This window comes from Haliotis asinina, chromosome 3, assembly GCF_037392515.1.
Source record: "Haliotis asinina isolate JCU_RB_2024 chromosome 3, JCU_Hal_asi_v2, whole genome shotgun sequence".
Taxonomy (NCBI): Eukaryota; Metazoa; Mollusca; class Gastropoda; order Lepetellida; family Haliotidae; genus Haliotis; species Haliotis asinina.
In genome coordinates this window covers 67361665-67608125 of record NC_090282.1, presented here as the reverse complement: position 1 = coordinate 67608125, position 246461 = coordinate 67361665, and the positions used below count along the sequence as shown (strand labels likewise).

General features: G+C 38.6%; 4 protein-coding genes across 9 annotated transcripts; 2 read left to right on the top strand and 2 right to left on the bottom strand.

Annotated features, from left to right (window-relative positions):
- Positions 1-11569: 11569 nt before the first annotated feature.
- On the top strand, positions 11570-13767 carry LOC137277001 (putative nuclease HARBI1). The gene is made up of 4 exons (XM_067808660.1): positions 11570-11984; positions 12221-12333; positions 12636-12747; positions 13388-13767. The coding sequence occupies exons 1-4, from the start codon at positions 11570-11572 to the stop codon at positions 13765-13767; spliced, it is 1020 nt and encodes a 339-aa protein (XP_067664761.1).
- A 295-nt stretch (positions 13768-14062) lies between these two features.
- Positions 14063-16577, bottom strand: LOC137277243 (myb/SANT-like DNA-binding domain-containing protein 4). The gene is made up of 5 exons (XM_067808905.1): positions 16393-16577; positions 15444-15511; positions 14920-15066; positions 14632-14739; positions 14063-14334 (listed from the first exon to the last, which is right to left on the bottom strand). Exons 1-5 carry the CDS (start codon positions 16575-16577, stop codon positions 14063-14065), a joined length of 780 nt encoding a protein of 259 aa, XP_067665006.1.
- Positions 16578-17530: 953 nt separating this feature from the next.
- LOC137277000 (F-box only protein 10-like) lies at positions 17531-37297 on the bottom strand. Of its 2 annotated transcripts, none has more exons than XM_067808659.1 (16): positions 37178-37297; positions 34904-35755; positions 30576-31485; positions 30030-30299; positions 29014-29147; positions 28561-28642; positions 28175-28242; positions 27218-27354; positions 26808-26878; positions 26535-26687; positions 25708-25814; positions 20650-20794; positions 19614-19795; positions 18767-18904; positions 18184-18362; positions 17531-17820 (listed from the first exon to the last, which is right to left on the bottom strand). In XM_067808659.1, the coding sequence occupies exons 2-16, from the start codon at positions 35534-35536 to the stop codon at positions 17643-17645; spliced, it is 3387 nt and encodes a 1128-aa protein (XP_067664760.1). In that variant the 5' UTR covers positions 35537-35755; positions 37178-37297; the 3' UTR covers positions 17531-17642. The 2 variants fall into 2 exon arrangements, with proteins under 2 accessions (XP_067664760.1, XP_067664759.1); XM_067808658.1 differs by having other exon boundaries at positions 37173-37278.
- Positions 37298-43683: 6386 nt separating this feature from the next.
- LOC137278336 (nuclear receptor coactivator 2-like) lies at positions 43684-212705 on the top strand. 5 transcript variants are annotated; one of them, XM_067810610.1, is made up of 26 exons: positions 43684-43930; positions 93540-93584; positions 99071-99174; positions 165965-166137; positions 166554-166651; positions 168941-169030; positions 174989-175076; positions 176464-176544; positions 176954-177079; positions 182532-182661; positions 183558-183661; positions 184856-185003; positions 185984-186693; positions 189549-190195; positions 192338-192523; positions 193922-195503; positions 196668-196909; positions 197502-197591; positions 197893-198090; positions 199262-199505; positions 204604-204719; positions 205452-205666; positions 206021-206262; positions 206853-207002; positions 208059-208201; positions 209301-212705. In XM_067810610.1, exons 3-26 carry the CDS (start codon positions 99113-99115, stop codon positions 209367-209369), a joined length of 5934 nt encoding a protein of 1977 aa, XP_067666711.1. In that variant the 5' UTR covers positions 43684-43930; positions 93540-93584; positions 99071-99112; the 3' UTR covers positions 209370-212705. The 5 variants fall into 5 exon arrangements, with proteins under 5 accessions (XP_067666711.1, XP_067666710.1, XP_067666712.1 ...); XM_067810609.1 differs by having other exon boundaries at positions 189549-190207; XM_067810611.1 differs by lacking the exon at positions 197502-197591 and having other exon boundaries at positions 189549-190207.
- Positions 212706-246461: the final 33756 nt, after the last annotated feature.

Sequence of the window (246461 nt, the reverse complement as noted above, 5' to 3'; positions counted from 1 at the left end):
TATTGCTGTATTTTGTTAATTGTTGTGTTTTTATGTTTTGTTGTTTATTTGTACACCATAGACTGTAGTTACAAAGTATCTAATGGAAGTAGTAACGACCCTGTAAGCTGTGATGAGAACAACGGTGCAATCACTGATTTGATATTATACCAAAGACTTGTCAATATGCTTGTAGATACTTGTGTACTTAACAGTACAAGTCCTGAATATATAGCATACCTGTTGTAAGAGGTAGTGTATAGTTGCAAACATATAGACACAAGTAATTCAAAATCCCAGATGTAACATCAACACACGTTTAAACGTAATGTTTTTGCTTTGATTTAGAAGAAGTCCTTCCATTTGTGCTTAACATTATAGCACCTTGTTTCGAAAATTGATGCAACATGCAATATGAGGGAAATACTATTTTGAGAGGATCTGTTTTTTGGTGCTTGTAGTCCATTTAGAGAGCTTGTATAGCCAGTGTTTGTATAGCGAGCATGTATGTTCAGTGCAGGTGACAGTGCTACAGGACTTCATATACTGACATAACAATTTGATGTTTTGTTTATGTATTTTATTTGATGGAATGTTTTACTTTTATTTTATGTTACTTTTAACCATGATATTCATAAGTATGGCTGAAATTTTGATATAAAGGCATGCATATTGATGGAAAATAGTCCTTGAAGATTCACTTGTATTTCCCCCTTCAAATTCAAGTATTTGTTATTTTGTGAATGATGTACCCATATATTTGGTATTATTATACTGCTTTGTGTTTTAATAATCTTCCATCTACAGCTGAACCTTGTTATCTCAAATGATTAAACCTAAATGTCCCAATACACTGAAGCACTTCCTTGATCCCAAGATTGGTTGTATATGTCTCTGCAGTGAGACTTGGTTTGGGGCAGTGAGTTGGTTGAGTCTTTGCATTGTACATGGTTCAGTGTGTCAGTTCTTGATGTCATCAGCCATGATATTGCTATGGCAGCCAAATGCTTACTTCTTTAACATATGAATACCATAGGCTTGCTGTGTGGGGCTGTTGTATCTGTGCTTTTTCCCACCATGAGTCTTGGAACAAGGTGTGTAGATGAACTAAGGTACAAGTACTCCTGTCATACATGACAGGTGACATTTTATTATGTAGTAGTCTCTGTTTTATATGTAGTCTCATCATATGTATCCTAGCATCTCAGAACATCATCCTGAATGATATTCTAAAGAGACTGTAAAAAGAGAGTGTTCAAAGTAAGCAGGGGTGGTTGACTAGCTTGTCACGCTAAAGACCCAGGTTCGATTCCCCACATGGGTATAGTGTGCGAAGTCCATTTCTGGTGTTCCCAACCGTGATTTGGCGGGAATATTGCTGAAAGCAGCAAAAAACCAAACCCACTCAAAGTATGGAACAAGGGGAATTGCCCATAAAAAAAGTAACTTGTGATCACTCTTCCATGTTTAAAAGCCTGTAGTTTCTGCTATGTTTGTGGCATCTTGTCAATCTGGGTTAAACGTGATCCCCTGCAACCTGCTGGTGGGGCAACCAGTTGGAATCTGTGATCTGGACTACGGAGTCACATGAGGCCAGATCAATTTTATTTTTTGTTTTATGGATCCACCAGTCATATTTCTTCAAGAATAAGAAAATAATGTTATAATGTGTTAAATATGTTTTTTCACACTCAAAAAATATGAGTTTTAATGTTTTTATAGGCCAAAACTGTAGACTTGCACAAAAATTTGGTTTGTTTTTTTGCAGCATATATGCTTTATATATTGCATAAGTAAGGTACTTTATTATTTAAGAGGAGTTTTACTTTGATTCATGATTTTTTTTTCCTCCTGCCTCTAGGTTTTCTGAGGACAAACATCTGTAAACAAGAAATAAAATTGGACTGGCCTGATGATGTATTATTGTTTACTTGAATACAGGCAGAGAGTTTGTCTTGTGAGATGCATCCAAACAAGATGTAGTAGCAGTCATGACACTGTCTTATGTGAAACTGTAACTGCTCTTGGATTTTTTCAGGCCATGTTTCTTCTGCCAGTCGTTTATTTCTGGATGGCTGACTCACATCATTAAAAGTAACCCAGTAAATGGCTTGATAAATGTTTTTACTTCACATGTGCTGGATGTTTAATACTATACCCAGTCATCATCATAATATTTTAATGAGAAGGAACATTTCTCCATCCTACCATGAAAATGATATCGGTTGATCTGTCTAATGCCTAGATTGTTTAGGTTATCTTGTGCACAGATACTTGAGATAACAAGGTATGACTGGTTTGTTAGTAAATGGTACCAGGCTAACATTTTGGCACAAGTGGATTGTTTCAGTTTACTAACTTCCATTGTTGTCTGTATTGTGTTGATTTCTGTAACTGAACATTCTCTGTGTTCAAGGGTGGAGCAAGAGAGTTGTGTGTTCCATCTTTGTGCAATATTGCAGACACTTTGTGTAGTGGTGGTGTTCTGCTGGAGAGTATGTTATGTGTGAAAGCTGATGTGTGTTAACATCGCCAGTCTATAGAGTCAGTGTCCTTCACCATCAGACAGGTTGTTAACGTATTGGTCTTGCATTGTGGTCGCTATGTTGTTCACAGTTAACATAGTTTTGTCACCATCTTGCATTGCTTTGTGGTCACAATGTTGATAGTTAACGTAGCTCTGTCACCTTATTTCATGGTGTTGTGGTCACTATGGTGCAGTTAACATAGCTCTGTCACCTTTTTTCACCATGATGACAGTTACCATAGCTTTGTCACCTTATTTCATAGCGTGGTCACTATGGTGACGGTTTATACAGCTCTGTCACCTTGTTTCATCATATTGGGGTCAATATGGTTACAGTTAACATACCTGTGACCATATTTCATAACATTGGGGTCAGCATACCGACAGTTGAAATAACTGTCACCTCGTTTCATAGCATTTTGGTCTTTTGAAGAATTGTAGTCTCATCACATTTTTGACAGTTTTGATATTGATGTCAACATCTTTCATAGCATTGAACATCACAGATACTTTGCAATACCGTAATATTGTTATGCTTTGAAAAGAATTTATTTTTTAATTTAATGTTACTTAACATTGTTCAACATGGTAGTTTTGGGATACCTCTCTTCATATACCTGTTCAAGGAATCTTAATTGATTGTCATCAAACGTCGAATCTCAATTGATTGTCATCGTCTTGACCAATGGAATCACATCCACAGAACCTCTTTATTCAAAGTATTTTTCTAGATCATATTAGAAGTTTCTTGTCTATCTACACGTTTCTTATGTTCCATGTATTTAGCCAGCCGTCATCTCACACTAGAGTTTTCCATGATGGCTAGACTTGACGCACAATTGGACATCGTTTTGTACATACATGTCGATTAGGCTTGATTGTCAGTAATGGCTGACTAATGAAGAGCAGGAATGATTGCTTTAACTGTTGCAATGTGTTTGGTCAGTGGGAGCTGTTTGCTAGCACTCTGTGTGTGTGTATGCAGAGTCTAATTATACTGTAGATAGGTAGTATCATTTACTGTGGAAACTGAAGGTGGAATATGTGGGACATGTTGATCTGATAGTAAGAAATGTCTGGACCCTTCATCGTCATCGGTTTCATGGATGCAACATGCATTCCTACTTTGTAATAATAAGGGGATTGAGTGTTCGGGCTTACTGACCTCAATCATGCATGTAATCATAGTCCAGTTGCATAGTTTGATGCTCACGTTGTCAGTCACGGGATGTCTGATGCAGACTTCATTACTTACAGACTGATGTCGCATATCTGGAATATTGCAGAGTGCACTTTAAGCAGCTGAACAAAGTCTGTCATACAGTCCAAGTTAGATTGAGTTCTGATAAATGGGTAAATGCAGCCTCTCTCATCTCCATGTCTAAGATGATTTATCAAAATGGATGGCCTATCAGTTAGCTGAGAAAGTGAATATTTTCTGCTGCCTGCAATTGGCAGTATTCCAGCCATATCACATCAGTCAGAAGGTACCAAGTCAATCTATATAAGAATCTCCACTCATCTGACAGTTTCCACTCCAAATGATCAATTTATCAAACAGATTGTTTTACCAGCTGAGCCTGGTATTACTAAGATATGCAGGAGAATCGTGTATTATCCAGAATATATAAGAAACAAGTGAACACACAGGGCTTGATTAGCTTCTAAATGTTAAAGCCACTGACAGCCCAAAATAATTTTGGGTTTCTAAGCCAAGCAATATTTATTAATCCAGAGAGAGAGTCATTGAGTCATAGGAGAGTAACAGTGGAATCTCTTGTATAGATCAGATTGATACCTTACACAGATTACCTGGCTACAGTTTAATGGCATCCAGCCCTGTGTGTGGTTACTTGTCCGACTATAGTCAGAGCAGTGCATGTGAAGGTGCTCTCCTATTTTGCAATCATGTGCTATTGGTGTTTATTTCACTGTTTTGTCTTGTGATATTGTTGCCAAGTGTTACATGTTGTTATGACAGAACTTACCAGGTGATATACAGTTATACTCAGCTTCATCATCAGGTCATGATAAGATAATAAGGTGGAGTTCTGAGATTTAATTGCTCATGGATTTTACCTACTGTATTGATTTGAGTTTTGTATGGCATGAGATTGCTGTGTTATTCTTCATTCTATAAAACTGGTGTGATTTTTTTATTGCACAACCACCTTCTAGTCATTGTGTTTCGCAAAGTTTTCCTATCAAGCAAATTTTAGCATATCTAGGACCATATATTTCTCTTAGGGAGGGGGTGTGGGTAGGGGGAATATCGAAAATTTAAGAAAGAAGTTGACATCTGCTGTCTAGTTTTTTACGTTGGATTATTGACAGTTCTAACACAAATAATACAGAAAAACAAGAAGTTGCCGTATTTAGCGCCACTGTCAGTTGGAAGCTTTGGTTGGTTTGTTTTTGTTTTGGAGACAAGGGGAGGTAATTGCAGAATGGCCATGTATCGAAGACAAGGGTCATAACTCAATGTTCATAATGCAAGGAATTCTCTTGTACACTTGTCAAAGCATTATAAGTTTGAGAGATATCCTTTTTTAAGACACTGAGAAATTTTCCTAATCTCAGTTTTGTATGATAGGCCTTTGGGGGGAAAATAACGTAAAAGTGTAAGTTTGAAATGTTTCAATTCTTTCCTCCAACACCCTGTGTCCATTCTATCACAAAAATAACTCACCCAACATGTACAGAGCTATATCACCAGATTAAGACAGGTCTGTTCAAATACGTCATACATTATGAAATGTACTTAAGTAAGTATTAAACATTATCTCTCATTATTCATTGGTTGCAAGATACAGATTGGAACAGTCCCTCCAAGTTTACGGCGGTGAATGGTTCCTTAGTATTTGACAGAATAATATGTCATGGTGGATAATTCAGTGACTGCTCAATTTTAGGAAAGGTATATGAGTTAATGCTTATTTTTCACTTGTATTGACAAGTGAAATATACACATAGTAGCAGAGTAGCAATATAACCATCAGGATGTATGGAAACACAAAAAATGGAATATCAAGACATAAGAATTTGAGCATTTTTATCCCATCTGTTTCAGATCTGACAGACCTTTAAATGTAATGTTTGCACTTCTTGGCAATCTTGACTTGTCTGTTCCACAGTACACCTGAGATCAGATAAATGTGTTGTCTGCTGTAGGCATATTACAACAGCTGGTCAGAGTTCTTGATTGTTGTATGTTGCATACCAGTAACCATTATTTGCTTCTTCATCAGACATGTTTAACTTGTTTAGACTGTAAAGGTCGCAAAGACTTTCATTAATTTCTTGCATAGAGTGGAAGCTGTCAAAAATCAGCATCTGACCATCCGGCAAATTGTAAACAAAAAAATCGTAAAATTCAGTTCTGTCCGTGGCTTATTCATTCATCATCAGCTTTACAATCCAGCACATCGTCTAAACCAGATTATTTCTTCAGTCCCAATGAGTGCTGGTTTAGACAGCTTCTATTGTATTTCTTGACCACAAAGCCTATACTGCCTCTGAAAGATTATTTTAGGTGTCCTAAAGGTTATGTATTTGTAGAACAGACCTATGTATTGTGCAGACATTGTACTTAAGATGTTTGCCATGCATCATTTGTTTGTTGATTGGTCTTGTTTTAATATGGACTTCTTCATACAGTCAGTTCATCACACTGAAAAAGGGTCAGGCAAACTTTGCAATGAATCTGAAATAGTATATGTTGTCTGAGATTTACAAACACAAATTTGGGAAAAGGAAACTACTTGAGGCTGGTACTTCTCCATCCTTTAGATGTCTTTGACTAAATTACATCATTCTCCTGTTTGGTTCTTTGTGTATGTAATATTTTTTACAAATTTATGCAATAAAGATACCAAATGTTTCAATTTATGTACATTGTGAATAGTGTTTCATCGAAAAGAATCAGGAAAAGGTACTCACAAAACAAACTGGATTGATACAACTGCTTCAAGTACCTCAAGAGGGACATGGTGACACATGTAGTCTAAGGTGCTTTATTTCATCTGTGTTTAGCTGGGACCCTTTGGCATATCAGAATCCATGTGGGTTTGAATCCAGGTTCACTTTAATGATGCTACAGGATCTGCCAGCACCATACCCATAACATTGGGTTGCTGGCATATTGTTATTCATACAATGCAGTACAGATGCAAAGATGCCAAACCATATGATTTTATCGGATTCATTTTCAAGTAAAAACCAACATAATATATGTGGCTATGATAGCAGTTGAAAACATACAAAGCAAATTAAATTATCAAATGGCATACGAACCAAACACAGTACATTTCAACTATAGTTTATTTAGTATCAAGCTAAATGTGGAGTCTTAGTTCTGATTTTGGTGTTAGTAACAAGCTCATGTCACAGGTACAATGTGTGAGGCTTGTCTCTGGAGTTCCCAGCCATGATATTGCTGGAATATTGCTAAAAAGCGACTTAAAACTAAACTCAGTCATCCATCTTAGAATATCTGCATACTTGGGAATTCCTGGTTCGAAGCTGAGACACAAATACATTATGGGTAGGTTGCAGATAAACAAGCAGATGTGGAAATAATCACAGGTACAGGGCTGGGAAACATGATATGATCACATCTGGGTGCTTAAATGACTGAACATCGCCTCCGCCAAATGAAAACAGAAACATGATTTGCAAGCATGATTTATATGACAAACATTCCATCGCAGACATTGTTAAAACAGATGTATAAGAATCATTGAGGTTGTAACAAAACTATGCATAAAAATCATCCAGAAATCTAAATATTAAGATCCATATACACAAATTCTCAATATCACATATCTTTCCATGTATGGACATACATAATTTTGGAGGGAATGTCACTTGTTCACATTGCCTGTTGAAAGGCACCAAGGATAGAACAGAAATGGAAAGTTTCCAAAATATTCTGTTTCACACAGGACGTTTAGAAAACAGTTCTTCAAAATCAATTAAAAAATGCATTTCATTTTTTAATTAATTTTCATAATTGTGTTTGCATACATCAGGAATGTGTATATGAGATCATTTCTGTACTTTTGTCATAATTGAAGGGTTAACAATGATAGGCAATACCAAAGAAAACATGACACGACACACAGATGTCACTTCTGCATATAACGATTTGAAAAATAGCTTTAGGGTGATTCACATTTTGAATTCTGGAGATCTTGACAGACAAAAAACAAAAGCAAAACCTGTTCAACTCTATACTCTGTCCAAGAAGCAGAACATCCTAAGATCTGAAGTTAAACGGAATGAGAAGTTGGAATGTTTGATCTATATATTCAGAGTGACCTTCACTTTTTGGCAATTAAAAGCCAGAATGATCAGCAAACATTGCATTTTTCAAGTATTTTTAACAATAAATCGTACAAATACTAGGAATGTGTGGTTAATAGACAACTGCAAAGACCTTACATCAAACATTATTGACTTGTCAAGAACAAACTTCTGCAGTCATTTTGAATTTTACAAAATGAAGAAGTTACTTTGGCTCTGAGAGGACATACAAAATGATAACAATGTTTATACTGCTGTACATTTCATACTGGACGGATATTGGAAAAAGATGCCATAAAGCTCACTTTCACAATGTCAAGTGACATTCAATATGCTTTCAAGACCTTGTGGTGTTGAGACAACAATGGACGTATGTCTGTTCCCAAAACATCATGGATAAACAATACCTTAGACCCAGTATTACAAATGGCCACTGTTTAAAAACACAATGAAGTAAAACTAAAATGTAGTAAGTCTCAATGTGATATTAAGACTGAATTCATGTTCCACATCATTGAGGTTAATCTCAGATACTGACAGTAAACTAAAACCATGTAAATCTTACACATGGAATGTATGCTTTCCCTTGCAAAATAGACCCTGTGAAGATCCAAGTTAGAATTGATCACCAGTAAGCCATACTTGTCGTGAATGGTGACAAACGGGATTGGGTAGTCGGGCCCGTTGACTTGGTTGGCATGTCATCATATCCCAGTTGCGTAGATCGATGCTCATGATGCTGATCACTGGATTGTTAGGTCCAGACTCTATTATTCACAGGCTGCTGCCATATAGCTGGAATATTGCTGTGCAGTGTTAAACAACACTCCAACCAACCTTGTAAAACAATTACTGCCTATTTTATGAATTCTACCATTACATAAAGTAAAATTAAATTCTATAAAATAATGATCACGATGATATGTCTATATGGTATTATCTTTGGTTGCTGTATAACATAAAAGTAAACAAGGTGAAAGCCAACCGCACCAATTTTCAAAGTTATTAGGTTACAATCAGGAGATATCTATTATGTATTATCTATCATATCATGCATCACTTATGTAACTACCCATCACTTATGTAACTACCCATCACTTATGTAACTACCCATCACTTATGCTTTATGTAAACCATCCACAATTCATGTACACAGAAGCCAGAAATTATTATTAATAATAAGTCTTTATGTACTACTGTACCTGCCTCACTCTTTAGGAAATACTGGAAGAACTCTCATAATTCAATTATCAACATAATGTCATTCAAACATGAGAGAGTGAACATTGTTTGTCACCTCAAATTTATAGCTTATAACAGACATAAATAATTAAGGTTTAGGTTTTTAATACAAGATCAAAACAGTTAAGTCTCAGTAACAATATTGACCTTTATCACCTTTGCCACATTGCTTTGCAAAATAAATTTGCTGTCATCATATGCCTTATTGAAAAATGAAGAAGTGACCTACATGGTTCTTTGAAGAGATATCCAGTGAGTTTGACCACGCTGTCCCATTATGTTGTGTATTAGGATAAGCATGAGATATAATATATAACATACCATACCAGTCTTAATGAAAAATATTTACTTACAACCCACTTGCTAAACCAGTTCTATATACATGTACTTATCATAGAAAAAGGGAATAAAATTTTTTCATCATTAATTTTAATCTTTCTGACTGGTCACATATGTATGTGCATGATTCAGGTTTAGATGACACATTACTTCAAGCAACCTTTCATTTCCTGTATCTTGCAAAATTCAACATCCAACAATATTTGCGTTATCATGACTATTAAATATGTGAACATTTTGAAGCTAGATAGCCTCAGGAATCACTGGAAATTTAGACACAGACATACTCTGATATCATTCTGAACTGAAGTGCAACAGGATCTGTCTACAGAGCAAGAATAATTAATCCAATGACATAGCTCTTCAGGGATTGATATTTTACTGTTGCTTAATGTCTCATTCTGCACACCTAATAACGTAGTGTTTTTATCTTGGATTGAAAGTTGATTCTACTTTATATATTATTAATGTAAATCAAACATTACAACTAGCATACTGTTCAGGATAATAATATTTCAATAACCACTATCTGATTTATATAAAGCATTCATGGATGTGCTCAAGGAGTCTTGGGTATTGATTCTAATAGTTCTTAAATGTTATATTTACATTTTTCTTACCACAATTTACATGGTTTTAAACATTTCATACTGTACTTGTAAAGCAGTAATATTTAGTTAAGTAAAAATATCTGAAACCATTGATCAGTATATGCAAATTATCCTGCATGGAGCTACTTCAAGCTTGGGGCCTGCTTCACAAAACAATCGTTGCACGACAATCTCTTTTTGAAATGGCCCCTGGTCCTTAATCTAAAATGGTGAAAGTGAGAAATAGGTCAATACACCCTAAAATGATTTCTATTCAGGTAACACATTTACAATTAAGAGTTACTCAACATAAATTACAAATCAATGTTAATGTTCACTAAGATATGTAACTGTCTGAATGACTTTACTAAACTTCATTTGTCTCATATTAACATCCTCAGCTTGTGTGCATAGACATATATAGGAAACACCAAATGGAACATTTCAGCAGATGACAATATCAGGGTTATGTTATTTATCAGGGCATTATCATTTGCAGAAGCCTGAGGTATTTCATTAACTGCCTGATGAAGGAGGGCACGTGAAAAGACCGGGGGTTCCTGCAAATGATAACGCCCTGAAAAATAGCGTGACCATTATTATAGCTAAAATGAATAGAATTTTTAACAAAATAAGAATAAAAACAATGGCATCAGTTCAGAAGCATTTACTGCTAACAACAAACGATGGAGGTCACTGACACACTGTTTACAAATATGGACACGTCATGGAAGAACACAGATGATGTCACTACTGAGAGAAACAACATTCAACCTTCACCTTTGCCCATACTACCGGCTGCCATTGTTTTCAGTGCTCAACAACACTAGAGTTCCAGTTAATGTTTCATTGCTGTATGTTGTAATTTATGGTACAATTGTTATAGTCGCCACCGGCAAGAAAGTGTGCAATAGCCCAGGTACATGTGATGAATGTGAGTTAGAAATACCAACAGTATTGAACCCAGGTTCAAACAAGCTGTAGGTGATTGAACATCAACAGCCGAGCTACTTATGACGTCTTGATCTTGCGGGCATTATTAAGCTACAGTGGCCCGCTTATTTCTGATAACATGGAGGCATTTTAATGATAATTCTATCCATTTTAGCTATAAAATGAGTTATTCCACCTCAAGTATCACAGAACAGTGTCACATATTGTACAGTGGTCAACGTTGCCTCCACAAACACATTACCCTGAATATGTATACTCATCAACAAAAGAAACTGTTTAAATGATTTTCTTTTATAAATTTTCATGAAAGTGTTTCTTGGTTGAAAAAAACATTGGTAATATATGTATGCAGTCATGCTGTTTTCATCAATATTCCAGCAATATCACAAGGGAAGCCAGAAATGGGCTTCACACACTTTATCTGTTTTAGAAATTGAACCCTGGCCCCGATTTCTCGAAACAAACTTAAGTCTGTTTTCAGACTTAAGTCTGAGTTTTTACTCAAATTTGAGAAAACTCAGCAAAATGCATTTCTCAAACAAAACTGAGTTTTTTTTTCGACTCAACTTGAGTTAAAAACTCAAATTATTTGAGTCTGCTAGGTAGGTAACTTAAGTCATTATTTGAGATCAAAATGGCGTACAGGAGAAGGAGACAACGCCGTCGGAGAAACAAAGCTAGGGTGGAGAGAGGGTTGATGGACCGCAGCAACCCTCTGGAAACCATGTCGGAGGAATCAGTGTTTGCGCGTTATCGTTTCAGGCCTGACACTATTCTCTTCATAGTGTCGTTGATAGTTGGCCAGCTGAGGAGAGAGACAGCTAGGAGCTGTCCCCTGCCTCCTCTGACGCAAGTGCTCGTCTCCCTCCGGTTTCTGGCGACCGGTGGGTTTTGTTCCCTGATTGCCGATACTTACCGTAGCATTTCCGCATCGTCTGTTTATCGGTCAATCAGGGACTTTTGCGGAGCTTTTGTTCCCCTGGCACATCGATTCATTAAGATGCCCGCGGACACAGACACATGCAAGTCCATGTTTTACAAGATTGCAGGTAAGAATCTTTATTATTCTCAGCGAGTAGATATCATAACAAAACCACGGTACGGAATCGTTACCTAATGTGATGTAAAGGGAGATCAATCTAAATGCGGTGTCGAAATGTAAAAGTTGAACTGCGAAGCGGAATAACCAAAATCAACCCTGAATGTCCCAATATTACAAAGATATTGCCTATGGTATCGTTTTCGATTCAGTGTTAAATTTTTATAATTCTCTATACATTTTTAGGATTTCCAAACGTATTGGGATGTGTCGATGGGACATTCATAAGGATCACAGCCCCCAGTAAAGATGAAGGTGACTATGTGAACAGGAAGGGGTTCCATTCACTCAATGTTCAGGTGAGTTAATGTATTGAAATTCTGACAATTAAGGATATTTTCCATACTTCAGATTGTTCATATTCATGGAACTTCATGTCAAAAAATAAAAAGCAATGAATTAGTTTCAAAGAAAGTTATGATTATTGCATTGTAATTGTTTGCATCATAGTAAATGAAAAATAACTTTGTTAATTAAAATTGAATTTGTTTATTAAAATTAATCTATGAAGATATAGTAAAACGTGACCACATAATATTGAGTTCACAATCAACACAAATGTTAAATTTCCTCTGCAAATAATCTTTTTTCCTTGAGGCAGATGATCTGTGATGCACAGTTCAGAGTTACAAACTGTGTGGCCAAGTGGCCTGGGAGCGTACATGACAGTCGAATTTTCCGGGACAGTAAAATCAGTCTTGCATTCGAAAATGGTATGTAAGACCAATAACTAACGTATCATAAGACCTCCAGTATTAAGAGCAATGAGAATAAATTAATAAATCCAATTTTTTGTCAGTGTGAAATTACTAGTGTAACAATGATATCTTGTTGAGATTTAGTAATGACAAATAGTTTTGAAGGGTTTATAGATTTATCGCCTGGGATTTCATGATCCCTCACAGTGGATCTTGTGAATAAACCCTTGAAAATAATATATACAAAATGACTGTTGTGAAACAACAACTATCCAATTGTACGTAAACGTAAAATTACGTTTAACATTTCGTGAACACAATACATACTTAATATATGCATACATGTAAGCATATGTTACAAACTGCAGTCATACAAACCAAACTTGATAAGGTACAAGTACATAATAATCCACCTACTCACACAACACTTAGAGTAGGTACACAAAATTACTAATAGTAATACCGATGAGTCATATTTGATTATATATGATACATAGATGATGTGATAAACCAGCTATAGTAAAGCATCATATCCAAACCTCTGATCCAGTTCATTGTACAATAATCCTCCTGCCTTTAAATTCATCCAACTGATATCATATACCAGTAACAAGCAAAGAATACTTGAGATTTGTAATTTGGCATAATATTTCAGGTACCTACAAGGGTTTACTTCTAGGGGACTCTGGCTACCCGTGCAAGTCATACCTGATGACACCGTATCTATCTCCAGCAAACAGGGCTCAAGAGAGATTCAACAGAAGTCAAACGAAAACCAGAGTTCTTATTGAACAAACATTCGGAATTCTTAAGCGAAGATTTTCTTGTCTGCATAGTGGTTTGCGCATGTCACCCAAGCGTGCTTGTGATGTGATTGTAACTAGTGTAATATTACATAATATTGGCATTGCAAGACAAGATGTATTCAATGTTCATTACGATGATTGTAATGATGATAAATTCACTGTCCAAGTTGCTGATGAATTGACTGGAACAAATGTTAGAAATTATCTTTGCCAGGCATACTTCACCTGAAAAGTTTACAAATTATTTTCAAGTTATGACTTCTTATGCAGTGGAAGCTCTCAAAGCAGGCACTCGTTGGGACTGAAGAAATATTCTGAATTAGGCAATGTGCCATATTGTAGAGCTGACGATAAATGTAAAAATGGGTGGGGTTGAGCTTCTATGCCAGTATCAAGAACTTACTAGATCCGACAGATGCCGGTTGTGACAGCTTCCACCGTATAATGTAAAGAACAAACAAACTGTCAGTGTCTTAATCATCTTATGTACAAATAAGATATTTTGATGGTATGTACATCATAAGTCAATACTCATTTTCACATTTCAGCTTCATAATTTCCAATTGTAATCTTTGTTTTTTTAGCTCTTCCACCTCAGCCTTAATTTTGAAATAATTTGCTTCTTGTTTCAACTTTTCACATTCAGCAATGTACTTGTCCCTTTCCGCTCGTAGAACGGACACTTCTTCATCTTGAAGCTTTCGTTTGCTTGGTTTACTCTCTTTTGTAGTTGATGTGGAGGGTACGTGGAGGATACCCTGATTGTCAATGATCACATTGACAGGCAAGTCGCAATCTGGAACAAATATCACCAGTTTGGGACTAAAATTTATTCTGATGATTATCAGGTTCATTGTTTAAAATACTGTAGATGTGACTGTGCCTATTTATCTGATAGACATTTTGACATTTCATCCTCAAACATTAATCTTGCAGAGCATCTTGATCTGTTCAGACTTTGAACTTACAGAGAGATACAAACAAATGTTAAGATTTTGAAGATTGAACTAGTAGCTTTGGAAAATACCTTTCTTTTCATAACTTTTAGTAGAGGGCATATTGTGCACGGATGTTTTACATTGGTTATACTCACTGGGGATGGAAGTACTGGTGAGGCCACATTCCTCATTGATGGGTAGGTGGGCTTCACCATTAGGTAAACATCCCTCCACTGCCATGGAGCTGATCACACTACTGAAATCTGAAACAAATAATACTCAATAAGTGGGTAATCTGCCTTAACTTAAGGCAAGTTATTTATAGACCTCATAATATTTTTATCGCAACTACTCAGTTTTGACTTCAAAACATATTTATCAGTCTTCAGTTGTAGTAATTAAAGGTACAAGGACAAACTGTCATCAAATGCAATAGGTTGTACCTTCTGAGTCAAACCCATCTACCAGGCCTTGTAGTGTAGGCCTGTCTGACAACTCCTCCAGCACCATAGCCTCAGGTCGAGAGGGTGATGAGGGCTTCGGTCCACCACCTGTCTTGGGGCGGCGTATCGCATCTGCTTTGTCTTTCGCTGTGAATAATACAATATATTGATGTATTTCTTATATGGTGTAATAATCTCACAAAACACTGTCATATTTGCATTTATGACTATGTAACATTTACAGTTTTAATATACTACCAGCTATGAATTGCCAAAGACATAAAACCAAATCATAACAGGATTTTCAAACTTCAATTACCTACCCTGAATTGTTACTCACCTACTTCATTACTTGTATATGACATGTATTAATATTTGTAATTGCATTGTCCTTGGGACTTCAGTCCAGAGACTGATATACATTTGAAAGGAATTGATGGTATGTCTTCCATTAACAGTTACTTCTAAATCAATCACTTTCATGTTTGAAAATTATGATTGTGTACTGAATATTTTTTTCATACCTCTCTGCTTTATATTAGCATATTGCTTCTTCACCTCCTCCACAGTTCTTTTTACCAAATTGGATTTCCTGCAACAATAACATTATGTTATGAATAATTTTCAGTTATTTTTAAATTATTGGCACAGATTTAATATTTGCAAGTTACCATCTGTTCTATTATCTCTGGTCACATTATGAACATATACTGCAATATATTTTCTAGTTTGAATAGTGACACAGTCCAAAAGACATTTTGTTAGATATTTTCAGTTGACTTTTAATGGTACAGATGAATAAAAATAGGATTTGAAATAGTATTGAAATTTGATGATTTACATTTCTTGTTTTAAAATATTATTGTGTAAATCATATTCAGTATTCACATAAATTGACATGGTTTCAGGATGGTCAAATGTAAATAGATAAATATTGATCAGAGAATTGTAATGACTGCATATATTTGCCCCCACAATTCTATTCACTCACAATATATTATCAAGATACTCCATGATTACATATTGGAAACTTTTGACTAGATGTACTGACACGTTCTCAGGACTGTAATTCAAGTTCATATGCCATCATATTTAATAAAGAGATAAACCACATCGATCATTTCAATGTCAAGCACAGTGAAAAACGTGTTATTCTTGTGACTTCATCGTGCATGTTTTATGCACAAAAAAATATTATTAGTCAGGTTGCCATTTATAAGTATGTTTATATCCGTGAAAAATGACAATATTGAAAACGTACGTGTTGTGGGTGATCGAAAATCGGACTCGGTAGTGAGTAAGCGATCGGCATCTGACCAGATGAAATTTCTAAATCTGTTTTTTCGAGATGATTAATGTAGAAGACTAGAAGACTTATTTCAACCTTTACGTGACAGAATGTACCTTCAAGTTGTATTTATAGGCAGTAGTAACTCAAGGACAAGATTCTGAAATATTTCATATTCAACTTACATGTTGAGAGCTTCCGCGATCTCCATCCACGCTTGCTCCTTTATCTTTGTCCCTTTGACGGAGCCACACCCCTTGAATTTGGATGATAGACGATCCAGTCGTTTATTTACTTCCTCTACTAAATAGGTTTTTTCCTCCTCTGACCAATTTGGTCGCCGCTTACCCTCAACCTTAGACGCATTCATGGCTTCAGGACAATCCAGTTGGTAGCAGACGATGTTGCGAGTCGGTAGCAGACGATGTTGTTGTCATTAGAAACGGAAGTTACGGGCACTTCAAACCGCTTACAACATGGACAAAAATTATTCGGCGAGATCTCAAATTAAAACTCAGTTGAGTTTGAGTTGAGATTGCTTCGAGAAACGGAAATTTTGAGAAAACTCAGTTGAGTAAAAAACTCAAACTCAGTTTGAGATTTGAGTAAAAACTTAAGTTTGTTTCGAGAAATCGGGGCCTGGTCTTTGAATTGACGAGAAAAATATTTAAACCACTTGGCACCGACTAATCCCATTAAAGCATAAAAAAGTTGGTCGAGAAATAATCAAGCATCTTTCGTAGACTGGCACATCATTGTGGGATTATTGCTCAAAAGAAAAACACAATCAGTTTATCAGAGCTTCCAAAATCTTGGCCCTGAGTAGGACGGATTGGAACATTTTGTGTGTATATTTACATTCATCAGATACACTGCAAGACTCACGGAATACATTTGTGTTGATCTGCAACGCCATTTCACAGACAGTAATGGAATTTCTGGTTGGTTACATCATAGTGATGCAAGTGCCAAATTTGCTTTCAAGAGCATGGTGGCTTAGTGCCTATTCAGGTACCGACAAGGCTTAGTGCCTATTCAGGTACCAACAATTAAAACGACATGACCATGCTGACATTATGGTGCTTCATCTTTTCGAGTCCTCTGAGTGAACCAGATGGCCATGCTTCTTGAAATTAACATTTTTCAGTTCTGTCTCCAGTCTCTTCACACTGCCTCATGACATAGACTTAGTAATTTACACTTATGGAAACAAATAAGGGAACACATGAGAGTACAAGTGTTCCTTTATTTATTTCCAAAGTTTCACCCACAGTGCAATACATACCTTGCGAACAAACCTGGAAAAGAACAAAGAAATACTTGTACTTTCCGATTACTTGTTTCCATGTCAGTTTCTTTTGTTGCAGAGTATACAATAAAATCAGTAAATACTTGTCACTATGAAATATATTTCAAATGTACAATATCATCTTGGCTACAATATCGTGCAGAGTTTGCTCCCTTGTTCACATCCTTCACCAGAGGGCACTGTGACTTTAGTTATGGAGCTGACATTGTGAGCAGGGATGACGGATGGAGGGGGAGGAGGGTCAATGGCAGGCCGGGGAGCTGGTGATTTCAGGAACTCTGTTTTGTTGAATGTTGATTTGCTGCTGAAATTCAAGAAATGAAATCATAAATTTTCAAGTATGAGGAGAGATCGAAGAATGCTGAACAGTTTCAGTGACTGGTCCGACAAGTGCCATCTACATATGTATTATTATTGTATGACACAGTTCCTCATTAAGTTCCTCAAAGACTTAATCTCACGTTTTTATATATTTATATAACTGGAAAGATTCGTTCATGAGATTATCTGTATATCATCCAAACTCACTTCATTTGAGACATTAACAAAGTAAAATAAGACAATTTCTCCTTCGAAAGACCTCTAAAGTAAATAGCAACACAATGTTTTGCAGCCCATTGTGACAGCATCACAGAAGTAGTCTATCACAGAAAAGATGTATACAGACCTCTCTGGCCCCGGCCTTTGTATGTTGTTTGCTAGGACCAGTCTCTCACTGAAGGCATCATGTCGGATCCAGATCTCCTTGTGACCCTCATACACTGTGTTGTTCTCCACCATGCCCTGGGTCACACCCACCACTTTCATACAGGGACCATTGGGGCACTGCAGACGGTTCTCTACAACCTGCAGACACAGGTAGGGGAAGGCAGGGGTAGGAACTGAGGCACTCAGCAATTTACCAGCTCTAAGTATGGTTTGATGTAAATACTGCATGGACACAACTAGTCATAGGAGACTATCACATAGGTGATCTAAGGCAGTCAATGACTTACCAGCTCTATGTCTGGTGTATTGTAAATACTACATGGACACAACTACTTGCAGAAGACTCTGATCTGAGGCAGTCAGCAGTTTACCAGCTCTATGTATGGTGTGATGTTAACACTGTATGGACACAACTAGTTGTTGGAGAAGACTATTACTTTAGCTGTAATGCATGTGATGACCTATAGTTATAATGACAGAGAATTAGTGGTCCAAGTGACTTGGTTAACCAATAACAAACAATCAGACAATCAATCACTCACTGTGACCAATGCGTTGCCATCCAAGCTGATGGCGCCATTGAGGTTTCCCACTACATCATTCTGAGAGATATGACTACAACAACGACACACAATCCCGTGGTCACGGTTGTCATATACGCCATTGCCATGGATATGGATCTGAGAACAAACAACAACAATAATCTCCAGTGAGACATACCTTCAAGTTTCATACATGATTATGATTCTGGAAATGTTTCGTGCCCACAATATTGGCTAAAATGCATTTTGTTGACTTCATACTTCATGAGGAAAAGCACATTGAAACCTATGCCAATCATGAATTTTTAAGCATATATTCTAAAAAACAGAACTGCTTGGTTTAAAGACTTGCTCATGTGCAAACATTAGTAACTTTTCCTGAAATTTTCTTACTTAAAGATTCGCATCATTTAGGATTATTATGGAAAAATAATAAACAGGCAAGTGTCAAAGAGAACAAACACTATTCTCCCTCAGCATGTTCATAATAACACATTTCATGACAACCTTACATACTGGCTTCTCAATAAATATAACAAGAAGCATTCTTGGTTTAATGTCAGACTCTGAATTATTACACTTCTATAGCAATATGTATGCATGTGTGTGTCTGGTCCCAGCCACCTCTACTGGCTGGGACGAATGCGGGTTTTTAAGTGCTGGGAGATACTACACCACAGTTTGACACCAAATTCAGACACAGCATAGTGACACCTAGCCGACCGGATAACAAGAAGAAGCAACATTTAACCTCTTTTGATTTGCTGTGGCTTGGAACAAAACAATAACTTTCTGCTCTCAAGGCAGACAACATGTGAAATGCGGACAGACATGTTACAGGTTGTACCGATTGGTTCTCGCTGCTGGGAGAAGCGCTGACGATGCCTGCCCCACAATTGTTGCTGATGCTGTTGCTCTTCAGGACCACGGCAGAGTCTTGGTTAACTGTGATGCCGTCGGAGAGGTTGGCGTACACAGCGTTGAAGTGGATATGGACTGCATCCCCCATCTGTATGACTATTCCCTTACCTAGACAGTCACCAGGAGTGTTAGAACAGGTAGATACCAGTAGAATACAAACTTCTAACAAATCAGGTTATATAAGTGTTTAAATGGTAAAGATTAAATGGTAAAGATTAAATGGTAAAGATTTCTAAGAATGATTGACATGTTTTCTAAGAATGATTGAATGATTCATCATGATGAAGACTCAGGTTTAATGAAGTACATGGGTGCAATGTGCGAAGCCCATTTCTAGTGTCCCCAACTATGATATTCCTGGAATATAGCTAAAAGCAACATAAAACTCACTCACTCTGCTTGTTAATTATTATGTTGTTTATTGCCACACTCGACACTATTCCAGATATATGAGGGCAGTACATTAATACAAACAAACAAAATCTGAACAAGACAATCCAGATATTGATATAATGAACAATGACCATATTATCTGAGTATGTTCACACCCTCAGCCACCCACTATACAAGCTAGCTTCTTATAAACCACACATGTTGCTGGTGACCAGTTCAAACCCAGAGCCCCCAAGAATCTTGTACTATCAAAAGAACACTAACTGACAGCTTGAACTATGAGGACTGAGAAATTAAATGCCCTAAATGATGAATGACTACTTTCCATATCTCTCACTACTCTTTGAGGGCAAGACACAAATTCCTTCATGATACTAACGCATCATTACTCATGCTTAAAACTTTTGACTAGCTATGCATAAACAATATAATGATGGACTTGGGGCTTTAAGATCTCATCTCAAGAGCATGGGTCTCTAACAATAACCCATTGGTTCTTAACATTTTGTCCTTTCCATCAAATAGGCAGTCAGTTAAAAAATAGTTCACCCCATTGAGGAATAACCCACCTGAGTTATGATAGATATTGTTGTACTGTACTGTGGCCACATCACATCGTGGACGTGACGGACCCTCTTCGCCATCCCCGTACCCAAGACTCCTGGAGGATGGTATGTTCATTCCATCAGGGACATTTGGCACATGCTGCACATCCTGTAAGATGAAGCAAGAAAATTGGAAAGTTTAATGATAAATTGTATATTTATATACTTATCCTATCTCACGTTATGCATCTCTCTTCTTCTCTTCTACCCACTGTGGAAACGTGCTGTCAGTTAAGTTGAATCAAATCGTCCTAGCCTCTAACCACCCGACCTCTGCCCCTGCAATAGACACCTGTCAATCATTCTGTACCCACAGCCGATCACGTGACATCCTCTACTTGTCATTCTCTTCTTGGAGCTCCAAGTAATCTGTGATGTGGAGAAGGAAGGGTGGGCATTCATCATGTGAGATAGGATAAGTATAATAATATACAATTTATAGTTAAAATTTCCAAATTTTTAAACTTATCCTATCTCAAATTATGCATTATCCCACGGTTGGCTGGAGGGCCGCAGATTACCCTCTGACACACTGCACAGGCGAGGATGCATTCCACAAAGGGGCCAAGAGTTAGACCAACTCCCGATATGCTACTCTGTACTTGTGATGGGTTGCTTCGGAAACCCCTTGGCTTACACAGCACAAAAACTCTAGGGAGTGGGTGCTCCCGTGTAAATGTGGTTTCAGCCGCAAGTTTTGCTCAGCAAAAGGACACAGTTTGGCAAGGAATAAACGACGCCTCCCCACGATATATCAGGAGACGCCAGTGATCTGGCACATCCCTGCTTTGAAACTACCCCCCACAGACACACGCTGGGCGGCAGGTGAAAGGAGGAGTGGCCCGGATGCTCAACTAGTTTAATGTTCGGTACCTGAGTGTCGAATACCGCCCCGATGAACTGCAGACGACTTGTAGGGAACAGTTCCGACTTCTTTAGATTAACCAACCAGCCTAATTGGTGAAGAAGCTGCATCGCAAACTCCATGTGAAGTAGCAGAATGCCAGTGTCATTCCAAGCCTGGATGCAATCGTCTATGTAAGCCTCAAACACAATCAGCCTCGTGATCCGGGGGTGTGAATAGCCACGAAGAAATTCCAAATGGGAGCACAAGCCATTGGTAGTGAGTGCCCTTAAACACGAATTGCAGAAACTTCTGATGTGTCTGGCAAATCGGAATGTGCAAGTAGGCGTCGTGCAAATCCAGACTGACCATAAAATCTCCCGGTTTGATAAAAGTCTTGAGCAATGCTACAGACACCATTCGAAAGTGAGGAGGGGTCTGTAGGTACTTCTTGTTGAACACCTTCATGTTGAATATTAGTCTCAGCTTGACTGAGTCTTTCTTCGGAACCAGAAAAATAGGGGAATAAAACCCTGGATCCACCAGCGTTGCCCCCAAGGACTCATCCGCTTCTCCAGTCAGGTGTCTATGGTGACTCGCAACACTTGTAACTGTTGAGTCAGGTAAGACCTTTGCACCGGTGACCTGGTCAAGGGAGGCTTCCCCACAATCGGCAACAGATACCTGTTTGACAGAATGGACATCACATATGGATCGACTAAAAACATCCAATTTGCCACAAAAAAACCCAATCTTCCTCCCATGGAGAAGGCTGGATGGGTACAACTGGAGGCAGAACAATCCAGTCTGGCTCTGATGTCCTTAAGTCACTGTTTGGCTGTCTTTCTGGGGTCAGCCTGGCCAGATCCTCCATTGGGTCTAGGTGCATCACCTGATCGCCTCTGTCGATTTGTATGACCCCTGTTACCTCTGCCTTGAAAGGTTAAATAACACTTGCAAGCAAATCTCGATTGGAGGGCTCATACCGGGCTGATCGATGCTGTTTTGTAGACTCCTCCATCTGCAATCTCTGGTACTTCAAAAGCTTCACAGACCTCTTGCTAGCCACTTCCCTAATAGCGCAGTTGACAAGCATCTTGCCCGACCATGGTTGACAGAATAGGTCCGTACGAAATCTGTACTCCCACGACGACAACTGCAACGGACCCCTCCTGCGCATGGCTATCAAGTACGAAAGGACCTGTGCATATACTCCAAAATGCTGTTGAATTGTTCCTGTATCAAACCCTGACATAAGCTTGTTGGTGAGTAGAAGCATGTTGCAGTGCCATGGCTACTCCCTCAGTAGTTGTGAATACCATGTTCAAGGGTGCCAAAATGTTCCTAATCATCCAATCAGCTGGCAAGTGACTCAGCAGGAATGCTGCACCCAAAGAAGTAACCAACTGAGAAATGCATGGCCTAGGAGGGAACGTAATCAAACCAAAATCGCCAGACTTCATGAAAATAGTACACAATGTATAATCCGAAGACGTACTACACTGTAATTGTAGTTTGTCAACGATCCACACAAGCAGTGAGGACATATCAACCACATCAAAACTTCCATCAGAACTCAAAGAACCACCTGATGACGGAGATGGTGTAGCCGATTGCTGAAGTCTAGCCAACTCATGAGACGCTGTAGTCTGTGATGTGGTTACAGGCAACGAGACGGGAGTCACCGGATCCTGATGCTGAAGCGCCGCAGCAACTCGCAATACAAAATCAGCAAAGTCCATGGGCTGTGACGTAACTGTTTCCAATCCCTTGAAACTGGTAAGCTAGACGCAGCAGTCAAATGTGGTACACCATGCGTTGCTCCCGTAACACCTGAATACTCCGTCGAACAGATAGCTAAAGGCGCCCTCACCGCTGAAGTAAGCACATGTGGAACTGACATAGAAACAAGAGGTGCACTCCTGCACCCCACGCTCCCGAAACCGCTTCCACTCAACCCAGCAAGCTGAGTCACTACCCTGTGAATCGGCACGGAACCGAAACCACTCAAGGAACCGAGGAATCGAAGTGGTGTGTAGACTTCACATGTGTCATGTCTGGGTCCACATGTGCTTGCCACAAACCACATAGTCATTCTGAAAACCCTATATCAAATTATCTCCCTTCCCATTCAGGTTGACATAAAAGGATCACCATATCAAAAATAAAATGCAGCATTCAAGAATATGAAATGAAAATAAACTTTTAATTCTTACTACTAATTAATATGACAGTATAATGGTGCATTTGAAACAGTGGAATTATGGAAATATTAACTAAATTCTTTACATAGTAAATCAGTGGAGCCATTTAAAGTGAAATAAATGAAATCAATATTTGGCCTTTACATGGTGATTCCACTCAGTACACCCGTAAACAAAGTACTAGTACTTGCCATCGGTGAATCGAAACATGCAGATGCACTGGAACGAATAATTTGGGGAATCACTGGAGTATGATCAACACAAGGAGGCACTGAACCATGCTGGCAAATAAACAATGCCCCAGAACAGGTTATTGACTCACCCACCGGAGGTAAGGTGAACGCTGTCGCATTGCGAATCGCTGCATCGATTCCAAGAGATGTTGAGCGAACGCCACATCATGTTGTTGAAACGCTTCCCCGTGAATCGAATCACTACCACCCAGAGGATGGGATAACGCTCTTAAATGATTCCCTTTGTCCGACTCACTCAAACGCTCTGGGATGTCATGATCTCGTGTAGACGATTGAAGCACATTCGAAGCGGTAAAAGAATGGCGATCATCTGCTGAATCGACGAGTGATCCGGAATCGTAAAGACCGACGTCAGGCGGGAAACGACTGGTGGTTGAGAAAATACTACCATACGTGGTGGTGAAGAAACTATGCTAGCGTCCCTTAAACTCCCCGAAGTCAACAGACGAAATAACTGCCTGAAATCCTCTCACACAAGTCAATACAGTAAACACAAGAATTGTGTGGATCTGCCGACGACCAAAAGATGCAGTTACATTCACCACAATGCTTTTGCATTTAGCAGTATTCTTCTCTTTAGAAACACCCATCGTCAATCACTAAATCAAACTATCAATTCTCTCAGAAAAAATAACATGTCAAGCCTGTGGTGCGACAAGAAAGAGAATGACAAGTAGAGGACGTCACATGATCGGCTGCACGTACAGGATGATTGACAGGCGTCTATTGCATGGGCAGAGGTTGGGTGGTCAGAGGCCCAGAAGATTTGATTCAACTTAGCAGACAGCATGTTTCCACGGTGGGTCGAAGAGAGGAAGACAGATGCATAACGTGAGATAGGATAAGTTTAAAAATTATACCTTACAACTACTCATGATCTGTCAAAATGTGCATATTTTCGTTCTATTTTAGTTTTATTTCATAACAAAATATATATAATTTTCATACTTACTTGATTCAAATCCCTTCATATTTTCCAGTGTTCAAAAATATGGCACATGTTATACATGTCTAATGCTAAAAGAGGGAACCCACTAGGACAAGGAGGATATGTTAAATATTACATGTCCTAAATGATTAGCTGATTTCTGATACTCTGCTTACTATGACAATGTAGTGTCTTGGATTTCTATTTCTTTAGTTTGACAGTAGACTTGGTGTATGTTCAAAGCTCGAGCACTATGACCCCAGAAAATTTATCAGAGAGCACCCAGTTTATATTCTCAGGTCCTTGGGAATCCTACAAGCCAAACAGCCCTAACAGACTAGGTCGACACTAATCTCACATCTCGTCCTAGCAGGTATCCATTTCACTACTGGACAAACTGATGCATATTTCGGGGACCACATTTGTCAACTGTGCTTTAGTGTAGGGCAGGTAGGAACCCCAAGAAACTTTCATGCTGTCAGATGAGGCCTCTCATTGAACAACTCTCCATGACCGACCTTGCTCTATTTTACCTAGTTTTTACTTATGTCCAGTGTGCTTTAAATGGCTAAAACTTTGTTTGGTATTTGTGAAAACATGATGGAGAAAGGTGATCAGCACAATTATTCCCTCAATTATTTTGTGTCACAAATCTGTTAAAATATATCAATAATATACCACAGACACACTTAGGAGAATATAATCATTTGGTAATGCACTGAAATACATGGAACCAGCACTTTTAAAAAAGAAACACACTCTTCAAGTGTATGTAAATGAATGGCCACTTACAGTCTTGTTGACAAACATAATCCCTGAATCACCATTGTTGTTTACTTGGTTGCCATGGAGAAATGGTTGGGAGGCACTCATTATCCAAATTCCACATCCAGCATTACCTTGACAACAAAAATAATGTAAATGTACACAACAAATGAAAGGATATGGCATACAACACCAATTGCAAAGCATCAGCAGCTAGACAAAACAACACATTTGATCAAACAAAATATACAAAGAGTACATATCTTAGAGATATGATATTGCAGATTAAACAACTAAACATCTACAACCTCAGATGACAGATAGTGATAATCCATATGAACAAAAATTCTGAATTAGTCAATATTCTGTTAGCTGTGGTAATGCATTAATAAAACCAACAGTTTTACCCATGATCTAAGTGGGTTGTTGGAGTCTAGTGGATAAAGCACTGGCTTTGTATGCTTTAGGCTCAGATTTGATTCAATAGATAGGTACAGTTATATGTATAGGCCATTTTCCATTTTTTGCATTATGTCACACTGAATAATTGTCTTGATGCCATATTAGTTTGTGTTCTCATCATCAAAAGTACACTTGAAGTTGGTGCACTTCATATAAATGATAAGAGAAGATGTCTAACCTGAACATAAACTGGAAACTTCCTGTAATTTGTTTTATAGGTAACATGTATCTTACAATATGGGTGTAGACACGTTAAAAGAACAGCACACTAGTTAGCCCTGATTGAGGATTGTTGAAGTCTTCAATTTAGCTTCTCAGAAGAAAAAAAACGTACACCCTATTATAGTGTAAAAATTTCTGAGTCGACTGGCTTTTGCACTCTGTGAACTTACCAGATATCACATTGTTTTCCAGAGATCCACGACCTCGCTCTCCGATGACAATTCCATCACCGATACCATGCGAGATTGTGTTTCCACTGATGACAGGATCACCACCATGTCGGATGTCAACACCACCCCACTGGTTACCACGAATGACATTATCTGTACAACAAATAACAGGATATGAAGAAAACCCTACAATTACTTCACATTTCATGCTTTTTATACATATCTCTTTTCATTTCTATAGGTTAATATATTTCACATTTAGCACATTCTTACCGAATATGAAGCCACATCCATTTTCATTCACTGCCACACCTGCTGCTTTGCCATCATAGATGTGGTTTTGACTGGAAAACAAATACCAATCTTAGATGTGGGAGCATATTGTAAGCTCACTTGAGGTAAAAGTCACATTACAATATATGACTGAAGCTCCCATAAAACATCTCACAGGGATCCTTGCACCAAAAATGTGATCAGACATTAGAGTTATCTCCCTTGGTCATGAATACACAGGACAGACTACATTCCAGATGTTCATGACGTGACATTTTCACGAAGACAGGCTGTACATATATAATAGCCAAACAAGGGAGATTCAAGGTCGTCTACATCTCATCAGGGAAGAAAAAATCATTTACCAGAGAGAAAAGGCATCACACATCAGAGAAGAAAGAATCACTCACCATACCGTGGGGTTCCCCCCATACAGGATGTAAACCCCAGCTTCTCGGTTCTCATAGATGTCATTCTTCTTCACCTGGCCCCGCCCACTTCCCAGCACAACAACCCCTGACCTCTTCCCATGATGGATGCGGTTGTTCTGGAGAGATGACAGAAAAGGTTCAATCATCTACAATGTACGCATAGACTGATGATATAATTTTCAAGGATTTCTATTATGGAATCAGTTTGAAGGTTCTTTTCTGAATTTTCAAACAACAGTTGTGACCATATCCAATTGCACCACATTCTGTGAGTGAGTGAGTTAATATTTATCGTCACATCATCAATATTTCAGCCATATCATGATGAGAACAATTAACCATCAGGAAAGATGGATAATATTAGAAGTCATAAAACTGTTTACGACAAAGAGTAAACCTACTAGTGTATCACAGATACAGACATACAAGTAGCATGTAGCTAAGAACTTATACCATAATGCAAGACAATACAATATAAAATTGCATAGAAATCACCAGCAAATGAAGACAGATCACCATACTAAGCACCACAGGGGCTTACAGTGTCTTTGCTACCTGTGTCATTGAATTTACACTCTCCCTTCAGCTGCTGGTGATTGTAAGAAACATTTAGTCAAATTAAAAAAGAACCTATGATCTCGTAAAGCTTACATTCAAAGTTGAAAGATTTGGGCTTGTGTACACTACATTCTACATATCAGCACAATAGCCTTAAGACCATGTGTTAGCACAGAGAGATATGTTTCCCATACAATGATGCAGTTTAAAGATACTGACATAATCATGAAGGGGTATGCTTATCTACAGTGAGGTATCTAGTCAACAGAAAGAATCTGAGGGACCTGACAAAAACTTGAAACAGGCTTTACCATGCAACTGCAGACATTAATCCATGTTCCATAACGACTTTATCATCAACAAACACAAACTACATACTTGTACAATAGGGTCAGCATTCTTCCGAATGTCTATTCCGGCCTCCATGTTGGAATGGATGTCATTGCCTGAAACAAGGGAATTCAGTATCAGAGGTGATCAGTCAACAATTTCAGAATACTCATTTTGCAATTACTACAAAAGCCACATCAGGAATACAACATAAGAAAATCTTAAAGCAAACGTGAAGTTTCAAGCTTGCAATGTTGCAATGCTGGCCATTCATACAGAGAATAGAGATTGACAAATTCTTGCTATAGACCGACTTATTATGGATCAGTGAAGTAAATCTGAGTAAGAAGTGAAAAAACTATCACAGTTGTTGACTCATGCTATCAACCATCAGTTTGCCTGAAGTCACTACTCATTCCTTCCCTCCCTCTTACCAGCTATCAGCCCAGAAGCAGCAAGTCTCATGAAGATCCCAGATGTCCGACAGTGGTGGATCTTGTTCTTGAGAACTACCACCTGGTAACAAAGTTTCAGTGACCATGGCTCATTAGTTCAAATTATCAAACTTTCTGCAGTGACACCAGTATCTTTTAACTGCATATATGTGAGGGACATAACACATAAGACCATGACTCTGCCATACTTAAATATTTGTTATAACCTGACAATTGGCATGATATACAAGGACAGAACAGCTCAACATGGAGTTAGTACATAGTCAGGGTTGAGTATCCATGATTCATCCAACCTCACCTCACCTCACCTCACCTCACTTCACCTCACCTCACCTAATACACTGAAAAGTCTCTGCTAGTCTATAGAGAATTAAGCTCTAAAGAGACAGACCTATATGGCCATTCACAAGTGCATGAAAGCTGTCAACATACCCTTGAGTTTTGTATACATCGGATGCCATAGCCAACGTTGCAGATGTCACACTCCGACACGATGGCATGTGCCTGAAGGCTGACCATGACGCCACCCTTCGAGTGGATCATACGACACTGATGTATGAGACAACCTGGAACAAAATACACCCCTTAACATGGACGCTATCAAACAAAGGATGGAGACTGGGGATATATTCAGACACTGGATAAAGTTGAAGCTGATTTAAGTATATGACAAAACTATTTAGACAGCTGAAATCATGCTTATCAATTATTGACAAAATATAAATTTACTAAAGTATTTTACTCATATACTCATATCACTGAAGTATGCCAAGTTACACTAATAAACTATGACAACAAGAAAGACTGCATGAGACTGTCCTAAATGACATCAGAGGGTATCGCTTGTGACATCAGGACATGGCACTTACCCTGAACCTGGCCAACAACAGATCACATGAGTCTGTTCAGAATGACATCAACGGGAAAATGGATTGTGACGTCTGTCTACTGACAGACATATAACTTACCCTGAACCTGATCGACAGCCAATCACATGAGGCTGTCCTGAATGACATTAGGGGCAGAACTGCTTACGTCTGTCTACAGAAGGACATAGCACTTACCTTTAACCAGATCAATGACAGATCACATAACGCTGTCCTGAATAACATTAGTAGGGGAATAGCTTGTGTCTGTCTACTGAAGGACATAACACTTACCTTCAACCAGATCAATGACAGATTACATGAGACTGTCCAGAATGATGTTAACGGGGGAATAACTTGTGTCTGTCTGGTGGAGGACACAGCACTTACCTTCATCCAGATCAACGACAGATCACATGAGGCTGTCCAGAATGACTTTAGTAGGGGAACAGCTTGTGTCTGGCTACAGAAGGACACAGCACTTACCTCCAACCAGATCAACGGCAGATTACATGGGGTCGTCCAGACTGACATGTGTTGGGGAATAGCTTATGTCTATCTAGTGAAGGACATAGCACTTACCTTGAACCTGATTGACAACCGATCGCATGAGGCTGTCCTGAATGACATCTGTGGGAATCGGTTGTGACGTCTGGCTACTAATGGACACAATATCAGCATTGACACCTTGAGCAGATATTGATGCCTGGATGTGTTTCTGCCGGAGATGAGGCAGCATGATGACAGACTCCTCCCCTGATGACAAGTCATCATCTGACTCTGTGTGTACGATTCGTTCAATATCCTCGTCATCATCACTGCTGCTGCTGACACTGCCAGGCCGACCAACATCTAGCAGAGATATGAAAGTGAAGTCAAACGAGTGAATGAGTGAGTGAGTGAGTGAGTGAGTGAGTGAGTGAGTGAGATTGCAGTGCAATAATCCCAAATTACATCAGATGACAATGGAATTTGGGTGAATCAAAAATTCCATTTAAGTTGTTTGTATCTACACAACTAAGCTGAATCAAATGAGCAAAATCATGATTATTACATAATACCCCAATTTTTCCAGTATGTTTCCCGCAGTTTACTATGAAAGTTTAAATCAGAAACCGATCATCTCACCTGGTGAACTTGATCTTGCAGAGTCAAGGTCATCAAGGAAAGACAAGCTGTCCTCACTGTCAAATGACAATCTGGAGTGAAGACTCTGCCCACTATCTGGGCGTGGCTGATTTTCAAAGTTGCCCTCATTCAAATCTAATTGTGGTACTTGTATAGCTGCTGCCTCTGGATTATCTGCCCCTCCTTGGTCCTCATTTTCATCCACCCTAGCCTCATTTTCATTTACTGCATCCTCTACATTAATACATACAGCCTCATTCTGATTTTGGACAGGAACGTCTTGTGTCACAGTTTCTGAAGTTGCCTGTAAGTTGGCACTGGAATCATCAGAGTTTGAAATGGGCTCATGTTGATGACACATAGGACCTTGAGTATTGGATGAATTTTGATTTTCAGCAGTCTCTGGAAAATCTGCAGGTGGTATGTCAACTACCCTGTTGGTAACGAGCTGTGGATTTGGAATGTTTGGGGATGGTTCTAGAGAATCACAACATGAAGTACCTGATAGGTCATTATGATCATGTGACACTGAATCTGAACTGTGATTGGCCAAATGAGCTGAAGATGCAGTCATGGAATGCATGGTTGATGCATGAGACTCAGTAGTTTTCATAGTTATGAGTGATTGTCTCCTCTGACGACGATTCTGTGAAAATATTGAATTCATTCGCGATCGCAGGTAAGAATACGTCCAGTTTTTCTCATCCTTCGAATATCCTTCAACAATGATATCTGCCGTGTCGCTCTGGGAAAATTCACAGTTTTCTATAACACTGACATTCATGTGCTGCAGAATGACGGTAGCGTGACGGAATGTGCAGAATCTGATATGACAAGTCCCAGGGTTCTGTGCATACACCATACCATCTTCTAAAATGCAGTTGTCCAACTGAAGGTACCCAGCTCGAATCTACAACAAAACAGTCAACATGGTGCCAAATAGTGGTGTTCTGTTGAACGAAAATTATTGAAAATTGATTGAAAGAAGGATTAAAAGTTATTATCAATTGTAAATACATATTTTTGATCAATTGAAAATTTTGTTGTTTTAGTATAACACACTAGAATGAAGTAAACTAACCACAAAATCTGATGAATGCTAATGAACAAACATGTGCTCTAAAGCTTTAACCTATGTGCCTTGCAAAATTTTAACCCTTTTTATTATTTAATTTCAATTCCAGTGTCTTTCCTGCATGCATGCATTTAATAATAATAATAATAATATGTGTATTTATAATGCGCTGAATTCCACACATAAAGCATGCTCAAAGCGCTACATTATATTTTTTCCCTCCATCACCGGATGTCAATCTCAACAGCACATCGTATTTCAATCTCAGCTCCCTGGGGAGTATACAACTCTTGCTGCCACTAGGCGCACCGAGTTTATTGTGGCTCTCTCATCCTAACGAGGTACCCAATTGACAGCTGGGTGGACTGGGACACATAGTCACAGCACTTTGTCCAAGTTTACTGCACGTTGCTGTACCTGCAACTAGGTGTATGCACGTGTTTATGTGGCCACCATCTGGTCATATACCAACGGATTCGTGGGTTCTTTTCAGTGCACAGGGTTGTGTACTGTACACTAGGGGTTGTGACAACACTGAAAGAGTCTGCACACAAAGTTGACTCCAAGGTTTTTACACCCGGTCACAGGTGGGCTCGATCCCGAAACCTCAACCTCGCTGGATCACTAGCCTGGCGCCTTAGCCAGCTCGCCCACCATGCCCCCCCATTTCATTGCCTGACAGCATTTGGGGCGAAAAACAATAATTTGAAAAATCCTGGGGCAAGCCCCTTAAAATTGGTGATTACATCAAAAATGTATATATTTTGATTAAATATAATCAATAATCGTTCACAAGTCCTCCGATAATCAATAGCAGATGTGGTTTCTGATTCTCAACACGACTGCTAAAGGCTGACACAGATTTTCCACCATCTGTTCAAATGCTGATGATATAGTACAGATGACTGTAGATTAGTATGTAATTGTTTTACTGTTCAATCAACTTTACTTGAGTTTACAATGAAATGACAATAACTATCAAACAGCTTTGCTACCAACATCTGTTATGGTAACTGGAGACTTACAGATGACAAGTTCACCAGCAGACTATCATAATATTAATAATGGTCTTAGCAGTGTTCGGGATGTTGTTTCAGAGTTATTTGATGCGTATTCACCTGTTCACAGTTATTAAGGGGCCAGTAATGTGTGTAATCTACTCCCATTCCTTTTTGAGTGGTATGCTTTTGTCTGGCTCTCCTCTAGAGTTATCTATGCACATGAGAGTTTTCTCAATTTCTCTTAGCAAACTATGGTCTGTAACACAGGTTCTGGATAAACAAAAACTTAAATATACTGAATCCAATTTTTCAGTCTAGCCTGCCTCAGTTCTAAGAAGTTATGGGTTCAATTGCATGATATTTTTCATTTGAGAGAAACATGATTGGTTGATGCCCTGCTAATTATCCAATGAGAATTGTTGCTAGTAGACATCACCAAAGTGCTGTTCTGTCTTTAAACATCATATTTTATTTGTTTGAAAAAGGTTACATCATTCACATTCCTGATTTCCTTGTCAAATCTTGGAAAACAAGTTTTTCATTGCGATATGTTTGAGAGAATTTTTGTTTAAAGGTAACATGCAATGTAAAACACTGCTAAAACTTTGCAGGTTTTGATACCTTTTGGTATGCACTTACCTTAACAACGCATCAAAAATGCCAATTCAAATAAAATTGAAAAAATATGCAATAAAAAAAGACCACGAAATCAGAGTTTAAAAAATTCACTAATTTTCCCCCAGCACTAAGGGAAAAAAAGGTTTCAAAAGCTATGCTGCTCTGCGCTCGTAATGAATGCGCAGTGAATAGGTTCGCAGATGGACCTTGAAACAGTATGCCTGCCCGGAGTATGAGGTCATGAGCAGTAGTCTAATCTTGGTTGTGTACATAAACAAGTAAATAATCTACTTGTTACAAAAAAAAATTAACACCTATTGGGCTTATAAGCCATAAACAAAGACCCAGCTAAGCGTATCGGCAAATGAACCAGTGGCCGATGGCAAAGCGTCATTGCACACGAGTGCATATGGCTGGGTTTGGTATCACGGCTGTTTCGTTTCAAGGGAAGTAAATCCAAGTACAAAATATTGCACTTTTGATTTGCGATTATATGTTTATAATTTTGTTTATTTGTTTTTTCAAAATCACCAATGCATTTTATATACCATGAACAAGTGATAACTATGTTTTAATTATGTTTGATTTTTTGGTTGCATGTGACCTTTAATAAAGAGTTTATTTGCAAGAATGAAATGATGGAATTGAGGGTCCAGTATCAAAAATCAAATCAAGTCGAGGTCTGCATGAATCGTCACAGCCCTAATGATGTCATGTATTTTTAGATAAAAATGAAAACTGTATTTCTGGGGTTAAATGTCAGTTAAAACAATACCATGATGCAGGAAGAGCAGGAATTAATGAAAACAAACGAGAAAACTATACAAAATCTTTGCTGCTTTTGCCTTACAATTTCAATGTATTCATCTTGCCATTGTAGTATTCATGTCGAGCAGAAATGGACTCAGCATAGAATATTTACATTTGTGTGGTTAACCAAATCTTCTGTGTGTTCAGTTCTGCAGTATATCATATCAGTAATCAACAAAAATGCATTACTTACAAGTAGAGTGAGCAAGTGAGTTTAGTTTTATGGGGTTTTTAACAATATTCTAGCAATATCACAGTTGGGGGTGGACACCAGAAACGGGCTTCCAGGTGGGGAATCAAACCTGGGTCTTGGCAACAGGCAAACCCTTTGACCACTTGGCTACCCCACCACTCTATTGACAACAGAAATTCATATAAGATATGCATACCACAGAAACCACATACATAAAGTTCTATAATTACTCAATGCCCTGACGCCTAAAACAAATGTGTATTTGACACGCAAATTATCTCAAGTATGCAGTGAATTTAAAAGCTTATGTCATTTTTTATGCAGTTCCAGTGAGCCGTAAGTTCTGATAATCTAAGCTCGTAATTTGCGGTGGTTTGAAACTAGTCAGTTATTGTTTGCTAGTTAACTGTTGAGTGCTGATTAAACACCTGACCTGCGTTACCTAGTTTTTTATCATTATAAACAATTAACGCTGATGTCTTGATGAAAATTCCATACTGAAGTTGACTCCCCAAAACATCTCCGTGACTCCCTCTCTTGACCCCAGGGAGTCATGATGACTCCTTAATTTTCATATCTAGGGCACACACTGATTGGACTGATGTTAAGTCAAGAGCAGTCGACTTCTTACCTTAAGAATAAATGTTGTGAACCACGGTGCTCTCAACACAAGATTGCTCAGACGTCCTGTCAAGGCAATTTGTTCGATACACACCACTAATATAACACTGCCAAGTTCTCCCACACCAACCAACTCAAAAGGAATTTTGGATGTCATCTCAAATTGTTCATCATAAATTCCAGGATACACCTCAATCCGATCAAAGTCATTCGCCACAGCGAGAGCACTTTTTAACGAAGAATGTTCCTTCCCACGCCCAACTCTTATAATTTTTCTGTCTCTTTTTCGTTTGAGAACATATAGGCAGCTACTGTGACTGAGATCTCGCGAGCACTGTGACCACTGTCTTGTTGACAAGTACTGATCATGATAAGCCTGTTTCCAAGATGGCGGCTCGGAGTGAATGTTGAGTGGCCAGAATGGATGCTTCCAGTCTTCACACTTTAGGTACAGTTCCTTCCATCTTGATCCATCTAAACTGAGGATAAGATCATTCCAGGTCTTGCTCACACAGCACCCTCTGCACAGATCTGCAGCGTTAAGATATGACAATATCATCTGCCATATTTCCCAAGGGAGACCACTCTTGTCCCCTGGTAGCACCTTGCTCATTGTATCCGTTTTCACTGTAGTTGTAGACATTGTCAGTTCTTGCTAGGCACTTGAAATGAAACAATGACGCCCATTCTGAATAAGCACTTGAGTTGGATATTTCCTTCTACAAAGCATGGTATGGATATGTCCCACCAGTACATATTCTATGCACAAATATTTTTGGTCATTTTCTCTTGAATCAGTTTCCCTAGTTGTCATGGTGATGAATTTATTTTCATTACCCATTTCACCTCAGGACCTGAAATACTGAAGAAGACAATATAATATATAAACATGAATGCAGACTAAAGAAACATCCAAGAAACACAAGAACATCTCCCTGTCCCTGATACCAACCGGCATTCTGTGAAATACCATTTTTATCAAACAAGTTAATGATTTGGTATCAAACAAGCAAAAAAGACTTTGATAGTAATCTTTCACAAGTATAACATAAAACTGGTACTTCAAGGAGGAAAGTTTAGTATTCTGTTTATTACTCTCCAACATAAATTGTTAGAACCCCCCCTCCCCTCCCTACATTATAATGACTCTCAGCTTTCAGCTGTCAAGCAAGGTCTAAGTATTATGATAGCTGTAAACCATTATGATGTCATACATCTGGCGATATTACATGAGAGCAATACTGCCATAAAAATATTAGACTGCAGCATCTCCCGCGGGTGAGAAATTATAAATTATCAGCATAACACTTGCCAATCTTTGGATTTAGCCTCATTCACAATAATATGTCACAGGGGTCACATTGCATCACTGACATTATCTCGATACCACTTGACCATCGATCAAAACAGAAATGTCATCACAATTAACTGGTTTTGAACTACAACACACATGTCAGTTAGTTGTAAATATCACACTATACCTGACAACTGTGCACCCATCTAAACATGATGTAAAACATTTGCTTTGATACTTTCAGTTTACCTTCAGTTTTACCAAATGTCTGAATTCTGTTGCAACTACTGCAACATGTTGTGCATTACCAAACCATGGCAGTCATTTGCACATTTACAAGACTCTTTCACATGCATTATCAAAGTTGATTAATAATAATAAAGGCAAGATATGCTTTGTGCAGTTCAAATCTGTGAACAAGTCTTCAATCAACAGAGAACAATGATACCTCATCAACCTACAAAACTACAGAGCACTATATCTAACATCGCTAATTACGCATGTCTCTGTCTGTTGTATTGCCTCAGGTACAATTGGCTTCCTCCAGTTATTAAATTTACCGTAATGACTAAAGTGCTGTAATAACTGTTAATATCTTTCATGGATACGATTATGCTGTTCTGTTAATTTTCATAAAATCTGTTCTGGTCTGTTCTATAGCACTTCAGTCTTGCTTGAGAATTAGTGCCTTGACGAGTAACGTCGCTCTCATTTTGCAAGATGATCAATGTGACGTGTGAGAATATAACACGTTCAGCAATAGTGCGTTCATGTCTGTAATTACTATTACCTCGAATAAAGAAGACTTTCGCAGCTTATTAAATATAGCTGATCGCGTTGCCATATTTATGGAATCAAAGATAGGAATTACTGCTGATCTTTTAAGCTATGACGACGCCCTCAGAATACCCATCTATCCCAGCTGTGATCTAATCAGATTGATCACAAGCGCCCTGATCTAGTCAACAAATTCGTTACAACATACATTACATTATATGTGGGTTGTGACATTGCAGTACATATCCGTGAACTTTATTTGTCGATAACGCAGTTTGATGCATCCGACCGTCACCTCGTAAACATAAACAAACGAGGCTCGGTTCAGTAACTACTTCCGGGTCACGTGACAGTAAGTGCTTCCTCGCAGTTATATAATATAAATGGACGGACTGCTAAAACATTTGTCACTTGTGCCCCATAGCGTGTAAAGAATAATTATGATAATTCTTCATTTTATGAGTCACCTTCTACTTCCATGAGTGGAATTTTCAGGTTCCAAAAGGTTGCGAATGCACCGCTAAATGCTATATTCTTATCAACAACTGTTATGTTCTTTTGTACTTTGTAGAGGCGTCTGTCGTCTGTCCTGTCAGCAGACTATAATAATAAATATTTTCAGGCACGAGGCTCAACATTGACATTTACTTTTGCATGAAGAAAATATATGTATAAAGACATACTACATATTCTTTTAAGTACCTATATCACTAGACTGTAAAGAGTCAGCTTTAATATCCAAACGCTCACACAGCAAGTGTTTAGTTTTGATTCTTTTTAGGACAATAAATTATAAAAGAAAAAGAAACGAAAAGCATTTCTATTCATGAGAAAATAACGTCTAAAGAGGTGAGTGTGAATTACCCTGTATAAAAATAGGGTACCCACTGTAAAAGCATGGTGCCAATACAGACGAGTATCATATTTCAGGTTTGTGTTGACAGACGAATGTCTTAGGTAAATAATGTCTCAAAGTTTATGTTATTAAATAATCTTCACTGTAAACGTCTTGACTGAACAATGGCTTAATAGTGATATTAGCCCATGTCGTAAGGGGCGGTGAGGCAGTCTGGTGGTTAAAGTGTCCGTGCATCACACTGAAGACCCGGGTTCGAGTCCCCACATGGGCACAATGAATGAAGCCTGTACATGGTGTCCCCAACCGTGATATTGTTGGAATATTGCTAAATCATACTCACTAACTCACTGACACTAGGTGACATAACAAGTGTCTAAGCCCCAAAGTCCTAACGGAATCGGGTGCTCTCATGCAAGAGAGAAACTTTCTAGAAAAGCCCTATATCCTTTCAGAGAGCTGTCACCTGAATCATTGGCAAATAATCTAATAGTCTAATAGTGGATAAAAAGCCCCCAAAAAAACAATTACCAAAACATGACAAGGAAAAGACTGATCCACTCCCGGACGATAAGCCCCACTCCTTAGTTTCTATACCCGCTTCTTCTATTTCACGTCAGAGGGGTGGAGTGAGTGAGCGAGTCTGTAAATAATCGAGTCTGGACCAAACAATCCAGTAATTAACAACATGATGATCGATGTACGCAGGATACGATGACATGTGTCAGCCAAGCTAGTGAGCCTGAACTCTCGATCCAGTTGGTCACCTCTCACGACCACCATGGGTTACTGAAGACCGATTCTAACCTGGATCTTCACGGGCTCTAACGTAACGTTTTCTAGCCAGAGATGGTTTGGGGGACTCACGATTCCAAACCGAAACAAGCTCAATAATATTGTAAAGGATAGTGGCAGAGTTGCCAATATAGAAATTAGAATTTGATTCCCTGTCTTTTATGTGATTATCTGTGAAAACCGTGGCGTTCATTATGGAATGCATGCAAGATTGGAAGTGCTCCCGCCCACATTTTACACTCTGGCGTTTTACCATCTGGCAGACGTTTTCAGTTTCCAAAACTAACCTCAGATAGTGCTTTAAAATCTTGTAGTGCGCCAAGTATAGGGTCTTAAAGTTCTAAGGTAGTATGTTTCCTCACTTTCAACAAGCTATTGTTTATTTATCTGTTGATGTGTATGTTCATATTTAACTCTTATACATGGCCGGTCTGCGAGAATGTAAAGTGAATTCCGGTGAAAGCGTAATAAACACTTTTTTCCTGCCTCGTCTTCAACCTGGGTATCTGTTCGAAACCACAATCATGTTTTGTGTGACACGCCTATTACGGACTCAGTTCTTATCCAGTCTGGTTTGGTTGTTTTGGGTTTTTTTTAACGCCACATAGGCAATATTCCGGTTGTATGGGGGCGGTCTGTAAATAGTCCAGTCTGGACCAGACAATACAGTGATGAACATCATGAGTATTGATCTTCACAAATGGGATAACGTGTTAACCAAGTCAGCGAGCCTGACCATACGATCCCATTAGTCGCCTCCTTCGACATGGATGGATGGACGAAGACCAATTCTATCATGGCTCTTCATGGATTTTATCCAGTGCATTTCTTTACCAATAATAATAAGAATAGTTCATTTCCGTGTCATGTCGTTTCAAATTACATGCTGTCATAAAACATAATAACAACCGGGCCTCATAAGGCCTAAAAGACACCGCATTTAAAACATTAAAAAATCTACTCTCCCATCTCCCAGTCAGACAACAAGCATCATGTCACATTCAAACTTTGTTCAGATAGACACACTTACTCTCTCGACCAAACAAACTCATTTGTCAGACACAACAACTCCCTCAGCCATTAATTCACCCAAGCCTCGATTTCATAAGTTCTATAACTTTACAGTCCCGTGAAGACTTTCTTCTGACTGACCTTTTATGAACAACAGCAGATAAAGTATCACTGTGGGCTGTAACGGTTTTATGAAATTGGCTCAACACTTCAATCCTGACTTTCCAGTATGCACTTCTCCATCCCGTCTCACCTCTGACAGATACGTAAGAACTGTTTTTCCTCACTCCCAAGAAAATCTAATGGCCTTATTTTGTATGTAATTGATTTCCTTGTACATATTCATACCCCAGACAGATGCACTCTAATTATGTATAGGCTGCAACAGCTAGGTATAAGCAGAGTGGCTGAGGCCACCCAGAGCATTGAACTGGCTCATTATCATACCAAGAGCTCTTTTAGCACATTTACACATTTCTTGCACTGTTTTTTCATAATCACAGAATTCACTTATCCACATGCCTAAATATTTAAACAGTATTTTATTATCATATCACCACAAATGAACTGCACTGTTGATCTGGGCATTGACACTGATCTGCAGTGAAGGATCTTCGTGATTAAGTAATTTCTGCTGTTTACCTTCTTCTGGGGATATAAACACAATATCATCTGCATATGACAAAATAGGTATGTTGATGTTATCAATATCTACTCCACACTTTAGATTTTATACACTATCGGCTAAACCATTCACATACATGGCGAATAATATTAATGTTGGCGACATACAGCAGCCTTGCTCTACCCCTGAATATACATCAAACCACTCTGTCCTTTCAGTATTGAGTTTGACACAGCATTTAACATCGTGGTATACTGATTGAACAGCATTCAACATAGCTCCGTGAATTCCATTCACATTCGTCAGCTTATATCACAAGTGATTTCTATTCACCGAATCCAGTCTAAGTAAACTTATCCTCAGTACTTTTCTTTAGACTGCACTACTAAGTCTAACAAAACCTTAGGGGAGGCCGCGTCAGCGTTCGTAACTACTCGTCTCTTTCCGTGACCTACAAGAATCCGGCTTGGTGGAATGACACGAGTTGCTACGAATGGTTAGGTAACATTTGAGATTGACCAATCAGTACACAGCTTACCAAATCGCGAATGTGGACATTCGCACATACCTTTTGACCTTTTTATCTCGAAAAGTTTCGTACCCGAACGATTCCGAATGCTGTTTAGCGTACGCTTGCTTCCGTGTGATGCACACGGCATACGTACAAGCATGACCACGGTGAGTAAACAGTCGCTGAGAGTAGTGTTTTTGGCAATATTCAAGGATGTCATCTTGCGCAAATATTAGCTAACGGTAACCATGTCAACAGATACCCCAGAGCGTATATACTGCAGGTCAAATAACTGTGTTATGTGAGGATTTTTGTTTGTGCAGAGATCTTTGTCAGTGACCTGAATATTTTGAAAGTCCCTCCGATCCCTAAATAGTAGCCGTTGTATGATTGGTTAAATCTATTGAACCGTCTCGCGTTTGATTGGACGGTCAGTGGTGGAATGTAACGAAATACACTGAGACTAAGTTTATTTAGACTGTCACCGAATCAAAGCTTTTTTTCATATCCACAAAGCATATATATGTTGCCAATTTTGACATTTTCCTATTGTAGATAATTCTTGTTAAATTGTGAATATTGTCCTGACATGAGCGTTTTCTTTCTGAATCCATTTTGCGCAGATGATAGGAGATTATGTTCTAGCCAGCTGAATATTCTGCTATTTACAAGTTTTGAGTATATTTTATATGGGATACAGAGAAGTGTGATTCCTCTATAATTCATCGGGATCCGTGGGCCTCCATTTCCACTTTTATGGACTGGGCTTATAATTCCTCTTCTCCATGCTACTAATAAAGTGTAGATGTACTAAACACCCAGGTAACTAACACTGCTCTCGCACCAACGCAGAGAATATGCAAATATAGTAAAACCCTCAAAATCCTAAATACACTCCTCTTTAGACAGCATAACACCAGTACACTGACAGGTACATTGTACTTCACAAGAATTAAATGGATCGTTCCTAAAATAACTGAGCGGGTGATATGTCGATGTCTTTTTGAATCTCACATCTTTCACACTTCCAAGAAATATTTGTAAGTTCCGTAACTGCGGAATGCGAATACACAAATGTATTATTGAAGATGTATAGAGAAATGAACACCCTTTAGCAACCCATGCTTGTATGAGGCGACTAACGGGATCATGAGGTGACAGCCTCCGCTATTTAGAGATTGCCTATATAGCTGAAACATATTTGACTGTGGCGTTATGAATGAATGAATGAATGAATGAATGAATGAATGAATGAATTTTACAGACATGACTAACCATAAGAACTTTGTCTTTCACACATAACGTGAGGCATTCCATCCTTTACCAGTGCTCTTATTTTTCAGTGTCATTAAAAGACAATGTGGAGGTTGTTTATTGTTAAGCATCATGATTTATCGGTTGTGACGCCAAGAACAATCTAAGATGCCACTTTCCATTTCAGTGAGTGAGTGAGCGAGTGAGTTTAGTTTTACGCCACACTCCGCAATATTCCAGCTATGTGGCGGCGGTCTGTAAATAATCGAGTCTGGACCAGAGAAGCAGTGATCAACAGCATGAACATCGGTCTGCGTAATTGGGAACCGATGACATGTGTCAACCAAGTCAGCGAGCCTGACCACCCGATCCCGTTAGTCGCCTCTTACGACAAGCATAACCGCCTTCCATTTCAGTATCACAATGCGTTCATATGCCGTCAGGTCGGTTTTGGTTTCTTCGCAAACAATAGAACAGTTCGAACGTACCTTCCAATCAGAATGAAGCTAAATAGAATATGCTGGTCAATTATATACCGAAAATATTTCACTTCCATCCGTATCCCAATAAATGACGTGACGCTATGAATACGTTTTTTCCAGTTCGTGTCTTTATGGGTACAGGTGCACTAATGTATATGTAATGTATACTGTATATATGCCCTTCAGACACCTTTACTGGCCCGAATAATTCATGATAATTTATAGACAATAAAAATAAAACAAAATAATAATGAAATAAAACAGCGCATATGAGAATGGTTAGAGTTGTGAATAGTTTCACGCTATTAACTCTGAGCCTCTGACGTCGATGCGACACACTCTAAGAATACCCATACATTTTCAAATGATCTTCATTTTATATTTTCGTAAGGACTTCATCACTTGAAGAATCGGAATCCTCCATATCATAATTGTCTGCATCTGAGATACTGCAATCACTATCATAGCAGCTGTCAAAGTAAAAATCTTGAGCTCTTTGGGCCTCACCATCCCCTGCCTCATATGCAAGTAAAATAAGGCCTTTTGCTAACAAGAAATGACAGAAATCTGTATGTAGCAAAATGCACTAATTTGGGATCTACTTCAATTCCAATTTTTAGTAACAAGTAGCGCATTTGTTTCAATTCTGCAAACATTATGGATACTTTAGTGTAAATTTGAATGGCGTTTTTCTGTTGAAAACAACTTTAATCTTTCTGCTCATCGTCTCTAACTTAACAGATCCTTGGGATTGGAGAACCCTCCTTAGCCGTATGCGTTTTGCTTTCAACCAGTGGTGAGTCCCTGGGGTCATATACTGGCACTTCAGAACTGTCCAATGGCGTTAATACGTACCATTTAGATACTTAGTTGTAACAACGTGTATTTGACCCTTCGTTCATGTTTTGGGGGACCTTGTTGTTGCTAAAATTAGCAGGATACACGGAACTTCATCAGCTCCCAGATTACCATTAGCCAAGCGGGCCAGCTTCAGTAACTTGTGACAGGCCCAAGCAAAGGTCAACTAGCATTTTGCTAGGGGTCAGGCAGTTATTTCGAACACTGATCACTACATATGTCCACATTGGCAGTAGTACTGCAAAATTACTCAAGCAGACGATTCGTCATTTTATTTATTATATGTTGTACAGAATATAGTCCAAAGAAGTTGGCCACTTTCCCAGTGTGACGTCACTTTTGTAGCGCCCTGATTGCGTGTTATGAAATATATGTTGATGTTTTGACAAGCCATGTAATTCCGTTAGCTTGTTGGCAAAAAAATTACATTGCATAAGAATGTCTGCTTGAATTTCAGCCGAATGATCATTGGTCATCTCCGGAATAATTGTTTCCAGTCGCCCAGTGGGTGCAGACGAAATTTTTATCCCGATTTAATTTGCTGATCAGCAATAACATGGCGGCGCAGGCTAAGGTAAGTTCGTGCAATGCATGACACTTCTGAGTTTGAACAATAGTAATATAAACAAACTATCAGCACACTTTTTTGTGTCACAAATCGGTAATGCAAATACTGTTACGTGCATTAAGTAAAGGGATTATGTAATCTGCTGTCAACGCCGTGAGGCCCAGACTTTTTTTATCGTTAGTGGAGACAGACAGGGTCGATTTTTGTCATCTGATCGAGGCGTAAAGTCGAACATCCAAAATAAACAAACCTAAAATGTGCATTTGCAGTGTCAGCATGCAGTCTTAAAATACGCCATGAGCCAAAGGCACTGTCACTCCTGCAAATGTAAATTGCCCACAGGGTGCGTGAAGTATTTTTGTAGAGTTACATTTTAGTCTTTAAATGCCTAAATAGCAAATTAAAAATACCACCTACCTAACATATGAGGTTGGTAGTTGTGCTTACATTGTGACAGTGCAAACAGTTGAATGTTAAACAGTGTTAAATGAAATATATCAGTTTGTCTGTGACATTCTCTTAGATGCTCAGCCATTGGTTAAGATTGATCATGGTAACTGTGGACTTCAAAAAAAATATATCAGCTGTCCTACTGTCATGAGGCACGGGAACATCACTGGAGCCACTAAAGGATATGTTCGCCACCCATGCAGAAAAGAAGAAAGGTTAACCCTTACCCTAAATCCCTAACCTAACTCTGAGTATTAGAGGAGAGTATTATTGGTAAACATTGTAAAATAGTCACAAAATATGGTAAAAAAAATCCATAATCACACCATACCACTTTTCATACCACATGTCCACAGATCAGTGGACTAGTGGATCCGAATATTACATTTTTTTAGAAGACACTACTTTTTTCTCTTGAATAACATTTTTACAAGCTGGTGCTATTTGTAACCACAAATGCTTTAATTAACGTGTCCAGTACAACACGTAAGTGTTGTTACCAGGTTACGTTTAGCATTTCAGCCAAGTTGTTACTTAATACATTTTCAAGAAACCAAAGTGAGTTCAGAAATGAGTACATAGTGTACTTGTTCATCTGATGCTTATATTGTACAGAGTTTAAAAAATCCCATTGCCTGACGCCCGGGACAAGTCGATTTTCATTTTGGGCAATCAGATAATGGTACCTTAACTGTCCATGGAGTACTAGATAATTTCCACTTATGGTTTCAAACTACGAATGACCGTGGATTTCATTTCATATCTGATCATAATGAAGCTAATAAAGCACTCAATAATAATAAAGTAGAGCTAGTAGAGAGTGAAGTTATCACTGTTTGAGAAATAGTCCAGTAAACATTAACATCATGCATTGTGTCATAAAATCAGGGCAAGTGGAAAATGTGGCAAGTGGCTTTTCAAAATATTTTTTAACCCATTTTGTTATGCAATGTGGCCTGAATTCAAAGAAACATGTTCATGTGAACAGAAAAATATATTATGGGTATCATGATAATCAAAACATTTATTATGATGAAAGTCCACACAGTTTGGTTCATACAAAATGTATCAGTAAATAATTTGATCTGATGAATTATTTACTTTGAAGATTCATGGGCGGATGAGCTTTTTCAGAAAGAGGTGTGCTCAGTTCAAGGAAAGAGAGTGCACAGATCATCATCTATTTTCACAAGAGTTTTAATGGTCATTTAATAAACTTTGAGGACAAGTACGTGTAGGGTGGGAGTTGTATGTGCACGCCCCTGCACCTTACCTCTGGATCCACACATGAGAATTTTGCTATAAACAGTAAATGGTCATGCTTTCATGTTGAATATATGGGTCAGTTTGTGAGAATGTTCTTTTTGATAGGTGATGTTAGATTGTGCAGTTCATGACCATAAACCAAAGCAATCCCATATCACTTCAACTGACCAGTGAGTTTGGAAAACTACAGAAGTGAAACATTCATGGACAAATTTGATTCATATCATAATGATTGCTTAGAGTCTTTTTTATGCATTGTGTGATTGTTTTAGAGAGGCCTTAATAAGACATTTTACTCATAGTTAAAAAATCATAATGTAATGAAATGGAGCTGTGAGACTTTCTTCATTTTCCTGAAGCTCAGGGAGTCTAGACTTGCCACATTTTCTAGACTTGCATGGGCTTTCTTGGATATATTTGCTTCAGTGTCTTTTTGACAGACTAGGTTGTGAAAAACAGACAAACTTTAGTTAAAAGTGGTGACCCTAATTCTTTATCTACTGACATTTCCGATATTCTGGTTCAGAAATAAATTCACGGGCAGGACTACGAATGAATAACCTGAAACTGAAACCAATATGGAAGGCAGGTAACCCTGAACAAAACCACTACATCCAGGAATTTCGTGGAGTCAATGGCGGCGAGATATCAGCTGTTTTGTTTTTCCATGTGTCTGTTTTCAATGGGAAAACAGTGCTGGAAAAGTTGTTTTTGTCTGCCACAGGTAATCAGTCAGTTAAGGATGTTGTCACTCGGTTGAGGATGATTGTTTCATCCTCAACAAACTGCAGCACAGCTGCAGATGGTCAGTTCAGTGTCAACCCCATTTCAGATCTAGTATAGCTGATATTTGCGGAGATATTACATTGGAAACATGACATTGACAAATCCTATACAGTGGACTCTGGCAATAACGGCCTCTGTAAGCATCGGCATTCTGTCTACAATGGCACAAAGTTTCAGTCGTGACAGAAATGCACTTAATTATCATATAGAAACATCTGTCAACATCGGCTTCTTCTACTCTGGATATCGGCATTGTTTTTCAGTCCAAACGAACAAATTGTTATGAAAACAAATCTGTAAAAAACGGCACATGAAAGACGGCGCAACCCTTTGATGCAATTAGGTCCAAATGATGTAACACTAACAACACAATTCGCAGTTACTACCCGAGATTATTCAGAAATGGGAAGTGTCAATCAGTATCTTGTTAACTAGTGAGTGCAGTGATATTGGTAGTTTTGTTGGAGGTATAGATTATTTTTTAGGACAAGATCGTCACTGCAGAAGAGTGTCATAAGTCATGCCCCTGGAGGCTTCTGATGTTCAGACATAGACAACCTCCAGGTGCAAGACTTATGTCGCTCTTCTGCAGTGACAATCTTTTCTTGAAAAAACAATTTATAGTCCCAACAACACCTTATACCTAAACGCATTCAACTTGGGTGATCAAAGGTGGATAATTATGAAAATGAAGTAGTTAGGACCTAAACACAAAACTCACCAAGACGGGTGCTCCTTCCAGTGACGCCATGTTTGGATGTGTGAGTTTCAGGTCGCGACCCACAAATCACGGAACGGAGTCTAGAAATCTCCGAAGATGGCCAAGCTTGTCTCAAGTATTACCTACATTGCTTCCGATGATTCAGATGTTTATGTTATTATCACTAAACTACCAATATTGCTGCAGTTGTTTTGCCAGTAGGCTGTGCTTGTTTACATTTGAGATGCCATTTCTTCAAATTTGCTGTAGCTCCATCATTTACTTAATGAGGCCTGAATATAAGACAAGTTTTATGTGGCTTGATTTTTCTGAGACAGCTCATTTTGTTGTTGACATAACCAGCACCAGTACGAACATGCATCATTCAATCATACATCTGATATCTTGTCTCGGCATTAACTATTATTCTTTTGTTTGTCAAAAGTATGTATCCAGAACAATGGCACAGCATTTTTCATAAGCCATACTCTAGGCTTGTTCGCTTATCCAGGTTTCTACTTTGGTGAAATAAAAATATATTTAAAGCAATTCCCAACATTGATGCAGTTTCCTGCTTTGGTTTTGCTATAGTATTGTTAAAAGTTGCAGAAGTCAATCTGTATTCACTGATGTTGTGGTGTGTAGTCTTGTGCATGTAGCAGATGTCACAAATCGGGCCTTTGCAGACGTAACCGTATTTGTGAGCTTGACATTGGGGAGTTTCTAGGACTTCTCGGCCCAACAGTGATGCACACTTGACACATGAGATCTTACCCTCGTTAAATGAGGTTCAAAATTGTGTCTGCTTGCAGTGAATGGGAATAAGTTGTGACTGTTAACCTTCTAGTGCCTAATAGGAGCTTGGATGAACAAGGGTGATAATGTGCTAGAGAGTAGACAAGTGTGTGGATACAGGTGCTCTGTATCTGTCCACCATCATGGTTTAACACAATATCAATGATTACAGTTTCTTCAAAGTGTTATGTCCTTATCCTCGATATCTCCAGGGTATATGTTCCGATAAATCTCCACTATACCCTGGATGGATATATTGTGACAGATAATTGTATTACCTTCCTTGGCTGGCTTTTTATCCAATCAGGTGTCTGCGCTAGGAACTTGAGTGCATTATTCACAACTCACTTTCACTTTTTAAATCACCACTCAAAATCACAAATCATGCAGAGGAACTCTGAAAGAAGTAGAGGGAGTTCTTGCATGTATTGTTTTTAGAGTTTCAGACCTGTCAATTTTGCTGTATGATTTCTCCCAAATCTGAGTTGCACTGCAAAGAAACCTTCACAGCTGCAATGGCTATCTTTGTTGACATTGTCAAGCTCGGTTGTAACGATGGCTGAGCTGATTGACTACTGTTAGAATGGTAAGCTAGCAAAGGGAGGTAACAAAACTGAGCCATGGATGCTTCCAGGGTATAGTGGAGATTTATCAGAAGGTATACCCTGGAGATATCGAAGATGCATGTCTATGACAACAAGAGAAACTTACTGAAGGTCAACCTATGTAATCTTCTAAGTTGATGTAAAACCTTGAAACTAATGGAAGGCCAATGGACTTTAAGGACATTTCTCCTTTGCATTTCGGTCAGATCATTTAGGTGAAATTTTACTTTTCTTTGAGACAGAACAAATCAGTGTTTTTGCATCAAAATTGCCATGATCCATGATTGTGGATTTCAGTCATGTCTCTTGTTAGCTATGTTCCTTTGTTGACATTTTCAGCTACATATATATATCTTTGTGATCTTTGACTGAATATGCCAATTACTTATATTTATCGTATCAGTTTTGCCTATGTTGCATTTATTGCTTTACGCCAATATGTGTGTACACACTCTAGCTCCCAAGTCGAAACCATCACAAGTTCTGAGACCTGTGACCTATGACCCATGCTTTTTTGATCATTTGTTTGTTTATAGCTGCAGTCAGCAATACTGCAACTATATGGCGGTGATCTGTAAATAATCATGTCTCCACTATGTAGTCCAGTGATTAACATCATGAACATCAACATATGTCAATCAGGTCAGTTGGGCTGACCACCCAAACCAGTTAGTTGCATGTTATGAAAAGTTCAGGTTGCCTAATTTTACAGGTGCAGAAGATTAATATGTTTTTCATAGCTAACTGATCATTTTTCTGTATATACTCACCCCAAAAAGTTTAGGACCACCCCAATTTTCAGTATGAAAGTATTTACTGGTTCATATTATGATCCATGTAATGCTTAATATTGAATATTGGGGTGGTCCTGAAGTTTTTTTTGTTAAAACATATAGCCAAATTCAAATGTGTTTTGAGGGTGTACTGAAATATTGGGGGTATGACAATTCGTGTGCATTGAGCGCCATTGCACATGCATTGAATATCTCCACAAACCAAATCATGCAATACAGCAAGATGAAAAATGTTAATAAATCACTCTGGGAAATGTTGTTTTCGTAAGTAATGCATTATTCTGGGAAATGTTGTGTTTGTAAGTCACAGAAATATATGTCAGTGATAGGTGTTGCTTAATTAATGTCTACATGTATAATTATCCCCAACATGCAAGAGTATAAACATATTAAGGCACCGCAAGAAACCTGGGTTCTACTAAGTAGGCTCAATCAGGCAAAGGTAAATGTGACATGGACAGTATAGGTGCTATGTGCTCCAAGGTGGGAGGTCATAACCATCTACTAATGCTAACAAGAATGGGTGCTTGAAGTACATATTCAATAACGGTATGTCACCATGTATCATATCATTGATTAAGTCAATATGTGCTTGGTAATCGAATTCTGGAATCCAGTGGTCAGTAAACCGATTTCATAATTGATTATTTATAGCAGATTTCTACTTTGAAGTAGTAACCATGGTAATGGTAGTAATTGTTTACCATGGTAACAGATCAGAATGAAGTGTCAAGAATATTTCTGGAAACTGCCAATACTTCTTTGATCTGACCCCAAGGTATTGAGATCTGGGGTCTAAGATTGGTAGACTCAAGGGAAGCTGCATTCTTTGTTGATCCTTTACAATTTGGTAGATGGCACCTCTGTCGTAGAAGGGAGGGAAATAACTTTAAAGTTGCTGGTGTATTCTGGTACAGTGGCACATGTAAAATCACTTGCTCTGATAATCTTTCTACTATACTGACCAATTTCCTTGTTGATATTTTAAATAAGCAACATGATTAACATTGGAAAGTCAACTGAACACCGATACATCGTCGTATACAAATTTGGTTGCCTGATAGAAAAAAACACTGGATGGGGATGTCAGGCAGTGGGTTATTTCCACCACTGTATAGATACTTTTACTGAATCTAACACTAGCTCTTCCCTGAATATATTGTCATGAACTGATTTAAAGTGAATCACATCTTCAGCAATTAAGTCAGTCACCACAAGACTAAGAAGAAACATCAGATATGTGTGATGTAAGATGTCTGTTTGATCCTTAGATATTTAAATCTACATAACAGGAAATACCACCAAAGACTAACCAGGGTATTTGTTTTGCCAGAATCAAAGCTGGCTTCATGTAGAGTGATATAACTGATAGATGAAAATGGCTTCAATGCTAATACTGCTGATAAATGAACCTCCCAAATGACTCATTTCTATTTGAAAAGATCATTGGCTTGTAATAGCAATGGAAACCCTGGGTCCAGCTTGACGCGACCATTTCATATTCGTAATGTGCAGTAACAGATGTAATGAATTTCCCATTGATGGTGCAGTGTTTTCATGATATAGACATCATATGATGTCAAATTGGATAGTCTGGAAATGGATTCTACCCTTGGGTCATTAAAAAAACACCTGCTCTTTATGTTCACTGGAAAATGAATGAAGCTCTTAGTGCTTAATGTTACATCCAAATTTCCACAAAAACAAATGTCCTATCTTATCAAATTATTACATTTATTTAAACCCAAGGGAAACCTGTTTATAATAGGATGGAGTGGCCTAGTGGCCTATTTGTGGACAGCAGAGACAATGAAATTTGCTAAAATCTCAATCTCATCCTCTTCTCAATCTTCACCACTTGTCAGTTGGTTAAATATCATTTTCAACTGAGGCCTTGGAGTAGCCTAATGGTGAAACTATTAATTTTTAACTTACCTTACCATAGGTCTTATGCATATTACCTCAAGCTTCGCTAGAAGAGATCAGACAGTCGTTGATTCGCCATTCCCTAGATGGCTACCTCATGTAATCTACGAATGTAGTCACGGAAGTGACGTGATCTCCCCACTCGCGCAAGCGCGAACAATCCAAAATTCACTTTTACTTCTAGCGTTCGTCTGTTCGGACGTTTTTGGTTCGCTTAGTTTACCTACTTTGTGGTTCAATAAAGTTGTTTCCTCACGGGTAGGTATGGTTTGTATCCCTTAGGTGTGCGTGTTAAGGTAAGTTATCTTTTAACTGCACTTACTTTGCTACCTCGTGTTGTTTTTTCTCTCACTTCGGGGTGGGTTCGCCTGCGTCGTGTGTGAGTGCGGCATGGCGTCCGTGGGGGTATTATATCTTGCTGGTTTTCTCCCTCCATGTGGTTTTCCATGTCGATTAGTATTTTTGCCAGGTTTCACTGCATTTATATGTTTTTTCGTGCCACGTTGCGATGTACGCAGGCAACCCATTTGGTTGTTTGCCCTTCGCTGTCACGAGCTTACGGGCGTGCCTACTTTATAGTGGGGGTGCGTTGGTGCTGCATTTCTGGTATAGGGGTGTTTTTTCTACCGCCTAGCGTTGGTTTCAACGCATTGTTTTGTTTTGTATGTTGCACTTAACTGTGTATGTCTCGCCAGTTTAGCACCGTCTGCTAGGGGCAGGAATCGGCGAATTTCCCCACCCTTGGTGCCCGGATTGTGCGTCTCTGGCCTGCTCTTTTGACGGACGCTGCCAGTGCTGCGAGGCGTTGTTGGTTGCTGGTTTCAAGGCTTCTTTTGCGGCTAAGAGGAAGCATTTTTCACAGCGGAAGAGAAGGTTGTCGTCTCCAGCGTCGTCGTTGGGATCTCTGCCGGACGACCCTGACTTACAACCGCCTTCAGCGCCTGTGCCGACGCCTGGGATGGGGCGTTCGTCCATGACGCCTGTACGTTTGTCCCCGGAACCACCTCGCTCGGATTCCATCGTGGATCTGTTTTCGTCCGGAGGCTTGTCTCATCCGGAGGTCCAGAGGTTCCTGCGCTCCCTCCTCACGCCCGGTGCTGCTGCGATGCCAGCGTCTGTCTCGACACCAGCGCCTATGCCGACACCAGCGCCTGTGCTTACGCCAGCACCTATGTCTGCGCCAGCGCCTAAGCCTACGCCGGCGCTTACGCCAGCGCCTGTGCCTGCGCCAGCGCTTACGCCAGTGCCTATGCCTGCGCCAGTACCTATGCCTACGCCAGCGTCTATGTCTACGTCAGCGCCTGTCCCGACACCAGCGCCGACGCCGGACCCTGTGCCAGCACCAGCACCTGCGTCTTACCGTATACCCAGGGTGTTGCATACGTTGTCCAGGGAAGAGGTTTTGCAACGACAGTTGGATGAAGCGCGCGCTCGGCGCTTGGAGGCAGAGAGCTCTCGGCGCAGATCGCGCTCCAGGTTCCCTGGGAGTCGGTGATCCTGTACCCTCCCCAGTAGTCTTTGTCGGAGTTCTCGGTCCCTGCGACGCCCTTTGAATGTGGACTCTCGCTTTACTACCAGGTGAAGATGTTACTTGCTCTCCCAGTCCATATCACCTCGACGTTCCTCTAGAACTCGGCGTTTGCGGTCACCGGAACCACCTTGGATCCCGTCCAAGGAATCTACTGCTCATGCATCGACTCCGTCTCTTACACTGCGGCGTGATTCGAATTCCATGTCCTGGGAGGTTTTTGCCCGGACTTCGACAAGGAAGTAGGAGGCGACGGAGATGGTGATGGCACTTGACTACCCTTATCAGTCGTCTTCGAGTGGATTGCTGACAGGTTACCGGACTGCCCTTCGCCTTCGGCTGATTCCAGCAACCCTGCAGCAATTCATTTATCACCGGAACTACTCATCCCGCCTCATCCTATGTGGCGGACGCCATGGTTGTATTACATGCGGTCTATGCGAAATTGTCAACTAATCCGAATTTCTAAGCGTGTAAGTCGAGGAAGTCAGATTACAAGATAGACAGCCTGGTTTTCGCGGGCAGCGTGGCTGTCTTGGTTGTATCTCTGTAGCGGTTATTGGGCTCCTCGCGGCTCTCTCATAGAGTGCAGGATTCTAAGCAGGTGACCATTGAGACTGAACTCAAGCGGATGCTTAAGCCGTTGTCTGCGCTGGCGTCAGCTACCTCGGCAGCGGCGATGGACTTGTCTGAAGACAACGCCTCGAGGATCGATCACCGTACCAGATATTCCTACGGTAGGTGGGAGGGACTGGTCGCATCCCCGTAGATCCTTACGTTACAATTTGTCTACATATACTTCAAGCGGAGAAAGTTTTCTTTCACGTGCTTTACTCATTTCGTCACGAAGATTTTTCGAGACAACAACAAAGTGACACGCCTAACTACACCTCTTATTACAAGAGAGTACGGCATTTATCTTCGGGGAAAATTCCAACACATCTATCTGAAAAACAATTTGTCTACGTCAGTTTCAAGCGGCGGAAGGGTTTTCGCGCGCTTTACTCATTTGGACACGTGCTCGCAAACAGCATGGTTACGGTCAAGCCTATAGGCTAGCAGGGTATCACCGTTTACAAGATTTCATGATGATCAGTTACCTGCTACCGATGACGTCACGTCTACATTTTGATTGGTGCCCGAGAGACAACACCCTGCAAAGGATCCCAGGGTCGTTACATCTACAATTTGATTGGTCATCGAGGGACAACGCCCTGCGCAGAATGTGTTGTTATGATTCTAGTGTAAGGAAGTTGTCTGCAGTGACTTACAGTCATTTTACAATGGAAAGATGTCGTTTACACTCTAGACTAGCAGTCTACAGCGGCATTGGATTTCTCTAGTCGGCATAGAAATCCTCTAACAGTAGTCTCAACGCTGCTTATCAGGAGGCGTGCAGCGATGCATGGCAGTTTCTGATCGGACAGACGGCCAGTTATAAGTAGACTTCTTGAAATGTCAACACATTCATAATGTACAGCGTGGTTGTTCTGAAGTCGAAGAATGACGCATTTTTATGGCGTCTCAAGCTTATCTTGAGCTTATCTTGAGAGAGTTGTACTTCATTATCAGGCTGTTAAGTCAGCTTCAACTAACTCCGCGGGATTTGATTCATCACATCGCCGTCTCAGGTTCGGGGGTCGAAGTTCAAGGCGATGTTAAAAGCAAGCTGTACTCTGTCCGTTATCACTATGTCAGTGATAATGTCTACTCGATTTGCTCACCTTAGGATATGATCAGACGTAGACGTCTACTCTTACGTCTTTGACAGCGTTTTCTTGATCATGATTTCAAGACAGGTTTACGACATTGGACGTCTTGACTCCCCACCAGTGGTAGACTCGCTGGTCAATGTTTGGAACTTGCATATTAGAGCCGTCATTCAACAACCATCTTTAGGTTGACACGTCTCTACCAGGATTGAGTGCCTATCTAGTCAAGGAGGTTGCAGCAGGATTCTGGGGGAGTGGAGCTCTATCTCTTCACATCACCCAGTTGAAGATAAAAGCGGTGATGCATGTCTATTGTTGGTTGACAGCACCGAGAGACAAGCTACTGATGATCCATATGGTCAACTCAATAGTAGCCCTCTAGGTAACAAGGGTCAAGGAGGCCTCGACCTCTACTACACTTGTCGTTTCTACCCTTCGACGTGGTCGAGTCTGATCCTCCAAATAAAAGTATCTCACATACCAGGAGCCTGCATCTTCATGGCAGACGCCTTATCTTGCCCCCTACGTCTATCTCCAACAAAGAATATGTTGTGTCGAGAGACGTTTCAAATAATCGGCTTCCAGAGTGGGACCAATTGTTGTACCATCCTCACAATTGGACACTGCACCTGGATCCGTCACGGTTTCATCTTTGCGCCTGGACCATCTGTGATAGTCTTGAGGGCCAAGGGGTACTCATCTCAAGTGGCGAAATTAATCACCCTGGAACACAGGGTTTCCACTCAGTCACTTTATGGACCTGCAGGCGTGGGCGATCGACACGATCCTGCGACTGCTTTTGGTCGCACCTTGGTGGCCAGCCAGGCCATGGTTCCTCGCCAGCGGAGAGTCATACCAGCTCCCAGATTAGTTACGTCTGCTTCGACATCCGCACAGTCGGCAGCTGCATCCGGACCCACTGAGATTTCATCTTCACAGTTGGGTCATCTGCAGAAGGCAATAAGAGTTAAGGGCTACTCCTCGTGCGCGGCAAGCGTCCTAGCTTGTACGCATCGAATGTCCACTAGGTCCTTATATGACGACAAGTGGCGCTCATTTGAGAGTTTTTGCGCTCAAAGATCACAAGACCCTATGACAGCTTCTCCACAGTATTTAGCGAACTTCCTCCTGTTCCTGCATAACTGCAAGCATCTTAGAGGCAGTACCTTGGGGACTTATCTGTCGGCTTTGAACTCTATTCGATTAAAGCAGATAAACAGATTTCCAAGGTACCAGATCCTATTGCGCTACTCAAGGCCTGCAAATTGGAGGACCGGAAAGTTAAGCTTAAAAAGCGTCCTCCAGTTTGGGACCTCAACATCGTCCTACAACATCTTAGAGGACCTCCGTATAAGCCTTTAGAGGAAGCCTCCTTCATGTATTTGGGACGGTCTTCATTCTAGCGTTAGCTACCGCAGATAGAGCTAGTGAAATTCATGCCCTGGACGTCACGCAGGTTCGCTTGGATCAGTCGAGGCATGGACCAGCCCACTTGGGTCTCCTGTGAGATTTTGTGGCCAAGAATCAGCTCCCTGGACAGCCAGACAGGCTGTTCTCCATTCCTCTGTCATCTGCAGTCTTGGGACAACATGACTTGGAGGAGGAGCTGCTGTGTCTCGTTAGAGCCCTCAGATGTTGCATCCGGAAGTTGGCTTCTAAGAGACGTTCCCCTAAAAGACTGTTCATCCCGCTTTCGACTACCTGCAAAGGGGAGGTGAACAGGAACACAGTCACCTTATGGCTTCGATCTACGATCCTGGCGGCTTTTGATGCCAAGCGTCTACCTCATCCAGTGGCGAACAACCCACACGAGATCAGAGCGTTGGCGTCTACCATGGCCCTCCATAGAAATTGCACAGTGCCACAAACTATGGAAGGCTGCTTTTGGAAGTCGTCGTCTACTGCCTTCGTTTCCCACTACCTGAGGGACTTGGCAGTTGAGGACATGGAGGGGGAGCTGCTGTGTCTCGTTAGAGCCCTCAGATGTTGCATCCGGAAGTTGGCTTCTAAGAGACGTTCCCCTAAAAGACTGTTCATCCCGCTTTCGACTACCTGCAAGGGGAGGTGAACAGGAACACAGTCGCCTTATGGCTTCGATCTACGATCCTGGCGGCTTTTGATGCCAAGCGTCTACCTCATCCGGTGGCGGACAACCCACACGAGATCAGAGCGTTGGCATCTACCATGGCCCTCCATAGAAATTGCACAGTGCCACAACTATGGAAGGCTGCTTTTGGAAGTCGTCGTCTACTGCCTTCGCTTCCCACTACCTGAGGGACTTGGCAGTTGAGGACATGGAGGGACTACAGTCTTTCAGTCCGTTGGTGGTTGCCCAGCAACTTACCCGGACGTCCGCCCATTAGGTAATAACACTGTTACTTACCGTTGGTCTTAAGATTAACCTCACCCTCAGGGTGCGTCGGTTTTTCTTTGGAGTTCCCTTGGGTTACTCTTTGTCCTGCTTCCAGGTTTGTCCTGTGACTGTTGGCATTGGTCTCCCAGGTTCTCCTAATGCATGTGCACTGGTTGCTGAGGGATGGTCCTCCGGAGTCCACACCACCATCCATCTGTCGAAGCCATATGCATAAGACCTATGGTAAGGTAAGTTAAAAATTTATTAAAATCTAAATATTTTAGATATTTAAATACTTACCTTACCATAGGGCGGTGACTCCCTCCCAACGCTGGATGCTCCTCCCCACTCTGGACTCTTCGGACCTTCCTGTTGCCAGTAAAAGTGAATTTTGGATTGTTCGCGCTTGCGCGAGTGGGGAGATCACGTCACTTCCGTGACTACATTCGTAGATTACATGAGGTAGCCATCTAGGGAATGGCGAATCAACGACTGTCTGATCTCTTCTAGCGAAGCTTGAGGTAATATGCATAAGACCTATGGTAAGGTAAGTATTTAAATATCTAAAATATTTAGATTTTAATAAGTTTGTAACACCGAAGACTCAGGTTGGATTCCCCACATTGGTATAATGTGTAATGCTCTTTTCTTGTGTCCCCAACCGTGATATTGCTGGAATATTGCTCAAAGCGGTGTAAACCATACTCATGCTTGTTTAATTTAATTATTTTTGTTTTTGACACTTTTTTTTAAGGGTCATTCTCAAAAAAGGTCATATTCATGTTATGCAAAATAAGAAAATTGAAAGCGTCATAATTGATTATCTCTTTTTTCTTTTGAATGGGACCCGTGAAGGTCCCGGGGTAGAATAGGCCTTCAGCAACCATGCTTGCCATAGAAGGCGACTCAGCTTGTCGTAAGAGGCGACTAACGGGATCGGGTGGTCAGGCTCGCTGACTTGGTGGACACATGTCATCGGTTCCCAATTGCGCAGATCGATGCTCATGTTGTTGATCACTGGATTGTCTGGTCCAGACTCGATTATGTACAGACCGCCGCCATATAGCTGGAATATTGCTGAGTGCGGCGGAAAACTCAACTCACTCACTCACTCACTCACTCACTCTTTTGAATGGTCAACACATTAAAATATGCAGTCATGATAATTTGCACACAGGAAAGTAATTAAATATTTTCATTATAAACTTTTTAAAGTATCAACAAAAAAATGTCAGTGGTGTAACAATCATGAAACTAATTATTTTCACACTTTGATTTTAGATAAGGAATTTTCTGCTTTTATCATATTATTTCCTTTTTCAAATATAAATCAAACTGTTTCATTGCTCACAAATTTAATTGTGAATTTGGCAAAAAAGTCTTGGTGTGAGAAGAATGAAATGGTAACATATATTTTTGTTCTGATATGACTTGTATACTTAAGACCGAATATGTGTTATGTATATGTTGATATTAAAGCTGCTTTCAGTTATCGTAAGATATCAGTCTACCTGTCAAATTATTCTTTTGAAATAATTAAATCTTAGCAAATATGCATATTACACCTTTGATATTTTTGTTACCCCACTGACGAGACCTGTTGCACCACTGAACTTTCTGGACCAATAAACCAAATCAGTTACTCAATAATCATTGGAGAATGATTTCCAAAATGTGGCATTGAAAAACAAATAATATCAACAGAAAGAATAGAATGTACAAATTCAAAGAATATTTTGACACTAATGACATGTCGTGTTACACCACTGGTTTTTCTTGACATGTAGTAATGTCATAACACCAAGACATCTTTTGTTACACCACTGATTTTTCTTGAAATAACTTTCAAAGATAATTTCGAATTAATTGTGGTTTTTTTATAATTAACAGATTTGAGCAGCCCAATAGCAAACTCTGAACTCTCAGATGTTAGAAGTTTTCTCAAAAGTAATATTGAAATCAATAAAATGAACATATTGTAGTAATATCTCTTGTTTCACCACTGATTTTACCTTTGAAACACAAAATGTGAAAACCAGGCAATTCTTTCCTTATTCAGACTACTATTTAAACACACCTGGGGAAACAAGCAGCAAAATGCAGTATTTGAGATCATCATTTGTAAGATTTATAATGAAAGAAGTGAAATTGTCGCCCATGTTACAAATTTGTCTTTGGCATAACAAAATTTAACAAACCATAACACACAAAATGTTGCAACAGTTTTGAGTAACGTGTGCTAATGAAATGTCCTTTATATGCAGCAGAAATAACCCAATATATACCAAGTATCTATTTTATGAACCAGAATAAACAAAAATTTGTACATCTACATACGAAAAACCATAATATTTTTCTCCTTTTAGCACTTTTTGTTAACAAAATCGTGCCCATGTGCTCTGTAGACAGGTAATCCAAGATGACATTTGGTACTATTGGCCTCATGGCCACATCTACGAAATCGGTCGGTCGGTCGGTCGGTCGGTCGGTCGATCGGTCTGTTGCAACATAATACTTTCATGGTGTTTTCCTGTAACACAATTTGTTATAAATATTTGGAAAAAAAACATACTGGATAAATGCATTGCAAAGCAGATGATTATTGTGAATAAGTGACTTAAAAGAACATTTTGTTAGGGGTGTAACAAGAACTGTCAATAGTGTAACAATTTTCCCATGTTATACCACTGACAGTTATACCACTGACCTATTCCCACTTCTATGAACTTTATAACAAGTAATGCTCCCCAACCACTGACCAGATGGGATAATTGTTGATATTTCAATAGCTTTGATTTACTATACCAGGGATTGGGATAGAGGTTTTTGACAATGGGCAATTTTCAGAATTTAAAATGGGCAACTGCCCTTATGTCAGTAGTAAACATAAAAATTCTACTGGGCCATTTTTTATTCTAATGTGCAAAATGGCACATGGCCCCTGCCTTTCTCAATCCTGCTTTAAATAAACAATGTTATGGAAAATTACATATGAATAAGTAATCAGAGTAACATGACTGACTTGACTAGAAATTATAATACATAGTAGACTCACCTGTTGCATCAAACTTCAACATCAAAATAAAATTTGTTCCCCACAAAACCAGACGAGAAAGTCATAACCAAAGGGACCAGTTAGTATTTCATATTTTACTCAAGAGAGATAATTATTAATGTCACAAGTTTATATTCATTACACCAATGATGGTGACATTTGGCAGGCCCCCCTAAGTAATTGAAGGAATTACAGCAAATTTGAAGGAATTGCATCTCAAATGTAAACAAACGCAGCCCACTCGCGAAACAATTGCAGCGATATCGGTAGTTTAGCGGTAATAACAGAAATACATCGGCCCTATCGGAAGCAATGTCGGTAATACTGGAAACACGATCGGCCATCTTCGGAGATTTTTCGGTCGCGAGCGGAAACTCACGCAGCAAAACATGGCGTCGTTGGAAAAAGCACCCGTTTCGGTGAGATTTGTTTTTAGTTTCTACTATTACATTTTTATACTTATCCATCTTTGACCACCCGTGTTGAATGCGTTTAGGTATGAGGTGTTGTCGGGGCAATAGCTTATGTTTTTAGGAAAAGATAGTCACTCTAGGAGAGCGTCACAAGTCATGCCCCTGTAGTTTGTTTACATCTGAACATCGAAGTCGTGCCGATGATTACGAACGTGCGCCAGATATAACATCATTTTTTTGTAAAATGTGTTTAAATTTGTCAATTGCACTTCGTAGCAAGAAAAATTATGGCTCATCAACTTCTTCATGGCGCATGTTCATGATGTTCATAATCATCGGCACGACTTCGATGTTCAGATGTAAACAATCTCCAGGGGCATGACTTGTGACACTCTTCTGCAGTGACAGTCTTTTCCTAAAAACATAAGCTATTGCCCCGACAACACCTCATACCTAAACACATTCAACACGGGTGGTCAAAGATGGATAAGTATGAAAATGTAATAGTAGGAACTAAAAACAAATCTCACCGAGACGGGTGCTTCTTCCAACGACGCCATGTTTTGCTGCGTGAGTTTCCGCTCGCGACCGAAAAATCTCCGAAGATGGCCGATCGTGTTTCCAGTATTACCGACATTGCTTCCGATAGGGCCGATGTGTTTCTGTTATTACCGCTAAACTACCGATATCGCTGCAATTGTTTCGCGAGTGGGCTGCGTTTGTTTACATTTGAGATGCAATTCCTTCAAATTTGCTGTAATTCCTTCAATTACTTAGGGGGGCCTGTTTGGGACATTTATTGTTTTCATCATAATTTTGAGATTTAATTTTTTTCCCTGATATTTCATGCAGGAATGTGTTTTTAATATTGGTATATATATATTGAAATTGAAATGCAATGTATTATTTTCATAGCAATGTGCTACTGACCAAACGTTGGGTAAATTTTGAGAATGACCCTTAACATCTTAAAGTTTGTTAAACTTTAGCCTGATGAATTAATTTCAGCATAAGGCGTTGAAAAGAGGATGGGTGATTTCAAACAGTCGGTGTGTCACTATATAAGGAGCAAGTGAAAAAATAGTCGGCTCATTAATGCTAGACAGAAAAACAAACATTATCAAAAAATATCCAGATAATTTCAAACATACAGAGGTTAATTACAAAGATACAAGACAAACGTAAATAAGGTAAATTTTCCAGAATTTAACTGAATCATTCGATTGTCAGCCGAATGCTTTTTATATTAAGACCTCATTAAATTGTCAAATTTGCACAAACTGATTTGAGTATTCTTATTACCGATATCTCATAATTATCTAACCTTAATTTCGTATATTTATACCGCCAAATATCAGCGCAACGCCAAATTAAAACTTAATACTGAAAAACAGATTATCGAAAACGTTCGTCGTAAACAAATCATATATTCAATGCCATCAGATGTTTTATTCAAATGTCACTATTACGTTTATTTCAAAGTGTCATGTCATAGAAATAGCAGAATAAAATACATGATTTATAATCATTCACAAGTCCTAATTTCAAGAGTTATGGTTCATTAATTTTTACACAAACCCACTGGAAACTAGTGTTGGATCATGTTATACGTATGGAAAACAAACATGGTGAGCTTTGTCCAGCAACGACATAAGATATAGCTATTTTGATCAGAAGAAAGTTTACAGAACTTTCCTGTGTAAGACCTGGCGAAAGAGGGAGAATTTCACATTCTACAACAAGTGTATCATTTATCATTTTCAGTTTGGTATGATGAGAGACAGATGAAAATTAAGATCTAACTTGTTTTCTGGTAAGTGCAAAGGTCACCAAATGTGATGTCACAGACGGGATTGCCTGATAAAAAAAAAAAAATTCATTCGTTATTGAATAGTAACAGAAAATTCGGAGGTATTTCATCTGGCAAATCCAAATTTAGCACAATGAACTGTTGAAAGTGATTAATCAGAGCTCATAGTCATTTTGGGTGTATTTTTGAGTATATTATTGGCACATAGTGGAACCAGTTTGACCTTGTATGCTCCTGTGACCCGGAAACAGTAGTCGATCAACACTCCAGATGCAAGTTTTTCTGTATCTTTAATTTGAATTTTTGTTCATATTAGGTCCTTTACTTTATTCTACACTGAATATGAAGATAGCAAACATATAATTATGATGCATGTTGATGCTGGCTAGTGTATATTTCACATGGTATGGTGCAACAACATTTACAGGCATCAGCCGCAACAACAGGTGCACGGATATGGGCGTGGCATTTGTGTTTCAAAATAACATTCATGCTTTCCTTTTTGTGACGGTGTAGTGTAGCAGCAGCTGCACGATACATATGTTTTATAACCAAAATAATATTATCAGTTATAGTTTCACATGAAAGTGGGGATGATTTAATAAATATTGCATTCATATTACATGTATGCAAAAAATTATATGTCTCACTTTAGAACAAGTTGAATTACATTCATTATTTTATGCAATAAATTAACGTTCTTACTGAATAATTATGATAGATTTGTCAGTGCTTTATGTTTCATAGCTGGTTACAACTTTAAACATTTTAATATGTTTATGATATGTTAATTGATATTAATAATATGACAACAATTTTTCTCTTCCAAATACAGTAGTCATGGGTAAAGACACAGGATGTGCCAATGCATTAGGAAAGTGTAAATAGCTAATTTTATTAATGTCTTTCAGTGATGAGGAAAACTGACAATTTGCATAATTCTTTAATACAAGTACATGTATGCCGAAACAAAATATGGATAGATGTTTCATATTACTATGTGTATTTTGTTTCTACATAATATCTTGCTAAAATGTACATCAAATACAAATGGGTGACGAACTATTTTTGTTTTCAACAGTATCTCTTTGTTTGGTGAATTGTTTTGAATGACGCGTAACTAATGTTATTTATGATGTTGCAGTAACAGTATATCAGAAAACGTTATCATTTGATGAAAAAACAAAACATATGCATGTAATAAAATTATATGGTCTCTGGTGAAAGTAAACAGGCGTCATATTCTGTAAATAGAAATTATCCTACATTATTATCTTTTCCTGGGTATAATAGCAATGTCATAATGTGAAATTAATCCATTGAACTTTCAAGGATTGTTTCTGTTTGCTTAAGTATCTGATAATGATATACTCCAAATATATGATGTTCAATAGGCTAAACCATCATAAAACAAGAAAGGTCAAGAACAGTCTTCTTTGAATAACAAAATGCCAAGTCCTGAGCACTTTTTGGTTTAGGGTATGGAAGCAGTTGATATATATCTTTGCCACATACGTATGGCAATGATAAATTCCAAATTGAAATCTTAATGAACTGGACAACAAAAACTACTCACTGTAGAGCTCAGTATTAGGAAAAAGACACCTATTTGTCCCTGATGCCACCTTACTGATTACCTTGATGCCACAGACTAAGACAGGTTGCACTTCCCGCTCAACAATGAATTCTCTGTCTCTTGTAGTTTTGATATTCCATATTCACAACATCATTACAACAAAATTATTCTGGGTCTGGTATGATAATTTCATATTACTTCATGAAATTTCATGACATGAAAAAAATGAGTCTCTTTCAATCGCTGTCAGTGTAGTCATTGTTCAAAGACAGTTTGGATCATCAGTCTGTTTCCCAGATGAAGTCTCTTTTAACATAAAATATGAACATGGACAGTGTGCAAGTACGTATAAGTATTCTCCATAAATATGAGGTTACGTTTTGCAGTTCCGGTTGCACTAGTGCAATATCTAAAAGCTATATGGAGCCACGGACTGAGTCACATGACACGATTTTTTTATATAAACATGCACACATGTCAAACAATTTGATCTAAAAAATGACTTGCAGTACAGTAGGTAGAATTAAACTCTGAAAGCTCTGCTTTTTGAAGTAACAGAATAATTTCAAATTTGCTCCAAATCCGTGGACAAAAGATGTGTTGTTTAGCCGTTTCAATGTCTAAAATAAATACTGATTCACACAGACGATGACAGTTGGTTCCTAAGCAGTCAGTAATTTTTGTGGAATCCATTTGCGTTACATTCTCACACTAGCTCTGGTTTCGTTCGTTTCTGCGAAAGGAAAAAGATTTCATTCATGACATCTTCAATAATCATAATTGTACTTCTTGTGACGATATACACAAAACAGTATAATGTTCTTGTTATGACACACTGACATTTTATAAGTCTCCCTGTGTCAGAACATTCTTTGAAAAAAATCGACAAGGAAAATCATTGACTTCGGATTTGCTAAACATTGATATAAAGATCAACTCGTAGGCGGCAAACTTGAGGAGGAAAAATACTACAACACAAGCAACAAATGACAACTACTTGAACACAAGTAACAGTAAACAACTGAAGATGGGAATTTGAATCAATTTAGCAAATGTATCAATGGTCGTTTTCCAACTCATTTATATTTTACCTCCATGAGTGCCATGCTGTATACGTGCTTTTGGTTTCATCAAGGGTGGGTACGATTACAAATATTGTGATATTGTTTCATGATCTGCATTATATGGATATTGAGTTGTTTTCTTTCAATGTATATGAGATCAGATTCTGCTTATGAACGTGTATTTTCAAACATCCTTTGTGTCTTGTCACTTAGAAAAAACATGAGTATGGCCACGCCCTTTTGAGTCACCTACGGCTGTCAACATTGTGAATGTTGGAAGGTTTATCAAACAAAATCAAAATATACTTGCTATATATGATAAAATTAAGTGCAGAGACACTAGCATTTACCCATTCACACCATGTAATTAATTCCAGATAAAATACTTGGATATATCAAAAGGATGGCACATTTTTTTCGGCATCACGATGCTTGTGAAGTTGTTTGTTTACCGCCTTTGCCATGATCGTTCCTGTTCATCCAGTCAGTGATGTAACATTGAGATTGGTTTTGTTTATAATAATTTAAGCCGAAAGTTGCTATTTTTTAGAAAATGGGAGACTTATGAGCATTCTCTTCGTCAAAGAACAAAAATATTGATCAACCTATCAAAAAATATTTCACTTTGAAGAAAATATTAGACTGGGTACTACTCGACGTGGCGTGCTTAAAGTCAACAATGGCCATTATTTTTAACTGCGTGCCAAGAAATTTGGCGATTACATTTTTAATTCGCTAGCATTTCGTTTTCAGGTATATAAAGGTATTGAATGTTATATATTTATAAAACAGAGAATTCGTACATTCCATGCATAATTCATATGACACGTAAATCCGACTCGTAGAATAATTATTGCAAGTTTCATTTGGAGATGTCATTATCCTGCACTCCTGACGAATGGGTTCGACAACAGCATTGAGAGGATTGAGCATGTGCATTACAACATGGTCAAAATGTGATGTTAAAAACTACACATCACAAGTGAAAAAACTTTGACTCTAGACTTCAGCTGAACAGCAGTACAATTTTCCCTTAATTTGACAACAATCTATCAAAACATTTTCAAGCTATTTGTTTTGAAATTTTGCTACGGAAAAGTGTCAGAATTCAAAATAAATTAAGTGTGTTTAAAAAAATCTGTATCAAACTTTGTGTTGCAGCTTTCCCAGGACCATTATCCAAATCTGGAAACAATCCATTAATGAGTATATATGTTAGCCAAATTTACCTTGGGGATTTTGCTCAAGTTAAAGAATGTAAACTGTGCTAACTCTTGATAAGTCCAGCCCTATTTTATTTATTGTTTTGCAGATTTTTGTCCTCAGAAAACCTAACGGCAGAGGGGGAACTATTTTAAAGAAAGTCACCAGTCATTGCAAAAACCCACATGACATTTTCAAAGGCATTATTTTTCATGTTCAGACTCACAGAGGTGCTCTAAGCACTGATTTTTTAACACAAATATTGTTAGATAATTCTGTTTAAAGTCTCTGAGAACAGATACCATTGTTTTAGTGTCAAATAAACCAAATTTGCACTTCACTGCAGTATAATACAAAGATGGTAGTTCCCTACATTGTGGTGAAATCTAAACAAAAGTTCTCGCTTTGTTGGTTGAGCCAGAATGCCTTTGGATTGACGAATGGACAGTAGACAGAAGTTAGGACAGAATAATTTTTAAGATCCGTCCATGGTTTCCAACACGAAAAGAGTAGTTCCAGATTTAGTTTGTGTTTCACTAAATGAGAAAATGTGATCGATTGTTTGGTCATTTGATCACTGAGACCAATCTTTGATTATTTCATTTAATCGGGACACGACTGATGCTCATAAAGAATAATGAATAATCTATGCCTAGAGATACCTTATACATTTTCTGACACAGATGGGAAGTTGTGATGGCCGGTTGGCTCACCTTTTTCGATTCCCCTCTTGGTAACAATGTGTAGAGGTAATTTCTGGTGTCCCTGCCTAAGTATTGCTGGAATATTTGCAAAGAAGAAACCCAACTTGCTCAGTAGGGCTGTTACAGGTTCACTCATGTATGTGGTTAATCAAGCCAGGTAACTTCATGAATTTAGATTGCTATTCATGATCCCTACATATGTATATTCAGTAATTTTTGGTAATGAGGAGCGTTTCTATTTACAACATGTGTCATATTTGGGATTTCTTTTTCATAGTAAAGTACATATTCTAGTCCCATTCGGGATTCGAACCCGCACCCACAGAGTCAGGCACCTAATTGCCAGCACACAAAGTCAGCCGTAAGAAAGTGAAGTCCCAAATATGACATATGTTGCATTTGACCATAGCTTTCGGCCATGGGAGCCATGCCAATTTACACTTATCAGAGGGGTACACAAAGTACGCAGTCTAGACTACCAGTTGTCCGACTTTCATTTTTGTGGAAGTCGCGGTCGCAGAGCGGGCGAGGCGGCTGACTTTGTGTGCTGGCGATTAGGTGCCTGACTCTGAGGGTGCAGTTTCGAATCCCGGATGGGACTCAACCAAAAAAGTACTAGAATTTGTACTTTACTAAGAAAGTGAAATCCCAAATATGACATGTTGCATTTGACTACTTTCTAAATGGCATCGAGTAATCATGTTTCAATTTAGTTTTGGGTGTTAACGAAGGGAATATATCCAAGCCAAGATATTTAATTCCATAGAGATGTGGTGACAATTTATTGCTGTCGTAAGTTTACTCTGTCAGCATAATCAGAACATGTGGCAGAGGCTGGCATAAGTGTTGGAATTACGTAAAATCTCCTGATTCATGATTGGTCCATTAAAATCAGCCCTTGAAAGCAGTTGGTTAGCATCATTCATCAAATGTTCATTGTTTATGCACACAAAATAAGGAAAAAAACATTAGTTCGCTGTGTGTGTATGTTTTTTTTCAAATTGCACAAACTGCGTTTTAATATTTCACATGTTTAAAGGATGACTGGTATGTTAGGAATGTAAAATTCTTGTAGTCTTCAATGTAAATTCAATCATCACCTGGAATGAACTTGCTTGCTGTAAGTATGAAATATATATTTAATGACACAGTCAAAAGCAACCTTGTGAAGAATAGTGTTGATGCAAAAGTGTTCCAAAATTGTTTGAGTTCAATTATGAGAAAACATGTGCGATTGCTTGGTTGTTTTGTTATTGCGACTAATCTTCAATTATTTCAATTAATCTGACCACTGCTAGCTGTGACCTAATGAAACTGTGTATTTTAGTGTCATTCTCTCATTCTCTCTGTCTGCAGTAGGGAAAGAGTTTCTTGTTTCGTGTTTCTGGAAACATTGGCTCAAATCTCAGAAATTGGTGGAAGATAAGAACAAGAATAGCGGTCCTCGGTCATGATGTTACTGGAATATTGCTTAAAGTGGTGTAAAAGTATACTCACTCAATTTTTAGGTATTGAGGGGTGCAGTGTTGCTAGGAATGATGTAAAACGCTTCTACACACGCATTCAGTAATACGTTGGCCCATTGTTGGAAATTCACTGAACTGAGTTCCACCCCTTTAGTGGTGTAGACATATTTTCTGTCGAGGTCGCTGATGTGTGATACTTAGTGGTTGTTTACATTGCTGACCAGTAACTAGCACGTGGCCCATGTCTTTGAATGATCAAAAGTTGGTGAGTTTTTACCAACTTGGACACATCATAGCTTTTTTACGCCCTTATCGACATTACTTCTCTTCCTTACACTTCATAACGTTACTTCTTTGTTATGACGCAAAAATGGGAGATGCCTCGTGAAGTCAGTGGCAGATGACCTTATTTTTCACAGAGCTCTTGAGTGATAATACACCTAATGGATCAAGCAGTTGATCAATGCAGATGTTAGAGGAGTCGCTTCATTTAAAAACAACAAGAATTCATACGATAAGAACTGTTTGTATTATTTTTTCAGCCGATATCCGTAAGTACCACGAGAATACGAAACGCCAGTATACTGAATGTTGCAGAACATTAATGTGAATCATCTTGTGGGATGTATGGTTGAGAACAGATTCCAAGCAAGCTATGTGTGTTGTGAGGTCAAAGAATTGACTTCGTTGGTCATGATTGCTCATTTGGTTGATGACATATCTCACATACATGTCATAATATCCTCATAACATATACTCTTGTTCAAAATATCAACCACTGAAATGTCTGTTCCAGATTCTATTATCAGGCATACACATATTCTTCTGATTTGGGGGATTTTGGTTTCATTTTGAATGGTTTTAATTTTTTTCTGGAGTTGTGTTTTTCCATTACAAAGTAGCTAACAGTAAAGGAGAGGACTCAAAACACACTTCAATATTGCCACTTTCACTTTTTGCAAAACCTCCCACTTGTTAGCAACCTGAGTGGCCCACAAATCCTCCACTAAATATTTATCTCTTTTTCTGTTTGCTGTTCTCATTTCTAATTATTTACAGAGCGTCATAATTTAGCTGGAATGTTACAGAGTGCAAAATGAAACAACAAACAAATATGTGTTTGAATCCCAGATTTGCATCCTGGTTCAAGTTGACTATCGTCATTATGATTTTCTTTCATCTTAGTTTCAGATTCACGATACGGCCGGAATATTGCTGATGTGCCGCTAAATTTTAATGGTTCTGTTAGATTCACCAACTGCATGATGTTGGAAACATCTGTTATCAAAGATTTTATATTTTCTCCTTGTTTTTTTTACAATGTTACGCATATTAGTGATGGTAAATCAATGCACCAGCTAGGTACTGTGCAGTGTGTCTAGTTCAGTGTACGGTGAACAGTCTTACTGAAGTGGTTTAGATACTTGTTTATCGAAAACATGTCTTAAACATATAAAGTGAACTGCTGAGAGAGAAAATTAAAGTAGTATCTTTGAGAAACTTGAGTAACAGTACTTACATTGAATTCTGTTAGAATCAGTAAAAACATAAAGGGATTGGGAACGGCATGGCCATAGGCCATTTTGCACATTAGAATAAGAAATGGTCCATTCAAATTTTGAAGTTTACTGTTGACACAATGGCAGTGGCCATTCTAAATTCAGAAAATGCCCTATTGTCAAAGTTCTCTAGCAGAATTAATATTATTTTCATACATAGTTTTCACATAAAAGCATGTAACAAATGTTACTGTCTGCTAGCCAGTCATACTTTTAACAAATTTCAATTTTGATGATACCTCAATATCCACACACCGTCTTATTCTAAATTTTTAAAAAGAGTGTTTTTAGTTTGAATTTATCATTTGTTAAAGCAGTAAATTCAGTATATCCAGTTTAGAGAGGATTATGATCACAGTCTCATGTATAGTCCTGGGTTTATTTTGACAGCTAGGGTGGTGTGGTAGCTTAATGATTAAAGAGTATTCTCATCATGCTGAAGATTCAGGTTCGATTCAACATATGGGTATAATGTGTACAGCCCGTTTCTGGTGTCCTGCACCGTGATATTGTGTAATAGTGCTAAAAGTGGCTTGAAACCCAACTCACTCATTACTCACACTCTTTTGACAGTAATATAGCTACTTGTCAAACAAACATGTCAAATGATTTATTTTGTTATCATTTCCCTGAATATATTGAATAAAAGAATTGGTGCTATGTTTATTGGAAAATTATTTGTATTTGTGCCCCTATTAATTGTGATCTGTATTGTACTCAATTCATAGTGCATTCATTGCAGGCAAAGCTCATATTTACTGTACTTTGCCATACTAGAGTTTCTTTTAAAAAAAAAATTACAAATAGAAAAATGCAGAAAAGAAAAAATAACACATCAGCCTGACAAGATAAATTTTGCTTGCATGTTGAACCAGCTTAGATAATAACACAGATTAGATTCCAAGAAAACATCACAACATTTCTGTTGCCATAGTTACTAGACATGCTTATATGGAGTAAGGCCTATTTCACTCTGATTGATTGATTTCTGGTAGAATCAATGCTGATGAAAATTCACCTTGAACTACAATCAGGTGGATTGAGGCAGTTCTTCAAGATTAAGGAACAGGACACCTGGCTGTCCCTTTCCGTGCACTCCTCCCTCGTAACAAATAGTGATCTATCAATATTTTAATGATAAGATTGTTAAACATTTTTTTAATTTTTAGGGCAGAAATCCTGCAAAAATGTCACAGAGTTGGTATAATGTTTTGATTATGGTCAGCGTTTCATTGAGTATTTTATTTTCATTAGTTTTTGAGTTAGACTCCAATTCATCAGTCCTCTTTCGTGCTAACGAACTAGCAGATTGATGCTTATGATGTGGATCACTCTATTTTCTGGTCCAGACTCAATTATTTAAAGATGCCACTATATATCTGGAATATAGCTAAGTTCGTCATAAAACTAAACTCACTCATTGCTGAAAAGAAGAAAAATGTCATGTGACCCCAATTGAGTTAGTGCTTTGTTGCTTGCACTGGTGCAACTCAGTATTACAAAGTGCAACTAAGTTGTAGTCCAATTTACACAAGGAGCACATCAGTTTTTTAGAATTAAACAAACACATGGAAGCACAACTGTGTGGGACCATGACTCTTTAACCCAGAGTCAGCAGCCATTCCACACAACAAACACACATGTTGTACTACCCATTTATTTTTAAAATATCTCACTACAAATAACTTATTTACACTTAGTCTGTCAGACTATCCCTCTGACAGTATAGTTGCAAACTCACTTTGTTCTCACAACAATCCAAACTGGAATTACACGCTAAACAAGAGGAGATCATATAATAAAACAAGCCTAATCAATCAATCCGATAATATGGCAAACCTATGCCGCAACGCTCCCATGGGGAATCCCCCTCAGACAGCTGCGCCATCATGACGTCACAGCTTGAGAACATACCTGTGACATCATAAATAACACCGCCACTGAGATTCTCTCTATAAGAAGGCATGTGCATGCTTAGTATCTCCATCTGATGAGTACAAACGCATACGAAACACGTAACCCAGATACACCAAAGCCGATCAGGCCCTGTGTAGTCTTACACCATGCTTTTACTTCCCCCTCAGTATATCTGACATTATAAACAAACATATGTCAGTTCATTTTTGGTATGGCATTGAAACACTGCTATTGATAGACAGGTTTTGCTTATGACAGCTCTTGTAAACAAAGATCAGCCGTGTCTCTGTCTTGCTGTGATTTCATGGGTATTGTATCACGTTTATGTGCACTGGAAATATGTTGATGTGCACTTAAACCACTGACATTTTAACATGTTGCAAATGGAATTTTGCTGGTGCAACTATGTCTTAATCTTAGGTTGCACCTTCTGCAAGTAGCTTAACATCTCTTAAATGGATCCCTGGACCCTATCCTATTCATAATGTGACACATTATTTTACTTTGTCATCTGAAAGAGAGGCTGCAGTCAGTGAAATTTCTCTGAAGGGATGACCTAGACATGCACATCTCTTAGGTAATAATTAGTAAGTTCAGTGATAATTTCTAGATAATATATGTAAAAAATATACATTGTTTCTCTAACAGACTGCCATCCTTATGTACCCTCCACTTCCACAGACTTGCCTCTTTAGATCGACCTGTGTAGGTCCCAGTTAGAACGGGTAAGTCATACTTGCAAGAGGTGATTAACAGGATTGGGTGGTCAGGCATGCTTACATGATTGACATGTGTTATTCCAATTATGTAGATTGATGCTCATGAGGTTAATCATTAGATTGTCTTGTCCAGACTTGATTACTTACAAACCCTGTGATGTAGCTGTGATTTTGCTGAGTGCGGCTTAAAACTATACGTAATCAATCTTTAAAGGATAGATTTACTGTGCATATATTTGGTTAATATTCAGTACAACCTTGGAGCAATGCAAGAGATGATATTCAGTTTGCTTTTGTTCCTAAAAATGTCCATCAGTGATGTATAGAATAATGTAAACAAAACTGGGAATTATAGTAATTACAAGTTACCTCAATCTTATGGATTAATGCTGAAAGTCCCTCATCAAAGGCTTGTGAATTAAACCATTCCTTTTCTTGGGGCAGATAATCTGTCATTCCTTATAGCTTGTCAGTTATTCTCTGAACACAGATGGGATTTATATCGAGTGTGACAAACAGATGTCTGCAGCGTGGAATTGCTGTAAAAATTTGGTTCAAAGTACAAGTGAATAAATGATTGAAGGAGTGAGAATGGGCTTTTGTTGCTTTTGACATTATTCCAGCCATATCATTCTGGGAACACCATAGTATGTCTCATACTCCTTAAACCATTTTAGTACAGATCTTTTCGAACTGCGATAGCCGTAAATGAAGTAAGTGTACATTCCTTCAGATTCAGCCTCTGATTCTCTCATCTCAATGGGTGCACTCCCCCCCCAACCCTTTTGTCCTGAAACTTTGTTACATGTACATTGAAACTTAAGTGAAAATGAAGTGAAACTATACTCCCTTTCAGCAACAACATGTGGAGATCTGGATTGGAATTGATCTTCTGTAGCCCATGCTTGTCTTAGAGGGTGATGTGATTGGTTTGTCAGACTTGCTGATTTGGATGAAATGCCACATGTCATTCCAGTTGCGGAGATTGATGCTCCTTATGTTGATCACTAGATTGTCTTGTCCAGATTTAAGTATTTACAGACAGTCACCATATTGATGAAATATTGCTGAGTGCACAGCCTCTGTGTTCCCGAGTCCCTGGTCCCCCAACCCCCAATAAACTCACATACTCACAGCTGTCTGGTTTGACAGCTGGCATGCAGCAAGTTAAACAAAATTATTTTTATAACTCAGAAACCGTTTAATATTTTTCTGCAAAACTTGGTAGATATATCAATAGGAACCTAAAGTGGTGCCTTTTGCTAGTTACAGTTTTTTTGTGATTTATTATTTTATCGGTTTCCATGGAAACGTTTTGGACTTACTCTGAAAAGTGACAGGTGTGTTTCGTTTCCGTTTTCGTTTCATGGATTCTGAAGCTATATAATATGTTCCCAAAGTCATGTTTTACCTGGAAGTTAGACCGTATCAATACCAACTGATTTACATTGAGCAGGAGAAACTTGCAGTGAAGATGAAGAAGAGTCCGTCAAAATGGAGGCACCAATTTGATTCCATTCAATTCAATTTATTTCTTCGCTAGTTTGGCCATGTGACCCAAAGTACAATTGACTGTGATGACTTAACACGTGACAGGAAGAACATATGTATATCTTCATGAAAAAGGAAAACACCTGTTTCATGAAAATTGCGACAGAAGTTATGGTTTGGGTATTTTTTTTGTACCAAGGACAGACAGACTTTTACAATTATTTTGTTCCGACATGCGCATACCTTTCATGTACAAATAATACATGGTACTCATCTTTAAAAACTCCTAGATTACAATATACATACATAGTGCATACAGGAATGCTTTCATTAGGACAATGTGTTTTATCAATAAATTAACTTTAAACTAATGCAATGCAATACATAATTTACGGAATGTCACGAATCAGGGTGTTATCACTTAGTGGTGTAAGGTTGTAATAATGATTTGAAAGTCGAGTAATTTCTTGAAGTTGTGGATGTACAAAGAGACTCATGCCAAATTTGGGAATATATATCACGGATTCCTTGAGTGAAAGTGCTGTTAAACATTTGTATTTTTCCTGCACATTGCTCTCTCCAAACATATGAAAGACCAGTTGTAAAAAGTAAGTGACGAACATGTGAAACCCATGTAACATGGTAACCATGTTCAAGTTTTTTATAGGAATAGAGAACACTGGTGAGGAAGGCGGTGTGATTCCATTCTTAACACTTTCAACCAAAACTTTATAACATGCCTTTGAGAAGAAACGTGCGCGTATCTACCACATCCACCCAATGTGGCATTATTTGATACACACTTGCAAACACTTTGAATTGATTTTAAGTGTGTAGTTTGTACCTTTTCTATGCATCCATAATACCTAGCATCCCCTTTATTCATGAAGTACTAATTGCTGTCTAGCTTTTTACACTGTTGACATTTTTCCACATCTTGCAATCCATGCAATAGGTACCATTTTATTCCTACGTTCATCGGAATTCATTTTGTTGTACCAAATCATCTTGTAAAATACACGGCTTATGACGTATTTGTTTATGATAAAATTCGAAGCAATAAACACGTTTTGTGTTTGATGGGTAAAGTTGATTGATTCTCATTTTGATAAAGAGGAAATTAGGCATATGAGACACAATAACACAAGGATAAAAACCATGATGATATTAAAATAGCACACCTGTAGTTAACACACATATTATAACAACCATCAGACAGTGGCATGAACAACCGTCAAACACACACGGTTACGCATCTGAAAATAATACCTTACTGCATAACACTCCTCCATTCCTTCAACAGTCAAACTGCTGAAGCAAATAAAATGCAGAAATAATGGTATCTCTTTCTCTTACTCACGCACGCATGCACGCATGCACGCACACACACAAACACACAAACACAAACATTGACCCCCATCCACACCCTGACCCTTGCCTGTCAGCCTCACCCCATTTACCCACCCATACAAAAACAGATGAATTACATAGATGATGGTATTACAGTTCACACATACAGACATGTTTTCATTGTACTTTAATATAGTCTTAGGTGTGACTGTGGTGAGTGCATTCCGATGTCAACTGGTCCTGAAAGAAAGCACTCCTGACTTGGAATGAACTTGCCTAAATCTGTCCTTACTCTTGGAAAACAGGGGAAATTTTGGCTCTTTTCATTGTTCAATGATTCCATGCATACCCAGGTAACTAAATAAGTCATCGTACCATTTGCAAAAACGTCGGAGACAACACTACTTGTATTCAGCCAAAGCTGAGATAACAGAAACGGTTTACATGATTAAGAAGTAAATATGCATAATTTGTAGATGAAACTTTGGGTATATGTTTCTGTTGACTTTATCGTTCACACAGAAAATTATTGAAATTCTCTCGTATTCTCCTTTAAGGAACAAAAATCTGACAATAAGTCAACATCCTTGTTAAACCTGAAAAAGTCAGTGACTTTGCCCTTTATTAAGTGTTTGGAATAGTTACAGGATGAATGACCTTGTCCATGATCTGGCTACAGACATGAATTCATTATCATTGTGTAATCACTTGCATCAACTTCTGACAAGATTCATGATTAGTACCATATATTACTGTCCACCACATAAAGCGAGTTGCTTGTAAACCTTTAGAATTGATGCTAATTTATATACCCTGGCTTAAGCCTATCAGCAACTTCTACACAATCCATACATTTGCAATAAAATACATGTGTGTCTGCCATTGGTTTTTTTATAGATGCTTGGCAGTAAGATCTCCTGCATGTTGCACCATATTGCGCCATACATAATGTGTTTGCACATAGATTGAGCCACCAAAGTCGTGACCATTAAGAACCATATGAAAGACAGAGAGGCTATTTCCTGTAATTAATCACCAATTATCTTTGTTTTAATTTTTTGAATAGCCTTGAGCATGTGTATCCACAGCCTCCGTTCGTTATTTTCTCCAACACCAGCTAATAGATGAGGTAAATCTAATCTCAGGTAGACCAGTTAGGTGTCATTTGTGAGGTGACATGGGCAACTGATCAGAGATGTCTCAAGTTATGATAATGTAGGTACAGTTTGTATTCTATTTTGTACTCTATAAATATATATAAATTTATATGTACAGTGAGACCCCCCAGATATCTGGACACATTCGTCTTTGCATAAATTGTCCGGATAACTGAATATCTGGATATATGTATTTCTATCATCGAGGCTTCGTTGTTGAAACGATCGTGAGCGTACACTTCTTGGTTAAAATCACTTCCAAAACAGCGTGGTTGTCTTGATTTGCCAGTTACAGTTCACTCAGTATCAGATGGACCTACTTATCACCACCATACCCTCCTGATCGATCATTAATCCAAATTAGGAGAGCTTTTCTCATGCTTTTTCCCTGCTCAAAAAAATAAAATCCTAAGGTTTTTATTGGCAAAAAATGTAAACTTACAAGAAAAAATTTCTTTAATTGTTTTTTGGAACGTATATAGCTTCATAAATTGCCAAAAGTAAAATATACTGTATACTGTAATATCTTATACTTATACCCTTGGATTGGTTATTTTATTTTTATTTTTTCCCTCCTGCCATTAGGTTTTCTGAGGACATAAATCTGTGAAACAAGAAATATAATTGGTCTGACTAGAAAACAAGGTTTTTGAATGTTTAGGGTCTAGGTATCCGAGGTCTCACTGTATGTTTGTTAACATAGGAAATAGCAATGATTATCAAATGAAATGTTATTTTAAATGACATATCAGTGTAAATTATGTTAAATGTATAAATGTGAATAACTGTAATGTCAAATTTGAGATGATTTGATTTTCATGTTCTTACTTGATGGAGACTAATTTGTTTCAAGATGAAAGCTTGCAATCAATTCTGTTGCAATAGAAGAATAAATATCAAACTAGTTCTTGGAACAATATTTGGAAGTGTTACATCTGTTGATGCGGACAGAACATGGGGGAAAATGTGAGATCTACCCATGTCTAAGGCAATTCCACTTTCAAAACTCTTAATTCTAGGAATGCATTTCTTGCCTTAAAGACAGAAATTTTCTGTATTCATGGTGGCTACGTTTTGTCCTGTGCACAAAGCTGAGGTCACAAATCAGTTGAAGTTAAGCAACATGTGTTTCTAGGACTTCAGTCCTGCCTCACAAGCACATGTGATACATGTGGTCTCACCTTAGGAAATTGAGTTTGTTCAATATTGCCTCTGTACACCCCGCAGGAAAGTGGGTATCGGGTGGAAAGAGTCATGTGACTATAACCTAACTGTTAAAGCCTAAGGGGCAGCTTGGGTTATTCCGTTTTAATAATGAACTGTGCTATTGATTGTTGGCACTATGAACATACCTAGTGTGGAAGTTGTCTAAATCAGCCCTCAGTCCCAATCATAACTTGCATATTTATCACCAGCTCCACAATCCGGCACATTGTCTAAACCGGATTATTAGACTAAGCAATATTGATACTGTAGCTGAAGTGAATCCTTGATGTGTGATATGACTTTACCATGGATTGAATGGAAGAAAAACATTGGCCATTTTGTCTGTTTGCAGTGTGTTGCTACATGTTACATTGTGCAACAGGTGTACATGTAACTGTTCAATGTTTCCACACGGGATAGGTCATAATTCAGGCTCTGACAGTTTCATGGCTGCTGAGACACTGACCCACAATGGTTTGAATAGTCAGGGACCCACGAAGGTCCGGGGTAGATTAGGCCATCAGCAACCCATGCTTGCCATCAAAGACGACTATGCTTATCATAAGAGGTGACTAATGGGATCGGGTGGTCAGACTCGCTGACATGGATGACACATGTCATCTGTTCCCAGTTGCCTGGATCGATGCTCCTGTCATTGATCAGTGGATTGTCTGGTCCAGACTCGATTATTTACAGACCGCCGCAATATAGCTGGAATATTGCTGAGAGTGGCAAAAACAATACTCATTCACTCATTGAATTTTTTGGGAAAATGCCTGAAATGAGAGATTGTTTACAGGTTGCAATATTTCTTCCTATGTAGTAGTATTAAAAAGCTTTGTGGTTTAAAGAAATTATTTCACTTCTAAATAATGTGGGGGGGTCATACTGCTTCATGTTACCATAGAATGTGAGTTTATTGGTTTGGTGATTATGATGAGTCTTATTGATATAAAAACATATACTTTCCTTGAGAGTTTAATGGTTTGGTGATACGAAAACATATACTTTGCTTGTGAGTTTATTGGTCCAGTGATTATGACAGACAGACAGACAGACAGACAGACAGACAGACAGACAGATAGATGTCTTCAGGTTTTTTAAGATATTTTTGCCCAGTGATTATGATGGGTTTAATGGTTGGTGATTATGGTGATTCTTACTGATATTAAGACAAAAATACATCATTAGTCTGTCATATTAATGAGTAGCCAGAAGCTGACAATGCAGTTCTGTATACTTTAGAAATTCTAGCTTGTATTACTCTGCTTGATGACACTATACATGCTATCATTGACAAAATTATAAACCCTACCCTACCCTTATAATCTCTCCATAATAATTACAAAATCTACCTTTCAGTTATGGCATTATGATAGTATACAGTGATCTTATGATTCCTTATAAAAATTTAAGTACAAGTGTAATTAGCCCTAGTTATAGTAGTAATGACGCATGAAATATTAATCAAATGATCCTTCTAGGTGTGTATTTTTATATCTGAAACAATGTGGGTAAGACTACAGATATCTGAAACAATGTGGGTAAGACTACAGAATACTGGATACCTTCCACCTTCTCTGTAAGCAAGCAGGTTGACTTTTGGAAAGGGTTTGGGTAAAGTTCAGGGTTAGGTTTAGGGTAATGTTTTGGTTTAGGGTAAGGTTTAGGGTTATTGTTAGGGTGACATGACACTAAACATGCTAAACAATATCGCTTGCATATATCTGGTATTCTGTATGTGTACCACTGTCTGGGTTTCAATATAATGAAATTACTCCCCAAACAACATATTTTCGGCAAGAATCAACATTACTAGAATTTGCATGTTTTTTCATGCCAGTAACTTCCTTTAACCATATGGACATGCACAATTGTTCATTTTCCCCCTTAGTGAATCTTGAATCTATAATGAAAGATTTCATTGGTTGATAAACTGAGGCATCCCTCTAGGGAATATTTTGAATAGTTGCAACTACAGCTTTCATTAGTTAAACAGTAGGTCAGCAAAGAGTTGATAATTCCACCATGCAAATGACTACCATGTCATCCCAAAACTTTTCTCTGATCGATGGATATTTTAGTCGTTCTAATTTCATTGACTTGTATATTAATAGAATCTTTGAGATTTGCAACACGAAAAGTGATCGAAACAGTAAATTAGCATATTTAATTTTTTACATTTTGGAGTTATACCATTTAAAATATCCTGCAATTTATTCCCTTACTGTGATTCGTGGAAACTCATCATTGCCAATCACTACCACTAAATCATCACAGGGACATTTGGGAGGGATCTTATGAGGCTGTATCATAGAAATTAGGGGTTTGTAGACTAATCTTTGCTGTCTGTATGTTTATTATGTTAATAAAACAAAACATAATAGGCTATAACTGACAGGTTGCATAAATGGGTGATCTTTTTGAATTTATCTTCCCGTTACTAATCGGCTAGGTGCTCTGATCCAGACGGTGCAACCTTAAACTGACAGCATGTGCGCCATATGTGTCACTATTACACTTAGGGACAGTATAGATATCACTGTCACTGAGAATGTTCACGCTAGTGCATGGACAGCATATCTTTTCCCTTTTATGATGATATATGAAGTGTTATTTCCTAAAATATTTATTCTATGATTCTATGATACGCATGGGATGAGCATGACTGCTTACATTGCAAGTATGAATCGCGAAATAGCAGGTCGAAGTGAGGCAGTGGAATCAGCTGATCGTTTTCAGGTCTTGTTTGGTCGTTTTGTTGACATTTTGCAGTTGGTAATTTACGTTTGGCAGTAGATGTCTTAGTATCACACATTTAAAACTGCAGTGTATTTTCATTGTATATGTACTCAAATAGACTTAGTATTACGGCTGTATCCATGGAATTCACTAAGTCAGAAACAATGGTGAAGTAATTGTAAAATAACAGTAACGGACGAATTATGGCAGTTATCGCCTACATGTAGCCAACTTGCAAATGCGATAAATTGGGCATAACTAAAATACCTACTGTACTTTTTTATGTCTGTAACTGTTTGTGATGCATGAAATATTAATTCTCTGTATAGATAAATACTAAATAAAAATATTGCAAATTTCTAAAATGACTACATTTTAATTATCCTCAATTAAGTGTATAAATCAAAACATGTTTCTTAAGTTTCAATAAAGGAAATAATATTAAAATATTAATTTATTAAATATACTAAGCAAAACTACCATTAGAGTGGGGTTAAATTCAAATTTATATCATCAAAAGCATATATTTGATAATAAACACATTTTGTGTGTTTATTTCTAACAAACAGACATAACCTTAAGTTTTCTTTTAGAACTGTTGAATGAAAATCAGAAAGTTAGATAGTTAAAGTTAGATAGTACATGGTCTGTCATGAGAAATATTTTGTCAATTTAATGTTACGATAACAAGAAACATATGAGATGTCATGTTACGATTCACATCCTCTTGGGTTGTCAGAATTATTTGCTGTACGATGTGAGAAATCTCTGTAAATATATTAAGAACTTTAAGTGGTGTAAAACTTAAGAAATGAATCAGTAAATTCACATATATAACAGGATGCACAACACTGACTGGTGGACATATTTTACAAGGGATAAATATTTTATTTCAAGCTATGATGACTGGTTTTTCCGATGCAACCGACTAATTGCTTGGATAATAGATGCATGACACTTGTATAAGTATACATGAAAATATACAGTAGTGTCAGAATTTTAAACCAAAATGGATTCAGATTAGTGAGGAACTGCTGCTGAAAACGTAATATTTATGTTTCTAACTAACTGTTACATTCTATACAGAATTTCTTCAATTGTCAGGGATGTGTAATAATCACAAATTCTCGGTAAAGAACTTCCAGGGAATACTCTTTCACCGGAGGTGTATCTCCAATTTTCTTTTACGTTGAGATCAGTGGTAGTATAGGAACTATTTGTAAGAATTTATTGTGGCAGTAATTAAAGAATTACCAATCGGAAAAACATAAGGGTTGATAGTGTATAAAAAAAGGATTTTCATTGTTTCACAGATGGTACGACACCCGAGACATGCTCTGTTTCATATTCTGTCATAGGAAATGCTGTGACAATACAGTAACTATTCATGACGTTTTCCCCGTTATCTTCTATCGTGTCAGTTCATACTGCATTTGGAAATTAAACAAATGACGCCTTTCTAAACTAAAAATCAAAGCAAAACATGTGTCTGTTAATGATTTTTCGTCGTAAATGATCGTGTTTTCAATGAAGGCGACCATGGCAACGTGTTTGCTGGGTTCTGTCTTTACATGTAGCAAGTTGTCGCAGCGCACTTTAAATCGGGAACCAGACTGGAAGCGAGAAGTTGGACTGTCGCTTATATCATTTCAAAAGAAGACTTATTGCCCCTCCCAACAAAAAGATTGCCCATTACAGAAGAAACTAGTATTTTCTATCACTTGTTACTGATGCAACATTTCAAGTGTTGGCAACTCTGTGTGAACCATGTTCAGATCTATTCAAGTAGTTCAGTGACATCATGAGTAAACGTCATCTTCACACATTTATTTTTGAGTCAGAACCAGCCTAAATGTATAAGCTTAAATTGCATGTTTGCATGGAATAAGTACTTGAATTTTGAATAAAATTTAACACAAGAAGATGTATTGTGTGATAAAAGATCTCTAGTTAATATTGTGTCACAGCCAGCTTATGATTCTCCCTTGAGATTTTATGACAGATGTCACCCATAAGACCATTATGATACGGATTGCTTTTATTTCAGGTTGTAGAAAATGAAGTAATTGTTTGCTACTAATGCTAGACATGAGATGTTGTTATTCATCCTTACCTCTCTAGCTTCTACATGCATCTCAAAGAAGTTCAGTATGTTCCGAGTCGTTAAAAAATAACAATATTTTAATATAATATTAAAATTGTCTCAAAACATTTGCAAAATGAACCAGTGATAAATTAACCATCTTACAAAATCCCAAGGTTTAGAATCTGACTGGTTAGTTCCTGGTCCCAAATGCATCTCAAAGAAGTTCATTATGTTCCGAATTGAGACAAAATACAAATATTTTAATATAATATTAAAATTGTCTTAAAAAATGTGCCAAATGAACCAGTCACATATTACCATCATACAAAAGCCCAAGGTTTGGAAACTGGCTGGTTAGTTCCTGGTAAAGTATGCCACCTGCAGCAGATGAATCCCTGCCACTGACCTACCACATACCCTGTTTCCTGATGGCCTTGGAACAGCCCACTGTGAGAGGGAGGTGTTGACTGCAGGCACCATAGAGGTTAGGCAGCCTGTCTCACTTGTGTGTTTATAGGTCATGGAGGAGAAGGCAGACAGCTCAGTGGAGATCTCTACCAATGATCAATACAGACTAGTGGTTCATTATGATCCTGCTGTATCCTAGTGGTCAATAGGTGCCTCATTGTGTGGACGCTGGCCAGTCTTGAAGGCCTTGGCCGAGTTTTGCAGCCTGGTTTCCTGGGCAGTGTCCATTTATGTGGTTCACAACATTATGTTGTCGAGTTTAGCAAATCATTTATGGTAATTAAGAATTGTAAGGCTTGGAATTTTGATGGATCCTCTTCACTTGTGCTTTGCAATACTTTAATATATTTTAAATATTATATTTAGTATTTTCAAATGTTATCATTTGGAAATTCTGATTGGCATGAATAAGCTGAGTATTTAAGAATTAGTTTGGATCTTTGTTTAAGCTTATTTAAATAATAATAGTATGGATTGAAAATTCTTCTTCAATCATTAATTGGCTAAGTAAGTATCATCAATTAGGTTTGTAATGAGTACTTTATTGGTCTAAAAATATATTAGTCATTTTTGGGTGTTTGATTGTTGACTCTGCAAATTTGGTAGCACTGGTGAATCCAGTGAGCAGATATTTGATGTCTATGAGACTGCAGAAGTGATTAAAGGCAGCTTTATAGCGGGGGCCTCTGCATCATGTTGGCCTTGCAGAAAGTCCCAGAACTGTCAACAGTTTTGTTCAAGTGTCTGTATTCTGAACCGAAAAGATTATAGTTTGTTCAAGACCTAACTCAGCTAAATTACTAGCTGTCTGTAAATGATCAAATCAGCAAACGATTGATTGCCATCATGAGCATTCTTCTACCCCACTGGGATATAATGACATGTTTCAACTATTAGTTAGCAAGTTTGACCAGTCAATTCCAGAAGTCAACTGTTATTGCTAATGTGTCATCGTTCTTGTTTCATTCTCAGCATGGGCACAAGGTGTTGGGCCCATCTCTAGTATACCCCAACATGATATTGTGGAATAATGCTAAAAGTGGCTTAAAACTAAATTCACTTGCTACATGTTGAAGTGTTCATATGCTTGTATCATGCTTATGTAATGAGATGAGATGACCCAATGCCTGTGAGACCATTGCTCAAATGACGCATCAAAACAGACAAGTAGGTAAAAGCAACATGAGACAACTTAAATAACAGCCACTGATAGAAAAATCCATTACAACAGGGTAAAATGCAATAAAACTATTTCTGGAAATCATTTACTCTGTCATACAGACCCCTAATGAAAATATATCCAAGCCCATGCAAGTCTAGAAATGTAGGAAGTCTAGATTTCCTGAAAATGAAGAAAGTCTGAGGGCTCCCTCCCATTATGTGTTTTTTTTTACTATGAACATTTTTTCTGTAAAATATGGTCTTTTCAGAGACTAGGTTATTAGTCTAGAAATTATTAACCTATCCACTGTGTCCAAGTGCAAAGGGATCATTCCCTCTGCAAGAGCTAACAGGCACCCAAGTGCAGCTGTTGCTGAGTGTCCCACTACAGGGGTGGAAATAACCCATTGCCCGACATCCCAGTCTAGTGTTTTTTTCTGTCGGGCAAGCTAATTTGTACATCATGCTGTACCTGTGTCCAGTTGACTTTCCATCGTTAATTGTGTTGTTTATTTAAATAAGCAACAAGAGACTCGGCTGGTATAGTGGAAAAAATTATCAGGACAAGTGATTTTACAAGTGCCACTGTACCGGGGCACATAAGCAATTCAAGAATTTTTTCCGTCCCTGCACTAGAACTACATGTTTAATACCTGACCATTGTTTTCTCAGGCAACTTGTCACTTGAACCAAAAGGTAGCCACATTAATGTGGAGGGCTGACTATTGATCGCTGTATGTATGTGATGGGGAAAATGATTAGTTGGCGGAAGAAGCTGTGATCATGTGGATCCCGCGTCCGATTGCTGTGTTGTGTAGTAGACTTTCATATCTCCATGACAGGGTGTTGTTCAGCTCAAGGAGGGAACTTAAGAAAGGTACATGTATTACTATGTAATTGTTAAACACATAATAATCGCTTTCTAGTGTATTTGTGGCGGCCTCATTAGACAGTCTGTCCTTTTTGAAAAAGTGAACAGTGTTTTCATATGACTGTTCTGTTGCGTGTTAAAAATGTTGGTAAGTAAATGTGAAAGCATAATCTTTAATACAACAGCTGGGATAGTGAATTTAATGATGTTTTGATGTGGATTCTTACACCATTTTCCCTACCGCCTGGCAGCGATGTAAAGATGTTGTTGTCCAGTTAACTTATTAATTTTTTTTGTTAATAGATTATGGCTCTGTGTAGACTTGCTTGTTGGTTTTGAATATGTATATTTGTATGAGAGACAGAATGTTAGATATTTTAATTCTGAGCTGTAAGAGATGAAATATATTGTGTGTTATCTCTTCAGGGTTGACCACTCACGGTCCTTTTGGCTCCGGGCAATTGGAATTTTGTGTCCTCAAGCATGGAGAAATATCTGTTGGCTGTCATAGGTGATAAGATTTATTCAGTATACTGACCATATATTTGCAGGCTGCATGTTGTCCATCCCACTTTTCACTGTAGATTATGTCACAATTCTGTGAGAATATACACCCTAAATCTAACGAGGCCTTCACAGGGCAAACCAAAGTTTGATAACACATTTAGTTGAAACTCAAGTTTGAGAGTGTGAACATTCCTACAACTCAGCACCAACACCAATCTCAGAGTTGTCAAACTGTTGTTGAGAAATGGGATTGGTCTCTATTCTCAGCAACTTTTCCATTACACTTTCGGTGTTGTCAAACTCGTACTGTTCAGAAACAACCAACTGAAGTCAACCAAATTCTCACCTGATGACACTGATAGAGACCAGACGCTCAAATGACAGGAAAATTTGACAACATGTGTTTGATGCATGAAAACGCATGTTTGACAACTTTTAAAATTTCAAAAACGTCTTGTTGAACTTCAGTTTGCTGTGTGAAGGCCGCTTAGAGGCTCTTTAATGGCTTTTATATCTTCATTTCAGAAGTGAGTCACAATGACCATCTCTTTTATCACACACGTGGCTCAGAGTGAGTGAGTGAGTGAGTTTAGTTTTACGTCGCACTTAGCAATATTCCAGCTATATGGCGACGGTCTGTAAATAATCGAGTCTGGACCAGACAATCCAGTGATCAACAACATGAGCATCGATCTGCGCAATGGGGAACCGATGGCATGTGTCAACCAAGTCAGCTAGTCTGACCACCCGATCCCATTAGTCGCCTCTTACGACAAGCATAGTCACCTTTTATGGCAAGCATGGGTTGCTGAAGGCCTATTCTACCCCGGGACCTTCACGGGTCCACGTGGCTCAGAATTTCTCTCCCGATCTTGACATCAACCAATCTAAATGTTTTTATGAAACCAAGCTTTACATAAACCTACAGTGAAGATGTTAAAAGTTTCAGCCTTTTTATAACAAACTTGATGATACGCAAATCAGAAGTCATAGATGAAGGTTTTATGTGTAGTCAGTCTCACATTCCCTGAACCACATTTTCCTTATTACCAAGCCCTCCCTGCAATGCTACAGCTCTAAATGAAGCAAGTCTAGCTTTACATAAACCTACAGTGAAGATGTTAAAAGTTTCAGCCTTTTTATTACAAACTTGATGATACGCAAATCAGAAGTCATAGATGAAGGTTTTATGTATAGTCAGTCTCACATTCCCTGAACCACATTTTCCCTATTACCAAGCCCTCCCTGCAATGCTACAGCTCTAAATGAAGCAAGTCTAGATTTCCTCAGGTTCAGGAAAAACCCAACTCAGTGAGGCTGCTTAACAGTGCAATGGGTTTATTTGTTTCTATCAAAATTATACGTATTCAGGGACTGAGAGTCTCTTTAAACTGGAAAAGAAGTTTTTCTGACTCATATAAACATGGTAGAGGAAAGAAAGTCCTTATACTGCTAGATGTTCCCAAGTGATGACAGCACAGAAGGAAGTCCAAAACTGATGACAATGCTTTTTCGAGTTAAGTTATGAATGAACAGCAGGAATGCCAACTTAACGATTTTATCATAGTTGTTACAAATTTTAGCCTGAAACAATGCCAATACGACTGCACTAGGAATTTAACCAAAATTCATTAAAACCTGGATGCATTCACCAAAACTTTGCCAGCCTTTGCTCGCTTCGCTTGCATATGAGAAGACTGGTCATATTCTCTATGTTGCACAACCCCAATTGCGCTACAGTTTGTGTGTCAGGATAGACGTACAATACACCGTCTGCAACAGCGTGGTCAACACACTGGTTAGTTTTGACTTCTCAGGTTGTAATGAAACAGTGATTTACTAAGCAGAACACTCTGTGTCTTGTTGAAAGTGATAAGAGAGTAAGATTCTCTATGGGTAACAACTTCTTTATTACATATGATGCGACATTTCGGTATTGATCCTTATATTGTTGTCAACAGAACAGACTTATATACAGGGATAAAGCAATAACAGCATGTAGGTATGAATCAAATGGGGGATTAGCAACAACAACAGTGGATGGTAGTAATGATCTGACAATAAGAGGAAGCCAGTTGTGACTGTAGCTGAAACAAAGTATACATGGCTGATAGGGTAATTAGTAATGATGGCTAAATGAAATTTGCAGGCCCATTTTGTTTTAGTCAAACCAGTAAGACATAATAGACAACACTATCACACTGTTTCTACAAAATCAGTTGACAAATAGTAAAGCGTAGAGAGACTATTTTATTTGTTAAAACTAGTGTTGACATTCCCATGTGCGAAGCACTGAAATACCTGAAGGGAAAATGTAAGTTATTTTTAAAATTCGAAAAGATTCCAGGTGATAAAAGAAAATTGCCTTGTAATTTACTGAAGGCCACAAGAGCCGGCAAATGTTTGGAACTGCCGGCCCAACGCCATAACAACTGGCGTTGGGTCTCTGGGACAACGATTATTTTGAATGCTGCTTTTAACCGAGGAAAGAGCAGGTGCTTGTTGTCATCTTCCCTTGAAGTCAGAATAAGCTGCTTATCTTACATCCTTCTCATCACAGATCTGTCACAGACCAATCTCCTACATGATCAGGAGACAAGGACATTAAATCACTAACATGGATGTTGTGGACCAGACAGGCAGCTGCTGTCATGTTGTTACTGTGAAGGTTCCTGTGATGAATGTGGGTAATTTACTCAGATGACAACTTATTCAAGGCATTATGATGTTTGACTGCAAGAAAAATATGATTGGACATGAATTGAATTATATAACGTTTTATCATGTGTATGCCAAAATATGCTTTCCGCAGATTGTAAAAACATACATTTATGATGATAACACTGAGTTTTGATTGTTTGGCGTGTAAGTGATCAGAAAGTTTAGTTTCAGCTGAAAAGTATGACTTTGATAAATAACAATATCATTTATTCTTCATGTCTGCAGGTAAATAATTAATTAGTTAATTAATTTAATCATGTTAATGCTGAGTATGAACTATTGATTAAATATTTAAAGTTATATATTGATTGTCCTCTCTGTTGCCTTGCGTTGTCCCCTCAACCATGGTAATCTGAACACATGTAAATGTCTCTCAGTGTTCACTATGGTGTTTCACAGTAACAGGACATTGGGTCCTGTAAGTTTCAGATGTCTGTTTGACCCACTGAAATTCACAGGACCCACAGAATAAAGTTAAACAAACATTTCAGATTTGACATTTCTTGGAATTGGCTTTGAAATTATTAACATTTTATGATAACAGCAAACAAGTGTCACATGCTGCAATTACCAACTTCATGCAAAGACACTGTGAAATATTCAGTTAGACACTGGGGCTGGCGGGTTGGTGATTTCTGTCTGACCACTGGTGAATCTGTAGTCTCTATGGTCTTGAATTATGTATAGAGTATTATTGCTTATAAACTGGTATCAATACAAAATAAACATACACCTACATTGGTACATTGATTTTGTGATGCAGTGACATCATTAGCACAATATTCATGGTAGGCCTTAGTAAATAAATAAAGTCTATTTCAAACCAGCTAGATTTTTTTAAAATTGTGGTTGGCAGATGAGGAAAAAGAAGATTAAGGTTTTCTTTTTTGTTTCACGTGTGTTGACCAGTAAGTGCAGCACTAGTTTAAGCTTGTGTTGAAACCTTTAGTTACCTATTATCCTGAACCAAAGTGTATCATTTCTTTTTCTGAATGTCATAATGTCATTTAACCATTTTGAAGGAAATACAACAGGTGCCTTATTGTTTGTAGGGTCATTTAAGTGCGTTTACTACGTACATGAAAAGTTTGGAACAACATTGCCATCCCTTGCTCCCATGAGTTGTCTCCCTTACTATGAACAGAGACTGTTGCAGAATGACTCATCCTGAATCAAAATAATTCAGCTATTGATGTCATTGTTTCTAAAAGTATTTATGTACATTGGGTTTAGATTCTTGCAATGCAAAGGGTGAAATTTACCCTTTTTTTCTGTATGCGTCAATAGCTCCATTAATGCTTACACATTACAGTTCGTTGGGGATAAACCTGGCTCAGTAAAGATATGAGATAAAATCTCAAAACTGACAAAAGCATGAATGGCAGTGAATTAGACAACGTGAAATTGAATTAACAGTTATGCTTCAACCATTCACCAAATTTAGTTTTCCAAGTACTTTGAAATTTCAGTTTTGGAACTTGGCTTGTAATTGAATCTGTAGATTTACTAGCATCTCCATTGACCTCTATTTGCTGGTTTTCATCAAGGTCAATGATTCCAGTTTTTTTCTTCATTTTCATTTGTAGTCTTTAAAAATTTTAGTATCAAATGAGATTTTTTCATTAGCAGATTCTTTTTGGGAGACATGATGTTGCAGAGCACAACTACTGAACGTGAACTCTATACAGCATTTCACAGTACATGAACAGCACAGTACAGCAGGGTTCAGAGTTTACCATACACCTTCCAGCATGGCTTGTTTTGTACAACACTGTGTGACGATGTTCGAAGTTCCATACTGGAAGCTATGTTTTTGAAGATTAGAAATGGGTAGAAAGCAACTGGAATATCTTTTGACAGAACTATATAATGACAAAGCCTTTCTCAGTAAAGCAGATTTAAACACTAATCATACAGGTGAGCAAGATGCGATTTTAAATCGCCTCAGATAAATTTGAGTGTGATTTTATAGCAATTGTTGTGAGAAGATCGCGATATCGCTGGTCAAGTCACTCCCTGGTTAGTTCCGGTAAATAATAATTAATGTAACAGTAACTCCATACATTTTTTATATGAGCTTTCGGAAAATGTGTCTGTATGAAATTACCGACATTAAGAAATTGTGAGTTAGGTCATTAGTAGCTAATACTTGTTGTTTGGAAACATAAAAACAAATATTGCAAGGTTTGGCAAACGTGCCACAGAATCACATGCAACCTGGATATTTTAATATGTATTCAATCCAAAGCAATCACGTGTGATGTAAACAAATATCGTGAAAGTGTGATGCGTAGACTGCTGGGAATCTAAAACAGAATTTTGTTTGATTTGATGTATTTATTATTTTGTGATGAACTCATCAATATTATATAGCGTGAGTCTGTAAATAATCAAATCTGGAACAGACAGTCCAGTGATTGACATAATGAGCATCATCTACAAATTGGAATATGCTGACATGTGTCAATCCACACAGCACACCTGACAAACCTCTTGTCACCTCTTGTTTATGTCACCTCTTGTTTATGTCACCTCTTGCAACAAGCATGGGTTACGGAAGATTAATTTTAATGCTGATCTTTGTGGGTCAGCTGAAACAAGAAATTAGAATATACAGCTTGATTCACAGACTGCCAAACGGTTTCAGTCTAGTAGCACACAATTGGCTCTTTATGTTAACTAGATTTAGAAACGGCAAAGTTACTACGAATACTGGACCAAGCAGAGCATTAGAAGACTTGGATTTCTTCATGGACTCCCAAACAGACTGATTCAAAAATGCTAAACAAAATTCTCCAAAATGTTGTCAGCCATTCATGAAATGAAAGTCTAATATGTTCTCATTATTAGTATGTTCTATAAGATGTATATAAATGAAAATAATCTCTTTAAATGTGACTGAATGTGATCTTTTTATGGCTGATTTGTTAAGAAAATCCTTCTGATCACTCACTGAAAGAAATTTTGTTTTTGCACCTGAGCTGAAAATGGTGATGGCTATTAGGTTTTCTATGTTTAAGAAGGCGATGTTTACACAACAGAACAGTAATGCTCTTTGTTGCCAGATCATCTTTCATGATGCCTGCCATTGATAGCATACTTTTAACATTTCGAGAGACATTTTGATGAGATGGCTTCATAGAACATAGTCTTTCTCATTTTTCTGAAAATTGTTTATCCCTTGTAGATTTGTGTGGATCTTCCTGATACATGTATTCTAATTTAGAAATCTGTGTTTGTCATTTTTGTCCTGTTTTTTTGTTGAAAGTTAACAATTCAGTGACCTCCAGTCAAAGCATCACCTGCTGGGAACTTTTGTAAACATTTATATGTCACTGTTGGAGTGAAGGCTGTTGTATAGAATTAGAACATCACGGGTGATCTAATTTTAATAACTTGTGGGTTTTGAGCTGAAAAACCCTTTGTGATGCTGTAAATGTGACCTGTCTTCGTCCAGCTATTTCTGTGATGGAGAAGGTTAGGAGTTGGATGAGGAGGCAGAACACAGGCGCTTTGTGGTTGGAATATTTTTTGTAATGTCATCACCTTGATTAGTTGATATACTGGATTGTATACCTCTCGTTTAAGGATGGTCAGGAATGTTTTTAGGCTTTAGTTTAAAGTGTTTAAAGGCAGCTGATTGTTGTGTTGGGCTAACATCTCTGATACAATATTTCAAGCAGCAAGGCACTATTCATGCTGTCAACTTTAGAAGTCCAAAAGGTTAAATGCATGGATAGAATGGATTCTTGATAGGTTTTTAAGTAATGTTATGCCAGCTAGCCCAAGACTAAATTTCAAAATGGACTAGTTGTTGGTTGGATGTTCCTGGAGTATTTCAGCTATATGGCGGCTGTTTTTAAACAGTTGAGTCTGGACCAGACAATCAGGTGGTCAACAGCATGATCATCGATCTGTGCAATTGGGAATTGATGCAGTGTCAGCCAAGTTAGCTGGCATGATCACTCGATCCTGTCATTTACCTTTTACAACAAGCATCCCTTGCTGAAGACCAATTCTATCCCGTATCTTCACAAGTTCAAAGCCATAATTTCTTTTCGTGCAGATCAATGGTCTCTGGACAGTACTGGTGCAGAAGACCAGGTAGTGACATTAACATGCACATTATCAACTGAAATCAATCATGACTGAAGTGTTGATAAACTAACCATAGACCATGTTAAGCAAAGTGAAACCTCTTTACTATCAGTTGTCATAAAACACTGTTGCCTGAATATTAGTGGTGTTCCGATGATCAACAATCAATCAAAAGAGTATTAGAAAAATGCTTGTAAAAAGCACATTTCTGATTAATCAGAATTTTGTCATTTTAGTAAAACACGCTTGAATGAAGTAAACCAACCATTAAATTTGATGAACAAGCATATGCTCAACAGCACAAATCTATGCGCGTAGGAAAATTCTAACAAATTTTATTGTTTAATTACAATTCCAGTGTCTTTCTTGCATGCATATATTTCATTGCATGACAGTATCAGTTATGAAAAAATAGACATTGATGAGAAAAAAACTGGGGAAAACAATTAAGATTGGTGATTATTTCATAAGTGAATGTATTTCAGTTTTATTCGATAGTATTTCAACAATAATCGATAGTGGATTTGATTTTTGATTTTCAACACTCAATGCCCATTCAGGTTACAGTTGGCATTAAAGGCAAAATAGTGGTAAGCATTGAATAGATGAATCACTGAGAGTGATGACTCCAGGTATTGTGAAGGTGTTCAAGAAATCTTACCATCCAGACAATAAATGTTGAGAATATTTTCCATACAAGAGAAGGAACATTACTGCATTTCCTTTGAAACTTCTTAGACTAAAATTCACATCTTTCGTGATCTGTCAATGTAGTCTGCACCATAATCTCTCTAAACATCACTGACATTTATTGTCAACATCATCTAGATGTTTCCTAAAAATGTGCATATTGTATGTATTCATGGATTGCTTTCAAATGTTGAGAAAATATGTTTCTAATTCCTGTTTGGTCAAGATGTAGAGTTCCTTGAGAACTGAAAAACACTTCTGATGTTTGGTTGATGAGTGGTTCCAAGCAGAGAGGTGTACACACATTTGATAATGGTTGTCTTAGGCATGTTGCTGTATTAGCAGCTGCTGCCGGTGCTAATGTTGTCATTATCTGTCGCATGATTGATCGCCTTCTACATGGAATACTCGCAGAAGTACACATATAGGGCCCAAAATACTCTGAGTCACTGTAAGCAGACATATTGGTCCTTCCTGGTAAAAGGACGTACTTATTATGTGATCGTGGCTTCAGCATGGTATCAGATGGTAATGGGTTTCAAGACAAGTTGTAAAGATGCTTGTTTTGAAAAAGTGGACACTGTTGTACTTGAGATTGTCACCATCCACTACTGGAACTATTATTGGATTTTGCTGCTATTTTTACCTTCTTTTGCTTGTTTTCAGAAGTCTGCCTTGATCGCCATGGACCATCTTACTTGATATCGTCAGGTGAGTTACTTATTTCAGCTTCATATTTCTTGAATCCTGTGGGGAGTCTGGGTTAGAAATGCTGGTTGTTGTAAGGGGCTACTTAATGGATCTGATTGCTGAGATTTGATGATTTGGTTGAGGTGTGTTATGAAACCCAGACCGCATGGTGTGTCAATCACTGTATCAGTCAGTAGAATGTGTGGTCCAGACTTGATGTTAAGACCTTGTCATGGAGCACTGCATTCAGTCACTCGCTCACTCCTAATCCAGTAAAACTGTTCTTGTTTTGAAACAAGTGAATATGTTTTAAAAATTAAAATGTTATTAAACTGAACAAGAATCAGTCTTTGAGCCTCTGTATTCACACATCAACAAGTCCAAGACCACCTTTAATAAAACAGTCCTGAGACTTAATGCCTTCATTTCAACATTGACTTGGGGTGGTGGAGTAGCCCATTTGTTAAAGATGTCTCTCATCACGCTGTAGACCTGGGTTTGATTCTGCAGTGTGTGAAACCCATTCAGGTGTTCCCTGCCACGATATTGCTGGAACATTGCTAAAAGTGATGTAAAACCATACATACTCACTCACTCACTCAATATTGATGGAAGCCGTGACCTTTCATGTGAATGCTTAGTGAAATGTAAAATCAGGGTTTTGCAATGTCAACTGAACTTTGGTTTTGCTGCTACCATTGCATCCTGCAGTCTTCTCAATCGTACACGCTCATAACTGAACAGCAATTTATCAGTTCAGTAACCATCACAATATTACTGTGGTCTACATACACCATTATCTAAACAGCTTCCTCAAAAGGCTTCATGTATATTTCATCACAGCAGTGTTTATTGGTCAAATGATTTGGAGCTGACGCCAGGTGTAGTTTTCAAAAACCTTCCATTTGTGCGTTTAAATGTGACCAAGGCTCATGATGGCTCTGGGACATAAATAATTGAGTTTTGATATTGATTGATATGAAATGAAATATCTGAATAACTTGGAAAGGTGATATCATATGACCGCTAACAACTGCAGTCGAAGGTTTGAAAATTGTCAAATCATAAAAAAATATAATATACTGAACAGCAAAAGAAATGCAACACTGACTTTTTGTGTAGTTTTTAAATGGAAGACATAAATATAAACACTAAATTTGCTCTGCAAACAGTGGTAAACACTTGTTATTTCTGAGCATCTTCAGGGTATGCGTGTCCATGTGTGGGAATGATAGTTGTCAATACTGGATGTATGTATATGATGAATTGACATAACTCATGGTATCATAGTAAGTATTGAAGCTTATAAGAAGGTATAACTATCTAATGCTTCCACTCTCAGTGTGCTATTGTGTGTGACTCTTTGTCATTGATCATTTTGTCCCATTAAGAGGAAGGATTGATCAGTTCTGTGACTCACGTAGATGGATGACATGACATGTATATTTTTCCACGAAAACACCAACATGACACACTTGTTCCAACAATTATTTGGGGTTCCCTGTTTTGTTGAAGTACTTCTCATGGTTGTTCAAAATGTCTCTGCTAATATTATGAGATAAAATTAGAAGTTAAAGATCATGTGCAACCAAAAAATCAAACACAATTATCACTTATTCATGACTTGTAATATACATTGTTGATTGTGAAAAAAACAAAGAAACAAAATTATCCAAGTTTGCACCTGTTTCAGTCTGAGTTGAAGGGATCTGTCTAGGGGCTGGCCCTGCTGAAAAGCAACGCAAAACACAACTTTGCAGATTCTGATACCTTTTGGTGTGGACATATGGAAACAAATAATCAAAAATGCCAAATCAACTCATAAAGTTGGAAAATAACGTGATGAAAAAAAAGCCCATGAAATTGCAGTTCAAACGGTTCAGTAATTTTTCCCAAGTGCTGGGGAAAAATCTGCAAAGTTGTGTTTTGCATTGCATGTGATCTTTAATGAGTATGAGAGTATTTTGCTGAGAGCATTAAGTGGCATGGGATAATTGCTTATGAAATTTAAATATTTTGGCAGTTTTCAGCATGGCCAGCCCCTAGACCGATCCCTTCAACTCAGACCGATTATAACATGCAGGCTCATGGACATATTGTACATCTATATATATAGAGGGGAGGAAAGACTCTGTAATGACTTAATACCATGTTACACAGAGAGCAATGGTGCAGCGCCATGCAATCAGGATGAGAGAAGGTCAATGCATCTTAGTATAATAATCCCTGCCACAATATACAGGACTTCCACAACTGTGTTTTCAAATGTTAGTGGTCCCTTTAGTACTATCTGTAGCTCACCAACAACTGTGTGTTCAAATGTGAATGATTTCTTTGGTACTATCTTCAGCCCATCCTCAACTGTGTGTTCAAATGTTAGCGGTCGCCTTGGCACTATCTGCAATCCGTCCATGACTGTGTGTTCAAATGTTAGCTGTCCCTTTGAAACTGGTTGTATTATGCTATAATTGTAGACTTCAAAGTAGAGCACCACAAACAAACAAAAAAAACTCTTTGTGATGTAATGAACAGTCACTTAAACATAACTGATGATAATACAAACAACTGCTGTGTGTCCTTATCATCATCATTTAGTGTAGGCTTGCTTCTGAGTCCTCAGACGGTTGAAGAATTTCTATCATAGGAGTGAGTGAGTGAGTTTTATACTGGAGGCAGTGGGGTAGTCTAGTGGTTAAGGTGTTTACTTGTCATGCCAAAGACCAAGGTTTAAATCCCCACATGGGTAAAATGTGTGAAGCCCATTTCTGGTGTCACCTGGTGTATATTTGCTGGAATATTGCTAAAAGCAGCGCAAAACCATACTCACTCACTCGTGGTATAATTAATCAGTATTGTTGTCAAGTATCGCTTTAGATGGATTTTGGTTTGGAATGCTATTTTCTTTCAGTTTGATCAAATAAACAAATTGTAATGAAGTGAAGTAAATTTAAAGTATTTTGACGAAAACATAAACTTTTCTTAATGCTCTGGCAGTGCCATCAGGGCCCCCTTTGAAGCTTATTCTGTGGAACCATTTCAAAAGGTGCTTCTCAATGTATATGACTGTGCACTTGCCTAAAGTGAACAGTCCCAATACAAATCATTAAAAAATCTCTGAAATTGTACCTTATTTCCACATTTGGGTCCAAAGCATCACAAATGGAAATAATAATATTCCATACTATCTTTTGAGCAGTTTGGTCAGATCATGGTTGTCTTTTTTTGTGGTCTGATGGTGACCTTGCCCTTCATATGAAGCTGTCACGGACACGTTGTGCGAAAGACTTGAGTTGATTTTCGCATCTTGAGCATACTGATTTCCCTCCTCCAGGAAGGAAACAGCTAGGTATGGGATGTAAATTAATGTGAAAGGAAACCATTCCATTTTTATTGCACAGCCGGATACTGGTTATGCAAGTTACTGACTGTTGGACTGAGATTCAAAGCACTGCGTTGCTCGACACTTTAGTATTCTCACAGTTGTTCTGCATACTTAGCGAATTAATGAGTAACTGAATTACCTGTAACTGAAGAAGTCCTCACCAAAATATCTAGGACCTTGCTGCTGTAATAGTAGGTCATGGAATCCTGTGGTGAACAGCCCAGATCTGTTGCCTCTCTGACTGGATCAGAGTACAGTGTCACATGGGATTGGCAAGAGTGTACACTTGTGTGTCATTTCTTGGTACTGATTGCTGCAGACAAGAGGAAGGTTGTTTCAAATCTCCAACAATGTTTTATAGGGTTTGGCAGAAATGAACACAAATTGGAGACCTGCACATCCCATTGACATTCAACAAATTTGTGGATTGTTTGTCCTGAAAGATAAAGGTTCTATACACAGCATTCCCATCTGTGGGTATCTAAGTGGATAATGACAACTAATGACTCTACATCTGAGTGTTTCTGCACCAAGCTCCCAGTGAGTCGATCCAGTACTGGACCCTCAGCATCTCCATGTGGGTGTTCTGTCATTGAGTTGGGGACCATAAGACCGAGTTTGCATGTTTCCTACTACTAGAAAGAGCCGTGATATAAGGAATGTGGACTTTGCAGTCTTGATGGAGACATACACTTGGACTGAGCAGTCTTGATATAATGTGTCATGATGGAGACATACGCTTGGACTTTGCAGTCTTGATTTAATGTGACATGATGGAGACATACGCTTGTGCTGAGCAGTCTTGATATAATGTGTCATGATGGAGGCGTATGCTTGGACTTTGCAGTCTTGATTTAATGTGACATGATGGAGACATAAGCTTGGACTGAACAGTCTTGATATGATGTGTCATGATGGAGGCATATGCTTGGACTTTGCAGTCTTGATTTAATGTGACATGATGGAGGCATAAGCTTGGACTGAGCAGTCTTGATATGATGTATCATGATGGGAGCATACGCTTGGACTTAGCAGTCTTGATTTAGTGTGACATGATGGAGACATACGCTTGTGCTGAGCAGTCTTGATATAATGTGTCATGATGGAGGCGTATGCTTGGACTTTGCAGTCTTGATTTAATGTGACATGATGGAGACATAAGCTTGGACTGAACAGTCTTGATATGAAGTGTCATGATGGAAGCATATGCTTGGACTGAGCAGTCTTGATATGCTGTGTCATGATGGGGGCATACGCTTGGACTTTGCAGTCTTGATTTAATGTGACATGATGGAGACATACGCTTGAGCTGAGCAGTCTTGATATAATGTGTCATGATGGAGGCATAAGCTTGGACTGAACAGTCTTGATATGAAGTGTCATGATGGAAGCATATGCTTGGACTGAGCAGTCTTGATATGCTGTGTCATGATGGGGGCATATGCTTAGACTTTACAGTCTTGATTTAGTATGAAATGATGGAGGTATACACTTGACCCTTATCATCTTAACACCTTCTGGAGGGGTGGTGAGGATATCCTAGTGGTTAATTCATTGGCTTTTCACACCAAAGGCTCAGATTTGATTCTGCACATGGGTACAAAGTATGAAGGCCATTTCTGGTGTCCTCCACCATTATATTGCAGGACTGTTGCTAAAAGCGGTGTAAAACCATGGTCATTCACTCAGTTTACACCTTTTGGATGGTATCATACAGTATTCTTGATTGTCTTTGGTGTTTTCAAAGAGTCCAGATTACACTTAGATCTTAAGTATCAAAATATAGTAACTTCCACACCACTAATGGCATGAGATAGTAATATATTCCTGACAACTTACTGTTGTTAACTCAAAATATGTGCTTCTGCTGAATCTTTATGGTAATGTTAATGCTGAATATTAATGAGTTGTCTATAATGACACTTCATGTTCATTGGCTTTGAATACCTTTGATAAAGCCTTGAGAACAAGACGCATGAGTTAACTGCTAGGTATTGCCTTAAGGTACTTGTCGTTTGTATTTTAAGCAGTAGGGAGGTGGTGTATTAGGATTTATATCACGTCTACCATATGTTGTCAGTGTAGTCTAGCACTGCAGAGTCAATAATGGGATTTCTTGTTTCAGAGTGAGACCCCCTTGGTTTGCCAGTACATACAAGGTCAAGGGATGACTGACCCAAATCAACTTCTATCTTCGGTGAAGAGGAAAGATGAGAAGCAACAGGCACAGTAGGTTTATACATGTCTTTTGTCACTCTAGAGATCTACTCTAAGGGCTTTGTAAGCAACTATTTGTCTTAAGCTACCCGACTCATGACTCAGTGGGCGAGCCTTGTGGTTGTAGAGTTTGTTCTACATGCAAAGGCCTGGTATATGTTCTCAGTATTGGTACAATATAAGAAGCTTATTCCTGTTGCACTACATCTTCCTCCAGAAATCTACTCTGAGGCCTTTGTAAGGAACTGTCTTTAGCTACTGTATAGGTACAATATAAGAAGCTCGTTCCTGTTGTACCCCATATACTTTTGGCTGTAGTATTCCTGTCAGTTTGTATAGAAAGAAGACATTTAAATGTCAAATTATTGTTTTCTGCTGTAATGGAGCTTGTATATTCACATGGAAGAAACAGGCTCAACACCTCTTCACAATCTATAGTTTTGTGAAAGTTACACATGTTTTTCATCTTGAAGACTTTCATTTTTGTTCTGTTGTGTTTTATCTTTCTTCAACTTCTTATTAATTTCCTGACTACTGATGTGTTGAAGTTTGTAAATATGCTAAGAGTGTGCACCTGAACTTGAACTGGCAGTCATTATTTTTTTCTGTTTTTCCAATTTCCAACCATCCCTGAGGTTTCATTCAAAAAAAAGTAGAAGATTTTCTTTTCTTGATTTTTCCCATCCACTATGGAAGATAATGCCCTGATATGATAAAAAAATATCCCTACTCTTGACACGCATAAAAAGCTAAGTGACCTTGGTCTTTCTTCATCTACATTTATTTAACAAATGTGACAAAATGTATCAATGACTATTACCAACTGATTAAAATTTGGAAATTTTCATAAAATAATTTACGTGATCAGTGAAAAACATTGTTTATGTATTTTTTTCAGATTTTTCCCCACTGTTTTTCTTGTAAGGGTTGGAGATGAAAACACATAAAAAATGTGTACAGCCATAGGATTTGACTCCAAAATGATGAAAAATGTGATAGAAAATGACACTGTTTAGATGAAGTCTTATATGGAGTAAAAAGGAGATGTGCTGTGTAAAGTTCTTACATTACGATGTTGAGACAAAATTATTTGCAGTGCTGACCGTTACGTTAGATGTTATGTATGTGCTGTCAATAGCATTATGCTGTGGTTTTTTCTTGAAAAATAACTGGGAAATTGTGTTCATGCAGGGATTTACCTTGAGTCCTGTATTTGAGGGTCCCTGGGACTTAACTTAATTTTCAAGGGTCCTGGACTACAAAATGAGGAGCCCAGACACTTAACAATTATTGTTAATACTATTTTATAATATTGTTGCAATTCAGTTCCTGTTACTGTATTGTGTATCATGATCATCACAGTAATTAAACTGCAAGTGGTATCATAACCTGGCTAGTGGCAGACCCAGTGATAACATATTGTTATTTGATCAACATTTTAAAAAAGAGCATTTGGATTTTTTCTGTGTCCTTGTAGATGAGGTAATCTATTTTGTTGCATCCGTTGTCAAATTATTTGCTGATAGGACACAGGAATTTGCGTCCTGTAAATCTCTGGCCATGTGTTTTCCAGCAGACTCTGTTAAAATACTCTATGAAATAACTCAAGTGACGTTAGACTCCATGACCTGGAGTTAACTCTATTGTGTCTACCAGATGTATTTGAAGCTGAAGTGAAGTCTTTTGAGGTCTGGTTCTGTTTGTTGCTCCAGATATGGTGCATATTTACTAGTGATGTGACGATTCATCGATACAAGTGGATGCATCAATCCACTGGTCCCCGATACAGTGAATTGATATAATGTTTTATATTGTCGTATGTCCCGATACGATTTGTCAAATGGGACATGATACTTTGATGTTTTGTGTTGAATACTGCAGAATCACGATATACCATTTTCAAAATCAGCACAGATTTCATTCTATTATGTGACAGCAAAAAGGTTAAAATGTAAAGATGTGTTTGATCTTTGTTTTCTGTTTATAATAGGATTTTAATTTATTTATGTTGTACATGTTTTTAAAAGCAAGGCCTAATAACATTGTACTTTTTTTTTTTATCTTGGTTGGTGTCAGAATTGAAGGTTTCAGTATCGTGGTACATATTGTATCTCTACCCTTCATCAGGATTTGTATCATAGAGTGCAAATTCCTGTAAACCGTGGTCTGATGAAGCCCTGTTAATCTGCTGAGTTGCTTAACAGATGTGACACCAGTTTCATATGAATGGTAAAGTCTACTTTTGATCTCAGCTTGTGACATCGAGTCTGCTTTGTTGTCGTCTGCTAAGCAACAGGTCACATGACCAACCAGTGAAGAAAGATAACTCTATCTTACTTACAGATGCAGGTGTAAAATATCACCTCATATTTAGCAATGTTGATGACAGTTTATTCGCAATAACTATGAAAACATTGAAAATGACATTTTTGCATTTTTTTTGCTCTGTGCTATACTACTCAAACTGCCTTGCTTGACTAGCTTTTAACGATACAAATTTTGTGAACGATTCACATTTTCAGTGATGTACATATCAAAACTGATGTCAGTTGACATGTACATGTGAGAAACAAGATAAAGCTTATTGTAATCTGTTTATTGGAGCTGTTCATGTAATCTTTGACTGTCAATCACACCCAGTGAAATCTGGCTAAGGGAATTCACTCTCGGTCTAGATATTATGCAATATTGTTTACATGGTTATCAGAGTGCCCATTTGCAAATATCTTCACATCTGATGCGCATGTGTGGCAGTAACCGAAAGTTAGCAGCAGTTTGTCGATGCATGCCAGTTACATGCAAGACTGTAGCGCTGATGGTTAATAATAAACTGTTGGAGAGGGCCATTGATCTAATATATGGTCTCTTGTGACAGCTACAGAGCCAGTCTTTATTGTTGAATTTGTGTGTTATTTTACATGCAAAGTTGGGATGAAAGAGTGTGCAAATCACCAGTTTGTAGTAAATAGTATCAAACCCTGAGTGAGTGTTTTGGCATGTTGGATGTTTTAGATACTAAATCATGCTCACTAAGAAGACCTCATGACAACCTGACAGGTACTGTTCTGAAAGTTATAAGGAAGCCCATGAAGATTTGTGTTAAAAGTGGTCTTCCATAACCCATGTTTGTCGTAAGTAGTGAGTAACGAGAAGTCATGCTCAGTGACTTGGTTTTACATATCCTCATATCACAGTTACTTAAATCGATGTTCATGATGTTGATCACTGGATTGTCTGATTATTTACAAACTGTTGCCATATAACTGGAATATTGCTTAGTGCAGCATAAAATTACGAACAAACAAGTGGCACATTTGGAACGAGGATCTTCTGTTTTGGATCATAAGACCTGTATGTTAAATCGTGTATCTCCATGTATAATACAAGTTTTTCACATCTGAAATGAGGGTCAGACAAGGAGGTTGCCTTATAAGTGGTGCAGACGATCTGGCATCTTTTTCAAGCTGTTTTGCTAAAATGAGCCTCACCTTGCTCTGGAAAAAAATCAATATCCGTCAGGAGATATCTGGAAGTAACCAAATGTGGGATCATCTTAAATTAGCTGTTACATATTTTCTTATTAATGGCTGTCATAGGATCATGTTTACTGTAATGAAGAGTTTAGATGATCAACCAATCCAGTCACATACGATTTTGCCAAAATTACATTGTACTGCTTTTGATATTTGGGAAAAAGCAATTACTTGTGTTCCTTGAAAATAGTGTGTGCAGTGTTGATTTCTAAGTAATACTGAATATACATCAGTTCTGCAACAGCTTTACAATGTAAATGTGGTGTTTCAGTAACAGGACATTGGGTCCTGTAATTTTTGTATGTCTGTCTGACTCAATGAAAATTCAAAGGACCCGTTGAATTAGAGTTGAACACACATTCCTGATTTAACATTTATTGTGACATTGAACATTTAACATTGAAATTATTAACAAATGTAAAATTTGTACGCAGCAAACAAGTATTGTGTTTCACATTCGACAACTTCAGTCAAAGTCATTGTGAGATATACAGTCGGACAGTGAGACTGGACGGTTGTAGACTTTTTTCTGACCATCAACGAATCTGCCGTAATTGTTTTAGGTTCTGACACTATTCATGAACACTGCCTTTAAATGACATTTTAGGGCAATATGACGAGGAACTCACACCAGTTCCTGAAGACTACTTGATCCACATCAGATGTTGAGTTTATTGTATGAGGTTAGTTAGTCACGCCTTGTGCTATAATGGGTCAGATTGTTAGTGACTTCAGGTCCAGTACTGAATTCTTAATGTAAATGAATTTTGAGCCTCATGCTGATTTTCTACAGTATTCAGATAAAATCACACTGCCTCATTCAGTGTTGGAAGAAGGCGGAAGTAATGCAGTTTTCAGACATATTTACTAGTTTGTTAAACCAAAGAATAGTGGTATTAGTGCTGACAAACCCATAAACTAAATCAGGTTGAAGCAGTATATATAATTTTGATAGTAACAAACTAACCCATATAAAATGAAAAGGAGCCCAAAGGGACCAGAGATTTAGATCGTGATCTGGAGAAATGTAGACTTGCTTCATTTAGGACTTTTGCAAGGAGAGCAAGGCTATTGGGAAAGGAACATGGTTAAATGACTGTGAGACAGACTGTATTTCAATCCACAGTCATGGTGTCCTGACATGACTAAGGGAGAAGACTCTGCATGGGGAAATTGAAGTGCTGCAGATGTCTATTCTGTTCTCAGAGTAATGCTTCATGAGAAGCTTACACTTTGTTTGCTGGAGCCTCATCATTCTATTGTGAGAAGAGGAATGGCAGTTTAATTGTGAGATGCCCAATAAATTGTGTTGCCTCTTATTCCATATCTGTACGACCATTGACTGTATTCGGCAATTAATTTATGAGTGAGGTCACATGGATCATTGGATATCGGAACACTGGAAAGATATTGCAATAAATTTTGTTTGAAACCATGTTAAAGTGTACTAGGTCAGGGAATATATATTTATGATTTCACTCCATCTGATATGAAGAGTGCATAACCTGTTGAATTCATAGAATTGCCTTGAATTCAGTTGTGAATGCTGTGTTAGAGCATATGAGATGTGAAATGAAATGTATCACCCTTGTGTGGTGCCATGTGGGTGATCAGATAGCTCGATGAAACGATGTCATTGGTTGAAGATTCAGTTTGTCTGTGTGAAGAAGGGTGAATGCGTCTTGGGCACATTCTTCATAGAAGCATGGGCAAATTCAGAATAGTAATGTTATAATAATACACAAGATTTCTGTAGCGCCTTATTTGCTTATTATAAAACACTCTAACATATTAAATACTATATGGCGATATACAGGTGGTATACAACTGATGCTTATAGATAAAAAATTAAACATTGTAAGACACATAAAAGAGAGTACTATTTTACATAGTGATAAAACCAGTGAATATGCAGCTTTAAAAAGATGAGTTTTATGAGCTTTGAGGAGGTTGAAGGAAGTTGTAGGGGTGCACACCCCCACTTTTGTAAAAAAATTTGTTAAATGACTATTGAAACACTAGTGAAAACGGATGGAAATGAACTGTTGACTCCCTTTTCTCAAAAACCTGTATCAGCCCATGAGAAGTGTTTGCTAATTGATGGAAGGTAAGGTCATGAAAGAACAAAACTTCTTACATCAAATCCACCAAGAATACAAACAAATAAATCTGATCACACATTAAACTTGACTTTCCAATATTTCTTGAGTGTTTTTGTAAAACTTGAACTTTAAAAAAATATTTCGTTTAATACCAGTAACAAGTGACATGAACATGCCCAAGAAAAATTGTAACTTTGATTTAAGAAGAAAACTTTTCCACTGTTACGTATGTCATATATAAGATTAGTAAAGTACAAATTCTAGTTCTTTTTAGGTTGAGTCCCATCCGGGATTCGAACCCACACCCTCAAATAGAAACATAAACATAATACCTCACTACTGAAACATTTTCCAGTTTAAACAAAAGTTACATTGCTTTTATAAAGTATTTCTGTTGTGTTATTTGGCAGTTATCACAATCATGCCTGTGTGCACACCTGTAAAGTTTGCTTTCCATTCTCATGAAATGATTGACAGTACCTGTAGTGGAGGCTTTGTGTGTAGCCAGTTCCTGTAATAGCGGCTTTGTGTGCAGTCAGTTCCTGTAGTAGCGGCTTTGTGTGCCATCAGTTCCTGTTCCAGTTCCAGTAGTGCTGACTTTGTCTACAGCCAGTTCCTGTAGTGGTGGATTTGCATGCAGCCAGTTCCTGTAGTGGTGGATTTGCATGCAGCCAGTTCCTGTAGTGGTGGATTTGCATGTAGCCAGTACCTGTAGTGGTGGCGGTCTGCAGCCAGTTCCTGTAGTGATGGTTTTGCTTACAGCCAGTTTCTGCAGTGGTTACTCTGTATGCAGCCAGTTCTGTGGTAACGGCTTTGTATGCAGCTAGTTCCTGTTGTCAAGATTTCACTCACTCACTTACTTACTGGAATGTGGCATCACCTTCAGAGAATGATTGATTAGAAAAGATTTAGCAGTAGATGGGTACCAAGTAGGATAAGATGGAAATAAAATGTTACCAATAGCAATAGAGATCATTAGCTGTGAGTGTGACATCTCCATCAACCCCTGAAACCACACATGATGTCACAGGAGTTATGACAAAGGGTTTGGTCCTACACTAACTTGTAAGTAAACCAGTAGCAAGCATTATAAGATTTGAAAATGGCTGTTCACCCTCTGGCACCTCAAAAATGAGGTGTATGATCCCCATGGAGCTGGGAATGAAGCTGGAGTACACACTGACCTACTGACCAAGCAAACAATAAAGGAACACTTTGAGCATGCCCCAGCATGGTGCACAAATCAACACTGTATGACATTTCATTTATCCCATGGATGTGATTGTAACTAATGACTCCAGGATCTTTTCCCGATGTGTTTTATGTATTGTGTGTCTATCAGGCTGCACCACACGGTACTACTGTATTGTTTCATGAAGATGTATCAACCTGAAATGACAGGATTTTCAAATTACCAAGGACAGTACTGGTATGTTTTTCTGCTTCCGAATGACATGTTGTACTGTTCATCTGATAATGACAGTCTGAGATGGCCACTCAGTCTATGTTTTCTGATCCTGAGTGGCAGGTTGTGGCCATTTTTCCCAGTAACTGAATCAAACTGTTGTTCATTTGCAGTATTAGTGTGGAACGGGAAGCAAGTGCTATTTCTATAATATTATCGTGTTCGGCTGAAGTTCATTACATATGTGATAATATATTGTTAATGACAGGGCACGGGGTTGTCATGGAAACTGAAATTGTTCTTTCCTTGTGAACAGGAAGCTCATCAACATGTTAATGATTGAGTAACATCAAGATTAATGTTTCCAGATAACAGAAGAAATACTTCCGAAGGTATCAAGATCAGTTATCATTATGTAAGCCATTACATCTAGAATTAGAACTTAGTGTGAGCAGAATTGGGCAAGCCCCCTAATGCAGCAATACAAGGTGATCTGATGGATGTACAAGTTATCAGTGAATATGGGTTAGATTCCAAGTTTGTCAGCACCATTTCTGTGTTTAACGGGGTGGTAGGATAGCCAAGTGGTTAAAGCGTCCACTTGACACGTTTGATTCCTCACATGGATACAATGTGTGAAGAAAGATGTCATTAAGAAAAGTAGCCGATATAGGATTTACAAGTTTGATAAAATGTAAATGATGAAGTTAAGGAGGAAGCAGATGATAAAGAGAAATTAAGGAAAAGGTGACAATTTATTCCTCTTCTTTGGAAATGTTTCATCGGTATGGATATACATTACATTTTCTCTTCAGCATTGGCCTTGGCATGTGGTGTGCTTATAGTATGGAATATCCCCTACTTTTTATGAATGGTATAGTTAACATCTGACTATACCTCATATATCACTTGGGGATTACCTCCCTTGTCAAACTGTGACATCCCTAAAATACTGTAGCAGTATTCAGTCTCACCTAGTCAGTCACTCCTAAACTCTGATATATGATATATTTTTGGTGTCATTTACATGACATACAAGTTTTCCATGGGCTGAGAGGTAAGTCACATGTCTGAAAAGCTTGCATGTATGGGTATCACTCATGCTTCTTAAATGGTCCTTATTTCAGATGTAAATACAGACTGACAACTTCCTTGCTCTTGGGGAACACTGTGGGAATTACAGAATTGTTGTTTCTTCAATTTAAGCCCACTGTTTTGCATACATTGGGACATGTTTTCTATAACCCAACCCATCCAACAAAATGTAGAAATACATGCACAGTCTATCATCTATATTGCATATAGTTGCAGACTGATGCTCATACTGTTGACCACTGAATGGTCTGGTTCAAGCTCCATTATTTACAGTCTGCTGCCATATAGCTGAAGTGATGCATTAAGCAGCAAACTAATCATCTTTGCATATAGTGCCATTGACCATCAACAACATTGTAAAGCAATATATTTTACTTCAGTATTTATTTGATGAATCAGCACAGTTGTCTTTGAATGAGTAGTCATCTGATCAGTGATGACTAACATAGTCTCCACAGGGTATGTCCCCTATCACGCTGATTATGTCCGACACGTTTAGTAAATATATTTCAATATACTTATAACAGCTTCTGGGGTGGTGAGGTAGACAAGTGGTTAAAGCACTTCGCACTAAAGACAGAGGTTCAATTCCCCACATGGGTACAATGTGTGAAGCCTATTTCTGGTGTCCCATGCCGTGATGTTGCTGGAATATTGCTAAAAGCAGCATAAAATCATGCTTACACTCACTCACTCACTCATTGTATAGTGATCTTTGCATGCATGTCACCTGTCACTTGGGACAATACAGTTCATTGTTGTTTGGCTGTCAGTGTAAACCTAAGTCACACATATTAAATGAGGTAATATGCAAAATTTCAAAATAAAAGATTATAAAACATTAAAAAGATATAACAGTTGCCTCCTGTGATGAACTCAATGAAATCAGAATCTGTCTAGAAACCCAAGGTTGTGTGACGTTTTTTCTGATCATAGCACTGAGATTCTTGGTATTTTATCAGGGATATTGCCCACAGTCTAGAAGGCCCAAGGTTGTGTGAAGGTTTTTCTGATCATAGTACTGAGATTCTTGGTATTATATCAGATATATTATCTCAGATATATCATGCGAGAAAATGTATACAGCTCATTCTGATATCCAGCTTATTACTTAGTGGTATTCTGTCACTATTGGTGAAACCTGGAGCCTGTGTGAGTAGACAGTAACAAATATAATTGGCTAGGACTGCTCTGGGTAAATGGTATATCGCAAAAGTTTTTCAAAGGAATTATTTCTACTTATATGTATATATACTGGGATATTGGGTGAAGATAATGTACCCAACAACTTGTTACGAATTCTATCATTTAACCTGAAATCTACTAAGGTCATTAACCTGCACTTTTAACATCTATAAACCTACGTTCTGTTTAAAGGATAATACCTACAAAATGTCTGAACATACAGACTGTGTATTTGACATTTTAGCATGTAAATCATACTTTTACGGGTTCCAATAACTTGACCTGTCATATAAAATGCCATCCTTGAAATGTTATCACTGTTTATTAGTGTAACAATTCCTGATGTTTTCTCTATCATCAGTTTCTTAAAGTCTGTGACACCTGTATGTCCTCACTTTTCATCAGTGCCAAAGTACTTACTGACAGCTCTGTGCAGTGGTACAGTGATTGGTGATGCTATAGTGTAATACTGTGTGCAGTGCATCAAGTTTACCTACTTCAGGAAACTGTTCTGCTTTGGTGAGTGGCTTATCCATCTTCACACAGCTTAAAAACACTATTGAAAGTAATATTGAAACTGATCATGATCTGAAGCAAGTCGGAACCAAACTGAGACGTGGAAAAACCATTCATGTTGGCGGTAGTCGAAAGAAAAGATATATCAGTTCTTGCTAAACTTAAATTATGAAACTTTTCTTGATACATTTGAACTGATCTGTTGATTTAATACACAGTATGCATAAACGTGACACTCTTAACCTTTAGCCTGTTGAATTAATTTCAGCATAAGACGTTGATAAGAGGGTGGATGATTTCAAACAGTTGGCGTGTCACTGAATAAGGAACAACTGAAAAAATATTCGGCTCATTAATGCTAGACAGACAAATAAACATTATTATAAAAAAATATTCAGATAATTTCAAAAATCCAGGTTAATTACAAGACAAACATAAAGTAAATTTTCCAGAATTGACCTGAATTACTCGATTGACAGCCAAATGCGTTTTATATTAAGACCAGAATAAATTGTCAAATTGGCGCAAACCAATTTCAGTATTCTTATTACCAATACCTCATAATTATCTGACCTTAATTTTGTATATTTGTATCGGCAAATATCCACACGATGACAAATTAAGAATTAATTCTGAAAAAAATTTTTTGAAAACATTTGTCGTAAACAAATCATATTTTCAATGTCAACACGTGTTTTATTCAAATGGAAATAGAATAAAATACATGATTTATAATCATTCTCGAGTCCCAATTTCAAGAGTTTTGGTTCATTAATTTTGGCACAAACCCACTGGAAACTAGTGTTGGATCATGTTATACGTACAGAAAACAAACATGACACGCTTCATCCAACCCCAACATAATTCAGAAGAATGTTTACAGAACTTTCCTGTGTAAGACCTGGCGAAAGAGGGAGAATTTCTCATTCTACAAATGTTTCATTTATCATTTTCCGTTTAGTATGACGAGAGACAGACGAACATTAAGATCGCGAAATCTAACTTGTTTTCTAGTAAGTAAAACCGTCACAGGATGTGATCCCTGTCGAAAAGATCATGAATTCTTCATGAAGACTTCATGAAGAGTTCATGAAAACTTCATGAAGAATTCATGAACGTTAACTGAGACTTCTACTTCACGAAGAGTTCATGAAGAATTCGTGAACATTAAATGAGACATCTAATTCATGAAGACTTCCTTAAGAGTTCATGAAGATACTTTCTGAAGAGTTCATGAAGACCCCCTGAACTGTTCATGAAGACTTCCTGAAGAGCCTTTTCAGCCTTTTTCTGCAACACAAGTCACATAATCTGACCATGCCATGCAAGCTGGCAGGCAACATATAAATTCATCACCAATAGATGTAACATAAATTAAATATCACGCAGCAAAGAGGACACAAACAGATAACTAGATTTTGATGGGATTTCCTTTTTATTCAAATCTTCAGCAGAAAATTCTGCTTAATTATTTGAAAACAATACAAGAACCCGTATCCAAACATTGTGCTCTAGAATTAAAGAAGCTGTCATCCATATATACTTGTTCTATCTTTACTACAGCTTGGATGTCAATTAGTCTGTATCCAGGAAAATGAACTTATTAGGAACACCATTAGATAGTAAGATTAGTAGATTGTAATATACAATTTCAGAAAGTGTAATCCCTTCAGACTATATGTTTTTTAAGTAGACAATGAGAGTCACAACCAACAGAGAATTTACAACAGGGCCTATAATCATCTACCTGGAAGTTGTACATGGGGCATCACAATTAATCTCAGAAGAAACAGGATGGAAGAACCTTCAGGAAGAGCAGTGGTAACAGCACTGAAGATGCCCACATTGGTTTAAGAATGGTTAGTGACTGAGTGAGTTGAGTTGACCAGCACTATCACGACAAGGAACCCAAGAGAAGGGCTACATACATTGTACTCATGTGACGAATCAAACCCAAGTCTTCTGTGTGAAGAGTGAACACTTTGGCTCAGGAATATAATCATCGAGCAGAACTTCATCTTTGTGTCTCAACATTTGCATGATTAGGACCGTTTCCTCAGAATCGCCCAGTGGAAATCTGAAAAACACTGCAACCAACAACATTTAATCATAGTCTTTCCATTTCAAAGTGTCTAAAGCAAATACTGAAACTTTGTTGTTTGAAAAAAAATAATTGCTCAAAATGTTAAGTATATATAACTTGTTTCAGATAATTTTTCACCTGATTAATTAAACTATTTTAAATAATTTAATAATTTAATTTTACACTGATGACCTTAATTTTTTTTTTTTTATTACAAAGAGTGCATATCAAGTAACAAAACTGGCTTCTAAATCACTAGTCTACATTCATAATCAAATATATTCTGAAATATCTGCTTTTCCCAACACTTAAAATAATCAGCACATCATAAAATAGAAAAACGTATCTTCATGTAAATGAACCTATTTCCAACTCAAATAGATGACTAAACATTGTGGCACATTCACTTTTAATTAATTATTCCAAAACGGAATACAAAAACGACAGAGAGAAAATGAAACATCCCAGAAAGTGCCTATAGCAATTATCTCCCTTTTCATTTGAATTTCTTTTGTTGTTTATAATCTGAGCCAAACAAACTTAGCACCAAACTAGCACCTTGAACTCTGACACCATCTGCATGTGCTCAGATTTAAGTCACCAGCGTTACATGCCCCTGTGTAAGTCCCATCGTACACAAAGTTCACATTATCATTCCGTACACATTACTGATTTTCCTTCTGAGACTAAGAGACATATAAGATGTATGATTATTGTTATCCGTTCTTAAAGTCGCAATAGATTTCGGAAGAACGAAGGGCGGGGCAGTTTTGGCACGAAAGTTACTCCATCATACCAACAGGGTATAATTTCTCATCTTATGAACAATTAATGGCAAGAATTACAATACTTAGGTATCAATATCGAAATTAGAACTTGTCAATATACATGTCGTATTATTGTCAACGGCAGGGATCCCATAAAAACATGTTCTGAGTTCACGTTCCGTTGTCGATCATAACTTTGAAGAATACTTTATAATGCACATGTCCCTGGTCGTAAATTTTATTTCATTAGTCTAAACTGACGTAGTTTTAGGGTCATATCGTGCTGGACAGGGAGTGACAGTGGAATGTGTTCTAAAATCGAGAGCATTGAATGTTTTCAATGAGAAGATCAACTTGCGGGTTATGAAAGCTGTCAGAAGCATGGCGATATCAAAATATTTTTCCACATTTCTTTTTTTCTAGTACCGAGTCGACTGTTAATGTTTTTGACTGTTTTATGTTTTTGCTTCGTTACGAACTTTGCGGAAGACATTCTTGCAATAGTAAAGTATCTGCATGCATGTCCGATCGTGAGCAATCACGGGAGAAATTCAAAGAAATGAGATGATTTTGACAGGAAAACTTTACTTTATGGAGTAAATATGAATAAGGAAGACAAGTAGAAAGCTTCCACAGTACCAACTGGTTACGCAGCTGTTTCAAGAAGGTAAGTTTTAACTTGAACTGTCCCTATGTTACTAAAACAACCCCTGTTAGGCACAGAATCGTTTAGCGTTCTTTCATGCATTGTTTGTTGTATATATTATGAAACAACAACAAAAGTTACTAGACAAACACTGGTAATGCCACGAGAGATAGGATTTACAGTTAATTTAAACTTAATTAAATATGTTGAAAGTATGTTTATGCCTCATCTGTAATCGTTTACATAACAACTTATCTAACATGAATAAAAGTATAATAGCTTGTAATATTTATTCTGTATTTTCTTTTTAATTGAGTTTACTCTGGAAATTTGTAGTGAATAAGATTAGACTTACTTCATGAAGTTGACGAAGTCTTCATGAAGTGTGTCTTCATGAAGTAGGTTCATGAAGATTTAAGCTAAAGTTGATGAACACTTCATGAACTCTTCATGACATCCTCATGAACTTCATGAAGACTTCATGAACTCATGAACTGAGTTTTGTAGGGGATGTCACAGACAGGGATTGCCTGATAAAATTAATTTGTTATTGAATAGTAACAGAAAATTCAGATATCTTTCGTCTGGCAAACCCAAATTTAGCACAAATAACTGTTGAAAGTGATTAATCAGAGCTCATAGCCATTTTGATGTATTTTTGACTATATTATTGGCACATAGTGTTAACAGTCTGACCTTGTATGCTCCCGTGATCCGGAAACAGTAGCCAATCAACACTCCAGACGCAAATTTTTCAGTATCTTTTATTTGAATTTTTGTGCATATTAGGTCCATTACTTTAATCTACACTGAATATGAAGATAGCAAAGATATTATTGTGATGTATGATGATGCTAGCCTTTTTTTTTTTTTTTCCAAATGGTATGACGCAACAACATTTACAAGCAGGTGTGCAGATATGGGCGTGGCATTTGTGTTTCAAAATAACATTCATGCTTTTCTTTTTGTGACGATGTAGTGGAGCAGCAGCTGCACGATACATATGTTTTATAAACAAAATGATATTTTTAGTCATAGTTTCACATGAAATTGGGGATATTGCGTAGAACAAGTGGAATCATTCATAATTTTATGCAATAAATTAATGTTCTTGTTGAATAATCATGATAGACTTGTCAATGCTTTATGCTTCATAGCTGGTTACAATTTTAAGCATTTTAAAATATTTTTTATATATGAATTGATATTAATAATATGACAAGAATTATTCTCTCCCAAATACAGTAGTCATGGGTAAAGACACAGGATCTGTCAATGCATTAGCAAAGTGTAAATAGCCAATTTTTAATTAATGTCTTTCAGTGATGAGGAAAACTGACAATTTACATAATTCTTTAATACAACTACATGTATGCCATAAAATATATGGATAGATGTTTCATATTATTTTGTTTCTACATATATCTTGCTAAAATGTACATCAAATACAAATGTGTGACGGACTATTTTTGTTTTCAACAGTATCTCTTTGTTTGGTGAATTGTTTTGAATCACACATAACCATTTATTAGGCACCTGATTAAGGAGGAAGCATTAACTCCAAAACGTTGTGTTCTCAAAATAAAGAAGTTGATATCCATAAAAATCTTCATTCTTATGTATTTCACTTCTAAATGCCCTTCAAAGACCTGATAACTAATGTTATTTATGATGTTGCAGTTACAGTATATCACAAAACGTTATCATTTGATGAAAAAACAAAACATATGCATGTAATAAAATTATATGGTCTCTGGTGAAAGTAAACAGGCCTCATATTCTGTAAATAGAAATTATCCTACCTTATTATCTTTTCCTGTGTATAGAAGCAATGTCACAATATGAAATTAATCTATTGAACTTTCAAGGATTGTTTCTGTTTGCTTAAGTATCTGATAATGATATACCCCAAATATATGATTTTCAATAGCCTAAACCACCATAAAACAAGAAATGTTAAAATTCCAAATTGAAATCTTCATGAAATAGCTCCAAACTGGACAACAAAAAACATTCACTGTAGAGCTCAGTATTAGGAAAAAGACACCTATTTGTCCCTGATGCCACCTTACTGATTACCTTGATGCCACAGACTAAGACAGGTTGCACCTCGTGCTCAACAATGAATTCTCTGTCACTTGTAGTTTTGATATTCCATATTCACAACATCATTACAACAAAATTATTCTGGGTCTGGTATGATAATTTCATATTACTTCATGAAATTTCACGACATGAAAAAAATGAGTCTCTCTTTCAATCACTGTCAGTGTAATCATTGTTCAAAGACAGTTTGGATCATCAGTCTGTTTCCCAGTAAAATATGAACATGGACAGTGTGCAAGTACGTATAAGTATTCTCCATAAATATGAGGTACATTTTGCAGTTCCAGTTGCACTAGTGCAGTATCTAAAAGCTGTATGGAGCCATGGACTGAGTCACATGACACGATTTTTTTACATAAATATGCACACATGTCAAACAATTTGATCTAAAAAATGACTTGCTGTACAGTAGGTAGAATTAAACTCCGAAAGCTCTACTTTTTGAAGTAACAGAATAATTTCAATTTTGCTTTCACATTCGTGAACAAAAGATATGTTGTTTAGCTGTTTTAATGTCTAAAATAAATACTGATTCCCACAGACGATGACAGTTGTTTTCTTATCAGTCAGTAATTTTTATGAAATCCATTTATGTTACATTCTCACACTATCTCTGGTTTCGTTCGTTTCTGCGAAAGGAAAAAGATTTCAGCTTGTCATCTTCAATCATCAAAATTGTACTTCTTGTGATAATGTACACAGAACAATGTAATGTTATTGTTGTGACACACACTGACATTTTATAAACCTCCCTGTGTCAGAACATTCTTTGAAAACAATTGACCGCGAAAATCATTCAGATTTGCTGAAATAAAGATCATCGCATTGGCTGCTGACTTGAGGAAAAATACTACAACACAAGCAACAAATGACAACTGCTATTGAACACAACTAATTGAAGATGATTGAAATGTAATTCTGGTGTATGGTATGGATCTTACGGGAATTTGAATCAATTTAGAAAATGTATCAATGGTCGTTTTCCAACTCCTTTATATTTTACCTCCATGAGTGCCATGCTGTGTACGTGCTTACGGTTTCATCATGGGTGGGTACAATTACAAATATTGTGATACTGTTTCATGATCTGCGTTATATTGGTATTGAGTCATGTTCTTTCAATGTAGATTCTGCTTATGAACGCGTATTTTCAAACATCTTTCGTGTCTTGCCACTTAGAAAAGACATGAGTTTGGCCACGGCCTTTTGAGTCACCTACAGCTGTCAACATTGTGAATGTTACAAGGTTTATCAAACAAAATCAAAATAAACTTGCTAAATATGATACTTTCTGTGCAGAGACAATACCATTTACCTATTCACACCATGTAATTAATTCCAGATAAAATAGATGAATATATCAAAAGGATGGCACATTTGTTTCGGCATCACAATGCATGTGAAGTTGTTTGTTTACCGCTTTTGCCATAATTGTTCCTGTTCGTCCAATTGGTGATGTATCATTGAGATTGGTTTTGTTAATAATTATTTAAGCCGAACGTTACTAATTTTTAGAAAATGGGAAACTTATGAGCTTTCTCTCCATCAAAGAACAAAATTATTGATCAACCTATCAAAAAATATTTCGTTATGAAGAAATTATTAGACTGGTTATCACTCGACGTGGTGTGCTTGAAGTCAGCAATGGCAGTTATTTTCGACTGTGTGCCCAGAAATTTGGCGATCACATTTTTAATTCGTTAGCATTTCGTTTCAAGGTATATAAATGTATTGAAGATTATATATTTATAACACTGAGAATTAGTACATTTCATACATAATTCATATGACATGTAAACCTGACTTGTTGAATAACTATTGCAATTTTTATTCGGAGATAATTATCATTATCCTGCACTTCTGTCGAATGGGTTCGACAGTAGCATTGAGAGGATTAAAATGAGAATTTTGTTTTTTAAATAATTCTTAATTAGTTAACATACATGAAAGTCATGAAGTGATACATTGCATGAATTTATGCTGAAACAGAGCCATAATTCCGCCACAAAATAGCGAATAATTACAAAATTACATTTTGACAGTATCTTGTGGAACACAGTTTATGTTTTGTGTAGACATGGGTGACACATGACATTACAAATGTTCCAAGTCTAGCACAAACCAGATCAATCTTGTCCAAAATATCATAGGGCTTCTTACGAAATATACCATATTGTGCTGGATATTAACTTATTCCTATTTTCTTTCCCAATCTTACGCACTAAATAAGGACTTTATGTCTTTTGCCACAACTTATTTTTCTCAAAGTCTGTGACAGTGATATAATTATCTGTCCGTATGTAACCTTTAAGGCCATATTCCTTTGTGCGCAACCATAGCAGGAGGTTTAGTCATGTAATTGCATTACCTTCTTTAAATTGACCTGCCTTCTCAGATTAGGGGCTTTACAATAGCCTAGTGGTTAATGTGTTTGCTTGTCATGCAGAATGCCACGGTTTCAGTCCACACATACATACAGTGGATAAAGCCCATTTCTGGTCTTCATCGTTGTGATGTTGCTGAAATATTGCTGAGGGCTGGTGTGAAACTACACTCAATTTGGGCAGATTAATGAGCTTACTGTTTCAAGAATTGATGTGCAGTCATGAATGTCAGAAGAGTCACTATAATGTTGATAACGTCTACAGTGATAAGTGGATGTATGTTCATATTAAACTGACCACCTCTGGTGTAATGGAATGAGTGTCTGACCAGGGCGATGGAGGTTGGTGGTTTGTTTACTGGATGTTTCATATGAACAGATGATGATGTTTATTGTTACCCGGCCTGTTGCTTGGCATTAAAGGAATGAAATATGGTTTGTCTCGTGTGAGTGAGCACAGTTTATCTGAGTGGAGTTTCCATGTTAGTAAAGTTTATTATATGTGAAGACTAGCGTTACATGATTGGCTTAATATGGACCAGTAAAAGCAGATACACACAGATATGCATGTGCATGCATTAAGTCCCCGTAACAGAGCAGTGACGGACAAACACACCCCTTATACCTACAAAACTGAAGAAACCCAATCCCCAATCCATCTATCTCTCCTGAATAAAATAGGTGGATTATTTACAAACCACCTCCATGTAGCTGGAATATTGCTGAATGTGGTGTAAAACTACCTTCACTCACTTACTCACTCACTGTCAATTGAACTTCTTTCCCTATGGAGCAGCGAGTAGCCTAGTGGTTTACATAATATGTTTGCTCGTCATACCGAGGACTCGTGTTCAATTTCCCAAATGGTTGCTGTGTATGAAGGCCATTTCTGGTGTCCCTGTCTTGACATAGCTGGAATATTGATGAAAATGACATAAAACTACACTCTGTCTTTATCACTGTGTACCATGTTTTGGAATTACATATCTTCAGTCTCAGCCGTTTGCTGATTAGTGAACCATTTCAAAAGAATCAAACGCTCTAAAGAACTTTCGTTTCACAAACGTGCATGTTGGTTAAAACACAGTCATCTGCCTTGACCATCTCTTTTGACTTGCCTACAGCTTTGAAAACTGACCATTGTGATGGAGACTTGAATACTATATAAATAACTTTTTTGTAATCACTCGCCAAAAACATTAATGAAAATGTACTTTGTGTGGAAATTTTGATCTTTTAGAAAACTGTGAAAAATGGAAACATTGATCACAAAAAGTTCTTGATGGGTTTGAAATCATGAAAATGTGAAAAGGTTTGTCATTTTGATGAAAATGTGAGAGATTTGTCATTTTAATGAATATATGTGGTGATGTCTTAATGTCACTCCAGATTAGCTGAGTTTCTTTGCCATAGATTGCATTCAGTAAAAAGCTATAGACAGCATAGTTTTACTGTGAGCTGACGAGCTGTGGGAATCCATCTTGTCTCATCCTTTGTATTGTTGCAGCTGCAGTGAAAATAAGGTGGAAATTAACTTAAACCAGTTGCCATGGCAGCCAAACAAGTGCTTATGAATATGACTAATTTTCATAGATATGACAGTGCCTCTATACATCTTGAACAGTCTCCAGTGAGTAAGAATGGTATGGAGAAATATGTGAAAGAAGGAACAAGGTAGGAATAAGGGACATGTTAGCATCATGAATTTAGGAGAATGTATCCTGTGTTCTGTCTGTAGACATGAAATTGTGTCACAGCCAATTTGTTCAACAAATGCTGTTACATAAGTATCATAGTTTATTCTTCATTAGACGGATATGTCATGGCCTAAAGCACCTGATATAGCTACTGGTCAGTTCATTGACCTTGTTGGCCCGTTACTACCTGCTGGTCAATACGTGTTGATATTGCATGGTGAGCCAGTTGTTGTCCGAGTCTGGCTTCCTTCCTGGTGTGAGTTCAAAGCAGTGTCAGACTTGAAGAGGAAGGATTGGAATGGACAGTAAACTCTCTTTCTTGCCTCTGTTGTAGGTATTTTGATGTGTCATCACAGAATGTTCACCAGCATGTTAAAAAAGATATGTGCATCGATACTCTTCACATTTTGCCTAAGTATATAAGCTCAAAGTGTCACCTTTATCCATAACACATTTTTCTACTACCAGCCAGTTTTCCAATATTTCTTCAATATATATCATATCAAGGTTAGAATCTCAATCTGAAACTAGTCAAACACAGGACCTGTGAGACTGTCACGTTTACCTTCAGTCAGATGACTGTTCTGTAACAGATTTTCCATTTTTCAGCATTATTTGGTATAGATTTTCAATAAGGTGTCATTTGTTCATTTGATTGAATTCTTTGTGTTGTCAGTGGCTTGTGAGAATTATTGTGTGTTTAAAACATGCTTACAGCAACATTTAGCCCAGCTCACTCACTCATATGTAATTACTGTTTGTCAGTGGCATGGATGACGTGGAAACTGCCTCAGGGAACAATCAGTTGAACAGTTTTGTCACAGCAATATGAAACTTGTTTTGATATAACCTTGAATTTATTGGATGGCCATTAGGGGCCATTAAAAGAGATCCGTGATGGGTACATCAAGGCATGGTGGGTGTTCAATTTCAATGAAACAAAAAATCAAAAAGAAAAGTGAAAATATATATGAGATGAAAAACATGTTATTGATTTGATTCTTCAAAGACATTTAGAAGTTAATGTAGTAATACAGGACAAATCATATGGGTAACAACTTCTTGAATTTGTTTCTCAAGACGTTTCAGGGCTTGTTCCAGCCCCATCATTAGACTGTTGTTTGACTGATCACTAACTGACATGACAAAAAATGCTGTATGTCTTTATAAACTGTGTATGCAGTGGCAGCCAGTCTCTGTGCCACCACACATGGAATGAAATATCAAGTCATAGATAACCTTTACATAATACAAAAGAATCTCTAAGTAACATTCAGGAAACTGCCTGATGTTGAAGACAGATGTTTATAAGATATAAAATGAGGACCTAAAAATATCTCCCAAGTAGCAGGTAATGACAATATGCTATTAGGATAAAAGCATCTGATCAAGAAGAGACTTGGTTGTGGACACATCTATGCTGCGATGGTTGACAGATATGGTGAAACTCATGGTTGTGTGGGTAGTGCTTTCTGTGACATTTGAAGCCTGCCATTTTCAACAGCAAGACGTGTAGTCCATAGAAGAAGGAGGAGGCAGTATTGGACAAGTTGTCCATAATTATTTCTAATTCCACTGGACAATCTGGTGGTTATTTGGTCAAACTAGGAGCTACTTCAGATTACAACTGTTAAAATAATTACTGGAGATTTTTCTGGTAGGGCTTTTAGTGGAGTATTCTGTAACACATACCTTGGAAACAAAAAAGAAGTGATTTCTGAAATTTCATTGTGTTTGCATATGTTGGAGATCATGGTTGATGCTATACCTGCTTAAAATTTCTTGAAGGAAATTGTATGATAAATATAGGTATATGCATATGTTTGATTATTCACTGAATATTTTGTACTTGTGGGGAATACAGGCAGATGTGTAACTTTGTCACACATTGATCGCCATTGTATGTAGACTATGGATGTCTAGACATGAGATTTATGGTCCAAGGGAGATAACTGTGTACACCATGTTTGTGCACATCAGAATGAAGTATTGTTAAATTTAATGTGTCATTACTGACAGTTGAAAAGTTGCCTCAATGGCAATGTTTGTCTCTCCACTACAGAATTAAGTTTACTTCAAGTTTTGAAAAAAAAAAGAGAAAAAATTCCTCCCCTCATCCTCTGTTTTATGCACAGATTTTCACTTGATCAACCTTATAGTTTATTTTCTCTGATTACATTTCTCAAGTTTCTGTAAGGTTAGGTTCAGTGTTAGGGTTTCTGTGAAATAATTATATTTTGCTTTTACTGTTTTACTTCTGATTAATTCTTATTTTGCATGCATATATATTTGTCGTGGTAGGACATATCAAAAATATTCTGGTTTGTTGGGGCATCCATCATGAAAGTGATGTAATGCGATTTTTTATATTTAACACAAAGATTGATTACCCTGAACATCCTTGTGGTTGACTCGGGACAACACATGAACTTGCATGGAATGCACATGGTTGAGATGTGTGTATACTAGAGTTATGCCCCCTTGCTGTGCTCACTGACCAAGCAGTGAGGATGCCCAAGCTGGCCACCAGAGGGAGCTAGTTTGTTTGTATAGTATGTTCCTGTCAGGGAGTACGGGTGTTTTGCTTATGGCCTGGGAAGCAAGGACTATGTAGCCCATGTTTTGTAGTGTGGATGACCCTCAGTGAAGTAGATCTGCAAAGGCAGTGAGTCAGTCCATCAGGATGTGATACCCATTCCCTGGTCACCCTCAGCTCACTGAGCTGTAGCTGGAATATTGATTGTCTCCAAGTTTCTCGCCAGTCTCGCCGTCGTCCCTCGTCCCCGTTGTCATTCGTACAGGTAGGTGTTAGCCCTTCTCCAGTATCCCATCCTATCTCTGTGTGAGGTCCTGGCAATGTCAAGTGGTTGTTATACCCTCAGTGCAGAGGTTGCAGTATCACCTTTATACCAAGTCAGGAAGCCTTACTGCATGCTCTGCCTCGTAAGCACATTTCAGATAAACAACACTGTAATTTGCTTCCAACCTGATAAAACATTGAGTCACCAAAGTTAGTACCTGGGTCCCTAGGGACTTGTGCAGGGAGGAAGAAAAAGATACATCCCAAGCTTGCTTAGTGTAGGTGTACCACTAGACATGTAACTAGCTGGTCAGGATCGCTGAGTGACCTGGGTCAGAGTAATGACCTGATTAAATAACATGTTTATTGGTGAGTGGTAGCTTTTCACCTTATGCTCTGCTGTGGTGGTGCTTGGTTGGAGTAAAGAGAGCGTGGGTAGGGGTAGGGTGTGGGGAGAAGAGGAGGAAGAGAAGGTCCATGTGTATGGACATGTTGACCATGCTTGCCTACAGATCAGCTGAAGGTGGTGTGGCATCAACATGGATCTCAGCCTTGACCTACTTGCGTCTGTGTGTCATTGCATATTAGGGACCAGCCATTGCTGGAAATGTACATTCCTCTTTCCTCCTTGGTTTCGTGTGCATATGTCCCATCTAGGTGACACTTAGTCTACATTAAAACTTTTCTTCCCAATGTCTGTCTAATGAGCCATTTTCTCTTGCCTTTGAGCGATAGCCAGACTGATGGCTTATTACCCTTGAATGGCTGCCTGTGAATGCATGGACTCGTCCCTTGCTGAGTGAATGGCAGCCAACTGGAGTGGTGTGTGAGAGACTGGCTGACTGGCCAGTGTGGCTGGGGTAATTGGTTGTAGTGGCTAGTGGATGCAGCCACCCCATCTGTCTAAGGAGCACTGCACACCATCTCAGACCTTCACTGGGCTAGTTCTCTGCTGAGCAGCTGCAGGGGTCATATACAATAATCCCAATTCAGCCATCATGACAGCCTCTCCACCTGACCACCCTAATTGCTTTCTTTCATAATGTTCACTCTGTTTTTTCCATTAGAAAATCTTGGACAGCCTCCTAATTACATTTATCTTAATGTTTATAAATTGCGTGAATCTCATGAATATATGGCATTACTCTTTGATAGGTTTGCCGATTTTGAAATGCGTTATATCTGGATGAGTCATAGAATATGTTAAGAAAGATTTTGCATGACAGAAAGTATAAATTTATATTTTTGCGTGAATCACAAATGCTGTTTGTGGTTTTACATTGTAGACAAAATACAAACTCTGCCATTTGTAGGTTTATATTGTAATAAAATATACATCAATAGTTTGAGAGATGCCATTCATATGATATTGTAGTCACTACAAATTTCAGCCTTAAACTATGTCATTGTGACTGCACTAGAAATTCTACAAAATTTGAAGAAAATTCATTCAATTTCAGATATGTAGATAAAAACATATATTTTCGTTGATTAAGTAATTTTTTGACAAAAAACTAATAACAAAGTATGCAAGAAGAAATGAATTGCTGATGATTTGAAAATCTGCTGTAGGAGGAATGTGAAATTGAAGCTTTACTCTTGGTTAGTATCATTATCTTTTGCACAATCCATCATAAGTATTTTGTTGACCACTAATCTTTATGGTCAAACTATTAATTTAGTTCCATCAAACTACTGTGCGCAACACTTTGGGGTTGGCATCTGTGTGGTTTATTGTGGTTTATGTCAGATCATTTGACAGAATATACAAACAAGAAGAATATTTCATACCGTTGGTGAAGATGTGAGAATATGTATTTTATGCCAGTAACCATAAATTGATACCTTTGGTCAGCTGAAGATGTAGAGGAAGTCAAATTAGTATGTGGAATGATGAAGTAGCCTGGTGGTGGAAGTGTTTGCTCATGATGTCAAAGACTGGCTTTGATTTCCCAATAGGTAAAGGTAGTTCATATTTGGTTCTGCTGTAATATACATGGAATATTGCTAGAAAATATGTGTTAAATTACTGTACAGTGAAAGCAGTCATGGGGGCTTCTATCTTGATAAAGACTGAATATTGCAAATTCAAGAGCATTCCATTTCAGTCTAGTCCTTACTAATGGGATAGGGAGTAGGGATTGGTATTGCAGAAAATTTGGATATTGCGATGTATATGTGATGCGAAAACATATATTGAGATATGTATAGCAATATATTGCAAAAAGTAATTTATTTAAAAAAAAACAACATATAACTGAGTTAATGTCTAATTTATGAAGCAAAAACGCACAAAAAATCCACTGTGCTTGATTAAACTTTAATAAGAACTTTGATCCTGACAAGATAAAAATATAAGTAATATTTGGCACACATGAAACAAGGAAAAGAACAATTTAATATTAACACAGCGGTCCAACCCAAAATACTGCCATTCTGAAGCCTTTGCTCTAGTACTTCGCACCACCATAAATTGTTCATAGTTGGGGTTCGCCACTTTACAGCAAATGCTTGACTTTCGGTGTGAAAAACAGAAATATCTGAAGTGTTGCGAAATTTTCCAAATGCATGTCAAAAATAATGGTTTTCAATCACTGTGTCTCTTTACTTATCGTTTGCATGTCTGAACCGGTAAATACTGGTAAACTGGTAATATTTCGCAGCCCTAATAGTGAGTGTTGTGGTTTTAGAGAATGGGAAAAGTCATTTTGTAATACATGTCCTGCTTCAATCACAATTCCCAGTTGTTTCATAATTAAATAGGAAGTGTTGGATTTTGCTGGCATCAGACTGTACTGGAATTTCTGTACTGGAATTGAGTTCAGCTCAAGGGTTGAACTGATGAGAAAAATATTGTTTTTATGTGGTCGTATAAATTATAAATTAATGTTATTGAAAGGAGTTAAAAACACAAATCAAAAAGACCGCACTGAAACAAAGCCTTAAATCTAACCCAATGAAAATATTACAAAGAAAACATTGCACCTACCCACTTGATGGGTCGGCAAACTAAACAAATTTTGTAAGAACCCTTACGTGAGAATCAGTGCCTTAAATGTAACAATTTGAAAATATGACAAAGTTTTCTGATCTCCCATCAACCCTCTCAAAGGGTTACAAAACTAAAACTGTTTTTTAGAACATAAACTAAAATGAACCCTGAGAATAGGTAAAAAGTCTTGTGAACATTTGACATGATTGACGGATCAAGACTGACCTAGGACACTTGGTCATGTCTTTTTTCCACTCTGTCAGCAGACATGTATTGATAGAGCATGACACCAAAGATATTTGTCATGAAACAGCTCATTTTCTTCATAATATATAACAGGAAGGTGCTTCAAATAGCCAGCCAGTGGCTAAGCGTTGGCGTTTCAGGAATAGCATGTCTAGTAGATGTCATTTCACAATCACCTCTTCCAGCTTATTTGTCCTAACCCTGTTTCAGAAATAAATGTCATTCAGCTGCATCAACACTTTTTCTTCACTTCCATGTCAGTATTTTTGTTTTTTTTATGTGCTTCTATTTTTTTTTTGTTTTTTGAAAATGTCCACCAACTAAGAGACATGCTCATCCTTTTGTAAAGAATGACAAAAATGATGTTTCATGTTTGATCATGATATTTCTTCAAGCATTGATAATTACCAAAAGTAGTTCACATTCATCATGGATTAATGTTAATCTTTGACATTTTGCTCCATCTTGGTAATAATGCCTGGTGTCGTCTGCTGCTTCATTCGAAGAGCTAGCTGTCGGGTGGTCATGGATTGATATCAATTTTTCATCAAACCTGCATTGATTTTCCCATGGTAACTGGTGCATTGGTGATGATCATTCGGAATGGAGAAGGCACGTGGGGAAGACCTTCCCTTCAGGGCCATCGCCATGGATATGATAGCAGTTGGCAGATTAATCATTTACAGTTGCTCAGGTCTTTGTTGGCTATCATGGACTGTTGACCGTGTCAAGGCCCTCTAACTCCACTACACTGCCTGGACTACTTCCATATCAGAATGAGTTTCCTTGCATGGCTTGCAACACAAGATGGAGCCAGTAATTGAGTTTTGAACATTTGATGATGGACACGAGCGTTTCTAAAAGATTTGGTGGTTTGAATTTTGTTTGAAAGTGAGCAAGTGGTTTTTAGAACTGTTGCAATGTAACTGGTGTTCTAAGGTTCTGAACCTCAATTTGCTATTATCGTGGTGCAGTGAATCTAATATGTGTTCCTGAACTCAACCAGCATGACTGTGGAATCTACATTTCTAATTCAGCTCTCATTTGAATGTTAGAACTTTATGCCATTGTGAGGTTAGTTTGTGAAAATCATATCATAAATACTATAGACACCACCGAGTTTTTTCAAATAGGAGCTAGCTTATGAGAATAGGCTGAGCAGACATGCATGTATTTGTGTGTGCCATAATGTCATAATAGAAGCAAGCAAGGTATTTCGGTAATAATAGAATATAAAAACAACAGTTCAAAGTCTTGGTGTGTGGAGCAGTGTTTTATTGTATTTTCAGTGCTTCACGCTACACCAGCCCCTCCCATATGCATTAACAGTCTTAAGTTTTATGCTAATTTTGTCCCATACTGTAAAGGGAAACTGTTACAACTGAAAAATATATCAGTGAAAATAATTATTTGTTGACTGTCGGGGATTAAAAATTCCCATCGCCTGATGCCCGGGACAAATCAGTTATCTTACTTGTCTGTGCACTGCTACATAATTTCCACTTATGGTTTCAAACTGCAAATAAAGTTGGATTTCATTTCATATCTGCTCATGATGTAGGTATTAAATTTCGCAATAATAATAAAGTAGAGCTAGTAGAGAGTGAAGTCATCACTCTTTCATAAATAGACCAGTAAACATTAACATCATGCATTGTGTCATAAAATCAGGGCAAGTAAGTCATTTGCCCCGTGGCAAGAGGCTTTTAAACAAAATTTTGAACCCCTATCTGTGAATAATCATTTAAAATGGACAAAATTGTTTAATGTTTGAAACACTGTCTCATCACAACAGTTTATGTTCCAGTCAGTCAGACCTTCAGTAACTCGAACTGTTGATAACCTCATGACACCAGACATGCTACCCTTACAAAATGTCCTCCATGCAGGAGCAGACGGAAGATGAGCTGCCTATAGACATCACAGCATATCCTCACAATGCTTGACTTCATCTCTTATGAAGAGATGCTTATCATTGTCACATTGATATGCTCCACAGTAAGTTTGACAGTAGCCATTTTGGATGTCCTTAGTCAAGTTATCATTACAAGTAGATCAGAAAATCCTGTGTTTCATATGACACCTCAGATGGCTTAGCCATCTTGCCAGAAAGTCAAACAAGGATATGATCAGAGGTGATCACCACAAGGAAATAAGTTCCTGCGGACATGAAGAAGTCAATTATAAGAATACAGTTTAGTATGCCATGTACTGATTGTCTCTGAGGGCTGCATCAAACACAACCTGAGGAGGTGGAGTTAAATGTAAGGGCAGACAACCCTGGGTATAATGAGCTGGTTAGGTAAATAGGGAAACAGAAATGGCCTAAGGCTTTGTTTTCCGGGGTAAAATGACCTTTGTCAAATGGCAGGTCCTTGGCAACCCCGTTGTTATTGGGATCAACACATCTCACTTCAGACTTGACAGTCATGGAATTCTGTCAGATGTAATTGTGGACATGAATGTGTTAAAACCAGGAAAATATTCCTCTCTTTGACCCACACGCTGTAGTGTAGCTTATCATGCATTAAGTGGTTGCTCAGGTGTATAATGTGTTGAAAGGTGGTGAAAATAGTGTAATGTTTCCCAGTTTGTGAATAATATCAGAACAGATTCTGACCTCTAAATGTTAGAAGATCCAGTGTTCGCCTGCCATATAGCTGGAATATTGCTGAGTGCAGTGTTCAACAACAAACAGCATACCAGTGTTCAGGAAAGTGTTCTGGCATTCAGGGGCGGTCAGATAGCCTAGTGGTTACGGCTTTTGCATGTCATACTGTAGACCTACATTTGATTCCCCACATGGGTGTGATGTTTGAAGCCCATTTCTGGTGTTCCCCTTTGTGATATTGCTGGAATATTGTTAAAAGCTGCGTTACAATTACACCGCTCACAGAAAATGGAGAGAATTCTTCAATAACAAGAGAAGTCTATTTTGGGGAGATATGAAATTGACCAGATCAACCAGTGATTGGAATACTGAACAACAATCCACGACATTGACATCCAGTGTGTTCACTGGTCATGGACACCCACTTTATTAAGTTGTTTTTTACAGCAATGTCAGGCTACTTGTGACATAATCAGTCCCAGAATCACTACATTCTTTTGATACAATGCTTACATATATTCCTATTGTTGGTTTTGTTTGTATTTTTGTCTGTGCTGTATCCTTTCAAAAAATGCTCGCTTGCACTCACTCACTCACTCACTCACTCACTCACTCACTCACTCACTCACTCACTCACTCACTCACTCACTCACTCACTCACTCACTCACTCACTCTGAGCTGAACAGAGTAGGCATCATGAATGACCACTCACTTGTTAACAGATGCATCAAGTGTCAGACAAAACTGCCTGTCACCTTCTAGGTCATTCCTGCAGACACCAGTTCTAAATATATGTACTGTGGTTTCAGATTGCCCATCTTTACTCTTTAGGTGCAGACCCAAACTGTTTTTCATTTCAACTTCTGTTTGTCATAAAATATAGTGATGATATATTCTGATCACTGTAGCTTTATATTGTAAAGTATTTTGTTATGGATAATTTCACGATTGCTGGTGTAAATAGATTACTCTTTTCTAACATACATGACGAAAAGCATTTTATGGATGTGGGTTCAGTTCGAAGGTATGACTATCGGACAGTGACTGCATTGAACTTGTGCCTGTACTAAGTCATTAGGTTGTTTTGGACTAGTTCCTACATTACATGCTATAACCTGTCTTCACTGCTTTGAATCATTACCCAATAAAGTAAAGGTATGACTAGATGGCAGAGACCCCTTACCACCAACAGTGATAGGCTCCTGGAGATGAAAGTATCTATGCCCATGTCCTTCCTTAGGTAACACAGGTGAGATAACGAGGTGGTCATAAATACAGGTACAACACCTGAGGGGCAAGTTGTCAGCATGGCTGGACAAATTGGCCACGCTTTGATGGATGGACAGATTAGGTAGAGAAACAGGTAGACCTCTGTCCTTTGGTGGTGCTCAGTTCTGAAAACACATGGTTTTAACAGTTACCTGTGTATTTGAATAAGTCATTTTCATATCAATGTTAAATGGTTCTTTGATTCTGCAAGTTTCTAAAATCATTTCATTTCTATAGTCCCTTGTGATTATTTCAGTAGTAAATTCATCAGGAGTTTTTCAATTGTAAAACTATCCAAATTTGTTTCAATGTGAAGTCCTCAAGTTTGTTCCGTTCACCAGGATTCTTTCACTTGTAAAGTTCCCAAGTTTGTTTCAATGGTAAATTCACCAGGACTTTTGTCAGTAGTGAAGTTCCAAGGATTGTTCCATTAGTAAAGTCATGGGGACAGTTTCATTAATAAAAGTTATCAGGATTGTTTCAGTGGTAATTCACTGGGATTGTTGCCGAAATAAAGTCACCAGGATTGTTTCCATAGTAATTCACTGGGATTGTTGGGAAAATAAAGACACCAGGATTGTTTCAGAAGTAATGGGACCAAGAAGCATGACTAATGCACCATCAGTATAATTCAGTGTAAGCATATTCTTGACATTTTTATGTGAAATCCAGATCGACAGTTTGTCGGTAAATATAATAATCCTCATGAGTGACATCCTGTTGTAAATTATCACAGTGTACGAACTGTTTGTCGTGGTCCCAGGTAGAATTGTCTTCTGTAAACCCCTATTACAGATCCCTTCAACTATGAATGTGTTTGTCTATATTGACGTTACACACATGGTAAATGGGATGTGTTTGGTTTGGGTGATTGATTTGAAAGTAAATATACAAAACATGTCATAGTGTATGAAATGCTGTAACTGTTGAATTTGCATATTTGTGAAAAATGACATTTCTATTGAAAGTAATAGTGTGAATATTTTAATGTTGTTCGAAATGGCACGTAGACAAAATATAGTTGGATATTTTGCAACATATCAGTAACTAAATACATTGTTCCATGATTCCATGGTTCATCTTCATGAAACTAACTGAAAGTCTTCTTTTACATTCACAGAGTTGATACTTCTGTGAATTTTAATTTTAACAAGGTGATGAGGTACAACAGCTTAAGAATTTTTCACACAGAAGTAACTGGGAAGATATATATTCTTACTGAAAAAAAATTGTTTCCCGTCTCATGAGTTCACAAGTAACAGATTTGTTGATGTTGATCTGTCATGTATAAGTGGATGAGCCTTTGCTATTATCAGCCACTGTCCTCTGGAAATTTTAAGTATTCAGTAATTATTAGATCGAAGGAAAGTCACATAATTATATATAGACTTTCAGTGATTTTCGGGTGGTAAGTTGACAGGCTTATGTGCTCACTTGTCTCGCCAAATGGCAGACGAGTTTAATGTGTGAAGGAACCCCTACTGTGTTATTAAGAATATAATACAAAAAGCAGAGCATAATCCAACTAGTACGTATACATGATGTTTAAATGATAAGTAGAGGACTTCTTTCACTTGAATTATATAAATAAAATTTATCAGTTGAATTGTGCAGGGATGCAGTTATATTTATTTTTCATAAATGTCAACCACAAATTCTCCGGAATGTGTTACAGAGATTGATAGATATAAAGATATTGCTTGTAATTAAGACTGCAGCTGTCTCTCTCATTGCAGATTGTATTCTGAGAAAGGTGTAGGTACAGCTTGAGCTGGTTCACAGCCACCAGAGTTTGTCGTCCGCTACCTTCTTGTTTTTGATCGTGGTCACAATAGGTAGAAGGGTATTCATCTATGTAATGTTATGCTGTGTAATTCTCTGTCGTCTCCAGTTACTGATACAAGCACAGTATTATCACATTCACATCATTCTCATCAGTAGTTTTGGGGAAATAGTATATGCTTCTTTTTGTTTGGGATAATCTGATACATCAGTGTCTGTGTGCTGGGTGTATGGAAGAGAGACTGCGTGACTTCAGATTTGAGGGTGGTAAGTCAGAGATTCATGTGTTTAATGCATTCACTGGAAATGTCTCTTGAAATACTTTATGTATCTAAACGTATGTGCCACAAATACATTCAGCACATTATGACATTCCCATGGTTGGTTTTCCCAATAGTAGTTTTGGGGAAATAGTATGTGCTTTTATTTGTCTTTTACATTCATTTAAAATAAATAATACTGCATTCTTGCATAATTCTTCAACATCACTGTATCATGTGTACATGATGTTTGATGGAAAGATTTTTTCCAAGTCTTGTGCCTTCAGGGAATATTCCTGAATTCTTGTTTTTTCATTCATGTGAAATGTCTCTCTATGTGTTTGTAGATATTTGTTTATGTGTGCTTAAATGCATGCTTGTTTCATTGAGTAAGGAGTGTAATGAAATATATGTTAGCACTTTTTTTCGGATAAAGGCACTTCTTTGAAATCTTTATCATATGCTTATATCATATATATATAAATTGGTCATGATTTTAATATTGTTTGCAGAAACTTTTGAATCCATTAAGAATTATCAAAATATTCACTAAATTTCAGTTTTTAACACTTTGAGAATTTGACTTCACCCAAATTTAAATGTTGGAGGTCTTAGCGTAAGGAGGGTTGTGGAGGCCTGAGAAAGTGAATGTTTTATTTGGTTTGGACTCAGCCAAGTAGCTGGCGTGAAATGTTGCCAAGCTTGGTCCAGCCCGCTGAGCCAGGAATGCCAAACTCTGCTTCACCAATACTAGGGGGGAAATCTCAACCTCCCTCAACACTGAAAAGACTTTTGTTGGACCCTCTCTTCTCTGCAAATATTTATTGTTGTGATCAGAGCCGGTTTAGATGCTCTGCTCATTGAGCGCGCTCAGCGATTCTCGACTTGCGATCGCTAGCTGGAGGTGTGTACATGACAAGCGATTGCTTCCGAAGATATTGCAAGGCTCATTCCTGTGGCTGATGCTGTTAAGGCATTGAAAGGATCCTTCTGTTGTGAGGTCACAGACAATTTTAAAAAATCCATTGCTCATTCAAGGTAGGCTTCAAGTTTAACATTATGTTACTTAACACTAACAGAATTGTGTAACCTTAATTATTCTCCCAGGAATAATTTTGCTTAAGGTGACGATATGGACCGCTTTTCTTAGTTTCATGTTGAAGGGAACTTTATATTATAGTCAGACTAACAAGATTAATTTGATATGCATTGGCTGATGTGCAGCTGACTTTGATAGATTGTTTTATCAACATTTTAACAAGAGACACTTTGTGTTAAGATTTATGTCTAGTTTTACTGGGACTTTTAACTTCTGTACTAAAAAACTATGATAAGTCTCAAAGATATTTTTAGACAACCATTTGATTCCTTTTTCAAAGCTATCAGAACATGGGAGAATTTCTTATAAAAATCTAAAGATAGACCTTTGGTTCCTGTTATGGGAGGAATGTGTGAAGTAATTCCATTTGTCCCCTGTTGGAGGGGATTCATGATGTGCTGTTCTTCCTCATAACTATGCTGAGTTGCTGCTCAGTCTAGCCAAACAACAGTGGATGAGTCAAGCGCCAAGCGAGGCGAAAGCGTGAAATCATGAAAGAGAAATATTGGCGATTTCAGTGGAGATAAGATCCCAATATTGTTGCGATGGTCATTACTGGTCTTAATGGTATTTTCTGCAGTCAGTGTCAATATTTGTGTGTCTTAAAACTGATATTTTGTTCCCAACTCTGACCATTGAGTCTGATTTTGTGAACGAGCACAACAAAAATGGCAATCAAAATGTAAATGAAGCTGTGATGTGTTTTTGTTTAGTCCGCCCAATATGATAGTGAGTATTCTGTGGAGTGTACATTGTCCACGCGAGCCATGTGTGAAATAACTCCCAAGCTCCTGGTAGTAGAAGACACAAGATGAAGCAAGCTCCTTCTCCTGATGACTAACAGCAGTATCTCCCAACACATTGTCGTCAGTCTATTCAGTGCAGTGGAATATGGGTGTGAAAGCTCATTGTCAATGCATTGGGCTCACCAGAGATAGAAACTGTCATTAAGTACACAGGCCATGCAAGCAGACTAAATTGTGGGGCTTCTGGTGGAAGCATATCAGGCAGAAGATCTGTTATCAGGATTGCACAAGCTTTTGCAGTTTATGCCGACTGTCACTGCCGCTGTCGCCGCAATCATTGCGTGCATCTTTTAATTTAGTTGATGCACAAAACAGCACATGACAGCGTCTCTGCTGGAAGGGTTTTCGGGTGTTGTTGAAGTTTGATGGTTCGTAAGCAGAGTTTGTACACAGACTTCTTACAGGTGAATGATGTGTGACATTTGTTTTTGTGAAAGGAAGGTTTTTCAGACTTGTGTGTGAGGTCTGTGAGGATACTGTGTCAAAATTATGGGTGTAGTTGTGAAGATTATGTTGACAAGGTTGTAAATCAGTGATTGTATTGCCTTACACATCTGCCTTTGAAACAGCATGAAAATAAAATGTCGTAGTGTCAAAAACTGTAGGGTGATTGTAGAGTTAAATACTATAACAGATATCTCAGATCTCCATTTCATTTTAAAGGCTGTCCTCTTGAAAACTTTCGTGTTGTATTTTGTTACTGAAAATTCATTGTATTCTGGCCTGTTGGCTGGAATCTATTGATTTGTGGTGAGGGCAAGTGAGCATCCAGTCATGGTTATTGGTGACTAGCAGTATTTTAGGGCTGTAAGTGTTAACCAGTTCTCATTGTTTCAGTTTTGCGGCAAATTAAAACTGAATAAAACTGACAGAAAATGTAGACATAGTAGTTCATTTGTCTTGAACCTAACACTGAAGACAAACTCACTCAGACTTTGAAGACTGGCAAAATGAAGATTACACTAGCCCTTAATACTATATCTTCAAAAAAAGAGACATCACTTATAAGTAATATGAATGATAACACTAACTTGTGTTAAATATAAAAGTTAGATGTGCACTTATGCAACTGTTATTTTTTGTGCATCAGTGTATTTACATTATTCAGTTTTTGTGGTTTTCTAACACAGCGATCACAAGCAATGCATTTTTCTGAGGGGAGGATCAGTTGTAATAAGAAAGAGTGGGATAAAATGAAACTATTACCCTTGATATGTGTGTTGTACTGATTTTACACAACTTGTCATACATTGTCCTCGCTCTTGGTGAAGAATTGTCACAGTCATTTTGCAAAAGTAGTCTGACACTCGTGCTCTTATGATAATCCCTATGTATCTATCAACTCTTCATACATTACAGTCCTGAAACTGCTCATTCTTCATTTTGTCAGGGTAAACTTACTTGATGTAGTGTGAAACCGGGGTATGACAAGTGAGTTATGTATCACAGTTTGCACATACAAAACACGATAGTCAGCCGGTACATCTAAAGAGACACCAGTTTGGAGAACGCTTGGGCGCCTCAACCATGTGCGTCCCTGCATATTACATTGCTAAATTGAATTGCTGACAAAGTATTGTTGCTGGTGTTGCTGAAGGGCATCACACTTCATGGCCCCTTTCTTGCCGACACAATGTTGCTTGGCAGGGTGACTTTACATAATTGCTGTACAGATGAGTGCATCTGAAGTTTTTAAGGCAGCTGCCATTCTTGGTTGTGTGAAAATATCCACGGTTGACTGGAGTTTATGATGTTACTTATTGCATTGGAAGACTCCAATGTAAATATGTATGTCAAAGTGATATTTTAGATAAGGTAATGCCATCAGATGGAATATGTTATATGCTTTTGATCAAATTGCATTCAAACATCAGTTAGAAAAATAATTTTAGATTTTTAGATTTTTACTCCTGGCAGACATAATGCTGATGTAGTATCAGTACTGGTCATGACCGTAGTGGCAGCTGCTGAGAGAAGAACTTAGCTGTGGATAAGTTGGGTTGGAAGGATGACTTGATAGGAAGAGTGTTCAGTTTGTTTGTGGTTTATTTCTGAAAGGTATAAAAGGTATAAATGTTACACTGAATCAGAAATATTGGTGCAATATTGAAACAGTTGTTTAAATTTCTTCTCTGTCTCTCGTCCTTCAGTCCTCATTTAGCTTACCCTCTCACAAACTCTCTTTTTATATCCCCTCTCACCGAATCTTTCAGTTCTCCTGTCATCCCTGCATTCATGCTTATAATCTCTTGACCTGCTATGATCCAGATTAGCGTTGATCTCCAGTAACCAATACTTCTCTTAAGATGCAACTAATGGGATCGAGGGGACAGGCTCCCTGACTTCTTTCACTTGTCATTTTATCCCTGATGTTCAGGCTGTGGATCCCTGAATTGTTTCCGCAGACTGGATTATTTACAGATGGACATCATATAGCTGGAATGTTGCTGTTTGTGGCATAAAACTATACTCAGTCACCTTCACCTCACACCTTCATTCCTTTCTCCTCCATCCTTCACACACTTTATTTTACCCCTCACCCTCTGTCCTTTCCCTCACTCACACTAATTCCTTCAGACCACGCCTGCCTGTGTTGCTGTAAGTGAGGAAACATCCTTCCCCTGGAGTGGAAGCCATGGCCACTAAATGAGGATCTTATTAACGTGATTACATGGCTGGATGTTTTCCAACCCAATTTTCACAGAGATATTTGTCTTTACTTAGCTTTAAGAAAACTAAGGAGGCTTGGTGCTGTTTTCAAAATTCAAAATGCTTTTATCTTTGAGAGTGAGGAAGCAGTTTTCTATTAGTGGTCAGGAAACCATCGTTATTGATGCTGAGATACATGTCAGGTGTTTTTATTTGAAGTAATGATCTAGTTTTATCAACAATCTTCAACATATAAAAGACCTGATTTCAAATGAAGTCAAGGTCTTCTCTCAGTAGAGAGTGTAATGTGCACAGGGTGAGATGAATTAGATGTATTTTTGGAAAGCAAAGATGATTTAATAAACTTTTTTTTTAAATTTTAAATTGTAGATTTTGCTCTGAATGGTAATGCTGAAAAACACAGATTGGAGGGTCACCTTGTAAAAATAACAATACAGGCATGTTGAGAGAGTGAGTTGAAAATTTTCTGTGCATCCATAATCATTTTGTTATGTATACACCATCGAAAAATAATAATTTCAAACTGCCTGACAGTAAAATAGCTAGCAATTTAGAGAAGGCATCATTTCAAGGCAGGGAGACATTAAATGATTCTTTCAGTTTTCAAAACTTTCTTTATGTTAGAGGTGAGTTTTGGGGGGGTTTACTATGCTTTTGACATTAGTACATATATAGGAAAGATGCCTGTTTATGTTGTAGGGATTTATGCTGCTTTTTTAGTGCCAGTTCAGTGAGATACTGTGTTAAAGTTTAACTCGAATAACCCACTCAGATCCATTATATACAGCCTTGACCCGCCGTCATGGTAAAGGGATATTTTGGGGCCTAGGTTTCATAAATATTAATATAGGTTCTGAACAAACAGGCAGATTTTGTTATCTCTTCCCATACTGTCCTTTAACATAAGTATTGCACAGTCCAGTTCAAAATAAACTAATTGTTTTTTGTGTAGGTTCTAAATATATATTGGTACCGGACACCAGAGCGTCCTTTCACAAAACACCAGGCTGATCATAAGTCACTAAGGTAATCTTAGTGGATTGTTTAAGAGTGTGAGTTAAGGTTAAACATCTTAGTTAAGGCTGCTAGGTGAAAGAAGTCCCTGGGGGCCTTAGTACAAAACAACCAATGCGCTAAGACTACATTAAGTCTATGTTAATGTATGGGAGTTACCTTAGAGCTAAGATTGCTTTTTACAACTGCACCCAGATCTGAACACTGGAGTGTGATAGGATATATCTTGGAAGGATGGAGAAAGTTGGTTAAAACTTGCAAAATTTTCTGTAGTAGGTTGTTGTATAAACCATGGTAAGGAATGCATTTACATTTCAAAATGTTTTAGTCTGTACAAATGATTTGGCACAAAGTGTGCCATCTGATGAAAGGAGTAGTCACCATGGAAGCTGTTATGTCCTTCTGGAAACATGTAAATCTCTCTGAATTCCCCACAGCTCATTTAATTCATACAAATACAAGTAAAGATGCTTTGAAGACAGTCTTCACAGACTTGTAAGTAGCATTTTAGTTCTTCTAGTCTGAATGAGGTTTTAATATTTCAGTTTTGGTACAGATTGAATTGGACAGGAAACATGAACATTTGTTCAAGCAGGAGCAGCTTCAAACTCTGGGAGTAGTGAGATGGGATTCACACGACCCCTCTGAATAAGTCTGTTACCAAATGGAATTTCCATGCAGGCTCTTCGTTCAGCCTGTTTTCTGACAAGAGACAGCCAGGGGGCTGAGTACAGGTTGTTAAGTCTGTGTCCACACAGACGCTGGACATGATGAATTTCTCTTGTGTTTGCCATGAGGAGCTCGGACAGAGGATATTTGTTGGACTCCTGATACCTACATCCAAGGATGCGGTCTCGAGACAGCTTTTCCTCACATCCCAGCTCTTCCAGTGGTGGGGGGATCTGTTTGAAGTCCCGTACGTGAAACATCTCTTGGCTGTAAGATCAACTACATTCATGTCTAATGATTTGGAGTTAGAATTACAATTACATGTGTATTGGACCAAGATGGGAGTAATTGTATTATGGGGTAATGTCTTTTTTCAAATAAATCTTTTGGGCAACTCTGAGATACATGAGTATTTATTGTTTGTTCAGATGTTCATGCATTTCAGTTTATGAAGCCTAAGTATCATTAAGAAAAGGTCTGGATCGAGATGTTTGTGAGAACAAAAGAGTAATTAGCATAAGAATTACAATATGGAGTTTGCATAAGGAATCAGTGCAATTAGGGTAAGGTTACACTCAAGGTAACATAATCTTGATTAGCTGAAATAGTATTAACATAGCAACAATCATGTTTTTTACATTAGTGGACAGGGAAGAAAGTAAAAAATGATTTGCACATGTCCCCAGGTAATAGTTTGTAGTTGATATTTTCTAAAAAGTATATATATATCTCTCCTTACCTATACTTGCATGTTTAAAGGATGGATTTTACTATACATCCATGGGCTTTTCATTCGGTAAAGCTAGGCAACAGATAGCATTAAATACATACTAGCAAAAAGAAATTGGACTCTGGGGTCTTTACTATGGAAAATCTGGAATGATGATAGAATTGGGTGGTCCTTTAGTCCTTTTGAGTAGTATAGTTGAAAGCAAATGTTTAAGTTCTTTTGACTCCTATCCCCAGGTCTTTCTAGATCCACAGGAGTTTGTCTTTGTAGAAGAAGCTGATGGAACCATTTCTGAAAGACTGTGATTACACTGAGTGTCATCGTCAGCTGTAGTGGCAGAAGGTGTACAAAATCAATATCTCCACACCGTCTCAGTAGTTGTCGGTACTGTAGTTGCTTGTAATCAGCTTTTTACTAGAGCTGGGAGTATCATCAAATATGTATTCTGCCCTAATTCCTGCAGTTGTAGGAATCAAGCTTCAGTCTGTATTGAAGCAAGGCGACAGTGCACCTGTCCATGGCTGTATCTACCTTCGCATGAATTATTTACAGTTTGTTATTTCTCTCATCGGTATATGTGACGACCGTGACAACTTGCAGGTGTGTAACATTTGAAATGATACTGTCAGTTAAATATGCTTGTGGAAAATTCTGAATGGTCGACTACTAAGACTTGTGCTCTAAATCAATGCTGAGCATATTTTCTTAAAATTGTTGTGCAATTGCTCAGGTTTGATAATAATTTCTATGTCATTATCACAGTAACTTGCTCTAAATACACTGAACATTTATGTAAAAGTAGTGATTTTAAGATATTTTATCAAAATTTGAAAGCCATAGATTTTTGTCATTGTGGTGATATAATACTAGAATTCAAATACTTTGTGCAGGGCTTAAAGACCCTTTGATTTTAACTGACTTGTAACAATTGTTCACGCAATTTCATTACAAAGACTGTCTGACACAACTCCATTTATGATAGTCCCAGTGTTAACAGTGTCATGTTTGGCACAAGCTCTTACAGGTTGGAGTAGACTTGCACGAGTCTCTTAAAGAATGTTAGTTTAGTGAGTCACTCAGTATGGTTTCATGATGTTTTTAAAAATATTCCAGCAATGTTGTGGCATAGGACACGAGAAACGGACCTCACACATTGTACCCAAGTTGAGAATCGAACTCGGATGTTTTATGTGATGAGCAAGCACTTTTGCAACAAAGCTACCTCACTTTACGTAGTTTAAACTTAAAAGATAACTTAAAACATAAAGAGAGGCTGCTCCTTTATTGTACTGTCTGCGTATCTTGACTTGTAAGGCGTAGCGCACTGTACACCCATGGCTGTATCACTCTGCACAGTCTATGAGTAATCTTTGGGTTTCATCTGTGTCTCAGTCCCTGAACCATATTATTTTTCCTACAGTCCAGCTCTCCCCAGCAATGCTGAAGGCATAAATGAAGCAAGTCTAGATTCCCAGGTTCTGAATCTCCAATCTCTGGAGCTCTTATTAAATTTACATGGGGTTTGTTGCTGTCAGATTTATATAAACAACAAAAGAAATACAACTCAGGGTTTTTGTCAAAGACATGAACATGAACATTTACTTTTATGAGATTTCAATTTTTTAAACCTTTGAGTTATTTGCTGTTTAGAATACATTCAGAGACTAAGCCCCAGTCTAGGCTTGGGTTGTGATGTCTGAATTGTGTCTGGATGGTAAGTAATAGCAGTGGTGGCTCCCTGGCCACAGATAAATGAGATACCGAGAGCATGTCATGGAGGGCAGAGTTCATGTTTCTAGATGTATGTGTGAAGAAGGAGTTCATAGTGACCACCGTTAGGCTTGTAATTATGTGATAACGGATGTACCCGCTGGTATGCTAGACGTGATAGTAACGTAGTAGTCACTTACTTAAACAAAGGATGCTGATTAATGTGTTTGTCCACTATCAAGTTGTGTATTGTGAATCATGACTCACAAAAGCACACTTCACTTCACCAAGATAATTTCAAGTGCCCAAGGAAATGGTGATACTTGTGAGCAAAGTTTATTTCCTTTGGTTAAAGACAGATTCAGCTTCATGTTTTTGGTTGGTTTGAATTTAAGAACTGGCAAAGTTAATCCATTACCTTGAGGTTGTTTTGAAAAATTTCAGTTGCAGGTTAATTAGAAGATTTTGAGGGTAAGTCAGTGTGTTTTTTTATGTTCGTTTTTAAGTCAAGAAAATGGAACATATCAGTCATGTATGTTCAGAAATGGTTTCACTGCAACCAAATAACATACAGAATTTGTGGGCTCACTGGGTAAAGATGTGCACTTTGACTAACACTTAGTGCTTTTAAATTCATAGCATTTTGATATAAACAAATAATTCATGTTTTAGTGAGATAAGAGATTCAGAACCTGAGGATATATAGACTTGCTTTATCGAGGGCTTCAGTATTGCAGAAACGGCCAAAGCATTCGTTCATACTGAGTGCATGGGTACAATTTGTGAAGCCCATTTCTGGTATCCTCACTATGATGTTGCTAATTCAGGAGCCTTGTCTACTCCCTCTCCCAGCTTTTCTGTTTTATGTAGTAGAGTTCCAAGATTAATAATAAATAACAATATCACATAAAGCACCTTTATCCACGCACTTGTGCATGCTCAAAGCAAATATTGGTAAAGCATGTAACAATTCCCTCAGTTTGGATCAAGCAGCTTGTCAAGGCAGGTCCTACATACTCAGCCATATGGTTAGTGCTGACACCGTTGAAATTCGATTCACTCACTCATAAGAAAAATGTTGTGAGAAATTGACAGTTGTGTTTTTAACACTCACCAGCTGTTTTCAGATGCCTGGGTTCTTAGTGAACACTTCCACCTGAACTTGACTGATGTGGCTGATCACCAGCTGGACCCTCATGACCACTCATGACCACTCATGGGATACTTTCCGATCAACAAAACTGTCTGACTGAGTTTACTTTTATGCCACACTGAGCAATATTCCAGCTGTATGGTGGCGGTGTGGAAATAATCGAGTCTGGACTAGGCAATCCAGTGATCAACATCATCAACATCGATCTAAGCAATTGGGAACCACTAACATACATGCATCAACCTTGTCAGCGAACCTGATCTCCCGATTCGGTTAGTGGGCTCTTACGACAAGCATGGGTTACTGAAGATCATTTCTAACCCAGATCTTCACGGGTATTGATCAACAAGTTAGGATATAGGACAGTGGATAGCGGATATACTAGACTTTACAAGCAGTACATTCATTCAACACTGTTGTAATGTTGTTAGGGTGGAGAATATTTTAGTATGTTCAACAAATGTGAAGTGTGACACCAGTTGTCATTATCAGGGAATTAATTCCCTTCAGTATTTGACATCACCAGCCAACAGGTGGTTGGTCACTGACTCACTCACTTACTCACTCACTTGCTCATTCACTCACTTGACTAGGATACACAAACACCTGAAGTGCGGAAGCTTGTGAGGGTCTATTAACTTGATTAAGCCTATGGATGAGGAAACTAATTGATATATAATCTGCTGGAAAGTACTATTGAATGTATACATGTTTGCTTTCAAATAAAGTTAAGATAATGCTCCTATACTGTCTGAAGAAATGTATTGTTGCATATTAATAGAAATAAAAGTTTTATGTAACAGCAGATTCTCATCAATAAATCCACTTCACGGTTATTGTCCATGGAATGCATCTCTCCAAATGAGGGCTATGATCTCTTGACGACACTAAATGCTGAGTAAGCTTTTTGATGTGATGGTTGACTGGTAGGGTGTTATGGTTATTTATGCCCCAGTGCTGCTCGGTGAGTCTTATATGTGATGCGGAATTATTCCCCACTGGGTATAGCACCCCAGAGACTAGTTACCAAGTCCTACAGTGTTCACACATCACTGGCACAGCAGAGGGTCAGTTGCCGTGGTATAAACACTACCCATGCTGAAAGGAGATTGTCATGTATATATGATGGATAGGTGATCGGTCGTCACAATGATATTGATTGACGTAGACATTTCACAGAGCAGTAGCCGTTATTTTCAACACTATTGTGATGCACGTTATTTTGTTGCTTTTTCTTTCTGGTATATTCCCAAGTGGTTCATCGTCGCTGTTTACATAAACTGAGTGAAATGCAGTACTAACTGAGTATGTTATTGGGAATTGTGCTATTTATACAAGACTAATTAACTTTATGAAGACTTCAGGCTTCATTTGTTGCAAGCTATTGGCATTTTTTTCATAGATACAGTTTCAATTGTTTTAGAAATTGAAATTATAATACTTTGCAGACACAATTCCTTTATCTATACAGTTAAAAACATATTGCATTGACTGTGTCAGTTGTGAGTACCATTAAAAATGAAACCAAATATGTAAAGTGTGCTAACATTAGTATTATCTTCCAGGATTGTGAACAGATTTTTAGTCATTTTATACAAAGTGATTAGGTCCACTACAGAAACATTGGTAGTCAAAATAATACATTTGAAAGCACAGAAAGGAATAGTAGCACCCTCCCTTGTGCTCTCATACAACAACATATCTTTTCAAATTCCTAATATTTAGAAGAATTAAATGTTATGTATTCTTCTAGTTACCAAAGCCGACATTGTTGAAGTATTGGTGAGGGTGTCATTAAACAACACACCAACCAAATCAGGTTACCATGCTTGCAGGTATACTATTTCTGTGAGAAAAATAATGTAATAATTCTCCCTGCGATGTGAACATCGAACTTTCACATTTTCCCAGCTATATTTAGGATTAAGTAAATGGTTATAAAAGTTAGGACAACATATTGTAGTAGTTTTAATGTCAGTTCTTACCTTGTCGTGCTATTTCAGGACCACTTTCCAAGCTGCTTCATAATCATCAACGATAGCTCTCCTCGGTCCATTTTCCTACTTAATATTTGCCAGATCTTTAGTCCATATCTAAGGAAAATATTAAATCCATTGATAGGCTGGAGATCTGTAGGATTGGGCAATGAATGTTGCGTGTGTCAGCTGATTTTGTCATTAGCTTGTCCATTTCACTGAAACCATTATAGTTTTTGTTTCCAGCTATAAAACAAAACGTGAAATATGTTTGCTGAACTTTTCACAGCACACAGCAACTAACAGCTGAAATATTTGTTGTTTGGCTGTTTCCAGGGAAACTAATTCAAAAGGAAATATATTGATATGTAAGATATGCCTCATTTACAGAGAGGATTTCGAAACATGTCGAGTGTACAGTTAGGTGTCAATGGTTTGACATTTCTAACTTCTGTCATTAGTTAAATCTGTTGTACCATGGCAAGAAAATTGTGCAAGATACGTGATTGTGAAATGATTTCAAGCTTTCATCCATACACACATTGAATTACATAGTACACAGGGTTATCTCTCCATCTATTTGTGATATTTGGGTGTATGGGTGAAGGGTTTTAATAACATTGAATTATTATTTGAAGAAGTTGAGGCAGAGTTTTTTTTACATGTAAACAAATAATGTAATTATATCTTTTAATTCCAAAGTAGATTTAGAATGTTTAAATGTGAGCATGACATTTATCATAATCTGTTCATATTACTGATGACTGATGGTAGTAGTTAAACATACAGGAGGACTTTAGACCTGACAGCCTCAAGACACCAGGGTGCTGTTGTACAAAGCTTCCTAGCACTAAGGTGACTGTAACTCACATACCAAGCCTTCAGGTAGCTAAGGCTATACTGACAATAGCGCCTGTTCTGTCCTGTTAAGATTGTCTTGATGACATTTCGATATGTTGTTTTTAAATAAAATCTTAAATATGTCATTGTGGATCTTTCAGATGGTTAGACTTTTAAGACACCTAATATCAGTTCCAGATACGGTCAGAGTAGTGATGACAGAAGTGCTTTTGTGAAGCTTGAAAAACAGTGATACTTTGTAACATAAAACATGTCATCGTCATCAGGGAAAGAAATCAGAGATCCTCTCCTACCTTGTTTGTCACAATGTCTTCACCATGAAGAAATTGTCACAGCATAGATCATAGAAAAAAACCTCAGATTGTTTAGGCAGCAAAATGTCAAGAAAAGTAATGAAAGTGGTGGAAGTATTTAGTTATATTCCAGCATTGTGGAAGTGCCTTAAGGGTATCTTAGACGATCACTAAGTCTCAGAATATCTATAATATTGGTAAACTAAGGAATTTTAAATTGGAAAGGAACCACAGTGTGATGGGAGAATGAGAATCTTGTAAATCTAGACTTGCTTCATCTAGGTCTTCAGCATTGCAGAATAGGCCTGACAGATGGGAAAATAATGTGGTTCTGTAAGGCAGACGTAGAGAAAACTGACATGCACTTACTTCATGACTCCTCCAAGGCATATCTTGGGTAGAATATAATAGAATTTGATGTTACTTTTAGTGAATCAAGATGCAGATTTTTCTGCCAAGCAATAACTGTTTTCAGTTTTTTAAAAATCGGTTGACTCATCATTGTGTTGCAACTCTGATCCAACTGTATGTAGTAGGGAAATGTTGGATCTCACTGTGGAAATGATGGGTAATTATTGCTTCACGTTAGACAGAAAGTCTAGAAGGTGTATTGCCATGTGGAAAAAAAACCAGTTTAAGCATATCATGACAGCTGAAATATTTAAATCCTAAGTGTTATCAATGATCTCAATGGCAATGAAGTGTCCTCGTGAAAAGATCAAAATCATGTTTTGCCAACATAGACCTTCTTTAATATGTTTTTCATGTGAATCATAAAAGCTTCATGCTGAAGATTGACCCCAATCACAACTTTCAAAATACATGAATCAATATGAACAGCGCAATAAATGGTGGTCCTCTGATCTTAGGAAACCCCAGCTGGTGACACACCATGCTGGGTAACTGTCACGCTAAACCAACATTGTTACCCTTTGGTTACATTGGGCACTGAGTAATGATAGACAGGTCAAAGCTGACCACTGGCCTGCAGACCAGTCTCTCCTTACCATTGTCCAGTCCGGTATAATAAAGCTTTGTGCCACCAGCGATTAGCAGAGAGGCACAACTAAACAAATTTGGTTGCATTTGAGAATTGGCCATTACACTGGTCAGTGAACCTATTGATTCAGCTCGGAATATGGTGTGGCAGTTGGAGAGAGAAGACTGCAGTCTTCATGCTTTGCTTGTTCAATGACAGGCTGGCTGAGCTGCCTCACTATTAAGCTGGATTGTGCCTCTTTATACTGTGATGGACCAGCACAGCTCTTGTTTGCTCAGTGGGTATTGCTTGTGAGGTAGCCACACTTCAAGGTCCATGTAATTGTACTGTTATCTGCATGTATAACAGTACATGGTTCATCTTGTAAGCATGGAGTATATATATGTACACATTGAGCTGGAGGACTCAGATTTTATATATTCTGACTGTATTTTTCTTGTTTTGGGCATAGAATAAATATTTGTTTACTTTGAGCAGGGCGACTAGGGTTTATCTATTCTAACTACGTTTCTTGTCTTGGGCAGGGAATAAAAATTTGTTTACTGTGAGCAGAACAACTAGGGTTAATGTTCTCTAACTGTACATATCTTGTCTTGGGTAGGGGATAATACATGTATGCAGTAAGATTGATAACTGAGCTTTATATACTGTAACTGTACATCTTGGTCATGAGAACATGTTGAGTATGTACAGTGTGATGGATGGCCAGGGATATTTACTGTGATTGTACATCTTGGACATAGAATGTGACATGTAAATTCAGCTGGTTTATGTGCTATAACTGAAAGTGTTTGAGAACCCAGGCTTAGATGTGACAGTTGCACTCCTCAGCCATGGAATAACCATGCATAACTCTTGTGTATACATTAGTATTTAGTAATAACAGGCTGTTTGTATGGGTGCATTGTCAATGTAGGTATCAAGCATGGATCAAATAGACAAACAGAACAGTACAAATAGACAAGATGTCCTACAGTTGCTTGTTGGTATTTTAAAGAAGGTCGACTATGACAGTGTGTTTCTAAGTGGTGACTTTGATAGTTATGTCTTACATGTTTTACATGAGGAGAGGCAGTGGGGTAGCTTTATGGTTAAAGCATTCACCAGTCATGCTAGGGACCCAGGTTCGATTCCTCTCATGGGTACATTGTGAGAAGTCCCATTCTGATGCCCCCCACTGTGATACTGTTGGAAAGTTGTTAAAGTGTTGTAACTCGGTTGGTCTTCTCAGATTACTGTTTCAAGAACCATACTTACTCTTGCATGTGTTACATTTATCAGGTTTACAGAGAAATAGTTGGTTTGGATGTGGTCCTTGCTGTATGTCTGTAAAAATGTGGATGATTGTGTCTCATAGACCCTGAAAAAAATATATCCAATAAAGTCATAATGATTCTATAAAATGGGGCCAGTCTAGATACCAACAGTTTCAGTTCCTGGAAATGAAGAACGTAACTTGGCCCTTTTTTATCTTATTTTATTAAGTTAATTTATGAACTGTATTTTTGTAAAGCATGTTCATTGCAGAGAGAAGATGTGAGACAATGGGTGTGTCTCAAGTCAGGGTGATTCAGAATCATGGTGTATATTTAGCAATGCCTTTCATTCACAAGACGTTTTGTAAGGTATTACAGAGAAGAGTTTACCTTGCTGCTTACACGTCTACAGAGTGCTTAGACCATGGATGTGTAGTAATTCTATCCTGTATAGAGTCAAGTCTGAAAAGAGAACATTTAAACTACTAATCATTACCTTAGAGACTAGTGCAAGTCCAAGAACACCAGTCTGTTATTTGTTTGTTTTTGTCTGAGAAATTATCATTAAAAACTATTCTTATCGTAGAGACTTGTGCAAGTCTAAGGATGCCAATCTTGGGGTTTTTTTGTTTTTGTTTTTTTTTTGTTTTCTTTTTTCTAGGAATCATTGAGTAATCTGTTAATTATTACCTTAAGAGACTTGTGCAAGTCTACTGTCGAACCTGAGTTGTGTGAATTTTGTCCAAAGCAGGCCATAACTGTTCAGGTGTTGGAGAAATATGGTTGATCAAACATGTCGGTGGATAGCCATTTAGTACCCATGTATTGTTTGTGGTGATTAGTGTTGTTGTAAAAGCTGTGGGAATGACCTTCTACATGGATACATGCTGATAAGCTTCTGATGTATAAGGTGTAGGCAATGTATGTAATCTTCAGCTGTCCATGAACCATCTTAGCTCAGATTATATGCAACTTATTTGCCAACCACATAATATGTTTGTCAACCACATCCACAGGTTTTAAAGAGTGGTGAAATTATTATTGGAACAGGACGGCACAATATGATAGCTTTTATGCAAACAGGAAGCATGGGCATTTTGAGAGTGGAAGTAATGGAGTGAAGGGAGAGTAGCATGTGTTTTCTCTGACTGATTTCTACCACATGAAAGATAATTACTCTGTGGTGACCATGCCCTGTGAAGTGTTGCATAGCCACTAGATGACCACATCCTTTCCCTGGTAATGTAATCCTGCAATCCTTGGCTTACCAGGACTGCCATCTTATCCCTGCATTCACACTCTAGTGAGGGTCCACACAAGGTGGCTCTGCTATGCCCCAGTAGGTTCTATTTACAGGTTATTACTTCTTGAAATATGGATGTAATTCATTGACCACTTCCCTGTTCCACCGTGTTTTAATGAAACAGGTTTAAAAGGTGGGTCCGCGTTATAGTGAGGTAGGGCTGTATTGATTCAAGGGTCCAGTTGTTGAGGAATGTAGGCAGGCTCAGTGGGCAGTGGAGCGGAGAGCTGATTGGCCTAAGATTGTTGCTGGACTGACCACACTACTGGACATAGGTTATGTAACTGGTCACATGACCTGTGAGATCCCACAGCTAGCTGGAGTCTGACCAGCAATGGAGGTGAACAGGGACTGCTATATTTATCTGGATTTCTGAAAGCTGGACTTTAATACTGACACAGTGGAGTACTTTGTAATGATGTGGAAGATGAATCTGGCCCAATCTGGCCTGCACTTGCCAGGCTAACATTGGGATACAGTCTAACAGGCATGTGCTGCTGGTAACAGGTTCTACCATCTTGACTCAATCAGGTCAGCAGAACTGAAAGCTTGACACATTTGGTGGCAGATGGACATCTGGGGGACAGCAGTGACCTTGGATCTGGTCTACCCCCAGTGAGATAAGGACGCACCCTGTCCCCACACCCTGACCCCGGGTGGGACAGCCTTGTGGAAGACGGTTGTGACTGGATATTTCTTTACCTTCCTTCCCAGTGCTGTGGGCAAGCCAATCTCCAGGTAGGCATTCCAGTCTCAAGGCCATAGGTAGGATGGGACTGCTAGGCCAAAAGGTCAGCAGGGCACACTGAGAAGAAGGGATCTTAGTGGCTTATGGACATGGCTACTTCTGACATGGTAATAAAAATCTGCTACAGTATCAAACTGTAAAATAAACATAGCTCATCATAAAACTGTCATACTTGATACATGGGACACTTTATGTTGCTGTTCTGAATTATGGGATTTTCATAGCATACCAAATGCAGTCATGGCTCAGGTCTGCATGTTTATTGTGTTTTGTAAATATTTGTATATGAAGCTCTGCCATATTCACTGAGGCAGGTTTAAATCACATATTTGTCATTGTAGAATAACATGGCAATTTTCTGTTGTTTCATTCAGTTAGTCGATAGGATCTCAACCTATAACCTGCAGGTCATGAAATATTCAGTAGAAATCACAACGATGACAAAACAAGTAGTGAGGTGAAAACTGTAACATTTGGTTGTGTAATGTCTGTTGTATGAGACATTGTATGGGTGAAATGCTTGAGTGCAGGAGAATAAAATAAGGTGGATTGGTTTGTGGTGTTTGAAGACTGGGGTGGTGTAGATTGAGGGAGAGTGGTGTAGAGCGTATAAGATGGACCATGTCAGTTGGGCTGTCAGATGGGTTGACAGCTACCTTATGTGACCGCAGATAAGTTTTTGGAGGACCGAGACAGCATTCTGCAGAAACGTTTGGACTTAACTTCAGGTAAAAATGTATCACTTTGTGCAAATGAACAAGAAACATTGATGCCAGTGAAGAGGTAAAATTTTCAATTGAACATGACTAAACTTATGATTTATCTTGTCAGTTCTAATCTGCTTATGCCTGACATTGTGTTATATTTAGTAGTATTCATTACAGACTTATTGGTTGTATTAAGATTACTATGGGTATTTCTCGTAAACTAAGCTGGAAATAGCAATTAGCTGTGCTGTGACTCCACTCTGAAAAGTATAGATGTACTGATGAGGCTCCTATGTGAAGGTTAGACATGTATTGACATGGCTCCACTGTGAAAGGTAGAGATGTATTGATGTATCTCAACTGTGAAGTGTAGAGATGTATTGATGTATCTCAACTGTGAAGTGTAGAGATGTATTGATGTGGCTCCACTGTGAAAGGTAGAGATGTATTGATGTGGTGGCTCAACTATGAAAGGTAGAGATGTATTGATGTGGCTCAACTGTGAAAGGTAGAGATGTATTGATGTGGCTCCACTGTGAAGTGTAGAGATGTATTGATGTATCTCAACTGTGAAGTGTAGAGATGTATTGATGTATCTCAACTGTGAAGTGTAGAGATGTATTGATGTGGCTCCACTGTGAAAGGTAGAGATGTATTGATGTGGCTCCACTGTGAAGTGTAGAGATGTATTGATGTATCTCAACTGTGAAGTGTAGAGATGTATTGATGTGGTGGCTCAACTGTGAAAGGTAGAGATGTATTGATGTGGTTCCACTGTGAAAGGTAGAGATGTATTGATGTGGTGGCTCAACTATGAAAGGTAGAGATGTATTGATGTGGCTCCACTGTGAAAGGTAGAGATGTATTGATGTGGCTCCACTGTGAAAGGTAGAGATGTATTGATGTGGCTCCACTGTGAAAGGTAGAGATGTATTGATGTATCTCAACTGTGAAGTGTAGAGATGTATTGATGTATCTCAACTGTGAAGTGTAGAGATGTATTGATGTGGCTCCACTGTGAAAGGTAGAGATGTATTGATGTGGCTCCACTGTGAAAGGTAGAGATGTATTGATGTATCTCAACTGAAGTGTAGAGATGTATTGATGTGGTGGCTCCACTGTGAAAGGTAGAGATGTATTGATGTGGTTCCACTGTGAAAGGTAGAGATGTATTGATGTGGTGGCTCAACTATGAAAGGTAGAGATGTATTGATGTGGCTCAACTGTGAAAGGTAGAGATGTATTGATGTGGCTCCACTGTGAAAGGTAGAGATGTATTGATGTGGCTCAACTGTGAAAGGTAGAGATGTATTGATGTATCTCAACTGTGAAGTGTAGAGATGTATTGATGTATCTCAACTGTGAAGTGTAGAGATGTATTGATGTGACTCCACTGTGAAAGGTAGAGATGTATTGATGTGGCTCCACTGTGAAAGGTAGAGATGTATTGATGTATCTCAACTGTGAAGTGTAGAGATGTATTGATGTGGTGGCTCAACTGTGAAAGGTAGAGATGTATTGATGTGGTTCCACTGTGAAAGGTAGAGATGTATTGATGTGGTGGCTCAACTATGAAAGGTAGAGATGTATTGATGTGGCTCCACTGTGAAAGGTAGAGATGTATTGATGTGGCTCCACTGTGAAAGGTAGAGATGTATTGATGTGGCTCCACTGTGAAAGGTAGAGATGTATTGATGTATCTCAACTGTGAAGTGTAGAGATGTATTGATGTGGCTCCACTGTGAAAGGTAGAGATGTATTGATGTATCTCAACTGAAGTGTAGAGATGTATTGATGTGGTGGCTCAACTGTGAAGTGTAGAGATGTATTGATGTGGCTCCACTGTGAAAGGTAGAGATGTATTGATGTGGTGGCTCAACTATGAAAGGTAGAGATGTATCGATGTATCTCAACTGTGAAGTGTAGAGATGTATTGATGTATCTCAACTGTGAAGTGTAGAGATGTATTGATGTGGCTCCACTGTGAAAGGTAGAGATGTATTGATGTGGCTCCACTGTGAAAGGTAGAGATGTATTGATGTATCTCAACTGTGAAGTGTAGAGATGTATTGATGTGGTGGCTCAACTGTGAAAGGTAGAGATGTATTGATGTATCTCAACTGTGAAGTATAGAGATGTGTTGATGTATCTCAACTGTGAAGTGTAGAGATGTATTGATGTGGTGGCTCCACTGTGAAAGGTAGAGATGTATTGACATGGCTCCACTGTGAAGGATGGTGATGTATTGAGGTGGTCAGGAACACCAATGTGAGGTGTCGAGGCATTTCACATCCAAGAGTTGATAGAGGTGAGAATAAAGGGAACCTGATGGCCATACGTGTGGTCAACAAATGAAACACATCCTTGTGAGTCAGCGGATGAAGGAAGAACTGTAGATGTTGAGAGGCTAGGTATGTGCTTGTCTATGGAGGATGATAAGGAAGGAAGGCCAGTGATGCTGACCACCTGATGGGGAATATGGCTGGAACTTTGCTTGGACAGAAAGCAGCAGCATGAGCCACAAGATGCATAGATAACCAGCACCTCTGATAAACATGCAGGCTATAAAGGAGAAAGTGGAGTAATGTGAGACTTACTAGTGGTGAGCTGTCACTCACGTGATAGTCTTAGCTTTTGTTGTATGAGGATATTTGTAAGACCATTTCTTATCAAATATGTAGTTGAGATTTATAAACATTACAAGCTAGAATCTGTGTAGGTTGTGAGTTGTGTAGGAGTTGTGGAGTCATCTGGGAACAAGAGGCTAAGGAAAAGTGGCAACTTCCTCTGAACAAATATTTGGTTTCTGAAGCATGCGCATGTCAGCACATGATGGTTGAATGTGTCTACCTGTGTCCTGATGATGGTTGAATGTGTCTCACTGTGTCCAGACAATGGTTGAATGCATCTCAGTTGTGTCCATGTGCTGGTTGAATTTGTCTCAGATGTGTTCAGATTATGGTTGAATGTATCTCACCATGTTAAAGATGGCTGTTATACTTTGGACAGAATGCCAACAAAACACAAAATGAAGAAAAATATAACTTTGTATAGGTGGGACCTTCTGAAAATATTGTTATTTGGACTTGTTCCTTACTTTTCATAGAAAAATCCTTGAAATAATGACAAAACAAAAGGTAGCTGTAGGTGTTTGTGGGTGGTTAAATTTACTTTTTTACACAGAAACAAGGATTCTGTCACCTGGTGCTGCTTTAGTAGTGTGGAACTGAAGCACATAGTTAATCATCCTAAAATGGTTTCTGCAGGATACATCCTTGAATTGACATTGCATCACAGTGCCTTGTTGACAGCTGTGAAGTCATCAGTTAATTATTGTGACATCAACGGTGTCTGGTACGTTTTACACATAATAATCTGCTTATTACTGATTTCAAACAAGAAAAGTTGGATGATGGATAGCGTCATCATACACTCGACTCTTCTGATGTCAGTGAGTGTTTTCTGAGATTGTTTCTCTTGTCAGAACATTTTGACAGAATAGGTCACTTGTGTCAATAAAGGTCTAAAATTTAAAGGCTCATGCATGACATTCAAGAGAGATTGTAAGCCTGTGGAAATGCATCTTAGCCTTGGCCTCAATATCTGGAGCATATTCATCATGCAGTTTCCTGTAGTGTGCATCAATATTCATAGTCATTCTTTTGAAAAACGATACTGATTAAACAAATAGTAACTTTGTACTATGTACAGGTCATGTAGCTCTTTCCTCAAGTGTCATCTCCACTAGATTTCTATCTTGTGTCCATAGGTTGTATAGATCTACCATGAAATTTCCATTTTTAACGTGAAAGCTTTGGGGTAACATTGCTGTGTGTCTTGTGTGCAGCATACAAAGTCGTATGCCTACACATGTAGCCACACATTAGAAAAGATGTCCGATACAGCTACTGGAGCAATTTAGCATGGGGGAAGTGCCAAAGAGAGTATAAAAGCCCTGCCCTGAATACCTTCAACAAATACCACAAACAAAATTAATACCAAAGTAGAAATTTGTTATGGTGGTCTGCTCGGTCTGTCCACAGATTCTTCAGCATACCACAACACAATATGTGTGTCTCACTCTGTAAACCACTAATAATCAGGAAATATTGCATGGGACACTTCCTCTGCCAACATATATGAAGATCGAATTACTAGAGGTTGTAATTGGTAAAGATTGTAGGAAAGGTCTGTTGATGCATATCTTGCTATTCCTAAGAATTAAAACGATGTATGACAGTTATGACCTGTGAGGATGTTTTATGATAAGACAAACTTTGAACAACAATTTTAAAGGATTAAATGATACAAATACCCCACTCTGTATATCTTCATGGCTCACATTTCAGTACATCTCTAAAAGCAATGGATAAGGGACATCATGCCACAGCAAGTCTGGATATGCACTGAGACATCCTTCCCATCAAAAGGGTTTGCTTGTGTGTAGTTGATTGCCATCTTAACATTGAGGCACATTGATTGCACCGATTCTGATTTTCTATAAAACTGAGGAACAACACAAGTGTCATTGTGTAAGGGAGATGATGGAAAGAACAACTGAAATTAACTCTCACCCTTCCCCATACCCACATGCCCCACCCTAACCTTCATCCTCATCCACTCAACAACCACAGTCACAGTCACAGTCACAGTCACAGTCACAACCTCACCCTCACCTTCACACCCACACCCGCCTGGACACCAGACCACTCCAGTCATTTGTAAACCCACCTGCCGCTCAACAAGGATAGCACCTGTAGTGTCTATCATGTGATTAATCCCTGCTCAGGTTGACACAATGCTGGGGCAGTTCATAGCCATTTCCTGTTAGAGCTTGTTGAAATCAAACATGTTTCTGAGTTTTGGGTTTCCCAGTTACCATAAAATGGACAGATTATATCAAATACATTTGTGTTGCAGATAACAAACTATATCATGATTATGTTCGCAGTAACTATTGAATATGCATTTTACATCGGTATTTGGTTTGAAAAGTCATGTCGTGCTGTCCCATGAATTAATGTATGTGAGGTCAATTTAAATTCTATATTTGATGCAATTTTTGACATGTTTAAAAAATTGTAATGCAAGTGGCTAGGTTATAATTAGCAGAACAGAATGCTTTTTTTATTCTACTTTTAGTTTGAAGAATAGCTGATTCTGATTGGCTGAAAAAAGTGTAACAACTTAGCTATGCCTACACAGAAATATATGAAAGGTGCACATAATGGCAGGTCACAAAGCCCAACTATCAGCAAGGTCACAGGATGGGGAGGAGGGTGAAAAATGTATATATTATATTACTTTTCAGACCAACTGCTTGGCAACTGCAACTTCAAAAACATTATTTCAGAAATAGATTTATCCAGCATGTTTTTGCACTATTTCTGCAACCTGTCACCCACCCCAACAATGCTAGTTGTCATGTAAATTTTCTGCAATTAACTTGTCAGTCTGATTTCCAGCAAATGAAGAGCTGAGTTGATTTTAAGGAAATGACTTGGTTGAATCCAGGCTTTGAAATCATGCAACAGGTTGCTATGTTGAAATATAAACATTTTTCAAAGGTTTCGGGCATGTGAGTTTTTAAAAGCATTTGTGTTTTGAAATGAAGGATTTAACTTATCAAGTTCATGAGAACTATGATCTTTATGATTATTAACATTTAACATTTGTTACATATTTGTTCAGTACTGTTATGGTTTCTGCAGTTTCTGGCACCTTCACCAGTCTTTACTCAGTGACCTTGTTGCATAATATCTATAGTTATTATCCTAGTGTTGTAAGAGTGGCCTCCCTTTAAGGGCTAGGCTGTCCTGCCGCTCATGTTACCACCCATATCTTCTTCTGAATTGAGCTTTTTATAGCCATTTTGTTCTGAGTAGACAGTGCATTACAACTGACAAGTGTATATTGGAATGTTAGCAGGATTATCTATTAGCAGGTGATCACACAAATGAGGGTATTTGAACAGAACAGTTCTTGAATCTAGGTTGTTAAGTGACCTGTGCACTCTATGTAGATATAAATAGACACAGGCTGAGTCTTGGCAGAAAAAAAGACAAGTCCAGGCTTTCCATGGCCAATTCCGTTTGTCACTGGTACAGGTTTTCTCTGTATTCGCTTCATAACACAGTGGGAGAAAACTGGTAAATATGGAATTAATATTCTGCACCTGCTGTTGTATATTCTTACACTGCCATTGTGAGGTGAGGGTATGCTCAGTACTATCCTGCTGGGTTATAATGAAGAAGTGTTACTGTCTGTGGACCAGTTAGAGATTTCTCAAAACTTTCGTGAACTTGTATACTTTATTTACTTGAGGCTAAAGGAACACATTATTTCAAACCCCTTATGGGGCATCGGGGTAGCCATGTAGTTATAGAGCTTGATCGCCATGTAGCTTGCCTGAGTTCGATTCCCCACTTGGGTACAGTGTGTGATGCCCATTTTTGAGGTTGCCAATCGTGATTTTACTGGATTATTGCTATAAGCAACATAAAATCACACTCACTCACTCGCTCGCTCACTCCAAACCCTTTATTGTGAAATAAAAACATTTTGTTTCAGTGTCTCATATATGTTGAAATATAGCCTTTCAATACAGGCCTACTTTTAAGTTGTCACACTGATGAAACACTGACTGCATATTAATGAGCAGACAGTATGTGGAAAAGACCCATGTTAATTGTTTGAGAACTTCACACATTTTCACTGGTCACCAACCCACTACCTTGTTTGATAAGAATATTGGGGAAGTGGATTTCAAATAGTTATCATGCAAAATAATCATACTGACACATGTTCTTTCGAAATATTGAGAACAAATTCAAAACTTATACTTAAAAAAAAGTACAAAATTCCTCAAAATTACCCCTCTCCCCAAAACACTGATTTTTGAAAATTTAGAATTCCTTGCAATGCTACAAAAACTTCTGCCATGCAAGAATGAGGTATGTGTTTAAGTGTTATTCAGTATTCTTAATATGGTATGTACAATAATGTGGAATGTTTACACAGGAGAATGGAATGTCATGAGTACTGAAACATTCATGGGTTAGATAACAAAATAGAATGGGAGTTTTTGTTTCTGTTATTTCAACATTAAACATTGTGAACTGAGGTGGGTTGATTTTTATTGTATAGAAAACTTGCAGGGCCAGTAATCCATCCACCCTTATATTTGAGGAATTAAGGTTTTTATGTGCCATCAAAACTTTTAAAGAGGGAGAGAGTTTTATGCACTTTTTATAAAGTTTTCTGAAGTATGGTTGTTAATGTTGAAACGCTTGATTCACATTTACATAATAGCTTCTTGAGAATACCATGCTTTTTTTGTTTCATAAACTCATGTGACTTGTTCTGGAGACGAGAAGGAATAGGTTATTTTGTCCATGTTCAGTCCCACACTCTTTATACGTGATTGAGGGATTGGATTTCGAAAAGTTTAAAGAAAATTATTGTGTGCTTTGGTTCCCATTTGAAGCCAGGACAGTGACACTCGTTCATCACAATGAAAATCCCTTTTCTTTGGAGCACTTCGAAGTAGCATCTTTGTTTAAAACTTGCAGGTACATTCAGGTTGAATGTTTTGATGATACATGAAATTTGAATATTTTTGTCTGAACTCATGAAGGATATTTTGGTTTGAGTTAAAATTTACACCATTAAAGCCTTTGCAGGTACTTTCTGGTTGAATGTTTCAATGAAATATATGAAATTTGAACATGTTCTCGTTTAAACTCATGAAGGGTAATTTTGATTTGAGTTGAAGTAAACATAAACAGCCTAGTGCTGTCATTACCTTAGAAAATGTCAGGTAGCATTTTACGGATTTTAAAAATCAGATTTTGTTGTCTTCATGATAGAGGCAGATACTTTCTATGGTGAATATGATGTACCAGATGTTAAAGAAAAGACACTGAGTAGTGTTTCTCGGTCCCCTGAGCACTTTATTGTCCCCTCTGCCTTGCCATTTCTACTATGTAGAAGTTCTAAATGAAGACCAGATTTCCTTCAGCGCACTGGATCTCCTTTCCAGTTTCTGTAGAGTTACTTGTTTCTCTCACAATTATGTATTTTCGAAGTGTTAATCTAGATGTGGAGCTACAATTGAAGCTCTTGCCCTACTTACTGATAGGAATCACACAGAGGAGAAAGAGAGATATGGCTAAGATGCTGTTTGGTAGGTTTCCAGTCTTGCACACTTACGTTTGATGTTTGAAAGAATTGGATGTTCGAAGCCACCTAAGTTTATCTTAGATGTAAGTGGGTCTTCCTAGTCTGTACTGCAGCTTGTCTGTGTGTCAGTGGCTGTTGGACCGTTCAAGACTAATTGGCTCAGTTCTATCACAGCTGTACACATTCATGCCCAGCTCTCTGAACCATATTCCATTAGGCAGTAGCCAGTGGCTATAGGCTGATCGCAGACCAACTATCTGGTCATATTGCATCTGTACAATATGCAGTTCTAACCCATTAAACCATATTCCTTTTGCAAATGTGCAGTAGTTCGCCTGACCAAGTGACCAGAAGGAAGGCCATTTGAGCTGCCAGAAGCACTCCTGCCCTACATTGTGACAGCCAGAAACACCAGTCAAGCGACTCCAAAGCTGTTTTCATGGATCATTGATTCCGCTCGTTAGTAGAGGTGCTGAGAGCCTGTGTGATGTATGGCTGAAGGCTGAAGGCCCAGCTGGTTAACCCTGCTTTGTGTGCTATATTGTCCAAGACCCAGAGCAGGGATAGAGGAGGGCTTAGTGGTGGTCTGCCCAGTCCTTACACTCTGGCACTGGTTGGTCTTGCTAACAGTGTTCTCACTTTAAGACAATAAGACTTTTTTCTGATTTGATAGGACCATTGATCGGCCTTGAAAACGTAGCAGATCTGCTCCATAAGCAAGTACAACAACTTCTCGTACATCAGTTTACTTCTATTAACATGCATGAATATTGTTGTATAATGTGATCTTTGAAATCCATGAACAAATTTTTCTGGAATAATCTAAACTGAGACAGGCATATATGTTGTTGATTATGTCTTGTTCCTTTTTGACTCTTTTAAGTGTTGTAAAAATACCTCCGTACCTGCTGTTGAGTGTCACCTCGCAAGGCTAGGTGTTTTTTTTGTGTCTTAAGTTTCTGGTCAGTTATGTTTAGTGTAGTTGGAGGCAAGAAATATATTAGCAAGTGTGCTATTTATTTTGCTTGTCTTGCAATATATCGTCATACGTGCTCTTTCATAACTGGACCTGGGAATAAGCATTCAGAGAAAAATAGTTCTATGTTTCAGTGGCTATGTAAGCCTAGATTTGTATTACCTGGATTAACTGGATATCAAGTAGACTGGGAATGTTTTAAACATGGGAGTCTTTTGTGATCACGTATCTCCAGTTCGATGATTGAGTCTCCAGTTATTGTAACGCCACCCATGTAGAATAGTGGAGACACATGTAGCACTGCAGTGCAGTCAGCAGATGCAGAAGCAATAGGTTGGAACTGGATGCCTTGATAGGAGGCAGTTTGCTTCGAGGCCTGCATCATTTCAGGCTTTTCTCCAATGTAAAGTTGACACACTGTGATACAATGGGAAAGCAATGGCCTTAACCATGAGGTGAATGGATATGTCAAAAAATTAAAACTAACTAACTCACTCACTCACTCACTCACTCACTCACTCACTCACTCACTCACTCACTCACTCACTCACTCACTCACATGTCTCAACTACTGAGCTCCATAGGTGATCTTCACCTCAACACTGTCGTTCTGTGCCTTTCTTCCTCAGTCACCCCAGGTACTATTTTTATTTCAATGACCTAGCTGATGAGCTTCCACTCAACTCACCCATTCGCTCACTCACCAGTTAGTGTAGATGTGACTTTTTTCTTCACCACTCACCTCAGTTGCTCTTGCACAGACCTAAACAGCTGGACTTTAGTGGCTGTTGTGGATGCATAGCAGTGACACTGGCAGTATGATAAACAAATCCATTACAGGACTTCTGTTTGTGGGCAGTGTTGACACCTGTTGAATCACTGGCAGGAGCCAGTCTCAGATGGAATCTGAGCTAAGTTAGCTCAGTCTCTTTCTGCTGATGCTGTTCCATGTGACACAGCCATACTGTTACACATTAATTAGGAGCCAGAAGGAGGAGAGGTGATATTACAATCTATAGGTCAGTTGTTCAAACATCTGATAACGGAGAGTTCAATAAGGTTAAAATGATTGTAAAGGGAAGAATGTGAAGGAAAATGTTTTCAGTATTGTCCTCAATCTGTTTTTAATCCTTCATATTTGCATGTTGTGCCACAACTCTTCATATGTATAATCATGGATGGATTTTCTCTCAAAATGCTTGAAACCATTTGAGATTTCAAAACCAACACTACGAATTGTATTTACACCAATTCTACATGTATATGTTCATTACAATACCATTCTTTGTGTCAGTAACCACAGCCATTTGTGAGGATATGGTTATCTGCGTTTAGAGAGATTATGCAGGGGAATGATACCTTCAGCTTCTGGTTTCTGTCTAGTATATATTCATGAGTAGCAATTAATTGGAATATTGTTGCAGCCATTTCTGTAAGGAAACCTGGGATTGTATTGCGGCGAGTCACCAACTGTTGGTTTCCTGGCATTACTGACCATAGCCAGGAAGAACACCTGGTGTATGTGGCTTGAATAAAAGGAGATTTACTGGGAACAATGCCCACAGTGGCGGAAAAAAGGGGTGGACATGTAAGGTGACCTTTGGTGAACACAACACCATGGAGCAGACAGGACTCAATACTAATAACATGGTGGCTGCATTTAGAGAGAACGTATGTTCCTATCAGTGTGGGCAGGGAGTTAGTGGCTAGCCTAGGGCGGGAGGGAGGGGAGGGGAGTAGGGTGAGCAGGCAGTGCAGACCCACTGTCTACCTGAGCTCTGTTATTGTCCATACTCGGCAGCAAAAGAACTGAGACTGCCTTTTACATTTCTCTTGGTCGCCATGGCAACATTAGCAAGGCGATTATTTCTCTGCTTGTGCTACTGTAGCTTTGCTCTTGTGTCAGTTTTTGAGGCTGGTTGATCAGCTTCTCGTCATCAGCACATGTGACTTGCGCTCACACGACCACAGACTATGTAGGAGGCACAGGGAAGATGGAGTTCTGCTCATCTAGGCTGCCATCAGGAGTTGTCACATGGCAAGATAACCCGTGACCTCCCGTACCTCATCAGCAGTTGGCCCCACCTGTTGACGATGCTGATGGACATGGAACCTGTTGAACGTGCATTGAGGTAGATGTGTAGATTCTGTATGGACCTTTTTTAGCTTCTTTGGATTTACATTGGTGGAAAACCGTGGGTGGTAAGGAGGAACATGTTGAAGAGTGGATTCTTACCAAATGGTGATGGTCATATTTCAGGGCTGGTCAGTAAGTCACACTCCATGATTTCGTCACAGGGATGACATGGCTATAGAGTTTCAGACAGGGACATCTGAAAATTTTTTTCAAAGAGGAGTGTCATTTTTGTTTTTGTGGGCTTGTGACATTGTGTGGGCTTATGTGTTTCATATAATGTTTTAAGAATCAAAGATGTTCCTACCAGTTTTGTTACAATTTACTCTGTATGTGCACAAGTTGTGTTACCTTTTTATGGTAATTCTTAATTCATGTGTTATGACCTGGTTGATTGTTGTAGTTTTCTTGTGATTCCCCAATTCCTGCCCTAATAGTATCCGAACAACTGTTTCTTTAATGGATATGACATCAACTTAGATGGATGAAGCGCTGTCTGGAACCTGACTTCTTCTATTTTTTTACACCTCTGAAGCCATCCTTCTTTGACTGCTGATGTTTTCCAATCAGGCGTTTGATCACAGAAATTTGACATTTGAAATCAAATGATTGGTTGCATGTTAACTGATCAGAAATGAAGGATCTGAACTGTTACCCCTAGTGATGTACTTGGTGGCCAGGTGAGATGAGTAACAGAGCAGCTCCTGTGTGGTGGTGTGCCTCTCTCTGGCTGCAGCTCTCGGCAGTTGGAGCAGCCTGTCTTAGCAGACCTGATGTCGTGTGTGGCCATACTCTCACACCTTCTAATTCAGCCAGCTGGAAATGAGCTTTTAAGCCCCGGTCACCAAGTCTGTGACACAGTATGATGTGACAGAGGAATTCTTGTGAGCTGGTTTGTACAGGAATTAGACAAATTAATGTTTGGAGTGCTGTGTTTTTTCTGTGTGACTAGACTGAGTGGTGTGAGGGAGTCTGCATGGAGCTGTTGCTGAGTGTGCAGCAGCTGACATTCAGACAGGAGGGTCATGTGGGTAGACACCCCACTGACAACATGGACTGGACTTTATTTGTTTTGTGGAGTATACAACTTCTGTTAGTGATGTTGGCAATGTGTTACTGGAACACGCCACAATTCTAAAGCTGTTATTGGCATATTGTTTTGTTTGCATGGTATCAATGTCACGTGGCTGGTCATGTCTCATGATTGCAATCAATTGTTAAAATTCACACCTCTGTGACACATATCTGAGTGGTTTGTTTTTGTTTATAATCGTGCGGATTATCTGTTGTCATGGTGAATATTATCAATGATGTTTAATCTTCATGGACTATAATAACAAGCAATCATAATTGTAAACTCATTAAGGAAATATATATTTTTATTAGTCCTCATGTTTAGCATAGTTAGCTAGAGGTGTGTGAGGGGATACAAATGGGTTATTAGGAAAATAATTTTCAGAAAGAGTAAAATTACTGTTGGGTTAATGAGTAGGTTTGTGAAAAAATAACATGATCATTGTTACTGTGAGAATCTGTTATCTATAGCATGAACACTAAGAAGATAGTTATTATTGTTAAGTTTTATAAGTTCTTTAAAACAAATAGATATGTTATCTCTAACTTGCATATAATACTAAATATGAGTTGGAAATGAGGTTCTAAACATTTTGACAGAGACTTGTGTCACTACTGAGATTTCTTCCTGTGTAATGTATAAGACTTGAGGAGCCCTTTATGCTGTTAGATTCAGGATTAGAATATATCTTATCAGTGTGAATGAATTCTCTTTAACACTTGTCATTCCCAAATTGATTATTTTACATTAAAATGAAATAAATATATATGTGTATACATTTCTTTTTGGTAGCTTTTTCATAATTAGTAGTGTGAAAGTTAGCATTATTTTATTATGCTCATTTAGTTCAGTTTTATAATGCTGTTTTTTGTCTGGTTGTTGTTCAATGCCACACTGTAGCAATATTGCAGCCATAAGATGGCTCTCTCATAACACGCTAGTCTAGACCAGGCAATCCAGTGACCACTTACGACACGCATGGGTTGTTGAAAGGTTCTTTGTCTGTTGATAATGAGGAACTGTTTTGGCATTGAGCCAAGATATATCATTATTGCCTTTTCAGCATGTTCAGTGGAGAATTAAGAGGAAATGAGTTTGTGGAAATGGGGTTCTGTGAGAAATATCATGAAACATTTGGCTTTTGGCCAACTTATGTAATCTTCTGTATTCGTGTGACCAATTTAGAATAATGTGATGAAAGTGATAACTTTATGATCATTATTTATTCATGGTAGTCAACAAATTCTGGAAAAAATATGTAACATTTGTGTAGATTAGTTCAAGCAGTGATGTTAGGTGATGGTTTCCAGGGAAAACAGTATAATAATAATAAGTATAATAATAGCAATGCCTTATTATTGATAGTCTCTAAATATTTGCACCAAGTTAAGAATTTTCAGTCTTTGTTACATTAGCTTGTGTATACATGGTATTAAAGATTAACTTTTAGGGTTAATTGTGGACCTTCACTGGCCACATGTTAATGAAATTGTCTACGAGTTAATGGTGAGAAGGAAACCATAAAAATAATGTGATAAGAGTAAAAGGATAGGCACAGTAGAAGCATAAAGATACTGACAGTGAAAAGGTGAGCTCTCTAACAGTAAAAGATTGATCACATTAACAGTGAAAGTGTTTACAGTTGAATCTGTTATCAGTAAGAGGGTGAACATGTTTGCAGTCATATCTGTAAACAGTAAGAGGGTGAAATTGCTTACAGCTGAATCTGTTATCAGTAAGAGGGTGAAAATGTAAAGAGTAAATATTGAACCTGTTAACAATGAAAGATTAACTTTTAGAGGTTAATTGTGGAACAAATGAACAGATCATGTATCATATGGGCTGTGAAACTGCTACACTGTATTTAGAAATACACTGACAGTGGAGAATTGTGGTAGTGAAAGAACAATGTATATGCTGGTGTGACAACACTATCTGAAACCTTCTGTGGGAGGGTGCAGAGGAGGTTGCTGCAGTAAAAGAGGATGCACACATGCATGAGCATGCACACATGTGCACACACTTTATTTCTTTGCAGCATGATGCATGTCAGAGTTTTATGGCATGCTGTGCTATTTTCAAATATGTGTGATGATTTGGGTAGCAGTTGTAGATTGTTTGTTAGCTACTTTCTGAGACACTCGGTAGACGGTCGCAGTTGTGAGCCAACATGTAAATAAGATAAAAGAGCCTGTTGTTTGAAGGCTTGAAAAGATCACCTCAGACATGCAAGGAGTCGACATTCACCATTTGTTCCATATGCTTTGAAGGCTCAAACTGAACAAAATCATCTGTTATATTCATACTTGGATGGACTTGATTTATAATGGGCTAGATCAACTTCTGTGTGGCAGATCATGAATTTCTCAGTTTTTTAGTATGTTCTATTTATACAAATGGGGTGGCCTAGTGGTTAACACATTCCCTCATCACACCAACAGCCTAGGTTCAGTTCCCCATAAAGGTACAATCTGTGAAGCCTATTTGGGCTATCCCCAGCTGTGATGTTGCTGGGATATTGTTAAAGGCAGCTTATAACTATACTCATTCACTCATATGTAACACTTGGGTATTACTGGTAGATTGCTTACTAGTATCTTTCTGAAATAAGCAAAAAATACACTGTTTAGAAAAAAAACAGAAACTACAAGGAAATTCTGGTGTGACTTTAGACTTTACATTTAGAACACCTCAAACGCCGTCATGTGAAGTTAACTGCTGAAGTCAACTCAAGATGAGATATAGTGCAAGAAATTTATAGTTTTCAAATCTGTTCTGTCAGTACCCTAAAGTTATATGACTGGGGAGAACACAGTTCAGCACCATGTTTCATATGTATAGAGATGCAATTTGCATCAGCCAGGCGGTGTTGAGAATAAGGTATGTTGATGAAGAGGACATGTGCTGGTGAGGTAATATGCCAGTGTCTGAAGTAGGCATGTCATGATAGATAAGTTTCATGAATCAATACATATCACATTACTCATGACACAATTCGATATGCATCACAATACAGCATTAGTGCATAAATTTAGTTGCATTTTGAACATTAGTATTTACATTTTATTATTGTCTGTGAAATTGTCAACCTTTTTTTCTGGGATGAAAAAATTCTTATTTCTCATCTTTGTGAATAAAAGATTATCATTCATAACTTTCATAACACCAAGGAGCATGATACAGTTGCAAAATATTAATGATACATGAACATATTTAAAGCAATACTTTCACAACTAAATATTGATACAGATTTGTATGTATTGCAAAATTTTTACATCTTAGGAAATATATCGATGTATCATGACATCCCTTGTCTGAAGAGTCTCTGAAAAAGTTGAGGCATGTGTTAAGGTGTTTAATGGTTGGACGGGTCATGGTGCCTGTCATAATCCTGATGTTATAGTGTTCAATAACTTTGAGCTTTCTTTCTGTTTGGGATGGATGTTGCCAAGAATTTTAATCTAAGTAGTCCATGGCCCATTTTCTAATTGTAGTTTGTATCGCCTTGAGCTCAGAGGGGAACACGTTAGATTCCATTCTTCAGTTCCTGTCACAAGCTGACATGCTTGTGTTCTTCTGGTTTCAACCCTTGGGTTACATTTTGTATGGAAGCCAGTAAACTCTACATAACATGACTCAACCAATCAGATAACAGTGACCTATTGGCTGATTGCAGACCCAATCAGATCTCACGTGATGCCATGTAATAAGAGCTATTCATTGTCATCATTTTCAATACTGCTTGTACAATCAGGTTGTTCTCTCCAGCTGCTGCCATATCGGTACAGCGATTGGACATGCATTATCTCCCCTGATGGCTACTGCTGAAACGTGGCTGCAAGATCTGCAGAAGAGTTTCGACTTGACTGACAGTTGATTTTCTGATATTTTCCAATTTAAATTCAACTTCTGGAGTTGATACATGATATGCATATAGGATTGATTTTTTAGCAGCTGCTGGAGTGTGCGGTTTCCGTAGTAATTTACAACATGCAATCAGGGTAATAGACTAAGTGAATTACCGTATTTGCTGCAACCCAGGGTCTTGGAACATGTTCATATTTTTTAAAATATGAAACTGGCTTTTCTGCATATCATTGGTAGTTGTCATTGTTTTGATTAGTAATCTAGCAAACATGGGATTATTTCTCCTACATATTTCTTGTAAAATGGCATTATTGTTTTGGAATCATATACATTTCCAGCTTAATTGTTTTCCAGTAATTTTATGCTAATCATTTGTAATTAGCGTTATTGTTTTGGAATCATATAGATGTTCAGAATATGATTGGAAAAGCTGGATGTTCACAATGCGGTGTGAAACATGTCAACACCTGTTGCAGGTGGAGCTGACATAGTGGTAGTGGTAGCTGTCTTCAAAACAAGTACAGCTTCCATCTCGTCACAATGTCAGTGTTGAATTCGTACCATAAAGTCAACAGATGTCATAACATTTTTGTCAGTACTTGGTTGGTGTTTGTTGGTAAGACATGATTACATTACTGAACATGGTTATTCATGTAAGATGCTTCAACAATGTTTTTTTAATCTACTGTAGTTGTGTTTGATAGCAAAATCTTTCCTGTGTTACATTCTGGAGCCCTGAGTTATTGTCCAATTTAGTTATGTTGGTCAGGTAGGCTTTGCTTGTAACTGGCCAGTAATAACATCCAAATGTACAGGAAGTGATCTTCATAGTCAAGTTAGGGCTGTAAACACATTGGTTTCATTTTGGTCAACTGTTACTTGATATGATTTATACCCTTCTTGGTTGAGACAAATGTTTGTTTTCTTATGGGATATGATATACTTGTCACCATTGCTTCAGGATCAAACAGCAAAGACAACAACAACAACAAAAAAAAAACAACCCATAGCTTCTTTTACAAACTGTCACTGTTCTTTCAGGATCAAACAGTAACCAAACCTTACCTGTTTGACTAAATGGCACTATTGTTTCAGGATCAAACAGCTTAATGAGCAGCAACGGCGGGAGCAGGAGAACATCTACATTGAGGAGCTTGCGGAGCTGATCTCGGAAAGTTTCACGGACATGAGTGTATTCTCCGTCAAGCCCGACAAGTGTGCAATACTGCAGGAGACCGTCAACCAAATCCAGCAAATTAACAAGCAAGGTAAATAATCATTCTTTACTTACTGGCTGATGATAAGAGACCAGGTGACCAACCAACAGTACAGCCATTATGAAATAAAATTTTGTGATGTATTTTATTGCTGCAAAAATGTCCAGTGTGCCTTCACCTTTTAGTCAGACATTTAATTTCATTTATGGTCTTGTAGGGGCAGAAGTGCTTGTAATGGCATGAAACCAAACTTGGTGTTGCAGTTCATAGAAAACTTAACAGTTGTTCATCAAATGGTGTTGATCGTGTTTGCCAGGAATACTGTGCACTCAGCTTTATGCGTCTCAGGAGATTTTTCATCTTTATTCTTACAGCTCAGTTTGGGAGATAATTAATAGAAAATCTTGTGTTCCTCTAGTCAGTACCTTCCCGCTGGGATATAGAAATAAATGAAAGTTTTGTTTCAGCTGAGAGTGGGTCGGGAGACGCAGTTCAACAAAGTCAGGTATCATCCAGCAAGCCTTCCATCCTTGCCAATGACCTGCTAGGGCCGCTGCTGCTCGAGGTAGGTTCCATACTCGGGTACCAAACTTGGGTACCAACCTGCCTTCTTCCACAAAGGCTTGCCATCACTCATTCACCCACGGTCACATACTGCATCACTTCTCTTCACAATTAGGTAATGTATAAATGCTCTCTCCTCACCTTAAAGCCCATTTCTGTTAATATTGTTAAAAGCAGCACGAAACTCACTCACTCATTCATTTTGCTCATATGGTTTAGTACCTCAGGGACCCTTGGAGATCAAAGGTTGAATAGGTCTTCAGCAACCCATGCTTGCCACAGACGACAACTTTGCTTGTCGTAAGAGGTGACTAACTGGATTGGTTGGTGGTCAGACTCACTGACTTGTCGACTCATGTCATTGGTTCCCAGTTGCGCAGATTGATGCTCATGCTGTTGATTACTGGATTGTCTGGTCAGGACTTAATTATTTACAGACCGCCACCATATAGCTGAGTGTGGCGAGAACTAACCTCACCCACTCAATTAGTACCTGAGGAAAATTGCCGTGGTCTTGCATACATGTTGCATCACATCCTTTGAGTCTTTTGAAAATCTGCCCAGGGACTCTTCACAGTTTAGCATTAGGTTTATGGGATGGACCCCTTAACTTAAATGCTTAATTTTGAACACTGCTCCAGATACATTAACCTTGGAGCAATCTAGTTTTTGCAACTTGAGCAATCTGGTTGCAGCTCGTGCCTGTTTCTAAGGCTGATTGTACACCAACAGACTAAATCTCAGCTCACACAATCAACCATTGATTTGCCTGCTGGGTTCATTGACACCTAGCTGGCTGCCATGACATGCTTGAAATCTTGGTGTTCTGTGAAACCCTTCATTATACTTTTGTTCAACCTCATCCTCAGCATCATCATCATCATCATGCTCGTGATACACATTTCAGTTTGGGTTTCATCTCCGTCTGTTTTCTTGGAAACATTGCTAATGGGTAGTGAGTGGCCAGTAATAGCCATTCATTCAAGGTTTGGACTTTAGAAAATACTTTTATAAATCCTAAATGCCTGTAGAAGGACGATACATTATTACATGCATTCGCCTGTATTGAATGCATACATCAGTAAGGAGTACTCATTCTTGTTAATTATTTTCTCATTAAAAGATAAATAATTTATTTTTCAGTCAGCTTGTAGTTTTAGATGGAAAGTTACAGTAGTTATGGTAAACTGTAAAATCATATGAAGATTAAATTCTTTTCTGTGTGCTTCAACATGAATACAACTGATAGTGATAAAGTAACAACATATCTGTATTTCAGTGTTAAAAGTAGATGATAAAATTGCTATAAAAATACCTTTGTAATGGAAAATACCCATAAGCTTAATGATGATAAGGAGAGGAGCATCAGGCTGAGATTTTGCTAAATATAAGTTGGTGACATTGCTCTCACACATGGCGCCAGCTGCTCCACCTCAAACATTATTCTTCTTTTCATTAAATACTTTTGCTCTCATTTTGCAGATGTGATGTTTATTTCACTTAAAAGAGGATTAATATATTTCAAGAAAAGTGCTTATGATAGCTTATGATTAATATTTGTGGAAATAATTGAATTATAAGGCGTATCCCAGTGTGATTGTCTCTAGCACTGAATTTTGTGGTATACCACTGACTTACTACTTAGACAATATGCTGGTAATAACTTTGGTATTTAAATGAAAAAGTTGTATATGCGTACCAAGTCTGATACTTTCCACGGAAGTATCTTAGAAACAATTTTCAAGTAACAAGAAATTTCTGCTATGAATTCAAAATTTGTTTATATGTATCCATGATACAAACAGTAATACTTTGTCAAGTTTTGCAACAATGGGGTGTTTTCCTGCTTTCCAAACTCTATAAACATAACATCAACAGTGATTCTACGTAATTGTTCTTTATATATAGTTGCCATATGATAATACAAGAGAATTTTATCAAATAGAGTCGGTTTAATTCCTATATGTATTCTTTTTCTGGCAGAAAGTAATGGCTGTTTGAAACTGCATAATGTAAAATTTTCAATTGAAATTGGACTTTACTTGAAAACTCCTACAAAAACAAATGTACAGTGAGTGACCAAATGAACATTGTTTTACACTTTTAGCAATATTCCAGCTATATATCAGAAACAGACTTGACACATTGTACTCATGTGGGGAAATGAACCAATATCTTAGGTGTGCAACCCCTTTAACCACTAAATTACCCCACAAGTTACACAGAATGATTACTTGAAGGGTATGTGATTTAGCTTATTGATTGAAACTTATGGTTGTTGTCATTTCAGGCTCTTGATGGATTCTTATTTGTCGTGAACAGTCAAGGCAAAGTAGAATTTGTGTCTGAAAACATCGCACAGTATTTGAAGTACAACCAGGTGAGATATTGTGTTTCCCTTGGAGAAATAATAGTATGTGTATGCTGGTAATTGTATCTTGAGTAAGATGTCCTCTGTGGAATAGAACCATGTATAAACCAGCTTATTACACTCATCCCTGAGTATGTGTCTTGACAGGCCCCAGTGAAGTATAACAGTATATATGCCAGTATACTCCACTCATCCCTGAGTATGCGTCTTGACAGACCCCAGTGAAGTATAACAGTATATATGCCAGTATACTCTACTCATCCCTGAGTATGTGTCTTGACAGACCCCAGCGAAGTATAACAGTATATATGCCAGTATACTCCACTCATCCCTGAGTATGTGTCTTGACAGGCCCCAGTGAAGTATAACAGTATATATGCCAGTATACTCCACTCATCCCTGAGTATGTATCTAGACAATCCCCTGTGGAGTATAACAGTATATATGCCAGTATTCTCCACTCATCACTGAGTTTGTTGTTGATTTCAAAGATGAGCTGGCTATAGAGCAGTGTAGTTTATATCAGCATTGAATAGAATATGTGCCAGTTCATGAGTTTTTTTCACAACCCACTGCTTAGATGAGTGTTTACCAGCCATGTCTTGTTTTAACTATTAAGGAAGAATAGTCTATTGATCTCTGCATGATCACCTAACACACTGTGCTTAGATGTGTAGAGCACCTGTATGAGGACAGGGTTAAGTAGCTTTTGTTAAGGAAGTCGCTATGTTAGAATTATACATGAATCACTGAACAGGCATGTTTGAATGAAATTTGGGGTTTTACTATAGCATTATCTGTTACCTGTCTTTCTATCAAAGTTTCATGGTTTAATTAAGCAAATTGATGTGATAACATATGAACATCATGCAACATCTGCTTCAAGCTTCATTTCAGAAGACTTTGTTAATATTTCATTTCAACACAACAATGTTTCACTGTATATGAAGGGTTCCTCTTTTGAGGAGTCTTATATCTACTGAAAAAATGCCAGATTATTAAGTTGGGATCGTCAGATTCACAGATTGTACAAACCAACACTATCTGTAGCTTGTAGACGTTCACTTAGTTTATGGAGGGGTCATGGTAAGCATGTGAAGGCCATCAGCCTGTTGGTCGTGAGACTAGTGAATGTTAGGACTGTTTGCTTTGTCACCGAGTGTAATTGTTACTTGAACCCCTAGTCTTACATGAGCTGTAGGCTACATGAAGTAAGAGTCAGCTCTAATGGAAGGTAATGTGAGTCGGTAACCACTACCCAGGTATATGGGACACTAATAGCTGCATGCATTTGGACACCATGAGCAGGTGAAGGGTATACAGCAGACTAAAATTCTGTACCCCATCTAAAGACACTTGATACAGCTATATCAGGTTCAAGTTGCAGGGCTTTCTTAAGGCGAACTTGGAGAGTTACCTATGTTTCTGACTGCCCCAAATCATTGAGCAATCACAACATGAACATGATCTGTTATGACAAGCAAGTGAACTGTTGAACAGTATTACATCATGAATCCCAGGCAGGCTGAGGTGACAGTTCTCAGATGGCTAGATGTTTTAATAAACATCCGTAATCAAAGATGTTTCCAGAAATCACTCAGTGAACATGGCATGGCATAGCATACGTAGGCAGATCCGGGAATTTCCAAAGTGTCATGGGAGGAGGAGTGCGTGTATGCATGCATGCATGTATGTGAAAGAACCCTCCTTCTCTCTGCCAGTGCAAAACATTGACTTCAGTGTGGCCTTACGTTCATTTTCAAATGATCCCCCTGGTCCGCCCATGGCTTGGCATAACATAGGAAAGGAAATAAGCGAATGTCCGCTGAATCAGATAGTCAAAATATATAACAGTTAATGCTAAAAGTTTAAAATTCTGTTACCCTTTGTCTACCTTTAACATTAACACACTTGGTGTGGGTTAGTCGTCAGGTGCTTCTTTCTTTCCCTGTATATAATGCATGTTTGTATAAATGTCAAGTTAACCCAACTTTGTCAAACCAGATCACCAATTCAGCTCCACAAAGGTTAGCACAAGTATGTCAAAATAATTAATCAAACTTTTGATTTGGACATCATGGTAGAGTTGCCCAGTAAATACTGGGACATGTTCATAGATCTGAATCCAAGAAGTGTTTCGAGGCACCATGCATGTGGATGTAGGTCTACACACTGCTGTGCGAGCCCTTTACCATCTTTCAAAGGAAGAAAGACCATGCAGAAAGTGATCCCCCATTATATGGATTGCTTAGTTCAGGGTCTTTTTGTATAGATGTTGTGTTATGTATGTAACACTTTTTCACAGCACTGAACTGAATTGTAAGGATAGCATAAATTGCTGTTTCAAAGCTAGAATGTTTTTCAGTTGACGAATAATGGTTGTGGGTTCATGGTTGTAGTCAGTGGACAGCTTTCTTTAATTCACTAGAAAACCTTGTAACAAGAACCATTCAAACTCCGTATATTTATACAAAGACCTTACACTAGTGTATTTGCTGAACAAGATTACAATTCAAGTAAATTCTGTTAACACTGGAAAAATTGATTGGTCCCAGTTCAAGCAGTGTATTGAATATCTTTATTCTTTATCAGTGTAAATCTTCAATAACAAAACTCTCACACATCGACAGATGCGCTATTCTTTTTTCAAGTTCGCTCAGGCGTGACACGATCTCATTTTCAGTGTTTAGCCCCAGCTCACCTGTGCGATGGTGGATTTGTTGTCAAATGTAAACAATAGGCTTAGCTGGTAGGCTGTCCGATTGTCAAGATTCAAATTAGTGCAGTATTCTTTGGCTTGGGAAGGAGGACTGAGGAAGGATAGAGTTTCCTCACTTCCTGTATAAGATGCCTTATAACACAGCCTGTTGGGCAGCGGTGATGACCGCTCTGAGAGTCAGATGAAGAATCGATGGATCTTTCAAATAGTACATAAACTTGAGAACTGCATGAAAGTGATTGAGATACAGTGTAATAAGACTGTCTATGGATTAAGTCGTGAATATGAAACTAGTCTTTTTAATCAAATAGTTGAGTTGAGTTGGGCTTTACGCCACATCTGCATATATTCCAGCCATGAGATCAAGTTTGCATTCATTACCATTTCAAGTCCAAAGTCCAAAAGAATTTTGCTTTAAACTTTTATTGTTAACCAAATAATGATCTATACCTTGACATTGATAGCTTACAGGAATACGAATTTTAATTTTAAAAAAAAAATTGCATGCTCACTGAAGGCAAATAGTATGTAATGTAAAAGAGTTAAATATGCATGATATGCTAGAAAAAATATTTTGAATCATACATTGAAGGAGAAATGAGAAATGCATTGTACTAAGACTTCATGGTGTTACTGGTGTATTGCAATTCACCTTTCAAATGATATGTATTGCTATGCTTTGTGCTCAGGATATAGACTGGATAATAAAAATATATGAAAGTTTGTGATTATCTCTGAAATTTAAGGGAAACTCTCTGTGATGTACAATAAATTTTATAAAAGTGAATATACAGTCCCTCAAAATTAAATATCAGTTATAACAACTATTTTAATGCTTAAGTATGAAGACAACAGGCGATACAATTAATGTCAAATTATGTTTTGTGATATGTATTGGAATATGGGTACCAGAATCGCAATGTATTTTAGTACAAGTTATTTGCCAATACACAACCTTAATTTGCACAGTACTTCACTTGGCACAAGTCACTGTTTTCTGCTTGCTTTATGAATGCCATTTCATTACCAGAAGCAGACACATTCAAAGAATGTTAAACTGTTGCAGTTTCACAATTCTGCTGCAGCCGCATGTTCATTATGAAGCAAGATGTGAGCATTGTTAGGCTGCAGAGTAAATAGTGTGCAACATATGCATGGTATTTCATTGACTGGCAGTGGTAGTGGTCTCCTGGCTTGCCTCTTGTTGATGTTCATGAGTTATGTCCCTTGGGTTGTGGAATTTGGTTTTGGGGCAGGTTCTTGGTTTGTTTGAACCCTACTAGAAGTACCATACAGCATAGCATTAAACTCACTCACTCACTCACTCACTCCCTCGCTCGCTCGCTCGCTCACTCACTCACTCACTCACTCACTCACTCACTCACTCACTCAGTGGAAGCTGTAAAACCTGGATCACTTCCTCTCAAATCCAGCTGAACCTGATGGTGATATGTATAGGAGAAAACACTTCTCTGAGGTTTTGGTAGACAGGATTTCCCGACCCCAGTTGTTTTACATTGTCTACCAAAACCGAGGAGAAGTGTTTTCTTTGGCATGTTTACTGTCAATGATGGGTAATTACAATGTAGATGATAATTAAACTACATAACAATAACAGAAGTGCACGTAAAATCAATTTAGTGACCGTAACTGTAATTTAAACCAAAAGTCACTGTGTTCTGTAATCTGATTGGTTGAAAAACATGATCAAATGGTATTTGATTCCCAGAAACTGCAAGACTGTTCACTGCGTATTGACACATAGAAACATCGCAGACAATTGTTTTGTTGTGTCATCAACAATGGTCTTTCAAATCAAGAGCCCGGGAACATTTCATTTGAAACCTCTGGCTGACGCTGTCGGTTCCAAATGTATTCCTGGGCTTCAAATACTCCATAACACGCCGAAAGTGGCCAACACATGAGGTTTATCTCCTAAGTAGATAATTTAACACCATCTGCCTATGAATCTGAGATTTGATGTTCCAATCCTGCTTTTGTGAGTTAAATCTTGAACGATGTTTTTCAATTGATTTCAAACACTCGTGTATCATTTGAATGTTGATGTTCATTTAAAGTTAGGAAAAGTAAAACTTGGGAAGCGGTCTTACTAACGAAAAGTAAAACTGGAAAAGAGGTCTTTCGAGTTAAAAGTAAAACCTGTCTCTCCAAAACAAAAGCCTCAAATGCAGTTATTCTGGGAAAACAAGAGATGACCTAATATATAGTGACAAGCACACTTTAGGTTTATATGATGGCACCTCTTTGAGCTGAACACATTCTTAGTTTCGCTTTGTCTAATTTGTCTAACAAGAATGTGTCGGCTGGTAGGTCAGCACAAACACCATGCTAGAATTTCAAAAATAAATAAGAATTGTTCGTGGATTTGCTGATTCTGTGAATGAGTGAATGATTGAGTATGGTTTAACATCACTTAAGCAGTATTCCAGAAATGTTCGCATTTGGGGTTTGGAACCTGGGTCGTCAGAGTGAGGTGCAGATGCTTATCAGATTCTGTGAAATTTGCTGTGTCAAGAGTCACTTCTATGATACATACCTGCCATTACGGTTGTTGGATGCACAGTGTGAAAAACACACTTAGGCCAAATAAGAAAAGTGATGTAGTTCCAGTTACATGTCTCTAAAATTTAGGGAAGGTAGGTAGGATTTTTATCTTATTTCTTACATGTTATTTTTTTTTAAATAGTTTATTCAATCAAGCTTCCATTATGTCGACTTTCACTGTCTGAATCACTGATGTCCATCTGCCAGGGAAAAAACAATGGTATCGGAAAGTTTAATTTATTTGTACCACATAAAAAAAATAGGGTTGTCACCAGAATTCAAGGGTTGGTCGGAATCACAACAAATTTTTTAGGCCTTAGTATGGTTGCTTTATACTGTTGTATCTCCATATACCCAGAATCAGGATTTATTTTCAAATGAAATCAGGGTAGGATGCCTTCAGTTCAAAGTCGACAGCTGATTTCTGACTCGTGTATTGCATTCAGCATGGTTACCATGAGATGAGTTGTCTTGCAATACTTTTAATAGTCCTGTCAAACCGTCCTGAAATATCCTAACTTTATCACAGCCATTTTCTTAGACACCTACGGATGTGATTAACAGTACTATTGTCTGCCTGCTGCAATGTTGTTCCAGTCTTAGCTTCCTGTAAATTGAGTGATGATATAAGATACTGACTGCAGCATGATTTGTGTCATAACAGTCTGGTGGATTTGTTTCAGGATGATCTGGTTGGAAAGAGTGTGTACAACATCATCCATGTTGGAGACCATGCCCAATTCAGCAGCAGTCTCCTGCCCATGTCATTGGGTGAGTACGACAGACACAACACTGACACTACACCTCAGCAGGCAGCGATTTCAGGTTCTTTTAGTACCCACCCCAGGTAAAACCTGGCAGGTTGCAAAATCAAAATTTGGTTGCACCACAAAAATGTCACTGGCTTCAAAATGTAACAAAGAGTCATGGTTCATAGGGTTGCACCATCAACATTTTGGTTGTAACGTGAAATAATCTCACTGGCTGTAAAATGTAAGATAAATAGTTGTTTAGCAATTTTCACAACAAGTACTCAGTATCAGATATATCCAACAGACCTGTGATGATAATGCTGAATGATTCCATTTCAATTTTGAAATTACCTTTATTTATTAATCTCGGTGAACTGATTACTGCTATATAGCTCATTACTGAGTACACAAATGTTTGTGCTTGTAACCCTTTTCCTAATTTTATGTTGTCAACCAAATGGTGACTTGTCAACTGTAAATGGCTCCATGTCACTTTCAGTGTGAAATGATAGCAAAAGACATGTTTCGACTTCATCATCAACATGTTAATACCAGTTCTTACCTGTATATTGCATGCTGTGTTACCTACGTTATTATGTAGTTGTTACCTGGTCTAGTTATTATGCATGTAGTTGTTACCTAGTCTAGTTATTGTGTATGTAGTTTTTACCTGATATGGTTATTACATAGTTGTTACCTGGTCTAGTTATTATGTACGTACTTGTTACCTGATATGGTTATTACATAGTTGTTACCTGGTCTAGTAGTTACCGGGCCTATTTATTATCTGGTTATTGCAGTAAAATTATTAATGACACACGTTGTGTGGTGTCCATATTTTGATTGCAGGTTTTGTCCATCCAGTAAGGACATCTTAATGAACAATTACCGTCTTGAACACTCAATATGGCAGAAAACTTAAAAAGCAATTAAAAAATTAATTAAGCAAACAATGAAGCCATTATTCAAAACAATAAACCTCTAGTAAAAGCATATATGACATAATTACCCGGAGATACCTATGACAGGGGGCAAGCTGGCTGACTTTTTAGGCCATGTTGGATGATGATACCCATGGCATCAATGCGTGACTGCAGTAGTCTGTCTCAGAGGCTCTGACCACATTATGTTCCCTTCCACCAAGCTATTCCCATAATGCCTCAGCTCGAGTTGAAGTATCTGAAATGTCTCTTTCTCTATTTAAATTTTGTTGTTTGCTTTTATCTTAGTAATATATCTTAAAAGTTTAGAGTCCAAAATACTATCCTGACACTGGTTGCACATCTTACTTAACAATACCAGCCAAATTACCATCCATCATTACTCCCCTGGGATTTCATTAGGACCATGGTTATGGTGAGTTCAGTTAAAAGAATTGTGTGAAAGTGCTATGTTTATGTTCACAGGAAATGGCATAGTTTGGCCTGGAGAATCCCCAACCAGCAAAGGACGAAATTTCAACTGTAGGATGCTGATAAAGCCTCCATGTGAGTTCTGCTATGTGGATTTTAATCATACTTTCCTTTTACCATAGAGTATTTGTAATTACCAGACAAGGTTGTTAACCTTTGAAGATCTGGGCCTCTTTTCACAAAGCAGTAAGGTAACCTTATTGCAATGTTAGAGAGTGTGGGTGGGTGGTTGTGATAACCCAGTGGTTAAAGCGTTCGCTCATCACGAGAAAACCCGCGTTTGATTCCTTTCATGGGTACTCTGCATTTAGCCCATTTCTGATGTTCCTACTGTGATATTGCTGGAATATTACCAAAAGCTAAAATATTTTTGGATTGCTATTATGTAGCTGGAATATTGCTGAGGGCAGTAATAAACTTCAAACAAACACATGGTTTTTTTTGTCAATAGTCACTGTAATTTGAAACAATACTTATTTTGCAGGTGAAGAAGAAGAAGATGATGTAGAAGTGTTGCAAACCTATGTGTCGCAGTATGAAAGTATGCAGATTACAGCCATATTACAACCTTACCTTGGGGAAAAGTTCTCAGAATCACGCGGAGAATCAGGTAAAGGGACATAACTCTGCATGGCATTTCCATTTATTGATCTTGTTTATTTTGACACATTGGGGTTTATGACTGTTTTGAATTCTGACATTAAACATAAACTTTCCTCCTATCTGGCTTAAATGCTACAAAGTTTTGAACAGTGTTGATGTGTGAAACTTCATGGTTCAGCTATCTGGAATGTGATGCAGTGTCTGTTGATGAAACAATAAGTTCAGTCCTGACTCATCCTCTATGTTCCCCTTTGGTTTCTTGGCACCATGCCTCTGTTTACGGTCCTCACCAGCATGGGGTACATCAATAGACTAATAAAGCAAATTGTTTATTGATCTGAAGACTACAAATCAAACTGGGAAATAAAACAACAATTATGAGGTTGTTTATTTCTGTATAGAGTATATTGCAGTAAAATGCAGTGCTGTCAAAAACTAACACGCGTCGAAGCACATCATGACTGGACGTTGGGAAAGCCTTGTGGTTACTGTATTGGCATACTGAAGACCTTGATTCAATTCCCCACATGGGTAGAGCGTGTGAAACCCATTTCTGCTGTCCCCATGCTGTGATATTGCTGGAATATTGCTAAATGAGTGTAAATCCATATTCACTTACTCACTATCAGGTAGCAAAATCCTTTATCTTTTTATGTTGTTAAATTATTTTCTGTTTTTCATAAAATATATGATGAAAATCTGAGAATTTTGAAAAAAATGATCATTATCCAATTGCATTTGGGTTATTCGCAAGAAAAGGCTTAAGTCATGTTACGAAAAATAATATGATACAATGCGTCATACAGAATTATCTCTTTTTTTTGTTTTGAATGATCAAGACAGTAAAAACTGCAGTCATGATAACTTGCACACAGGAAAGTAATAAAAAAAATTTAAAACAGGCTTTTTAGCATCAACTGAAAAAGACCTGTCAGTGGTGTAACAAGTATAAAAGTAATGTTTTTCACACTTAGATGTTAGATAAGGAATTTTCCACTCCTTATTTACATATTATGTCTTTTTTTGAATGAAATGGTAACATATTTTTTTTTTCTGATGTAACTTGTATACTTAAAACTGAATGTGTGTTATGTATATGTTGATATTATAGCTGCTTTCAGTTATCATAAGATATCAGTCTAACTGTTAAATTATTCTTTTGAAATAATTAAATCTTAGCAAGTATGCATACTACACCTTAGATGCTTTTGTTACCCCACTGACGAGACCTGTTGCAACACTGAACTTTCTGGACCAATAAACCAAATCAGTTACTCAATAATCATTGTAGAATGATTTTCCAAAATGTGGCATCGAAAAACAAATAATATCAACAGGTAAGAATAAAATGTACAAATTCAAAGAATATTTTGACACGAATGACGTGTTGTGTTACACCACTGTTTTTTCTTGACATGTAGTAATGTCATAACACCAAGACATCTTTTGTTACACCACTGATATTTCTTGAAATAACTTTCAAAGATAATTTCAAATTAATTGTTTGTTTGATAATTAACAGATTTGAGCAGCCCGATAGCAAATTCTGAACTCTCAGATACGAGAAGTTTTCACAAAAGTAATATTAAAATATTGGAATGAACATAATTGTAGTAATATCTTTTGTTTCACCACTGATTTTACCTTTGATACACAAAATGTGAAAAACAGGCAGTTCTGTTCTAATCCTAGGCCCTGTTTCACAAAGTTCTATTGTAACTATCGTAAGTCAGTGACCTGTGAAGGTCCCGGTGTAGAATAGGCCTTCAGCAACCCATGCCTGCCATAAAAGGCGACTATGCTTGTCGTAAGAGGCGACTAACGGGATCGGGTGGTCAGACTTGCTGACTTGGTTGACACATGTCATCGGTTCACAGATCGATGCTCATGTTGTTGATCACTTCATTGTTTGGTCCCGACTCTATTATTTACAGACCGCCGCCATATAGCTGGAATATTGCTGAGTGCGGCGTAAAACTAAACTCACTCACTCACTCATAAGTCAGTGTAACAGTATAGCAGGTAGGATTGCTACAAGAAAAGTTACAAGTTCTTAGACGTAAGAAAGTTTAAAGAAACGGGGCCCAGACCACTATTTAAACACACCTTGGGAAACAAGCAGCAATATATATTTGAGATCATCATTTTGTAAGATTTATGATCAAAGAAGTGAAAATGTCATCCTTGTTACAAATTTGTCAGTGGCATAACAAATTTAATAAACCAGAACATACAAAATGTTGCAACATTTCTTTCATGGTGTTTTCCTTTAACAAAATTTGTTGTAAACATTTCTTTAAAAAATATACTGGATAAATACAATGCCAAGCAGTTCTGTGAACAAGTAACGTAAAAGAACATTTTGTCAGTGGTGTAACAAAAACTGTCAATAGTATGACATTTTCCAATGTTGTACCACTGATCTATTCCCTCTTTTATGAACTTTGTGACAATTAATGCTCCCTAACCACTGACCACATGGCAAAAATGTTGATGTTTCATTAACTTTTATTTACTTAAACGACTCACTGTGACATTATGGACATTCATTGTTTTCATCGTAATTATGATATTAATGTTCTTTTTCAGTATTTCATGCAGGAATGTGTTTATTTCACCCATCATACTTTTGTCCAAAGCATATCTCGGCGCTATTCCTGGTAGCTTAAAGGTCACATGCAACCATAAAATCAAACATAATTAAAAGATATTTATCACTTATTCATGACACATAATATACATTGCTGCTTTTTAAAAAACAAATAAACAAAATTATAAGCCTACAATCGTGATTCAAAAGTGCATTATTTTGTACTTGGGCTTACTTCCCCCGAAACGAAGCCCTCGGGAGACCGCACCCAGTCATAGCGGATGGATATGCACTCAAGTGTAACGACGGCTTCCGATTGACTGTTTGATTTGCTGATATGCTGAGGGTTCATTGTGTGTACAGACAGATGATCTGTTTGATGGGCATTTTAGAAGTATATCCAGTCACAAGAAAGTAAGATTCTTTATGGATAACAACTTCCTTTTGTGTACTTGATGTGTCGTTTCAATATGGATTCATATACTGTTGTCATATACACTAAAAGAAGTCGTTATCCATGAAGAATGTATATAGAGATGTTGGGTTTGGACAGTACATGCTCTCTGAATTTGCGCTTGATCCAATCAAAAATCATGTCAGTAGAGATGGTAAACTACTATGTGGCTGGAATCTGTCATTCGTCCAAGTACAAAGCAGGACTTGAAACTGACAAGAGTTTACACCAGTTTCTGTCAGATCCAGTCATCCGAAAAAAATGAATGTAGTTTGTTTGCAACCCACAGACATAAAAACATGTCATGTGTATCACACGTGCCTAATTACATAATGTGGCAGACACGGGACTCGGGTACGCGAGTCATAAATCAACTTATTTTCTTTATGTCGTATAGTCTGATAGGTGTTAAGTTCAAATTGCACGTGGTCAATGATTGAAGCTGTGTATTGCATGTTGTCTTTAGCAGACAGGCAGACAGACATATAGGTGTGAATAAACCAGACACTGAGCTTTCTCTGTGACTGAGACTGCTTACCACAATCAACAAGTTCTTTTACGTAACGAGTAGATTATTTACTTGTTTGTGTACACAACCAAGATTAGACTACTGCTCACGACCTCAGACTCTGGGCATGCATACTGTTTCAAGCTCCGCGAACCTATTCACTGCGCATACTGTTTCAAGCTCCGCGAACCTATTCACTGCGCATGCGTTATGGACGCAGCGCAGCACAGCTGTTGAAACCAGTTTTCCCCCCAGCGCTGGGGGGAATTTAGTGAAACGTTTGAACTCCGTTTTCGCAGGCTTATTTTTTACATCGCGTTTTTTTTTCAACTTTATAGGTTGAATTGGCATTTTTTATGATTTGTTTCGGTAACTGCATACAGAAAGGTACCAGAATCTGCAAAGTTGTGTTTTACGTTGCATGTGACCTTTAACCAAACCTGGTACACATGCCAAGTATGATCCCTAGATGTGGCTTTTGGGGATTAGACCCAGATATGGGTACACATTGTCGCCATGTCGCCATGTTCACTATGATCACTAGATGTGCCTTTTGGGAGGTAGACCAGTGTGTGAATTTTATTTTTTATGGTTTCCATTACAAGTTTGGCTTTGGCTGAAATTGGTGTTTGTGCTCTTTTCTGGAGCTGAACTTAAAAACCATTCACTATTTCTTCACCAAACTTGGCACATAGATAGAGATAGGTCTGGTTGTATAATGATGCCATTTGGTATGTTTGGATATCTGCAATAAATATTTTTTTTTGTGTTTCCATGACGATATGTTCAACCTCAAATGAATTTGGTGGTAGTGTTCTTTTCTGGACCAGAACTGTAAACCCTTGCAATACTCTCCTTCCACTCTACCACAAGCACACCATAACATTGACATACTGCATACTGCAGTAATAACTAGTAGACATATTCTAGAAGAGTATTGTGGCCTTGTGGGGGATATTGATGACTTTGTCTTCTTGTTAATGTTTGTATTTCATTTTAAATCTTTGATGACTATATATAAATGGAATTCAACTTCTGCTACTGCAAAGTAATGTCTCTGTCCACTGACAGTGTTTTCTTCCCAAATGCTGCTAAAAACACCCATTTGTCAAAAAAATAACAAACAGATACAATGTTTTAAATCATTATGAGGAACAAATATATTTTTCTTTGATAATATACTTTTTTTTTAAAAAAGTTGAAAAAATATTTTCATAGCATCATGCTTATTATATATATTAAATAATAATATTCAGAAGCAAATTTTGAGAATGGACCATTTGTTTGGTTACATACTTGTCAGGGATGGTCATTGACGTGTGAAAAGCATTAGATAAGTGAGAAAATAAAGCAAACAGAGTTTCTTAACATGGTTGCCATGACAGTGGGACCATTCATGTAACTACTGGTTAAAGAAAACTTTAGTGATAGTAGGTTTCGGTTGTGTTTATGTGTTCATTGCTCTTCATGAGATGTTTCAAGTTGTTAACATACATACTGCTTGCTTGGGGTAAGATGTTTAGTTTCACCATCACACACATGTAGGGATTGCTGTGATAGTGATGTTAGTTTCACCATCACACACATGCAGTGATTACGGTGACAGTGATGTTTAATTTCAACATCACACACTTGTAGTCATTACTGCCATTACTTTCAACATCATGTACATGCAGTGATTACGGTGAGAGTGATGTTTAGTCTCTACATCAAACATTGGTCATTCCTGTGATAATGATGTTGAACTGTAACATCATACTTGACAGTGGTCTTTAGTTAAACATCTCCTTCATTCACAACTTCGCAGTTGGTGATTCCTGCCACAGCAGTGTTCAGATTTTCGTCTCCAGCAATATTCAGAGAATCTCAAGACATTGTGTTTTCGTCATGTGTTGTTTTTTTTCCAGAAAACCAAACGTGTTTAGTGTGCATTGCTCGCCGTCTTCCTCTAACAGAGAAAGCCAATATGATGATTGGTATTGAGCAGTTTACAACACGACAAGATCTGAATGACAAAATCGTAGACAATGATACAAGGTATGACCAGGCGAAGGATCACAGGGGAATTTACATTGATGAATTTGTTTGTACTGGAAATCCAGATTGTAGAGTTTACTCTGATTAACTTTTGACTGGTATAGTACCTCAAGAAGATGTACAGTTTGTTACTTGTATTAATTAAGGACAACAAGGTGTTTAACTATGTTCAGATTTTTAGAATTGTATTCGAGACTTTTACTGCCATGCTTTTAAGGTAAAACCTGGGTGATAAAAGTGGCAGGATTGCCTTGTCTTGTTTAGTTTCAGCAATTAGTAACTTTAGCACTATGCATGAAGCCCAAGTCTACAAAAATTCTGATTAGTCTGCTGAAAATATTTCATATAATAGTGCAGGCAGTAGGGTAGCCTAGTGGTTAAAGCATCTGTTTTCACAAGCTGAAGACACTTGATTGATTCCCCACATGGATATAATGTGTCAAGCCCATTTCTGCTGTCAGCTGGCATGATACTTCTGGAATACTGGATAAAGAAGTGTAAAACCATACTCACTCACTCATAATACGGCTACATTCAATTGATAATTATGCTGTCTGGTTCATATCAGATTATTTACAGACCACCGCCATATGGCTGGAATATTGCTGAATGCAGCGTAAAACTTAATTCAGTCACTCACACTAGTTGCCAATTATGACAAACATGGGCTACTGAAGACACGAATCTTCTGGGGTCAGCTGTCTGAAAGTTTGGGCACAGGTTGTTGTAAGCCACCTTCGTAAAGATGGAATATTGCTGAAAGTGGTAAGAGACAGAAAGAATCAACTAACAGTTCATTGGAGGATATTTTATTTCTAATTTTGTAATTGTTCAGTTATGCCATATTGGTATGTCAGCTTGTGGACTTCATCATGAAAGTGACTTCTTGCTTCCAGAGGATTAGTTGCCAACTACGGACCCATTGATTTCAAAGGACAGAGTATTCTGGAATTCTGTCATGCCAATGATGTTAGTCAACTACGCCGCCATTTACAAGAAGGTGAGGGAATAGTAACAGTAATTAACAGTACCTACCCGTATGGGGGCACTTGGGTAGCTTAGTTGTTAAAGCATTTGCTTGTCGTGGATTGATTCCCCATATTGTTACAATGTGTGAAGCCTGTATGTGGTGGCCCAATCTCTGATTTTGCTGTAATATTACTTAAAGTGACATAAACCTCATTCACTCATCTGCCGGTACATGCAAGGGTTGGCTTAAAATATAAATTAATTTCATAACAATGTGTTTGTCAGCAATCAGTGCATAAATATGTCACCACCACTACTTGGCTGGAAATATTTCCACTGATTTTTCACTCTTTTTATCTCCTGTAACGCATTTTGCGGGGGTATTAAATGCACCCCGTCCGTTCATGCTCATTTATCTTTTCAGAAGATGAACTTTAAAACCATTCAATATTTCTTCACCAGACTTGGCACATAGATAGATCTGGTGGTGTATCAGTGCCTTTTGGTAGTTTGGGTATTCTTAGTAAAATATTTTCGCATTTCCATGGCAGCAAGTGTGTGTGAAATTGGAGGTAATATTGGGGGGATATTGATGACTGTGTCTTCTTGTTTCATTTCTGATCAGTGTTACTGATACATATCAAAAGTCAATATTCAGTTAACTATTAACAAGCACTATAGTCTGCACTGATTGTTGGAACTGGTGCTTACCTTTTTCTCTTGTCTAATGTGTTGTCATTATACATAGCGGTTGTGAGGATGGTGTTTTTTCTAGTTAGAACTGTCACACCGAATACTGTATGAATCAGTTATTCCCTTCTCACTATTGACATGGAGCTTCTGCATCCATGATTTGGGTGGACAGATGACCTCAGAACTTAGTCAAGCTGAGCTTGCAACAGCAACATAGAGACTTGAATGTATGGATGTACAGAATGTCTGCCTGTTCACTAAATTGACTACCAATACCCAGGTTGTGAGTGTCTTCCTGTTCATCAGATCGACTACTAGTACCCACGTTGTTGTGACTGTTTTCGTGTTCACTAGATCGACTACTAATACCCACGTTGTTGCGAGTGTCTTCCTGTTCACTAGATCGACTACTAGTACCCACATTGTTGCGAGTATCTTCCTGTTCACTAGATCGACTTCTAGTACCCACGTTGTTGTGACTGTCTTACTGTTCACTTGATTGACTACTAATACCCAGGTTGTTTTGTTACAGTGAAGAAGCTGCGAAACCACACCAGCGGAGTGTATCGCTTCAAGTTGCAGGAGAATCGCTACGTCTTTGTGCAGACCAAGAGCAAGCTGTTCACGATGCCAGTCACCAATGAACCAGACTTTGTCATGTCTACTCACTCCATCATAAGGTAACCAAACAGGTTTCCTTGACTGCAAGGGAAATGGGTGGCCCGAATGTGAAAATGCATGGTGGAAAGCATAATAGAAGCTTGTTATCTGAAGTTTAGATTTATGCTTGTAATTTTGAAATTCAATCCACTCTGAATATATGTATTGTTTGTCATCGCTATACCTGTGCTTGTGGGATTCACTTGAGGTTTCAGTGTGAAATTCCATGCTATGATACTATTTAAAGTACTATTTCGGTACACTAAGCTCAATTGTCACGTACTTCATACCAGTGGCTTAGAAACTGGTTGTTGGGACTTGTTGTAAGGATGAAAGTATTTATTGTTTCAGGGAAGCTACTTTCAATCACAGCCTTGAAATTATGATTGAAAATGGGAAATACTGTCATTTCATTTTTTACATTAAATGTTTGAGAAAATATTTCCTTTTGAAATTCAGTGTGTTTGGCACTTCAGCAATGAAAAGCAATAAACTGGTTGAAGGAAGGCTGGGGTGAGGGTAGTAGTTTGATGTTCTTTTGTGTGGGGAAACTGGGTGTGGAGAAGAGAAGGAATCTGGGGCAGATATTTCTTCTTTTGTTGTTTGAATTTACAAGGCATTAAGTCTGATTTTTCCCAACAGGGTAAGAAAAGCACCCCTTTGGATTTTATGTTGTGTCAAGATAGAGCTGAAATGGATGCATTTGCCATATCTACAAATAATGTTTTAATATTTTACTTCAGATTCTTTCCCGATCCACAAAATGTTCTGAACTTTATGATGTGTCGTAACACCATACTACATCACTGGCTTACAAATGACTAATTTCTACGAATGCTTTGTGGATAGGGTCCCAGCATGCAATGCTATTATCAGGCTTTAGATCCTGGACTAGTAGGTGCAATACATATAGATGTGAAGAATGCCAATGTTTGACTGTATCAATATTTCCTATGTGGAATATTTTTTGATGTTTTTCACAGCAGTTGTCTGTTTACAGAGAGTGTGATTCGGAAGTGGAGCTGAAGGGATCGGCTTCAACCAGTCTGATGAAGTCCATCATTGGTCAGTCCAACATGAACAACCGTGGTGGAGGTGGAACCAGTAGTGGAACTAAAAACCTCGCCAACATCACTGCCACAATTGGCATGAACATGTTGGGAGACATGAACTCAATTATGAACTCCCAACAGCTGAGTTTGGAAGGGCTGGACCTGCTCAACTCCAACACCAACTGGGATCTACTGGGGGCAGATAACCCCATCCAAGGTGAATTTAACCTTAATGCTGCTCTAAGTGGCAGTGCTAACATGAGCTCGGGGGACTCGTCATGGGACAATATGACCCAGCTGAAAGTGGGGCAGCCATCACTGCCCAGCCAGTCTCAATCTGCTGGGGTGACTCCTGTGCAAGGACTGAATGCTATGGCGAAGCGCCAAGCAACCTTTCAGCAGCAGCGAAGTCAGTCAGTGTCATTTGATGAGCGCAAGAATCCCCGTTTCTCGCCAAGTCCAGGAAGCAGGGGAACTCCATACACGCTACAGTCTCAAAGAAGTGTGCCGAGCATGATGGGCTATGCGAGCCAAAGGAGTCCTGTAGCAGCAAGTGGGGGAGCCACCATACCACCAAGTAGGTCCCCAGGGGGTCAGTTCACAGCACCCTACCCCCAGCAGCGGAAGCCCGTTTCCCCAATGATGTCCCCCCAGCCAGGTGAGATTTAGCTCATCAACTGCCTTGTTGAGGGTTTAAGAACAGTTTTGTACAATTTTCTTCACTTCAAGCTTTATGGTGTGGTATACTGCAGTTTGTCTTCATGACCTTTGAATTCAAGGCAAATATTCATCAAGCAATTACTCTACAGTCCAATAGTATCCCAAGTGTGAGTTGAGGGAAATTTCCTGTAAGATAACAATGCCTGTCCTTAACCTAAACTACCCTGAAAATAATCTTGAAATACACTTTCATGTTGGTAGACTCAAGAGCTCCAACATCAGTCAGTTAGATTTCTAAAATGGCCTGAAAATAGAGCAAAGTTAACAGTACTGTTCATTAGTTTTACTTGGTGATGAGGCCCGAACAAGCCTTGAAAGAATGTATCAAAGAATGAGAATATAGATGAAACCCAGAAAATTCTTCATGTTCATAAAAGTGTGTCATCATGCTTCAATTTAATTGACTTTGGACTTTTGATTGATTGTCTACAGGCTGCTTGCGTGTAGCTGGATTAGTTTTCTTGATATACAGCTTAATTTAAAATTCATGAAAGTCAAGTGTACCACTTAAAGGGGCACTGATGCGGAGCGAATAATGTTTCTCGCCAACGGTCGAATTACGAAACCAAACCGCAAATTGGTCAGCGCCCGCTCCTTCGACCGTGACGGACAAAGGAACTGGGCTCCTGTCCATATTAGCAGGATTTCTTCACCTAAACAGTCAGGAGGCCGGATGCCCATCATATGCCATTTGTTTAAAAATATCCATGGTATCCCTTGTCTGATTGTAACCAAATATCCCAGCAGTGTAATTCTTTTCGGATGCATGGATGGTATAGTTACTGGTCCAATTTAATCCTATTTCTGTGTTTTTAACCTCGATATTTAATCATGTTACATGAAAATATGATGTCTACAGGCTCGTAGCAAGCCATTTGTTTCAGTACGGAAGATTGCAACTCTTTATATATATATATAGGTAGTTTTGAGTGTTGGTTCAGCTGTGATAGCAAATATCATACGTAAATTTTGGTAGCTATGGTAGCTACCCTGGTTTATTATTTATGATAATAAAAACACACAGTTGATTTATTTGAATTCGTAAACAAACAACGATGACTTTGCCTTTGGTAGAGAAACTGGAAAATTTTCTTACGTAAAAAAACCCTTATTTCACCTATGTACCCAAGTTCACAGCAAATGCCTGTGTGTATTCCTTATGTAACGAAGTTCCGTTGGTATCCTCAAAACAGTTTCGGCCCATAGGTGTTTTCAGGCTGCATGCGACACAGAGATTACATCTTCCTTGCTGTAACTCGCATTTGATGGTGTAAACCTACACGTGTTATTTGTCATAATTCTCTGGATGGTCAATTAATGAATTTATATAACAGGTATAATTAGTAGTAACACCACTTCGGTTACTCAACAAAGGTTCCCATTTGGCATTTCTCCTGTCTGGAGTAAATACTCAACATTATAAATTAAGGTCTGTAATGGCAAATGTATTGTATGTTATGTAATATGTGCATGTAAGTGATGCAAGAGGGGTTATCAGCTGAGATACAAAAACAAACATCGATCAAAGGATTAACCGATAACACACTGATTGATTAATTACTTTTATCTTCTAGCGGATTTGTCAAAAGGCAGTGTGTGTAGATGACGACACCCTGTCGTAAAGAGCGAGTGCAAAAACAACATCCTCCCTTCAAAGAATAAACCACCCTTGCGTTGATTGATTGATTGCTCATTATTGGTTAACTAAATTACTTAGAATAGTGGACATCATACAATTAGTTTGCCAGGTGTGCTATCTTGGGTGACCAATGAGAGGTTTATCTGGTTTTCACCAACGAAAGACGTGAAACGATGTGTTACTTTTTCGCAAACTAGACAGTTGTAAGACACGCGACACAGAGCAGGAATATTTACCAGCTGCAGATGAATGGAATACGATTTCTTTTATGTGGATATTGATGGATACATTCCTGAACAAGGTAGTAACCTGACATTGTTGCTATAAAATTAGTCTGTTTTACATTCATTATTTGCATTTTGTTTTAATTTATTTGTTGTAGCATTCAGCAGAATCTGTATGACAGAAAACACACACTAGATCGCGTATGTGTGTGAAATAGGATCCACATTGGCAATCTATACAATGTATAAATGTTGCTGTTATGTTAGAAATTTACTATGAGTATAAGCAGATCGTGTGTTCTTTTATTAATTTTCAGAATCATACAAATATGACAATAAACTATTTAGGGTTATGAGAGAAAATATAGAGACGTACATTGGCTTCGTTATTTTTCCGTCCTAATAGTTTTTTTACCATTTCTACCACTGGCAGATGATTAACCTTCAAAGTGTTTCATTTGTTTTCATAATACATTTGTTATGAAGTAAAAATGACTTCACCTAAGTTGATCTGACTACAATTAAACGATCAATTGCGCTTACGGAACGCGCAGCAGAGGTCACAAACCAGTCACGAATTCTGGGATATCATCCGGGTGCTCACGGGAGAAAAACAATAACAAAAGTTTACACCAGTCCACGGAAACTGCTCCGCATCAGTGCCCCTTTAAAAGAACATGATTCTTTCTAAACTTGGCCCATTATTGTGTCTCATGTTTGTGTTCAACTGTTTCTTAGTTTTACCTGATGATGGGGCCAGAACAAGCCCTGAAATGTATTCAAAGAGTAAAAAGAAGACGGAACACAGAAAATTCTGTATGTTTATCAAATAGCATCTTCTAATATACGAATCAAGCATCTGTTTCTTGGTAGTATCCATGAATGAAAGTCAGTCATGCATACAGTGTCTGACTCTATCTTTCTGTACAGGTGTCTCTTCCAACCAGACATTATGGTCCCGGTTTTCCTCCCCTTCCACCAGTGGAGAGTTCCAGGCAGTGTCCAGCTCAGTAGCCAATCAGCAGAGTCCTCTCCAGGCACTCCAGTCTATGGACTCACAATCCTCTGTGTCGGAGCTTCCAGACCCAGCTCTCAGGCTTGGGTCATCCGAGCATATATTCAGTGGAGGTGATATGAACAATGATTCCCGGGTCAACCCTCGGGGAGGAAAACTCTGTCGTTTGTTAACCAGTAAAGCGTCATTTGATCAGTTGACGTCTCTGACTAGTGAAACGTCGGGACGAACTTTCCATGAGCGCTCTGTAATGAAATCTAAGTCAGCAGTGGATATAACCAGGCAGTCTCCTCAACCGGGGCCGGGACAAAGTCCCCCGGAGAAGCCTCAGAGTACGTCAAATGACGACGTGGAACCGTCTGGTTCACATAGAGGAGACAGTGTCGAAAAAAAGGATAATGCAATACTCAAGAAGCTCCTGAGCCAGGAGGAAGACCTCCCTACTATGGACACTGAGATCAGTAGCTCTCCTCACACAGGGGGCGCCACAGGGGAGAAGTTTGGCATTGAAATGGATAAGAATGAGGCTGAGGCGAAGAAACCATCCAACATTCTACTCAAGGTAGGACTCAGGGTAAACAAACTATTCACTATCTTCTTTCTTTTTTTGCTTTTTAGAGACTATCAGGGTTCAGAGGTAAGGCAGATCTCATTCTAGGATCTCTCAATTTATATAATTATATAACCTCGAAACCAGAAGTAGTCTTTTAGATCTAATCTAAATTCATAAAAGGTACACATAGGGCTTTTAGTAATGACTTGAAATGAGAAGGTTTTGAAATATGTTTGTGTATATGTGTGTCATTTGTCAAAATGGATCTGCTGCCGTTTGTCAATGCTTTAATAATGGTGGTCACAAATACGAAGTCAGACTAAGAGAGATGAGCCTTACTTTGGATTTCTGAAGCCTTGCTTATTGATTTACTTACATGTGTACACACTTTCTACCTGCTGCAATAGAGGGAGCAGTTGAAAATTTAGTTTTCCCCTAATAGTATCCCAAGATCCTGCTTGCATTTGATCAGAACATATCAGGCTATCATTCCCGGGACAATGCTTGTTGCTCTGGGAATTTAAACTGGTATAATCATTCATTTTAAGATTTGCAGACCTGCTAGCCCCATCCATGAACTTAAAAGATTTTTCAGCTACTCCCTAATTGTCCTGTTTTTTAAGGCCTTGCCAATGTAAAAGCAATGTTGACATTGTTTCTGGAGAGCTCTAATCTAATACCGTCATGACTCACTAAAACAGATGCTTTCTAGTTTTTCCTACCCAGAGTGAGTGAGTGAGTTTAGTTGTACGCTGCACTCAGCAATATTCCAGTAAATAGTCGAGTCTGGACCAGACAATACAGTGATCAACATCAAGAGCATTGATTTGCTAAAATGGGAACCGATGACGTGTCATCCAAGTCAGTGAGCCTGTCCACCTGATCCCATTATTCACCTCTTGCAGCAAGTATGGGTTGCTGAAGACCTATTCTACCTCAGACCCTGAAGGATGGCAGGTCTTAGGAGTGGCTAAATGGATGAGGTGGTCTGACTCAGTGACTGTTACAATATTTTGGTCATGTGGTCTGATAACATGATTGCTTCTGGGCTGCTTTTCATATTGCTAAAAGACTGTTTAGTGAGGTGTTAAACATCACATAAACACAGTACTATCAAACATAGCTTCTTGATACTCCTTTAGTGGTGTCTTAATTTTTTGTGTTTGTGTTAAGGGACCCAAAGGCAAATCCTCATTTTTGTACAACCCCATACATGTTGGAAAGTCTTTGTATAAACATATTCCCCGGCAATGTGGTTAAGATCTTGATTTTAAAAGTAATATTTGGCTCTGAGATGGTTATAGTGTTATCTTGTTGGCACAATTAAACTGTTATGTCAAACATTGGAAGAACCAACTACATTTGTATCCGATAAAAACAACTTTTATGGATGTATAAGTGTACTTACTTGACAGTGATACAAAAATCTGTATCAAAACATGGCTTCACCTGTGTAAAGAAGTTGTTCATATATTAAGTTTGTCCTTATCTGATTCACCAACTTCTAAACATGCCACTGAAAGAAGTTACATTTGTATCCATTTTGTGATTAGCTAAGCATTAGATCTGATTATCAAGGGATGTTTGATTATCAAAAGATTATTGCTAAAGACCCGGGTTTGATTTCTCACAGGGGTACAATGTTTGAGGCCTGTTCTGGGTTTCTCAAGTCATGATATTTTGCAGGAATATCACAAGAAATGATAAGCACCTGCTGTAAATATTATATGTTAAACACAACCTTACACTGAATTGTACATTGGTCCTTGGAAAGTGTTTTGAGGGTACCAGGTCATTGGATGGGAGAATGAATCAAAAAGGAGCATAAAATTTTGATTCAATCTCCCATCCAATGACCAATGGTCATTTCTTGACCAGCAAGTTATGCTTGTCACAAGATCCAGTTAACATGTGCATTGGGTGGTCAAGCTCTTTTACCCTAAAAGTACTCATTCTTTTACTCCCTTGTTTGCTTAGCTGAGACTCCATCATGAAAAGGTTGCTTTGCTTATACCTAGAAATCATAGCAGCATTCGATGAGCTGTAGCAGCGGGAGCCATAGTTTGTGGAACCTTGACATTTTGGGCTTGCTTGCTTGGTTTGGTCACCTTCTTAACAATGTCTAAACTTTCAACTGATCTGTGTTGACAGCAACTGTTGAGTGATGACAAGAACGGTGATGCTCCCAACAGGAACCTCCAGTCAGTCTTACAGCAAGAGCTCAACTCTCCCACAGATGAAGTAGGGCTCGATGGAGATGGGAAGCGACCGACTTCAGAGTTGCTGCAGAAGTTGCTCCAAGAGGAAGAAGATGAGAGTTGCACATCAGCTCCAGCGGTGAGTGGTGTCAAAGGAAGCTATTTTAGAAGTCTTCAGAGACAGCATGTCATAGAGGAAAAATTTCCTTTGTCTGCTTGTCTTAAGCTGGAGATTGTTGCAATAAAAGCCTAAATACTTGTCTTTCTGGTAACAAGAATGGGGGTGGGTAAGTTTAGTGGTTAAAGTGTTCGGTCAAAATGCTGAAGATTGATTTCACTCATGGGCACAATGTGTGAAGTGTACTTCTGGTGTCCCCTGCTGTCATATTGCTAGCATATTGCTAGCATATTGCTGAAACCAGTGGAAAACCATACTCACTCACTTGAGTTGTGGTGACTAAGTAAATGGAAAGAAATCTCTAATACTCACTGAAGTGTCACTGACATGATGACACTGTGTGGTGTCATTCTACAATGATGACGATGTTGACCTGGTCGTTACAGGTCATGTGACCTTTAGTTGAAAATAACTCTGCCTATGAGTGTCATCTACTCAGACATATGCCTGTGGGGACTGAAAACAAGAGAGTTTGGCAGATGTGTGACTTTCACCACATTTTCTGTCATGTTTCACGAAAAGGAAGAGTTGACATTTGGCCGATTTCAAGCCAAAGAACTTAGTAAGGTTCCTACTTGTCATTGGTTTTGCTCCAAAAATAAAATTCTGCTAATGAAGTTTTAATCCATCTCTCCATCATTATGATTGCTCATCCTGCTGAAGGACTTCCATTGGAGAACCAGAAGTAAGCACGAGAAGGATCATCTAAAGTTTTCCAAAGCAGTTTGGCATAGCAGTAAATTTTCCATTTGTAGTTCCGCTGAATCTTCAGTGCAATTCCTTAAATATGCATGTAATTATGTCCCTGAAGTAAACTGCCAAGTAGCAAAAGCTGTAATCAATGATCAAATCTTTCATCTATACCTTGTGTTTTAAAAGTTCTGTATCAAAGACTGTTGAGTAAACATGCTCCTGGTTAAACAAAACTAAACTCAGAAGTTAAACTTAGATAATTGGTGATTAAATTACTAGAAATAGACTCTGTTTGTAATATTTACTTTAGTACTTCAAGTGAGCAAATTTTCTTGTGATCACCAGTTTGCGCCATGTCACAATATAGTGCCTTGGTCTGGAGTTCAAAATGACTGAGCGTCATATAGAAAAACAATAGAAGACAAAAATGATTTCATGGCCAATATCAGGATCATGTATGTTTTAAAGATGTGCTTTATTCATGATTACGTAATAGATGGGGTATATAAATCAGCTTCGATTTGGTAAGTTTATACAAGGACATCGCCTTATTCATGGGATCATTTTGTCCACTCAGATATGAGGTGAATGAATGTTAAAGTTCTTAACACTCTCACATTATTCTCCAATGACATCAATACAATGAGTATGTATATCTGTTCTCAGGAAAGTACTATACAGGACCAGGAAATAGGAAGTGGGTCAAGGTCGCGGCACCAGTCAGGTCAACAAGAGCCGCAGTCATCAGGCTTCAGCCAGCCAGTCACACCACAGAGTGCAGCCAGTTTCTCTGACGCCTCACAGTTTGACATGCTCAAAGATGTTTTTTCTGATCCGGGAAAGAAGAATGTTGAACAGGGTGGACTCATGCAGAATAAAAATCTGAATAACTTTCTCACAAAGTTGTGGGAGAAAGGTGACAAAAGTTCAGAGAAGGCTGGTGATGTGAGGTTAAGACAAAAGAAACGTAAATCCTCTAGTTCTGATGTGGACAGTACAGAAGTGTTAGAAAGTGATTCTAGTGTTTCACCTGGGCACCAGAGCCGCCTCTCACAGAGGAATGCTCTCTTGGCCCAACTGTTGTCAAAGAAGGCAGCCAAAGAGACTGTAGTGAACACTCAGCTGACTGTGAACCCCACAGCACTGCCTCAGCAGAGGATTCCCAAAAACATCACAGAGAAGTTCATCCAAATCCGCTCCAACAGCCAGGAGCATCGTCAACATCCATCTGACACTGGAGTCGATAAGGAGAGCAGTCTGACTCCCAATCCACGAGACAATCCTCGCACAAACCCAAATGCTCCCTTCCCAGGCAATACAAAGCCTGATGGTGCCATTGGTGGGGTTGACAACTCGGGACAAATGAACACAGGTGTCCCACCTCCCCACAACATGGACTCTGACAATGCCAACAGCTTTGACAATTTCCAACAACTGTGGGCCTTGTCCCAGGCCAATGAGTCTGTGAGTATGGAGATTGAAGCAAACGGTGGAGATAGTTCTGATCCACTGCTTCAACAAATCCTCCAGCAAGCAGCAGATCTTCAGCATGAACTGACTGCTGGCAACCTGAACCAGGCTGTGTCGACTGCAGCATCCCTTCCCCAGCCCCAAACACCAGTATCCTCCAATGCTGCCCACATGTCTACACTATCAACATCAACCCAGGTGACTGCTTCAATTACTCAACAGCAGCAGTCAACGTCTAATGCTGAAGAAGTGAATATGATGCAGGAAGTGGAGCAGCTGATGGATCCTTGGGAAGAAATAGATAATATTCTAGGCATTAACTCACAGTCCAACAATCAGCAGATTGGTCCAACATCGGTCACGGAGCAGATGGCAATTGATGCCATTCAGAGACAACTGATGAGCGAGGAACCAGTGCAGACACCCAATTCTGTTTCTACTGGCAATCATATACGTAACGCCAACCCCAGTATATTTCTCGGGGCTGCTAGCCAGGCTTCAAGTACTAAAGCAGGACAGATGCCCACTCGCCAAACTCTCGCCCAGTTACAAATGGCTCGCAACCTACATCAACAGCAGGCCGGAGGACTGGGTCAGGTCACAGGGTTGGATGCAGCATTCACTCAGCAACTACTACAGCAGCAGCAGCAGCAGCAGCAGCAGCAGCAGCAGCAACAACAACAACAACAACAACAGCAAATGCAGCCACTTCCGCCCCAGGGAGCCATGGCCCAATCCATGCCAGGCCAGATGGGTCCACGTTTCCCTCAGCCTCAAGGTGAGAGTTCTCTCCTATTTTACCCCATCTTAAATCCTTGAAGCTACATGTTAGTATGTGACACTGAAGTTCCATTGTAGAGAGTATTTGCTCCACATGTCTTGGTCAGACTTTTTAACTCACTTGTTCAGTGATATTGTAATCAGTGAAATTATGTTTGGGGTGATCATCTTGGCACTATGATTATTGTGAGGGTATGGGAGGTGCAATCATCTTAGGCCTACGATTATTTTAAGTCTATGTTAATGTATGAGCTGGTCATGTTACTGATTATTTTATGTCCTCATTAATTTATTGGCTGATCATCTTAGGACAATGATTATTTTAAGTCTATGTTAATTTATTGGCTGATCATCTTAGGACAATTATTATTTTAAGTCTATGTTAATTTATTGGCTGATCATCTTAGGACAATTATTATTTTAAGTCTATGTTAATTTATTGGCTGATCATCTTAGGACAATGATTATTGAAGTCTATGTTAATTTATTGGCTGATCATCTTAGGACAATTATTATTTTAAGTCTATGTTAATTTATTGGCTGATCATCTTAGGACAATTATTATTTTAAGTCTATGTTAATTTATTGGCTGATCATCTTAGGACAATGATTATTGAAGTCTATGTTAATTTATTGGCTGATCATCTTAGGACAATTATTATTTTAAGTCTATGTTAATTTATTGGCTGATCATCTTATGACAATTATTATTTTAAGTCTATGTTAATTTATTGGCTGATCATCTTATGACAATGATTATTTTAAGTCTATGTTAATTTATTGGCTGATCATCTTAGGACTATGATTGTTTTAAGTCTGCGTTCATTTATTGGTATGTTAATGTGCAGATGTTGAGATCATTTCAGTGCTAAAGATGTCAAACATTGTTCTTCGTTCTGCTCCAGTCATGACACATTGTCAGTGCAGAGCAGTTTGATATCAATCAAGGAGACTGTAACTGAATATCATGAGCCTTAATGCAACAATTTCTTTGCTTCATAGTAGCTGTGCCCATGTAGGTTTTGTCAAGTGATTGTTTTAATTCAGGAAGGCATGATTTTACACACGAGTATTGAGGAAGATCTTATGTAATGTATGCAAGTGAAACAATCTTTATTAGATCATCAGAATATTTATCTGACATCATTCTCCTACTGTGCAGCTTCACTAAGTCCTCTTGCCAGTGCCTTGCAAGGCCAGTCCCCACAGCGCCCTATGTTCCGAGGTATGAACCAGACATCTACAGCCATACAGGTCCGGCAAACGCTGTTGCAACAGCAGAAGTTGAAGCAGATGGAGAAACAGCGACATCGGCAAGCACAAGAACGACAGAGGCTATTACAGCAACAGCGACTTATCGCGTTACAACATCAGCAACAGCAGAAGTTTGGGCAGTTCCCTCAGGTAGGTACGGCTGTGGTGTGACTGCTTGGCCCGTGTCTTATTTTAAAATCTCAAGATTCCAGACAGTCTCATTGATAACAGATCCAGTACTTTTTGTAAGATCATAGCTGAAAGCTGATGGTTTCTCTATATTCGGTTTTAAGTTCTTAATTTTGAAAGTAGTTTTGGACAAAATGTTGCCATTTGAACAATTCAATCTTTGACGTATTGGTCATTGAATGCTGCCCATCTTTTATTGTGTGCTTGCCCGTTTCCCTTAGATGTGGTCCAGGAATGGCTTTGCTTGTGCTGTTGGTGATAGTTTGTGGATGTGGATGTTTACCCTTAGTTTCAAATTCACCTGGTGTAGTGTACATCATGATTGGAAGGAACATGTGACAAGCCCGGCCACCTCAAGCTTTGTAGATTATCTGGAATTCATTTCGTTCAAATTGAAACAAAATCATGCTTTATGTTCAAACCAAGTAGGTTTTGATTTCTGACAGTTTCACTATGTGTGAGCTTTGCATGGAGTAGTTCTTCCGACTGTCACTCCACAGACGCTTGTAACTCTCAAACACTATGTGACTCTCCGACCGTTTTGTTTCCGTAGGGAAATATGGGAGTTGATGGCCACTTCCCTGAAAACCTTGGTGAGCTAATGAACTCTGGCCACGCCCCAAATGTTACCTTACCTGTGCAGGTATGTGATACAAGCCGCTCGCCTTTAGTAGGTCAGCTACACTGTTAGTCCAGCCTGATACTATGTGCAATATTGCCAGCCCAGGTGAACTTGAAATATCTGTACATATTCATATATATTGTGATCCAAAAATGACTACGACTTGAACATCGAAGATCTGTCACTATTCAAGTTGTTGTAAATGTTTTCTTTCAAGTTGGTGTTTATTTTTAAGTTTGTGTTGAGACTTGTGATGAAGTTCCACATGATGTGTTGTGCGTAGCTGTTGTGGAGTATTCATGCATGGGTTATTGTATTTCAGCGAGGCCAGGCGATGCCAGGACCCATGTCGCCCCGGTTCAACCCGGGCAGCATGCCAGCCGGGAACCAACCAGTAAGTCCCATGATGCCTCCCTCAACGCCTCCTTCCCAACTGTCCCCCCACTTCGGACAACAGCAGCAGTGGAACCTCCACCCTCAGCAGTCCAGTGCTCTGCAGGGTGGAGTGGGACTTGGACAGGTTGGATATCCTTACAGTTGATGCTACTTAAATCTTTTTAGTATGGTTGATGGTGATCCTTATTGTGTGGTTGATAGTGAATATTTCCCTTTAGAATGGCTGATGGTGAATAAATCCTTGCACTATGGTTGATAGTAAATAAATCCTTATAGTATGGTTGTTGGTAAATAAATACTTATAGTATGGTGGATAGTGAATAGATCCTTATGGTATGGTTGATAGTGAATAGATCATTTAATATGGTTGATAGTGCATACATCTTTATAGTATGGTGGATAGTGAATAGATCCTTATTGTATTGTTCATAGTGAATAGAACCTTTTGGTATGGACGATAGTGAATAAATCCTTATTGTACGGTTGGTTTTGATTAAATCGTTATTTTATGGTAGGTATTGAATTGATTTATATATTATACATTGATACAAAGTTATTAAGAGTGTGTCCTGTTGAAGAAAGTCATTGCACTGGAAGATGCTATCAGCTTATTGGCGCAAATGAAAAAGGGCAAATTCAAACGTATATTTTTGTTTCGTTCCATTGGTGGATCCTTAAAACAAGTAGATAGATGCACATGCGGTCTCAGGTCTTATATTTGAAGTATTGAAGTAACTGGGTTAATAAAGAGAAAATAGTACTTATTTAGAATTGGTAATTTCCAACGCTGGCCAATCATGTGAAAACCTCTTGGTGCTATCACAGCTGATGGAGTTTGATGTATTTAGTGTGTATAATCTCATTGAGGTTCTTTATTGTATAATTAATAATTATAACTATATAGGAACCTTTTTGTTTCCTATTCAAATTATTTGTCTTTCAAGAAATATTTTTGAAAGTTCTGTGCCGATATGGCCAGACCAGTGATCATCAGTATTGGTTAGTGTTGGTGTTTTCCTCATCCTATTTAACTGAAAGAATGACAGATGAGAAACATGGCTCATCCATAACTGTCTATTCAGAGTCTTCCTTATTATTCATGGTAAAACCTTCTTGAGGATCTGTGTTGGAATTGAGTTTGGGGGAGTGCAGGCTTATTGTGTAAGAGTCAACTTACTGATTAGATGGTTAGGCTTGGTGACTTAGTTCATGCAGGTCATGAATTTTGTAGATGATTGTCAGTCCCCTGATTTGTTGGTCCAGTGGTGGATTAATCAGTTGTTTTTTGCTTCCAGGGATCCCAGTTCCCCGCTCTCCAGCGTCACAGATCTCTCTCTGGGAACATGCCGAGTCCAGGAGGTCAGAGTTCACCTCGGTTCCAGTTCCCAGAGAATCAGTTCCCAGCCGGCCAACAGGGGGGACAACTCGGATTGTTCCCTGGAGGCGGCCAACAGGGGGCAGCACAACAGCAGCAGGGAGGACCTCAACAAATATTTGCTCAGAATAGACTCATGCAGAGACAGATGAGTTTGCCACCAGGTGAGATATTGATTAGTTCATCAGGTCAGTGTAATTAATGAGCTTATCGTTAGTCACAGGTGTGTGTACACAAGAATCGCTTGTAGGACAGTTGAAGCTCTTCATGTGCCCAAGGGTTCAATAGGGCTAGAGTTAGGGCTAGAGATAGGGCTAGAGGTGTTCTTTAATGAAGTGTTTTCTATCACTCTCTTGAATAGTCACTGACCTTGACCTTGAGGTTCAAACCTTGAGATTGGATTAACACTCCAAGGTGCTGTAGTACAAAACATCCTTAGCGTTAAGACTATCTTAATGTTTGGGAGTTATAGCCAACATAGTGCTAAGATTGCTTTGTACAGCAGCACCCACTACATGCATTGTATACCTCAGTACAATTTTGCATGTGTTGGAGTGTTTATCTTTCTGGAAGCTTGAGGTCATGATTACACAATGCTATTTAGAAAGTGGTCAAATGTAACATATGTTATATTAACACTTATCAGAGGGGAACACAAACCCGCAGTCTAGACTACCTGTTGTCTGAGTTTCATTTTAGTGGAAGTCGTGGTGGTACTTTTCCAAGAGAGTGTAATCCCAAATATAACATATGTTACTTGAGGTCATGGTTAGTAAATACAGTCGAACCCTGTTTACCCGGACGTTTTGGTTTCACTCGAAAATCGTCCGGATAGTGAGATGTCCGGTTAACTGGATCAAGCATCCAAAACGTGAAAATTAAGTGAAAGCGAAAAATATTCACGTACGCATATCAATAAATCAACAGTCAGTAGTAATAACAGTGAATCATCATAACATATAAGTGTACCGATAATACATGGATGGCGGAACGTAGGTTACCATTTGTCAAGTTATCTCGGACGTAATCTTGTAGCGTGTGGAGCTTCAGATGGTAAGTTAGATGAAAAGCATAAATCGATGACACAAAGTTTCTGTTTTGTCAATTGCATATTCTTTTGTTAATTTTGAATGCCCTAAAAACATACGACATCGTACCGAATTTATGCTGTCTACAGAAAGTCAATTTCCGGACGGGATTACACGACTTAGATCATGTGGCAGGCTATTTTTAACTTGCATCGCAACAGATAGCATGGGTCGATTTATAAGTTTTATATACAGTACAATTACCGTGCAGTTTCCCTTAATCCTACTTAACATGTGTTTTCGTTACTGATGAGATGTTCTCACACATGCCAAATCCTAATGAACAACCCAAGTGACACTCGTCACTAGTGTTTTGATAGCTAATTAATCAATTCACACCAAATGCCTTCTGATAGATTACGAAATCCCATAGTCGTGCGGTAAACGGTATTGACGAGGCACATACACATGCATGTTGCACAGATCTCTCCGTCCGGATAACTGGATCATTTTTCAATGGAAATGTATGGGAATGGTTTGAAAATTTGTCGGGTCCTGAAGTGCAGGGTCCGGTTAAGCAAGTACAATTAATGAACGAAAGTTTCGTTTTACATGAAAATCGTCCGGAAGGCGGGGTTTCCGGATATGTGGGGTCCTTGTAAACGGGGTTCGACAGTATACTGACCAGCAAAAGAAGTGAAACTTTTTTTTGTCGAGTTTTGAAAAAGAAGACATAAACAAGTACACTTGCTTTTATGAGGTTGATTTTCTTTTTAAACTTATGTCTCCATAGTTGTTCAGTATACAAATTTTATCACTATGCAGATCAGCTTCACTCGTACTGATGATAGCGATACTGTGGAGCTACATGTTACCACAGTACATATGAATTAGAATGTTTGGTTGGCCTTATGGTCCTGGTGTTCACTAGCCTCCCTGACAGCTCAGGTTCAGTTCTGAGCATGGTTTAAAAGGTGTAATTTGATGCCCTTTGATTTGAATGGTTTGTATATTATGCAGAGACACATGACCCTACTCACTCTTATGACATGCGTAATTATTTCCCCATAATCACATTGACAGAATTGTGTGAAGTAGCCACAAGCCCTCTAGTGAAAATCCAGTTAGGCAAGTAAATCTTAAGTCACCGGCCCAACTGGCTTGATTTTGGGCTAGTGATTTATTTTGCGAGCCTGTAACTTTCATGCATGGCTTGCCCCACTGGCCAGCAAAATTTGGAAACTATTTCACACACTGATTGACAGTGTAATGCAATTACCCATGACCCTCTTGGCCCTGAAAATCTGCCAGTAATTTCGTTGATAAGAACTTTTGAGATTGGTGCTGTTGACGCCGACATCACTTTGTAACTTGTTTGTCTCATCAGGAACAGCTAAAAACTTAATTGCATCATTTCAGTGTCATTAGACAATGTCCATGCATTGTGTATTTCTCCCCTCCCCTAACAGGCCAGGTAGTGGCTGTAGCCAGCTTTGTGTATGTGCTGTTATGGCTGTTATTGATCATCCGGAAGATATTGTCGGGCATATTATCGCAGCTTGTTAGGTAATGACATCACCATGCCTCGTCAGCTTGTGGCTGAACTTTTAACCTTGTTCCCAGTCCTCATCATAGTGGAAGTTTCAGTAGTTCATCTCTCTCTCTCTTCAGCAGCGTCTTCACTCTTTACAATGCCTTGTGTCAGAGGTAATGTTATTTCATAATTTTGAAAGATATTTTATGTTTATTTCAGATTCCAAGGTGATTTAATGTGGTTGCTATATTTGATAATCACTGATCAAAATAAATGTGATGTTTGTTTGTACAGTGAAAGATTGTTTATGTCTATTGTGACATCAGAAGTCGATGTTTCTCACATCATGGTGCTTCTTGGTCATGTGGAGAGGAATATATTCCGTGTTCTAGGCGTGTTCCCATACTGTGTTGAACCCTAAAGTTTAGAATTTAGAACTTAATGCATCACTGTTTGTGGAGCTGAGTTAATGACCAGTCCTTCACACTGTATTCAGAAGAGCTTCTTATTGCGTTAGACTGATGAGTCTGTGTCATCATATCCTGGCTTAGGATGCTGCTTTCAGTGTCAGCCACTATTTTGTTGGACTGTATATGTCTTTGTACTGTATTGTAGCGAAATGAATGCATCAGAGCTCCTTTTGCTGCAAGCATTCATTTGTCAGGTCCATGCAGTACAGGTTGCATAGCTCTGCTGTGACAGACTACTAAGTCATGACTCGGTCAAAATTTAAACCTCCCTGATTGTGTGGGAAAACTTGTTTTCAGTTTGGTATCGTTGCGTTGCTATTGGACGCTGTGGTAAATATTTTCATGATTTCATGTTTATTTGGGGAATGTTGAATCCATTTCTTACCTCTTAGAGTTGTCAAAAATTGGTTTGATTGTTTTCATTTAATTATGTAATTAGTATTTTAACATACCTTTTTTTGTCTTTTTTTCAAATCATCTCTTTGTTTTTTCATAGTATTCAAATAGAAATGTGATGTAGTTTTGAGGAACTATGGGATGCAGAGATATTCAATGATACTGATACAGTGATACAGGCTTGAAGAAATGGTCTCTTGTCTTCCATACGTATCTCAATGAAAATGAGCTTAGACATGTACAGTATGTGACATGCATTGTTCTTATTACAGCGAGGCACAAGTGATAGATGTGGTCGCACCTTAGGTGTGTGAGTTTATTGAAACATGCCTCTGTTCACCCAATAGAAAATGGGTACCCGGTGGGATAAGTCATGTGACTGTTAAACTTATTGTGCCTCACAGGCGGCTTCGCGCATCCAGAGAGATAATAATCAGTGTTTGTTAGGACTTTGAGCATATGTCCTGTACGTGGATAAGGCTCATTAAATATTCACAATTATTAGTATATTACATGTTTGGAGTGAGTGTTTTAGGCTACATTTTGCAATATTCCTGTAAGATAATGATAATGGACCTCCGAAAATGTCTTCACCAAAGGGGAATCAACGCTTGGCCTGTGGGGTGGTGATGGAACGCTGTAACCACTGGGCTAGTCCATTGCCTCTGATCATTTCATCATTATAGCCTGTCAGTCAATTCAACAACAATAATGGATGCTGTCTTTTCTGTTAGATGGAATTGTGTCTTTTGAATGGTTACCATACAGTTTTCTGTTATTATTTTGTTAATATACAGCGAAAGAACTGCAACTGGCTTTTTAGTCAAGTTTTTAGATAGAAGACATGAACTCATGCTTTTATGAAATATTTTTTTTTAAACTTGGGTTAATGGATGCAGTCTTTTTTTCAAATGGAATAGCATCTTTTGAATGGTTATGATACAGTGTTCTATTGATTATTTTGTTGATGTGTTCAAAAGATATCACAGTTAAAGTTACAGTTGCATACAAGATACTTATGACAGTCTCGTTGAAAACATATCGTTTCATCAGTTAGTTATAGTGCTGGGCAGCACTTCCTTATCAGTCATATATCATCATTTAAAAGAGAGTGATGGGACTTGATTGCATGTATGCCATGGTAATCAGGCAATAATATTCACCTCACCATCATGGGATTTTCAACCATAATCCAGGGTCAGCTGAGTTCAAGAACAGATAGAATCTGCCTTCCCCAACTAGGCAACAAATAATGCTATGCCATTCCTCAGAGTGATCTTGGTTCTAAGAAAATCAGGATTCCGATTGTCCTAAATCCCATATTTGACATAATACTCATGTGTTTTCCATTATTTTGGTACTTCTTTGATACCTTCATCTACCATTCTATCCAAGGAATCAAAGTTCCTGCAAAATCTATTGCTGTACACAAAATACTTTCCTTGGTGACAGATTTAGTTTATTGGAGACATTTGTGACAGTATGTTTTCATTTTGTGATGGGTCTAGTTTTGATACTGCACAAAGAAGATAACAGATTCTAGATTTACTTGAGTTATTCAAGAAGAAACGTTAACATTTAACATGTCTGTTTCCATGACAACAGGCAGACACTGGTAATTCCAGCTATGTCTTGTGTTTATTGATCTTCTTGTTTCAAGATTGTGTCAGGCAATGTTCACACTGTAGTGTGAGATTACGGAAATATTCACTCATAGTTTCTTTGTTTCAATATTCTGGCACAGTATGATTCTTAAAATACATGTTTTGTGTCTTGTGTTAAATAATTTTTTGATGTCTTGACGACATTGCTACATGTGGTATGTTTCTTGCAGGGCGTGGATCTCCCCGCACACCTCACAGCCCATACGGCAGCAGCCCTGATCCCATGTTGATGTCCCCCCACTCAATCTCCCCCAACTCTCGCCAGTCTCAGCAGCCGGGAACACAGGTATGTCGCAGATTGCGTTCTTTCATGAAAGTGTGGGTTAGAGTTTGTTGACATGCAGCAATCCAAGCAGGACATGAATGACAACCAATGGGATTAGAGAGTTTTCCAGATGTCCCAGAATGTATAAAACCTGAAGCCAAATCATCTGGCACATTGTATTAAACAATCTTACATAGCATCCCTCTGTTAAAGACCGTGAAGGTCCAGGCTTGTCATAACAGGCAACTAACGGGACTGGGTGGTCAAGATTACCTGCTTGGTTGACACATGTCATTAGTTCCAAGTTGTGCAGATTGATGTTCATATTGTTAATCACTGGATTTTCAGGTCCAGATTCAATTATTTTCAGACTGCCACCATATAGCTATAATATTGCCGAGTATGGCCCTCTTAACTCCCTCCTTCACTCTCTGTTGAACCTCTGACATATGTGCTGTAATTTGGCTGTCATCATAAACACAAATCTTGAGGATTTTCAGTAGAAGTCTTCTTCGCTGTCAGTAGTTGATAATAAGTCATGCAGACACTAGTGTTCTGATGCCTGAGGCTTTTGTGTACATGTAAGATAGGCAACTTCACTTCTTGTCTGTATGTATTTCGACATGGTTCCTAAATTTGGTTCACTAAGACGTGTAAGAATAATTCTTTGAGCTTAAAAGGATATTATTTATTAATCATCCTGCTGTAACGTGTTTTCCCTGCGTCTCCACCACCTACTACTTGTATCTTCAGGTGAGCCCAGGAACTGGCTTCAACCAGTCCCAGCTGTCGGCTGCTTTCGCGTCCCAGCCTCTGTCCGCCCCACCCAGTTTTTCAGGCCCGTCACCTATGTCCACTGCCACATCCAGTTTCAACCAATCGCTGCCTTCTTCTTCTCAGGGCATTCCTTCCCAGCAGTCTTTTCAACAGCCTTTTGACATGCAGTTCTTGGAAACAGGGCCAGACGGGTAAGATCACTGGGGACCAGCAGAATATGTGAAAAAGACTTTAGAATTTTGAATTTGCGGTGCATTTGTTTCTGTTTGTTAGCAAAACCATTAACCAAATCACCATACTGGTGCTAGTGACTTTCAATGACGTGTTATGCATCACCTGAAGTGTTGCATTTGAATTCCTAATGAATTAGTATAGATATCTGATATTTTTCCCATTTGTTAGGTAGATTGTCTGTTCCAGGTTTGATTGTTTAAAAAATGCCATATAGCTGGAATATTGGTCAGTGCTGTACAAACTGAACTCATTCACTCACAAAATGTCTTTAAGCTGTATTTTATGTGTTTATGTATTTTGGTTACTTCCAGAAAAAAGCCTGTCATCTCGGGGGACCTAAACCAAACAGTGTCCAACTCAACATCACAGTACGTCAAACAGGAGCTGCGTATTATCTGTAGTGCGCGGTCAGAGAAACAACTTCAGTCACAACAGCAACAGCAACAGCAGCAGCAACAACAACAGCAGCAGCAGCAACAACTTCAGCAGCAACAGCATGAGGCAATGTCATTTGACACCGGAGGAGAACTGCCATTAGAAATTTTAGAGACAAGTAAGGGGGAATATAATGATTAAACAGATACCTTTTGATAAGTATTAGTATGGTACTGTCTTCATTCAGTTTCATGCTCATTTTATTATTGGTTTCATTGATTGTATAAATTTGGTTGGTATTTTCTTTAAGAATCAAACTCCTCGAAAAGACTAGGCAGTTGGTAGCCTAATGGTGAAAGCGTATGCTTGTCACCCTGAAGACCCAGGTTTGATTCCCCTACGTGTACAATGTGTGAAACTCATTTCTGGTGTCCCCAGTCATGATATTGCTGGAATTTGGGTAAAAGTGCCGTTAAACCATACTCACTCCTAGCAACTACAAATGGCATGTTTCTCTATTGGTTTTGGTCTGCTTTGTGTTTCATCAAAGTTGTAAGACCAGCATCACTTCTGACAGATAGACCTTTAAAGATCCATGTCATCTTGTGAAAATCAGTGCTCATGATGTTGATCGTGGGATTATCTGGACCAGACTCAATTGTTTACAGTCTGTGTTGCCATATAGCTTGAATATTACTGAGTGGCTTAAAATTTTGCTTACTTCTGACACAAGGTGTTAATCCTGACTCCCTCACTCTATTGTTACAGTTAATGACATGACGAAGGAGCATGCAGCTGTTGGCCTCAATCCTCTTGATGACTTAGCAGAGAATGAGGACATCCTCAGCTCGTCCAGACAGGAGGCCAAGAAGAGATATGAGCAGTTCCGTGCCTTGTCAACAGGACAGACCCAGTATAGTAAGCAAACATAGATCCATGATCAGCATTAGAATTAGTCCTCACCAGTCCATGCTATTTGTAAGAAGCAACTAATGGGATTTAGAGGCTCTTTGGCCTGACTCTGTCTAGTCTTTTACATAAGGGACTGTTCCTCATTTTTGGCTAGGAGGGGTTGATGATGATTTATGTGGAGTTGTATGTACAATATGAGTGGACCACCCCCACCCGATATGTGCTGTCAAGGGGGGGGATAACATGGACATGTGCTGTCCAATATGGCGGCGGGGACAACTCACATAATTCACATAATTCACATATGTGCTTTCCAAGTAGGGGATAACATTGATGTGTGCTGTCCTAGGCAGCATAGCGCACATGTGTGCTGTCCAAGTGGGGAAAACGTGGATATGTGCTGTCTAAGGCAGGATAACTGGCATATGTGCTGTCCAGGGGGATAACACAGATATGTGCTGTCTAAGGCAGGATAACTCTGATATATGCTGTCCAGGGGGATAACACAGATATGTGCTGTCTAAGGCAGGATAACTGGCATATATGCTATCCAGGGGGATAACACAGATAAGTGCTGTCTAAGGCAGGATAACTGGCATATATGCTATCCAGGGGGGTAACACAGATATGTGCTGTCTAAGGCAGGATATCTGGCATATATGCTATCCAGGGGGATAACACAGATATGTGCTGTCTAAGGCAGGATATCTGGCATATGTGCAGTCCAAGGAATAGGGTGGCACCGTGGATATGTGCTATCTAAGTAGTGATAACTGATATATATGCTTGCACAAGGAATGATAACTCTGATATATGATGTTCAGTGAGTTAAAACACTCATGGATTGACATGTGCTTTGCAAGGGTTTATGACAGTCGTATGCTAGTGAAGGGGTTATTAGGGAGGCATGTGCTGCTGGTATTACTGTGATTTAGATATATACTGTTCTAGTGGTTTTGACAGTAGTATTCAGTGTGCTGTTTTAAGTTCTGATCAGTTTGACATTCAGTACAGATCCCTCAGGGTGACATGCATTTTAGTAATGCCATGTTTATATTGCAGTCCCAGATGATCCAGAAGCCAAGGCAACTAGCTTGTTCCGTAATCAGTTGTTGAGTGCTCCCCAGTCAGATCAGACACAGAAGTGCAGCGGCCAGAAGAACGAACTTGTGACACAGGTCAACATTGTGCAGAGAGAGCCACGGGTATGTTTCTTGTAGTATTCATAAGCTTGTGACACAGGTCAACGTTGTGCAGAGAGAGCCATGGGTATGTTCTTTGTAGTATTCATACGCTTGTGACACAGGTCAACATCTTGTAGAGAAACCCGCGGGTATGTTCCTTGTAGTATTCATAAGCTTGTGACACAGGTCAACATTGGTTTGGTGTGTTCCTTGTAGTATTCTTAAGCTTGTGACACAGGTCAACATTGTGCAGTGAGAGCCACGGGTGTGTTCCATGTAGTATTCATAAGATAATGACACAGGCCAACATTGCGCAGAGAAAGCCATGGTTGTGCAGAAAGAGACAGAGGTACGTTCCTTGTAGTTTTCATAAGCTTCTGACATTGTACAGAAAGAGACACAGGTACTTTCCTCGTAGTATTCATACACTTGTGACAATCATACAGAGAGAGCCATGGGTATGTTGCTTATAGTATTCATAACCTTGTAACACAAGTGAACATCGTGTAGAGAGGCATGAGTGGGATAGATGTGCAACTGGTTCTGTAGGCATTCCCCAAAGCAGACAAAAGCAGGCAGATCTATGGTTACTAAAGATAGGGTGCATTTATCTGATGGGTCATTGTGTTTCATTGGGTCAGATAAAGTCCTGCCTTCACCAGGACTTGTTGAAACAGTTTGCCTGTGATATGATAGGGACAGCATCTCACACCAGTAACCACATGTTGCATGCTTGTCAGTGCAGAACTCTGAATATAGGAAGACAACTTTTGTGATGCAAGATGACAAAATAAACTGGTATGATGAGAAAATGATTAGAATTCAAACCATTCTTGATGCTATTTGGCAATATTTGTTGTGGACAGTAACCCATGCTAGTTGTGGGAGGTGTCTTAAAGGAGTCAGGTGGAGAGGCTAGCTGACTTGGTTGACAGTCATTGTATCTAAATTGCATAGATCAGTGCTCCTGCTGTTAATGATTGGATTGTTTGGCTTGAATTCGATTCCTTCAAGACTGTCACTATGTGGCATTATTATTGCTGAGTGCAGTGTAAAACCAAACTGACTTACCCGTAAGATTTGTGGACATTTGACTGACATCTTGTTCTTGGTTTTGCAGACCCCCATTGATGATATACGTCCGGCGGACCAGAAGAATAGTTTATTGCAGCAGCTGCTGTCTGAATGATGAAGTGTGATGGTAGCAGCGAGACTACACTGGATGGGACACAGGGCTTTCACTCTTTACTGTCAACCCAGAGATGCCACAACATTCAGAAGAGGGCAAGAAGATGATATTATTTTTGTATGTGAGATATGTGTTCTGTTGTGTTGTGGAGAGGCAAGGAACCATTGCTCAGTAGTGTCAGCAGCCGGCCATTTGTATATAGTTCCACATAGTATTGTGTCGGAAAGCAGACATCATGATCTCACGGCCGCCTCTGCCACCCAGACGGACAGACGAGCGGACACAAAGATAGATGGCAGTATTGTGCATTACCATGGAAACTCAGGTGGTTGATGAATACATGACATCATGTATATCACATTCTTACAAGAACTATGAAGGGCAGGATATATTTAGCTCCTCTGGAAAATGGAGGGAAATTTTATTGAAGCTCCTTGACTATGGAGGGCAAGATCTATTGAAGCACCTCTTGACTACAGTGGGCAAGATCTATTAAAGATGCTCATGACTATGGAAGGCAAGAGCTATTGAAGCTCCTATTGACTGCAGAGGGCAAGATCTGTTGAAGCTCCGCTAGACTGCAGATGTTTATATCTACTGTATCTGCTCTTGACTTCAGAGTTGGGAGTTACTGAAGCTTCTCTGGAAACTAAAAGATGACGGTTATGAGCCAGAGGAAAACTCATGATACAATTATTCGTTGCATGTATGTTTTGCAAGTATGGCACAGTGCAGCATTGTGAGATAGTGCAACTTTATGGGCAGCCGAATTTGGCGGTATTGTTGTGATTCTAAAGGAGGCAGTGTGATAAACAATGCTTACAGATTTCCCCACTAGCAGACTTGGAGCTTGTTTCAGTTCATTCAGTGCACAAATCTACAAGACTGACAACAGCGCATGTAGCAGCAGACGGTCAAGTATTTAGTTGTTGCTTGTTGAGCTTCATCCGACTCATTGTGTATTCACAAGTGTATCTTCATGATTTCCATATCCTTATGTTCATCATCATGTGAGTTCATCATTGTGTGCAGCACCTAGCATACGACTGTGTTGTGCTGTTCACAACATTGACATGGTGTTGAGGTCTTGTGGCTGTGTGTGTCGCCCATGCCAGCCGTTTAACTGATATTGACAGTGCATATCACAGATTCGTGACGGCATGGAATGCCATTCGTCAGCAGTGTCACAGAATTATGACTCGCTGCAACTCAACCCATCACTTGACCTTAGATTTTAGGGTATGCCTTCCACCCCCAAGTTACCGAAATGGTATCAACTGCCTTATAATGTGGACTATGTTGATGATTGGGGTGGAGGACTATTACATTTTGTTTTTAGGGTGGGAGGGTGATTAAGAAGACATTTGCCCAGAGAATGTATTGTATGTTTATACAGATAAAACATGTTGACTGCCTCTCGCAGAATCAGCCTTCTCCTATGTTAAGCCAGGCCATCAAGCTCCATCTACATCCTCAGTATAACGCCTCATCCACTTCTTCGTCACTAAACAGCAGATCTCATACAGAGGTCTGAAAGGAAGACTGTATTAGTTTCAGAATGATTAGTTTCCGGAGGGATTGTTACATACAAAATGTCATCAGTATTCAGAGCCGAAGTTTTAATCTATATACTATTTTTGGAATTGGTTTTTAACACAAAAATGGACAGAATGCTATGGGAGTCCCTAAACTGGTTGATGCCTGAAGCTGACAGACCTCTCATACAATGTGGCTTTTCAACGAGTAACAGTATCCATGGCAATGTTATTGAGAGATTCAATGTCAGCATGTCTTTGAGCAGAAGTGAGGCGTTGTATTGATGGTAAAAGTCAAGGCTTGGTGCAACCTTATTCAGTGGTTTTGCCTTGAGTTCCGTGTTAAAGTGAACATTGTTTTCGTACGTACAGAAACTCTTTCACTGGATGTGAATGTATATTTCTGTTGATAGTTTCTTGTAGGTGCCTCAGATTTCAACACTGTGTGTGTGTGTGTCACAGTCATGGCATTTTAATCCAGAACTTGTTAGATCTGATATTTATTATTGTTAGATCCTGTAGCATGAATGTCAGAGCTTTCTAATATGTTTCTTCATTATTGGATTTCCATGAAATTTTGTACGTAAGTCTGTATTCAAATTGCCAGTTTCTCAAACTGAAGTAAGAAAATATACATTGTATTATATATTTTGAGAGAATTGATATATGTAAATAAGCTGGAGATTGCTATGCGGTACAGACAGCATTTTCAGGATTTCATTTTTGAATTTTTTCAGAATTGTATAGACTTAATATTCAGGCTTTTCTGTCAAGATTTTGTAACAAATGGCACTATATTTTCTTTAAGAAACTTTTAGTATATTTATTGTCAGTATTAACAATCAGCTGTATGGATTTTACTTACTAAATTGTGCTTTGATTTACAATGACAACTTCAGCACTTGAAAATAGCAGTTACTCAAAGTTTAGATTGTGTTGCGGAGATCTCCTTTAGTTGCTAATGGATTAAATATCATGAATAAAATTTCAGAACATCATTTTCGAAAGATGTGTAATTAAGAGAGAATAATTATTCCCTCTGATGTGGTTCATGTTTCTGAAGAGTTGGACCTGTGGATGATGCAGTTTATATCCAAGCTGATTAAAATAGATGAAGTACACCAGAACTTAGTGTCGTCACCTGAGGCATCAAGAATATTAGAAACAACATTTCATGAAATGTAGAGAAATTATTTGTTGTAGATTTGTTAAACATATCTGTTGATTAATTGTATCAAATTTCTTTTATAGATGGTCTAGTGGTCATTCCTCTTTGTGGATTGTCGCACTGGTCATGAGAAACGTAGTTGTTCGATTTGTACAGTTATAGTGTTTTATTTCTAAGAGGTTCAACCTCTTGAGGAAATTGCCAACTCTCTTATGGTTGCCATGGAAATGTCAAATGGCATTCCCATGACCACTACTAAAAGTAGGACGATTTTTGTTAGTTTAAAAAAAGTGCTATATAACTTCCGTTTTCTTCATCCCCAGTGAAAATTTGTTTCCTGTATCTATTCTGTACTAGATGTCATGTCTTGTTTTCGTTACCATGGTTACGGCCTCCGTCGTTACAGTTGCTAACGCTGCCACAACCAGTCCCCTATTGTTCTGTTGACTTCTTCTATTAGTTGCGGGATCGTATCGGCAGCACTTTGACGCATGTCTGACGTGTGACGTCCTCCTCAGATGGCGTATTTTTGCAGGGGGGAAGGCCGGTTAAAGTGCATATTGTTAAATGGATGGCAGTTAGAACTCGGAGACTGGTAAGAAGGCAATAAAATACATGTATGATTATACAAAACCTGTCTGTTGTTTTCTTAACCTCAGTGTCTTAACATGAAAATCCAGGACAGAAGACATGGACATCTTCAGTCATTTTCCAGACATTCACAAATTTATTCCTTAGTTCATACACACAGTTATTCTTTAGCACATACACTGTTATTGTTTAGCAGCACAGTTATGCTTTAAACATCAAATCACAAGTTAATTAGACTCCATGGTTTTCTGTTTACCTTTTCAAGGTGTCTTCCAACAGAAGATTAAAACCCAGTATCCAGACCAGCTTTGTCAGAAAGAGTCCCCAACTCCATGAAAGGAGTACACTGTAACTGATATCCTGTGTTCAGTTTCAGTGTGTAGAGCCCAATGAATATATCTGCTAGTGCACATTAGTGTATACCAAAAACCAAGGATTGTTTGTGTGAATTAGCTGTGGGTTTCAACACCTGCTCCTCATCAGGCTTTGCATGGGAGAGGGTTCTAGGTACAGAAAATAAAGCAGTGCTTGTTAAGGAAACATTCATAATTTATGACAGGTGTTGCTGATGATCCTTTAGCAATTGCATCTACAATGAAAATCTCTCTCTCTCTCCCTCTCTCTCTCACACACACAAACACACACACAAATTGTATTTGTTTTATTGAAGCACATAATTGGCGTGTGTGAGGGGAGGCAACTCTGTTTACTCTACGGCCACAAATTCATTCGTAACTACTCGTCTCTTTCCGTGACATACAAGAAGCGCAATCCAGCTTGCCGGAATGACACGAGTAGTTACGAATGCCACAAATTAAGTAGCCTACTATTGGAGTGCTGGGGCTGTGGAGTAGCCTACCGGTTAGCATTTGCTCCGCTCGAAGGGATGGCCTTAACCCCCTGGATGCCACAGGGACATATATGTCCTTCCTCTACATACCTCACTTGGAAGTCCAATAAAATTCTAAATATACCACGCATATATAAATACTACACAGTTTTGAATTCTGCGGAAAATTCCCAGTTTATTGATACCATCCACTATCATCTCAGACCAAGCTAAAGTGCTGAAAATCGCCTTTCAAAATAGGCTTCATCGTAAATGTCGCCATTTTTCAAACTGTACAAAATCGAGATTCACAGCGTTATTTTCAATATGTTTTGAAATGTGAAAATCGGATAATTACTGGGAGTAATGAATTTCAAAAATAGCATATTAATGATCACTGATATCAAGTTTTCATGTAACCAGGAATGATAATTCTGAAACGTCACCGATGTACCCAGAATCGGTTGGGATGTTTTCGAAAATACACTTACACGAACGCCGAAGTGCGCTTTCCGCCATATTGGATAGTGTTTACAAAATCACGTTTCGAGAAGGCCGGTATTGAGAAGCCCATTACATCATGTATACTTCATAGTTAGCTGCTACAAATGCATCATTGAATTCCCCATATATCTTAGAATCAAATTACAAATGGTCTTTGTCACCAATACCAACTGTCTAGACAAAACGAAACGAAATATATTTAGCATGAAAACGAACGCTGTGCTCGAAAGACAGCGCTTGACTGAAACGTAAACAAAGAAAAATTCCAATTTTACACTGCGTAGCATTTTCGGAAATTTCCCAACATCCAGCCCTCTAATCATTGCTTACAATGGCTCAATACGCTTAGTATATTCAGGGGAAGAGTATCGTGGCAAAAAATAGCAAATTGAAAATAGATACAATGAAATAATTTGGTAATTCATAAGAAACTGTCAAACTTTCAGTGCAGCGTGACGCCATGACTGACGCAAAATCACGCAGAACGACAACGGTACTTATCGGCATTTCTGGCTTGTTCCGTCATTTACAATGTAAACGATAAGAACATATCACAATACACAAATAGTCAGAATAATTCTGATTACTTACATCTCACATTTATATACAAAAGATCCCTGAATCAAGCAAAAAGTCGTCGCAAAATCCCGTGTACCCTTCTCAGCGAAGCCGCCATTTTGAGAGAAATCGGTCATCGGTAGTGATGTCATACGTCAACATTGTTGCACATATTAGGCAATTTCTTTGAGGTGAAGGTCGGTTGAACAAGAGTAAACACAATGCCCATACCATTCCGATTGCACTTATAGTATTGTGATGTATATTTTGCGCATCGTTCAGATATTTTTTAATGAAACTGATTTCAGTATCTACATATATCCATGTTCAACACCATATCATGTGTGGATATAAGGTATCCGTTTTTATTCTTTGAAAGCTTTTGATTGTTTGAATAATATCTACATGGGAAATTGACTCAGTAAGTGTACTATACCACATTTTAAGCCCCTACACAAGTGTTGGAAGATCACACGTAGCCATTACTGCAACATGTGCTTTAGTTCACGTGATGTGCAATATTCAATACGTTGGGACAAATATTGCAGTTACATATGAACAGGTTAATAAACAGCGATTTAATTCCAACTTAGAAGTAAAACGGATAATATTAATGAAAATGATTTGTACATTTTATCAAATGTAGGGGCACACATACTACTGTTTAAAGGAATTGTCTTGTTCATTGTATTGGTTTGTGTCGTTTTTATAGACAAAACTATTATGAATATTAATTGACCAGGTGCGACTTTGTCAAAACGTTTCATGATTCATTATCATTGTTTTTCGATAATAAAGTCAATTCAAATGCGATTAAAATATATCTGATGGCAGAATGTCTAACTCAAACAATATTTATACGGAAATTGTTAAAAATATATACATCAGGTCAAGTCTTAATTTCGACAAGCATTACGTCCATTTTCTAATACTTCTTTACTGAAAAAGCGATCTCTTTGTACCTTTCATTGCATACTTATGAAGGGAATTGATTTCATAATCATGAGAAGAAAAGTCTTTTTCCTAAATGAATACTCAATGAATATTCAGGTGTTGTGAAATTTTCATTTAAGCTAAATTGATGCTAGGCAGGTGCGCGTGTTGCTCACAATAAGATATGTAGTAAAACCGTGTAATTGTTGATATATTCAGGACACTATTTCAGTGATAAAACCATTCATTTTATATTTTGGCTAAAAAGTGTTGAATTCTGACACAGAAGCCGATATCTTTTACACATTGAATGGAAATTAGGTTAGATATATACTAATCAGCAACCAGAGTAGTCTTTTTCCGACGTCACAAAATGCACAAAACATGCTGTGACGTCAACTAAAATGTCGCATTATTTTCAGTTATTTCATTACGTTTGAAAATGTGGCTGTTACTCTGTTAATAATGATGGAAAATTAATAAAAATACATATACACAAACAGGAGAATATGGGAATCTAAGAACTAAAATATGTATCGGATAGGGACATCCAAATCGCTATTGCCTGATTTTTGATGTAGTACACTTGCATCTTTTCTTACAAATTGTGAAACTACCAAAAGGTATCCTCTCACATTGGGGAAATTTGTATTGGAATAGTTTGGTTCACTGTGAACAAAACATCACGAAAATATACTGTCCATATCCACAGCAAATTCTCTCCATGTGATCGGAGTTACATTGACCTAATGTAAACCATAACTGAGTTATGCCCCCTTATCTTTATACGTGCATGACCTCTCTGTCGACGTTTGACGTCATAGTAGAAAATCGATTTTTGACATTTATTGCAGGTCATTTTTGATTTTGTGAGTATGACGTTATGCATTAACACATACATCCATTTCATATACACTCATGTCGTTCAGATATCAAGCTGTATTTTCTTCGCTCACACTTTCCGTAAAGATGCCAAATTAAAAAAATCGTAGCAGAGTGCTTTTATTGGTGCACGATAAATTTACTGTTTTTGAACACACACAAAAGTTTTGAACAACTTTTAGCAGTGTCTATTTCTCAAACCCCTGAGGTAGCCGCAATTATATTTATACCAACGGATAGGAAATCAAATATTCTACATGTCTGTGCAATTTCATAGCCGTACGCAGAACCTGGGCCACGCGATCGCAAATCTCGCACAACGTTCACTTTTCAAACTTTATGAAAATGTGCGCCTGAAAAAAAACTCGGCCAAGGGGCCAGTTGGGCCAAGAAAAGTCGGGTCGGGTCGGGCCACCGGGTACTGCAAAAAAAAAAAAAAAAATGGATTGCAGAATATTAAAACGAAATCTGCGCATTTGGGTCGATAGAATTCCAAGTATGGTTTCGTTGAAAACGTACAGTTAACGATGAAAAACCAACATTGATAACATACCGAGAGTTCCAGACAAAAGACATTGTCTTGTTGTTATGTGTTGTCCTTGTTATGTCTATGTGAGAAGTTTACTTACTTCTCTCAGCGTGTGAGGTGTGACAACCTGGGGTCCTGGGCAGGAAGTGACAGTGTTTTGACAGCTTTTCTTTCCTTAATTAAAACATTGAAATTGTGCTATCTCATGCTGAAACAGCACAGGATGTTTATGTTAAAGGGGAATGGCCACTGGAGAGGACCAATGGCCAGCTATCACATGATTATATGTGTTAAAAGAAATTTTATATTAAACCACAACATTTTGTAATATGTTCAAAGATCAAACCAAGTATGCATTCGCACGCACAAAACTCGTATTTATTGCTATTGTATTCTAAAGAGCATAATTCAGCCCAAATCCGATAGCCCGCGAGTATGGAAATGCTTAAATTTACTGGTATACATGATAGACAAAATGCAATTATATCTGCCTAAATAACACCTAGTAGCATGTGCAAACACGTTTGCTCAAAGCGCAGCAGTATATAGTCTCAACAAAGACACTGTATCACAAGCGTTCGGTCCGGCTTGGCACATTCCGTCAGAAGCATCATTCACCTCTCAAATGTATCTTGAAGTGTATTTAATCCATAGATTGGTATCATATCTACCTAAACATCACTTTGTAGTGTTACAAAATGCCAAGATAACCGGTCCGTTAAAGTGAAGTACCTGTCTTTCACAATTTACAACATAACCCGGGCTCTAAAAAAAAACAGCTTAAACCTAACACACGTATACTATTTTGTGTTTACATTTTTAGATTACTTGTGATACAGTGCCTTTATTGAGAATGTATAGAAAATAGGGTTGACTTACGTGTTTGTTTCAAATACAACCCTTTGAAACTCTGTAAAGCAGTATTTAGGTAGATATGATACTAAACTATGGATTTCAATGGACATCTGTGAGGTGTAAGGTGCTTTTGAGAGCTCGAACCGAACAGAGACTTAACACATTCGATCGAGGCTTTGTTGAGAATGGAGTGAGAAAAGGGCTTCATTTAATTAAGAGCCAGTTTCCTTTACATGTTGCATTTGATAACATTGTAAAGTAGTATTTAGGTAGATATGATACCAATCTAAGGATCTAAGCCGGACCGAACAATTGTGGTCGAGATGATGTTTAGAATGTAGGGAACATCGTACCATGCATGCTTTAAATACCATGAATAGTTAATTTATGGGGTGGTATTAATTTGATATAAGCGTAGGAAAAATTTTCAGTCCGACGGAAACCTGTATCCGAATGAAGTGAAATATTTATGCATTTTAAATCATGTTTCGTTTATCGATTCCACTTTTAGTCGTAACTTCGGTCAGCCAGTTCGCAGGAAACTCGTCTTCGTGAGTTTTAGCCGACTTACTCGTAGCAGGGATACTCTATAACACTCTCTATATAGGCTCCCTGCTCGCAGTAAACTATATATGGTACGTGTTTGTGGCTCAAGATCGATTATTATTATCAAGGGTGTATGCTGCATTAATCACTTGTAGACATGGTGTTCATTAATGGGTTTATTAGCCAATATATATTTGTCCCGCCGTGGCCCGACCCGGCCCGACCTTTAGGCCATCGCCCGCTCGAAGGCCAGTTGGTGTTTGTATAAAGTCTTGTTTAGAATTGCCAATTTTCACGAGATTATGTCATTTATTGAACTTATATTGAACTAAACGACCTTCTGTGTGATACCATTTTTTTATTAAACGAGTGAATAATTTTGTATCAAACGAGCGAAAGCAAGTTTGATGCTAAATCTTTCACGAAAATAGTATTTCACGGAATCGTGTTTAGTATTCTGGTGGTTACTTCCAACACAAATTGATAGAAACTACGGCTACAGTGAGGACTCCCAGGTTTCCCCGAGTCAAACAAGGTCCAGTACCACTGCGACAGCGGCACTAGCATTGTGACGTCATAATTCTGACGTCATGCACATAGCGGTATTAGCCAATAATATAATATTGCCATCAATCTCTTCCCACAGAGATTACTCCTATCATATCTTCCTGCGTAGGAAGATATGACAGGGGTAACCTCTGTGGGAAGAGAATGTATTGCCTTATAAATATTACACTGCAGTGTCTTCCACGAGTAATATATAGAATGTATTGCCTTATAAATATTACACTGCAGTGTCTTCCGCGAGTAATATATAGAGAGGATACTAAACAGCCTCCCGTGTAATACCATTTTTATTAAATGAGTTAATGAGTTGGTATCGAACGAGCGACAGCGAATTGCGACAGCGACATTAGCATTGTGACGTCACAACTTTGAACCATTTTGACGTCCAGTCTAAGTAAACTTAGTCTCAGTGCATTTCGTTACACTCCACCACTGAGTCTAACAAAACCTAGTAGAAGGTCGCGTCAGGTAACCTTTGAGCTACTTATAACCGTCCAATCAAACGTGAGACGGTTAAATAGATTGAACCAATCAAACAACGGCTACTATTTAGGGATCGGAGGGACTTTCAAAATATTCAGGTTACCGACACAGATGTCTCCTCAAGCAAAAATCTGTATATAACACAGTTATTTGACCAGCTGTATATACGCTTTACGGTTCTGTTGACATGGTTACCATTAGCCAATATTTCCGCAAGATGACATCCTTCAATATTGCCAAAAACACTATTTTCAGGGACTGTTTACTCACCGTTGTCATGGTTGTAACGTGCGCCGTGTGCATCATCCGGAAGGGATCGTACACTAAATAGCATTCGGAATCGTTCGGGTACGAACCTTTTCGAGATAAAAAGTTCAAAAGGTATGTGCGAATGTGCACTTTCGCGATTTGGTAAGCTGTGTTCTGATTGGTCAATCTCAAAGGTTACCTGACGCGACCTCGCATAAGGTTTTGTTAGACTCAGTGGTGGAGTGTAACAAAAAGTACTGAGGATGAGTTTACTAAGACTGTTTTGACGTCATACGTCATATTACCTTGCAGCTTCTTCCATGGGCGAGTAATAATTGGTATTACGATATGAAGAGTCAATAACAACAGCTAATACTTGTAATACTTATATTTTCTTAACCGTTTTAAATGAGAAATTGTGTTAATGATCTTGCACGAAGTGGTTTTTGAATGAAGAGTCAATAACAACAGCTAGTACTTAATAATACTTATATTTTCTTAACCGTTTTAAATGAGAAATTGTGTTAATGATCTTGCACGAAGTGTTTTTTGAATGAAGAGTCAATAACAACAGCTAGTACTTAATAATACTTATATTTTCTTAACCGTTTTAAATGAGAAATTGTGTTAATGATCTTGCAGGAAGAGGTATACGGACTTTAATGGAAGTAGTTAGGCTGCATAAAAAATTATATAAATGTTTCTCGGGGTTTTTAAAAAGTGACGAGGACGGTAGGACTTCATTATTAGTTTTTGATAGAAAACAAGTGACGAGAGAGGAACAAATATTTATTTTTTTCCCTCAGAAATACAAGTCTTTGAAGGGCATTTAGAAGTGAAATGCATAAGAATAACGATTTTATGGATATCAACTTCTTTATATGAGAACACAACGTTTCGGAGTTAATGCTTACTCCTTCATCACCTGATGAAGGAGTAAGCATTAACTCCGAAACGTTGTGTTCCTGATGAAGGAGTAAGCATTAACTCCGAAACGTTGTGTTCTCATATAAAGAAGTTGATATCCATAAAATCTTTATTCTCAGAAATACAGTTTAGGAAGTTTAGCACGGGTTAATGAGTTGTAGATTCAGTCACATTCGTTCTTACAGACACTCGTTCTCATAGTGTACAAATGGATGATCGGGACGCGGCCAAGTGAAAATTATTCTTTTAAAACACACACGCACACGCACGCACACACACACACACACACACACACACACACACACACACACACACACACACACACAAATTGCTGCGCCCACAAATAAACCCGAGAAACACTTCTCTTTTCTCTTTTTAGCATTTAGCCTTACTTATCTCTGTAAAACTGGAATTATGGATCCGAGTGTGTTTTTCAAAATATTTCAACCAATATTATTTTATGGGGCTGAAATGTGGGGAGTGCGAAAATTTGATCAAATAGAAAAGATCCATTTGAAAGATCTTTAATTGTCACTTCACAAACTCCTACCTCTGCTGTCAGTGTGGAAGGTACCCTCTTTTCATAAATGCTTTGTGTAAACTCTTGAAATGTTGGTTAAAAAGCACTCGTATGACTGAAGACAGAAGTCTTTTTAAAGACTATGAAATGCAAATGCACTATGGTATAATGCATATGCTTCATATATAAGAAATGGTCTTTCTTCACATGGTTTTGGTTATGTCTGGATTTCGCAGGTGGCCGGTGATAAAGTTTCTATTATAAAGGAATTCAAATCAGTTGCAATCAATATATTTTTCCAGTCATGCACATGCATACTAAATAACAGCTACCGATATTGTATATATAAAGAATTCAAAGTCTTTCAACCCCCCAAAGTTATTTATCGTGTATTGTTGACAGAAAACTTCGTAAAATATTCATTAAATTTAGATGTGGATTTCTAAGATTAAAGTATAAAGAAGGTAGATGACAAAATATACTGTATATGTGACCTAACGCAACTGTCCATTATGCAGTTCAGGAGTAGAAGTATCTTGTTTTGTTTGTTTGTAATGCTCTTAGAGCCAAATATCTACCATCTGTATGTTGTCAAACATCTAATTATCATAAAATTAAATTATCCCTATTAACTACTAATAACGAAAGATTTCCATGAAAGGTATCCACATATTTATAGCATGCATATGAATTAAAGGAATTAAAAGAATTAAAGTCCATATTTTGGTATGATTGTCCATGGACTGCATCATTATAACAATGTGTTGTAAACTCAAACTTTGTTACTGTATACATGTGTAAATGTATGTAAAAGCTGTATATATGTTGTACATGGGACTGTGGCCTATAAACAATAAAAAGACTTGACTATTGAATGACCAAGGCGAGGTCAAACGCAAACGATGCGTTCCACAATAGGACTTTAGTACTTACTACGAGACCCGTGAAGGTTCCGGGGTAGAAAAGGCCTTCAGCAACCCATGCTTGCCATAAACGGTGACTCAGCTTGTCGTAAGAGGCGGCTAACGGGATCGGGTGGTCAGACTCGCTGACTTGGTTGACACATGTCATCGGTTCCCAATTGCGCAGATGGATCCTCATGTTGTTGATCACTGGATTGTCTGGTCCAGACTCGATTATTTACAGACCGCCGCCATATAGCTGGAATATTGCTGAGTGAGGCGTAAAACTCAACTCACTCACTCACTTACTACGAGCCGAACCTCAGTTGTTAGACCTCTTGCTCTGACTGGTCTTATTACAGTCAAGCTACGCGAATGTAGACCAGGGGGCTCCTTTCACGAAGCAACCTTTACTTAAGGTTAACCCTAACCCCCATTCTTTGTCACTGCACAAGAACTTACGATCACCTTAGTTCTTCGTGTGAGGAGTCCCAGGTGCTGAGCACAGGGGCTTGTATTGCTGAATACGTCCTGGGTCCAACAGGCCTATACTGATATCCATACACATATAAGTGTACGACCCAGGATGCACTATTTTCAGCAATACAAGCCCCTGTGGTGCACAGTTAATCAATGAATGAATGTTTGTTTGTTGTTGTTTAACGCCGCACTCAGCAATGTTTCAGCTACACGGTGCGGCCTGTAGATAATCGAGTCTGGGACAGACAATCCAGAGATCAACAACATTGTTCTATGCGTTAGGGGTATTAAGGCTTGTGTCAAGCAGTTCAACAAAATCTGAGTTGCTGAACACCACAGCTAACCCAGATCTTCACGTGTCTAATACTTGAATGAATGATCACACGTACCCAAGTGTTGAGAGTCAGAAAGACTGATGGGCAGAGAGACAGACAATAAATTAATTATGTCTCGTGGTGGGGTAGCATAGTGGTTAAGGCGTTCGCTCTTCACGCCGAAGGCTCGGGTCCGATTCCACATATGGGTATAATGTGTGAAGCCTGTTTATGCTGTCCCCCTCCTTGATATTGCTGGCATGCTACAGGCCACTGGCTAGCTCTCCAAGCAGGATGGGTTCTGCTGTTTATTTTGTTGATAGTTACATGGACAGATTCTTTCATACAAAATCGGTGATTCACAATGTGATTAGGTTATCTGACAAAACATCCACTTGCAAAGTTTGAGATCGACTGGATCCCTGGATGAAGAGATATTTACAAAGAAACCAGGTCCACATGCATTTAATGCCAAACTGTAGATCCGTATGGATCCAGGTTAAAATTGACCTTCAGCAACCCATGCTTCTCGTATGAGGGGACTGAGGGCGCCAGACTCGCTGACTTGTTTGACACATATTTGTATCATATTGCGTAGATCGATGCTCATGCTGTTGATCACTGCATTGTTTGGTCCATATTCAATTCGTTACTGACCGTCGCCATATAGCTGGGAGTTTGTTGTTTGTTCAGTACCAACAAACTAACCAACCACATCAGTTACCTCCCGAGAGAGTTCAGAAATCAATACAAAAGTGGATGAAGAGTCTAAAATAAACTCCTTGTAGCTTCTTCCAGATCTTTCGGACTAAATCTAGTGCAAGTCTAAATATAGTAGAATAGCCCCTCACTAAATCATTCGTAACTACTCGTGTCATTCCGGGAAGCCGGTCACGGAAAGATGCGAGCAGTCACGAATGTCACTAAATATGATTTACAATGTTATACGCCTGGCCCACTGTTACAGAAAGAAATCATGCACTGCCACATAACACATTGGATTAAAACGTTTCCGCTATAACACTTAGTATCATTTAAACTTAAAGACTGAATAATGCGAGCACAGCTGATTTCCATTTCCGGCTCAATGTCCAAGTGAGTGAGTGAGTGAGTTTGGTTTTAATATTCCAGCGATATCACGGCAGGGGACACCAGAAAATGGGCCTCACACATTGTACCCATGCGGGGAATCGAACCCCGGTCTTCGGCGTGACGAGCGAACGCTTTAACCACTAGGCTACCCCACCGTCCCCTCAATGTCCAAGGCGACTACATACATACAGCGTTCGAAATAACCGCCGGCTGTTATTGTATCGGGCCGACAGTTTCGAATATTTGCAGGTCTCAGTTGGGTCAGTTAAGCATCTTTCAATTTTCTTTTCAACTGGACCGTCCAAGAATCATCCATGATCCATCATATCACGATAACTTACAGTTCCACTTCCTGGTAATTCAGTGCTTTCCGCATAGGAATGTCATCGCCAGTTGCTAACAAATTAAAACTTCTCTCTACACAATAGGCTAGACTGAATGATTTTGTAAAAGCAGAGTGAAATCGTGTATGGTGTACTCTACTTTGTTTCTGTTGGTTTGACTTTAAAACAGAGAAAATACCTATAGATTTTAGAGCCTGTAATGGCAGGAGGCCTTGATGGCCAGCTGGCACATTCAAATATTGCAAACACTCTATACATGCTACCGTGTTACCCATACAATGTCCGTAAGAGGCGACTAACGGGATCGGGTGGTCAGACTCACTGACTTGGTTGACACATGTCATCGGTTCCCAATTGCGCAGATCGATGCTCATGTTGTTGATCACTGGATTGTCTGGTCCAGACTCGATTATTTACAGACCGCCGCCATATAGCTGTAATATTGCTGAGTGCGGCGTAAAACTAAACTCACTCACTCACTTACAATGTCCAGCAGGCAGTATACGGATGTCACCGAAATAGTAACACGAAATGGCAAATGATATATTTCTGCAGATTTCATATTTTCCTTGACGTAAGGTTCCAAGCCATGTTCGGGAACGCTTATCCAACTGTGTAGTGAGGTGACTTACGAGATCGGGTTGTCAGGCTCACTGATCATGTCATCGTAGCCCAGTAGCTTAGATCAGTGTTCATGCTGTTGATCTCTGGTTTGGCTGGTTTGACTCGATTATTTCGGTCGCTGCAATGGTAATCCTGCTCAGTACGAGAGGAACCGCAGGTTCAGACACTTGGTACATGTGCTTGGTGGAGCTGCCAGTGGTGCGAAGCTACCCTCTGCAGGCTTATGACTGAACGCCTCGCCTCGAAGTCAGAATCCCGTCCAGAGCAGCAACGATATCTTTCGCCCGCGCATATTTGAGGCTGATGAATATATTACTGAGTAAAATTAAACTCACTTATTCACTCTTACTACAGTCATGGTCATTTGTACGAGATGAAATCATTTTTACTTATTAAACTTCATTCCTTTATTCACATGCATCAATGCATGCACTCGAGCTCAAGTGTCAATAGAGTGATAAGTGTAACTGTGAATAACTTATATATCACGGCAGAGGTAAAGAAAATAATCATGTACATTGCAAAATATGCGAGTGAAGTACAAACAATCATTCAAGGCCAAAAGCGCTTCTCCCACCTTCACTGTTAAAAGACCTTATACATATCTGCGAATGCTAAATGCTCAATTTGTCGCTTTTGTAACACCCCGCATGTATGAACGAACGTCAACAATTTCAACTGCAAAACTTAACAATGGTCCATTAAATACGATTCAACTGTGAATAGTCCAAGCGTCGTAAAATCATACCACATAGCGTGCTATCTCTGCCGCTTTGTAGTCGTTACCACATTTCATGATGTGGTTGACACCCACAAGAAATTGGTTTCTAAAAATGTAAATGTTTGTTGAAAAGGGACGGTTCTCCCCTGTTTCATTTCCTCCTTCTCAGGTTTTTTTCAGTGACAATTTTATAGTCCCGCGTTCCCCTACAACATCATTTCCCCTCACTAGGGGGGAGTTTTAATACCCTCCCTATATCGAGATTTCATGCACAATTATAATTACACTTTCATTCAGCTTGTCATTAGAGGCAACTAACTGAATCGAGCATCGATCTGCGCTACTGGGAACCGATGACATGTGTCAACCAAGTCAGCGAGCCTGACCACTCGATCCCGTTAGCCGCCTCTTACGACAAGCATAGTCGCCTTTTGTGGCAAGCATGGGTTGCTGAAGGCCTATTCTACCCCGGATCATCAAGGGACTCATTTATTAACTCACCTGGCCACAGGCAGGTTTTTCATTGCACAGCGTGGTCCAGACTCGCGTATTTACACATCGCTGTCAAGTACGTGGGATATTGCTCAATGTGGCGTTGAACTACAAGTGAACAAGCAAACATCGACTGTTCTTTCATTTTTATCGTAAATCTGTGTTCGAAACTATCAACATTTGATTTGTGAACCCCACAGCCACAGATCAACTTTTCAGGTTCTGTAATGATTAACGTGTGAATGCTGTGAGGAGAGGCCATGTACCTACCAACAGGCTCCAGGTCCAGGAAGATGGCGTCGATTCGGGAAGTTTTCACGAACAGATCATAATGCATTAAAACATTATTTGAGTCTGAATACCGAATACTGATCCTACAGGAACCAAACACTACCTTAGAAATGTTACTTCAGACAGCATTTGAACCGGGATCTTTTGAGCAAAGATTGAGGACAACACCAAAAGAGCGTACCTTACATGTATAGTATATAATATAAATATGATAAACCTATAACATATGTGCTCAGCAAAGAAAAGTGCATTTCTCCTGTATCCTCATATTGTAGCCGCCGTGATCTTCTGTATTCATAAAAGACGTTGTGAGTTTCAGATCTGTGTCTCTGTATTTGTACTTTCGCGAGTCTGCATTTGAAATATCTCTCCGTTAGACTAAATACCGTCTTAGTGTATATTTACCGACAGACTGTCTTTGACGACAAGACGAAGATTTCTGTGTAGAGATAAGCAATCGCACCATGCATTTGAGAAGGATGAGAATCGCCCCAAGTATCTTTTCCAAAAGACCTTTTTCTTTATCTGCGTTAATAGGCAGCTCGTTCCCCTGCTTGTTTCGGACTTAGACTCAACATCTCTCGTACCATTTCCCAAACTACCTTGACGAAAGTCACAACCTACACAACATTGTAAATTCGTTTCTATGCATGGAAACGCTAATTTTCGAACACTGAATCGGTTTAGAAGCGGGCATTATAAACTACGTCATTACATAAAGTATGATAATCCAGTTACAATCCGAGAGGCAGTTGCGCTTCTTATGGCACCAAGACCTTCTCCTCCAAGACATACAGTCGAACCGCGTTTATCCGGACGTTTTGGTTTCAAGCGAAAATCGTCCGGACAGCGAGACGTCCGGTTAACTGGATCAAACAAGCAAAACGTGAAATTTAAGTGAAAGCAAAACGTTTTCATGTACGCATATCAATAAATCAACAGTCAGTAGTAATAACAGTGAATCATCATAACATATAAGTGTACCGATAATACATGGAAGGCAGAAAGCAGGTTACCATTTGTCAGGTTGTCTCGGACCTAAGCATGTAGTGTGCGGAGCTTCAGGTGGTAAGTTGGATGCAAAACCGAAAATGTTGACAAAGAGTTTCTATTTTGCCAATTGCATATTCTTTCATTTTAAATGCCCTAAACACATATCACATCGCGTCGAACTTTCTTCAGAAAGTAAACTTCCGGACGGGATCACATGACTTAGATCACGTGGTAGGCTAATTTTAACTTTCATCGCGACCGATAGTAGGGGTCGATTTATGAGGGTTATATACAGTACAATTACAGTGTAGTATACTTTAATACTACTATACATGTGTAATTATAATTAACGAATTTGATCGTCAGAATAAATTGCTATAGTATGATAAAAGAAATGTAAAAGCAATGAGCCATTTCCAGCATTCTGAACCTTAGATGATACGAAACTGTGGTCTGAGGAAAAATAGAAAATAATGTCTTAGCTTTATAAAAAATGATTGTGCTAGAACTGTTTATACTTCACGGAACTTCCAAGTAACTTTACATTTATATCAAACATACAGATTAGTGTTGTAACACTACCGTGTTCAGTCACCTGCAAGATATAACTTCTGTAGCGCCACAAACACAGGCTGAGCCTAGATTTTCGAAGCTCTCTTAATGCTAAGATAGTCGAATTAGTTGAAACTAGAGTATCAAACATCAAACGGGAGTCATCACTCACTTTTAATCTTCAGATTTTCTCAGCAGGAGTTTTCACTACGTTACAATCCGAACTTAGACATGAAAAAACGGTTTAAACAAATCCCAGTGGCAAATGAAGATGCCCAAGATTTTCGAAGTTCTCTTAGCGCTAAGATAGTCTTAAGTTAATGTTAATGTAAAATATTCTCATTTACTGACGAACTCATTATTAATGAATTATTCTCATAATTATTGTTCACATTTTTACTTTTGCTATTGAACAAAGTTCCCGATAGCGGAGTGTTTCCTGGGGTATAGAACATGGGGAGAAAATTACAACCGCACAAAAGTGATTATAATACAGATCATACCAACAGGCACTTCTCTTTTGCGGAAAGTCTTCACGTTTACGTGTACTACAGAAAAACACCTCAGAAGCTGATAGAGGTAAATATGTCATATCTGAATCTCAAGCAGGTCCTCAATACTCTACCAAGGGCCATATAGTTACGTTACAAGCATGATGATCAAATCATGGCAAAATGTACGTATAAATGTATGTATGGATATGTAAAAGCAGGAGTAACCATTGGTTGTCCTAAAACTCTCTAGTGGGGTAATACAAGGGCGCATTCTGACCCCTGTTCTGTTTATATTCTTTGTTAATTAGCTTATGCAAATTATGCTGACTGTAATTATGCTGTATTTGTTACCCAGAATATTGACGATCTGATGTTACTTTTATCTGAAGATGACATTGTTCTTTTCGCGTATAGTAATCGTCCCCTGCAAGTGCAAATGTATTCCGAGACAAACATTTAGTTAAAAAATTACGTTATTTTCAAATAGTCACTTCACAACTTTCGAGTCCACCCTATTCGTAAAGGGTCATCGTCAAACACATAACCTGTATGGAATAATTGTACCCATCATTTAGCAGAACGTGTATAGCATGTCTTATTTATATGTAAGAAATACATGAATATACTTGTAAGAAAAGGTATTCGTACCTCGTGACAGAAATATTATAACAGACTTATCTTCGAAAATGTATTTAGCTCCTGTGATGAACTGTGGACAATATTTATGCAAGTTATTTAAAATGAGATCGACAAAGATGTTGCACTCTGGATGAGTGACGAAATAAACTTGATTGATTGGCCAGCTTCTACTTCACACACACACGAAATGCTATAATTTATATGTTCATGCAATCTGTAAATTGGGCAGTCTCGATTAAATGTCGAAACAGTTTTGATAATAAAGGCATTCTAAATACAGATATTCCTTTAAACATTCAACACATTCCTCAGATCTAGAACTGTAGAGTAGTAATGGATTGAAGCAGTATTTAGGATAGAGCGTTCTGATTGTATCACCATGTATTAATATTTAATATCTTTAAATTACATCACATAATATGCTTTAGTCAGTTCTTCAAACCGTTTTAAAGATAATTCAATCTGAGTGGAGTAGGAACAAGCATACTTGCAGAGCCAAATCCCCTCAGCTTCAGAATTTATGTATTTTACTTTTGTTGACTCAATATTTGATTTAAGGCCACATGGCTCAGGAAATTGCGACGCCTGAGACGAGTGGACCCCTTTTCTATTTGTTGAGTGAGTGGGTTCTCTTTACGCCACACTCAGCAATATTAAAAATAATCGAGTCTGGATCCGATAATCCAGCTAAAAACTGTCGATTGTACAATTCCAACTATATCAAGACCATTGCGTTTCAACCGCCATTGCTGTTTAACGGCGCCCTGTAAAAAATCCAGTGTAGACCAGACAAGCCAGTGACTGACATGAGAAACAATGACAAGACATGTGATTCTGAATCTGCACCAAATAATGATGATACTAGGTGTTCCAGAAACACCAGATGTGCTGATATCTTACCTCGTAGTAACGCCATTCCCAAGATATCAATTATATTCATAATATGATCATGTTTAGTACTTGTGTCCATTGTAAAACTTCTGTCTCCCTGTTGTAGATGGTCGCATTCATGCATGGTGCAGCAAAACAACCACTAACGCTACTCGTTAATCTAAAGTCACAAACATGTTTCTATTGTGTTCGGTTACAGCAGTTAGTGCAGAATTGTGTTGGATTATAGTTGTTAGTGCAGTGTTGTGTTCGATACCGGCAGTGAGTGCAGTGTTGTGTTCGATTACAGGTGTTAGTGTATTGTTGTGTTCAATTACAGCAGTTAGTGCAGAATTGTGTTGGATTACAGCTGTTAGTGCAGAATTGTGTTGGATTACAGCTGTTAATGCAGTGTTGTGTTCGATTACAGTTGTTATTGTAGTGTTGTGTTCAATTACAGCAGTTAGTGCAGAATTGTGTTGGATTACAGCTGTTAGTGCAGAATTGTGTTGGATTACAGCTGTTAGTGCAGTGTTGTGTTCGATTACAGCTGTCAGTGTAGTGTTGTGTTCGGTTGCAGCAGTTAGTGCAGAATTGTGTTGGATTATAGTTGTTAGTGTAGTGTTGTGTTCGATACCGGCAGTGAGTGCAGTGTTGTGTTCGATTACAGGTGTTAGTGTATTGTTGTGTTCAATTACAGCAGTTAGTGCAGAATTGTGTTGGATTACAGCTGTTAGTGCAGAATTGTGTTGGATTACAGCTGTTAATGCAGTGTTGTGTTCGATTACAGTTGTTATTGTAGTGTTGTGTTCAATTACAGCAGTTAGTGCAGAATTGTGTTGGATTACAGCTGTTAGTGCAGTGTTGTGTTCGATACCGGCAGTGAGTGCAGTGTTGTGTTCGATTACAGCTGTTAGTGTATTGTTGTGTTCAATCACAGCTGTTAGTGCAGAATTGTGTTGGATTACAGCAGTTAGTGCAGAATTGTGTTGGATTACAGCTGTTAGTGCAGTGTTGTGTTCGATTACAGTTGTTATTGTAGTGTTGTGTTCAATTACAGCAGTTAGTGCAGAATTGTGTTGGATTATAGTTGTTAGTGCAGTGTTGTGTTCGATACCGGCAGTGAGTGCAGTGTTGTGTTCGATTTCGATTACAGCTTTATGTATACACGTTGCATTAGTCAAGCACCACGTACGTTTTATATAATATATGCAACACATTAATGTTGTTTTATTTGCTTTGAAAACCAAATTATTATGGTAAATCTACCATATGTGGCGCTGATTAACAAAACAAAAACAAAAATGAAATGAAAATTTGGTGACAATTCACTTGAAGACTGACAAAAATCGACAAAGACGTGAACATCTACATAGCAAGGAGGTATGTCACCATGACGACGCCTCAAACTCTGTATTAGTCTCCCCTCGTTACAGTTATTTTGATAAAGAACGTACATACATAATACGTACATGATATAAACTCTACTCTAAAATTTCTAAAGACGTGCACAACTACATATCCTGGAGGTATGCCACTATGACTACGGCACAAATCTGTTTGTCACAGTCCTCAATAATGATTGTAGGGTTTGAATGGACCAGCAGTGGAGAGCACATCAGTACCTACTGTTGGTACCCTCGCACAGACAACCCCAGCCGGTCCCTTTATTCCTCATGGAGGCAAACCTTGCAAGATCAGACTGATCTCTAGCGGAACCTTGGCGTCCAAGATATAGTCTCAAAGATGTTCCATGAGGTTGACATCTGGGCTCCGTGTGGGCCACGGTAATGTTCTGAGGGCGTTGTTCTTCAAAAAGGCGACGAAGGACCGAAAACGAAACCTTCCATTGTCGTGCATAGATATCGGGGAAAGGTTCAGATACTCTAATCAGACCCAACTTGTAGTCACTTAAAACGCAACCATTTAACATCACTGAGTCACCGCCAAAAGGTTCAGCTGCATGGATCAAGTCTGAGGGGTCATGAATTGTGTTCTACCATCTTGCACTCCATCGTCACGGTCATTGGTCTTCCTCAGTCTTCCGGGTCATGGACAAACCGCTTTTTTTCACCGGTTTCCACCTGCTCTCTCACAAGTTTAGTTTTTAGCAATATTCCAGCAATATCACGTCAAGGACACCAGAAATGGGCTCACTCATTGTTCCCGTGTGTGAAATGCCCCTACTGCAGTTATGAAATTTATATCCCAGTTTTAGATATTATGTGAAGCTAGAACGTTACACATTCATTTCAGCATGCCAGGGTATGATGGCATGGCTGCCATGTCAAAGATTACTCCTGGATTCAGGCGGTGTGTAATTAATACTCGTGTGTATACTAATCACTCATTGCTTAGGATGTCGCCTGTCAGCTATCTCGTTCAACTAGACAGGGTGTTTGATAACGACGTCAAACAAGATAAACATGTCAACATCACTAAGTGTTGTTTTGTTTTCCTTTGCCAGTATTCTTCTGAACGTCAGTCTGCCTTCAACACTAATAGATGGTTTTCATTTCCTCTTGTTATAACGCGATTTGTATGGACAATGGCTCTATGACCATTAAGTGTACCGTCAATTTTAAGGAATTGTCTGTCGTGGCTTTCATCATTTTCAAAATTATTGTTTTCCGGATTTCATTTCTTGTGTTGGTGCATACCATGTCCAATAAAGCGAGGACTTCACGCTAAAGTCCCGTGGGATCTGGTCTCACCGAAAAGTGAATTACGGTATGATTGACGTGTCATGTTAATATTGGTCTCCATAGCAGACTCTGAGGTGCTGCACCGAGATAAAGATTGGAAAGGCTGCGCCTGTCACCCGTAATCCTCCCTCTGAGGGTCCTATTAGCGGGATGAGCGAGTTAGTAGGCCTTTGAGGCGCTGGTGTTTTGCACCATGAGTGGACTTACAATATGCACCTAGAATTTGACCTATAAGTCAAATATAGTTGTGAAACTCGTCTAACCTCGTTAGTTATTCAAGCGACCAGTTTCGAATCATAATTGTTTTAACTGTTAAATTGAAATTCATATAAAACGCGTCTTGGAAGGCGAATAGTGGCGGATGGGTGTTGACAGGTGGGTGGTAGCGGTTTGGTGGCGACTTGTTGGTGGCTACAGGGATGGTGACAGATGCGTGGTGAGTCGTGGGTGGGGGCTGATAGTTGGTGTCAGGGGTGGGGAAGGGATGATGACAGGTGTGTGGTGAGACATTGGTGGGACCTATCATTTGTGTCAGGGTGACAGGTGTGTGGTAATGGCGTGGGTTGGGACTGATCGTTGGTGTCCGGGGTGGGGAGGGAATAGTGACAGGTACGTGGTGAGTCGGGGGTGGAGACCGAGCGGTGGTGGTAGGAAGGTGGTGATAAATAAGAAGGAACAAGTCTGTGATCTCAGGGAAGCAGACACAAAAGGGTGATGAAAAGTGCTTACTTTCAGTTTACCAGCCTTAAGGGAAATATTGAGAGGAGGAAAATGCAACAAGGGACCAATCAGACAACAATCAGCCACCCACTAATTCAGAAACCTGCCTCCCTGGCGATTACTCATGGTACCATCTACACACACTATGATCAGACACAACTGATCCAAAATTCGTTAAAGAATACATTTCTTAACCCGGATGATCACACTGGGAACGGTATCGTCCACACTGACGGGGTTTCATTTGGCACATGTCTAGCCCACTCTCAGCACCCCCTTGCACTCGAGTCCCCACAGCTTTGTTGTCAAGTTACCAGCTATCTAATCAGAAACGCAGAAAACAAAACTGCACAATGTTTGGTGGTGCTTTAGTGCAGGAAAACAGCTCTGTAAAATGCCACTAATGGAAGGAAAAGAATTGGGAGCTCTCCAGATAACTTGATTTGTCGCGACACAATCATTGTGACAACAGTTTCCTTACTCATAAGTATTCCTATGAGTGAAACCGCTGAAGAAATAAAGACAGCGACATCTAAGAAAATGTGGTCTGAATCATCAATTATTTGGAAGTGTATACGTGTACATGAGTGGTGCTTCTTAGAAGTCTGTCTGCAGCACTGCCCTTTACTATAGATAATGCATAAGGTACTCCTAGAGAAGCACCCAACGTCTGACAGACATTTCCTTACTTGGGTGTAATATTTTCTTTGTTAGTCAGCTGCTATCTAAACTTCTCTTGTCATGTTATAAGATTTAATATCTGCCGCTGTAAGTCTCTCAAGATTAAGCACTGAATCCCTGCTATCTATCATATATCCCTGGACCCCTGTCATTATAGGTCCCTGAATCCCTAACATTATAATTACTTTAATCCCCGTTACTATAGGTAGCTCAATCCCTTCATTAAAGGTCCCCGAAACCCTGTCATTATAGGTCCCCGAATACCTGTCATTCAAGATCCCGCGGTTGTCCCTGAATCCCTGTCAATATAGGCACCTGAGTCGATGCCATTATAGGTCTCTGAATCTGAATCCCCGTCATTATAGGTCCCTGAATCTCTGCCATAATAGGTACCTTAATCCCTGTCATTATAGATCCCTGTATCCCCGTCATTATAGCTAGCTGAATCCCTGGCAATGTAGGTCCCTACATACCCGTCATTATAGGTCCCTAAATCCCTGTCAATGTTGGTCCCTACATACCCGTCATTATAGGTCCCTAAATCCCTGTCAATGTTGGTCCCTACATACCCGTCATTATAGGTCTCTTTATCACCATCATTATGGCTCTCAGAATCCATGTTATTATAGGTCCCTGAATCATTGTCAATATAGGTTCCTGAATCACCATCATTATGGCTCTCAGAATCCCCGTCATTATAGGTCCCTGAATCCCCATCATTATGGCTCTCAGAATCCCTGTCATTATAGGTCCCTGAATCATTGTCAATATAGGTTCCTGAATCACCATCATTATGGCTCTCAGAATCCCTGTCATTATAGGTCCCTGAATCATTGTCAACATAGATTGCCGAATCACCATCATTATGGCTCTCAGAATCCCTGTCATTATAGGCCCCTGAATCATTGTCAATATAGGTTCCTGAATCACCATCATTATGGCTGCCGAATCACCATCATTATGGCTCTCAGAATCCCCGTCATTATAGGTCCCTAAATCACTGTCATTATAGGTCCCTGAATCATTGTCATTATAGGTCTCAGAATCCCCGTCATTATAGGTTCCTGAATCACTGTCATTATAGGTTCCTGAATCACTGTCATTATAGGTTCCTGAATCACTGTCATTACAGGTCCCTGAATCACTGTCATTACAGGTCCCTGAATCACTGTCATTACAGGTCCCTGAATCACTGTCATTATAGGTCCCTGAATCACTGTCATTATAGGTCCCTGAATCACTGTCATTATAGGCCCCTGAATCATTGTCAATATAGGTTCCTGAATCACTGTCATTATAGGTTCCTGAATCACTGTCATTACAGGTCCCTGAATCACTGTCATTATAGGTCCCTGAATCACTGTCATTATAGGTCCCTGAATCCCTGTCATTATAGGCCCCTGAATCACTGTCATTACAGGTCCCTGAATCACTGTCATTATAGGTCCCTGAATCACTGTCATTATAGGTCCCTGAATCCCCGTCATTATAGGCCCCTGAATCATTGTCAATATAGGTTCCTGAATCACCATCATTATGGCTGCCGAATCACCATCATTATGGCTCTCAGAATCACCATCATTATGGCTCTCAGAATCCCCGTCATTATAGGTCCCTGAATCACTGTCATTATAGGTCCCTGAATCACTGTCATTACAGGTCCCTGAATCACTGTCATTATAGGTCCCTGAATCACTGTCATTATAGGTCCCTGAATCCCCGTCATTATAGGCCCCTGAATCATTGTCAATATAGGTTCCTGAATCACCATCATTATGGCTGCCGAATCACCATCATTATGGCTCTCAGAATCACCATCATTATGGCTCTCAGAATCCCCGTCATTATAGGTCCCTGAATCACTGTCATTATAGGTCCCTGAATCACTGTCATTATAGGTCCCTGAATCATTGTCATTATAGGTCTCAGAATCCCCGTCATTATAGGTTCCTGAATCACTGTCATTATAGGTTCCTGAATCACTGTCATTATAGGTCCCTGAATAATTGTCATTATAGGCCCCTGAATCACTGTCAACATAGGTTCCTGAATCACTGCCATTATAGGTCTCAGAATCCCTGTCATTATAGGTCCCTGAATCATTGTCATTATAGGCCCCTGAATCACTGTCAACATAGGTTCCTGAATCACTGTCATTATAGGTCCCTGAATAATTGTCATTATAGGTCTCAGAATCCCCGTCATTATAGGTCCCTGAATCATTGTCATTATAGGCCCCTGAATCACTGTCAACATAGGTTCCTGAATCACTGTCATTATAGCTCCCTGAATCACTGCCATTATAGGTCCCTGAATCACTGTCATTATAGGTCCCTGAATCACTGTCATTACAGGTCCCTGAATCAATGTCAGTTTATGTAGCTGAATGATAAATAGGATCCCTCCTTGATATCTACTGATATCAAATATATCATCACTCACTGATAACAGTAAAGATACCATCGCCGGATATTTTAACTTTCTCATCTCATGTTGATATAACTAACACCAGTAGACAGTTCAGGGAGATTCTCCATTTATGATAGATTGCCCAGACACAGAATACAAAATGATGCAGGAATTAACAACGGGTATACAGGAACAATAAAATTTAACATCATTTGGATCAGTTGCCAATAGCAGAAAACATATTCACCACACTTTCATTTGTTCCTCAGTTCAGAATGAATATCAGTGAGTGAGTGGGTTTAGTGTTGCGCCGCATTCAGCAATAATACAGGTATATAGCGGCAAGAATAGATATGAAGACTGAAGATGGCCATAGTCAAGACATGCCCATTGTCCATAAGGCTGGCCACAGTCCATATCACAAACAACACTCATTATTTCGGTTTCTAGTATAAGTTTTCCCATTCATGAAGCAATTAGAGTTTACTACTACTGCCGCGAGGCATTCTCTCCCCAGCCAGCTACCCTGAGCAGAACGGCTGCCGGTCCGTCTCCCTGACTCTTGCGATCCAATTACACAGGCGTCCTGGGAAAACAATGCAATAGATTCATCTAAGCTGTTTGATATATTTGCTCAAATCGCATTTTGTTAGAAGGAAGTACATCTTAATCTCGTTTCCTAGCTAGTGAATTAACCACAACCGCATTATCTAGATGTCAGATCGATCTCCCTGTAGTCACAGTCATAACCTTCTTCAGCAAAACCATAACACCGGCTTACGTTCAACCCTAATGCCCGGGTTACCCTTCCCCAAGAAAGCCTCTGGAACCATTTTTGACGTCACTGGTACTACAGATCAGCTTCCGACTGAACACTTAAAAGATAGAAGTATGTTTTGCGTATACTGTATATATTTCGGTTACGTCTCATACAGGTTTTTACTGATGTCCGACTTCGAATGATTTTATCTGTTTGTAAGTATTGCGAAACCTGAAACACCATTTATCGCCATAGTTAAGCTCCCTGCAGAGACACGGTGCTATGTGCTGTAATGGAACTCGTCCTATCTGCCTGGCCAGTGCGTGTATGTTACCGAACCATCCATCCATCTATCCATAGATCTTCACAAATATAACTGATCACATTTATACGATTTAGCTTTTCTTTTAGAACCATTACCCCGTTGACATTTCCCTTAGATCAAATCGAATGTCAAAATTCCGGGGAAGAAAGTCTTGAATGTTCCATTACTGATGACAGAGTATTTTTTCAGTGACTCATACATAACATATTTTGAGTACGAAAGAGACAAGCTTTGCTTTAAATCATGTTTCAAAATGTCGACATCCCAACCGAATTAGCTACTATTATTACTAATACCTAGGAACATAAGACATAAGTTCTTTTTAAAGGATGGTTTTACAAAAGAGACTTTAGAGGAAATCTCCTACAGGTTGACAGTGAAATGTTCACGTGTCTTGATATCTCGATGAGAGGATGTTGGCTTGTCCAACAGAAGCAATTTTATCAAATAACCCATATTACCTAGAACAGTTACATATGACCAGCTGAAGGCGTAGTTATATGGACTAGTTTGTATATACCAGGTACATTGAGGGTGTGTGTAAATGATCGAGTCTTGTCCAAACAATCCAGTGATCAACAGCATGAGCATCGATCTACGAAATTGGAATGCGATGGTATGTGTCAACCACCCGATCCCGTTAGTCGCCTCTTACAACGAAAGATCAATTTTACGTTTTGGCGACTCTGAATCACCTTTGGACAGTTGCTTACTCTGACGTCACGACCCTCTTCCGCCTTTGGAGTAACTTTACACAGAATGCCTCTTATCGTATGTGCAAATTAACAGGAAACTATTCTGAGTACCCGGTCATTCAGATCGGATCCTGCGATCCTGTGACCCTGTGACCCTGTGATCACGGCAGGATGGATTTGACAATAACTTCAGACCATCCGATATTGTACGCAATAATATCCACGCACCTAGTTCTAGATGCATCGGTTGTGCAAGGCTGAGGCAGCTCAGCCACGAGTTGGCCACATGTTATGATGAAAACATAATGCTATTTAGAAACTGGTCAAATATAACACATTTAAATTTGGGATTACACCTTCTCAGTAAATCGGTTTGAGTGCCATCCGGGATCTTACCCATACCCACAGTCAGGCACACGAAGTCAGTTGTCTGAGCATCTCAGACACCGCGGCTTCAACGAAAAATGAATGTTGGAAACTGGTAGGTTAGACCAAGGATTGTAGTTTATGTACCCCTCTGATATCTGTTAATTGGCGCGGTTCCCATGCCGTGAACACACAATGCCATTTAGGATGGGACTCTATTCTACCATAACCGTGTTCTTAAGAATATATATAATAATGAATATTGTGTTGGAAAATAATGTATGTAACGTGAATATATACATCTGAATGATTTTATTGACCAATCACAATCCAGTATTTACTGAAGTCACGGCAGAATGTGTTGAAGTCTGTCGTCTGACGTTAAGATCATATGGGTACCTGTCAAAGGAAACTTGCCGTCCTCCTGTTTGCGAAGTGATGAACATGCTGACCATTTGCCATTATCAGGGGTTTAATCAACCGAACATACGCATTGTATACTCTTTATGTATCCTTAATGGATTATAATGACCACAGCGTTGAAACCGTCCTCTCATTAACCCCAATATCTTGATGTTGTTTAATTTGAACTTGCATTAATTACCCTTTCTTCAAACCGCATAACATATCCTTCCGTGACTGATAAATGGGTTGTTCCAGTATTTTATAGGTATGAAATATTCCCATTCTGCCTGCAGTATAACTGGGATGCAGGTAAATTGGGACTGTAGGCAAAATGGGATGTAACCACAGTACTAGAATCGGATTTACTGAGGAAGTGTAACATGTTTCAGATTACGCTTTCTTACTAAAGTACAGATTCTAGAACTATTAATAACTAATTTATACCGAATGTAGAAAGTGAAATCCCAAATACAACATGGGCTATATGTTTTGATGTTCTGTTCACATGCAGTGTTGATCGATATATATGAAAATACACGTGTGACTTGACTTGACTACAGACTATGAGTAAAGACAGAAAGAAGCAAAAAGAAGAAGAGAAGGTTACTGTGTTGACTGGAGGTATAAAAGTTGAAATTATTGTGGACTCAGGTAGCGACGGCAACTTTGTTGACAGAAATCTGTGTGGAAAACTAAAGAAACAAAAGTGCCATTCTCAGAAGTGTGGAAAAAGATTACACCCTTAAGCAAGTGAAATGCCGCTACACACAATCCTATGACAGCAGAACTTGAAGCTGGATCTGACAGAACAAGAGCCGAGTTCGTCGTGATTGAAGGTGGAGGAGAAACACTCCTTACGAGAACAACGTCAATGAAACTTGGTGTTGAGTAGATGTCGACGCAATCTCAGCTGAAGTGGAAGGGTTAACTGAGGAAGTCTTCACTGAACACAGGGCTGTATTTCAATGGACAATGGTCCACAGTTTGTGTCGGAAATCTTTGTCAGGTACATGAATGAAACAGGAATAAAGCACCGAAGGGTCACACCAAGACGGTCTCAAGCCAATGGCGAAGAAAACAAAATAGTTCACTGTTAAAACGAATGAGAATTTCGCAAGCAACAGGGGTTGACTGGAAAGACGCATTGCTCACATACGCCATGACGTTTAGGGCCGCTCCTCTCACCACAACTGGGAAAAGCCGAACTTTCGTTTGGTCGGAAAATGCAAAGGAAGATTACAGAGATGATACGTGAAGTGATGGACCAGGAAGTTCGAGACAGAGATACAGAGTTCAAAGGAAAGTCAAAATGGCATGCCGACAGTGTCGCTAGGCGACAGTCTTGCTTTGGAAAGAGCAGCCTGGAAAATTTGAAGCATCATTCATACCTACACAATATTAGTTCGTGTCCAAGTCTAGCTCCAAGGTCACGGTGCAGTCACCAAGTGGTAAGCAGTTTGAACGTAACACATCTCACATGAGATGTTACTATGCAAAAGAACACCAAGTTCAGGAGGTGGATGAACCAGAAGTGAGTGAGACCACAAAGACATGTAACCAACCTACTGAAAGTGCTAATGACACTACCAGTGAACTGCCTCGACCTGTGCAAACAAAAACATTGCCTAAACGCTTTCAGGACTTTGTACTGTAGATGTAGGGCAAGGACATTTAAGTAAATATATTCAGTTTAGAATGATATATATTTCCTTTCAAGTAATTACAGCATGGGTAGTGCCATAGATGCTATACTAGATGTTTTCGTGTAAACTTTCAAGGGACCCGTCAAAATTGTTTACTTATCAGGTTTTTTACTTATCCAAACTTATCAATATCTGCAAATGACAGAGTAACGGACAAGATTTGTAAGTAATATAACATGTTTTATTGCACCGGTCTACTCACTGATACTCCCAAGCTACATATAACAATGAACAAACTCATCAGGGCTGGCCTCCAGTTGTCAGTGTATTGTAAACTGCTTACGCCAGAGCAAGCTGTAAGTGGGATGTTTATTTACCTGGTGACTGACACATGTCCCACATGATTATGTGGTGATCGCTAATTTAGTTATCAGGTCTCGTTTGGTCAGTAATTTACATCCAGGGGCCATGTAAAAACGTTTACTTAAGCGGTATTAAACTAACTAAAAGTGCTTTATGGTTCAACTTCTTTATTATACAAGGTCACAACGTTTCGAGACAGATTCTAGTCTCTTCTTCAGGTGAGGTGAGGATAAAACTAAAGGGTTGTGGTATATATACATATAACAGTAGACCGATAACAATGGGTAACAAGATATACAGGTTTGTATTGATTGATGTACAGGCTTCAACTTATGTACAGGCTTCAACTGATTGGTGTGCAGGCTTGTGTTGATTAGGTTAACGAGTTACAGGAAAAGATGTTTGGATAAAGATTAGTCACTGAGGATAAGGTGGTTCCATGCATTGGGTAAAGTAAACACCTCCGTCTCTGTTGATTGAGGGCTTGTTCCGCTTGATTGCAATGGCTTCTAGGAGCTTCCGTTTTTTTAAGTCACTGGCGTTCCTAACTAATGTCCTGGTGTTGTCCCAAACAATCTTGTGATTGGGGTTGTGCATGATGTGTTCACATACGGCAGACTTCTGATCCAAATTTTGAACTGATGTTTTGTGCTCTTTTAACCTGATAGTCAGTGGTCGACCAGTTTCACCAATATATGTCTCTTTACAACTACATTGGATCTGGTAGATGCATCCTGCTGGATTGTTGCATTTAGGTGTTGTTGGCCCGCGTCCATTAGCTGATAGTAGCGTTTTCAGGTTGGTGTCGCTACGGAAGGTGACGTCTATTCCTGTTGTTTTCTTGATGAGACGGCTGATGCGATGACTTATCTGGCCATGGTATGGTATGTTAATTCTGATGGGGGAAGGTTCTGGTTTAGTTGACTTGGGAGTTTTTGGTGATGGTGTTGCTGACTAGATGGGGTGGGTACTCGTTGAGGTCTTGGAAGGTTGATTTCAGGTGTTTTAATTCGCTGTGGAGGCTGTCAAGACTGCAGACTGCTTTTGCTCTTCGTGCCAGGGTAGCTACTATGCCTTTCTTGATCTGGGGATGATGGTTGGACTAGTGATGGATGTACTGATCCGTATGTGTTGGTTTACGGTAAACACTGGTGGCTATGGATTGTTGGCGTCGGTGGAGAAGAATGTCCAGGAAGGGAAGCTGTTGGTGTGTCTCTTCTTCCATTGTAAACTGAATTCTTGGGTGTTGGGAATTCAAGTGTTGCAGCAGGGCCTCTGGGTCTTGGTTATCGTCCAGGAGGGCAAGGACATCATCTGCTTTGCGGAAACAATGCTTTGGGGTGAATGGTGCAGTTTTCAGGGCAGTTTCTTCAAAGGCAATCATGTATATTTCTGTCAGTAGTGGTGATAGAGGGGATCCCATTGGCAATCCATGGATCTGTTGGAAGAGTTGGCCATTCCAGTTGAAATATGAAGTCTCAAAGCATTTACTTACGAGATCGACGATGCTTTGGGCTGTGAGTTTGGTGTCTAGGTCTGGTAGAGATGTTTCCAGTCTAGTAGATAGGATGTGAATAGCTTCTTTGATGGGTATATTGGTAAATAGGTCTACCACGTCGTAGCTGATCAACTTTTTTTTGTGTCACTGGTGTTTCTCAGTTGCTGTACGAGGGATGCCGAATCTTTCACGAAGGAGCTGTCAGTTTTTCCCAGTGGGGCTAGGATGCGGGATAGATGTTGGGCCGTGTTGTAGTAGACGCATCCTCTAGAGCACACAAGGATTCTAGTCTTTACGGGGTGTTATGTATTTTGACGGTGGCACGGGTATATGGCGGTTGGGAGTTGTTGGGATTGAGGTGGTTGAATATGGAATCACTGATTTCTCGGTTGGTATGGAGGGTCTTCAGAGTTTTCTTTAGCTGTCTCTCTAGTTTGGCAGTAGGGTCTTTCGTTAGAGGTTTGTAAGTTGTGGGGTCTTTCAGGGTGTTGTCTACTAGCTGTGTGAATTCTGGAGTGTCCATGATAACGGTGGCTTTCCCTTTGTCTGCAGCCGTGATGGTGATCCCCTTGTCCTTTCTGAGTTCTTGTATTGCTTCCCGCTCATCTTTGGACACGTTGTTCTGTTGACTTGGGGTGTTGCGGATGATGTCAGCTATTTGGTGTTGTAGGTAGTCCACATTGCCATTAGGGGCCAGTTGTTGCAGTCCCTTCTCTATGTCGCTGATGTACACATCTGGGTTGGGACGTGGGTTGGTCGGCACATAGCTCAGTCCTTTGGATAGGAGTGAGATCTGTGAGGTTGTCTAGGGTTTGCTGCTCAGGTTTATTACTGTTTTGTTCAGGTATTCATCTCTGTTTTTCCTAGCTGTTTTGTTCCTGTTTTTGATATTATGGTTGAGGAGGTCTTAGAATTTCTTGATGTGGTTGGTTCTGATCTTGTCGTGAAGTGACTTAGTTGAGGTGGCCGTGATGTTCTGAATCTTCTCATATATGTCTGACTCCAGTTGGTGTTCAAGGGTTGACTTACCATTCTGTATGGCTTGGTGAAGGTGACTCCTTTCTTGCCTCAGGTTGCTTATCTGGTGTTTCAGTATCTTGCTGCTGGCTTCATGCAGGATCTTAGCAATAGCTGGTGTTGACCGTCGGATGGAGGTTTTCAGTTGCAGGCCTTTAGGAACTAGTTTGTTATCCCGGCATCTCAGAAGGAATGTAAGCTGGTTGTCATTTCGAGTCTTCTTGGTTAGCAAGTTGGTGAATCGGTTGAGCGCTGAGATTGCCTCATCTCCATGATGATGTCGTATACGTTGTTTCAAAGGCATTTAGAAGTTGGAGGAATCAAACTAAAAGTGCTTTATAGTTCAACTTCTTTATTACACAAGGTCACAACGTTTCGAGACAGATTCTAGTCTCTTCTTCAGGTGAGTTGAGGATAAAACTAAAGGGTTGTGGTATATATACACATAACAGCAGACCGATAACAATGGGTAACAAGATATACAGGTTTGTATTGATTGATGTACAGGCTTCAACTTATGTACAGGCTTCAACTGATTGGTGTGCAGGCTTGTGTTGATTAGGTTAACGAGTTACAGGAAAAGATGTTTGGATAAAGATTAGTCACTGAGGATAAGGTGGTTCCATGCATTGGGTAAAGTAAACACCTCCGTCTCTGTTGATTGAGGGCTTGTTCCGCTTGATTGCAATGGCTTCTAGGAGCTTCCGTTTTTTTAAGTCACTGGCGTTCCTAACTAATGTCCTGGTGTTGTCCCAAACAATCTTGTGATTGGGGTTGTGCATGATGTGTTCACATACGGCAGACATACGGCTGATCCAAATTTTGAACTGATGTTTTGTGCTCTTTTAACCTGATAGTCAGTGGTCGACCAGTTTCACCAATATATGTCTCTTTACAACTACATTGGATCTGGTAGATGCATCCTGCTGGATTGTTGCATTTAGGTGTTGTTGGCCCGCGTCCATTAGCTGATAGTAGCGTTTTCAGGTTGGTGTCGCTACGGAAGGTGACGTCTATTCCTGTTGTTTTCTTGATGAGACGGCTGATGCGATGACTTATCTGGCCATGGTATGGTATGTTAATTCTGATGGGGGAAGGTTCTGGTTTAGTTGACTTGGGAATTTCTTTCAGGGTCTTGGTGATGGTGTTGCTGACTAGATGGGGTGGGTACTCGTTGAGGTCTTGGAAGGTTGATTTCAGGTGTTTTAATTCGCTGTGGAGGCTGTCAGGACTGCGGACTGCTTTTGCTCTTCGTGCCAGGGTAGCTACTATGCCTTTCTTGATCTGGGGATGATGGTTGGACTGGTGATGGATGTACTGATCCGTATGTGTTGGTTTACGGTAAACACTGGTGGCTATGGATTGTTGATGTCGATGGAGAGGAATGTTCTTGTTTGATTTGATCTGAACCTTCACTTCTGTTCGTGCTTTCTGTATTAACCTTCGGCTTTCACGCCGAAGACCCGGGTTCGAATCCCCACATGTGTGAATCCCATTTCTACTGTACAGTATCGTATGGTTGGAATATTGCTAAAAGCGGCGTTAAACACAACTCGCTCATTCCCTCAAATTTACATTGAATGTAGGTTGAGGTCAACGTGATGCGGCACTCACATAAAAGCTCTACAGATGAATTCTCCGATAACTGTAATCTGTGTGAGGAGCACAACTAGTGGACCTGCACACAATTCTTCAGTTTCAGAAATTGCGCGACCTTTGGTTCTTTCCAAACAAGATGTGTATTGTTTCATCTCTATTAATTCTCGACCACATTAGATCCGCAATGTTAATGAGTGAATGGGAACCTCCCCGAGCCTGTGGGTAGTTAAATTAAATGCTGTGAATTTTCTGGATCAGGCATTAAGTTCAGAGGTAAGATGAGGTAAAATGGGGATTTAATGTCGCACTTAAGAATATATTTCGCTCATATGACAACGTGCATGCGTGTATGTGTAGTTACTTATACTAGCCAGGCTTAAGCTGGTTATATAGTGCTTGTTCACTCCTCTACGATGCCGTAGTTAAGCATATATACCCCACTCAGACACATTATACTGACTCCGAGGCAACTAGTCCTATTTGTAACCATTAATTCCGTGAGCCAGGCAGGGAACAAGTACCATATTTTATCGTCTTTTGGTGTGGCGCGGCCGGGGATCGAAGCCACGACATTCTGCTCTCCAGGCGGAAGCTTTAACCACTACACCACGGAGGTGGTCCTATGGCGTCACTTATTTATAATGCAACAAATGTCGTAATTTACAAGGTACTGGAATAGTACCGACTTCTCGGTTAACAGAAGTGACTTCACTTTTGTTTTGATCCTGTGGAGTAGCCTAGTTGTTAAAGCTTTCGCCTGTCACGCAGAACACCCAGGTTCGATTCCTCACGTGGGTACAATGTGTGAAGCCCATTCTGTTGTTCCCCGCCATGATATTGCTGAAAGTTGCGTGGAGCTAAACTCACTCACTCGCTCTCTTTCTCTTCAGTCAGCCTTAATGGATGTGATCGAAGGTAGATGGTCATCCTTAATATTTGACAAGTATTAGATGAGCCAGCGCAGTGAAGGCATTTGTAAGAAGCAGGCGGGGTAAGTAACCTGGACAAATACACTTGGTTGCTAAAAGGTAGACTGGCGATTAAGCACACGTATTACATGCTGACCGTGGCGTGAAATCAATACCGCTACTGTTTAACACGTGTCTTGTTGAGCGATGTAGTTCAGCAAAACACCATCACGACACGATTCGCACGAGGAAATTGAACTTTTCAATATTCAGACAACAACTTGTTTCCCTCTTGTTTCAAATGGAATGTTCTGGAGGGCGTTTCCATGCATGCACGATGAGGTCATTTGTCGGCTCGTGGCTCATCTAATACTTGTCAAGCAGTAAGTAAGTCTCGATACTGTGTCGTTATGAAATATGAACTATTAAAAGTAACACTATTGCTGCCTTACCATATACAAAAAAATCCAAAATAACTCTGATCCTATTTACGTTTATCATTTAATGAGTTTGA

Coding starts and splice junctions, on each gene's coding strand:
- LOC137277001 (XM_067808660.1), top strand. CDS start 11,570: ATGGCGTACAGGAGAAGGAGACAACGCCGTCGGAGAAACAAAGCTAGG. Junction 11,985..12,220: donor CATGTTTTACAAGATTGCAG/GTAAGAATCTTT, acceptor ATACATTTTTAG/GATTTCCAAACGTATTGGGA. Junction 12,334..12,635: donor TCCATTCACTCAATGTTCAG/GTGAGTTAATGT, acceptor TCCTTGAGGCAG/ATGATCTGTGATGCACAGTT.
- LOC137277243 (XM_067808905.1), bottom strand. CDS start 16,577: ATGAATGCGTCTAAGGTTGAGGGTAAGCGGCGACCAAATTGGTCAGAG. Junction 14,740..14,919: donor AGATGGGTTTGACTCAGAAG/GTACAACCTATT, acceptor TATTTGTTTCAG/ATTTCAGTAGTGTGATCAGC. Junction 14,335..14,631: donor CACCAGTACTTCCATCCCCA/GTGAGTATAACC, acceptor TATTTGTTCCAG/ATTGCGACTTGCCTGTCAAT.
- LOC137277000 (XM_067808659.1), bottom strand. CDS start 35,536: ATGTCTACAACTACAGTGAAAACGGATACAATGAGCAAGGTGCTACCA. Junction 28,243..28,560: donor TGCTTCTGGGCTGATAGCTG/GTAAGAGGGAGG, acceptor CCCTTGTTTCAG/GCAATGACATCCATTCCAAC. Junction 25,815..26,534: donor GGAAAACAATGTGATATCTG/GTAAGTTCACAG, acceptor TTTGTTGTCAAG/GTAATGCTGGATGTGGAATT.
- LOC137278336 (XM_067810609.1), top strand. CDS start 99,113: ATGACTGACCCAAATCAACTTCTATCTTCGGTGAAGAGGAAAGATGAG. Junction 99,175..165,964: donor GATGAGAAGCAACAGGCACA/GTAGGTTTATAC, acceptor CTATTGTTTCAG/GATCAAACAGCTTAATGAGC. Junction 177,080..182,531: donor AGAATCACGCGGAGAATCAG/GTAAAGGGACAT, acceptor TTTTTTTTCCAG/AAAACCAAACGTGTTTAGTG.